The 243,646-nt window shown below is 49.0% G+C and overlaps 2 protein-coding genes and 1 long non-coding RNA gene across 4 annotated transcripts; 1 reads left to right on the top strand and 2 right to left on the bottom strand.

Annotated features, from left to right (window-relative positions):
- The first annotated feature begins 25,706 nt into the window (after positions 1-25,706).
- On the top strand, positions 25,707-61,346 carry LOC114223831 (uncharacterized). Its single transcript, XR_003612252.2, has 7 exons — positions 25,707-25,762; positions 43,349-43,450; positions 44,287-44,490; positions 45,128-45,220; positions 46,346-47,844; positions 51,195-51,313; positions 57,172-61,346. It is a non-coding gene; the product is annotated as an uncharacterized LOC114223831 (long non-coding RNA).
- Positions 61,347-77,396: 16,050 nt separating this feature from the next.
- On the bottom strand, positions 77,397-196,916 carry LRRK1 (leucine rich repeat kinase 1). 2 transcript variants are annotated; one of them, XM_088024966.1, is made up of 34 exons: positions 196,802-196,916; positions 191,987-192,203; positions 156,848-157,011; positions 149,368-149,539; positions 145,679-145,858; positions 145,116-145,264; positions 125,913-126,139; positions 124,681-124,808; positions 124,427-124,590; positions 123,423-123,560; positions 121,446-121,558; positions 120,156-120,232; positions 115,453-115,582; positions 114,768-114,880; positions 114,172-114,386; positions 112,013-112,180; positions 111,324-111,496; positions 110,212-110,332; positions 109,787-109,946; positions 109,108-109,384; positions 105,135-105,306; positions 102,563-102,726; positions 101,404-101,543; positions 99,148-99,397; positions 96,801-96,967; positions 94,607-94,804; positions 93,308-93,585; positions 91,252-91,446; positions 90,334-90,485; positions 84,851-84,968; positions 83,705-83,821; positions 81,135-81,985; positions 80,696-80,797; positions 77,397-78,817 (listed from the first exon to the last, which is right to left on the bottom strand). In XM_088024966.1, the coding sequence occupies exons 2-34, from the start codon at positions 192,081-192,083 to the stop codon at positions 78,640-78,642; spliced, it is 6,048 nt and encodes a 2,015-aa protein (XP_087881092.1). In that variant the 5' UTR covers positions 192,084-192,203; positions 196,802-196,916; the 3' UTR covers positions 77,397-78,639. The 2 variants fall into 2 exon arrangements, with proteins under 2 accessions (XP_087881092.1, XP_087881093.1); XM_088024967.1 differs by having other exon boundaries at positions 112,013-112,177.
- Positions 196,917-201,817: 4,901 nt separating this feature from the next.
- Positions 201,818-236,894, bottom strand: ALDH1A3 (aldehyde dehydrogenase 1 family member A3). The gene is made up of 13 exons (XM_028122808.2): positions 236,796-236,894; positions 231,244-231,348; positions 228,842-228,982; positions 224,505-224,634; positions 224,113-224,174; positions 221,367-221,495; positions 219,656-219,769; positions 217,305-217,407; positions 214,728-214,912; positions 209,837-210,001; positions 208,497-208,654; positions 207,583-207,657; positions 201,818-201,890 (listed from the first exon to the last, which is right to left on the bottom strand). Exons 1-13 carry the CDS (start codon positions 236,892-236,894, stop codon positions 201,818-201,820), a joined length of 1,539 nt encoding a protein of 512 aa, XP_027978609.1.
- Between the last annotated feature and the right edge of the window lie 6,752 nt (positions 236,895-243,646).

Raw genomic sequence — 243,646 nt, 5'->3', positions numbered from 1 at the left:
TGGAGAGCAGGCGATGAAGGGAGATGTGGGGCGTCTCCTGGTTAGCAAAGGACAGCTAGAGACCCCTGTTGGGCCCCAGTGAGCCGGAGATCTCTGAGAGCCGGTCTTGGGCTCAGGGAAGGCCGAGGCTAGCGCTTGTCCACGGCCTGGAGTGGGCAGAGGGCTGGTTGGGGTGGGGGGGCAAGCCATGCGGTCGTTGGTAACGAGCAGTTGAGGTTATGATTCACGGGCCTTCTTTAAAGTTAGGTCTGGGGATGGGCCTTTCCTTCTCCCAAAAGGATGTGCCTTCCAGCAAAAACTCGCCAGGCCCAGTTTCTCTGATGCGGATTGTCAGGGCAGTCCCTGGCTGGGCCACATCCTCAAGACGATGTGACTTTTATGGCCCGCCAGCCTGGTGGGACGGGAAAGCCCTGTCCAGCCCCAGACGGTATCCCGCGGGCCTGCGGGATACCTGTCACCCACTGAAGCGCACGGTTGGGGTTGGGGTGAGGTTCTGCTTGCCCTGTTTCTGGCTCCGTGTGTTTGCCTTTTTCTGCCTCCACACAGTCAGTCCCAAATTAGGAGGAAAATGTCCACAAACTGCAAGATTGGGGAGAGCATGTGACATGTATGGACTGGCATAGGCTTGGCACTCCGATGCTGCAGATTGTCTTAAAATGAATTGTCGGAGAGGATGTAGAGTTGCCAGCTTTGGAGACAGATGCTGTGCAAACCGAACCCCTCTGCAGACTGGGACAGTAGCTACACAGTTCCTACTTGGGGTGAGAAGTCGCGGTGGTGGGGTCCTGAAGGGCGAGCAGCTCTCCGTCTTGCGGATGTACGGGTGCCGTCAAGCAGGGCTCCTCAGGCAACACGGAAGCCAGATTCGAGGGGGGCCCCGCAGGATGTCCTGGGCTCTCAGCAAAATGTCTCTCTGTGGGAGATAGATTCGCCGCTGGAATACGGCTCTGGGGGAGTTCACGGACCTGGGCCTCCCGAACTAGCCTGGGCTGGGGGTGGGGACAGATGGGGGACAGTGATTCCGTCATGCTGTTCCTTATAACCCAGCTGATGCCCCAGCCTGTGGTTATACAAACCCGGGAGAGTCTGGGATGAAGGGCAGGGCATAAAAATACAAAGAATTGGGTTTGTAAGGTATTTGGTTTGGCACTGAGGGGAGAGAAGCGGCCCAGAACCAGGCAGACCTGGGTTTGGGTCAGTGGTGGGCTGGAGTGGGCAGCTCTCCCCAGCCCTGCATTTGGTGACCCCATGCCGGTCCGGTAGCCCGCAATCGGCCGAGGTGGGAGTATTTATACCGCCGGAGAGGGTAAATGCTTCGAGTCAGGACTACTTTTCTTTCCTTGTCCATCTGGAGTTGGCCTTCCCAGCACAGCAACTGGTTTGCACTGGTTGGGATCAGGCCCACAGACGATGGGCCAGGTCCTGTGCGAGTCTGCCAGCCACCGAGTGATCTCGGGCAGGTTCCCGGTGCCAGGGCTTGGCTTTCTGCTATAAAATGGGCAGTTATGATGACCTCGTGAGACTGAGGAGAGAATCCACAGAACCTGGTTCATTCAGCGCCTGTCCCTGTGTTTCAGTTAACGTGTCCCCCACCCCCCCCACCCCGTGTCCCCACCTCGAAATTGCAGTTGCTCCAAACTCCTTGCAGACCCGTATCCGGTGACTCATCAAATCCCACAATCCCTCCTGGATCTAAAGTCACCAGGGTGGCCCCTCCTCCCACCCCATCATCTCCCCACAAAGCTGCCTGGATCAGGCAGGTCCTGCCCATTTCCTGCTCCTCCGGTCCAGCTGCTTCTGGGCCATCGGACTCTTCTTTAAAAAGACAAACCGTATCTGTCCTCTTCTGCTTAGACACGACCCTGGTTCCAGTCCAGACATCCAGCGAGGCCTGACTGCCCCGCAGCGGCTCTGCTTGGCCTGCCTCTCCCCCTCCTCTATCTTCCCAGCTGCATCTGAGCTCGGCAACCCCTGCCCCCATCACCACGCCTCCCTACCCAAGAGGAGACAGGAAATCCCTCTTAAAACTGCAAGCGGGGCCCATTCAGGGCTTGGGAGGCTGGCCTCTCCTAGGCAAATGTGCAGGTTCCGTGGCAGTGTGACCCTCTCACTCTGGCCTGTCTGGGCCCTGTAGGTGGAGCTCCATCCTGCCGCCTCCCCGATCCGAGGCCCCCTTTACTCACCTTTGTAGGCCCTGGCTCCTGGGGGCTTCTGGGCTCCATCTGCCGGTTGTCTGGCTGCCACACCAGGCTGGCCCAGACTGAGCCTCGCTCACCTTTGTGACTCACCAGGGGCCTGGCCGGCCATGCTGTGTAGCCAGCGTCAGTTTCCCTTGACTTCTATTCTAGGCTCTTGGCTGGCTTACTTGCCAAGGGGAATTAACAAGCGAGATGAAATATTTCTATACAGACAGCCTTGGGACATTCAGTTTTTAGGTGAAAACAATCGAACAGCTTTCAGTAAGAACTGCAAGAACAAGAACCTTACTTCAGAGACGTGGAATGCTTTCCCTCTTGAATCATGAAACTAACATTTATGGAACAGTTACTAAGTGCCAGGCACTTTGTATGTTACTTCGTTTACTGTTCCCTCAATCCCTGTGAGATCAGTATTCTGACCTCAGTTTATAGGGGAGGAATGGAAGCTCAGAGAGTTTAGGTGACATGCCCAAGGTCACAGAGCTAATAAATGGCAGATCCAAAATTCACACCAGATCAGCCTTTTTTCAAAAGCCATGTCACGGCGGGGGTTCGGGGGGGGGGGGCGGCGGGAGGGAAGGCAGTGTATCTACTTGTCAGGGAATTTACTGTCCTCAATTTAGAGCACTCACAGAGTACCAGGATGTGGGAACCCACTGAATGAGGGTATTTTCAGAACCATAGAAAAGGGCAGAATGCATAAATACTTTATCTTTTACTCTTCCTCTACCTTTTTAAATGCTGAATTTTTTTTGACTCCCCAAACGCACAATTCAACATAGATACAGTAAAAAATATATTTTTTTTCAAAATACACAGTATTCAGAAGAATTAAAGTTCCAGTAATGGTGGAGTACCTTGTATCAGACTCACTCTCCCATTGATAGTGATGATAAACGATGGACAAAGTAGCAAACATGCGCACGCACACACACACCCCGCCAGAAAAAAAAATGTAAAGATTTGAAGGCACTAGAGTGACAAAAATCAGACAGATACCGGAGGAGATTTGACCCTTGAACGATGGGAACTACATATTGTTATAATTACACATGTTATTTATCCAGCTCTTCCCTGGAGGGCACCCTCCTGGCCACAGAGCACGGGGTGGGGGGGCGCCGGATAGGGAAGCAGAAAGTTTCACTGTTATTGACTTGGGGTGTCAGAGGATGAAGTTTAGAATTAACGGAGTAACTGGCACTGGAGGAAGGAAATCCCAGGGAGACGTGGAGGGGGCACGCTCCAAATCTGCATATTGACTCTGTTCCCAGAGTCAGTTCCTCCTGAACTGTGCTTGCAATGGGGAGATTCCAAGGAGCACAGTGTAAAGCAATAGCTGTAAGACAGGAAAAGCTAATCGAAAATTTCAGCTGCTTTCCATTGCACTGGAGTCAGAGTGTGGAGTTAGGATCCCACTTAGTTGGAGGAGTTTCACAAACACCTGGGGATTTCTACTGAAACCCCAAAGGCGCTGCGTATTCAGAGCAAAGACTATGTCTCAGATTTATCCTAACACCAGTGGTGAAATCAAAACAGACTTCTCCCAATAAGTGTGAAAAACAAGCCTCCACAAAATCAAGATGATCAGCAGGGAATTTAATAGGTATTCACAAAAATCTACATGGCTCCCCTTTCCCATTCTGGGCGCCCCCCCCCCCGCCCTTTGCACCACACCTTGGTATGTTCTAATACCTACCTGGGAGCTTATGTCAATATCTGCTGGTTGTCTGGCTGCCACACCAGACTCGTAAATTTTGATTAGTAGACATGTGTGAAAAAAACAGAGAAATGTGACCTATGGTCAAGAGAAAATTCAGACCATAGAAACAGACCTGAGATGAGCCAGGTATTCCTATTATCAGATAAGTCTTTAATACAGCAAGTATGAAATATTCAAGGAGTGACTATAGGGAATCTTAATTGAGAAACAGAAAAAGAAAAAGGAATTTCATGGGTATTCTGAAAAATACAATAGCTGAATGAAGAATTCATTGGATAGACTTAACAGCATATTAAAAATTACAAAAAGTTTTTTTTTTTGAGATTAAAGAAATTGGCAGACCACTGCAAAACTGATCAAGAAAACGGGAGAACAAAACACAATTTACCAGTATCAGAAATGAAGCACAGGATATCACTACAGATCCTACAGCTATGAAAAGAGTAATAAGAGACTATTAACTTTATGCTAATAAATCCAATAACAAAGATGAGATGGACACATTTAAAAACACAACTTAGCAATATTGATATGAGATGAAATAGATCATCTGAATAGCCTTTCATACAATAAGAAATTTAATTTGTAATCAAAAACCTGGCCAGAGGAAAAACTCCAGGCCAGATGGCTTCACTGGTGAATTATATCCGTATTTTATAAAGAAATGATAACCAACCTCACAGAAAATGTTAGGCGGTAGAAGAGGAGAGAACACATCCCAATTTCATTTTTAAGGCCAGCATAACCCCAATACCAAAACCTGACAAAGATACTGGAGGCTTTGTAGAGGACTCCGGCTTTACACAGTGGGCCCCACTATCATGTCCCCCACAGCAAAGCATCTCTTCATGGGACACCCTTTCTCAGTTCCGATAGTGCCACTTGTCATATTCAGGAAACATTTGTTACCAGCTGGGCCCCTTCTTCTTCCTCTTCTTCTTCTTCTTTTAAGATTTATTTATTTATTTTAGAGAGAGAGAGAGAGTGCAGGGGTGGGGCAGAGGGAGAGGGAGGAAGAGTCTTAAACAGACTCCGCACTCAGTGCGGAGCCCCGTGTGGGGCTCGATCTCACAACCTCCAGATCATGACCTGAGCCGAAATCAAGAGTTGGACACTGCTGCTCAACCAACTGCACCACCCAGGTGCTCCTGGGCCTCTCCTGCTTCACTCTTCCAACACTGCCAGGCACGAGGATAAATCCGGGGTCTTGCTAATATCCCCAGTCTGACTCAGGATGGGGGCATCAGTTCCCTCTACTCTTAGATTCCCAAGAAACTAAGGGCTCAAGAAAGATTGTCCAGAGACAGGAAGCCCACCCCAAGCTCTGCTCTGCCCCTTGCTTCTCCTCCTCCTCCTCATCGAAGGGATCTTTATGTCGTCTCCTGGGCATGAGATACTAGCTCTGACTTATCTGCATCCTTTCGAAAATCAAAAGTCAAGAACCTTGGCTACTTATCATCTATGTTCTGCTGCAGCAATCATCCCTTGAGGAAATGGATGTCTCACAGGTCTGCTGTTTGAATGAGGGAACAACGTGGAGTAACAGGAGATAGTGGTGTGGAGGAAATACTTGTCTTCAGAACATGATTCCGCCATACTTTTCTGTAATAGGGACTGCTTAAATAAAGCCTGGGCAGACAGAGAGATAGATCAATGGGACAGACTAGAGAGCTCAGAAGCAGGTCTGTGCACATGAATACGTGAGATGTTACAGGGTGGCCTGAGGATCTGCGGGAGAGGACTGACTTCTCAACAAATGGTGCTGGACAGTTGAGTAAAATGAGATCCCAACCTTATGCCATAAGCAGAATGAATTAAAAACCTGAATATGAAAAGCAAGACCATACAACTTTTAGAAAGTATCATGGGAGAATATCTTCTTGATCCTGGGGTTAGGAAGGGTGTCTTAAAGAAGACCCAGAAATGTACTAATCATAAAGGCAAAGACTAATAAATTCATTCATATCAAAAGGCATCATAAAAGGCACAAAAAGATAAGCCATAGACCAGGAGAAGATATTTGCAACACATATAAATGACAAAATACTTATATTTGGAATACATAAGGCACTCCTATAAGCCAGTAAGAACAAGACAGACAACCCATAGTGAATGGGCAAAAGATCTCAACAAGAATTCCACAATGAAGGGAATTCAAAGGGCTAATAAACATGAAAAGATACTCAATATTGTTAGTAATCAGGAACATGAAAATTAAAACCACAGTGAGATACTCTCACATATCATTAGAGGAGTAAATCATTTTCAAGTCTAATGAATGATCCCTAGTGTTGGTGAACACAGAAAGGAATGAGGGCTTATCCACTGTTGACAGGAATGTATATTGGGATAGACACGTTGGAAACGAGTTTGGCATTATCTCATCAAGTTGATGACACACATATTGTCTTAGGAGCAATTCTTCTAATAGCTATGTACTCAGAAGAAATGCATGTGCACTAGGATTCATATACCAGAATGCTCACTATAATATTCATTGCTCATGATAGCCAAATATCGGAAACAACTCAAAGGTTTCCAAACAATAAAAGTAGATGAACAGAGTAAGTATATATGGATATAGGGAATACTATCTAGCAATGAAAGCTAATAAACTATTGTTAACATGCAACCCTGGGTGAATCCACAAAAGAATGAAAAAAAGTCAGCAGAAGGATGTTACTGTATGTTTCCATTCCCATAGAATTCAAAAAACAGCCAAATTAACCAGTGTTGTCTAGAGATGAATCCAAAGATGGTAAAACGGCTAGGAATAAAAGGGAAATAATTATCATAAAGACAGGCTGGTTGTTGAATCTGTCAAGAAAAGGGTTTCTGGGGTGCAGTAAAGATTCTGTTTCTTTACCCAAGTATTCATATTATAATTACTGTTTAAACTGTACATATGCTAATGGCCTCTTTTATATTTATTAGCCATCTCACAAAAGAAAGGAATGAAAAGAAAAACTGAAAAAAAGAAAAAACCACGGCACTATATGCTGTATCCACTAAAACTCATCTTCCTGAAGACACTTCTACAACATGGGACATTGTTCATGTATTAATAAGAATAGGAAGCAAGTTACAAAACCATATATGCACAACATGAGCTCAGCTTAGAGGGGAACCCGTGTATTCGCAGAGAAAAGATCTGATGGGAAAACCTCAAAAATGTCAACAGCAATTCTTCTCCTTTGTATACTCTTAAGCGATACCCAAATTTTCACAATGAACAGGTGTTAATTTTCTAGTTTTAATAGGAAACCAATATATGTTATGTAAATTCTCTGCAGAAAGGTCTGACGTAAGACCTACCATGTTACTTCTATCAATCAGGATCTAGTGTGGGAAACGGAAGCCCCGCAAGGCACTTCCAGGAAAGGTATATCGCATAGAGGGGATTAGGAGCCTGCTGTGCTCTGGGAAGGCTAGAGGAGCCAGAGGCTCTCCCCGGACCAATTTGTAGGAGGGCGTGCCGCTGTGGCTCTGATTCAAAAGTCAAAAGTCAAGGCCACCACAGCCACATGCACTTGTCACACCCATGAGGCATCTTGAGAGAGTGCTGTAGGTTGCAGGGGGTCCCAGACAGCTACAGCCTCCACCTCAGTCCTACCTCATAGATCACACGAGTGCCTCTTCTCCATGCACCCAGGTGTAGGAGTCTGGTGAGTGGAGGTTAGAGCATTGTGGCCCCTGCACACCTTCCCTGGGGGTTCTGCTCCAGGGGGTTGGAAAGGAGGTGACCGAGAGAGCCAGCTTTCCCTTTGTACTTTATACCCTGCGGATGTAAAGCCAGAGCCACCATAAGTGGGCGGCTTAAGCAACAGAAATGTATCGTCTCAGCGCTGGAGGCTGGAAGTCCAAGATCAAGGCGTCTCGGCAGCATGGGTCCTTTCTGAGGCCATGGGGAGAATCTGTTCCGGGCCTCTCTCGGTGGATTATAGATGGCTGTGCCTTCACAGGGTCTTCCCTCCGTGCATGTCTCTGCATCCACACTTTCTGTTTTATAAGGACATCAGCCCTATTGGATCAGGGGCCACCCACTCCAGTACGACTTCATCTTACTCAGTGACACCTACAATGACCCTGTTTCCAAATCAGCTCACATTCTGACATACGGGGGATGGGACACAGGAATCTGCGAGGGGGACACAATTCAGCCCATAATGGTGCGTCCAAGCTTCTTACCAAAAGCATGTATAATGGAGGGCAAGAAGAACCCCAGGATTCTCTGCGGATAAATCATGGAGACTTTGACAATGTGCTGTTCTGGGACGGCCGTTCTGGAGGCTGGGACGCTGGGGAAATGGGCAAGACCCAAGGCCACAGAGGTCAACCTTCTGAGAATATTCTTCCAGGTTATCGCTCTGGTGGCAGCAGAACGCAAGAACTGACATAAAACGCCATCTGCCTTCTGCACCACCGAGGGGTTTCATTTTGTGTGGGAGGACCCCCCGCACTGTCTGTCCCGTCTCTTTTTACCTTCTCTGGTAGAATCCAGCTGCCATCTGGCTGGACTCACCTTGGAGGGGGAGGAGGGGGGCCAGTCCCTGGGGCCTGGGGCTCCCACACCCCTTTATTATGCTGGCCCTGGCTTTGAGCCTAGGAAAGCTTTGGGAGAACAGGCAGAGGCCCTGCAAGAATGCCCCGTCTTGCTCTGATCTGGCAGAGACCCGGCTTCGGAGTGGGGGGGACACATGCCTGCCTTCCTCATGGAGCTGCCGCAGGGTCGCTGCTCCAGGAGCAATGGGACGTGGCTCCTGAGAGGCCCGCTTCGGGAGGGCCCAGGCTCCCTCCACCCTGCTGGGATCGTCCCCTTGAATGATAAGCGGTCATCCGCGGCCAGAGGGTCGGAGCAGAGCCTTGTGGCTCCCAGCGAGAGTTTCGGATTTCCCTTCCAGCGGGTGTTGGCCGGGACTGCACGGATGCCTTTGTCCCTGCTGGTTGCTCCGAAGCTTGGATTCCATCCCTGGCCAGGCCCCAGACATGCCGGCTGGTTTTCTCCAGCGGAAGAAGCTGTTCTTTCTGTGTCTGCAGATGGTCCTGTTGCAAGCACCTCGGTCAGGCTGGTTCTGGAAGAGCAAGCTAAAATGAGCAGACATTCGCCTTCTTTTGAGGGGGTGCTGCTGGCTGGGGTGGAAATGGCCTTGGGGTTAGTGGGGGTCTGTTCAGCACTTCTGTGGGGACCGTACATCCCGTCTCCTCCATGCCTTGCTTCTCTCTCTTCCTCCCCCTTCCTCCTCTTAGCCCTATGGACACCGCCACACAGCCTTCCACTTGCCTCCTGCACAACCCTGATCCAAAACCTTTGGTGGCTCCCTCTCGCCTCAAGTGGCGTTTCTCAAACTGTGTGCCTCAGACTTGTTTGTAGCTCATAAAAGATCAGCCCCTCCCTGCTCTCATCCCAGACCCAGCAATCAGGTCCCCAGTCGGGGAGCCCAAGGACTTTAACTCGCTTCCTAGGTGACTTTTGTTTTAAACTTGTATATTTAAAAAATACTGTGGTAAAACACACATAATGTACAATTTACCACTTTAGCCATTTTTAAGTGTACAGTTCAGTGGACTTAAGTGCTAGTATGGACTGAATGTTTTGTGTCCTCCCCTAATCCAGATGTTGGAGACCCAATCTCCGTTGGGATGGTATTTGGAGGTGGGGCCCTTGGGAGGTGCTTAGGTTTAGATGAGGTCAGGAGGGTGGGGATCTCATGATGAGATTAGTGCCCTTCTGAGAAGAGAAGAGAGGATCTCTCTTTCTCTGTGAGCACCCACCAAAGAAAGGCCTTGGGAACGCACAGTGTTAGAAGACAACTTTCACCAGACCCTGTCTGCTCTGACACCTGCTCTTGGATTTCCACCCTTCAGAGCTGAGAAAGTAAGGGGCTGAGGTTTGCGTCACCCAGTCTGGTATTCTGGAATGGCAGCCTGAGGGCCTGAGACAAGTCCGTTCACACTGTTGTGTCTCCATCGCAGCCAGTCGTCCCCGGAACTTTTCATCTCCGCCATCTGAAACTCTGCTTAGTCAACACTCACTCCCCCATTCCTCCCTCTGCCCCTGCTTCTTCCCGTCTCTATGAATTTGACGACTCGCGGGACCTCACATAAGTAGAACCATACCATCTTTGTCCTCTGTGACTGGCTGATTTCACGTATCCTTGTGTTTTCCTGCTTCATCCACGTTGTAGCCTGTGTCCGAATGATCTTTCTTTTTAAAGCTGAATAACCTTCCATTGTTTGTAGAGACTCCATTTTGTTTATCCGGTCCTCAGATGATGACACTTGGGTTGCTTACACATTTTGGCTATTGGGAATGATGATGCTGTAAACACGGGTATACAAACGGTTCTTCCAGACCCTGCCTTCAGTTCTTTCGGGCAGATATCAGGAAGTGGAATTGCTGGATCATATGGTAATTCTATTTTTAATATTTCCGACAAACTGTCATACCACAGTGGCTGCGCCACTTTGCATTCCTACCCACGGTGTGTGAGTGTTCCAATGTCCCCACATCCTCACTGATACTTGTTATTTTCTGTTTCGTTTGTTTGGCTGGTTAGTTGGTTAGTTTTTTGGGTTTTTTTTTTTTTTTTTGGTAGTGGCCATCCTAATGGGTATGAAGTGATATCTCACTGTAGTTTCGATTTACATTTCTCTGATGATGAGTGATGTTGAGAACTTTTTCATGGGTTTACTGTTCATTTGTGTATTTTCTTTTTTTTTAAGATTATATTTATTTATTTAAGAAAGAGAGAGAGAGAGAGCATGAGAAGGGGGAGCAGCAGAGGGAGAGGGAGAAGCAGCCTCCTGCTGAGCAGGGAGCCCGATGCGAGGCTCCATCCCAGGACCCTGGGATCGTGGCTTGAGCCGAAGGCAGACGCTTAACCAACTGAGCCAGCCAGGTGCCCCTATTTGTGTATTTTCTTTGGAGAAATGTCTACTCAAATTCCTTGCCCATTTTAAAAATTGTATTTTGTTGTTGTGTGGTATCTAGAGCTGATTTAATATATATATATATTTAGAGAGTGAGCAGGGGCAGAAGCAGAGGGACAAGGAGGGAGAGAATCCCAAGCAGACTTCCCACTGAGCATGGAGCCGGATAGTGGGCTCAGTCTCATGACCTCAAGATCATGACCTGAGCCAAAATCAAGAGCGGGACACTCAACCAACCGAGCCACCCAGGTGCCCCAAGTTGTATCTATTGGTGATTTTGATGGAGGGTAAAGTGAGAGACCATTGGTGAGCAAATGAGCCCTTTGTAGGGCATCCAGGGCCCTCTGTAGTGGGGCCTGCCCTGCCTTCCATCTCATTTCCTGCTGTTCCCAGCAAGAATGCTTTGCTCTAGCTGGACATTTCCATCTTCTGGCCTTTATTTATACCATTCCAACAACATGGACCTCTGCAGCAGGCAAACTTTTTCTTATCTGCATAAGAACCACCCTCTTCCATCTCCTACTGAGATAGTTCTCGTGGGACTGTGGGTCACAGGATCCCTCCCCCTCCTGGCTGCATCAATGGTACCTGACCCAGGCTCACCTGATCCTAGTGCTTCCAACACCTTGGCTTAAGGGGGCTGGCCCAAGGGCTGGACATTCAATCCAAGCCAGTCAGGTTCCTATGTGGCTTGTAGGGAGTGTCTTTTTCTGCTTGGCTTGCCAAACCAGGATAATACAAGCCCTGGGCCCTTTGTGACTTCTCTGCAGGAAGAAAGAAAAGGTCAACACACAATGTAAGATGAATCAAGACAGGAAAGCAAAAGAGAATGTGAGTAAGAGAGAGAAAGATATTGTCCGAGGCCCTGGGTCCAGCCATACCTGAAACTAGCGCCCCTTTGATTTTTCAAGTCCATAAGCCAGTGGATTCCCTTTTAGCCTAAGCTGGTCTGAATGCAGTTTCTGTCACTGGCAACAAAAAGTCCTGATGAATGCAGAGCCCCCGCCCCAGGCCTTCCCTCTGTTCCACAATGTGGCCACCCACCCGTGCCCCCACCCGGCTTAGATCCCTGCTAGTCTCCTTTATGTCTGGGTGAGGGGCGGCTCCCTCTAGGGATCTCCGGCAGTCAAGGGGGAAGGAGATGGCTTTGTGGGTGTTCCGATTTTCAACTCTCTGCCTGCCCTGTCCCTTAGAGACCTTCTGTATTATATACTTGTTGTCTGTGCCTTGTGTAATAGGGTGAGTCTTTACGAGAAACATGATCCTTGCGGTGGCTGGTGGGAACTTGGGAGTGGACATCTAGCATCTCCACATTCCCCACCCACACCTCGGGGCAGCCTTGGGCAGAGGTCCAGCCCCAGCCAAGGAACGTGTCCTCTGCAGGGACTTAACGGAGGGAGGGTGTGAAAAGGTGAGTAATGGCGGAAAACATGAGCTGGTGTCTCCTTGTTGTGGGTTTCAAGTGTGTGGCTTTTTCTTTTCACAGCTGTGCTCTCCCTAGAGGGTTTCCCACCCCCAGCCCAGGAAGGGGAAGCCACCTCCGGGTGTCAGAAAGGGCTGGGTCGCTCCCATGGGGAACCACTGGTCTTTATGTTTCAGTCCCTTGGGACAGGGTGGAGGGTGGGGCCTTGAGTCAGAGGTTTTGGGGAATGTCCTGGCCACCCTGAGAGAGGGGAAGGAGATGGAAGTTGGAGTCCTGTTTAGTGGTGAGTCCAGCACCCTGAACAAGCCGCCCCCAGACAACATTTCCCCTGGGTGGTGGGGGTTCAGGGAGACCAAGTCCCCACACCTATGCAGTCTGGGGCTCGTACCGTGTGAACGCGTTCTGGTATGACTTGCTCTAAGAGAATTTTTTTTTCTAAGTGTAGAACTTTTTATTTGAAAAACAAGGATATGTCTCTTGCACCCAGGTATTACAGAGCAAGTTCTGAGGTGCTACACGTTAATATGTCAGGAGATCACGTGGTATCTTTCACTGCTGCTGTGACCACTTGCTATGTAACGTGGGCCATTAATCTGGGGATGTTCCTGTCCCATCTCCCCGGTCGTGCTTTTCGAGTCCTGCTTCTGCTGCTCAGAATTGCCCATGGCATCGAGAGTCCAGCCCGGGAGAAGTGCTCACAAGGGTGAAATTAGCAATAATAGTAATAGCTAATAACATTTATGGTGGGCTTTGTGTGAGTCAGGGGCTAGTTTATTTTTTTTTTAAAGATCTTATTTATTTATTTGAGACAGAGAGAGCACGTGAGAGAGAGAGAGAGACAGAGAGAGAGAGCACAAGCAAGGAGGGGGGTAGAGGGAGAAGCAGATTCCCTGCTGAGCAGGGAGCCCGATGTGGGGCTTGATCCCAGGACCCTGAGCTGAAGGCAGACGCTTAACTGACTGAGCCACCCAGGCGTGCCAGGGACTAGTTTAATAAACAAGTATTTGCAAGTATTGTTTCATCAATAGTGGATACTCAGAGGGATCCTGATTTTGTAATCTACGCAGATGTGCACGGGCTGTGACCGCTCCCCCTCAATGAGCCAGGGCGCACCCTCCCCTCTGGAAAGCATGCTGAGCCACCTTGAGAGCCTGTGGGTTTATTCCCAATGTTGTTCATGCCACCTGCACGTGTTATAATAAGGAAACAATCTAATTAAATATGGTGCAAACTAAAGAGATATGAGGGTAATAAGAATGGACTGTTGTTTTTATGATATGTAGGTTGAAACACTTGATAAAGTTGAAAATGTTCGTCCAATGAGACGTGGGCAAGACAGCTGTGAAAGATCAGGAAGACCCAGTCACAGGGCCCCTGCCCGCAAGTAGCTTGCTTCACGCCGGTTTGCAAGGTCTGGCTCCACTTTGGAAGAAACAAGTTGAAAATCATAGAAACATTATGGTTATGACTTATGCAAAAAGCAAACGTGGAATTCTACCCAGTGGCTCATTGTCAAATAGGACTTGAACGTATAGCAAAATGCAGTTATAAAGTATGTTTTCAGTTAGAAGCTTTAAATTGTAAAGAGTGGTTTTATGATTCCCCACTTTTAACTTTTTAAATTAGCCCACCTATGGCGGGTCGGAGGGTTTGGCTACAGGTGTGTACGAGTGTGGGAGAGAGGTCACGTGCCCACCACCGTCTTTCTTTGGAAGATCCCTGAGACACTCCCTGGTTTGGTTCCTGTCCGCTTGTTGGAGCAGGGTCTTTGCTTCACCCGCCCAACTCCTCCAGGTATCCGGGACTGCTGGACAGCGGGCCACCTGCAGGCCCAGGTCACAGGAGTCTCTGTCCACCTCCACCTGTCCCTTTGACGAGCCCAGCTGACCTTCACCTCTCCCTTCTCCCCAGTGTCCAGGAGATGACGTCTCACCTGACCCTGCGAGCATGTCCCCAGATCTTTCTGTTTCTTGCTCTCGCACCTCCTTTGAGACTTTGTCCTGAGTTGGGAGAGGGGAATGGCCCTCAGGACACCAGTAAGTGTCAGAAGGGAGAAAAGTCTGCAGAAAACACTCAGCGTTTGGATGAATGGATAAGCAAAATACGGTCTATTCATACAGTGGAATAGGATTCCGCCTTAAACAAGGAAGGGAATCCTGACACCTGCTACAACATGGATGAACCTTGAGGACGTGATGCTGAATGAAAAGCCAGTCATGAAAGCACAAATCCTGCACGATCCCACTTAGACGAGGTCCCTGCAGTGAGCAAATTCATAGAGATGGGAAGTGGAGCGGTGGTTACCAGAGCCTGCACTGTGGGGAGGGAGGAACAGGCAGGGAGTGTCGAATGGTACAGAGTCTCGGTTCGGGAAGATGACAAATGTTTTGGAGATGGACGGTGGTGATAGCTGCACAAGGATGTGCAGGTATTAATTCCACTCAACTGCGCACCTACGAATGGTCAATTCTGTGTTGTGTATAGTTACACACACACACACACACACACACACACACACACACACACACACGAGCCAGGCCCTGCCCCTCAGTGCTTCACCTCAGTGGGAAACCTTGAGGTTGTTTCTGGTGGATGGGATTCTGGACATCTTCATGTTTTTCCTTGAGCCTTAATATATTTTCCCAATTCCCTGCAAAGAGCACTTCTTACTTTAATAATTAGAGGGGAGAGAGAAGGGCACTTCAAGCATCTACAGGGAAATACAAAGGGAGGGAGCAGGGAATTACTTGTCTGGATCTCATCCTCCCGCTGCCCAGGGCCTGGGTCTTGTCCCGGTGGGCAAGGTCACAGCTGATGAGCCCCGAGGATGGACTAGAGTGGCAGGGGGCTTATCAGAAGACCGGGAAGGCCCACACTGCTCCTCCAGCCCCTGCCCCCAAGAGAGGTTGGCAGGGCCTCCCACAGAGCCTGCTGGAGGTGCTTCCGGGAGATGGGGCCCCTTCATCCAGAAAGGACGGAGGGACCTGTTCTGGTGATGGGACAGTCCAGCTATCAGCCCTGACAATGGCCTTTGATTTAACAATTAGATAAAGAGATGCTACAAATTTTATTTTAAATATTTTATTTATTTATTTGAGAGAGTATGAGAGAATGTGAAAGCAGGGGGGAGGAGCAGGCTCCGCGCTGAGTGCAGAGCCCAATGTGGGGCTCTATTGCACAGCCCTGAGATCATGACCTGAGCCAAAATCAAGAGTCAGACGCCACTCAACAGACTGAGGCACCCAGGCGCCCCAGATGCTACACATTTTAGAACACTGATTCTGGTCCAGTCACAGAGGAGAGCTTTATATGCATTACTTTTTAAAGATTTTATTTACTTATTTGAGAGAGAGAGAGCGCACGCGCACAAAAAGTGAGAGTTCAAGTGGAGGGGGTAGGGGTAGAGGGAGAGGGAGAAGCAGGCTCCCCACTGAGCAGGGAGCCTGACACAACATGGGTTTTGATCCCAGGATCCTGGGATCATGACCTGAGCCGAAGGCAGACACTTAACCGACTGAGCCACCCAGGCAACCATATATTGCATTATTTTTTAAATTCTTACAAGAATCCTGTGGTTAAGGATCTTTATTTTAAATAATTTCCCCTGTAAGATATATGCTACAGATAAAGAAGCAAGTGCAATATATTTGTACATTTATTTTGTTTTTTTCAAATAAGAAATTAGTTACATTCATTAGAGTGGCTGCTAAAACACATACTCCCCGGCATGCCTAGTGGCTAAAGCACAAATACTCTGAGTTCTACTCATCAAAGCAGTCTGGGGGCAGCAGAGGCAGGGGGAGGAGGGTGGGCTGTCAGGGATCCAGGCTGTGGGGGGCTCTGCTATTTTTAGTTCAGGGTCTCTGAGGCTGCCCTTGGCATTGACACCCAGCCAGTTGGCAAGTTTTACACATGGCAGAGTTTTACAAGGCTGGGCCTGAGAGTCATAACATAACTTCTCTTCCACTTTACGGGCTAGAACTCATTCTCATGGCCCAACCTGACTGCACGAGAGGCTGAGAGATACAGTCCAGCCATGTGCTCAGGACAAAGAAGAAACGGCTATGGATTTGGATTAGGGTGACCCATGGAATGTACTGTTCAAACTGAGACCTTACTGTCAGGGAAAGGTGTCACCAAGGTCTGCCAGGGCAGCAGGACAAACTAGACTGGGCGCAGAAGGTCGTTTGATTTTTGGGAGCAAGATCAGGCAAAGACAAGCCCGCGAAAATATGTTTTCTTATTTTCCTTAGTTTCTACAGAAAAAGGAAGGCATGGTGCACTGCCTTCTCTATGCTTTGGTTTTATTTCTCCTACTTTGCAATATATCCTGGAGATCGTTCATGCAGAGATCCCGCTTTGGGTGGTTGCTTTCTAGCTTTGGCACCGTAACACATGGTGAACCTTGATCTATTGAACCACTCCCTATGGATGGATGTGAGTTGTTTCAATTTTTGGCTATTACAAATAATAGTGCAATGAGTCATGCCATGCAAACACCATTTCAGTGACATCTTAAATAGTCGTAAAATGAACACTGAGGTGGTTAGCACCCTCGTATATTGCATCTCAAATCAATGCATTGGATGATTTTCTTTCATTTTGTGCTTTCTAGAAATAAGATTAGATTAAATATCTTCTTTTTAAATTCTGTGACTCTTTCCCCATTTATGTCCAAAATGTTTTTGAGATTTAGCCATGTAATGAATGTTGGGTGCCATTGAGTGAATGTGCCACATTTGAAAAATAATTTAGTCTACGTTTGGGCAGGTGATGTGCATCATTGCCAGTGTTCTGAGCTTTGGACTGCTTACACCATCATAGGGCAGGTATGTATCCCCTCACTAGATGCTTCCAGACTGTCCCTCAGAACCATCGTGCTGAATTGCGCTCTGATTTAACACATTCCCATCACTCTGCATTCTTATCTTGGTTTTCTTTTCCATTTGAGGTTAAACAACGTTTCCCTTCTTCGTGATTTGAGTTCCTGCATTTACAAATGCTCCTTTGGCTTTTGCTCACTTTGCCATTGGACTCATGTCTTTTCCGTGTTGGATTGGAGGCGTTCTTTCTAAACTTTGCACACCAACTCCCTGTTGGTTAGAATTGCTGCGGATCCTGTCAGTTTGTGACTTGTGTTTACCCTCTTCATGATGTCTTTTGATAACAGACGTCCTATTGCAGGGTGGTCAAATAAATCTTTCCCTTAAGACTGGTGCTTTTTTGTTTCCTGCTTGAGAAAGCTTCCAAGGCTGAAGTCTCAATCCTCACATTAATTGGGCACAGACAGTGGTTCAAATGTATTGCAGGCCAAGGAACTGGTGCCCAGGTTCCAACCTAGTCTGTTCCTCTTGAGGTATTGCCAGCTCAAGCCTGGCCACCCAAGGCCAGAGTGAGCCTGGGAGGTGTTTGCCCCTTCCCAAACCTGCCAGGGACATATTGGGCTCCAATGCTGCTTGCTCTGCTGATCACCCCAGGTGGGGGCTCCTCATCTTCACACACCATCATCAGCTCCTCCTTTGGGCTTAGAATTTGATTTTTCTGTCTAACAGGCTTTCCCATAGTGGGACTGGCCTGTATTCCTTGGGATACAATCCAGGATCCATCTATGTGACTGCTACATGTTGCCTTCCAAGAGGTGGTTTCTCTGGGGCTGGAGTCTCTGAAACTATGGATTTATTGGGGGCAAGTGTGGTTTGGCGTGGTTCTGGCTTTGGGGACAAGAGTAGTGGTGATGATGATGCTATTGTTGTTTGGATTGTACGTGGGCTGAGGGGTAGAGCAAGGATTTCCCCCTCTCTTTACCAGCCAGGAGGAACCCAGGCTGTGGGCTCTGGTCTCTGCCTCTTGAGGGCAGGCAGAAAACCCAATGGCCTCCTTTAAAGGCAGGAAGAGGAAGTGGAAGAAAAAATGGAAGGAAGGAAGGAGGGAGGCAGGGTCCCCTGCAATCCCAACACACAAACTCCTTCCAGGTCATGGGTGGTGGGCACATTTCATGTCAGTTACTCCACGTGCCATTTCCTGTTCCTCGTTCGTCCTTGTGAAACAGGCGCCATTTTTAACAGTCGCACGGGACGCCATAGAGTTGACAGCCATGCACGAACACAGCCATCCTTCTGGTGTTGGACAGATACGAGGCCGTTTCCAGAGTCGCCTTAGATGTTTTAGTCAAACCCTGCCATGGATAGCTTCGACTATGACTTTTTTTCCCCCTTCCTTCCTTCCTTTTAATTATTCCCTTGAGCTACATTCTCAGAAAATGAGATTTCTGGGTTAAAGGGGATGGACTTTTTATGGCCTTTTAAAGATTGTGGCAAATTTCTTTTCGGAGATGCTGTGCTAAAATAAGTTTCTTACGATTTCTGGAAAGATAGAGCGAGCATGTCTCTTGGGCACCCCGGACGGTGCTGGCCTTAGTGCTTTGGAAAGGTCCTAATCAGTGGCGCTATTTTTGTGTTGGCCGGGCTGTAGCAGACAGGAAGGCTTTGTGGCGCTCTGGACTGATAAAATTCTTTGAGGACTGTTCCTGGCCAGGGTGAATGCCTGCTGTGCGGGGCTCTGGTCGGGGGACCTGGTAGGGGGTGACAGGGCCCTGTCTTCCCAGGGCTTGCATTTTTAGATGAGAGGTGATGCAACCAGGAGCACTGCCACCCCAGAGGGAGGCCAAAGCCCCAGCAGGGGCCACAGTTCACTTCCCCTTGGGGAGCAGGGTTGGAGGCTCAGCGGGGACAGGAACCCGAGAGGTCTGCACACTGAGAACAAATGTCATACAAAACCAAACCGCTTCCTGGGTGGGTGGGGGAGTGTGTGCAGTGCCTGGGGTGTCGGGGCCTGGCCCCTGCTACAGTGGGTTTCTGGGGCTTCTAGGGTCAGCTGAGTCCGGGACGCCTTCCCCTGTTACTGCCCCAGCCCCACGTTTTCCCAAGCCCCTTCACCCCTCTGGCATTCTATGCAACAATAAAAATCAGAAAATAGCAAAAGCAGATACTCAAGCCCACCCACCAGCCACAGCTCTGAGTACCTTACAGGGTTCTAGCTGTGCGCTAGATGCTACTCTCGTGACCCCCATCCTCCAGATCAGGGAACTGAAGCACAGAGTGGGCAAGTTTCTTAACCTGGGCAAGACTCCACTGCACAAGTTTCTCAACCCTGGGCAAGACTCCACTGCACAAGGCTGGTGCCTTCTGGAATTCTCTAAGGAGCTGGGGGCAAGATAATGCTTTCCCCGAACTTCCCTGCCTGCCAGAGGGACCTGTGGCTTAGCTGCCTGATGTCCTGCTCTCAGTGTCATCATTTCATCAGACGGTCGCTGGGGACTAGCCACCCTGCAAGCCCAGGGCACATGCCTCCACGCGGTAATCAGTTTCTCCTTCCAGATTCACCTCTGAATTCCAAAAAGGGCCGTTGGGGAATTTACACATCTTGTTGACCTCCTTATTCTACAGGAAAAGTCAGCCTGCCTGGCCATAAATACATTTATGAATGCCATAAAAATTTAATGCTGATTTAGATTTTGGTTTGACTTTTCGATTCCACTTAAATAGACTGGGAGAATTACAAGTGTGTAGCTCACTGCCCCGTGAATATCACCGATGGCGTTGTTCCTGTTTCAGATAATGGATGGTATTAAGAAAATGCTTCGCAGGGTCGCTTACTTCCCTGGGCTGCACTCTGCCTTCCCCTCCTTGTCCTTCTCCCTTCTGTGTTCCCAGAGCGCTGCATTCTCCCCTCCTAGCACCTCCTGTCTTGGTTCCTTGAGAGTGGGGTTGTATCTGATGTTCTTGGCAAGCTTGCTCTCCCACCCACCACCATTTCATGTCTCTCCTCTCTCTCCTAACCTCCCATGTATCTCTGGCTCCCTCACACTGTTTGATGACCTCCCTTCACACCACATCGTCACAACATGGCTGCTGCCTCGCCCGCATCACCTCTCCCTTCTATGCGTGAAGAGAAGGAGGGAGAGTCAAAGGAACAAAGGTAGTCTTTCTTCCAAAAAAGCTTTGACTTTTTATCTAAAAGGGGTTCTTCTCCCTCAGAAACCTACATTTCAATGGCCAGACCTGCATCCGTGGCCACCTCTAACTGAGAAGGCAAGTATTTTACAAGGGCACATTTATACTTACTTCCAAACCAGGACTCTGTTAGCAGGAAAGAAAGGAGGGATGGACACTGGATAGGCAGCTAGCAGGAACCGCCACACAGCCTGCCCCTTTGCTAGCCAACACCTGTCATACCCTTCTGCCCACACAGAAAACATGCCTGTGTCTGGGGCACACAGCCAAGCTGTCATCCCGCTCCAGCCGGGCAGGCTTCTGCATAAGGGTGCCCGTGGTCCTGCGCCCTTTAACTACAAGACAACTTATCTGCTCCAACGTTCTCAGTACCAGTGATGGGTTAGACATGGGAAGACTACAGAAAGAGCATCCATTCAGAAAAAGGGAGAACGGGGAGAACACGAAGTCCTGCTCTGAGCAGCCACCCTGCTCCTTGCATGGCCATGTGGCACCCTGCTCTGCTCCTGGGAGGCTCTGACATAGCCATGGCCCCCTGTGGACTCGGTTCTGCCCCCCACAGAGGGGTCCTCCTTGTCCATTATCTTCCATGGCCACCTGAGAGGCAGGTCTTAGGGGGTATTCCATCTCGGGGGGGCCACACAGCTTCCTGTTGGTGTGAGGTTGGGGTCCTGGGGGTTGCCTCAGGGATTGGCTGTTACCATCAGCCTTGGGTTGATTATTTTGGGTAATACATTTCACTCAAAAACTTGGTTGGCTTCTGGTCTTTAGGGAGGGGGTCAGTTCCATTGACCACAGCCAAAGAGCTGCTCTAACCTAAGCCTTACACATGACCACTCCAACTATTGACCCACTGGCCTCTGCTGTGCCCTCACCCTCATGGAAGTGTCACTGTATTGAGGTGATTAAAACAGTGACCTCAGCGGGAGACATCCCCTTCCTATGCTCTTTTCCAGGGGTCCCTCTCTTAGATGGAATTCTTAAGAGAAGGTTCTGGAAAAAGACCTTGTGTCTCAATTTTATCTCCTGCTATGGCTGTCATTTGCAGGCAAGAACTTGCTTTAGTCTGAGGTAAAAGAAACTGTGTGTGTGTGTGTGTGTGTGTGTGTGTGTGTGTGTGTGTGTGTGTGATCCTGCAAGACTCTAAACTCTGGAACTTTCCATCCAATCTGATGGCAGGCCACTGGGAGTGGGTCCCTCTCTAAGCGCTGTCACCTTCCCTTCTGTCACTGCTACTTGTCCCCATCTGTCACTAGTCTCAATCCTTCCTTTCTTGTAGAACGTTGTCCAAAGTAGCCAATAATGGCCCCATTCTGGATTTTTCCTCACATTTTCCCAATTCTATAGCCTCAGTTGGCATATGGTCTGTGTCCCACCTTGTAGCAGGTGACGGCCAAATGTCTTGCCACTGCACAACTCCATGGAGCATGAGGTGCAATAGTGAGTCCACTGCCTGGAGCTTGACCTTACCACAGTGGCCCTGCTGCCATCACCAGCATCCCTTTGGTGCTTGGAGCTCAATCGTCACCATCCTCTGAGGCTTCCCTCTCGACTGACGCCATATGTGCTTGAATCTGATTGGTGGAGCTCAGGTCACATGCCTGTGCCCTGGCTGCAGAGGAGGCTGGGAAGGGATTTTCATGTCTCACGAGGTTGAATATGATTGGTGGAGCCAGGCCCCGTAATTGAGCCCTGTGTGCAAAGGAGCCCGGGAAGAGGATTTTCTCCACTCTACCGCAGGGTTGCAAGACTTAAGGTGGGCAAGTCTCCCAAACAGAGCCCGAGTGTTCTCAAGGTATGGGGCAGCCAGAAAACGTGACAGGTGTCACCCCATGGGCCATGTCCCCTTCCTCACCTCCTCCTCCTTCTCCTCACTTCTATATATCTGAGGGGTCCTGTTTCAACTGTGAGTCGATGGCCCGCATTTCTATCTCTAGGCCAGACCCCTCCCCTGAGTTCCTAATGCCCCTAGATCCCTTGTGTTTGCTTGTTCCACAGGCCTCTCTAAACTTTCTGTATCCACCGGAGAGCTCCCAGTTTCCCTTTTTAATCTATGTATTCACCCTCAGTTGGTGTACCCCATCTCAGCCACTGGAAGCACCGTGTTAAAGCCTGCAGTGTATGAGATATCCTTGATTCTCCTTCTTTCCTTCCAACCGCAGATCTGCCCCAGCAGCGAGTTGCCTTGGGCTCTGTATTCAAAAATATCCCAATTCTCTCCACTTCCCTCTGTCCTGCTACCATCACTGTCAACCAGGTAGGCCTCAGTTTTCAACTGGAGGGCTCCAAAGGCTTCCTAATAGGTCTCTCGTCTCCACTTGTGTTTCTTCCAGTCCATTCTCCACACAGCAACAGAAGAGTGGCATTCCTTAAGCCTACGTGGGAGCCCATGGCTCCTCTGTCTCAAGCCTTCCAACAGCTTCCTATGTATCTAAGAATAAAATCTACACTCCTTATGGCTTTTGTGGCCTCAGCTATCTGTTCCTGCTTCTCTTTTCCTGCTCCAGCTGCCTTAGTCTTTCAGGGGGTTGAGCATGGCAACTTCTTTCCTGCCTCAGGGCATTTGCACATGCTCGTCGCTGTCTGTCATGTTTTCCCTTGCATTCTTCCCACGACTGGCTCACTCTCTATCCTTCCTATCTCATGCCTTGAAATGGCATGCTGTCAAAGAGGACTCTGATCACTTAGTGTTACCATCATCTCAGTCTGTTTATTTTCTTTGCATTACTGGAACACTTACTGGTCCATAATCGTCTTATTTATTTGACTGTCTCCTTGTCTGCTCCTCAAATTGAATACCAGGCCCATGAGGGGGAGACCAGCCTTGTCTTATTCACTGACTGGCAAAGTCCCTGGGACAGTAGGCACTCCATAAATTCATATTGTTTGAATATTATCTGTCTGTCCCTCAAACATAGCCCAGCACCAGGTGCTCCAGAAATATTTCTTGACTCATCTGGCCTGAATGCTTGGGCAGATGTTGCCTGTAGGAGATGTTCCTGTGGGAAAATGGTTTGGCCAACCCTGTGGCTGACTCGGCTCTCAAGCGGGATTCACAACAAATGGATCTGATCTTGAACCTTTTTAAAAACCATCAGTGAAATGCCGCCAATCATCTGGCCCTCAGGTGTGCACAGGCCCCATCTCCTGCCCACCATGAATCGAGGCTCCGTGGGTATTCCCACACTTGTAAAAGGCGGGCTCCCTGGAGGCCTCAGAGCTCCAGGTTGTTTGGCACATTGACATGAGTGATGAAAATTCTCCAAAGACTCAGGTGAAGTGTGTGGGGGAGCAGATCTCCCAGGCAGGTCAAAGGTGTTTTGATTCATGACGTGTTGCCCTTTTCCTGTTGAGTACAGGAGGGAAAGCATGTACAGGATCGTTTAGTTCAGGCTTGTGAAGTAATCCTGTGGGCCTCAAATCTCTAGTTTATAGCATTAGAGTATGTGAGAGTGGAAAGGGAACCCTTCTCAAATGGTAACCATGTGTAGCCCTTGCTAGGCGCCAGCTGTATGCCAGTCCCCAGATAGGCCTTTGCCCACACCGTGTGCAATCTTCACACGGTTCTGCAAGGCAAGTGGGTCTGCATTTTGTAGTCGGAGCCTCTGAAGCTCTGAGCGGCCCCCAAGCTCAGGAGTGGGAGAGCTGGGACTGTGGCCAGGCCCACCTTTTCCAAACCCTCTGAAGGGAAGCTGAAGCCAAAAAGGCAGCCTTGGCCAGGCTCCTCTGCAGGTGAGGTCACCCCTTGGGGGTTCCTGGGTTTGTTCCCCTTGTGCGGGTGGAGACTTGGCAGCCTGGGAGTGGGAGCCACAGAGCCGGCAGGTGGGGGGCTGGCCGGGGCTCCACCTTGGCTGAGTGGCCTGTCTAGAACAGGTCCTGGGAGGTCACTCAGTCTCTCACAAGCTTCCCTTAGGGTGTTGGGGCCGGTCCCAGCGTGTGGATCGGCAGCCTCGGCCCACTTTGGGGAGCACCTTCTCCTAGGGAAGGAGGGCCCTGGGCGGACTCCTCAGTGCTCATCAGTTTTTACCATTTACTGTGTCTCCTCCATGTGGCATTCATTCCACATTTATCAGAACACTTGTCCCATTACTGACAGCCGCCGCGCCATTGTTGTTATTATCTTGCTGGTTGTTTTCATACTGAGGTGGGAGTCTGGCTCATTTGTTTTGTATCCACAATGCTTGGAAGCAGGAGTATGGAACAGTTGGATAGATGGATACATGGATGGATGAATAGATGGGTGGATGGGTAGGTGGATGGATGGGCCAATGAGTGGGTGGGCGGATGGGTGGGTGGATAGATGTATGGGTGGATGGGGGGAAGGGTAGATGGATAAGTGGATGGGTGGGTGGATGAATGGATGGGTGGGTAAAATAGGTTGGATGGGTGGGTCGATGGGTGGATGAGTGGATGGACAGATGAGTGGGTAGGTGAATGAGTGGGTGGGTGGATGGGTTAGTAGATGGTTACATGGGTGGATGGAAGAGTGGATAGATGGAAGGGCGGATGGGTGGGTGTTTCGGTGGATGGATGAGTGGGCGGGTAGATGAGGAAGTTGAGAGCAGAGAGGGGATTTGCTTCCACTTGCCCGGTCAGCCATCACAGAGGCCAACAGCACCCCGATCCTCCTTGGCTGTCTTCCTTTTGCCCCTGTTGGTCTCTCCTCCCTTTGGGCCCCCACACCATCCCATTGGTCGGTGTGATGGGGCCGGGGTATGGCTCTGGTCATCAGAAGCGGGGACTGTGGTGAGGGAAGAAGCGGGGAGGGGTGTGTGAACGGGGCCCACTGCTATGGTTCCCCAAGTGGAAACTTGAAGACTCTGAACCCTCATCCCTCTGGGGTAGTGCCGCCAATAGAACTTTCTTCAAGGATGGATTGTTCTGTGTCTGTGCTGTCCAGTATGGTAACCACTAGCCCCTGTGGCATTGAACACTTAAAATGTTGAAATATTAGTGTGATAGAAGAGCTGACTTTTTAAATTTATTTAATTTTCTTGTTTATTTTTTACTGAGATATAAGTACACATAACATTATATTAGTTTCGGGTGTACAACATAATGATTCGATACTTGTATATACTGTGAAATGATCACCACAGTGCATCTAATTAATATCCATCACTACACGTACTTACGAATACTGTTTGCTCATGATGAAAAGTCTTAAGATTGACTGTCATAACAACTTTCAAATATGCAATGTAGTATTAATTATAGCTACCATGCTATGAATTACATCCCCAGGGCTTCTTTTATAACTGGAAGTTTGTCTCTTTTGACCACTTCCCTTTTCACCCACCCCCATCCCCACCCTGGCAACCGCCAGTCTGTTCTCTGTATCTATGGGTTTGGTTTTTTTGTTTGTTTTGTTTTTGATTCCACACATAAGTGAGATCATACAGTATTTGTCTTTCTCTGTCTGACTCCTTTCACTTAGCAGAATGCGTGCCCTCGAGGTCTATCCATGTTGTCAAAAATGGTAAGATTTCCTTCCTTTTTATGGCTGAGTGATATTCTGGTGTGTGTGTGTGTGCGTGCGTGCCCATGCGTTTGTCTGCCACATTTTCTGTATTCATTCATCTCTTGATGGACACTTAGGTTGCTTCCATGTGTTGGTTCTTGTAAATAATGCTGCAGTAAACGTGGGGGTACAGATATCTTTTGGAGTTAATGTTTTCCCTGCCTTCAGGTAAATACCCAGAAGTGGGATTGCTGGATCATATGGTGATTCTATGTTTAATTGTTCAAGGAGCCTCCACACTGCTTTCCATGCCAATTTGCATTCCCACCAAGAGTGTACACAGATCTCTTTTTCTCTACCTCCCGTCAACACTGGTCATCTCCTGTCATTCTGATAATAGCCATTCTCGTATATGAGAGATGACATCTCATTGTGGTTTGGGTTTGCATTTGCCTGATGATTTGTGATGTTGAGCACCAAAATTTATTTGATTTTAATTAATTTAAATTTCTATGCCAACAGCCAAAGACGAGTAGTGGCTAACCATTTGAGGAAGCATAGCTCTGGTGGGCTGGGTCAGCCTTATTGGTAAAATGGCCTCGTCCAAGAAAGAGTCCCAGGCCAGAGAGGCCCCTGCCTCCTAAGCCTGAGAACCCAGGATGGAGCAGGGGGAGAGATGTCACTAGGGCAGAGATATTGGCAGGCACAGCCTTGGGGGCTCAGGTGTACCTCACTGTGCAGCATAGGCTGGAGCCTTGCAGGCTGGGCTCAGAGCATCTCCTGATGGCTCGTGGCCTCCTGAAATAAGACCCCATGTGGGCTCAGCCTCCGTGACACTCGGGTGGGTGTCTTTGTTCTCGTGGAAAGGGTAAAAGCAGAAGTCCTGTTGGCAGCGATTGCAGAATATCCTGAAGACATGTTTATGGGGTGGCCTTTTGCTCTCCTTCCCCTTTTCTCCATCTGCTTGCTTGGAGCACCCTTTGCAACCCCCACCAGGAATGATGGAGGAGAAAGCCAGAGGTGGCCTGGGCTCCATGTTTAAGCATGCTAGCTCACCTGCTATGGTGGGAAATCCTGGCGGGGCAAGGCTTACCAGGCCTGACTCTCTTCTGTCCTCTCTGGACTCCACGAAGCTCCAGCCATGTGTCTCCAACACACGCACCGTCTTGACCTGCGCTGAGGGGCTCAGAGTGGCCGCCACTCCTGCTTCCCACCACCGCCCCTCCTGCCCTCCTGGACCAGCTTCTTCTAGGTGTCAGGACTGGCTTTGAATGCATTCTTTCTTTTTTATGGTCCAACCCTTGTCCTCTGGGCTTTTTTGGACCAAAGACAAACAGAAAACCAAAACTTTCTCTCTCAAAAGAGCTGGGCTCTTCCAACATTAAGCTTTGGCTTCTACTGTTCCTCTTCCTGAGTCTCAGCAACCTGCAGTGGGTGCCAAAACCTACCCACGCATGCTCTGTTCTCTGCTGTGTGGCCCCCACCCAGAGGACCCCCAGTCTAAAATAACCCCCTGTCTGAATGGGCTAAATGATGGAGTAGCATAATGTACAAAAAGCCCCCAAACAGAAAACAAAGCCCTTTGATTAATATGTCAAAGTATTATCTTATCACAAACAGAAATAGCTCTGTGTGAATTGAAAACAATTTTCCAATTTTCCTTTTCCTCATTCTGTTAATGAGAAAGAATCTTCTTGGCTGAAATGTATTTGGACCCCACAGGGAACAGGTGGGAAGAGCAGAGTGGAGGGGAGCGGTGAGCCCATCTCAAAGGTTATGGACCCTTTGAGGTCTTTTGGGGCCTACTCCTCAAAGTAGATGCAGCTTGAGTCAGGCCTCCCAACACACCCCCCTACACACACACACACACACTCATGCACTTGCACTCCGCCTACCACCACTCTTGGCTGGCTTGATGTTTTCACTCCCTGCCTCTCTGTCAAAGATTTACATTTCCCCCCCCTTTTTTTTTTTTCTTCTTTTGGTACTTTGGTAGGCCCTGAAGACTAAAGGGTTACCAGGGAAAAGAAAACACATGGATTTCTTCATTGGCCATCATGAGTTCAATGTATTGGAGCCATAAAGCTGGGGGTTCGGCATCTATGCCCAGGAGCCCTGTGGGGATCTTGGAGGTTGCAGGGGGTGATGTACTTTTTTCCTAGAGCAGTGGGTGGGCAGGGGGCTGGGGCTGCCAGATTTTGACACATGTCTGAGAAGAGGGGCCCAGACCTAGACAGTCCCCAAGGTCTGTGTAAGTCCTCAGGCTCCTCCCCAGTGCAGCGTGGCCCCTCTTTCCAACCTCCAGGCCCAGGCACCCCTCAGGGTTGTCTGTCCCATTGGTGATGTCAGGAACACCTGAACACTGAAAGTGAGCTCCTCAGGGAGGTTGTACATAAACAGGGATCTACTCTACATTTAGGAACGAATGGTGGAATTTCAGGCATCAGCTAATGGGTGGGCAGCTTGATTTTGGGGTCTGGCATTTTCCAGTGCCCTTGAAATTACTTGTCACCTGGGTTTAAGGCCCTGACTGCAGGGCTGAGACCAAGTACACGAAGAGGACCCTCACGAGGCCTCCCAGGGGGGGACCATGAGCTCCAGGTTGTACGCTTAGACCTGACCAACCTAGCAACCTCTTCCCCCCCCAGAGAGTCTGTGGAGAGCTGGGAGGCTGGAAACTTAGTCCCCGCTCTGCCCTAGCTGCCTGTGGGAAATGGCAGGCCCCAGCCCCTCTCTGCTGTCAGATCTTTCTTCTGTAGAGGGAAGTGGGTCACCTTCACAGCAGTGAGCACATGGAGGGGAGGATCCTGGGTTCTAAATTCCGCTCCCATGCTGGGGACCTGAGGCTCTTTGGGAGACCAGCTGGTTCTAGGTCTGGGGCAGGAGCAGCCTGAAGCAGGCCTGGGACATCTTGTGCCAGAAAGCAAGCAAGTGCTCAAAGATTTCTGGGATAATTGGGACATCGAAAAGCATAATGACTGTAATTGAGCACAAAGAACAATACATACAAATCATAGGCCCATTGTGATCATCAAAAAAAAAAAAAAAAGAAAAGAAAAAGACAAGGAAGGAAAAAAGGGAGGGAAGGAAGGAAGGAAGGAAGGCAGGCCCATTTCCCACCATTGGAGGAGGGCACTGCACTTTGTTTGGAGAAGCACTTGTCCATCCCAGGGAGTAAGGGAAGTTCTTCTTCACGGGAGAATGTCAGATATGTAGAAAGAGGGAGAGAATCAGAAAGTCACTGACCTGCAACCCTCAGTGTGTAATTGATTCAGGCCAGGACCATCGGTGGAAGCTGAAACCATTTAGCGAGAGGTTACTGGGGCCTGGGGTATTCATAGGGCACCAAAGTATCACACTACCATTATCTTGGCAATCACAAAAGCACACCAGCTCTTTGGGAAAGAGATCAAGCCCTCTTTGAGCTGATGAAGAGCTGCCCTGGGTGAGGCTCCCTGCCCCAGCTTCCCAGACCCCTCTGTGGGTCTTTGGGAATGGAGGGCAGTAAGTCTGGTTATGCATGGGGCTCAGGGGTCCAGGGGCAATTCACAGTGTCGGGGACTGGGTTCCTGAGAGATGCCTTCCTCTGAGCAGAGATGCTTCCTTTGATAGTGGCAGGCAGGACCCTGGGGGCTGACTCTACCCTCTGGCGGGTGGCCATGGTGTGGCCTCCAGACCTCCCAGTGTCCGAACCTGGAAAAACATCCCTGCCAACTCTGGACAGTTTATGAAATAAAGATACTATAGAAATCTGTCATTATTGTTTCTCAGTCTTTCTTTGTCTTGAGTGAGGTCTGAGATAACCCAAACACCACTCAGTGGCGGCGTGGCTCTGTGAAATTTGGCACCTGCTTACAGAGGATGTTCTGATGTCCAGTCGGAACAAGGTCGTTCCTAAGTCTTGGTGTTAGGTGACAAAAGCAAGTTAGAGCAACACATGGGCTGAGAACTGATCTCACGGGCACACGTGCACACACACACACACTCACACCCACACACACACTCCTCACTTGGGGTGCTGAGCATATGGGTACTAAGTGTAGAAGAACAGGACCCAGTGCGCTCTGCTACTGATGGAAGGGAGGAAGCAAGGGTTTGGGGTGTGTGTGTGTGTGTGTGTGTGTGTGTGTGTGTGTGTGTGCACGTGTGCTCATGCCTGGCTTGGTCTGTCCTTGTATGTTACCTGTGGAATCAGAAACATAAAACAGGAGGTCCGGCAATCTGGAATGTGTGTGGGGCAGGGAATCATATGAAGGAGGTGCTGCGTGTGCCAGGGTGTTAGATGTTTCTGTCCAGATGGGTCCCCATCACATCCCTGCACATTCCCTTCCACCTTCACTGGCACAAACGGGGGGACTTTCCACATTGTGTCCCCTCCTGGCTCACATAGCATGTCACAGCTGTGGGCTACTTGACTCCCAGCAGGCTGGCTTGTGAGTCCCACTTCACAGAGGAGGAAAACCAGGCTCAAAGAGCCTGGGGACTTGTTCAAGTTCCCACAGCTGGGAGTGGCTTCTCCTGAACCCATACATTCTTTCCACACCTCACCCCAGGCCCCATGCTGCCCCTCCACCCCGCCCCTGCACTGCCACCCAGCTGCCTGCTCACATCCTCTCCTGTTCTGGCCCAGAAGGAGACCCAAGTCCTCTGCTTAGCGGTTCGGCCCTGCCCTCTCTGTGTCTTCTCTCCCGAGCGCTATCCACCCTTCCTGGTGTCAGCTAAGACGGCTGCTCCCTACTCCCAAGTGCCCAGGCCTTGGTCTCTGCCCCACATTCACTGGCCACGGACACTACTCAGATGCTTGACCTAGGAGTTCAGAGGAATGACAGTGACTTCTTCCTGGAAGATGCATCTGGTGCATCTGGGACGAGGTGGTCTTCCTGGAGGGACAGACACATGAGGCCCGTTTGTGTGTGTGCAGGATGGAGGACTGCTTGAGGCTGCTAGAAGAGGGCAGGTGACACCAAGTGACACCAACAGAAACCCTCAGAGTCCTGCTGTGGGAGTGGGGAGTGTATCCTGTGGGCAGTGTGTGGGAGCTGAGCCCCACTCTGCAGAGATGGACAGGTCTGGGGGGCTTGTGACACCTGAAAGACTGCCTCCCAGCCTTGGTCTCTAACTTGGGGGCCTGGACTTCAGGTTCAATGAAATCCTGAATTAGTAGATTATAATAACGATAAACGTCACTTAATGAGCACTTGCAGTTTGCTTGGCACTGACTCAATACTTTATATGTATGTCCTAATTCATCTTTTTTAAAAAAAAATATTTATTTTAAAAAGAGAAAAAACAAGTGGAGGGGCAAAGGGGTCATGACCTGAGCTGAAACCAAGAGTCAGATGCCTAACCGACTGAGCCACCCAGGCGTCTCCTGTCCTAATTCATCTTTGTAGGTACTATTATTTGACTTTTTCAGTACATAGGTATTATTATTTTTACTTTTTCAGGAAACCCTGCACTTCTCCCCCTCTGGGCCCCTGTGGGCATTGCCCACCAGAAGGGCAGGGCATAGCCTGTGGCAGGCTTTCACTTTAGTACAGCCTGTGAGGTGAGTTTGGGGGTCAGGAGAGAGCGTGACATGTGGACACTCACAACCCTGAGCTGAGAGCCCCCTGTTGAACAAACGGGACCTTCCCTGGCCAGTGTTCAGAGCTGTGTTCATGACATGAGTGTGCTCATTTCCCCAAATGCTAGAGAGCCCTTTCGACAGTTTTACAAACCTTTTAAAGAGTGGGGTACAGGGGTGGGGGGAAAATTTGAACAGATAGTTCATCAAAGAAGATACACAGATAACCAATCAGCACATGGAAAGATAGAACATCATTAATTGTTAAGGAAACACAAAATAAATCTGTGATAAGATGCCACCATACACCTGTTAGAACAGCTAAAATGAAAAACACTCACAGCACTCAGTGCTGGTGAGGATGTGGAGGAACTGGAACTCCCATGCATTGCTGGTGGGAACATAAAGCGGTAAAACCACTCTAGAGAACAGTTTGGCTGCTTCCTACAAAGGTAAACATATACCTATGGATGAAGCTCAAAAACATTAAGTGAAAAGAACTAGACCCGTGTGTTTTATGATTCCAATTCTATGACAGTCTGGAAAAGGCAAAACTCTGGGGATGGAAAAGAGATCAGCAGTTGCCAGGTTTGGGGATGGGGGAAGGATATTGACCACAATGGACACGGGAAACCTTTTGAGGCAATGGAGATATTCCTTATCTAGATTGTGGTGGTGGTTACACAGCTATGCACTTGTCCAAAAGCATCAGGTTGTACACCTAAAAGGCCAAATTTTATTGTATATAAAGTACACCTCAATAAATTTGATTTAAAAATAGTTCAACCTGGGGGCACGTCAGTTGGTTGAGTATCTGACTCTTGGTTTTGGCTCAGGTCATGCTCTCAGGGTCATGAGATTGAGCCCTGGGTGGGCTCCACGCTCAGCACAGAGTCTGCTTGGGATTCTCTCTCTCTCTCCCTCTGCCCCTCCCCCTGTTCACATTCTCTCTCTCTCTCTCTCTCAAATAAATAAATAAATAAACTCTTAAAAAAAAAAAAAAGTGCAACCTGAAGGGCCACTCCTCACCATACGATCAGCTGTCAGACCATGCCAGTCCGTAACCACCTCCCCTACAAATGTCCACGACTGAGGAGGTCACAGCGGAGAGCCGGGAAAGGGAATCATGTTCACTGAAAAGCCCCAGCCCTACCTCCTAGGCTGTGGGGAAAAGGTCTGGTCGTCTTGCTTCTCTTAAAGGAACACTGGGCGGGCCCATCTCTGCGGAGGGATTGTGTCGGGACCTTTCAAGGCCAGATTCTAGAAACATCTGGCCTGGGAAAGGCCCCTTCCAGCCCTGGCCCTGCTGGCCACTGCTTGCTCCTCTGGCGGCTCTGGGCACCCTGGCAGGAGCTCCCTGGGGGCAAGCCAGGCCTGAGTGGGCAGCCCCTCCCCATTCCTCCCTCCCCCCAAGTGGCCTGGGAGCCTGCGGTTGCTGGGCACCAGCTGCCCCCTCCCACCTCATGGCCCAAGTGTCAGGGAATTAGAAACATGTGGCTGAGAGGCCCTGGCAGAGGGCGAGGTGTCGGAGGTGCCTGGCAGCTGTGGCTCAGCCAGACCCAGACCCTGGGACCCTGGGGGCCTGTCAAGCAGAAGCATGAGGTTGGGGTGGAGGAGGGCAGAAGGGAAAGGTCGGGGAACACAGGGACGTTGAAAAGAGCAAATGGAGAATATTTCATAAATAAAGGAAAAGTTGCTGCTGGTGGAGCAGGTCCTCTGCGGTGCTGGGTGGGGCCTAGGCCGGGCTGGCCAGGCTGGCTGCTTTCTTGTGGGGCTGGCCAGAGCCTTTCTCTAGGACACAGTGACCAGGTTTGGGCTGCTGGGATATGGAAAGGGTCGGAGCCAATGAGCCTGCTGGAACGGGCCAGGCGAGGACACTGCATCTGTCCCCTCCCTGCCTGCCCCCAGCACTCACTTCCCTTCATGCTCCAGGCAGCTCCCGGAGCTTAGAAGCAAGGGGAGCTTCTGCCTGGGCATGGAGTGGGGACCACAAAGGAAGGAGAACAGGTTCCGTGTGGGGAAAGACAGGAGGAAGGGAAGAGGGGCCGTGCTAGGGCCTGCAGCCAAGTCGGGCCTCCCTAACCGGGCCCAGCCAGGCCAGCCAAGGGCATCTCCATACATGTTCAGAGAGACCTGCCCACTCCTGAAGGTAAGCCGTCTGTTCCTTTGAATGAGCCTTTACGTTGGCATGATGTTTTAGTCACAGGGGTGCCACCAAGCAGCTCTGCTGGCCTCTCTGGGCCAGAGCTGAAGCCGAGGAATAGCAGTGGTCAGCATTTACGAGCCTCTCTGTGCAGCCCCATGCCATCCCTTCCAGGGGCCATGTCCCGTCCGGTCCCCACAGCACCATGGACCAGGCTTGTCCCTCAGGACAAGGTTAGACACAGGCAAAGGATGGGCCAAGCCAAACAGGGGCTCCAGAGCCCACATTTGCTACCACTCTTACTGACCAGTAGTACCACAGGCCTGGTTCTCCTTCACATGGAGATCAGAAGTGGCTTTCCTGTGGATGCCTTGTGGGGGGTTATAGAAGTGTCTGGTTTGGGGTCCAATCTGGGCCACACTGCAATGAGCACCTGTGTCGCTGCCTCGCTTGGGAAGAGAGCCCAACTCACACCTGGGTTTGTGCATTCATGCGTTGGTTTTGTGTGTCCCCCAGGCTGGGTGGTCACGTAGGAGGACACTGACCCATGGGGATGAGTGACTCTCTCAAGGTCAGAACAGGCCCCAGGCCCCTGAGTGCCACGAAGTCCAGAGTTAATTCCCGTAGAAAAACAGGCACGTAGGGTGGTGCTCTGATTCTTCCAGCCCAAACCCTGCTCTTCCCTGGCCAAATACCACATTCCCATAGCCAGTGTATTACGTTTCTGCAACCATTTAAAAAAAAAAATTTCGGAATTGGCAATAGTTGTACATTGGTACAAAATTCAAAATATATCAAAAGGCATATAGTAAAAATCTCCTTTCCCATCCTTGCTTCCAGCTACTCTCCCCTGGAGGCCAACCCTTTTCTTGGACTCATTTTCTTGGGTATCTTTCTAGAGATAATTTCACTTAGTTAAGTAAGTACATTTATAGATTCCTTTGACCACTTTTAACCTGAATGGCTGCCTACCATATACATCACGATTTGTCCCTTCTGTTTTCCATTTATGTTAAATGATGCTTCTAGAATTGCCTCTTTTGTTTTAATGGTTGCATAGTATTTCAATGTAGGAGAGAGTGTTGCTTTTTGCACAACTCCTGGGAGGTACCAGTGGGGTATTCAGTGTGGCCCTGGAGAGATACACTATAATTTACTTGACCCGTTCCCTACTAATGGGCATTTAGCTCGTGAATTCATCTGCTCCAGCTGCTGTAACAAAATACCACAGACTGGGAGGCTTAAACAACACTCATCAATTTCCTCTCGGTTCCGGAGCCTGGAAGTCCAAGATCCAGGTGCCGTCAGGGTCGGTGCCTGGGGAGGGCTCTCTTCCTGGCTTGTAGGCGGTCACCTTCTCAATGTCCTCACAAGGCAGAGCATGAGTGAGCTCTGAGTCCCTTTCTCTTCTTATAAGGACACCAAGACTACTGGCTGAGGCCCTCACCCTAATGATCTCAGTTAACTTTAGTTGCCTCCTTAAAGGTCCCACCTCCAAATACAGTCACACTGGGGATTAAGGCTTTAATATATGAATTTTGGGGGGAATGCAATTCAGTTCATATAGCTTATTTCCGTATTCGGTTATGATCAAATAAAAGACAAAACCAAGGATTAGGCAACTGCACGTTCTGCATCTTGGAACCAGAAAGTCGTGTTGGCCAAGGTGACAAAGCAGGACCTGATTGCTTGGCGCTCCGGTCTGACCTCTGCTCAACATGCTTGCTACCCCCTCTGGGTTGACTGGCCCTCATCCAGCTCTGCGGGGCCACAGAACTATGTAACTGTGTGTGTCTAATTAACAGCCACAGATGGAGGGTGTTTTGGATGTGTCTCTTGTTATTTCTGATGAACAGCTGGTGTCTCCAGAAATGGCCTCTAAGATTATTGGGCCTGGAATTTTACTGGTTGCGGCCGATACAGAAGTATCAATGATTGTGGTAAATGAAACCGTAATCTTGCCCTTATTAGCTGCCTCTTTTCCTAATGAGCTGCTTATGCAAGCCTTCTTTCCCCGCTGCAGATACACATCAACAATTTCCAAACCCTCTCTGAACTGACACACTGTTTTGTCACCTTGCCAATTCCCTTGCTGGGAGGGTAATAAACTTCGACATATGCTCAAGAGCCATTTGTGCTAAGATATTTTGCTTCAACACAATTACCAACAACCCCGCAACATCATCAGTCATATGACATTTCGCACATGTGCGAGTTTACTGGAGGGCACCTTCCCGGAAGTGTGGGTGATGGGTGGTGGCTTGGCAGCGAGCATCCTTTCACCTGCCCTTTAGTGTTCTTTCAAAGGCTGGAAAGTGAACAGATGCATTTCCTGCTTCCCTTGCAGCTAGAGTGGTGTGCTGGTAAATACTTAACAACCAGCTCTCTAAATAAATAAATAAAATAAAAAGTACACTCTGGCTTGTTGTGGTGCTTGCTGATTTTTGTGGTGTAAATACTCCCAGCGTGGCCAATTTCAATTAAGCTATTCATATGATGCCACTGAATGTGAAGCTGGGATTGCTGGGTACCACTGACTCTTGCTGGTGTGAGCTCGCTGCAGCATATGCCCAGTTCTGCCACTTAGTTGCACGCTACTACGGTTCAAAGCCAAGAGCATCCCCCTGTTGCTTTTGGCTGTTCCTGCTGGCAAGCAGAGTTGTGGTGGTTGTTTTGGGTGCAGCGGCATCCCAGGGTCCACTTAGTCCTTTTGTGGGGTCAAGAGGCAGGTGCGGGGCAGCAGTGATGACCTCCTAACCCCCACCTGGCTGGCAGGGCTGAGGCAGCAGCACCAGGCCGGCTGGTCCCCAGGCATTGTTCTGGGCAGCTCTCCAACAGACTTGGCCCACGCCTGCTCCTCTAGCCCTTTCAATAAAATTGTAAGCCCATAATTTCCTGTCTAAACCCCCTTTTGCTTAAAATTGTTTGAGTGGTTTCTATTTCCTGTAAGTAAACCCTGGATGATATAAAGTGGAATCTGAAACTATTTTTTTTTTAAACAGATGTACATATTTCTCAAGCCTATTCCTTCATCTGTTTGTGCAGAAGGATTGTAATGAGTCGTGAGGTCTCGGAGGACAATAATAAAAAATTGGCACGTGTTAAGCTTGGTAAATCTGGCAACTCCAGAGGGGAGCATCTGAGTGCACTGAGAAGGACAAGACCCACTCCCGGAGTGTGTGAGGCTCTGTCCTCCCACAGCCTCTTCTCCGGGCCCTGCTGAGGCTGTTTGTGCTCATGAGGCAGAGACTGAGCTGTTGGATGCTAGTACCAGTTGGGGGAGAGGCTAGACTTTCTTGGCTCCATATAACCAGACACATGAGAATGTGTCATGTAACTGTTCCTCTAACTGCACTTTGAGGCTGAGTTGATTTGGGGGTCTCTCTCTTGATGTATGCTCAAGCAGAATTCACGTTTGGGGAGCCAACTACTCCTGAGATAATGTGGAGGAAGAGGTAATGTGTAGATGGATGATTCTAGCAGCCTAGTAGAGGCATTCTTTTGGCTAATTAGGAAGTACTACTCCCTTTGTTAAAGGCAAACGCCTCCTGAGAAAGGAGACTGTTATCAGCTCTGGGCACCTTAGTGAGAAGGAATTCCCAGGTTCTATCCAGGCCAATAGCAGACACTGAGCTGAGGACAGTTTCCTGGGGAGCATGGCTCAGCTGGGAGGAGTCTGACAGTGGAGGTGTGGTGAGTAGACTGATCAGTGGCAGCAATGAGAGAGGCCAGTCTGGGTGGGGTGCCACAGATGGGGAGCTAGGCCCCGGACAAAAGTGGCTGAGAACTGGGGTCTAAGCAGAACTGGCTTCAGGCTCTGATCCCTCCTAGCCCCTGCACAAACCCCTCACCTCTCCGGGCCTGTCTTTCCTCATTTGTAACACGGGGATGATAGTATCTAGCTCATGAGTTTCTCCTGAGGGTTGACTAAAGTAAGAACTATTGGAGAGCAGAGAGTATAGAGGTGGTGAACCGAGGGCAGAGGGATGGGCACTGTCTGTGTCTGCCTGGGTTTAGTCAATAAAGTCGGGAAGGGGATATCTACAGAAAACAGGACAATAATGAAATACGCCAAGTCGGACTGCTGTTTTTATAGCCTGGTATGATAAAATAATCCTTCCAGGGAAGATATTTTATTGGTTGAATTCTCAAAAATGGCTTGTTAGTGGGGATATATGCTACATATTAGCGTGATTTTATTTATCTTTTCATAAATTTTATCTTCTACACGAAAGTTCATTTGGAGGACTCCTACATATACAGTTGGCCCAGAAATGGGCTTTATAAAGTGAGTCGTGAGAGGGAAGAGGCCATTGTGGGCATGGCTCATGTCTCTAACCCTGGGGTACTATGAATTCCCTCATTAACAGCAGATTTGACAAAACAATGATAGGACAGTGATTGGAAAGATGAAGATATGGAATTTGAGTTACTTTAATTCTGCCATTCTGGGTGACTGCTATTTTATTTGTATTTAAAATTCAAAACAGTGTAACATAAGTGCAAACTGCGAGATGAGCGCAAATTTTATTATGTCATACATGAACTATTCTGCTAAATTGGAATAATATCTTTAAAATTCAAACATCTTTTTAAATTATTAATTTAAAACTAATGAACAGGGTTCCACAGGTAAGGAGTTTGGAAATCACCACTCTGTCCTGTTGAACAAAGGGAAAAATCAACAACTCTTCTTGGATTCATAAGAGAGCAGAGGGCATAAGGCAAATCGCTGCCTCCAAGATTGGAGAGACAGAGGTGAATACACGGAGTCACGGCTTCCCGGAGCAGAGACTTGTCACTAGAAACCATAGTGGGAACATGTGCTGGGGTAGGAAAATGTGAACTGTAATTGATGAACAGCTGGAGGCCCAGTGTGGACAAGTCTGAGAATTAAAACCTCCAAGGGCCACAATCACAGAGCGTCCCCCAGACTGTTGACCTGAGATTGACCTCCCGGAGCTTGAGCAGGTTCCCACCGAAAGTATCAGAGTAAAAATCCCTTCATAACTCTGGCAGGGGAGGGGAAAAGGAGACATTTTGAAATATGCCAGAGCACTCTGTTCTCCTTAACAAGGCCTGCCTTCAGGGTAAACTAGTTAACCAGAGCCTATGCTGTTGGGGTATTATCAGAGCCTAACTGCTCTGGGGGAAGGGAAGTAGTCAACTCTTAAGAAACTAAGGGGGAGAAAAATCCTGAGACACTCTTGTGAGGTTCACCATCCAGAGAGACAGGCTCACTAAAAGATTAAGACCTAATTCTAGGACAATAGAACACTTCCCCTCCCCACACATCTCACCACATTACTAAGGTTTATTTATGGCAGTTCCTTTTACCTGGTACATCATATCCAACTACCAAGAAAAGTGACAAGGCATACCATCAAAGACATTACAAGAGAAGAAGACTACAGACCAACATGTCTCATGAACAGAGATGCACAATTCCTCGATAAACTATTAGGAAATTAAACCCAACAATATATAAAAAGGATTATACAACATGACCAAGTGGGATTTATCCCAAGTAAGCAAGTCTGGTTCAAGACTTGCAAATTAATGTACTCCATCACACCAACAGGCTAAAAAAGGAAAATCACTTGATCATATGAAGAAAAAGCATTCGACAAAACCCAACAACTATTCATGATAAAAACTTAGTAAATTATGAATAGAAGGGAACTTCCTCAACCTGATAAAAAAATATTTACAAAACCTACAGCTAACATCATACTTAATGGTGAGAAACTAGAAGCTTTCCCACTAAGATCAGGAACAAGACAAAGATGTCCCTTCTCTCTACTCCTTTTCACCATCATATTGGAAGTACTAGCTAATGCAATAAGATAAGAAAAGGAAATAAAATTATATAGTTTGGGAAGGAAGAAATAAAACTAAAGAACAAATCAAGAAAATTAAATATTACAGAAAATGTAGTATTTGCCTCAGTTTTATCTTGTTCAGACGTTTTGGGGTTTTCTGCTGAGATATAATTTACACACCATAAAACTCACCATTTTAAAGTGTACAATTCAGTGGTTTTCAGTATTATTCACAATGTTGTATAGTCATCACTTTACTTAGTTCTAGAACATTCTTAAAAAGATTTTATTTATTTTGAGAGAGAGAAAGAGTGCGTAAGCAGGGGGAAGAGCAGAGGCAGAGGGAGAGAGAGAATCTCAGACTCCATGCTGACTGTGGAGCCCAATGTGGGGCTCAGTCTCACGACCCTGAGATCATGACCTGAGCCGAAATCAAGAGTTGGATGCTCAACCAACTGAGCCACTAGTTCAGACACCCCTAGAACATTTTCATTACCTGGAAAATAAACCCCATTTATTAGCAGTCACTCCTCCTTCCTCCCCTCCCAAGTCCCTGACAACTACTAATCTGTGTCTCTATGGATTTGCCTATTCTGGGCATTTAATATAGATGGAATAATGTAATATATGACTTTTTGTGTCTGGCTTTTTAACTTAGCATATTTTCAAGATCCATCTATGTTGTAGCATGCAACATTTCCTTCCTTTTTATGGCTGAATAATTTTCCATTTATGGATATGCCATATTTGTTTATCCATTCATTAGTTGATGGACGTTTGAGTTATTCCTACTTTTTGGCTATTATGAGTAATGCTGCTATGAAGATCCATGTACAGGGTTTTGTGGGGACATGTTTTCATTTCTTTGGGGCATATACCTAGGAGTGGAATTGCTGGCTTGTATAATAACTCTATGTTTAACTTTTTGAGGAATCACCAAACTGTTGTCCAAGGTGGCTACATCATTTCCCATTCCCATTAGCAGTGTAAGTGTTCCACTTTCTCTATACCTTGCAAACACTTATTATTTACCTTTTACATTTTATTTATTTATTTACTAAAGGTTTTATTTTTAGGTAATCTCTATACCCAACATGGGGCTTGAACGTATGACCCCAAGATCAAGAGTCTCACGCTCCACCAACTGAGCCAGCCAGGCACCCCTGCCTTTTTTAAATTAAAATAATTCTAAAAAAAAATTATAGTAATTCTAATGTGGAATCTCATTATGGTTTTGATTGCATTTCCCTAATAATTAATCATGTCAAGAATCATTTTGTACATGTTTTTGTACAAATACTCATTATCCAGTTGTATGTCTCCTTTGGAGAAATGTCTATCCAAATTCTTTGCCATTTTAAAATCAGATTATTGGTCTGATTACTGACTTTTTAGAATTCTTTATGTATTCCAGAAACAAGCCCCTTATCAGGCATATAATTTGCAAATATTTTTCCCTTTCTTTGGGTTGTCTTTTCACTTTCTTGACGGTGTGCTTTAAAACACAAAAATATTTAATTTTAATGATGTCCAATTGATTTATTTTTTTTTATTTTGTTGCTTGTGGTATCATATCTAAGAAACTCTTGCCTATTACAAGATCAAGATTTATGTCTATGTTTGCTTCCAAGAGTATTTTAGCTTTAGTTCTCACGTTTGGGTTTTAGATCCATTTTGAGCTAATTTTTTTATTTGGTGTGAGTTAGGGGTCCAATTTCATTTCTTTGCTGGTGCATATACAGTTGTCCCAAAATTATTTTTTGAAGACTTTTCCTTCCCCCATCGATCTGTGTTGGCTCCCTTGGTGAAAAATACACTGACCCTAGATGTAGCTCTTTGATGCTTTATTTCTGTTGGTCCCCCTCTTCTTATTTTGAAAAATGCAAGTTGCAGACGTTAACTCTTCACTCTTGTTTCAGTTAAAAATTCTTCCTAAACGGGTCAACAGGTGGCCCCATTCACAACCCGGTAGTTGGTTGGGCTGTTGGCTTGGTGCCTTAGTTCTCCTCCACATGCCCTCTGCAACAGGTGGGCTCAGCCTTCCTCATAAGGAGTTCCAAAGGAATGAGAGTGGAAGCAGCAAGGTCCTTTAAGTTCTTGCTTGGAGTCACATTGCTTCACTTGTGCCACGGTCTACTACTCAAAGCAAGTTTACAAGTTGGCATCTATTAGAAGGGTGTGGAAATAGACTGTGCCTTTTGATAGAAGCTGCAAAGAACCTTCAAAGAATCTGTAACCATTTTTAATTCACAACAATCTCTAACCACACCAGTGTGTATCTTCTAAGAACGAGGAAATTGTGGATTACATATGGATTACACATGGGTGTAGAGTAAGGCTTTTCAGAGAAGGGACATTTGATCGAGGCCCGAATGAAGGGAATACAGCATAGGGAAGAGTATTTAAAGCAGGAGGAAGAGCATGTGCAAATGTTCTGTGGCAGGAAAGCATTTGGTGTGAAAAGTGGGTCTGTTGTGAACATCAAATGGGATAAAATATGTAAGCATGTTTTATTATGGGATGAGAGAGGTGTTCGATTGCCTATCACTGCAATTCTCTCAAGATGTTTCCGGAGGGTGAACGAAGACAGAAAAAAAAAATGCCTTCAGTAATAACATCCAGCTAGATCAGGGCCAGGGACAAGCAACAGGAATGCCACATTCGGGGGGCGGGGGGGGGGCGGTGTGCCTGGGTGGCTCAGTCAGTTAAGCGTCTGCCTTTGGCTCAGGTCATGATCCTGGGGTCCTGGGATTGAGTCCCAGGGAGCCTGCTTCTCCCTCTGCCCCTCCCCCTCCTTGTGCTTGCTCTCTATTTCTCTCTCTCTGGCAAATAAATAAATAAAATCTTAAAGAAAAAAAAAAGGAATGCCACATTTCCCTTAGTGTCCAACTCCTGCTCCCCAAAGCAGGCTCTGCTTTGGGAACCTGGGCCAGTCCATTCAGGTGGGCTGAGCACCGGCTTTGGATTCCCTTTCTTCCTGGCGGCTCAGCCCCAGCTAGGTGGACCTCTCACGTGCCATAGCCAGCTGGCTCCCCAGGCTCCCCTGCCTTTCAGGGTCCCTGATTCCAGTGACTTCAAAGGGACAAGAGGGCTCAAAGGTCTTAGCATTTAGGGGTATAGGGCTTTCCCTGGGGCCGCCCTAGGTCCTGGGGCCTGTCATATTCTCAGCGGGGGGTGGGGCACTTATAGACCCACACTAGCCTCCAGGTGACCTCGGGTGGAGGCAAGTCCTGCTCACTCTTGCTTTTGGAACCTTTCAGTATATTAAAAAAAGTTGGGGCGCCTGTGTGGCTCAGTTGTTGGGCATCTGCCTTCGGCTCAGGTCATGGTCCCGGGGTCCTGGGATCGAGCCCCGCATCCAGCTCCCTGCTCTGCGGGAGGTCTGCTTCTCCCTCTCCTGCTCCCCCTGCTTGTGTTCCCTCTCTCGCTGTGTCTCTCTCCATCAAATAGATAAATAAAATCTTAAAAAAAAAAAAAAAGAAGGAAGGAAGGAGGGAGAGAGGGAGGGAGGAAGGGAGGGAGGAAAAAGAAAGAGGGTTCAGACAAAATAAGATGTGCAAGCATTGCTCATAGTCTCAGTGTATGAACAAACTGATAGGGTTTTAACCCACACAAATGCAGTGGAAATCATTCGTAGTAGTCACAACATAGTCACGGACTTACCGAAAACCTTATTTCATAGCGTGGCCCAAGGTTATAGGAACCTGGGGAGCAGTAGCTTCTTTGCATCCCCTGTGTGACTCTAGGTCCGCCTTCATTTGGAGAGAAGGTAGCCCTGGATGCCTCCAGAGCATGGTCAGCCGAGGGGAGGGGAGCCGGGCCTCGGAAGCGGGGAGCTCTGCTCACACGCAAGTTGGGGAGCCCGTCCAGCAGGAGGGCAGCTCAGGAGCCCGGGAGTTCAGGAGGGAGCTACACCACCTCACTGTGCTCTCTTTCTAGCTGCCCTTATCCTGTCTGAGAGTTAGAGGTCTCTCTCTGTGTCTCTCTGTCTTTCTCTTCTTTGTGTGTCTTTCTTTTCTCTGTCTCTGTTTCTCTCTCTCTCTCTCTCTCTCTCATTCCATCTCTCATTCCAGCTGCTGACGCGGGGCCTTCCCGCCCCCACCGCCAGACCTCCTAACAGTAGAGCTGCCTTTGGACGTCCCACCGTTGGAAATCAGCAGAAGGTTGCTGGCAGGGTAAGGACTTTCTTCTCTCCGGGGCTGGCCTTCTCCCAGCTGGAGGGCCCCGCCGGCCCTGCCCCCAGGACCCCCTGCCGTGTGTGGTTTGTGGCCTGGGCTGTGGCCAGGGCCCCGGTGTCTGGTGTCTCAGCGGGGCCCTGCGCGGCTGGAGCGGACCAAGGATGTGGTGGACCGTGGGGGTGTTTCTCGCAGGGCCGCCCACACTCCAGTGTGGGGAAGAATGCTCTGGAGAGGCGTCTCCTCTCTTGGTCTCCTTCTGACCTTCTTTCCTCTCCAGTCAGTTTTCCCCAGATGCCGGGAAATATGGATGTGTGTGGACATCACAGGGTTGGTCCTCCTTCTAGGCCGGGCCTGGCCCCTCCGGTGCTGGGGGGCACGAGAGTGTCGTTGTCCCAGCCGGCCGAGGGCGACGGCGTGCCTCTGAGGCCCGGTGCGGCCTGGATCAGCCACACAAATGTGGTGTTTCAATATTTATTTTTAGTGGCCACTGGTTAAAACGAGCCTTCCCTTTGATGGGGGCAACCCTGAAATGTAAAAATAAATGAGGTCATTGCCTTGTCAGGAAGCCCCACCAGCCGCCGCTGGGTGGACCCTGAGCCCAGTCCCCAAATGTCCAGGACAACCAGCAAGTCTCATGATTTGAGGGCTCTTCAGGGAGGCAGGCTGGTGATGACCATGGCCCCTCACTGGGAAGACCGCGGTCCTCTCCCCAGCCTCCTGGCCCGTGCCCAGCTCCCCTGCCTCACCCTGGGCCCTTCAGTGGCTGGCAGGCTGTCGACCAGGGCTGGGGGCTTGGGTCTCGTGTGGGCACTCACGAACCTCTCTGGCCTCAGCTCAGGTCAGGAGGTCCTACCTGCTCTGGGAGACACCCGGGAGTCTGTTGGCTTAAACGTTCTGGAAATTCAACTGTGTGACCCAATAGCCCCGGCTCTCGGGGTTACAGCTGCTGGAGTCCTTCCGCTTGTTCCAACCAAAGCTGGTGTTGAAGGTCAAGGACAATGATAGCTCTTCTTGTGCTAAAGCATTGGAGGGTGCAGGTGAGGCTGAGTTCACCCTTGGGTTTGGATTTGAGAGTGTTGCGTGGTCCTGTCCTTGTCCCACAGTAGAAGGGGCAGCTGGCCCTTGGGGGGCACTGCCCCAAAGCCCCCAGCCAAGCCCTCTCCTAACTTGCTTGTCAGGGGCCTGGCATCCCTACTGGAGAAGGGCTTTTCTTGGTTCAAGGTGTTTCTCCCAGGGAGTCTGGGTGCAGCCGGTCCGCCTTGGGTAGGGTGACGCCCAGAGCTCAGGGACCACCTAATCTTTACTGGTGTTCTGGTTTTCAGCTGTGAAAACTGGCTCAGAGGCACCAAGTCCCTTTTCCCAGGTCAGAGTTCATACAGAAATGTGGGTTCAAACCCAAAGCTGTCTCTGCATTTTTGACCCTTTTCCAGACTACCTCCTCATCGACTTATCGTTCCTTTGTCCCTTATTGGCTCTTGACACCTCAGGTGGGATTGATTTTTTTATCACAGTGTTTCTTAAACCCAAATAATGTAGGACCCTTCCCCCCACCCCCACTTTTTGGAGGAAAAAAATTATCTTGGTTCCCTAGTACTGATCTAAATTATTTTCATTTTAACGTTACTTAAATACATAAAAAACATGAAAACAGGCATAACCCTCTTATGTTTGTAGCTGTTATGGACCCAGTTCCCCAAGACCATTCAAAAATTACAGACAAAACGAAGAGAAGAAAGAGATTCCGATGAATGCCATCAACCTCATGAGGTAGTGTGACACCATTCTGCAGAAGTGAGTCCCCGCTTGCTGACAGGGTGACTGCTTTGGAGCCCACCGGGCCTGCAGCGTCTCCCCCCGGTGCCTGTACTTGAGCTGGGAAGCCCATTGGAGCACGTCACGTGGTGGTGTCACTTGGTCCTCTGCATGTTAATGACAGGAGCTTACTCACCCACCCGGACCTGGTCCACAGGACAACACCATGGGGATGAAGTTAGGGTCTGCGCCCTGGTCGCTGAGCAAAGCCCCAGAGACACGTGGTGCTTGCCAGGGAGGTGCCGGGGCAGGACCAGAGCAAGGGACCTCAGTGCCCAGTGTGGACGGGGGGGCGTCCCGGGCTTGGAGCAGAGTGGAGGCAGGGACATCTTTTGGCCAGAGTGAAGGTGGCAGGAAAATCTCAAGACTTCCAACCAGTAGGTGCATGTGGGGGAAATCAGAATGATCTTTTTGTCCTTTAGCCCAGGGAAGAGCTCTTCTAGAACCCTCCTAGGCAGGTCCTTCTGTGGCTGCTGCCTGGCCTGGGCCCCTGGAATGGGCCACGTGGGCCACTGGCCCTGCTACTGTCCTGTTGGACCCTCACTGCCCCTGACCAGTCCCTGTGTGTCTCTGAGAATGAAGGGTCAGCACAGCATAGAGCCAGGCCCCAAAAAAGGACTGCCAGACAGGGTAAGGAATCCAGGTCCCTGACCTGAGAATGACTGGCCGGTCAGGAGTGGCCGGCTCACGGGTCTGAACCCCACACCGAGGGACAGAGTTTGTTCTATCTCTGCTTTTGCTTACCCTCTTCAGGCCCCTCTCAGACTGAATGGGGCTGCCAACAAGTGTGAGACCCTTGTCTCTTGGGCCTTCTGTTTAGAGCCTCTCCATGTACTAGCTGATGGCCCTTGGGCTTATCAATCGATCTTTCTGGGCAGCAGTTCCCTAATCTGTGAAATGGGTCCATGTGTGAATTCCATGAGGTGATAGGGATCTTCTGCGTTAGATTCTAGCTCACTTACATATACCTGTGAGATGCGTGTGTGTGTGTGCAATTGTACATATGTGTATAGACAGAGATATTACTTTATAAGCAAACTAAAAACAACAGCAACAAAAATAACCACGAGCTCTCTCCAGGGGCCTGGGGCACCAGGATTTGCCTCACTAGAAGACCCGGAGCTGCATTACCGCGGGAGAAAGGAGCTGGAGCAAAATGGTAGACATGGACAATAGCAACACAGCAACACAACACTTTCATTATGTCTGTTCCTGGTTTCATTGGGGAGCAGGAGCAGAAAAGCAACTCAACTTCAGCTGACCTTGGTCGGGTCACAGTGCACCTTTGAGCAGGGAGTCCTGCTCACTGGTGGCCCTCACTTTTCTTGGCTTCCATTGCTCACTGTGGGCACCCAATGGAAGCCCTTTGCAAGGATTGCAAACAAGCCAAAGCTACACGGTGGCCCTGGATCACTTTTGGAGGTAGATGACGTGTAAATTATTACTTAAGGAGATGCAAAATATTATATTAAGGATTTTCATGCCCAGAACCATCCTGGGGAGCGCAGTGAGAGGCAGAGTAGAGTGTTCCACGTCTCTGGAAACTGCCGTTTTAGATCTCTGCTTTATCAGAGCTGCCAGAGCTTTTACTTTCCCAGGAAAGAGCCTACTTTCAGACCCCCTGAACTGGATGGGGACAGAGCATTGACTTTGCCCAACCATGAGGACCGAGGGGCTGTCCTTCCATGGGGTTGCTAAGCGGGCAGGATATACATTTCTAGCTCCCCTCATAATGGGAGGCCTGCCTGGGATAAGGCCGAGATGGAGAGATGAAGAGGGAGACCCTGGATCAAGCCATGCCTGAAGCCATCTACTCAGATATGTGTTATATGAACTTCCCTTCCCACCAGTAACCCCGTCCCTGCCCCCTCATCTTTTCCTTTAGAAGGTGATTTTTAGCCAAAAGCATCTTGGCCACCACTGTTATGGAGTAAGTAGTATGTGGACCTGCTCATCCAACCACTCATAGGCTACCATTGTGCCAGGCCCTGAAATAGGTGTCAGCGACACAAGGACAAATCATATCCTCAGCACCTTGGTCGGCCGAGGGGGCAGATGTGAGATGAATCCACACTGCCTCGTGTTGAGTATTAGTGGAGGGGAGGAGGGGAGAGAGGACCCGAATCCGAGAGGGCTTCCCTGAGGAGGCGACATGTACCTCAAACTTGAGGGAGAGATGGGGTTTTGGTAGAGAGAGAAGACTGGTGGGCACAGAGCAAGCAGCTGACCAAGTACAGAGTGTGTGAAGAAACCACAGGCCAGGGGCTGGCAGCCGGCGTTCCCTGAGCCGGGAAGGGAGGGGAGACAGCTGTAGCCTCTGCCCGGCTCCTGCGGGGGCCCCGGGGCCAGCCCTCCGACTCCGTCCCTGCCTGCAGCGTTGGCAGGAAGAGACTGAGGGAAGCCTGGGGAGACACACACGGCTGGGAGAGGGAGGGATGTGGCCACTTTCTTTCCAGCTCCTCACAGTAAAGAAATGACTTCCCTCCTGCACAAGTTGGACTTCCTCTGCAGCTGGAAAGAAGATATTAATGCTGTGTCTGACGATGTGTCGCCTGGCGGGACAGGACCCCAGCAGCCAGGTGAGCTCACGGCTGACCTGCTGCCCTCCTTCGCGCCGCGACTGTCCCACTGGCCCGGGTGCCCCCACGTCCAGGCCGAGAGAAACTTGGCTCCACTGTGACTCTCAAAATAAGTGGTTTTTATTTCATGTTCACCAGGGAGGTTACAAAATATAATTGGGGTTGCTGCTCCACATATTATTTCTGCAATGTTCCCCCATCTCCCTTCCCAAAAGCCACTCACAAAGGGGTCTTTGTTCTCTGTAAGTTCAAAGTCAGCTTCTCCAACGGGAAACGGATTGGCGATTACAAGGAGGAGACTGAGTTTTACTGGCTGTCCAACCAGAAATATGGGACGCATCAGGGTTCCGACAGGAGCCAGGGCGAGTGCGGTTTGCAGGCCACAGAAGCCAGTGTGAATGGATTTCCAGTGTGAGCCGAAGGCGGGCCTTGGGGGGGCAGCCCACATCGGCTCTCTCCCGGGGGCCACGGTCCACACTTGGCCTCCACTGCCTGGCTTGCCCCACCCATAGTGTGGGGTCCTCATACCCTGGACTAGAAGTAATCAGGGAGTTTCGTTCAGTTCCTGGGCCCTCCGGGGCTTTTCAGAGGGTCTCATCACAGGGTGGGCAGGGCTCGGGGCACCCACGCCCGCTACTACCCTTCCGGAGCTTTGACTGATTGAATGAACGTCCAGGTCAGACTTTAAGGAAGAAGACTTTTTCCAAGAAAGTTTGCCAAGGGTTGACCTGGGTGACCTTGTAGGCCTAGGAGATGCTGGGCCCCAGGAGACGGTGGGGGGAGGAGGCTCAGAGCCCGGGGATCCTGTGTAGCCTCGAGCAGCATGGCTAGCCTTTCTGGGCCTCTTCTGTCCCTCTGGAAAGTGGAGTCACAGCGGCCTGATGGAGGTGCAGCACAGTGCTGGGGGCTGCTGGCTCAGAGGTGCAGAGATGGGCACCTACGGCTGGGCACCCACTGCTTGGTCGAGCCAGCCTTTCGAAGGTTGGAGAGCCTTCCCGTGGCACCTGCACTTTGTCTAGCATAGGTCCAACCAAGGTGTGCCCCTCACTGAGAGCGGGAGGGGCAGGGGCCCAGCACTCTGGGCTCTGGGCTGAGACTCTGGCTTTCACCCTAAGGGGACACTCCTACCCACAGCATCCTGCAGTGGGGGGCTCCTTCCCAGCATCCTGGAGGAAACTGAGTAGCAGCATCTCCGGAACCTCAGCTCAGCTGGGCCTCCCCTCACCATGGTGGTCCCAAGGAAGAAGCCAAGCCACAGGGCCCTCGGTGGCCAGCAGCGTCGGGGGCTTAGGACACAGCAGGCCCACAGAGGCCCCCGGGGAGGAGGCTGGCCACACCCTCAGACCCACTCCCTGGGGCCTGCCCTCCATGGACCCTCCCCTCCCTGCCATCCCCTGCCAGCCTGGCCAGCAGAACTGGGGCTCACAACATGCCCGCTTTTGTTCCAGCAACAACAGCCTAGGAATTTGGGGGTGGGGTACGGGAGGTGGCGTGTCCCAGGCCATGGGGCTCTTCTCCATCCCGGGGTGGGGCTGCTGGGGTGATGGTGAGGGCCACCTGCCCGCCCCTCTGCCAGGAGCCAGAGCTTCCTCTGGGAGGTCACCCATGTGTTTCCATGTGTTTCTGCAGCTCCAGGGTCCTGCTGGGACAGAGCCGGGACTGTGGGCGGGAGTGCTAGGGGCTTTAGGAAAACAAAACCTCCCTCCAGGCCCCCTTGGAAGAGACGCTGAGCTCCCTGGGGGAGCGGGGAGAGGAGACCCTTGTGTGAGCTTTACAAAGCTAGGAGGAGATGGAGGGTCTCTCATGCGCCCCCCCCCCCCCCCCACCATCCTGGCTCCAAGATTCCAGATCTTTCCAGAGCACAGCTCTCAGGGCATTTCAGAGCAGAAGCCAGGCCCAGCTGGAGGCCGATACAGAGGCCCCTTCCAAGGCCGGCTGGCTCCCAAACTGCCTCCCTAGGTGGCCCCACTGTCACTGCCACCAGCCGTTGCGTTCACTGATAAAACACTGGCTCTGGCCGTTGAGCCCTCGGGGCCCTGGTGAACTTCTGGGCAGGCTAGAGGCACTCCGCGAAAACCACATCTCAGGGGTGGCCCCTCCACTTACACCGGCAGGCAGGAAAGCGGGTTTTTGCAGTAACAGCTTCCACATCGAGGGAGAGGCCACCAGCGGGGGTGCAGGGAATTCTCTGCAGTCGTGGGACACTGGCCAGCCCAGACACAACTCACCGCGGGAGGCAGGATGCCTGGGCCAGCTCGCCCTGGGAGCTGCTCTCATCTACCAGAGGATGGATCGGGATTCTCCCCATTTTATAGCCAGGGAAAAACCAAGGTTCACAAAGTCAGGAGGGCTTAGGATTGGGGTCTGCTTGCTCCAATCCCGGGGTGCTCACAGTAGTTCACACTGCCTCGTGGGGAGCAGGCGCTACGCTCTGTTTCCTCATTAATACTCTCATCACACCTGGACTGCAGGTATTGACCCATTTTACAGATCACAAACTGAGGGTCTGAGCGGTTAAGTAACTTGGGCTAAGTGAGCTGGGACCGGAACTCAGGCCTACTTGACCCCAGAGGTCTCACCCACTCCAACCCTGCGGGGCTTTGCTGCCTTCATGTGCTGCCTCCCCTAAAACTCTCCCTAACCATCCTCTGGGGAGCTCCCCAAAAGGGCCCTGTCTGGACTCCAGCCCCAGAGATTCTAAGCTACTGGCTGGGGTGTGGCCTGGGTGTCAGGGGTTCTTAGAGGTCCCAGGCCCTTCTGAGATACGAAGACCCCTGGTGGCTAAGCCAGTCCTGGGCCACTCTTGGCCCAGGAGGCTAACAGGACAAGCCCCTTGCAGGAGAGTGGTGCCTGCTGTCTCCACCCCAGGGCCCTCTCCCCGTCTCTGATGACCCCTGGAACCAGCCCAGCCAAAGGGCCAGACCCTCTGAGAGCCTGGGGTCCTGTCCAGGACAAAGAGGGGCTGGCGGAGCCCAGACTAGCACCAGGTCAGCTGGTGCGGGGCCCCAGGGATCCAGGATGCCTCGCTCACCCCAATACCCTCAAACTGTCCCTAGGTGGGTTCCCCGAGAGGCCCAGAAAGGGGTCTGATGTGCATATCCCTCGGTGAAATGAAAACAGCTCAACCTGAACATCGAAGACTTGGCTCCTTAAATTGTGTCTCCGCAGCCGTGCGGGAGGGTGTCCCAGATATCCTGTTCTGGTTCCCAGCACAGCTGTGTTCGGCATGGGCAGCCCAGGTCCCCAGACGGGGAAGCCATCGGTAACCAGGGATCTCTTGACTGTGGCCTGGGGAGGGGGCTCACCTGGGCCTAAGCTAATGCCCCTTCCCTCCTCACTCGCCCCGGCAGGTGCAGGGCTGGCTGGAGACGAGGCTCAGCCCCTGGACCCCAGCTCCTAATGCTCCCTGAATCTCGGCATTGGAGCCACTGTGAGCTCTTCAAAAGCCCAGTACCCACGTCTCCCCCAGGTGAGTCATTCCCAGGTGGGACCTGGCTTCCGGGCTTCATGGGAAACGGGCTTTTCTCCCAGTAACTGAGGGGCTCTTGTTTCTGCTGTTGGCCCGTTTTCATTCTACTCTTATGGGTGTGATTCACTCTGTTAGCAGTTAGGTTAGCAAAGCCCTGCAATTTCTAGGACATTTGGATGACACGTGGGACACCAGGATGGAGTCTGTGATATCCGGATTATCTCAGGAAAGTTAGGGTGTCTGGTGATCCCCTGATAGATGTAAATGACGTGAGTGAGGGGAAGGGAGGGGTGACCCCAAGGATGAGTGGGAGGAGTTTGGGGCTGCCGTGATGGGGGAATGGGGATTGAGCTGAGAGGGAAGGTATGTAGGTTCTGGAAGGGAGCAGGCTGCATTCTAGGCAGGTGCAAAGGGCTAGTAAAAGTGGAGAAGTGTAGATGGCGTGTCCCAGGAGAACCCCCAGAGGAGGCAGGACAGGGTAGGGACCTGGAATTTTAGTTTGCAGGTAAAAGAGAACAGGAGCATCTCCCCTGTGCGCCGCCCCCCCCGCACCCCTACCCATGGTTAGGACCCAGAGAATGATCTGGGTGCCACACAAATGTTAGAAAAAGTCGGTTTTTGTAAAAGAGTCCTCTCCTTTGGCATCCTGTGGGGTGAGGTGGAGCCAGGTCCCTTCTTACCAAAAATACTATTTTCTTGGGCTACAGCAACTAGTACCTTGACTCCTGACTTCCCTGGGCTGGAAGCAATGCAGCAATATTTAAAAATCACATAAATGAGGGGCGCCTGGGTGGCTCAGTCGGTTAAGCGTCTGCCTTCAGTTCAGGTCACGGTCCCAGGGTCCTGGGATCGAGCCCCGCATCGGGCTCCCTGCTCAGCGGGGAGCCAGCTTCTCCTCCTCCCTCTGCCCTTCGCCTCCCCAGTTTGTGCTCTCTCTCTCTCACATAAATAAAATCTTTTTAAAAAATTACATAAACGATGTCACAGCACATCATGAAGACAATAAGTGCATCAAATATTTCTGTCGTTGTTGTCATAATGTCCTTTGTTCAGTAAAGACCCCCCCCAACACACACAAATTGCAGCCACAACACCGCGTCCATCGTGTACTTTTCCTCCTTGTGATCTCAAGCAGATACATCATAAACATATACATGAAGAAGGGTCATATTTTCAGGACAAATGCCAAATATTTTTTTCAGATTTGTAAATTTGTTATAAATATTACAAAATCATTTTTACAAATTTATTCTTTGCAAAAAACATATACATAAAATCGAAGTATGGTTTGTTACTCAACCAAACCACACAAAGAGTGACATTACGTGAGCAAAAATTGGGACTATTGCCAAGAATGAGTCTGTGAATGGGATATTTGAAAGTTTGAAGTGGAAACATCCCCCCGCGCCACCCCGCCCCCCAAGCTCTCACAGCCCGGATAGGCTGAAATTCTCTTTTCTTCAGATTAATCTGTGGGTTGCAGGGCCATGCATGGATGCCGTAATGGCAGCCAGAGAATGGGCTTGGGGAGGAGCAGGCTCCCGGGCTAGGGGTGCAGTGCAGACCCCTTTCCTTTGTATCTCCATCCATGCTTCTGAGACTCTGCACCAGGCCACGTGCCCACCGCTGCCCTGGCGGGATTCCTTGCTTAGCAGGGAAAATGCCCCAGGGAGTTCACCCAAGGTGGGAGCACATTACATTCCTCCGCTGGTGGCCTGAGTCCCTTGGGCCTGTCCTGAATATCTTCAGGCTCCGAGGCAAGGGCACAAAGGGACACCCACATACGATATGCAAAACTATTGACAAGTTATACCTTACGTTAATTTTTTTGAGAAAATATTTTCTCCCCTCCTACCTGAGTAGATATATTTTTGTAATGACATGAAAGGCCTGGTTCACATTAGGGATTTTAGTGCTTTCTAAATTTTTCTGCATGAGAATGGGATAGAGAGGAGAGCCCTGGAGCCCAGCCGTGGCCTGCCCCCTTCTCCCATCCGAGGCTCTGTCTGTGAGGGGCCAGGAGCCCAGGGGTCCGAGCTTTATCCAACCCCCTGAGTGCACCATAAGCGTGCACCATCAGTGGCGTGGCCTCCCTAGAGTGGACAGGTCTGGCAAGAGGCCCAGGCAGGCCTGTGATAGTAGGGTGGGGGGTTCTGGGCTCTGGGGTGTGGGCTTTGGGTGGGCCCAGAAGCCCACCTTGCACCCCCTCACTCCTGGCTCCACTGGGAGAGGGCCTGAGCAGGCCGTGTGAGTAGTGAGGGGTGGACTGCTCCTCCAGGGCAGGTCCTGATGTCCCTATACTGCCTTTTCTGCTTGCTGCTGTTGTTCACGGAACGCCAGGTGGATAAATAAACAGTCCAGAGGCCTCTGTGAGTTGGTTCGGTTTCCTGGAACCCGCGGAGACGGGACATCCACGTCCCTCCAGGTGTAGCTGGTGCTGCCTCACAGGTCTCCTGCTCTGGGGGAAATAAAGAAGTTTCTTTCAGCTCCTTGTTGGAGAAGTCGGTGCTCGGGTGCAGGGCATGCAGATCCTCCACCTACGGGGGGGGCAGGAGGAAGGACAGGAGAAGCGGCTGGGTCACGGCGGCAGGGGGGCCTGGCAGGAGGGGTGAGGAAGCTGACAATCAAGGGAGGACCAGAGCCTAAAACAGGTCTCGAGGTTGGGGCCCGGCTAGGGGGCCTCCATCCTGGCAGCACCCAGTGACAAAGGGTCCCCAGCTTTGTCACTGCTCCTTTCTCCCATATGGTTAGATCTGAGGGGGCTTCCTCTGTGCTCTGAGCGTCCCAGAATGACTAAAGTGGGCAGGGCCTCCCGGGTGGGGGCAAGCCTGTCTGTGCAGGAGGACGGAGGGGGAGGGGCTCATCCACGGTGTAGCAGGTGCCACAACCTCCCCCCTTTTTAAGACTGAGTAACGTTCCGTTGGATGGATGGGCCACATTTTGTTTATGCTTTCATCCATCGGTGGACACTTGAGTTTTTGCCACTTCTTGGTTATTGTGAATAATGCTGTTGTGAACATGGGTGCACTGCTTTTGGGAAAAAATAATCGTCTCATGGGTATTTTCCTTACTGGTGTCTGGCTGCAGTGGGCATCGGGAAGCAGAGGATGTGCCCTGAGAAGGCCAGGGAGGGGTTGCATGCTTGCTAAGCCACATTTCCAAAGGGGCACCGAGTCGGGAAAGACGGTGTGATGAGCTCGTGGCTCCAGAGTCTGGTCCCAGCACAAGTGTGTCGAGGGGAGGGGGATTCTGCTGTTGAAGTGTTAGATCCACTGTCTGCAAATGGATAATGACTCTATCACTTGGCTGATATGACCCTGAGAACATGGGAGGTGGGGGGCATAAGATCGGCCATCTTTGAGCAAACACTGAGTGCTGGGAAATGTGGGGATGGCTTCTCAGATCTACAGTAATGAAGGGGACAAAGTTGGTCCCTGCATTGGGTTGAATGGTGACTCCCCATAACACGTGTCCCTGTCCAGGTCCCTAGAAACCCATGCATGTTGCCTCATTTGGAAAAAGGGTCTTTACAGATGTAATTCAGTTAAGGATCTTTTTTTTTTTTTGATGCTAACAATATTTTTTTTATTATTATGTTATGTTAATCACCATACATTACATCATTAGTTTTTGATGTAGTGTTCCATGATTCATGGTTTGTGTGTAACACCCAGTGCTCCATGCAGAACGTGCCCTCTTTAATACCCATCACCAGGCTAACCCATCCCCCCACCCCCCTCCCCTCTAGAACCCTCAGTTTGTTTTTCAGAGTCCATAGTCTCTCAGATGAGATTATTCTGGATTACCTGTGGCGGGGGAGGGGAACTCATCCAGCGACAGGTGCCTTATAAGAGACAGAGGAGGAGACAGGTACACAGAGGAGAAGCTCATGTGATCGTGGGGGCCAAGCCTAGGGCGACCGAGTCACCAGGTCATCCCTAGAGCCTCCAGAGGTGAGCATGGCCCTGTGACCCTTTAACTTGGGACTTCTGGCTCCAAAACTGTTAGAGAAGAAATTTCTATTGTGTTAAGCCACCAAGTTTGTGGTAATTATGGTGGCAGCCCCGGGAAACCAATACGGGCCTTGAAAATGGAATCATTAAAATCTGCTGACAAGGGGTGAGTGGTCAAGTTGAAGTGAATTCTGGGATTGTTCGTTGGTTTGACATCAGCCAGCACTTGAGCTGGGTGAGGCGGAACAGGAGAAGGGTGGGGGATTAGTAGGAGATTTGCGGAACGGAGTGGCGGCAACCTGCACAAGGTAGGTTATAGAATCCTGAGCTTCTGTGGGAGATGGCCCAGATGTTGGATTCGAATTTCATTTATCAGATATTTCTAACTACAGATGACCCTTGAACACTGTGGGTTTGATTGAACTGTGTGGGTCCGCTTATATGCGGATTTTTTACAGTACAGTCCTGTAAATGTATTTTCTCTCCCTTATGATTTTCTTTTTTAAAAATTATTATTATTTTTATTTTTTAAAAGAATTTATTTATTTGAGAGAGAGAGAGAGTGAGCGAGAGAGCGCAAGCAGGAGGGGCAGAGGGAGAGGGAGAAGCAGACTCCCCACTGATCAGGGAGCCCGATGCAGGGCTCGATCCCAGGACCCCGGGATCATGACCTGAGCCAAAGGCAGTTGCTTAACAAACTGAGCCACCCGGTTGCCCCTCTCCCTTGTGATTTTCTTAATAGCGTTTTCTTTTCTCCAGCTGACTTTATTGTAAGAATACGGTTTATAATACATATAACACACAAAAGGTGTGTTAATCTATTGTTTATGTTATTGGTAAGGCTTCTGATCAACAGTAGGCTATTGGTAATTAAGTTTTAGGGGAGTCAAAAGTTATGTGTGGATTTTTGACTGTGGGGCAAGACAGTTGGTACCTCTAACCTGTGTTATTCAAGGGTCAGCCCTTGTATTTGTAGACTGTTTTGAAAATCTCTCCCTCTCTCCCTCCCTGCCTCCCTCCCTCCTTCTGTCCCTCCCCCTTCAGTTTCTCACGCACACACTCACACACACTCATTCAGTGTGACCAACTATTTACATACCAGGGCCCACCACCACATTGACTTGTTCTTCTGGGTTCACTTGATTTGGTGTAAACCTTAAAATTAAGCTTTTGCCATCTCTCTGACAAACTTGTTAACAACGGTTACCATTTGCAACTGATTGTCTTTGTGAATCAGAATTTCCTCAAAATTCTATAGCCAGGAAAAAAAAATTGGAAAATAAGGCTGATATGGAGCCATCAACCATAACCTTCGATTTTTTAATTGCATCCAGATCTGAAGGGGTGTTTTGCTCATACTTAAAGAAACACAACCCAGATGGTAAGTTCCAAGTTTATTTACATCTTCCAAAACATTTAAGAATTTGGTCCATAGCGATTTTTACTAAAACCTCCATGTGCATTCCTTTTTTTTTTTTTTAAAGATTTTATTTGTTTATTTGAGAGACTGAGAGAGAGAGCAGAGAGGCAGATGGGGAGGGAGAGGGACAAGCAGACTCCCTGCTATGTGCAGAGCCCGATGTGGGGATCCTTCTCACAAACTGAGATCATGACCTGAGCTGAAACCAAGAGTCAGACGCTCAATCGACTGAGCCACTTGGGCGCCCCATTATGTATTTAAAGAGGCGGTGGTCACTACTAAACACACCTTGGAAAGAGAAATCCAGGGAGTGAGTGCTTGTTTGGATTTATCTTTCAAGTCTGAGGGGTTGATGCTTGATTGGGCTCCAACCTTCACGAGGCTTCCCCCTTAGTCTGGAGGCAGGATCCCCCACAACTCTTCACCCATGTGCACACTGAGTGCTTGCTCAACGGCACTGCCATTCCTATGACTTGGCTTTCTAGAAATTCCAGGCAGAAATCCTTCTGGGCCATCATTTAATGTCAACACCTTGAAAAGAGCATCCCATCAGTGTGAATGATCATTTGGCAGTTCTGTTTACTCAAGAGATGGCTTCCCCACGTCGACCAGTTGTGACACATGGACAAGACACTGGACCAGCCAAGAACCATGGGCTATTTGCATGTGGAAGGCCACGCTGGGGTTTCCTGGTAAAAACCCGTCATTACCACCCCTTGTCAACTTTTGTCAAAGTGGAATCAGATGATAAACAACATAAGCATCAGCATTAGTTCGTCAAGAGTGGGACACTTTGGTGCAAGACACTCAACATCAGGCAAACCACCACCAGGCATGGATTTGTGTGGCATGGGACGCTCTCGGGAGACTCTGCCCGTGGGGAGCCATCCCCCATGAGCCCAGCCTGAATGTCCCAGCTCTTCTTCATGGATGCTTGGCCACCACTCAGGTTCTCTGATCTGTGGCATGGGTCTTGAGGGAGGCTTTCTAGTGTGTCTGGAGCCTTGGAAGAGTTTCTGTGTCTAGGTGTCTGAGAACAGGTGGTTGAGTCCCCTTAGAGGAGGGCTTTTGGTTGAAGCTTGGACGTCTGCTAGTCTCATCCCAAACTGTCTCTATTAGGTAGCTGAATTCCACTCCATCTGGGGGGGCATGGTCCTGGGCTTGTCCATGAGGCTCCTGTGTAGGCACAGACTCTGTAAATGAAGTCAGACTGTGGACAGGTGATGCCCCCCGCCCCTGCTGCCCAGCTTCTGGATTATGACAAAAAACAAACAAACACACAAAAATCATGCATTTTAAAAAGGTTGGGCTACCCGCACGCCCTCTTCTACCTTTTTGGCAATGACATTTGTTGCCTAACACCTGGAAAGGGGGCCACCCCGGTGAGTGCACTCAGACCTCCGAAGGTTGGCGGCGGGGTTGCGGGGGGAGCGGTGTCCTGCAACAGCTTGTGCATTTGGCTTTGAGATTGGTTGGCAACTCCAAAGTTGGTCTGAAAGTGAAGTTGCCTTTAATTTGGAATTGACAGAGCATGACTCCTCAGTTCCTATTAGCACGTGGGGCTTTGAAAGGAGCTTAATAAATCCCCTAATGCTGGCGAGAAATCAATGTTCTAATTAGCATTCACAGCAGACAGCCATTTCCAAGAAAAACCTCCTGTCCCAGCAAAATCAGCGTGGATTTCCCATTTCAAACCTCTTTGGGAGAGCAATAACAACACATGCTTTAAATTTATCGGGGCATCTTTCAAACAGGTGAATGCAGTTTGTGGGGATGGGGAATCCCAGTGGGGAGAATGTTCTGGGTTTTATGGTTTGAAGATGGTGGCTCCAGGAGGACTCTAGATGCAGACACCTGTACCACCTCCTCCCAGCTCCACGCCTGTGGCAGACATCACCGATTGATCACAGCACCTCTGTCTGGCTCACATACCCTTGCCGACAAGGTAGTTCAGCCAACACTTGCAGTGAAGCAGAAGAGATCAAGTTCTAGCTCTAGTGGAGTTTACAGTCGAAGAGGGGACTGGTGTGGTGAGGGGCCCCCAAGAAAACATGCACAGTTATACCAGTGGTAGAGGGAGAGAGGAGTGGTTCTAGAACCTCTTATCCTGGGGACGCTGAGGAGGGACAATTGAGTTCTGGAGGATAGGTAGGTAGTGGCTGGAGGAGGAAAGCATGTCCAGGGCACAGAAAGGCCAGAGTAGCTGTCGCAGATGGGCCATGACTCCAGAGAGCTGGGAGGACCAGACCACATGGCCTTGCAGGCCATGTTGAGAACCGTTGTCTTCATGGAGAAAGAGAAAAGCAGCCCCTGGATTCCAGGCACTGGCCTGGCCCCTAGAGCGGGGGCCATGGCTGTGGTGGGGGCTGGCCTGGCTCTCCCAGCCCTGCCCTCATGTCCCGTGGGCACAAAGAGCCTCATGGAGCACCAACGCCCGGCAAGACGCCCCCGAGGCCATGGTGGAGTGCAACAGAACAAGGCCACTTCCTAAGCGTGTCGAAGCACAGACGCGAACAGGGTTGCTGTGCACGCCACAACACAGCAAATGTCCTCTCTCAATTAAAACGAGGGACCACTGCTCCTTCGCCTTGCTCCGGGCTGCCCTCCCGGCGGACAACATTTATTATTGGGACACCTCATCGCCGCACTGCACCTGCTTCCCGACCACACCCAATCTAGAGCCAAGTCTGGCTCCCTTGGACCAGCCCCAAAGCCACCACACAAGCCAAGCCCTCTGCTCTTTCTGACACCCTCTGCCCAGATGGCCCTTGGTCGCCCTGGCTGTCCGGCCTGTCTCCCTGTTTCCGCGAGGTGCTCGTTTCAGGCGGAGTTGGGGAAGGAGTGATGTCTGTGTCTTCTCTTCCTCCCGCTGCTCATCTTGCTCAGCTTCTGATGCCCTCCTGCTCAGAGGGCAGAGGGGAGAGGCGGGGAGGGCAGTCAGGAAGCTATTACTTGGCTTGTACTGTCATTGTGATCTCATATGGGCTCCCCCTGGGCCAGCTGGGCTTTTTTTTTTTTTTTTTAAAGAACTCTCTTTCCTGAGAACTGTCTGAAGTCTCCAGGGAATCCTACCCTCACGCTCTCTGGGGTAGGCTTTGCAGAGTGCCCTTGGCCTCAGTGAGCACATTTCCTCAGGATTGGCATGCCCAGCCTCTCTCTAGCTGGGCCTCTCAGCAGCTTTCCATCTTACCCTTTGGACTGGCTTTGGGGGTGTGGGCTGCCCTCACCCTCACTCTGCCATCAGAGTGGTGGGCGGGTCCACTGCGTGTCTCTAATTGTCCAGGGGGGTGTCAACCCATCGTGTGCCCTACGCTACAGGGGACAATATGAAGATTCGGAGGGTTCCTCTTGGGGCCCTGCTTACGAGATTTAAGGGGAAGGGGGAAACACCCTTGACTCTTCTTGCCGTTTGGGAGGGTGGCAGAGAGGACTCGTAGGACATCAGTGGCTCTTTCCAAAACTCTGTTCCTCATTCCCTGCTATCCCTGGTGATTCTGACCCTCAGTGTGGGTGAGTGTAGGTGCTTTCATGCATTCCTCTGGAATGTGAAATCGATTGTCCTGGTGTGTCAGAGGAAACTTCTACAATATTCAGATGGTCCCCCCCGTCCTTGCTTTCTGCCTTTGCCCCTCAGAGGTAGCCTGGCCTGGAATGAATGCGTTCTCATCTCGTACATCCTCAGCCTAGGGCGGCTGCTGATTCTGACTGCACTCCTGAGGACCAGAGGGTTTGCATCTGTCCCATATCCCGTGGTACCAAGGCCCGTGGCCATCAGGGTGCAGTGGAGCTCCAGAGCCGGTGCTGGTGATGGGACCCGGCCGACAGAGGAGCCAAGGTGCCTGTGCCAGATGGCCTCCCCTCACGAGGAGAGACTGTGACAGCCACCGATACCCCTTGAAGTCTGTGCAGACCTAGTGTGAGTTGAGTGGACTCTGGCTGTCCTCCTGAAAAGCATGACCATTTAGTTTGAGGGGACAGTGGCGACCCCCAACAGTGGCTAAGAAGGTTTCCAACTTCTCATCGGTCCTCTCTGCTCTGCAGGGGAAGCTGTGCCAAGCGCCAGTCTGCAGTTCCCATTGCCATCCACTTAGAAAGGCTCTTGGCACAACCAGGGACCAGCATGACAGGGAGAAAGAGCCCAGTTTTCTTTTCGGAAGTTCCAGCCAAATCGGGCTTGTTGAAGCACTTCACTGAATCCCAAGAGAAAGACTCTTTGCGTCCAGCTCTGAATGTAGGATTCCCGTTCTCATGTGGATTCTCTTCCAGTGGAATTTGGAGAGAGGCCTGGACTTGGAGGCTGCCACTCATTGCGTGATCACAGGCAAGCCACCCAAGCTCTGTGAGCTTTGGTGTTCTTGCTTGCACAATAGGCAATAGGAAGCACATGTATGGTGAGCTGTTTCTCGACACTGGGCATCGGATCACAGAGGTGTCTGGCGCTTGTCACAAGCATCATGGCAGCCTCATAGGTGGAGACTGTGCTGGGGGCCACTGGCTGGCACCATGGGTGACTTACTCTTCTTCTTCTGGTGCAATATCCCCAGCCCCTCAACTGCAGAGACTGTGCCTTCCATTCCTGGCACTCAGCTCTGTGACTACCACACGGAAGGTGCTTGACTAGATGTGGCAAGGATGCATGTTAATTGGGAGGGAGTTGACTTCTGGCTTTCATACATAAAATGAAGTTTTCATAAACTCATGAATCAACAGAATAAGTAGCATTTTTTTACATCATTAGTTTTTAATGTAGTGTTCCATGATTCATTGTTTGTGCATAACACCCAGTGCTCCACGCAGAACGTGCCCTCTTTAATACCCATCACCAGGCTAACCCATCCCCCCTCCCCTCTCCCCTCTAGAACCCTCAGTTTGTTTTTCAGAGTCCATCGTCTCTCATGGTTCATCTCCCCCTCCGATTTCCCCCCTTCCTTCTTCCACTCCTGAAAATAAGTAGCATTTTACTGAACACCTACTATGCCCAGTGATTTACATATGTTTTATCATGTGACCTTCACAATAGTCCTGTGAGGTACTGTTTCCTGTTTTACCTGTGAAGAAACTGAGGCAGCTCCGGCTTGGTCAAGATTAGTCAATACATAAGAAGGAGGGGCAGGATTTGTATGGAGTCTGACCCCTCAGACTGTGTTCTTTGAATTCCTTTAGGCTGCCAACAGGTAGACATCTGGTAGACCATGCTTGTTACAAAGTATAATCATGGTCTAGCAGGGAAATAATGAACTCCAGATCCGAGGCTGAAGGAGGTGCCAGCAGAAGGCCCAAGTCTCCCATAGCCTATGGGGATGAAGGACCAGATCGGGGCCTTCCCAGGGAGTGCACAGAGACTCCTCCACCCTGACTGACGTGGCCCCAACCTCAGGCCCGCCCAGCGAAGCAGCGAGGGAAGGCTGGGCCTTGGTCTGCCACTTGTTAGCCCCTTGACCCTATAGATGATGCATTTTGCAAAAACCACACTATTTTGTTTTGACTTCCTCTGGGGTTCCCAGAAAGTTTATTTACAGAGGTGAGATTGCCTCATAAGTTAAATTTTTTTTTATTATGGTAAAATATACCTAACACAAAACTTACTTTTTTAACCATTTAACTTAAAAAGTGTACAATCCCATGGCAATAATTCGCAATTATGCACGTATTCCCAATGTTGCAAACCATCCCCACCATCTGTCCCCAGGACTTGCAAACTGAAACTTGATACCTATTAAACACTAACCTCCCATTTACCCCTCTCCCCAGGCCCTGGTGATCTGTAGTCCATGTTCTTTTTCCTTTCTTTCTTCCTTTTTTAAGATTTTATTTATTTTTTATTTTTTAAAGATTTTATTTATTTATTTGAGAGAAAGAGAATGAGAGAGAGCATGAGAGGGAGGAGGGTCAGAGAGAGAAGCAGACTCCCCGCTGAGCAGGGAGCCTGATGCGGGACCCGATCCCGGGACTCCAGGATCATGACCTGAGCCGAAGGCAGTCGCTTAACCAACTGAGCCACCCAGGCGCCCCAAGATTTTATTTACGTATTTGACAGAGAGAGAAAACGAGCTAGGACAAGCAGGGGGAGTGGCAGGCAGAGGGAGAGGGAGAAGCAGACTCCCCACTGAGCAGGGACCCCAACGTGGGACTGGATCCCAGGACGCTGGGATCATTACCCAAGCTGAAGGCAGATGCTTAACCAACTGAGCCACCCAGGCGCCCCCCTATGTTCTTTCTTTATGAATCTACCTACTCAAGGTGCCTCATAGAGGTGGAATCAAACAGTATTTGTCCTTTCGTGACTGGCTTATCTCACTGAGCATAAGATCCCACAGGCTTATCCATGTGGCAGCCTATGTCAGAATTTTTCCTTTTCAAGGTTGAACAGTATCCCGCTGTATTTTTTTTTTTAATCACACTTTGTGTGTCTATTCATCTGTTTTGATGGACACTGGGTTGTTCCCACCTTTTAACTATTGTGAATAATGCTGCTATGAACAGGGTTGTACAAATACCTGTTTGAGTCCCTGCTTTCAGATCTTTGGGCGTATGCCTAAGAGTGGAATTGCTGGATCACGTGGTAATTCTACATTTAATTTTTTGGGGAACCGCTATATTGTTTTCCACAGCGGCTGCATCATTTTGCATTCCCACCCACAGCGCGTAAGGGTTCCCTTCTCTCCACGTCCTTGCCAAAACTTGTTATTTTCAGGGGGTTTTTTGTTTTTATAATAGCTATCCTAAAGGTGTGGTTTTTGTGCCTCTTAATTTTCTGGAACCCTCATATCCAATTAAAAAAGTTTTGTTTGTCCTATTTTATCTTATTCATCATTATTTTTTTATTACATATGCAGTGCCTTGACATATTCTTTAGAAAAAACACATGAAGGGGCGCCGGGGTGGCTCAGTCAGTTAGGCATCCAACTCTTGATTTCAGCTCAGGTCATGGTCTTGGGGTGGTCGGATTGAGCTCCATGCCGGGCTCTGGGCTGGGTGTGGAGCCCGCTTGGGATTCTCTTTCTCCCTCTGCCCTTCCCTGCTCACATGATCTCTGTCTCTCTCAAAATAAAATAAAATAACAAATCTTTAAAAAAAAAAAACCGAAAGAAAAAAAAAAAACCTATGAAGAAATGGAACAGTTGGGTCCAAGGGTACGTGGACTTGAATGTTTAAAGGCTACTCGTTCCTACTTACCTTTCTGCTGGTGGTATACAAAGGGTAAAATTTCCTCACGTCCTCACTAATATTTGATATTATTAATATTTTAAAAACTTGACAATCAACTGGGGAAAAAGTGGTGGGTAATGACTAGATTGCCAAGGTCTCGTCATTAGCTGCCTCTGGGATCCCTATGGTCGGCCCTTGGCGAGGACAGGAAGCAACGTGGTCATGTTGCGCCAGCTCCCCTCCCCTCGGCTTGGCTGCCCTGTCTCCCAGTCTCACTCAGCCCTGCAGGTGGGTGCCCAGGAGCTGCCCTGTGATCCTCCTTCAAACTCGAGGTGCCTCAGTGGAGGGCACAGTGGTATTTGGAGAATGGGGGTATGAGGAGGCAGGGCAGCCCTGTGAGGGGGGATGGAGGCCTGGGGCAATGGCCAGGAGTTAAGAGAAGGGGGTAGGCCCTGGGCAGTCTGGCTGGCTTCCAGGTTTGTCCCAGCAAAATACTCGGGTTGTAATGAGTGGAAGGAACCTCCAGCCGGTCGATGCTGACTTGATTTCTTTTTGAAATGAGGGAAGCTGGAATTCTGCCATAATTATCTCCATGACTCACAGAGAAATCTGGAGTTCTGTCCCACACAGCTGGATTAGTGCTGCTTTTTGGTCTGATGTGACAATGAATTGAATGTGTGTGACAACATGAAATCATGACAAATGACCCCTGCACTTTGAGATTTCTAACTGTTCAGAGAAGAGAAAATATGGCAACTGCATCAGATCATGAGCAAAGAACTCAATCTTTTAACTTCCTTCGTGCATAAAAGTTGCTGATGGAATGAAAGGGACAAATACCCGGAGGAAGCTTTGGTCTTGGGCAAGAGTCGCGCACGGGTGTCCGGGAATCTGCGAGGGTTTCTGTTGGAATGTGTCCGCGCTCTGCCTGGATCAGCCCCTTCAGGCCGTCTGCAAGTGGGGCTGGGTCCTGGAGCAGAATTTTAAAGAGCTGATTTGGTTCAGGCCTTTAACAAATCAAAACAAAACAAATACCCACCCCCACTGGGCCGGACAACAACTTTTTCCCAGGCTGGGGAGCAAGTAAGCCCCTCGGCCGGTTGCCCCTGGTGACAACACATTTTGGGTTGGCTGCTCCTCTGGGCCTTTGATTCTCGTGTGCACAATGGGGGTAGGAGAAGGTCAAGGTTGTATCCGGCTGCACAGTCTGGGAAGTCAAACCCATACCTCGGGGCCTTTCTCCTACCCCTTGGCCCCCTGGTGGACATCGGAGCAGGCAGAATAAAGGCATCTGTGTTGCTGGTTTCCCCGAGGCCTGGGGAGAGAAGATCATCTGTGGATAACGAAAGTGGCCATCTTGGGGCCCTGACTGCTGTGGGCCACTCGGGTTCCCGGGACTGGAAGCACTTGTCCAGGAGACCCACCTCCCTGCCCAGCCCCACCCCTGCAGCCCCTGGGAACCTGACATTCTTTTTCCCTTTCTTGGAAACCTTCCACTCATCTGTCCACTCCCAAGCAGTGAGAGTAGCTGAGGGAGAGGAGGGCGGAGCCCAGGCCTACAGCAAGGGGCATAGGGAGGGCCTGTTACCTCTCTAAGGTCACCAGTCAGTGGTGGCAGGGGTTTGCTCACTGCTCGTGAGGACGTGGGTGCTGCATTCATCCATCAGGCTCAGAAACACTGAGCACAGCCCAGCAAATCCAGCCCCGGAGCTCAGCCAGCGTGAACGGCCAGTTCTCGGCTACCAGTGCCTTCCTCAGGCCTGGAGGACGCAGGCCAGCTCCGCCTGACGGGACCTGCCGACTCTGGTTCCCTGGGCCTGGGGTCTCAGGGGCTTATGGTTAAGCTGTGACATAGGAGGCAGCTCCCATGGCTCAGAGCCCAGGTCATGAGCTGCTAGAGAGGGGGAGGGGCAGCTCTCCAAGGGACCCATGGCCTCTTGGGACCCGGTGGCATTCACAGAGGGGAAAAAGGACAGGGTGGATTGGCCCAGCTTTCGGAACTCCTTTCTTGACCCCTGTTCCAGGTTCTGTCAGAAGGTAACCAGCTAGCCCCAAACTTCGTAGTGTACAATGATCTTCTGATGCTCATGGTTCTGTGGGTCTGGAATTTGGACAGGGCACAGGAGGGCAGCTTGCCTCTGCCCTGTGATGTCTGAGGCCTCAGGTGACAGCTAAGGGCGACCAACGGCTGGCAATCGTCTGCAGGCACCTTCCTTCATGTTTCCCCCACACGGTGCTGGCTGCCGGCTGAGACTACAGCTGGGGCTGGAGGGCAGGGCACCACCAGGAGACATCTCCATGTGGCTTGAGCTTCCTCCCAGCATGGCGGCCTCGTCACAGCTGCACTTCTCACCTGGTGGCTCAGGGCTCCAGAGGTGAGCATCCGGCCTCATTGCCTTTTCTGACTGAGCTTTGGAAGTCACGTGACATCATTTCCACTGTAGTCCTTTGGTTGTAAACACATCACAAGCCCCCCGGATTCAAGGGAGGGGGCACAGGCCTCCCCTCCTTGATGGGAGGGATGTCAAGGCCAGTTGTGGTAAAGCACACAGGGTGGGAGGCTCTTGGGGCCATCTTTGGGAAACACTCACTGGTTTTCCTCGCACTCTGCCCCAGCCATGGTCTAGCTGCACAGATAAACTTGACCAGGCCTCTCCCAGGGCTTCTTCTCTTCTTGACCCCAGCGGTGGGGCAGGTCCTCCACAGGCCCATTCGTGAGCCGGGCCTCACTGTACAGGGGAGGTCGCTGCACCTCTGCCTTTCTCACCGTGCTGTTAATTGGGGCTCAGAGGGTCATTTGGTTTCACGGAGGGTCCTGGGCTGCCTGGGCTTGCCGGCCTCCCTCAGTATCTGTGGCCGTTCGTGTGGCTTTGGGTCTTGTGTTTTCTTGGCTCTTAACCTGAGGCTCTGGAATGAGGGGAGCCAGGCAAAACCTCACCCTGGAGCCAAGCGGCCTGGGGGCTCAGGAGCCCCCCAGTGGTCCAGAGGTTCCTCTGTGGATGTCCGCCCCTCTGTGGCTGTCGTTCTGGGGTCTTGAGACCGAGCCCTTGACATGCCCTTTCTTATTTGTGTAAAGGTTGTTTTTTTTTGTGGAATTCAGTGTCTGTGGGGCTGAGACGGAGTGAGCTGCAGGGGTGCTTCCTGCTGCCTTTGGGGTCTCAGAAGCTGCGGACAGTGAAAAGGACAGTAGGTCCCCGGTGAGAGAATTGTGGCATCTTTGTAGTTCCAGAAGCTATTTTTTCTGGGGACTCTCACAGGAATAGTTTTCTCTGGATTTTCCAGACTCCCTCTCTACCCTTCTGACTGTTCTGCACGTGCTGCTGACCCTCAGACCCGAGCAAAGCCCAGAGTGGACACAGGGCCCAACTCAGGCCTGCCCCTGGCCACCAGCCACACACCAGCGAGGGAAGCGTGTGTGTCTGTATCTGCATGCACACACTCGCACACGGACCCACACGCTACACATGCATGCACACACGCATGTATCCACCACCTATTACACCACACACACCTCATGCCACACACCACACACACCCGCACCACACGTATACCACACACACCACTACACACGCACATGAACACACAACACACACACCCGCACCACACGTATACCACACACACCCGCACCACACCACACACGCACATGTACACACTCTACATACACCCACACCACAGGTATACCACGTACCCCACTGCACACGCACATGTACACACTCTACACACACCTGCACCACACGTATACCACGCACACCACCGCACACGCACATGTGCACACTCTACACACACCTGCACCACATGTATATCACCCGCACCACACACGCACATGTAAACACACCACACTCTACACACACCCACACCACACATTACTCACACACCATATACCACACACACACACCCTCCAAATACCACACATATCCATACCACACACCACATGCCGCATACACACCCATACCTCCACACTCACATCACACACGCCCCTGTATCGTATATATCCCCATACCACACACAGCCCCAGATATACACACCATACCATACCCATACCTGCACACACAGACACACCACACACACAAGTATATACATATGCCCCCCCACACATGCACACACCCCACATACATGTACACTATACACTCCTACAAACATATAAGGACACACACTATACACCACATGCACACCCACTCCCTTCACACTCACACATGCGCACACCCCCCCCACTATACACAGTACACATGGACACACACCATACCACATACACAGGCACACACATTCACACATGCACACACCCCCCCACTACACAATACACATCTACACACGCCATACCACACACACATGCACACACACCCCCCACTATATAATACACATCCACACATGCCATACCACACACACATGCACACACACACACACATGCATACACCATACTCATGCAGCCAGACACACACCACACAGGCACACACACACACCACACCATACACACCACGCATGTATGCACACACAAACACCTCACACACGTACACCAGACACTCCCTTACATGGGGACTCACACTACACACCCATACGCACCCACACCCTCCACACACATGCACACACACCACACATACACAGAGAAAGACTCTCCACAAGCCTGTGGCATATGCAGCAAAGCCAAGTCACATTCTTAAAAACTTCTATTACACAGAGAACGCAAGATGTCGACTAGAAAGTTCCAAGAAGTCCAGAGGAGAAAATCGGCGCCACCTCTCCTGCAGCTGGCCCCCCAGGCACGCCAGGGCTCGCCCCAGCAGCTTGAGTGTCGGTATTTACACACGTCCACACACAGCCACAGGGTTCCTTCTTCCCCAGATGGGATCATACTTGGGAATACTTGGTAAAGTAAACTCATCAAGCCCACAAACTCTCCTCAGAGGGCCAGGAGCCCAGAGGCATCCATTTCTGAGCAGGCCCCAGCGAGGCGGAGAGGGCAGGGGCTGGGCCTCCGGGAGCAGGGCGCCCCCTGGCCGCGGGTGGGGGAACCACTGCGGGGAGTCTCGAACTTGCAGGGGGTGCTGGTGGCTGTAAGGAATGGGGGTGGGGAGGCCGCATCCACTCCCTTCCTCCCCTGGGCTCCAGGGAGGAGAAGAGCTCTTATGTTTTGGGAAATAGCATATCCTTTGGCTGAGCACCCAGCAGCTGGCCACCAGGGTCTGCCGAGTGCCTTCTGTGCTGTGCAAGAGGCGGGGCCCAGCCCCCTGGCCTTCCCCGAGGTGTTACTGGCACCATCAAGAGGCTTCTCATAACTGGGGCGGACTGGCTTTTTGAGAGGGCCCACGTCCGGAGGTGCCACCCTTGCTGGGGTTCGGAGGAAGCCTCTGCACCCCAACCTCTACACTGCCCTGGCTCAGGGTCCACCTGCCTGTCGCCCTTTAACTCGTAGGGCCTCCTCAGGGCCTGGCCCCTGACCTCCGTGCAATCCCTCCTGGGCCTGAAGGGAATGTTCAGGCATGATTTTGTGCACAGCGGGCCCCGCCTTGAGCGACCGGAACTCCTCTATAGGGCCTTGTTGCCTGAGGAGCTGGGCCCCTCAGCTCTGGTGCCTGTGACAGGGCCGTCGTGTGCAGGAGCTGAAGAGGATCATGGCCAGGACCAGGCCTCTAGGTCGGCTCTCCTCCCTGGCTTGAGCAGATTGGAGGACAGAAGGGCTCTCCCACCAGGGGCTGACACAGCCCTCAGCCCTGATTATGCCACTGTGAGAAAAGGTGTGTGTGTGTGTGTGTGTGTGTGTGTGCACACGCACACACGTGCATATACGTATGGGTGACATGGGCCTTCAGCTTGGGTCCGTGGGTGTCACACGAGCAGTGTCAACAGGAAAGGTCCAGAGGCCTTTGGCAGGTACCTGACACAGGAGTTGGGCCCTGGGTGGCAGCTCCCTCAGCCCCCGGCCCCCAGAGGGGTGCTGTGCCCCAGGGGGTTTGACGCACCTCCCTCCTCTCCACAGTGGGAGGTCGGCCGAGGAACCTATCCTCACAGCCTGTTGTTCCAGGCCTGTGTGCGGCCCCCAAACCAACCAATGCCCCGGACACGCACGCACGCACGCACGCACGCACGCACGCACAGGCGCGTTGCCGGGTCAGAGACTTTCACTGTAACTGACCCTATTTTTAATTTTTTGAGGAACATCCATACTGTTTTCCACAGTGGCTATACCAATTGAAATTTCCGCCAGAAGTGTATAAGACTTCCTTCCTCTCCACATTCTCACCAATATTTGTTATCTTTCGACATTTTTACAATGGCCATTTGTGTGAGGTGATATCCCATTGTTTTTGATTTGTACTTTCTAATGATTAATGACATTGAGCAACTTTTCATGTATCTTGGCCATTTGTATATCTTCTTTACAAAAGCGTCTATTCAGGATTTTTGCCCATTTTTAAATCAGGTTGTTTGGAGGGTTTCTTTTTTTTTTTTTTTGCTATTGAGTTGTACAATTTCCATATATATATATATATATATATATATATAGTATATTAACCCCTTATTGGATCTATGGTCTGCAAATATTTTCTCCCATTCCATAGATTGCTTTTCACTTTCTTTCTTTTTCTCTTTCTTTCTTTCTTTTTTTTTAAGATTTTATTTATTTACTTGACAGACAGAGACACAGCAAGAGAGGGAACACAAGCAGGGGGAGTGGGAGAGGGAGAAGCAGGCTTTCCACGGAGCAGGGAGCCCGATGTGGGGCTCGATCCCAGGACCCTGGGATCATGACCTGAGCCGAAGGCAGATGCTCAACGACTGAGCCACCCAGGTGCCCCAGCTTGCTTTTTCACTTTCTTATTGCTTCCTTTCCTGTGAAGAAACTTTTTACTTTGATGTAGTCCCACTTGTTTGTGTTTGCTTTTGTTGCCTTTGAAGTCAAATCCAAGAAACCATTGCCAACACCAATGTCAAAGAGCTTTTCCCTTTTGTTTTCTTCTAGGACTTTCATTGTTTCAGGTCTAATATTTAAGTCTAAATCCACATTGAATTGATTTTTGGGTATTGTGTAAGACAAAGGTCCAATTTCATTCTTTGTGTGTGGATATTCAATTTTCCCAACACTACTGATTGAAGGGATGATATTTTCCCCTTTGTGTATTCTTGGTGCCTTTTTTGAAGACTAGTAGACCATATATGGGTGGGTTTATTTCTAGGATTTTGATTGTATCCCATTGGTTCATCTGTCTGTTGTTGTGCCGGTACCATACTGTTTCAATTATTATAGCTTGGTAATATCATGAAGTTTGATATCAGGAAGATGATTCCAGCTTTGTTCTTCTTGCTCAAGAGTGCTTTGGCTATTTGGGATCTTTTCTGGTTCCACAAAAATTTAGGATTTTTTTTTTCTATTTCTATGAAAAATGCCATTTGAATTTTGATGAAGGTTGCATTGATTATATAGATCACTTTATATAATAGTTACAATATTATTCTTCCAATCTATGAACATGGGCTATCTTTCCGTTTATTCATGTCTTCTTCAATTTCTTTCACCTATGTTTATAGTTTTCAGTGTACAGATATTTCACCTCTTTGCTTAAATTTATTCCTAAAGTATTTTTTTAATGTTATTGTAAATAAGATTGTTTTCTTAATTCCTTCTTGGGGGAGTTCATTTTCAGTGTATAGAAACACAACTGATATTTGCATGTTGATTCTGTATCCTAAAATCTTACTGAATTTGTTAGTTTTAACAGTTTTTGTTTATATGTGGAGTCTTTAGGGTTTTCTATATATAACATCATGTTGTCTGTAAAGACAATTTTACTTCTTCCTTTTCTATTTGGATCTCTTTATTTTTCTTGCCTAATTGTTTTGGGTAGGATTTCCAGTACTTTGTTGAATAGAAGCGGTGAGAGTGGGATCTTTGTTTGTGGTCTTTGAGAAAAAGTTTTTAGCTTTTCACTACTGAGTATGATGTTAGCTTATCATATGTGATCTTTATTATGTTGAGGTACATTCCTTATATATCAGATTTGCTGAGAATATCATTTTATCATGAAAGAATGCTCAATTTTGTCAAATGCTTCTATTGAGATGACCATATGATGGTTGTCCTTTATTCTGTTAAATGTGATCTATTGATATTGCATATGTTGAAACATCCTTGTATCCCAGGGATAAAGCCCACTTAATTGTGGTGTATGATCCCTTTAATGTGTTTTTAAATTAGGGTTGTTGTGTTTGGTTGGGGATTTTTGCAGCTGTGTTTGCCAGAGATATTGATCTGTCATGTTATTTTCTTGTAGTGTACTTGTCTGGCTTCATAAGGGTCATGCTGGCTTCATAAAATGAGTTAGGAAGTGCTCTCCTCTCCTGAATGTTTTGGAAGAATTTGATAAGGATTGGTATTAATTCTTCTTTAAATGTTTGGTAGAACTCACTAGTGAATGACTTTTCTTTGTTGGGAGATTTTTGATTAGATTCAATCTCTACCCATTATTGATCTCTTCAGATTTTCTATTTCTTTATGATTCAATCTTGGTAGATTGTATGTTTCTAGGGATTTATCCATTTCATCAAGGTTATCCTATTTGTTGTGGTATAAGTGTTCACTGTAGGCTTTCATGATCCTTTGTATGTCTGTGGTATCAGTTGTAATCTGCACCCCTTTTGTTTCTAATTTTATGTATTTGAGTATTTTTTTCTTAGTCTAGCTAAACACTTGCCAATTTTGTTTCTTTTTTCAAAAAGCAAGTTCATTTTCATTTATGTATTCTACTGTTTTTCTAGTCTCGGGTTTCTTTTATTTCTGTTCTGATCTTCGTTATTTCCTTCTTTATGCTAACTTTATTTTTTAGTTTATTCTTTTTCTAGTTCTTTGAGGTGTAAAGTTACATTGCTTATTTAAAATATTTTTCCCCCTTCTTATTGTAGGCATACTCTCTGTAAACTTCCCCCTTAGAATTGCTTTTGCTGCATCCCATAAGTTTTGGTATATGGTGTTTCCATTTTTGTTTGTTTTAAGATATTTTTTGATTTCCCTTTCAATTTCTTTTTTGATCCAATGGTTGTTCAGGTGTGTGTTGCTTAATTTCCACATATTTGTGATTTTTCCAGTTTTCTTTCTGATATTAATGTTAGTTTCTTACCATTGTGGTCAGAAAATATACTAATATGATTTCAATCTTCTTAAATTTGCTATGACTTATTTTGTGACCTAACATACGATCTATCATGGAGAATGTTCTGTATGCACTTGAGGAGAATGTGTATTCTGCTGCTGTTGGATGAAATATTCTGTATATGTCTGTTAGGTTCATTTACTATAAAGTGTAGTTCAAGTCCAGTGTTTCCTTAATGACTTTCTGTCTGGGTGATCTGTCCATTGTTGAAAATGGGGTATTGAAATCCCCTACTATTAGTGTATAGTTATCTATTTCTCCTTTTAGAAATGTTAATATTTATTTATTTTGGTGCTCTGATATTGGGTGCATATATTTTTATAATTGTTATACTCTTAATGATTTGACCTCTTTATCATTATATAATGACTTTGTTTCTTGTTACAGTTTTTGAATTAAAGCCTATTTTATCTAAGTTTAGCTACCTCTACTCTCTTTGGGTTTCCATTTGCATGGACTATCACTTTCCATCCCTTCACTTTCAGCCTATGTGTGTCCTTAGAGTTGAAGTAAAGTCTCTTGTGGGCAGCACCTAGTTGGGTCTTATTTTTTAGCCATTCAGTCATTCATTGTCTTTTGATTAGAGAATTTAATCTATTTATATTTAAGGTAATTCTGGATAAGGACTTACTATTGCCATTTCATTAATTGTCTTCTGCCTATTTTGTAGTTTCTTTTTTCCTTTCTTCTTCTCTTGCTGACTGCTGTAATCAAAGTCTAAAATATTAGATTACCTTCAGTGCTTTAAACACCCTAAGCATCAGATAAAACATACACAAAATGCTACATCTGTTACAAAACTGAGTACTCACTATAAAACTGACCCAACACCTACACCTTCCTTGTTTCACATGAGCCCCCTTCTTACTCATGGCCATAGTTCTTCCAAGTGTTTCTGAGCCTTCCTAGATTGTAATGACAGGGGAGAGGGTGGTCATGACTGGGGGGCAGGGAGGGCATCCTGGCCCTGGTAGGGGGCTAGGCTGGGGCTGTCACATACACTGTCTCTCCTGATCCTGACAGGGTGAGAGTTGTCATGCCATTTCACAAAGAAGACATTTGCCCCATACCCCATTTCACAGAGGTGGGGTAGCTTGCTCAGAGTTGAAGGTTTAAACTTGCAGGACATCAAAGCTGGCCTTTGGGTGACTAGGATGCAATCCTGACCTCTTTGTAGGTTGTTCCAGGGAAAAGATCTATAGACCATGTCCACTTTTGGGGCAGGTCTGGCCACAGAATGTTCCAGTTCATCATTGCGCAGGTCCGTCTGCCTGAGCTTGTTAAGGACAGCCTGAGAGCATCACTTGTTTGCCTTGGGGCTCGGGTTGTGCTAGTGGAGGATATACCTGAATATTTAGGAATTGCACTGGGCTGCTAGTAGTGGAGAGTTGGAAAATACTGGTTTAAACAAGGAAGTGATTTCCTGGTCCATGAGGCAATGAGGAGACTGGAGGTCAGCATCCAGGGCTGGCATGGAGGGCTGCCTCTCCATCACTGTTCCAAGGTTTTCCTGGCATCCCTAGAAGGCCCTGCCCTCATGCTCTGTTGAGGACCGGGGAGGCAGGGGCAGGGCTGAAGGGGCTCCCACTGAGTCAGCCCTTTGATGGTGCTTCCCTGAAGCTGTCCTCAGCCATCTCCACACCATCCCTGGCTGAGCTCCATCCCAGGGCCCACCGCTCCCTGTAAGGGAGGCTGAGAAATGATGCACCAGCAAAAGCAGGGTCTGTTACTGAGCAGTTTCTGCCAGAGGTTCTGTAAGGGCTATTTTAATTAACTGCCCCCACCTCCCCGCCCCTATTTCCTTTAAGGCTGCTCCATTCTGCCCAGGATGGGAAATATCACTAGGTACTCAGGGAGGCAGAGGGTTTGAGGCCCCAGGTCCTGACAAGCCAGAAGCTGTGGCTTCTTCCGGGGCATCAGTCTGCTGGCATCTAGAAGGGTTCACGATGCTGTTTTTCTGTAGCCTTAGTGGGGGGGTTCTGTGTCCCCATGCCTCCTTGGAGGTTCAGCAGATACTTTCTGCAAGAGGAACAGCAGAGAAAGCAGGACCCATTCCCATTGTTGGAGGGGCTGTGCAGGGAGGTGGGGCCTAGTGCACCTCCAGGTAGGGGCATTGCAGAGACTCCGAGTAATCAGTGGCCCTGGAAGACGGTGACCAGCCAGTGACCGGTCGTAAGAAAGGCTGCTGCTTTCCCTGGTGCAGGGAGGTGGGAGGAGGCTGGGTGTTCATCTCCTTGGGGGGCGAGGTTGTTGACCGGCAGCTGGGCTGCACATGTGCACAATACCAGGGCAAGGGCAGACCAGGGTCAGAGTCCATTGGCCTTTGTCAACTGTCCCCAGTCCCTCCCACCTGTCTTCCTCAGCCTGGGATTCTCTGCCTACATCCCAAAGACAGCCGGGGGGGATGGGGGTGGGGTTTCTGCTTGAGCCATGCCCTGAGGTCAGATGGATGTGACAGATTATTGGCCCCGCCCCTGGGTCTGATACCCTCCATGGGGACTTCCCATGACCTCTGCACACCAAGGCCAAGGTGTGTCCTTCCTGGGGTCCAGGGGAGAAGTCCCTTCCCAGCCTGGCTTACCATCATGGAAAGGCTTATATATAATTCAAACCGTGCAGCGAGGAAAGTATAAAGCAAAAGCGAAGGACCTTCCACTCTACGCCAGCCCTCAATTCTCCTTCCCAGAGGCAACCAATGTCTACCAGACTCTTGGGCATCCTTTGGGATATTTCCCCTGTGCGTGCCTGTGGAACTGTACATTTTTCACTCAAATAGTAACTCTAGACACACCACACTGTGAGTTGCTTTTTAGGAAAACAGTGCATTTATTATACCCCGGAGATCATGTCAGAGCAGGACTGTTAGCACCGCCCCCTTCTCTGACCGGCTGCGGAGTACGGCAGGGTTGGAGGTTCAGGCAATTTCGACTTTCCTCCTGCTAGAAGTTTAGGTTGTTTCCTGTTTGGGGCCACTTATAGGTGATGCCGCAATGATACTCTTGTTCTGCTGCACTGGGCCCTTTCACGGGAAGTTCAGGATCAAATGCTTAAGTGGGCCTGCTAGCTCTAAGGCGTGGCCCAACTGTCGATTAGCTCCCCTTTAGCCCACTTTGCACTCAGTGAAGTGGTTTTTAAAGACAATTGGGTCATCAAACATCCCTGCTTAAAACTACCAGTAGCTTTGATGGAGATCCATCCCTACAAAGCCATGCCTAGCGGGCCTCTGAGCTCCCCCTTCTTTTTTTTTTTTTTTTAAGGGTTTATTTATTTGACAGAGAGAGACACAGCGAGAGAGGGAACACAAGCAGGGGGAGTGGGAGAGGGAGAAGCAGGCTTCCCGAAGAGCAGGGAGCCCGATGTGGGGCTCGATCCCAGGACCCGGGGATCATGACCTGAGCCGAATGCAGACGCTTAACGACTGAGCCACCCAGGCGCCACCCTCCCCCTTCTTTCAAACGCTCCAGCCCCACCAGCTCTTCATCTGTCCTTCCAGCACAGCAGCTCATTCCCACCACAGGGCCTTTGCACATGTGGATCTTCCAACGTGGTGCCTTCAGATCTCCGCAGGAGTGCCAACATGAGGATAGTAAATGACATTTTGTTGCTGTCCTCATGACTACTTCCTGACTGTTGCGGGGGGGGGGGGTTGAGTGCTATTTATGTCCTCTATCTGTTTTCCTTTTTCCTCTTTCTTATCAATAGGTACGAACTCTTTGTATATAAGATAAATTAGCTATTTTTTCTCTCATTTGTCACCAATATTTTTTTCCCAGTTGACTGTCTTTTGACTTTGTGGTAGTTTTTCCATTTAAGTTTCTAATTTTTATGTAGTGAAACCATTTCCTGTATGGTTTCTAACTTTTGTGAAGAGCTACCCTAAGCCGGCACCGTGAGGCCGTGGGCTAAAGGCCTGGCCTCTCCTCACAGCAGCTTGGGCCTCGCGCTGGGAGGAGGCCAGGTCAGAAAGGCGGGTTAGGATGGGATCGTGGGGGCCCTGAGCATCAGCCTAGCAGTCTGGCTTCAGGTTGTAGAGGGTGGGATGGGGGCAGGGGAAAGACAGGACCCAGTTTACATTTGGGGGGCAACTGGGCAGCTACGGGGCGCTGGGATGGGAAGGGAAGGAGAGCGGTGAGCACCAAGGCCCAGCTAAGGGACCGGGGCAGGATGTGGTGGGGATGTGGGCAGGAGGCATGGCCTCGCAGGCCCTGTTGGACTCGATGCCCAGGCCAGCGAAAGAAAGTGGGGAGGCTGAGGCTGACAGGGTGGCTGTCTCTGCTTACGGAAGCTGCTAGGGGGCTGCTTGCATGGGGGCAGCTGTGGGCAAGGGGGGGGTGCCCATTCTACCCCGGCAGCGAGTGGGCCTGGGTCGGATAGAGCCTGTGCCCTTCCTACACGCTCTGCAGACACAGGCCGTGACATCATTCTCAAGAGAATCGGTTTATTTTCAGATAAAAGGAACCACATTTGCCCGCATATCCCAGCCAATCTTAAGTTTGATTTTTATAACTTAATTTTAGGAAAAGGTCAACAACTTGAACTGGAGTACAATCTCATGTTCACACCGCCGTTCTGGGGTCAGCAGCCTTAAGTGATTCCTCTTGGGAACCATGTGGTACGTGTGCGAGTGTGTACATAATCTATAAAAACGGTCGCTGTCAGACCCATAAACCCCCCATTAACAATTTTGCTCTTTAGATTTTGCTGTACATGTGTGTAGTCAATGCTGAGCAAATGCATAATTTGGTAGAAGCCCCATATGATGTGATTTCACAACCGGGGCCTAACCACCGAGCTATTACTTAATTTGTTAAAGTGATAAACAAGATTATTATGTGCAAACAAACAGGGCTTGTGCTTCAGCTGTGTCCAAGTTTACTTTACAAAGCTATAAACACACGGCCCTTTCTTAAGTCCTGATGATTGAGTTTCCCCTGCCTTTTGTCGGCAGGAGAAGAATGTAGAGGCTGAGTGGGTGCTCTGAGCCCTGCGTTAGCTCTTGGCTTTCCGGCTGGGTCACTTAAAGGAACTCATTCATTCCCCCAGGCTGGGCAGCACTCCCCCCCGAGGGTCTTTCTGAGGGCTTCTCACACAGAGACTTTCCTGAGCAGGAGACATCTGATCTCACCTTGCCCAAGCGGGGCCCTGGGGCCCCGGAGCCCCCAGGGGCTTGTGAAGTGCGCTGAGAGCCTGGAGGCCACTAGGGGAAGGGGCAGAGGTCACGGCCCCCTCCTCCCCTGCCCCGAAATGCTCCCCAACTGAGAGCCTCTAGTGTAATGCCATCCCAGACCTGGGGAGGGAACGGTGCCGTGAAGACCCAGCCCCCCTTTGTGTGACCCAGTGCGGAGCGGGATCCCCCTCTCCTGCTCCTGGAAGTGGAGGGAGGAGGCAGGGGGAGTTGCTCCCAACTGGGCCCCACCAGCTTCTCTTGGGTTGTAAAACCAGCAATGGGAGAATGGAGGTAGGCAGCTAACTCTGCCCTGGAGAACCGGGGAGCCCCCCAGACCACGGCCAGGGTGGTAACTTCTCAGCACTTCTAGCAGCAAGTGGTTCATGGGCGAACCCAGTCCATCTTCTGGGTCCTCAGGGGGGCGGCAGGCTGCAGGCAGGGGGGTCAAGCCACTGGCCCGGGGCAGCCAGGTCTCCACGACCGTCATTCCACAGGAATCACCTTCTCTTCCGCATGCAAGCCTCCAGTCGGCCCAGCTCCTCATAGGACTGGTAGAAAACGTCAAACTCCCTAGTGCCCCAGCCCCTCCAGACAGCTAGGCACCACTCAGTGTTTTCGTTCTCAAAGCCGCACACGACTGTGTCCTTTGCCACAACGGCTGCGTCCACAAGCACCCTACAGAGAGAGGGAAGGGGGGGTCTGAGAAAACCTCCAGGGGTCCCCACTTGATCAGGGCCAGGCCCCTCAGTCTGTACCTTCTTGGGAGCCTGGCGGGGGTGGGGGGTGCATCTGGACATCCCGGCCTGGCAACAGGGATGTGCTCTGATGCACCTGCTTCCCCCGGGGGTCCCGCCTGTGGGCAGAGGCTTCCTAACTGAAGGAGAGCCTAGTGCATCCCTTCATGTGCGTGGGAACCGTCTGTGAGGCACTCATTCCACGGAAGGCCACAGATGCTATGAGAACAGGTAGCCTCTGTCACTGGACCCCGACCCCTAAGTGTCCAGAAAGCACCATCAACTCTGATTGCTGCTTGTCATTGGCCTCCAGTGGATCTGAAGCACCTACTCAGTTCCCTTGCCGTCAGCTCAGGCCCGGCTCTTCCTCCTACGCCATGTTCCCAGTGCTTCGGAAATGCAGGGTGGTAGATCTGACGGAAACCCGTGCCAACATGCCCTAACCGGAGGCATTTGTTTTTTTGAGGCTGTGGATTGTTTTGCTGATCTGTGCACACCCCACACGTTTCCTGCTGGGCCTTGGCCGGACCGGGCAGCCCACGTCCCCAGCGCTCCCCGCCTTGCCCTGTGGCCAGCACGCAAACCGGTATGACGTGCAGGGCCTCTGGCGTCCTCGGGGTCTTGCATGCTGCGGACACTCACTAACTATCTGCCGCGGGAATAATGTCTCAGATGTGCGGCCAAAAGCTGGTGGGATCGGGCTACGGCCCTCCCGTCAGCTGCCGTCTGGGCTGCTTTCTCCCTACAGAGAGTGTGCCTGGCTTCCGGTAAACCTGCCTTTGGGGGCTGAATAGGAAAAACACCACCAGTGAAAAATTCAGGGACACTAATGACGGGCGATCTGAGGTCCACAGGCCTGGGCTCTACAGACCCGCCTGGTTCTCCAGAAGCCACCCCCTCCCCCCGACCTCTGATCTTGTAACTACTTCAGCCCACAAACCCAGCCGGGGCTCAGCAAAAAACAAAAACAAAAACAAAAAACCCAAATCCTGTTTCTGGAATCACTGGCAGAGCAAGGGTCCATGGATCTGGTGACTCTTGGAGAACACTTGGTGCTTTCGGGCAAGGGAGGGTAACAGCCATAGATTGTTTCCCCTTTCACCGTCGTCCTGCTCTGGGGCAAACAGGCCGAATCGGATTTCTCCATAATGCAGATTTGCAGAATGGGGCTCAGTAGACCAAGTGAGGCGTGGATCCTGCTGGCTGCCAGGGGACCCTGGGAACACCAGCCTCTCACACCCACAGCCATGCACCCTGTATCCAGATAGGCTGTCTTGCCCCAGAATGACCCGCGCAGTGGAGTCTGGCCTGCCTCCTGGTAGGACCCCCCAACAGATGGGTATGGAGCCATGGTGGAGCCCGGGCTTGGGTATGGGGAGGGGTGGTGGGTGCCAGGTCTGTGGCTCCCCTAGGGGCTATCTGGGCAGGTGGAGCACCCCAGGAAGGGCCCTCCTGCTCGGTGGGAAGGACAGTGAATCGCCCGGCTCCCCGTTTCAATTGTAGCTAGACTCCGGCCCTGGAGACATATACCCCAGGCAGGACACTTGGTCCGTAGGTGCACTGGGAACCCCAGAAACAGCCTGCCATGACCCATGGCTGATGCCCGGTTCTGCTGGTATTTGCTGAGCCCCGAGGAGCTGCCCGGAGGACCCCACCTTGTTCCTTCTCTGCCTTACGGCCACTGTGGCATTTATCTGTGGAGGACAGAAGCGCGAGAAGCCACTGTGCTGGGGGGGGGGGGGGCGGGTGGTGCCTGGCGGAGGGGCCTCCATTCCCCACACCACAGCTGGGGGCCTAAAGAAGGCGCCCCCAGGCTTACCCATGTGTAGTCAGCTCCCGGGCTTTTAAGACGGCGATGACACGGCCCCGCTGGCTGCCGGCCTCCTTCTCCAGGCCGATGACAATAACGTCGCCGCCGCGCCTGCGAAACCAAAACCAAGAAGGGGAAGCGTTTGTCCAGGGCCGTGCTCCGCGGGGCACATGGAGCTGCTGGGCACAGAGGCAAGGCAACCAGCCCGCCGACTCGGCAAGAGAGGATTGAGTTACTGGGAGGCCTCCAAAGCCGGCCTCCCCCACTCCCAAGGCCTTTCCCAGCGGGGAAACTGAATCGCAGCTGCCCAGGGATGGGGGAGGACTCCACCTTGTGGTTCCCGGGGGGTGGGGTGGGGAGCAGATGAGCGCTTGGCCCTTCTCGGGTTTGCCTAAGCGATCCCTCCGGGCTCCTGCACGGGAGCAAGCCCCACTCGCGGGAACCGTACCTGGGGACCCAGATGACATCCTTCACGGCTAGGATCCTCACGGCCTGCAGGTGCTGGCTGAAGGCCTCCCCGTCCACTGGGGTCAGGTCGTGCTCGGACCTGTCGGAGCCAGCGGTGGGCTCGTGCAGCCGGTCGGAGTCCTCGCAGTTGGCGGAGAAGGGCACGCTGGAAGAGCTTGCCGGGGAGGAGGGCAGGCTGGGGGAGGCTGTGGGAGCCCGGCAGGGAGAGGAGGGGGGGTAGGACGACACGGAACAGTAGTCGGTCAGCGAGTCCTGGTGGGTCAGGATCTGCGTGCCCAGCTCCTCACTGTACATGATGCTCACGTCCGCGATGGAGTCCCCCTCGGGCTCTTCAGACCCGGCTGGGTGGCTGCCCAGGGGCTCCGGGCCCAGTGGGCGCACAGGAAACATGTCTCTGAGCGGGCTGGGGTCCCCACAGAAGTACCGGGCGCACAGCTGGTAGGCGGCTGCGTGGTACATCACCAAGGAGTTGGCCCTGTCGTCCAGGCACCAGACGACCTCCTCCCCGCGGCACTCAGAGCTGCCCACGACCGAGGTGACCACCGAAGGGGCCGAGTACGGTTCCAGCCTCCTGCTGATCTCCAGGGCTGCACAGTCGATGACCAGCAGGCCCGGCCCATTGCTGTACCAGACCTCGGACCCGCTGTTGACCACCTCCATGGCCTTCACGGGGTATGGGTTCTGCCGTGTGTCTTCATCTGGGATGTTGAACTTGGACCTGTTGGCCGTGTGCGAACACAGGTAGGAGCAGCTGTTGTCCGGGGCACCCCGCACCACGGGAAACACTGCCACAAGCCCATCATCCAGGCCTGCCAGCACCAGGTAGGAATTCTGTGAGGAGAAAGACAGGACGGCCTGTGACGCTCACGCAGGCCAGGGGAGAGAAGCAGAGTGGGCACAAGACTCGTCTCCGCACCGACCCCAGCTCACCCAGAGGAGCAATGTTCCCAGAGAGGCAGGGGCCGCCAGCAGGACCCAAAGCAGGTGCAACTCAGGCCCAGAAGAGCCACCCACCCACCCTTCCTGCTGTGAGCAGGAGAGCAGCGTGCCGGGGAAGCACGTGGCCCTCAGCACCTAGGGGAGGGGCCCTGCTCAGGCTGGCTTCTTGCAGTGTGAGCGGGAGGGGGCTGCCTTCTCCCTCGGGTCACACCGGCCTCCTTCAGAGACAGGACGTGGTTCCCTCCTTCCCGGGAGCTCTGCTGGTTAACAACGTGACAGCAGTCGTGGGCGTGTGGGTGTGCTTGCCACCTGCTGTCTGCCGCCCCCACCAGACGGGGGCTCTGTGACAGCAGAGTGTGGGCCTGCCGCAAGGAAGGGCTGAGTCTTGTCCATCTCTGCGACTCCACCCGGCATTCTGCACCAGCAGATGATGCGTGCCTGCTGAGCCTATGCTTGAAAAAAATCACTTCCAGCTTAACCCTCTCATAGAGGCACTTCTTAGACCCTGTGCCTACACTCCTTGCTTACCACACTTATTCTGAAATGCCTAGCTGGCAATGCAAGGGTCCTGGGGTCGCCCTCCGCCCCTGCAGTGAAGTATGCCCTCTTCTATAGCCAAAGTTGCAGGGACAGTGCTGGATGCTGGGCCCACCCCAGGCCCGGGAGAACATGACACCAAGCGTTATTTAAGGCCACTGCTGGCCAGACACCACCACCCACATGATGCTCCCTGGAGCATCTCTGCAGAGCCAGGAAAAGAGGGCAGCTTCGAAGCTCGGATGCCTGGCGAGGGCTGAGGTGGGGCGGGAGGAGTTCAGGAGAACAAAGCCGAAGCCCCGCCAGAGCGAGGACCCAGGCTTCGTGCCAGCGAGGGTGAGCGGCAGAAAGCCCCCTTTCTGGGACCTGGAGCTGCTTGGGAACTGGGGAGGCCAGGCTGTCCAAGGTCACGAGTGAACCAGCTTCTAGCTCAACAGCAAGGTCAAGAAGTCCTAAGAACATTGATCAAAATCCATCCTCAGAATTTTAGGAAAGAAAGCAACCAAAGCAAACAGAGGCAGCATCTCTATCCGAACCCTGGCTCTGGGCCCCAGTCAGGGCGGTGAGCCCCACAGCCCAGCTGGGTGTGAACGTGCGCGTGCAAGAATGCAGGGGCCTGCTGTCGCGGCCACGGGGCAGCACCCTGACAGGGAGGCTCCGCACAGAGCCGGCTTTATTCCCTCTGGTCGTGCGGGTGGTGGTGGCCTGGCTCAGGGGCTCTGGCCAGCAGTAGCCTTAAATAACGCTTTGTGTCATGTTCTCCCGGGCTCTGGGGTGGACTGGGTCCCGAGCCGCCCAGCCTCGCCCATGGGGCATGGTCTTAAACGACCCTAGGGTTGATTTCAGACTTTTTTTTTTTTTTTTTTCCTAAAAAAAGGTTCCTGAAAAGGCTCTAATGATGACCTGTCCCTCTAAGGCTGACTGTGACCTGACCCGGGCTTGGCGGTCCAAGAAGGCCTGGCTTTGCTCCCATTCCTCGTACCGCTTCCCTCCCCCAAGCCAAGGGTCGGGGGCCACCCCAATGGAAGAGGAAGGGAGTCAGACATCCAGGCACCCACCTCCCCCCAACCTCACCTTTTTAATAACAGGCACTGCCAACAAGCAGGTGACGACCGCTGGGGTGTCCAAAGCCCGTTGGGGTGTGTTTAAGGGGCACATGCCCTTGAGGTTATAGATGTAGATCTTCTGGTCCTGCAGAGGCAGATGAGCCAACATGAGACCCAGGTTGGAACATGCCTGCCATTTTCTCCCAGGGTCCCTTCTGCCTTGGGAATCACTTTGTGCCTTAGGAACCAACATGCGTTTGGGCTTTCTGGTTCGTCGTTTGCATATTCCTATGCTTTGTAGAGATGTTGAAAATGACAGAAGAATTTAAAGAAGAAACATAAAATTGCCCCTACCCCATTACTTAGAGGGTAATTTTCACCTGGGGATTTGGGGCCCAGACTTCGTTTCCCCAGGGTGTTTGTGTGTGTGTCTCTGCGTTCCTGGCAAAAGTGGGACCACCTGACTGTGCTGTTTCCTCACTTTTCTCGTAACGATGCACGACGGGTGGAGGGAACCGTGTGTGAGCCCATGAGGGAACCGTGTTTGAGCGCCTCCGTGCTGCCCATCACCCAGGGGTGCCCACAACCTAATCTGCTGTCTGAGCTCAGTCTGTTTCCAAGTTTTCACTACTGGGGGTTACATGGGGATGAGTATTCTTACAGACACGTCTGTCTGCCTTCTGCTGTGTGTCTGGGCTGGTGGCACCATCTCCTGCCCTCTGCCCCGCCCCCCGCAGCTCTGTAGCTTCAGAGCATCCATTGGGGCAGCCTCTCTGGATTTCTCAGAAGACAGATCCTTGGGCCTTCTGCTGACTTCCTTGACGTGAAGGCTTCAGAGCCGAGTGGATTCGCTGGGTAGACCCGGCAGCGTTATGAGAAACCCAGTGGCTTCACCAACCTAATGGGGTGCTCCTTCTGCTGGGATCCTGCACCTGAGACTTCTCTTGACTGAGTCCCGGTCACCCGCCAGGGACGAGGCAGGTTGTTGCCCCTGGGGACATGCTTCTGCTGCTTCACAGGGCTACTGGCACTGCTCTGGGGGGGTCTCACACGTGCGGGCTGGGGTTATCTGGTAATCACATGTATCTGGGCATCGTGTATTCCTATTTGCTAAATCTGGCGCCCCCATGGACCGTTGCCCACCTCAATGAGAGCCCCGAATGGAGGCAGTTACCTCGGTGGCTGTCCACAGACAGTTCTGGACCTTGAGCTGGCAGCTTAGCTTCATTCCTGCACAGCTCATCCGCTGCACTTCCATAAGGCCCTTCTCCGTGTTCACCACGGTGTAGTTCCTAGAGTCGGCGACAATCGTGTGGTCAGCGCACGGTGGCCAAGGGCCGCCTCCCTTCTCTTGGCTTGGCCTGAGCAGCCTTGGAGGAGGACATCAGCTGCCTCGGCCACCCCCTTGAGCCCAGGGTTGAATTTGGCCACGTTCTGAGAGAATTGAGGACCGTTTACGGCACTGGGCACAGGTGGATTCTGCCTCCCTTGCTTGAATGTTCGGGCAACGAGAGGGCATTCCCAATGGGAAGAAAGGCTCTCTTCTGTCTGTGACGCTGGAAGGTCCAAGAAGTTGCCCCCCGGTGTGAAGAAGGGGCACAGGTGGCCGCACCTCCACCAAAGCCACTCACCCCTCCCACTGGCCATACGTGCCTCACCCCAGGGACAGGGGAGCCCCCCAATATCAGAGTAGACAAGGTCAAGGCTAAAGATAGATGGGTGCATTTTAGAGTAGGCTGGGGGTCCTCGAAACACATTCCCCCAACACAAGTGCTCTGAGAACTAATAAGCTGTCATTTATGAGGGTTGCTGTTTGCTCCCTGGAACTGGCCTTCCCCTAGCATTTCTGTCCCCCCCCTTGTCCCCCATGGGCATCCAGTGTCCTCACTGTCTGAGGTGGAGACTGAAGTTATTTACCCAGGTCACACACATCTTTTGCCCACACTTCCACGGGTCTTTCTGTCTCTCAGTCTCTTGACTGGCTTCCCCCTCCCCTTTCTCTTTTTTCTCTGGTAGGTTATGTGCTGAGGATTCTGGGGGTGTCCTGTGTGGTCCCCACATACCTGGGGTACCATTTGCCTCATCCCCCTGCCCCCAATCTCGAGTCTTGATCAGATTCTGTTTGTTGTTTTTTTTTTTTTTTTAAGGCAAGAACATCTCCTCATTGGGGGATTGGGGGTGTGGATTTCTATCGGGAATGCCCCATTCTCACTCCTTTTGTGATCATGAATGATCACTGTCTTATATCCACGATTTCAATAGAGATTGCAAAAGGCTGACATTCCATTTCTGGCATTCCTTCTTCATTTATTAGCTTCATTTATTCTAAAAAGAGAAACTTCTTCCTTTTCTCTCTTTTGCTACCTTGGGGTAGAGTTCACATAGGAATGGCAGAATAAAACCTTGATTCTTTCTGTATATACTAGTTTTTCAAAAATAATGGGTTGGTTCTCTAGGAGCCTTCAATGGTGATCAGTGAGGGGTTTTTGTTTTTAAGATTTTTATTTATTTATTTATTTAGAGAGCATGAGCAGGGGAAGGCGCAGAGGGAGATGGAGAGAGAGAGAGTCTCAGGCAGACTCCCCGCTGAACGTGGAACCCGACGCAGGGCTTGATCTCAAGACCCCGAGATCATGACCGGAGCCAAAATCAAGGGTTGGGCACTTAACCGAGCCACCCAGGGGCCCCAGTTTGTTTTTTTTTAAGTAGCATTAGAAATGCATGAATTTAAAAAATTTGATGTGTCTCAACCCACTGCAATTCTTCTTACTAATGGCCGACTGCCCTATCCTTGGCCAGTAGGAACCTCTCTGGGTTGACTCCTAAAACCCTTTAATCTACCCTCACGAGTATCTGATGGCATCCTTGATTCTGGTGTGCCAGATATGCTGGCCATCTTCCTGTCCCAGACCTGGAGTCAGCCACTTCTCAAATAAGCCCTGGTTCCCTCTGGCACTTAGAGACCACCACCTGGGTCCCGGGGGGTCATCACTTGTAGGTGGTCATTATTGTTAGGCCTTTTCAACAGGCAGGACTAGGAAACATGAGTTTATTTTTCTTAAAGATAAAATCTATCATGAGTCCAAAAATTTAAATTCAGAAGTATAGGTTTTTTTTTTTAATTTAACCTATCTTTCATACTTTGCATGCCAAATATCACAATGTGCAATACCCGGCAATGTAATTACTGAAAACATATATATTTACATATATAAATATTAGTAACAATAAATAAATATACACACACACAAATACACATATTTCTTTAGGGCATGGTTCCTTAGACCATGTCTTATGTCAGAACACTCAGTCCCTGTGGCATAGAACATGGTGCAAACATCACCTGGACTGACCTTGGGAAAACGGCAAAGTTCCTTCCACTTACCTCATCGTGTCTCAAGCTTCACTTTATCTAAGCCTTATTCGATTGTAGCGCCTGCAAACGTTTGCCACGAAGCTTAGAAGACTATTCAGGCCATGAAATGCTCTCGTGACTCTAGGGGAGAGACCTCATACTCTGACCAGGACTGAAGGCTCTCACACCAGACGGTGGGTTTTTGGAGACTGCGAAGTCTATCTTTCCCATACCCTGGCATCTTGGTCCTGTGACTTCCTGTTCGTTTCCCAGTGATCTTATTCCCACTCTACTCCAGCCACCCTCCCCCTAAGTTGCACATCGGATCCTGGTCTGCACCCCTCCCACCTACTCAGAGTCAAGGATCTATTTTCTGACCTCTACCTCTGAGTTTTCCAGAACATTCCACCTACTACCATAACTCATCACAGCGTTTTTGGTTTTGTTTACACTCTGCTAAGATCTAGGATTCTCTGGTACTTTCCATTGTTCCTTATCCATTTTATGGTCCCACTTAGGTTCCATGATCCATCGCTACCATGACCCTCTTGAAAATACCTCCACCGCCCATACCCTTCTCTCCCTCCTGCCAAAAACCCAACTCTGCTTAAAACCAACTGTTGCCTATCTTGCAATCTGCGGGCAGCAAACCGTGCTGGGGGCACATAACCCTGTGGATGAGCCTCATTTCCAACACCTGACCTCCAACCTCCAGCGGGCCTCAGTGCTGTCTTGCAACCACCCTGGTCTCATGCGCTAGTGCTCATATCACATGTCACCTTCTCGAATATTCAAAACCTGTCCCCATGCTTTCGTCCTTCCTACCACTTCCCTGAGAAAAAGATATGACTAGAAGGGAAGGCCCACAGATTCTCATGTAAGGGCCCCAATCCTGCTTGGCCCTGGGTCTCCTGCCCCGCTCACTACTCAGCAACTCCACCCCAGTCACTGTCCTTTCTCCCCGACCCCTGGCATCATTTACTTCTTCCGCCATCAAGCTGCAAATAGCACCCATCTTAAAACAGAGTCCTCCCAGGATGGGAGAATTATTACAACTAAGAAATGACTTCGGTAAAGTTGCAAGGTACAAAATTCATATATAGAAACCTGTCGTGTTTCTACACACTAGCAGAAAGAAAAATTAAGAAAACAATTGCATTTACAGTTGCACCAAAAAGAATAAAATACCTAGGAATACAATTAATCCAGGAGGTGAAAGGCCTCTACTCTGAAAACTTAAGACATTGATAAAGCAAATTGAAAAGGACACAAATAAATGGACACGTGTATATGGACAGGTTGAACCAATATTGTTCAAATGTCCACACTACCCAAAGCAATCTACAGATTCAATACAATCCCTATCAAAAGAGCATCAGCATTTTTCATAGAACTAGAACAAATAATCTTAAAATTCGTATGGAGCCACAAAAGACTGCAAAAAGCCAAAGAAATCTTGAGAGACAGAAGACTAAAGCTAGAAGTATCACAGTCCGACTTTGAACTATACACAAGGCCACAGTAATCAAAACAGGAGGGGATGGGCACAAAAACAGACACAGAGATCAACAGAACCAGAATAGAGAGCCCAGAAATAACCCCATACTTATGTGGTCAATTCATCTGTGACAAAGGAAGCAAGAATACACAATGAGCGGAAAGACAGTTTCTTCAATCAATCGTACTGGGAAAACTTGACAGCCACAGGCAAAAGAATGAAACTGGACCACTTTCTTACACCATATACAAAATAAACTCAAAGACCTAAAGGCGAGACCCGAAACCATAAAACTTCTAAAAGAAAACAGAGGCAGTAAACTCTTGGGCATCAAGCTTAGCAATATTTTTTGGATCTGTCTCCTGAGGCAAGGGCAACAAAAGCAGAATTAAACAACTGGGACTACATCAAACTAAAAAGCTTTTGCACAGCGAAGGAAACCATCAGCAAAACGAAAAGGCGACCTACTGAATGGGAGATATTTGCAAATGATAAATCTGATAAAGGGTTAATACCCAAAATATATAAAGAGCTTATACAACTCAGCACCAAGAAAACAAACAATCGGATTAAAAAGTGAGCAGAGGACTTCAAAAGACTTTTTTTCAAAGAAGACATCCAGATGGCCAACAGACACTTGAAAAGATGCTCAACATCACTGATCATCAGGGGAATGCAAATCAGACCCACGATGAGATCTCACCTCACCCCTATCAGAAGGTCTAGTATCAACAAGACAAGAACCAACAAGTGTTGGAGAGGCTGTGGAGAAAAGGGGACCCTCGTGCACTGCTGGTGGGAGTACAAACTGGCGTGGCCACTCTGGAAATCAGTACGGAGGTTCTTCAAAATATTAAAAATAGAAATAGCATATGATCCAGTAATTCCACTTTTGGGTATTTACCTGAAGAAAATGAAAACACTAATTTGAAAAGATATATGCATCTCAGGGCATGGGTGGCTCAGTCAGTTAAGCATGTGCCTTTGGCTCAGGTCATGATCCTGGGGTCCTGGGATCGAACCCAGCATCGGGCTCCTTGCTCAGCCGGGAGTCTGCTTCTCCCTCTGCCTCTTCCTCTGCCCCCCACCCCCCGTTCGTGGGTGCTCTCTCTCTCAAATAAAAAAAAAGGATATATGCATCCCTATGCTTATTGCAACTTTATTTACAGTAGCCAAATATGGAAGCAACCTAAGTGTCCATCCATATGGATAAAGATGTGGTACGCGCACACACACACACACACACACACACACACACACACACACACACACGTAGAATATTACTCAGCCATAAAAAAGAATGACATCTTGGTCTTTGCAACAACATGGATGGACGTGGAGGTGTTATGCTAAGTGAAATAAGTCAGAGAAAGACAAATACCATATGATTTCAATTACATGTGGAATCTAAAAAACAAAAGAAAAAATAAAACAAAAACAGACTCATAAACACAGAGAACAAACTGGTGGTTGCCAGAGGGGAGAGGGGCCGGGGGGGGGGGATGGGTAAAATAGAGGATGGGAATGAAGAAGGAAAAAAACAAGTACAAAAAGCAAAGCCCTCTGTTGACCCCACGCCCCCTGGCAGACCCCACCTACTCTTTACTTCTCTTAACCACAAATGCCTACATGCCTGTCTATTTGCGTGGACTCAAGTTTTCTCTCTGGAGCGAACTCCATCAGGCTTTTAACCCACTGTCCACTAGACATTTCTCACCATGGTCATCCTTGCCTGCTCCCCAATTCCACAGTCCCCCCCGCCCCCGCCAATACTAGCAGGGCACAGCCAACCTCGGGACATTACCTGGACTCCTCTTTCCCGTCCCAGAACACCACCATGTACTCCTGGCCTTGGGAGGAGAAGAAGGTGGTCTGCTTCCCGCAGGGTAGCTGGTACATGAACGTTGCAAAGGTCGGGTCCTTCATCTGGCTCACCACCGACACGGCCAGCGGTCGCTGAGGGAGAGAGGCCACCGGAGCCGTGAGCAAGAGTCACTTATGACCAGATGGATGCCTATCCTGCCCGTGAAACCAATGGTCTTGAACAAGGGAGGAAGGACTAGAAACTGCTCAAAACAAGAGGCCAAGACAATTTCAGGGGCCAGAGTGTCTGGCAGCCTGGGTCATCACTCTCCTTAGCAACCTGAACTTAGGCGGTCAGGCTAGCTTAAACTCTGATGTTCCAACCCCCGTGGCCCACGGACATACAACCTTGCGGGGAATTTTTCTCAGACCTGATTTTACTCCCAATTCATTAAATCCGCACCAATTTGATAAATGCCTTTTAACCTTGAAACCACTGGCCTCTTCCCCCCAAAAGCTAAGCTTTAAAATGATATCATGATTCCTGCTCTCATGAGCAAACCTGCTCCCCATTACTCTAGAAAGAGATGCATACATTCTCTCTGTTCTTGCGTGGGGTCTCTACTGCTATAAAGGGGTTGGGATGCTATGCTTGTCTGATGGTGTGACACAGAGGCTGGGGAGGAAAGAAGAGCTCATCTTTCCCGAGAGTGACATGCATGCAAAGAAAATAAGCTGGATGTACGAGGAGCAGTACTTATCTCTTTCTAGAAGAGGTGAGCAGAGAAGGGTTGCCCCCTTTGTTCTAGACCCTTAGCGAAGGATGGGCAAGTAGACATACATGTGTACTCTGGAGATCCAGAGCCTCCACCACAGGGGCGGGCGGTGCCAGGCCCCCAGGCCCCGGGCCCTCAGGTACCTTCTCAGGCTTCGTGTCCCAGCACTCCATCATGAGGGCCTGGAGCCGATGGAACTGCACCTCCTCTGGCTGCCCCAGGACAGGGCGGATGCCCTTGGACAACTTCTTGGCAATCTGAAGCTGGTGGTGGCCCAGTGCTGGCCGTTGTCCCGACAGCAACTCATAGAGCACCATTCCATAGGAGAACATGTCTACCTGGGCAAAGAGGCGAGCCAAGTCAGGTCCCCTGCCTGGCCCAGCAGCTTTCATAAGTTGGCCTTGTGACGGAGGGAGCAGAAGACACAATCGGACCAGGGATCCTGCCCAAAGGGAGACGGTCATCAATCCATCCATCAATGCATCCATCACTCCCCACCTGTCCAAACATCCAGCCAACCATCTGACCATCCATTATTCTGCCCCTTTAGCCTTCCACCTTCCAGTCCTTCCCTCCTCCCTCCCTTCCCCCTCCCCCCCTACTTTTCTTCATCTATCATCCATCTATCCATCCATGCACCCAATTGCCTATCCTTTTGCATATTTATCCATCTATACTCCCGTCTACCCATTCATCCATCCATCCGATGATCTGTTCTTCTGTCCATATACCTATCCATCCTCCCATACTTCCTTCCTTCCTTCCTTCCATCCAGCCACCCATCCACGCAATAAACACACACTGAGACCTTGCTAGCCATCAGGTACTGGTTAAGGTCTCCAAGGATGCCATGCTCCTTATCCTTGAGACTCAAGAAAACGCAGGAGAACACAGACCCTCAGCTAAATGTGCTTGGCACTGGAAGGGCAGTGGATGCAAATCATAAAGAGGGAATGTCTCCTAAATCACAACATGCTGACTCCTCTAATTTTAATGTCATCAAAAGGCCCAAAAAGGAGAAGTCAGTTTCGGCCTCCATGAGGGCCGAGAGGTAACGTTTTAGCAGGAGAATGGCTGACATAGACCTGAGAGTCTTCGATGTGAAGGTTCCTGTTATAATCTTAGTTTCGAGGTGCCTGGTCTGTGTCACCTGCTACTTAAGAAGCTCTTATTTTTATCACTCTGATTTGCCTTTTCTCTTTTGGTTAATAGCCACAGGTGACGAGTTAATCCCCACATGCTAAGGTCATTCTTTTTCTTAGAGGGATGGAGTAGGGGCAGCGGGAGAGGGAGAAAGAGAATCCCAAGCTCAGTGGAGCTCAATCTCGTGACCCTGAGATCATGACCTGAGCCGAAACCAAGAGTCGGACGGTTAACCGACTGAGCCACCCAGGTGCCCCCACTAAGGTCATGGCTTTCCCTTTTTTATTTGAAGGTGGTCAAAAGGTACAAACTTCCAGCTATAAAATATTATGGGGATGTAACATACAGCATGGGGACTATAGGCTGTTTAGGTCATTCTTAAAGCAATTAGGCAATGACTCATCGGCAAACCACCAAATAATGAAAAATTATAGACCAAGGGAGTTTCAGGGCTGGGTGACTGATGAACCAGGGCTAGCACTAGCTGGAAGCTGGGTCCAACTTGTCTGCGTGCCTGTATCTACTAAGCAGCTTTCAGGGAAGAAGGTAAACATTCAGCTAACATCTTGGCCGAGGCTGGCCATGCAGCTGCTCGGGGAGTCCACGCTTGTCCTGTCAGAATTCACTCTCCTGACTTTGGCCATGCTATCTTGGCCATCTCTGCCACTGTGGACAGTACCTACGGGCCAGGAGGCTTTGCCATCCTTATTCTGACTGCTCCACATGAGCCCCCACGAGGCTGGTCCACTGTCCCCATTTTATATGTCTAAATGGCAGAGCTGGGAGCCAAATGTAGACCCATTTCTGTCCTGGACTTACTGTCCACTGTGTAGCACCTTGACTATGTCTCTGAATCAAGGCTAGAGACTTCACTGTTCCTGAAGCTAAGGAGAAGTTAACCTTGACGTTCCTAGGTGGGCACAGACCCCTGTGCATTTCTGGTTCAAGCCAGAGCCCCCTGGTCGAGCACAGAAGAGGGAGAAGAGAGTGCCTGGGGAAACAGAGCTCAGAAGCTGCAGGTGCCCCTGGGCTGGCAGTGGGCCGGGCTGTGGGTACCTTCTCGTCATATACGATGCGAGGCCTGATCTCCGGGGCCTGGTAGCCAGGGGTGCCCTCCACGCCGAGGGCACCCTCATGAAATGACTGCCGTGAAATCCCGTAGTCCGACAGCTTGATGTTGACGTGCTCCTTGACGTCAAGAGACCAGACCAGAATGTTGTCCGACTTCAGGTCACAGAAGATGATGTTTTTCTTGTGCAGGTAGGCCAGGCCGGAGGCGATCTGGTAGGCTATTTTTTGGGTGAGCATGTGTCCCAGGGGCATAAAGGAAGAATCTTTGCAAAGAAAAAAAAAATACCAAACTACCATTACACCAGCAGTCTTTTCTCACCGTCTCTCTCCCCAGATACTTTATGGTCTACGGACACTTCTCATCATTCCCCATGCTGGACGCCAGTGGAGACAGAGAATGACCTTCTGAAATAAAACCGTATTTAGGAGAGAGATGCTTAGTGTTATAGCTTCATTCATGGTATTTCATGCCTGGAATTGTTGGTGTTTTTACGAAAAGGGCGAGGATTCAAAATTCATCTCAGGCCAAGACTGCTCTACTGTCAAGGGGTGGGTTGCGGGGATAAGAGCTTCATTAAAAAAAAAAAAGGTTTTCTTCCATTGAAGGAGAAACGATTTGAGCTTAATGCGTTTCTTCTGCCCGAGTCCAGACACTGCTACCTCTCTCCTTCTGTCAGCTCTCTGGAAGTTAGTTCCCTAATGATTTCCTGAGGAAAATTATTTTAAAATTTCATTAAAAAGTAAGATAAAACTGACCCCAGGGTCTCAGAGTTTGAATGATGGCGCACACCCGTTGTGCGTTCCGGGGAAAGGAGGGCTTTACGCGGCTGGTGGGCTTGTGGGCACCAGGCTGTTGCTCAGGCCCCCTGGGCTGCCTCATTTGAGACCCTCAACTGCCCCCCTCAGGGGGACTATTATCATCCTCCTTTTACAGGCCAGTAAACGAGGCACTAATTTACGGGATTATGGCAGAGAACCAGGGCTTGGAACGTGGTTCCATCTGACTCTAAGCCGTCAGCTCCTCCAGCCTTGCCAACACCACCATTCAGGGTGTAGACCTGGTGAAGTGCCTTTCTTTGCCCACAGGGAGTTGGCCATGGGAGCCGTGGGGCAGGTGTGCTCTGGCGCAGACAGGCAGGCCAGGCAGGAGGAGGGAACCCCCGGGGATCCAGCTTCCCTGGGGCCTCTGCTGCCGGCCATGGGCTCTCTGGCTTCCCAGGGGCTGTATCTGGCCGGGCCGGGCCCCAGGCAATCCCTTTGGAATGTTCTCGGCACGACTGGTACCTTTGGCATTCTCAGACAGCACGGTGTTGAGGCTGCCCAGTGGGGCGAGCTCCAGGGCGAAGCAGAGAGGGTGGATGCTGATGCCTATGAGTGACACGATGCAGGGGTGCTGCAGGGCGTGCAGCATGCTGGCCTCCTGCCGAAACTCCGAGAAGTTCTTCATGGCGTCCGTGGCCCGCAGGTGCCTCAGCATGGTGTCTGCAGGGGAGAGCGTGGCCATCAGTGCTGCCCAGGGACCCCCTCTAGGACCACTCGGATGGGGATCCTGCCACACGCAGAGCTGCCCCATGGGGACTCGAGGGGCTGGGGGGGCAGCATTTAAGCCTATTCCAGTTCTGCATCCCTGAGTGTCACCCAGAGCCTGGCTCAAGCGGCAGGACTGGAAGGTGACCAGGCCCCGGCTGCCACAGGGATGCTGAGGGCGTGCTCACCCGACTTCCCGCCAGTAGCCTGGACCACCGAAGACAAGAAAGAACCAGCACTCTCTCCTCAGCCAGAGAGAAACCTGGGGCCACCATGGGCCTGTGACACATCATCTCAGGCCAGAGGAGCAAGGTCTATTGGCAGGAGGGGCAACTTCCAGGCTGTGCTGTAACCCCTGGAAGGTGGAGGCCCAAGGCTCCCTCCCGCCCCGCCCCGCCCCGCAAAGGGCCTCTCTTGCCAAGTGGGGGGGGGGGGCAGGACACCACCCACCGGTCTGTGGCTGGCCCTGAGGTCACCAAGCGGGGTCCACCAGGCCCTGCTTGCCCTCTTGCATCCGAATCTATTCCTCCCCTACGTTCAGATCTTAAAATCAGGGATTTGTGGACACGGAGGTTTAAACAGCATGAAAAAAAAACGCTTGGCAGTTAAAATGCATCAGTTGTGCCAGATCTGTGTGTAGGCCAGCCAAATTTGTTTTCTTAGTATAAAACTTGTTGTTCACATTGGCTCTTCAACCCATTATGCATTTATTTTTTGACTATGGCGTAAAGTCTGACGCAAGGGTCTGCCTCAATTAGCGACCGGTCCATCTCTCCGCTCTAAGTCACGATGTCACCCCCACTATGTACCAGCTTCCCATACACACGCACGGCTGTGTCCACACCCTCGGCGGGCCTGGCCGAGCCCCGGAGCACACTGCCTTCATGTCTGCAGGGTTGTAAGTCATGACATCTGCTGGGCAGGCGTCTTTCCTTTGCCTCCCTCTGTAGGACTGTCCCAGCTGTTCCTGGGATGTTGTCATTTTATATGCATTTAGAATCAGTGAGTGAGATCTCTCTCTCTCTCTCACACACACACACACACACAAGCATGCACATCCTCGGATTTAAATGAGAACTCAACTGAACGGTATATATTCACTATCCCTCCATGCTTTACGGTTTAATTGCTGCATTCTAGTGATGGGTCATTGCTGTACGTGAGAACGCTGCTGAATTCTGAGGTTGAGCTCACGTCTGGCGACTCTGTGAAACTTTTACTGGCTCTCATATTTGTCAGTAGGTTCTCTCGGATTTTTCTAGGCAGGAAGTCATTCTCTTCGTATAGCAACAATTTGTCTCTTCCTTTCTGATGTTTTCTTTACCTTGCTCTATGATTCTGATTTCTCTACCAAGAGTGTAAATGACCTTAATGATCATAGGGATGAACATGCTAAGCCAGGGGGTAGTGAGAAGTGTGATATTCACCCGGCACTGGCTGGGTGTGGAGCGGTGATGGGTTGCCCTAGGTAGATAGCATCTCTGAGCTGTTCACGGTGTGCTCTGGATGTGCCAAGGCAAGAGGGTGTTTCCTTCTTCCTTCGTGTGGGTGGCAGAGAAGGAGGGCGCATGCTGGCTTCCCCATGCGTTCACCTGGACTGCCACCTTCCTTCCTTCAGTGGCGATGGCTGAGAGAGGTCCTGCAGCGTAAGGGGCCCACCTGACGTCTGAGTGTGTACCCACCATGTGCCAGGCCTGTGCCGGCCACGGAGCAGGTGGAAATTGTAGGGATAGCCTGTGCTCTTGGGGGCTCACATCTAGACAAGAAAATAATCTCCCAAAACAATTTCCAAGCTTTGCTCAGCCTGACCTTTAGGCCTATCCCACATCCTGCCAGGAACAAGGCAGGTCGGCCTCCGCTAGCCTCGTCCCCCCTCCTCTCCTCTTCCAGTCTCCCCAAGTCTTCCGTGGAAGCACGTGTCTGAAAAGAAACAACACTGGGCCCTGTTTACCCGCTGGGGCGTTGGCCAAGTTCTTGAATTTCTTGATCTGGAACCGTTTCACCGCCACGGGCTGGCCTTGGTACCGGGCCCGGTAGATGATGGTGCCACTTCCGCCCTGGCCCAGGACGCTGCTCTCGTCCTCACTGTGCTCCAGCTTGCTGTTTTCCAGGAAGAGCCTGCCAGAAACACAGCACGTGGGTCAGACCTCCCTAACCGGTCCCTTACCGCTCTCCGGAGAGGCTGGCGGTGGGTGGATGTGAGGACACCCTTGGTCATTTCTTCCACTGCAGGGAGTCATAGTTCAAAGCCACCCGTGGGGTCAGACAGATCCAGGATAACCCATGGCTGTAGGCAGGTTATGTAGCCTCAACAAGCCTGGGTCTCCTCCGTAAAGTGGGCTCATAATGGAAACTGCCCCATAGGCGTGCATGGTGGCTAGCACCGGGGGAAGCCAGGCAAAGTGGCCCACATAGTCAGAAAATTCTTTTGGATGTTTTCTTCCCAAAGACTCTGTGCTTTGAGAGCTAGTATCCATCAGACAAGCTACATTTATTTACTGCTAGGTTGGTTGTTTCCTCATTTTTTATTACGTAAGGAATGATGTAAGCGGCCGCGGAGGCCTTCTGATTGGCATGAGCCATGTGTGCACAGTCGATGGCTAGGACTTCACCCAAGGGCAGGGAGTTTAGACCTCCCTGGTCTGTGTGTTCTAATACTAGGTTCTAATTTCTTTTGGGCTTTTGGAAAGACCGTAAGTCACTCCTGGGAGGGAGGGAGAGAGAAGGGGATGATGGGAGGCAGGGAGGAAGGAGGGGGCAGTGCAGAGGCCCTCCCACTTCAGGGCCTCCCCCTGCTCTGCTGAAGTCTCTCTGGGTCCCTCACCAGCTGCCTATGCCAGGGGCCTCCACTGGAGCCATCCTGGCCCCATAGGCCGACCCCACCAGGCAGTTATTTTCCATGCCTTCCAGGAACAGATTCTGCAGCTGCTCAGCCTTTGCACAGCTCAATGTCATGCTTTGCACTCCAGGCAGGTGCAACTACCTCCCCTGGAGCTCTTGGTGGTGCCGCAGAGGAGCCGGGCTCTTCTCCAAGTGCCCTTCCCTCAAACCACCTGCTTGGGCAGTGTGGGCCCTTGGGAGCCTCCCTGGATGGGCACGGGGAGCAGCAGGAATGCTGCGGATCCCTCGGGCCATTCTGTTAGGACTCCTGTAAACTCAGGGCCACAGGACAGGGCTCCCTGGATACCTGGTAACTCCCCCAACCCTGACCCGCCCAAACTCCTAGTGCGGGGAGCGTGACGCTTCAGGGCCCCAGTTGGGCCCCAGGCTCAAGTTTCCAGGGACCTTCTGCTGGGCTGGGAATCCTGTCCACATTGTCGGGCTTTTCAACTACCGGCCAAGTACCTTCAGTGAAGAACCATGCTATAGCCTGCCATTCCATCCAAACCAATCTGGCTTTCCCGATTTCATATAGGAGACGCCACAGCCCAGCTTTAGTCGGGGCATAAAACTCAACAAGGTTCGGCAAATAAATGAAAATCCTAACATTTGGGGCTGCCTCACTGGGCCCCCCTCCCCCAGAAATCTGATTCATGCATCTACACAACTCGGCACGTGGTCTCCGAGAAACGATAGCCCTCACGTTAGAGTTCTAGGAATAAAGGGAGCTCATTTTGCAGAACAGCGGTGTTTAATTATCATTTTGACCAGCGAGGTAACTGGGGCGATTAGAAAGGGCTCTGGGGGGACACCATTCAATGTAGGAAGAAATTTCTTAATTTGATAGACTGACCCCAATCCTGCAATATCTCAGAGGACTCCACATGGATTCTTTGGGATGGGGGGCAATTTGGAAAAATGAGAATATAAATATTCTTACCACCCCCCCGCAAAAAGTTTACTTTTCTTTAAAGAAGCCAGAGATCGCAATCCTTTGACTAAGACAACAACAGGACTTCATAACTCCAAAACAGTTGGTAACTGCCAATGTCGAATTATCGCCGGGGACACTGAGTCATAGCTTCCGGTTTCCATGACTATAGAACCGTCCATCTTTTCCCCAGCCCTCGGATTTTGTGACCATTTCTTGTTGGGTGGGACCACAAAGCATTCCCTATTTCTCCAGCATTCTCTCCCCAGTCATTATCTGAGGTTAGAGGTCGACTCACTGCAAGAACAGATGTAGGGGATCCAAATGCCCAGCCCGAGGGCAGCAGGTAGGAATCAGCATTTGCCATGAGAGGAAAATGAGGCTGTAGGCCTGGGAGTGCCCCCTTCTTGAACGCCAAGGAGAATCCATCTTCTCGGCCTTGAGCCGGCAGGAAAATAGGAATCAGGGGAGGGGCACGGTGGCCTACCTGGCAGGGAAATCGGTCATGAACAGCTCGGGAACCAGCTCCTGGAGAGGCACGGGGAGGTCGGCGTGTCTGGGGCAGAAGATGAAGTCCTTCTCAATGGCTGTGAGCACGCAGTCTTCCATGTCGAAGTACTGCACGCCCTCTGCTTTCTCATTCGGGTCCGTGTGCTGGGCCCAAGAGGTCTCGCACACCGGGCAGGGCACGTACTGCTCCATGAGCGGGGTCCCGTCGCTCTCTGTGGCTGTCAGGGCTAAATGGGGACAGAGCAGGAGACAGTTTACACGAAGGCGGCCATAGGTGGGTCCCTGAGCAGCACTCAGGCGGGGTGGGCTTTTCATAGGAGGAGGCACTTTTCACAGTGCCTGGATCCTAGGAAGTGGCTGAACCATGACTGCATTCTTGGGTTCTTTTTTTGGAGAGCAAGATCCTGAAAGCCCAGCACCGGGAAAGGTCAGGGATGCACTGGACAGCCAGTGGGTGGTCTAGACCCTCAGCGGGCTGGCTGAGGAGGGCTGAGAGGTTGGGGATCCCTCCTGCACAGCTGGGCCCTGGCAGGATGCTGCAGACTGCGTCTGAGCTATGCCACGCTCCAGAAACTGAACCACAACCAATAAGGAGCTATTCTTGAAATTAGAAACATAAGGCTTGCAATTACTATGATCCCTCCAAGAAGAGCAAGGCAGGGGGGAGAAATGAGTACAAATTATAAGATAGACAGAACCTAGTCATTTTACCTGTGTTCCCCGGGGCAAGAGGTACACAGCTTTTCCACACACTCTGAAAGGAGATGCAAAGAAGTAGCCTCCAAGGCACCTCAGGGTGAGCTGATGGCCTGCCTTGTGCAGGGTAGGGAGGGTCTCCTGGAACCTTCTGGGCGCATCTGCTATCTGCAGGCCCGTGTGTCACACATCTTGCCAGTTGCCATCCTGAGCAGCCCTGTCTCAGGTGATGATCGAATGCCCTCCCCCCACTGCAAGCTGTCAAATCTCCCCAGCACCCACTGTGGGGCTCACCGGTTGGCGGGGCGTCACAAAAGCCCAGGGAGGCTCATATGGGTCTAGAGGTTTCCTTGGATGACCAAGCATACCCAAACTGCCACAAGTCACACACCAAACTGCCTTCTCTTGGGCCCCTTTCTTTCATTTTTTAAAAAAAGATTTATTTATATATCTGAGAGAGAGAGAGAGAGAGAGAGAGAGAGAGAGAGAGAGAGAGAGAGAGAGAATTCCAAGCAGACTTTCTGCTGAGCACAGAGCCCGACACACAGGGCTCAGTCCCAGGACCCCGAGATCATGACCTAAGCAGAAACCAAGAGTCGGATGCTTAACTGACTGAGCCATTCAAGTGTCCCTGTTGGCCCCTTTCTAAGCATTTTTCCTTATAGGTCAGCTTTCCCATCAGTCCTAGAAGACCCCCGGGCCCCGGTGTCCAGACCATGCGTCCGGAGCACGGCCTGCCATGCTCCTTGAGCATCTCCTCTGATGCTGTCCTGGGACACAGTGATGTAGCAGGAGAGACGCCAGCTCCGGGAGGCGAGGGCGCTGGCCAAGCAGGTCTTGGAGTCCAAACCCATTCTCCGCTCTCTCAGCCGCCAGCCTTCAGAGGCTGAGGGCTCAGGGGGAAGAGGCTGCCTGGGTCTGCCCCACACAGCCTCCACCCTGCAGGACACCCCACGGGTTTGTCTCCACTCTGGTAGCAAAACAAACAGAGGGCCTCAAAAGCCTCACTTCAAAAAGTGTTTTCTTTGGGTGGACTCTCAATGAAGAAGCTGATCAAAGGGCCATGTGGGTGGCTGGTCACCTCTGGGATTTGGGGGTGGGGGCAGGAAAGGAAAATGGGGGTCCTTGACAGGGGTGGCTCCCTTGCCCTCCCACCCCGTCCATGGGGTCCTCTCAGATTTCAGCCCTGTCCACACTATGTAAACAAGACCCGTGAGAAGCTCACACTGAGGGTCTTCCTGGACCACGTGGGGCACCCAGGGCTTGTCTGTCTTCCCACACACTGTGGACAGCCCCGAGGCTAAGGCCTGCACACGTCCTGTGGGGTCTGGGCCCACGTCGTCCCCGTAGTGCCCAAACCCAGGTCACAGCCGGACACCCCCAGGGATCGGGATTCTGCCAAAGGGCCAGTAGGACCTCTCTGGTTTCCGTGGGCTGAATCCCTGTGAAATTTCTGCTCCCAAAATAACGAGCCCCACCCTGATTCGTGAAGAAGTGTTAACATGGCCAAAGACTTGGTTCAAGAACGTTCTCTTACCGGGAAACCACTGATCGATCAGGGAGTTGACATGGTCTGTGATAAAAGCCATGGCAGAGAAGTCCCTCATTTCTGACTGGCAAATGATTTTTATTCCTCCGCTTTTTTTCTTCTTCCAGTTCACATCTGAGGATTCCACACTGCAACCCAGAAACGAAGAGCCCACCGTGATCCGGCCTTGGAGGGTCCTGGGATGATCTCCTCTGCCTCCAGGCTGAGACCCAAGCCCCAGGGACCACCCCACCCCCACCCTTACCCCAGGCGCCTGTGCCCAGGCAGGACGGTGCGGGGGACCCCTGTGTTTGGGTACTTGTGTGTGTGACCCTGCCTTGTCGCCCCACCACTTCCCAGGCCTATGATGCCTGTGATCACGGGGACTTTGCAGTAAAGGGATGCTCAGGCAGGGATCGACCCTTAGGTGTGACCTCGGGGAAGGTTCTTGCCTTCTCTGAACTACAAGATTCTCGTTTGCCAGGTGGCAGCTGTGAGCTTTAAGTGGGTACATCTATATGAAAGTACCAGGCACTGAGACGGCTCAAGTCAGGCCCTCAAGAGAAGATCCTTTCTCCTTCTCCTTCTCTTCTCATGGAGCTGAAGAATATTTTGAAAAATTCAATGTAAATATGAAATAATCTTTTGTGTTTATTAAAGCTGATTAGAAGTCACTTATTAAACCTTTTGAGCTGTCTTTCTCTTTCTCAAAAAAGGAAAGAAACCAGGAAAAGGAAGCTAAGTTATGGATCTTGTTATGTCACGTGGAGGATCCATGGTGTCACCTGGGCCATCGTCACTTAGGATGAGGGGACAGGGCCAGATGGCAGCAAGGCCCCTGCAGGTGTCACCTAAGTGACCACGGAGGTGCCAGAGGCTTTCACCCAGAGCTCAGCGGCCGCCCACTTCCCTCAAGTCCTGGGCTGTGGTCACCATACCCTCCCTCATCTTTCCTGTCCTGCCAGGGGAGAGGAGGGGGGGGTGAGGAAATGAGGGAGCTCTGGACATTTGCAGGGGAGGGTCTCCTATTTCTAGCAGGCTGCTGTGATAAGCCACTCTCGGGAGAACTCCGGACACCAAGTGGACGGTCTCCCGGAGAAGGCTGCCATGCGGGCTGTTCCCACGGCACCATGGTGACCCTGTCAGGTGCGTTCCCGAGTGTTCCTACCTGAGGTAGCCCCCATCAAAAGTGACCAGGAGCCCTTCCTGCCAGTAGATGGTCTGATTTCTTTTCACTCTGAATGTGCTGCAGCGATTTCTCTGACTTCCTGTAAAGCTATAAATGGTAACTTTCCTGTGTCTGCTTTTAGTATTCTTCCTGTTTTCAAAAAGCTGAAAGACAGAGAAAAGACCCTGCTTAAGTATTCTAGCCTCCTCGCTGGCCCCAGGCAGAGCTATGAAGAGGCCGGCCTGGCCCCGTCGTGATAAATGACCCCCGTCTTTCCCACCCTCTCCTCCTGCGCCACGCATCCCGCTGCCAAATTAAACACTGCATTATCTGGAAGGGTCCCCACGACACCCTGGGAGCACATTTTTCCCAAAGGATTGATACTAGGCTCTTCTTTTTCAAACCTTTTCCCTCCCTGATTTGACAAGCAAAAATTCAGGTTAGAAAATGTAGAAAATACAGAAAAATGCACATAAAACCCTGAAACAACTTAACACTAAGTGGAGACACTTTGGTATCTTTTATCCTAGGATTTTTTGTTTCTATCTATGTATACACATCATAGTATACATCTATGTATACTATGAAAACAGCTGAAGCCATATTTTCTATTTCTAATTATCTAAATTTCTCATTTTGGATGCTTTTAAAAACTTTACTTTTCTTATGCCATTAAAAACTCATATAAAAGTCATTTTTCTAAAGCTCAGTATTTTGTGAAATACAGTGACTTCCCAAGCAGATCATTCATTTCTTTGAATATTTAGGTTTTCCAATCGTTCGCTCCCTCAAATGGGCCAATGAACCATGAAAAGTCACAAAGCATCCTCTGATTTCGAATGATTTCCTTCGCTCACGTTCTTAGCAGTAGGGTTATTGCGTCAAACGGTCTGAACGTTTTTAGGCTCTGGATATGGACTGAGGAAACGTTTTTGAAACAATTAGACCATATATGCACTGACCACAGTGTGTGAACATGTCAAGCTCCTGGGGCCGGCACTGTGGCTTTAGTCTGATTTGAGAGGTGCGAAGTGGGCAGCATCTCATCTGTTGCTTGAATTTGTATGCCTTTGATTACTCCTGAGACTGAACTCCTTCTCATCTGAATTTCAATGGGACTTTTCCTCTCATTCGGAGGGAGGGATGCTGCCTGGAAGGGCGCCTGCCTCCACGCCCAGCTGGGTCTCCCACCCCCACACGGAGCCCACTTGGGAGCTCAGGCCTCACACGATGACAATCCTGTGTTCTGTGACCTCCCACTTAGAACGCGGCAGGAGGACAGTTCAAAGGGAGGGCAGAATGACCGAATCAGAACTGTAGACCAGCCAGCTCCTGTACCCACTCTTCCCATCATCAGTGGGGCCTCCCAAACCTTGCAAACAAGTCCGCCTGCCCCAACATGGGCCACAGCAGTTAGATTTTCAGGCTCTCTCTCTCTCTCTCTCTCTCTCTCTTTTTTAACATTTCAGTAAAATGGGAAGATCAAAGAATACCTTTATTTAGCCACAGGGTTGTTAATTCCATAAAGGCCTTTTCATTAGAATGTGGCAAAAATAAACCCATGCTGAATTTAACATCAATTACTCAACAGTCCAAGTTTACGCCAGGGGTGCTGATACTGTAGAGTGGGTCAGAATCCCCTGGAAGGTTTGTGAAAAACAGAGTGCTGGGCTCCATCCTGGAGTTTCTGACATAGTGGGTGTGAGCTGGGCCCACGGATTTGCATTTCTAACAAGTTCCCAGGTGAGGCCGCTTCTGCTAGTCCAGGAATCCCGCTTTGAGAAACACCACTCTAGCCAAATACTATTTTCATGTTACTGTTACTACTTTCATGTTACTGTTTTGCATGAAATTAACATTGACAGCCAGGACTCCTTTCAACCCCCCAGATGAACTCACAGAAAGGAACTTCTGGGGTCAGGTCTTCCTTGCTTCCAGACCAAGTTAAAGATCTACACCTGTGGTTCTTGAGCTTGGCTGGACGGTGAAATCACCTGGCAAGCTCTAAAAACTCCCAATGCCTGCGTGCCGCCCCCAGAAATCCTAATTTAGGCAGCCTGGGCTCTGCCCATGTCTGTTAGAAGCTCCCCAGGTGAGTCTAGTGCACCACCCGAGTGGCAAAACCACGGTTCTAAAGCCACGGTTCTCCAAGTGTGGTCTCTAAACCCGTGGCATCACCGGGGACAGTGGTTAGATATGAAAAATGCTGGGTCCCAGTCCAAACCCACTGCATCAGAATCTGGGAGGGGGCCCAGCCATTTCTGTTCTAACAAGCCTTCCAGGGGATTTTTGGTGTGGATTGGTTTACAACCATGGCTCCTAAACGTGTATTCTGAACCAGCTAGGTGCCGGTTTTGTATTCATAGGATGGCGCAAAGGGGTCTGCCAGCCAACAGAAGAGAAGGCAGCTATGCTCATGCTGGCCTCCGGGGTCTAAGGCAGCAGCTTTGCTGCAGGAAAAGGGGTTTCAGTCAAGATCTTCCAGCAAAGGGCCTCTCCTTCTCGTGAGGGCACAGCTCCAGGTGCCCTGCGCGTGTGCACCCCCCCACCCCCAAGCAGAAACTGTGGCTACCTGCAGGTCCATCTCCGCCAGGCTGATCAGCATCCGTGCTATAAACCTTTGCCAGAAGCCGACGGGAACAAAACTCATCTTAAACACTCTCTGAATGGTGTTGGCCTTGGGGTGCCGCATGCCGTGAGTGTCCAGGCCGGGTTTGGATGGAAGGAGGTGTGGCAGAAGGTAGCTGGAACACATCAATGGGGACAGGTGAACGGTGCTGCCTGGCCTGGGCCCGCTGCCCCCGGTGCCTTCCCCCTCCTCTGCAGGGCCTTTGGAATTCTACTTTTATGTATTTATTTTTTTAAAGATTTTATTTATTAGAGAGAGAGGGAGCGGGATCACAAGTAGGCAGAGTGGCAGGCAGAGGGAGAGAGAGAAGCAGACTCCCTACTGAGCAGGGAGCCCGATGCCCGACTTGATCCCAGGACCCTGAGCTGAAGGCAGACATTTAACCGACTGAACCACCCAGGTGCCCCTGGAATTCTACTTTTAGAAAGACAGAGTAGTTTCTGTGTTTGAGAATAAATGCTCCAAGAGGAAACAAAGATGGGAACAGCAAAGATAGCTCTCAAGGACGGCCTCTAGGACAGCGACCAGAATATGCTAAGGGAAGACATGAAAATGTCTGTGGTCATAAACACATCAGACATAATAAATCTCGGTTCCCTCTCTGTGATCAGGGCTGTGACCGGGGAATCGCTTAAAATTAACTTTGGATGGTGAAGGAAACGCAAATACAGCCACAGGGTTCCAAGCATCAGGAGTCATGTTTCTGGCCTTCGAAGCTATTTATTGTTCTTGGACGGTTGAGACAACCCCGTTGCCTTAAAAGTTAGAATGAGGCTGTTTGTGCACAGAGGGATTTATTTTTTTCCAGAGGGATGTTTTATGAGGGCGCTCTTGCTCATCCTAAAAGTGCTGAGTCACCGAGTCAGCTGACAGCAGCCGAAGCTGAGGAGGCCCCTCCAAGAGCACGCCTGAAAATCAGCATCTTCTGTGTGCGTGGAGCTGCTGGGCAGGCACAGGGCAGCTCTCCGGTGGGCCTTTTTCTGAACAAAGGCCGGGCCTTCAGCCCCCCTGAGGCTTTTAAAATACATCAATTTAGCTCCGATAAAATGTCCTTAGAACATTCTGGAAGAGGGCGCCTGGGTGGCTCAGATGGTTGGGCGTCTGCCTTCGGCTCAGGTCATGATCCCAGGGTCCTGGGATCGAGTCCCGCATCGGGCTCCCTGCTCCTTGGGAGCCTGCTTCTCCCTCTGCTTCACTCTCTCTCTCTGTCTCTCATGAATAAATAAATAAAATCTTTAAAAAAAAAAAACATTCTGGAAGAGACCCCTGAAAATATCGTAGAAGCGTCCATCCCGGCTCTGTGTCTTCAGCACACAGTGTAGCCTTGTGCAGATTCTGCCTCCTGACGTGGGAAGAGAAAGGACTCCCACAGGGTTGGTGGAGGGGAGGCGCCGAGGGGGCAGGCCAGTGAAGTTTTAGGTCCTTTTCAGCCACTTCAGATCTGGGGTAAGAGGAACTTCTCAATCACCCCAGCTAGAGGGTCCTCCTTTCACCCCCAGGCCTTTACCCAGGGCTGATTTGTTCCTTCATGTTCTGAAAAGTCCTTGTTTATCTATGTGTTGTGTCCCTCCCCAATCTGGAGGCCGTCGTCAGTGCCTTTGCAGTGATTTATTCAGCTTCTTCTGCCCACACCACACTCAGCTTGGAGCTTACACTGGCCAGGTCCTGCAGCTTCCCGCTCTCCTTGTAGGTGCCGAGTGAGGGGAGGGAGCAGGCTCTGAGCCCAGGTGCCCCAGCAGGCTGCTCAGCGCACACAGAGCAGGTGCTCAATACTGCCAGAGGCAGAGACCACTCCGAAGCCCGCGGGGCGGGGATTCAAACTGACTGGCAACAGAAGCAAGCTCTTCTCAAGACCACTGACACCGGGGCGCCTGGGTGGCTCAGATGGTTAAGCGTCTGCCTTCGGCTCAGGTCATGATCCCAGGGTTCTGGGATTGAGCCCCACATCGGGCTCCTGGCTCAGCGGGGAGCCTGCTTCTCCCTCTGCCTCTCTCCCTGCTCATGATCTCTCTCAATCTATCTCTGTGTCTCAAATGAATAAATAAAATCTTAAAAAAAAAAAGACCACTGACACCTGCTAACCTGCTGGAAAGCAATCACTCGTGGCGAAAGGCTGAACCAGGGGAATGATCAGAGAGAGAGTCAGCAAGATGGGGATTAAAGAGGTGAATTCTTCCCGTGTCTGCTGAACAAAACCTGGGGTGGGGGGCACCTCGTCTATACCGAGGAGCTGGCTCATACTACACCACCTCGACTGTCTCGGTGGGGTAGGAGTGCTCAGAGATGCTGAGCAGCGTTGTTAGCCAAATACAAGTTTATGTGCAAGGATATGGAACTTGCCTAGGGCACAAGGGAACCATTACACCCTTGCTGAAATGGAAAATGCCCCGACATTTGCGACACTGTATGGAACCAGATGTGAATAACTTTGGGTACTTAACACAAAGGAAGAGTAATAATAATAATGCTGATAACGCCTGATATCTTTGGAGCTTTTTTTTTTCTTAAGATTTATTTCAGAGAGAGAGAGTGAGCATGCAGTGTGGGCACACAAGCAGCGGGAGGGACAGAGGGAGAGGGAGACAGAGAATCTCAAGCAGACCCTGTGCTGAGCGAGAAGCTGAAGTGGGGCTTGATCTCAAGACCCTGAGATCATGACCTGAGCTGCAATCAAGGGTCGGACGCTTAACCGACGGAGCCATCCAGGTGCCCTGTCTTTGGAGCTTTTAAGTGCAAGAGACACTTTTCATACTTTGCATGTATTATCTGATTTAATCCTCACAATAATTATAATACTAGTCGGTAATAGTATTCCCATTGTACAGATGAGACAAGAAGGGAGCTGGGATTCATACTCAGGCATTCTGGCTCTGTGGTCTCACCCGCTGTACTATAAACCTCCCAGAAGACTCGGCCATGACCTGACTGATTTTATGGTTCAACTGGTCATAAATATGTATATGATAACTGGCTTGCTTTTACTGAGTGCTGGTAACCCCTCAATCCTCTAACCTGTCAATAAAATAACCAGAAATTGTCCAATTTTGGCAATGCGGTAAACTCAGAGGCTGCCTCACTTTGCAGGGACCAAAGTCAAGGATACCCCTAGGTCATGGTATGAGGGATCACGTGGACTTTCAATCCCTCTTTGGGGTTTCTCCTTTTAGGACTCACTCATGGCTCCCAGGGGGCTGGAGTGACAAGAGGCCCTCTCCCATAGTTATAAGATCTAGCAGAAATCTGGGTGGTGCCTCAGGCGCAGCGGCCCAGGTCTGGCTCCCAGGAGGCAGTCTATGCAGATGGAGTCTGTGGGCTGGCCACACAGGGTCTGGGCCAGCCTCCCAGGAGTCTCCAGTGGGCATGCCCCAGAGCTCTAGGACTGGGGGCGGGTGGTGACACGGTCTATGGTAGGTGCATGGAAAAAGGTCTGCGGATTTGGGGTCCTGGCTACTGCCTCGTGGGCAACATCAGCATCAGACCCAGGAAGCGGCTGAAACTGGAATTAGGGCACGGAGGCCCTACACTAATGCCCAGCTGCATTGGACCCACGTGCACCCCCTCAGCCACCCCCCCCACATTCTGAAGCCAGGCCCTGTAATTAGCATGCGCATCCTTGTCACTTACCCCATTTGCATTTACCAAATAACCAAGCCATCCACCCTCTAAAACATGAACCCCACCGCCCCGCAAGATATTTTTAATGCCGTTCTTGCATGTTTTCCTGCATTTTTTTTCAGTGACTGCGTTTCTTTGAACCCCCCGAAAAGAGATACCCATGGCACAGGAAGGAGCCGCCAGCCCAGGCAGGCTGTCCTCATGGCCCGGGTCTGGAGCTCTTGCAAGCCACCAGTGACCCCGGTCTCCCCTCCTTCCTCCTGCACGCAGCGTGAGCAGCCCAGCCCGGCCGTGGCCTCACCTGTCGTTGGCCACAGGCAGGGCGATCTCAAACTTGGCCAGGAACTGGAAATACTGCTCCTCCGTCTGCTGTGTGAAGCCCGTCCCCACCAGCAGCATCCTGAGGTCCTCTGCCCGGATCACCCCATTCTTGGCCACTGACCGCGAGCCCTTGATGTTGAAGATCCTCTGCAGACATTCGGACAACCAAATGGGGTCAAGGAAGTAGAGGTTCCTCAGGCCGTGGCTGGTGTCCGGGAAGTGCAGCAGGGTGCCGGTTTCTATGAGGAAGCTGATGGCTGCCCAGGGAAGGGGAGGACGAAGCAGCATCAGACAAAGGGTGACAGGGACTCTGGGGTGACCTAGTCCCAAGTTCTTCTTAGGAAGCAAGCAATGCTCCCAGCACCCATGGCTCTTTCGACGGCTCTGCTGCCCGCCCCGGGTTCCCTAGCGGCACCCCGTAACTCTTGCCGATGCGCTGACCTGACAGCTAGCCGGGGGTCTCCGGTCCACCCATCTCCAGCATTCGCGGACCCCATCTTTGCAAATGTGCCTACTCATGGAATCTGTGACCGCCCCCACATCACAACCACCCAGAGTGCTCTGACGGTCATTTGCAGACAGGCGCAGAGCGGTGAGAAATGGGACGCACCCCCACTTCCCGGAGGCCCTCGCCCCGCCCTCCCAGGCTGCCCACTCACCGGACTGCAGGTCCTCATAGTCTTTGATGTCGTTGTCGGCCATCTGGTCCACCAGCTGCCCCAGCTGCCTGTCCGTCAGGTACTGCACGTCGTCCTTCAGGCTGCGGCGCTGCTGCTCAGCCAGCACGGCCTCCTGGAGGCTCAGGTAGCTCCTGGGGATCTGGGGGGACAGGTGGGCTGGCTGGGCCCCCGCAGGTGGCGAGGCGTGCCCTGCCCACCCAGCCCTGCCTGCTGCCCCCAACTCCCTGGGGGCCCAAGTACGAGCGCTTCTCCTCTCACCCCTCCCATCCCTGGCCTCCCCCCGCCCAGTCCCAAAACTGCTCGCACGGGGACCACCGAGCCTGAGCACGCGGCATACGTGTTGGGGCTCCTGGCAGAAAGGGAGCGGGCCCCCCCTCGTTGCAGCCGGAGGCTGAGGTACGTACCAGCCTCCCCGCGAGTCTCTGGCAGCCGATGGTGCTGCCCACATCCTTCATGTTGCACGTGACATGGAAAATCAGCTGCCGCAGCCCCTCCTGGCCTTCCAGACTCTTACAGGAGAGCTCGCTGTGAGTGCAAAACAGAACGTGATCACTCAGCACACCGCTTCTCTCTGACGAGCGCTGCAACATCTCTGTGTCCGCAGGTTTTGTCCCTAATGCTGGCAAGTTAAAAGAACCCGTGAAAGGTGAACGCAGAGACAGGTATTAAGGTCTCACTTGGTGCAAAGCTCTGTGCGGGGAGCGATGCGGTATGTGTCCCGAGTGCACCCATTTTACAGAGGAGGCACGTGAGGCCCGAAGTGCAAGGTGACCCCCCAAGGACACAAGCTGGAAAGGAGCAGACTCGGGTTGGACCCAGGTCTGGCCCAGAGCCGGTGCCCCTGTTGTCACAGGCCTCAGGGGTGTTCTCAAGGGCACATGAAGAATTCCTGAAATTCTGCATCAGGATCAGCCAGATCCTGCATTCTGAGGCAGGCGGGTGTCCCCAGGCTGATCCCTGCACGGAGGTCTGTGGCACTCCACCCAGAGGGAGGGAATCCGAGAGCCTCCAGTACAGTGTAGCAACCCATGCTTGATTCCTGAGAGAGAAGGCTTACTTAACTTGCTGAGCTCCTTCCATCATCTGTGAAGTGGGCACAATGATCCCCATAACCCACGGGGCTGTCGTGAGTCCAAGGACAGGAGGTGAGAGAAGCAACAAGCCCAGGGCCCCGGTCCCGCTGCCACTGGCCCGGACCACTCAGACCCAGTGTGAGGACCAGGACCATGCGGGGGAGTCTGTGATTGGCCAGAGATCAGCAAATGTGACAGGGGGTACACGAGTTTCCATCTCCTGGTCCCACGGGGGCCATGCATGCTCAGCACTGGCCACAGGGGAGGAGGGGACCCACACACCTGGAGAGGGTGTGTCAGGGCTCTGCCCTGGCAGTCCTCTGGCTCAGGAGCCCTCTAGCCCTCTGCAGGCAGACCCCAGAGTCCCCGGGCAGACGGACAAGCAAGGTAGCTGGAGCCTCAGCCCCAGCCGGGCACCAGGTACCAGAGAGCAGGACACTCACTGCAAGTGTTTGAAGGTGATGTCCGGGAAGCCGGTGGCCCGGGACCCGGAGGGCGAGCGGCAGAGCGCCAGCACGTAGGCGCGCAGCGTTGCGATTCTCTCCACTCGGAATTTGGTTTCGATTAAGTCCAGGTGCGTTCCGACCACCAGCACCACCGAGTTTGGGGCCTTGGCCTGCCGGAGAGAGCCCCACAGCTGAGCATCGGCTCCCTTCACTCCAAGAAGGGACTGGGAAACGGCTCCCAGGAAGCCTCTGTGAACCTCGAGGGCATGCTGTGCAGAGGGGTTCTGGGAGACACCCCAGAAGGGCTGGATTTCCCATCCCTTCAGCCAGTGCATCAGCTACCTGTGACCTGGCCTGCATCCAGCCTCTTATCATCTTCACCTGTGAGAGGGGAGCTCTGTCTTCCTTTTGGGTCCAAGAGTTGGGGGGGAGGGGCTGGCTCTTAAATTTAAGGTAGAAGAAAATTAGGAGAGCTCGGACAACCATCTGGCCGAGGAGGGTTTTAAGCGCTCCACAGTGACCTATAATTCGGGGGTCCTCTGGACGCCCGCCAAGATGCCCAGCGTTTCTCCCTGACCGTTTCCCTTGTTTTTCCTCAGTAAAGGGGGATGCTTCAGAGAAGAGGCGCCCCCTCATCCCCCGTGATGCTCCGAGGCCTGGGAGCTGCAGGGCTGGCGTCTCCTCACCTCGATGTTGAGCAGCCAGAACTGGAGGCTGGCCACAGCCTCCTCCCCCAGTGCCAGGTTCCAGACCACCACATACAGGGCCTTGTCTGTGAAGAAGCACTGGTTGACGGTGGCCATGCTTGCGGGGCCACCGATGTCCCAGACGGTGAATTCCACAGACTCCACCTGCTTGAGCAACAGGGGCAACGACAGGAGGCATTTAGGGACCACGGTTGCAGCGGAAGAGCTTGGCCCGTCCTGCTGTTTGTCTCGGAAATCAAGGAACCCAAGCGAGGGAAAGGGGCCCAGCAGTGTGGAGGTGGGACTTCTGGAAGCTTCTATCTACCACTCACAGAGCAGGGGGCTGGGCCCTGGACGGCAGGCTCCCGGGGGGGCTGGGGTGTTTGCATCCACCTGTGTCTGCAGAACACTGGGGACACGGCCCTGCCTCTGTCTCTGCTGCAGACGGTTAGACCTCCCGCTGGAGGGGGCCCCGGGGCTGACGCCAGAGCTCATGCCGAGGCTTAACCTCCATCCGTGGGAGGCCGCGGCCCAGGAGATGGGCCTCTGCACTTGTGTAGGCCGCGGGGTGGCGCCCACCAAGGATGATGGGAAGCCGCCCCGACGTGGGAATCACACAAAAGATTAGCTGTTTGCGGGGAAAGGCTGTGTAAACGGTGGTTTCTCCATGGTACTATGAGCTAAGAGTCTGGCCCGAGCAGCCAAGACTGCAGCGTTCTGCCGCAAAGGATCATTTCCGAGAAGTTGCACGTTGGCCGCCGAGATGAGGCGTGCTGACCTGCTTTTGCAAGGGAGTGAAAATGGACAGCCATTCTAAACTGGCTGAGGGCCCAGACACACAGGCAGGGATGGGGCTCCGCGTTCAAGAGATCAGGTGGTGGTTGTCCTTCGACAAAGGAGGGGAAATTAGAATGGTGGCCAAAAGGAAGTGGGGGCCAAAGGACAAGAAAGTTGGAAACAGCAATTCACCCCACGGAGCTCGGACCATTGTTTGCTAAAGATGGGCTGGAAGAAAGTGATACTGAGTAACTGCTTTAAAAAACAAAACAAAAAACCAGGAGAGAATCCAGAGATTCTGGGTGACTTTAGAGAGCTCCTGGACATGAGTTAGTGAGATTCACTCCTGGGGTGTTCTGGGGTGGTGGTGGTTCTGCCGGGATTAGGTATTTGACTGTCCTGGACTATGAGGCAGGACTCTGCTCTGTACAGGACCAGTTTCTGAGTCTGTTAAAATATACAGCTTAAATGCCTAATGATCCGAACTGGAATGCCCAACTTGGAAAGTGATTTTCTGTAAAAGACTTTGCAAGGAAACCTGCCTCTAGTTGGCCCTGTGCTGGGGGCCGTCGGGGGACATCGTGCAGCCTCTGGCCCCAAGGCCCCTCGGTTTTGCCCCATACAGCCTCCTTGCACCTGGATCCCTGTGTGGCTCCGTGGGACCACAAGTACGGCGGGTGACAGGTAAGGGGAGGCTTATGGGTGTGCGTTCTTTCCCTGAGCTGGGAGAAACAGCTAAGGGCCTGTGCTATGGTCTGTCCCTCCCACTCTTCTGCAGGCTCTTTCCTCTGATTCCAGGGCAAGACAATGTTCATTTTCCTATGTCTCATACTGAACAGAATACAAGATGATTAAGAGTTGCCAAAGGATTCGTTTTAAGTAGGGGCTCAAGAACTCGACTTTTCAGAGCTTGGGGTGAAAGCAGGTGTCAGGGAGGACAGCGCATTCATTCTAGGAGTGCTCTCTCAGCCTCCTCATCAGGGCCAGGTGCTCCTGTGTCTCACTGCCTAGAGTAGCAGTTTGCTCTCAGCTCTGGGGGGCAGCTACCCCGGACCATTTGAAATGCCATCCTTAGGGCCAGGAGTGGAAAGGCCTGGCCACTGCTGTCTTTAGAAGCTCGTCAGAGAAATCTAATGGACAGCCAAGATTAAGAACCACTGGCCCGAAGCCTCAACTTAACTATAACAGAACACCCACGAGGTCATGTTAAGAAATTATTAAGAAATTATTCACCGTCCTTGGCAGGAGCGGCCCTTGTAAATATGCTGGGCCTCAGACACCAGGCTGTGAAAATCGCAGGCTCTCTGGAGAGGAGAAAGAAGGGACCCAGAGGGAAGCTCCCTCCCACCCCTGGGGGACTCTGCACGCCGACCATCCTTGACCTTGGCTCTCGAGCCAGCTGGCCTCTGGAGCTCCCACTTGGTGGTCCTGATGGTGGCCTCGCTGTGCACCACCTGGGGGGCCCTCCCCGTCTGTAAGATCTCCAGGAGGGTGGACTTGCCCTGGCGCGGAGGACCCACGATGATCATCTTCATCAGCTTGCACTTTTCTGCTTTCCGCAGCTGAGCGCGCAGGTAGGACAACATTGCTTTGGGGCCTATGCAAAATCACAGAGTGGGGAAAGTAGATGCTGCTGACATGCGGGCGAGAACATGCTCACAGCTCTTGGGAAACAAAAATCCTGTCTTGAAGGAACACTTTCCATGTGTTCTAATGGGGGGAAGTGGAGAGGGCGATTGAGTCGGATTGGAGGCGGGGAGTTGCGGTCGTAATTACCCCAAAAGTGGAGTCCAAAAGTCAAGGGCCTAAAGACAATATCCTTCCTGCCCAGAGAATCATAGATAGTTTTATCGTATGGTTAACTGCAATACAGTGGTACCCAACCACGGGAGCCCAAGAGGCTTCCAGCCCAGGTCCTTAACGACCGGACTTGAGTCCTCTTTCCCCAGAGGAGGGGGGAGTGCCTCAGAAGCCCTACCTTCTTTTTTGATCTCCGTGGGCACGTTGCTGATGTTCAGGTCTTCAATGTCCAACTGCCAGAGATTGCTCAGCTGCCCCAGCTCAGGAGGGAGCTCGCGGAGGCCAGGATTGCTGAGGGCACACATACACCACGGGAGGACACATGCACACACACCCCCACACCCACGCACGCAGCAACCTAGCAGCCTCTGGGCCCTGCACCCCAACCCCGACATCTCGGGCTCTGCTTTCGAGCGTTCTGTCTAGACAATAACTCCAAAGCCTTTCTCGCTAGAAAGCCAGCTCTGTCTTCTGCAGATCCCTGTGGCTTAGAACTAGATTTCCTCCCCCACCGTCCTCATCTCTCCTATTTATTACGATGCCATAAAGATTATCAGTGTCTCTTCTCAAAATGGCAATGTAACGAAATTATTTGATATTTTCATTGTTTCGCACACTGCACCCCCTCCGTGGTGTCTGGCGGTAGGTTTTCAGTAAATGGAAGGATGACTGACTGAGCAGTTCTCACAGCCCCTGCCTTCCCCTCACCCACGTCTTTGACTAAGCCCGGTTCTGCAAGTCCCAATGCTGCCTCCGGGTACATAGATGGCTTCTTCCCCCCTACCCCCTCCGCCCGCCAGTGTCCGGATCCTCAGATGGGTTACAGAGGACACTCTGCCTCCCTGCGCTGGCTGGGTACTCACTTTCCCAGGTAGAGCTCTGATAAACTCTTCAGGAGGCAAACCGAGGGAGGGATGGCGTCCAGGTGATTGTCGTTCAGACAAAGGACTTCCAAAGACTCACTTAAGAAGGCCGGAAATTCCAGCACCCCCGCTGCAAAGAAATGGCAAAGCAGACTGGATGTCTGCAGATGATTCTGGACCATCCCAGCGTGCAGGCCAGCTGGGTGGACCTGCGGGTTCAACCTCCAGAGGACATTTTGGCAAGTCACCCTGAGTAAGGTGCTCATCTTCCTGACTGAGGGATTTTAATTCTAGGAGATGGTCCTACAGACATCTGTGCACGTGTGTGGCAATGATGTGAGGGCAGGACACTCCATGGCACACTGTAATAGCCAAGACAGAAGACAGCCTACTGGGAGGTGGCTGATGAGTAACGAGAGAATATACAATTATTGCAAAGCATGGGGCAGGTCTACATGTGCGGGTATGATACTCAAGAGCTATTGGTGAACTGAAAACGTGGGTGTGCAGGCATGTGAGCAAACACACATCCCGTGCATTTCTGTGTGTATGTTTCATGTGTGTGCGCGCCGTAATGCATAGAGATGCTCTGCAATGCTGTTTGTGTGCAGGCCACACATGCACACAGGTGGTACACGGTGTTATAGACGTGCACACATACCACACGTGTGTGCAAGTTACATGCTGCTACAGGCATGTGAACACACACAGGCGCACATGCACGTACATGTATGTTAGATACAAACATAATGGTTACTACAGACGCATCAAATTCCACCATTGTCTCTGGGGAAGGGAACTACTAGGAGACTAGATATTCATTCCACACCATTTGCTACTGCTCAAAAATTCTGTGTATTGTGGACATGCCTTCTTCAATTAAAAAAAAAAGCCAATCCATTAACAAATAATACAATGGGCTTGGTTTTTAGGCTGCCTGAGATGCCACTCTCTGAAAAGCCAGCCAACTCTCTGGTATTTAAGCGACTTTGTTAATGAGGCTAATTATGAGATTCCCATTAAGATCATGTTGTATGTGTTCCTTCCTCGGGCACCGCAGTGTGGGAGCTGAGAGAGACTGGGGTTGGGAGCTTGGACTCGCCAACTGATGGGGATCAGAGACTTAGGTTTCAGCAAAATCTCCGAAGTGCCTTATCCTCCCTGGTAAGGCAGGGAGGGGTGGGGTGGTGGGGGTGCTGGGAGGGGGCAGGACTCCACGCCTGCAAGGGTCCCTTTCAGCTCCAGCTCCCAGAACTCAAGATAAAAGATGGCCCCAAAGCCCTCTCCTCTGGCCCTCTGACAGCCCAGCAAGATAGAGAAGCCAGGATTCTTTTGTTGGGCTGAAGCGACTTTCCTGCCCTTGATCACAACTTCCTCCCTTCGTTCTGGCTCTTCTCCACACGTTGTCACCCGTGGTATCGATGGTAATGGGGTAACCTAGGATCAGAGAATGTTCTGGGAGAGACGATAACGGAATCCCGAAATCGGAGCCCGGAAAGCCAGCCCAGTAGGCCCCCATGGGGAGAGGACTCAGTGCAGTACCTCCTTTAGTGTAATGAAGGTGCAACAGACTCTTAAAGACGGCTTTGAACGTAAGGAAAATGCTCAAAAGGACTTTTTTCCCCCCCCAATGAAAAAGAATGATTCACTTTAGCCTGCCCCGACACACACGGAAAGAACGTGCACGGGGAGAAAAAAAGGCTCACTTTCTTCCCGGAGAACACATTCAGAACACCTGGCCTCTGCGCTTTCTGATTTTCAAGTTGTACCTCGGTGTTTATGAAGCCTAAGTAACAGGCGGACGGAATAAGGAACTACCATGGGGAACAGAAGCAGCACCTGTCACAGAGCTCCTGGCCCCGTGCAGAAGCGGGTCTGGGAGAGCACAGCACCAGGTATTTATGAACTGTAATTATGCCGAGTTATTTATGACTCTGCTGGTCTGAATTTTACCGTAAAAACGGCTGTCCAAATTATTTTTGGACGAGGCCGCCGCACAAATAGGACTACTTGAATGTACATAAATCTGCTTGGAATTTTACTATCCATCTGCAAACAAGTTAGCTTTTATAGATAATTCCTTACCCGAAGATCAACAGCCCCCAGAGAATAACCTCCCCCCTCCCCCCACCGCCCCCCCCAGAAGAATTTGTAACTGGGTCTCCTTCTTTTCTTTTTTTTTTAATTTTTTTTTTTTTTGGGTCTCCTTCTTTTCATCCAGGGGTGGGCCTCAACATTTGAGATGAAATTAACAAACTCAAGAGGCCTTTGTCATGTGCCAAAGCCACCATCCACCTCTGCCAGGGAAACTTCCAAGGGGTGTGGCCTCCTCACCTCACTCCACAGCCAGGCTCCTGAGGGCCACCAGCAAAACCGTTTTCCAGAACATTAGTACACGCTCCTGTTGTGTTTTTTGTGGCATGCCTTTGGCCTTGTACTCTGACGGCTCCACAGGGGAGTGTCTGGTCCCACTGAGTGTTGGGCCCTACCTCCTCTCGCCCTACTGCATTTCCAAACTGGAGACACCTTTCTAATCCACTCAGATGGACGAGGCTCAACCCACAGCAATAGAAGCCTGACCGAGGTCTATCCCAGCTACACTCTTCACGGGTATTATACCGTTTTGGCATCAATGAGAAGAAAGTGTTTATCCTTCCTTCCAAGTGAAACCCCTATGTCTGGACTCAATTTCCAAAGTCCTAAGGCCCCGCGTTTTAAAAAGGATGAGTTATGAAATTCCTCACTGTGTGGCCCCATTAGTGTGGTTCGGGGCCTTCTCATTTATTTCTGGGCCATTTGGACTTCCTTTTCTGCAAACTGTTTATATCCATTGCCCTCCCCTATTTTTTTTTCCAATTGAGTTGTCCTTTTCAAAAAATTAATTTGTAAACAGTCTTTGTATATTAGGGACTCAAGCCAATTTATGTTGCAATGATTTGCATTGAAAATACTTCTCAGTCTGTTTGCATTATGACTTGGTTTATGATGCCTTTTACTGAACAAAGCTTTTCAATTTTTACAAAGCCCAAGGTTTTGGTCTTTTTCTAGGGACTTCTGGATTCCCCACCTAGTTTTTAAAGGACTTCTCCATCCACAAATTTTACCTATATTCTCTTAAATGTTTATAGTTTTCTATTCCTTTAATGTTTAAAAATCGGAAGTCCACATGGAAATTTTTGTAAGTAGATGTAAGGTAGGGAATCCAGTGTTGTGATTTTCCCCTTCCAACTGGACAGGCAGGTATAACACAGTATTTATTAAAACAACAGAACATGTTTCCCCCACTAAATTGAAATGCCACCTTATCATATGCTAAGTTCCTATTATTTACTTAGGTCTGTTCCACTGATGACATGTTACTTTTTTAATCACATGTAGACACACACACTCACACATGACTGATGCGTATGTATAATGTGTGTATATATACACACATACCAGTTCATTAAGACGTGTAAGAGGTGGACAGACTATTTAGGTCATCTGCAAATGTGTCCTGGCCTCTGGCATTTCTTGTCCCCATCTTACACCATCTGTGCTAAAAGAGCACTTGCCAACATAAGCTGAGCCAAAGAAGAAAGTTATGTCACATTGAGAATGACCTAAATATTGGTTCCTGTTCTCCAGGACAGCATCCTGAGGGATATTTATGTGAGCGTAGCTGGCTTTAGAAATCTTTGCTTTCAGGTTAAAAAAGGGGGGGGGGGTGCTGAGGAGCTCAAGGGACAGGTATACACCTTCCCCCCATACCTCTCAGAAAATGACGAATGAGAAGAATTTGTTTTCCTGGAATGCTGTCTGCTGGGCTGGCCTGGTTGTAAGACCAGTAAGAACACTCTAGGAACAGTTCTGTTTCTGATGAGTTTGGGGGAAAACAGAATCTCAGGCTCGCCAGGACGGTGGGGCTGTGCTCCCATGTGGTCTTCATCAGACGCTACAGTGTGGTCGTGAAGACCTCACGGTGCTACCCTTCCCAACCTCGGGGCTGGGGTCCCTCAGCGCTGGGCTGAAACCTGGTTCTGTCGCCAAGCAGCCAGTCAGTCAGCCCCTGTGCTGTAGACTGAATTGTGCCCCCCCCCTTATACATCAAACCCTAGCCCCCAGTGTGATGATATTTGGAGTTGGAGCCTTTAGGAGGTAATTAGGTTTAGATGAGGTCATGAAGGTAGGGTCCCCATGAGGGGGAATTAGTGCCCTTATACGAAGAGATACCAGAGAGCTTGCTCTGTCTGTCTGTCTGTCTCTCTCTGAAAAAACAGCAAGAAGACCCTCACAAGGAGCCTGATCTCAGACTTCCAGCCTCCAGAACTGTGAGAGCATACATTTCTATTGTCTCAGCTGCCCAGTCTGTGGTGCTTTGTTATGGGAACCTGAGCTGACTGCAACCCAGTGGGAGCCTCAGCTTCCTCACCTGCAAAATGGGGAACCCCAAGCCATACCCCATGCCATGAGCCTTACAGAAAGGCGCTAACAGGTGTACCATCTCTAGGGCGGTGCTCACTCACACAATAGCTATCAGTCTCATTGGACTGCAAGCAGGAAAGAGGGTTTCAGGATACTTGCAGGCCACACCTGTCTGATGAGCAACGGGCACAGTGCGCGCCCAGGTTTTTCGGGGAAAGCCCCATGCAAGGGCGCCCCCCGGTGGTGGGGCAGGGAACTGCCTGCCCGGCGGTCTCATCTGCCCCCAGGGACTCACACACCTGTCTCAGCCCCAGAACGCTGGCGCCCTCTGGTGGTGAAAAAGGAAATACGCTTTGTTTTCAATCCATCTTCATTTCTGCAGGGGCAAAAAAAATGATTTTGAGAAGAGCATGACAATTTTTGCTGGGACTATATAATGCTGAGCCATGCGGAGATAAGGGAGAACATTCCATCAGCAGGGTGTTTGGGCCCCCTGCAGCTACTAGGTAAGCATCCACAGCCCCTGCCTGCTAATGGCACTGCTTAAGCTCAGCATGACCAACGGTGATTTCGATTCTTGAGATTTTCCATTTCAGGCAGGTGTGAGCATTTCTGTGCCTGGCAAGATGGCCCATTCCAGTGGCTGTTCCATATCACACACTCTCACTGGGGTGGGGGGATTCTCTTTCGGGGGTCAAGTCCCGCTAAGAAGTGGGCTTCAGCAAGTGAAATAGGGAGGCTGGTCTCCAGGACCCCAAGGGCCAGATGTGCTCATCCCCAGATTTTCATCTTTTATTAGAAGGTTTTGGGAGTGATTTTTATTCAATGGATGTGCATTTGGTGAGTGGTTCGCCAAAACTTTGGAAAAGAATGACAGATTAGGCGTGAGAAGATCCTCCGGGAGCCTTTAAACTTTAGAAATGGGAGGATGCTGTTATGGGTGAATTGTGCCCCTCACCTTCCAATTTATGTTTTGAAGTCTTTTTTTTTTAAGATTTATTTATTTATTTATTTGACAGAGAGAGCACACAAGCAGGGGGAGTGGGAGAGGGAGAAGCAGGCCTCCCGCGGAGCAGGGAGCCAGATGTGGGGCTCGATCCCAGGATGCTGGGATTGTGACCTGAGCCCAAGGCAGATGCTTAACTAACTGAGCCACCCAGGCGCCCCTATGTTTTGAAGTCCTAACCCCCAGGACCTCCGAACGTGACTGTAATTGGAGGTGAGGTCTTTAAAGAGGTAAATAAGTTAAAATGAGGTCATATGAGTGGACTCTAATCCAATCTCACTGGTGTCCTTCTAAGAAGAGATTCGGACACAGGCACGCACAGAGGGAAGATCATGTGAGACACAGGGGAGCGGGGGTTCTATGCAAGCCCCGGAGAGAGGCCTCGGGAGAAACCTCAGACCTGCCCCCCTCCAGAAGCGTGGGGGAGGGGGGGAATAGGCGTGTCTTGCATAAGCCCCCTAGCCTGTGGTGCTTTGTTACTGCAGCCCTAATAAACCAACAGAGCCACCAGCCCAAGGGGCTGCTGGACTGTGGTTACGCATGTGTTTTAGAACTTGCCAGGGTAAAGAGCCCCCATGCTTACTTGCCAAATTGGTTTCTGGAAAGATCCAGGGTTTTGAGCTGTCTGCAGGTCCACTTCTCTTGAGGAGGCAGCGCCACAAGCTGGTTTCCCTGTAACCTCAGGAACATGAGGGCCTGGAGAGAAAGAGAGAGAGATGCAGAGACACCATCAAACACCACAGGGAGGACAGACTGAGAAGAGGGGTCAGCTCCCTGACAAAATGCAGCAAAATGATGATAACGGATTCACCCTCACCAAGATCCCAATAGTGTCGGGCTCAACAGCCTCTTAGAACTCATGAAATTATACCCAACGCAGCCAACAGGACCGTCTGAACACAGTCCTTCCCTCCAGATCAATGGGAGGCAGTCATTCCAGAATGAAAGGAGTCCAAGTACGTCTCAGCGTTGGGCCTTCTGAAGAGTGACAATTACTCATGGGCCTGCCCGGGGAGCAGCGGCTGGTGCTGAGAGTCCTGGAGGCCAAGGTATCACATGGCGGCGGCGAGAAGCCCCTGCCTCCCGTGACCTCCTCAGCGGATGCCCCGTGCAGGGGCAGGGTGGCAGGGACACGGAGGGTTGCCTGCCCTAGCCAGGCCCCCTCTGCTGGCCCAGTGCCCCCTGCTGACCCCCTGGCCGTCGGCACCAGAAACTGCGGGGGACAAGCTCCGCCCTTGGACTTGTAACATGTTTTACTTTAGTGGGAGTACAGGAAGAATGTTGTAACCTTTCTCGAAGCCTTCGCTAGGGACAGGGACTCTCCTGTCCTCGGTGGGCAAGGCTCAGGAGTGCAAATGGGCTGCCCCACTTTATACTCCTTACTCCATGCCCTCGCCTCCTCCCTTGTCAAAGGGGATCCAGGCCGCCCCCATCACAACCAGCGTGTCACTGAATGTCTCATAGGGCCATGCATGCACCAAGCCCCAGGACCCCAGGGTTGTGCAGGGCCTCGCAAGAGCCCCATCTGGAGGGGGAGATAGTGAGCAAACATGAATTCCCACAGGGCTGAGCGGTAAGGTCCTGGACAAAATTCTTTCCCTCCTGATCTGCTGCTTCTGGCCTTGGTGGGAACCCGAGAACCCAGTCGGCATGCTGCTGGGGAGAAATGAGGATACCGACTCAGAGCAGGGGGCTAAGCTAACAAGCCAGGGGTGCCCTTGAGGGTAACAGTGACCTACGTCCTCACCGACCAGGGCCCCCATCAAAGCGTGCAGGCCCTGGGGCCTGAGACTTGGTGGCCTTCCTCCCTGAGAACACACAGATAGAAGGTACGTTTCTGGCCCTTTAGGGGTCCCTGAACATGAGGGGAAGCTGCACTTCTCCCGGCACAAGACCCTGTGGGGGCCCAGGTGGCGGGCCTGGCAGGACTGGGTGGCGAGGCCTGTGAGCTCTGCCCGGGGCTGCCCTGGTGCCTTCAGCCAACACTGGTCAGGCCCCGAGGTGGGGCTGGCCCTGGGTGCCAAGAGATGAATGTCAGCTCTGCTCTGCCTTACGGGGCTCCCATTCGAGTGGGGAAAACAGAGACAGGTGGGCAAACCACCTAATATAAGAAAGCAGCCCCGGGTGGGTGGGTCGGGGCAGGGGGACATGGGGCTCTGGCAAAAGGTACTTTCTTGAATTCACATCCAAAGAAGCTTCTGACCCCCAGGAATTCCAGGTCTGCCACCTCTGGGGAGGGAGACGGGCAGGAAGGCCCACCCCGCAGCGCTCCCTTGGCTTTGCACACTGGTACGCCTTGGCCAGGGGTTGGGGGGGCTGGGCAGGGGCCCGGAAGGACAGAGGCCAGAGAAGGCCAGACAGAGGGCTGCTGGGCTGTGCTTTCATGTTGCTCACTTCCTCCCAATCTTTGCTCATAAACACACACATTTTTGACAATTGAACCTTTTTTTTTTTTTTTTTTTGTCTCAGAAGCTCAGGAGAAGCCTACAGATTGTACTGCAACGTGGACTGATTCCCTCACAGAAGCCAAAAATGAGAAAGAGAGGGCTATCAGACTTACATCAAGCTGGAAAAGCCCCAGGGGAACTTCCTTGAGAGAGTTTTCTGAGAAATCCACATCCCTCAGGTGGTTTTTCCAAAAGACAGCCATCTTGTCTGGTAGAGATTCCAGGGCATTTTTGGATGCTTTACAACATTTCTAGGAGTTTGACGAGAAGGAGAAGGAGATATTAATTAGCTTCTTAAGTGCAGTGCTGCTTATGGGAAAGACCATTTCCAAATTTGATGTGGAAAATCAGAATACGACAATAAGGCTCTGTCATAAATGCAACTTGGCTAAGGGGCTATAAACCATCATTGTCCCATGTTGCTGTCCTTGCTCCAAGGAAGGGATGGGAATGGTTTCCTGAGAGACACAAAGGTGGCTCATGCTTCTATCCCTTCATTCCAGAACATCTGGCCCATTGTCCTTGGAAATAATAGCATCATTCCGGACCAAGCTCTAGAGACGAGCCGGTTTCCCACACACATATGTTTAAACCAGAGTGCGAACGCTAGCGATGGAGAATTTCTTGGTTTGAAACCAACAGCAATAAAACATAAACATTCTTTATGCTAGTCCATCTGTTTTAACAAGCAAACTTCCCCAGAAACAAAAACACCATTTAATTGGCAGTGCGGTGGACGTGGATTATTTCTTCTTCTTTTCTTTGTTCTTATTTCACAGCTAGTTGAAAGGAACCGTGTCCCCCTTTTGGGCGGAACTCCCCCTATGCCAGATGTGCAAACTGTAACTGTGGAAGGTTCTATGGGTGTTATGGCACGAATCTCAAGCCCGGAGCCCAGCGGGGCGGTTGGGGAGGCGGCTGGCTTTCAGGTGAGTCACCTGAGACACTCAGCGGCTGGATGCTGAGTGACACCACTCGGTGGTAACAGGAAAACAGAAATGCTGCTACCCAGCCTGGTTACCAAGGGGAGGAAGTGAGACAGAGCCCTGACCTGTGCTCTGGTTCACGTGAGATGCCGGGTTGACAAGCCTTTCACGATTTCTGGTAAAATACTCACCAAAGGGCAGGCCCAGGCATCTGGAAACACCTTCAGGTTATTTCTGGAGACATTCAGAGAATTGAGCGACTTGAAGCAATGAAGGAAAAGTGCAGGGAGTTCTGTCAATTTATTGTCAGAAATATCGAGTTCCTGTAGCTTCCGCAAACCAATCCAGTTAGTGGCTAGGGAAAAAGAAAACAATAAATTGGTAAAAAGACTGCTGTCAAGAACAAAATGACAAATTAGGTCAGGGTGCCGATGATACAACATACCACCTTCCTCTTCAAACAATTTTTCTAAGTAATTTTTGGAAGCTGTCAGTTTTTGAAGTTTCGAGAGGTGCAGGAATCCCGGTGGGAGGTGGGGCAATTTATTGCTGGAAATGTCAATCTCGAGGAGCCTGCGGTTGGGGAGGGAGGCAGTCAAGGCATCAGAAGAAAGAGGAAAAGCATCTCTGTTACATGTTTCTCTGTGGGCGTATTTCTCTTTTCCCCTCACGCAATGCTAAAGAGCGTGCGTTGAAAACGTTGCGGGCAGGACTTCTATTCATCGCATTAACTATTACCATGTCCCGTGTAGATGAGAAAATCACACGTCTCTTTGGTGGGCCCAGGTCTCACTGACCAATAGGGATGTAAACCTTTCTCAATATATGAAAGCAAAGTCAGCTGGTGTCCCAGAAGCTGCTGGAAGGCCCAAGGGCCATGCTTCGAACTATCTGGACCCCCGAGTCTGGCCCTGGCTAAGGACCCCCACTCAGAAGACACTTGTTCTTGAAGTGTTTGTGTGGCGCCTTCTTCCCCATGGCTTACTTCTGACCCTATGCTCTGTGGGACATTCTCTCTTACTTCACTCCAAGTGAAGCCTTAGCTTTTGAAATCGGCTTATAGATCCTTATAGAGTGAGGATCACCGCATGTCAGTGGAGGTAAGGCCCTCCCCCTTCCCAGGCAGCCTCAGGGGGAAGGCTCAGGCCTCTTCCCAGGGCCTCCTGAAAAGGGAGACCAGGAGCTGCCCACGCCATCCACCTGCTGCCAGAGCGCTTTAGGGGCAACTCTTTCTCTGAGGCCCTTCCCACTTTCCCTGGGAGGTCAAATAAAAATGGGTGCCCCGGGTCTCACTATTAACCCCAGCCAGGAAGCGTTCAGCCTTCTCAGATTTCTGTCTGCAGGACCAACATCGGACATCTCGGGCGAGCAGCCTGCATGGCCAGCACGCGAAGTGTAACGTGGGCCAGACAAACCGTCCCCGCCCCCTCCCCCCCCGCCCAGACTCCTCTGCGTTCCCCTCGGAAGGAGGGGAGGACCGTATTCCTCAGAACTGTGTAAGGACAGGCAGAATTTCTCTCCTTTTACGGAGAATGGGTTTTCAAAATCACAAACTCCGATCAAGGAGTACGGAGCAGGAAGACTGCGGCGGTGGCAGGGGCGGGGGGGGGGGGGGCGGCGCTGGGTACAGAGGTCCCTGTGCACACCCCGGGGGGCCTGCGTGGGGCGGCTGCCTACCTGGAGCAGATGATTTCGTCCGATGACTGCACACCAGGCAGCTCCCCCAGGTGGTTCTTGGAGAGGTTCAGCTTCCGGAGGTTGATGAGTCCCCAGGGGATGACGGAGGGGAGGGAAGCCAGGCAGTTGGCAGAAAGGTCCAGCTCTGTGATCTGGCAGGAGATGTCTATGAGCCAGTCCAGATCCACCCAGGGTAACTTGAGGTGGGACCATTTCACACGAAGAGGCTGGGTTTGGAGAAAGGGGAAAAGCACCCTCGGTGAGCCCGGGGTGCCAATGTCAGCTTGGAATAGAGCAATGAGTTATTTGACCGTGAGTCTGTCTGTTCATCTCAGCCAGAGTCCCAGGGCGTCAGGACCTTGGCCAGCTTGTGGCTGGCACTGCATCTGTATCTATCTCACAGGTGATCTCTGCAAGATTCCACCGCACTCTCCAGCCTCTAGGGGGAGCCCGTGGGGGTGCGGGGCTGAGTGTTGCCTCTTCCAGGGCCAGAATCAGCAGGAATGGCCCCTGCTCTGTACAGAGGAGGCCACCCACGCTTGGAGGAGTCTCCCCAGACTGGAGAAAAAGACTGAAAACCAAACCTGGGTCTCTCCCCTGCAACACAGTGGGCCCCACACTGGGTGCTTTGTGGATGGGCTGCTTCCAGAGTGAGAAAGACCAAATATACAGACAATGGCCAGGCGCTATATAAAAAAACAGAACTTTGACACATCACCTGTCCACCTGCCTGGGAAACTAACCCCCTTCTCTACAATAACCAGCGCAGGAAGCCAGCCTGCTCTAAGCCAGACTTGTAGGGAACCACACTGCCATGTCTAGCACCAATCCAGTAACTTCTGTAACAACCAGCCCCAAATGGCCAGGACTTGATTAATCATGGACAGCCTCCCCAGACTTTGTCCCCACATCCCACTTAAATCAACCAGAGAGGGGCGCCTGGTGGCTCAGTCGTTAAGCGTCTGCTTTCGGCTCAGGTCATGGTCCCAGGGTCCTGGGATCTAGCCCCGCATCAGGCTCCCTGCTCAGCAGGAAGCTTGCTTCTCCCTCTCCCACTCCCCCTGCTTGTGTTCCCTCTCTCGCTATCTCTCTCTGTCAAATAAATAAAATCTTAAAAAAAAAGTCAACCAGAGAAAGCCAAAGTGCTCCCCCAACCAATCATGCAGGACAGCTCCCATCTCCTGAGCTGCCTCCAGCTTCCCCATCAATGGCCTCCAGTGGGCGCACACCTGAGGCTTTCCCTTTCTCCCACGAGAAAGCTTTCCCACTTCTCTGCCAAAACACAAGTGAAGGTAGCTGACTCCCTCGCTACAGATATTCAGAATAAATCGTCTTTGCTTTTCTCATTTGGCTGGCCTTTGTTTATTTCCACAAGAGGGAGTCAGAAGGGCCAACCGCTTGCTGGGGTGTGGTGGTTAAATACACATGAGCAGGGTTTTCCTCTTTTTTCTGGATTATCAAAGGATTTGGGGCTTGGTTCAGTTTCCGGGAGGGGGAAATCAGCATTTTGGCTTGTTTCTCCAAAGCAACTGGAAATCCATATGAGGAAATTAGGGAAACAAAAAATCAGTGTTTGGCAAACAGGAAAATGTAACAACCAAGCCAATGGCGGGAAAGACCAGTAACGTGGGGTAAGTTTGCTTTCAAAATTGGCCGAACCAGACACACTTCCTTATGTGGCCACTAGATGGCGATGTGTGTCTGGTCTTTATCTCCTTAGCGATGCTGCCAGGATTGGGAAGGGTAGGTCTGTGACACCCTCTCAAAGCTCTGGTCTTTAACCCAGGGGATGAAAGACTGTCTTGTCTCTCCATTCACCTGGATGAAGAGGGACAGGTGATCGTCTGCTGCATTTGGGATCAAGAGAATGGAGTTTTAACTTCAGCTGATTTTTAAAAAAAAAGCCAAGTAAGTCACTCTATTGCTGTTTCTCTTGTCATTACTGTTTCCCCCACACTTTATTTTGAAAAATTTCAGACCTGCAGAAGAGCTGAACTTGGATAGTGAATACGCGTGAAATGCCCTTCACCTAGATTCCATTGTTAATCCGACGCCACATTTGCTTTCTCTCCTTTCCTTCCACACACACTTTTCATTTTTTAAAAGATTTATTTATTTATTTTAGAGGAAGAGGGAGAGAGAGAGAGAGTCCCAAGCAGACTCCACGCTGAGCGTGGAGCCCAATGTGGGGCTCGATCCCATGACCCAGGAGATCATGACCTGAGCCAAAACCAAGAGTCGGGTGCTTAACCTGCTGCACCACGCAGGTGCCCCACATTTTTCATTTTTGGCTGAATCACGTCCAAGTAAATTATAGCCATCATGGCACTTCACTCCTAAATACTTCAGCATGTATCTCTACAGAACAAGAATATTTCCCTGTGTGACCACTATCTATGGATCATTTTCAAGAAACGAAATCAATACACAGTATTATCAAATCCACGGTCTACACTCACATAATCCCCGTTACCCCAGAAGCGTCTTTCATAACTATTTTGTGTCCTGATCCAGGATCCCATCAGGAACCACACATTGCAGGGCGCCTGGGTGGCTCAGTCGGTTAAGCGACTGCCTTCGGCTCAGGTCATGATCTTGGAGTCCCGGGATCGAGTCCCGCCTCGGGCTCCCTGCTTAGCGGGGAGTCTGCTTCTCCCTCTGACCCTCTTCCCTCTCGTGCTCTCTATCTCTCATTCTCTCAAATAAATAAATAAAATCTTTAAAAAAAAAAAAGAATCACACATTGCATTTCGTTGTCATGTCCCTCTGCTTTTCTTTAATCTAGAAGAGTCCGCGTGGCTTCTTACGTCTTTTCAACATTGGCACAGCAATTTTTCAAGTCAGCTGCCTCCTAGAACACCCCATAATCTGAATTTACTCAGTCATTTTCCCCTCGTGTTCAGATTCAAGGCAAGCATTTTTGGCAACCATCTCAGACAATGAGGCGTCCTTTCAACTGAACGTCACCAGAGGGCACCTGCTGTCAGGTTACTCCACTACTGATAAGGCCAAGTCTACTCCCTTGTTGAAGGTAGTGTCCCCCGCACCCCTCCTTTGTGCATTTTACTCTTTGTGATTCATAAGCAATCTGTGGAGTGATATTCTGAGACCAGCGAATATCTTGCGTTCCCACATCAGTTCACCTAGTGGTTCCAGCGGCTACTGTTGATCCTAGCCTGGCTCAGTTAGTACGCTGATGGTTACAAAGCGGTGATTTTTGTAAAACTACCATTCCTCCTACCTTTGTTTCTTGGCATTCTTCTGTACAGAAGGGGGTCTCCCTGCCCCATTTAAGTATCCCTATGGACTCATGGATTCTCTCTTTATTCAAAGTGTTATAATTATTATTATCATTATGTCTTTTGCCGCTCAGGTCATCCCCAGTTTGGCCAATGGGAGTCCCATCAAGGGGGCTCCTGTGTTCCTTTGACATATCCCTACCTGTTTGGGGTACTTCCTTACCTCCTGGTAAACAGGATGCTCCCGTCTCCTCTGGTGCTTTCCAAACCCCAGCCCTGCAATCAGCCCTGATTCCCTTTAGCAGAAAATGGTATTTAGAAACTAGAATCTGGGTGTTAGGCGTACCCACTGCTACTGGGGTGTCACCGCTTCTCAGCCCCTTGATCCGACACGGCTCTGTATTTCACAGGAGGGCATCCTGATGCCTGCAGTTCAAATCTAGCCACAGGGGCCTCTCCCTAATCTTTCTAGAATTTGTAATTGCATCACCCTTCATCTGGTTATTGTTGGGTTTCATCTGTTAAACAGCGGTTGGGGCCAGATGATGTCTAGGTTACTTCTGGACCCAGGATTCTCCCTGGCTTGTGTGCTGAGAAGGACAGAGTGCTCCTGTGAGGAGCCTTGGGATCAGCGTGAGAGCTGGCCCAGGAGCGGGCTGAGAGCAAGGTCACCGTTCCAGGCTTTGCAATGCCCAGTCAAAGAAGGTCCTCCGAGGGCCTGGCGGCCTCCTCTTCCTGGGTTCTTGGAGACACACACCGGTCCCGGACCCAGGACCAGACAGCTGGACACAAAGCCAAGAGGCCCAGATCGCAGTCTGACTCTCCACTCACCCTGTGTGGCCATTTCTGGTCATCCAACACCAAGTGGATTTGTCTTGGACTGACAACAGCAGCCAAATGGAAGCTGAAAAAGGGGCTGGTTTTGGTTTTGATTGTTAACAACAAACCTTAGGTGTCTGTTGACAGTCCTATAACGCAAACGATAGGACCATCAAAAATAACTAACAAACCAGAAATGAATCCAACTGTGCTTGTGAAACAAACCAACGATGGTACAAAAGGATCAGGGAGATGTTCTGTCCTGACAGTTCAGTCTCCCTCTTGCATCTCTTTCATGTTCTGTGAGCCCAAAGCTGCAGCCTATAATCAATCCCATAAGGAGCAGGGCCTTGACCTCAGGAGCCCTGAGCACCCCCCCACCCCCGGCCCCGTGTCTGCCTGACTAACTCCATGGGGGCCTCAGGCAAGTTTTGGTAGACGTGGATACCTTCTCGGGCTCTGTCTGGCTCAACTCCCCTTAGATGAACCTGCCTGCTGATTTTGTACTGCACTAACCCAGACCCCAGGGTAATCTCTTATGCCCCAGCAGGCAGTGCGGCCATCCAGAACCCGGCCCGTGTGCACCTCAAGCGCAGAGCCTTGACTGATGGTCTCCGCTGGTCAGCAGTGCATCCCGCATGCAGCAGACACTAAAGAAATGCTTGCGCCCTGACAAGAATCAAACCACTGAGAACTGCAATCCGTCCATTCACACCTTCAACTGGATCCATCATCCTAAAATGTCAAGGTCTGCTCAAAACCGTTCAGCCTTCCCCCCAGCCCCAGGCTGCCTGCAGCAGAGCATCCCAACGCCTTCCCTGGGGAGCCCCACAGTGCCGCCAGTCTCCCCAGCCACTTTCCAGCTTTAGGCCTCACTGTCTCCTCCCTGACCTCTGCATTCCCGTTGTTGTAGGTAGAAGCAACTGGGGGATGGGCATGCTCCCAAGAGCAGAGGATGCAAGGTGAAGGAAAAAACATGCCAACCAAACACAGAAACTACCTGTTCACGAATGAACCACAGGGCTCAGAAAGTGGACCCAACGCTGAAATTCTTAGGTAGGCTGTGGGGAGCCAGGGAGTGTGGCCTCGTTGTCAGTAACTGACTGGCCCATCTGCCGAGGGGCTGCTGGGGAGCCCCGGGGCTGCCAATACTCCCCCTGGAATGCGCGTTGCTTGGTAATGCTTGGACACTGCGGGAAGCACAAGGTGGGCAGGCCTGGAGCTAAGAGAGCTTTTGTAAAAGCATATTCCTAAAAACCGGCCTCGTTTTGATGGTGGGTGTCATGAGGTCACCTGAGGATCCGAGATTCTGCAGGTCTGGCTGGCCTCTGCCTTCACACCGTGCTCTGTCACTGCACTGGCTCGCATCCTGCCCCGGGTTCTCTGCCCTGGAATTCACAGCCCTCCTGCCGCCTGTTTAAACCCTACTAAAGCCTGTAAGCTTTGCTGCCAGGACTGTCTCCCTCATCGCTCATGAGGGTCTGTGTTACTACCCGTAGCTACGTTATGGGGACACCATCTGGAGGGCGCTGTTCTAGCAGAAGAAAATCATCAATAAGAAGAGAGAGGCTGTATGTGCCGCTGATTTCTCTAGACACGCCAGATGCTGCCAGTTCCTAAAACTGAGAGTTCTTTCTAGGTCTTACCCCCACCAGAGTTTCTACAGGGTGGAAATCTGCTAGACTCACGACGGCCCAGGAGAACGAGTCAAAAGCAGAAGTCTGAAAACAGGACAACACACTCAGAGTATAGATATCCTTGTGAAAAGACTTCTGGGCTTAGCGGATGGGGAAAAACAAAAAACATGTGAGATTTCTACCTGGGCTTGGGTTGGTTTGAAAACTTTCACTAACAAAAGTGATTTTCCTTTCGGCCCAAACATGACAGGGTGCTCGAGTGTTTATAGAGCGGCAGGAGGGAAGTTAACACGCACACAGTTAAGCAGATGACAGGGCCCTTGACGTGGAAACCAAGCCAGGTGAGCCCCAAAGCCCTTGTTACTTATTTATGTCTAGCCCAGGGAAGGATCACAATAAACAAGTTTCGGAGAGAGAGAAGCCCGTGATCGCCTAATGAAACCCATGCACCCTGAACTGCAAAATCAGAGACAAGCTGGATGCGGAGGACCCCCCCCAAACCAATTCACCAGTGCCGTGGCTAAGGCACCCCCAACTCCGGAGCCAACAGACGGAAACGTGCTCATGTTTGTCCTTGAGCACAAGACCTTTAACTTTCGGGCAAAGAGAAGGAAGTACTACTTTTCCAGAAGGCACAGGGGGATGACCTAGAACCTTCTTTCCCGAGGCAGTGGTAGTGATTAGGACCAAATCAAGAAGGCCTAGATGTATTTAAGGGCATGCCTCAGTGCAGAGTGATGTTTGCGGTGCTTCCGTGTACAAAAGACCTCCCTGTCCTGTGGTGGGGGCTGTGGTCCGGGGGGCAATTACCTGCCTTTACACAAACCTTCTTGAAGCCACTGGACATAAAATATCACACTGAAAGAGCCGGTAGGCCACAATTACATCACTTAGGCTTGCTTTCATGTCAGTGCAACCCTCATCGGTGGAAGAAAGATAATTGGTAAGCGAAGGGCTGTGGTCTACGATGCTTTCAGCCTGGCTTTCAACCTTGAGGGTTGTGGGTTGGTAGGGAGCTGTGTGCCTCTGCCATTGGTCAGGTAGAGGAGAGCCTCGCCAGCGTGGAGGTTCAATATCACCTCCTCCTTGTCTCTACGGAGCCCTCAGAGCAGAATTCACACCTGTTCTCCCTGTGCTGTCAGTTCATTGTTCCTATCAGCTGGTCCGTGTTTGACCCGCGACCTATGGCTAACTGTGTAAGAATCTTCCCTCCTCGAGGCTATAAATCCCCTGAGGGGACTGACTAGAGCTCCATGACATTAGGGCATGACAAGAAAAGGCAGCTTATATAATCAGTCTATTCCACCAAGACACACATGTTCAAAGGGCACCGGGGAGACAGAGAATCTTCTAAAATGTATTCGTGAATTCTTGGCCAACATAAAACCAAAGCCTTTCTTTTGGGGGTGAAGCAAAAAATCCGGGGATGATGGCAGAAGGTGCCTTCTCCTTGTTGGGCCAGCCAGAAAGCCAAGAGCCACCTTCTGATATGTGAAGGAGCGGGCAGAGCCCCCAGATGGTTGGAGACACGGTGGAACCCACGGGTCTAATCTAAACAGAACGAACTCGGCAAAAAGCCCAAAGAACAAGTCAAAAGAAACCCTACAAATGAAGATGCCTGCAGATGTTCTCCGGGAACCCAGACTGTCCAAGGGGGCCAGGGAGGACAGGGATTTGGCTGGACAAAGGATCAGCACGTTGGAGACAGCGGCTCTGTCCCAGCCTCCTTGTGCATGTGGGGACTACAACACACAAGACACGACTGATGGCGTCTGCCACCGTGCCTGCCTCCTTGCCCCCCAGGAGAAACCCTCCAGGTGAGACTTCCAAACACCTGCTGCTCAAGTCCCTGCACTCTGGCAGGGGAAGGCTCTCAAGAAGAGATGGGACATTCAGCATGTAAGGATGAGCAGGAGATGGGACGTCTGTCCGTGCATGGGAGGTGGCCATGACCGATGGACCCAGGCCAAGGGCAATGAGGCCGTGGCCACAGGGATGATGTTATGGGCTGAACTGTGTTCCCCGCAAAAGACATGTGGAAGCCCTATGCCCCAGTACCTCCGAATGTGACCTTCATTGGAAAGAGGGTCTTTAGAGAGATAATTAAGTTAAAATGAGGTCATTAAGGTAGGTCCTCATGTAATATGACTGATGTCCTTATGAAGAGGGGAAATTTGGTCACAAAGGCAGGTACATGCTGAGACAGGATGATGTGAAGACACGCAGGGACAAGATGTCATGTGGCTGGAGCGATGGGTCTGCAAGCCAAGAACGCCAAGGACTGCCAGCCACCACCAGAAGCTAGGGAGAGGTAAGGAAGGACCCTTTCCTAGAGCTCAGAGGGAACAGAACCCTGCTGTTGGCACCTTTGATGTCAGGCTTCTAGCCTCCAATACTTGAGACAGTAAATCTCTGTTATTTTAAGCCAACCAATTTTTGGTACTTTGTTACGGTAGCATTGATACAGATGGTAACAAGTCAAATGAAGATGAGAGAAGTCAGGACCCGAGAATCTGGAACATTCCATGGACAGAGGCCCACACATTAAAAAAGGAAAAGAAAGAAACAAGAGATTCTTAAAGGCCAAAAGGATGCCTGAGACAAGTAGATTAGAAATATAGTGAACAGGTAAGGAAAAGCACAGTAAGATTGGTCACTAAATTAGCCAAAAAGCCGGTGAAGTCTCCATAGTATAAAGGAGAGTTTCAAAAACGACCTGAGAATAATTACAGGGAGTAAAGGAAGGGAGAGGTAAAGAGAAAGGGGAGGTCAGCCTTCCTCTCAGACTCAGAAAGAAGATTAATTCAATGACTTAGTTAATGAAATGACTGAATGAGAAAAAAAAAATGTAATCAGCGCTGAAAAAGCATGTCTGCTCAAAATATTTTAAGTATCAGAATTGGTAGTGGTTAGCTGCCAAGATGATTTAAGGCGAATAAACAAAAGGAAATATCACCATAGAAACCACACCAATGGGAAACATAAGTACAAATATAACTTACAAGCAAACCTAGGATGACATTTTAAACAGTCTCTTGCCTCCAAGGGCACACTCAAGGTAGGGAAACCCTCTGGAAATTGAACTGTGATCACATGATGAACTGTGTCCATGACGCTTTGCAATGCACGCCCAGACTTCCGTGCCCACCTTTTCAGCTGACCCTCACAGTAACCCTGTGAAGTCTGGCACGTAAAGAACCTCAGAGAGACAACTTGCTCAAAGGTTAACAGAACCAAGATGGCGATTCAGGTGCCCGACGCTCTGGTCCCTTCCTATTCGACCACCATGTTCCTTTCCTGAGGCTGTGGAAAAATTGACAGTTTCAAAGGCATTCGGAGAAATAATCAAGGCTCCTTGATAGTAATAAAGATGCTCAATCATAACCCCAAAATATGACCATGCTAAATCTTTATGTTCCGACCCTGGGCAAAATAAGTAAAAGAAAAACTAATGTATATTCAAGAAAAATGCCAGCATACTATGATAGATCAAATATGGAATGAATCAAGGAATTATAGAGCTATGCACTGCCATAAAAATGGGGGATCACCAATAGGAGGGGGCAGGAGAATGAATTCTGTGTTCAAATAGATATGAACTTGCACATCTGATTAAACTCTGAGTATGAAGGAAAAGTAAAGCAGAAAAAGGAACAGGAAAAAAGGGCGCAGGGAGAGGCAAACATCTGCTCTATCTTATCTGAGGACAAAGGCAAAATAGAGGCAGAACCAATGAGAGAAGCAGAATTAGAAGGTGGCCAATCCTTTGAACATGAAAACATGACCTTTTAAGTCATGCTTGTGCAGGAGAGGAAAACCAAGTCACAACAGAATATATTTTTAGAACAACAAAAGTATTACAAGTAATGGAAAAGACAATGCACAACTCTGATCACAGTTGCAAACAGAAAAAGTGAAACATAATAAAGCAACTCTGCCCTACTTAGAGTAGAAAGCTAAAAAAAAAAAAAACAAAACAAAACAGGAAAATTAAAACAATTAGACTTAGCATAGAGAAACCAGACTGAAGTCAGAACAAGGAAGTTGATAAATAAAGCCAATTCGAGGGTCTTTGAAAAAAATAATAAAGTCAATAACCAACTGACTAAATTAAAAAAAGATTTAACTGTAACTTTAATAATCTAAGAATGAAAATGACAATCTGATGACCAATGTATAAACAATGTTTACGTTATGGGAGGTGTTGTCCTTGGCCACAGCTAAAAACAAACCAAATAACGATGTTGAAATGCAAGATTTACTTACAAAATAAAAATTCTGGAAGTGACATAAAAAGAGAAAAACAGAATAATGTATATAAGACAAATAAGTAAAATAACTAGAGACTCACTCCCCAAAGGCTCCTAATTCAATATAATTATTTTTTAGTACTTTATCCCAAAGTTTTTCTTTATTTTTATTTTTTAATTAATTTTTTTTAAATTCCAGTGGAGCTAACATACAGTGTTATAGTAGTTTCAGGTGTACAAGATAGTGATTCAGGACTTCCATACACCACCTGGTGCTCATCACAAGTGCCCTCCTTAATCCCCATCACTATTTCCCTCACCCCCCCACCCACTTTCCCTCTGGTAACCATCCGTTTGGTCTCTATAGTTAAGAATATCTGAATGCCAAAAAGTGTTTAGTAAAATTTGTCACTTTTTCTTCACTAAAAAAAATTTAAAAATAGATAGAGGATTTTTCCTTAAAAAAATCATTATGCTCCCTCCCCCGTAGTATTTCAGTCATTCCTTTTAAAAATAGGAAGCTTACAAGAAATATTCCATCACTAGTTCCAAGTTAATTTTGCCAACATCTATTTGAGAAAGAGGAAAAAAAAAAAAGCAGGAAATAAAATGTCTGCAGTTAACTAAACTACTTAGCTTCCTGTTGGGAGAAACTTCAGTTTCCTCAACTTTTAAATAAAGACAAAAATTTTTACCTTATAGGACTGTATAGGTGATTAAAGTAGTTGACAAAGTTCTCTGTCAGCTATGAAGTCTTACGTAAATGGGAGATTTACTGCATATATAAAGTTTCAACCATCCATCCATCCATTCATCCATCCATCCATCCATCCATGAATGCATCCATCCATGCCACCATCTAATCATCCTGTTACAGCCCTACACTGGGGTGGGGGGCGGTCAAACACAGGGTAAGCAAACTTGGCTAAATCCCCTGCTTTTGAGAAGCTTCCTTTCAAATGGGAGAGTTGACAGTAGATGAGAATATCACCCAGACAACCTCAAACTTTGTTAAGTGTATAAATAAAATGGACAGGAAGCTCTAGGAGATATAAGAGGGATCCGACCAGGTGTGTGGGTCAAAGAAGACTTTCTGAGGATGTGTGGGGTTCAGATTTGAAGGGTGTCCTAGTCAAGGAGCAGTGATGTGCTGAGTGCTGAGGACACAGGCATGCTTCTTTCTGGCTATGTGCCGTCCACCCTGAAGGTGGAGGCACGGATGGTACAGTTTCCTCCTACAGCTGGATATTTCTGTTTCCTTCCCCTAACTTCTTCTTATTCTTCTTTTAAAGATTTTATTTATTTATTTGACAGAGAGAGAGAGAGAGAGCACAAGCAGGGGGAGTGGGAGAGGGAGAAGCAGGGCTCCCTGCTCGGCGGGGAGCCTGCTTCTCCCTCTCCCACTCCCCCTGCTTGTGTTCCCTTTCTCGCTGTCTCTCTCTCTGTCAAATGAATAAATAAAATCTTTGAAAAAAAAACAAAACATTGGCTGAATCAAATTCAAGGATCAAGTGACATGTACATTGTATCCATGATCTATTTGTGTTTTGGCGAGTTTTTTTTTTTTTTTCAAAAATCTTCCATTGCTCTCTCTTTCATATTTCTTTTTTTTAAGACCTTATTTATTTGTCAGAGAGAGAGAGAGCACAAGCAGGGGGAGTGGCAGGCAGAGGGAGAAGCAAGCTTCCCCGCTGAGCAAGGAGCCCGGCCTTCCAGGACCCTGGGATCATGGCCTGAGCTGAAGGCAGACGCTTAACTGAGCCACCCAGGTGCCCCCATATTTCTTTTTAAAATTATATTTTCCTACAAGTATTTTGCTTTAATATATAAAGCATTTGTCTTACTTCTGACGATGTACCTTTATAGCTCTTTGTAAATTTGTAAAAAAGATAATGTAATCTCCCTTTTCCAACTGGGATAAATGCCCTTTTAAAATATATTCTGATGAGTTTCCGATGCTTAACCCTTACTCGTTTGAAACTTATTTGTATGGTTACCAATGTCTATACTGATTGATGGGCAGTTGTCTATACCGATACTCACAGTTGCACCATTTGACACTGTTCTCATTCTTTCCTGGCTGTGTTTTTCAGTTAGTCATTTAAGCTCAAATAATCGTTTGACTCTTTCTGCATCTCTGTTTCATTCATGACTTTCTCCATTTGAACAAAGTACAAGCGGTTTCTATCACTGCTGTTTTGTATTCTGTTTTAAGAATACAGTAGGAAGCCTGTCACGAACACCTTGAAAGGTCACACAGTGTACTCGCTCGTTGGCTCTACCGCATCGTCCGGCTACCCAATTTCAGGCTCTCAGGAGGACTAACAGCATGGAGAGTAGCCACGGGGAAAGCATCCAAACAAGGGAGGCACAAGGGCAGGGAAAGAGTCAGTATTTGGAAACTAGCGAGAACAGACGCGTATGGGATAATCAGCTAAATTCCTCACCAGGGCGCAAGAAAAGCTGAACTGATGGGCAGAGGCCTGAACAGTCCCGAGTTTGCTTTCACAGCTTTTGAGGGGCTGGTGAAAGGCTCTCTATTCCTCTCCCACAAGTGAGTGGTGCCAAGGCCAGGCTCTGGGCAGTGAGTTGGCTCCTAGCGCTGTGTCTTACCCACTGGGGCACTGCTGCCCAGAGACTGAATCCTGGGGACGCTGGTTCGAACCCCTTCTACAATGGCAGCTATGGGCAGGGCGTGCGGGGCCAAGAAGGTGGGGATGTGTGTACGTCCAAATGCTCTGGAAAGCATAAAACTCTGGAATAAAGACTCTTTGCACTAAGCGTTAGTCCGAACCCAAGACAAAGGTGTTCCCCAGAGGACTTGGGGTCCCCCAGGAAAGGCTCCTTGCCTATACAGTGCCTCAGGGGCTCTCTGGAGCATGCAGCCCCTGCTCTCATTTCCTTGCAACACTCACAACAGCCCCAGAAAGCCCTCTAACTGCTGAATGGAGACAGACACCATGACTATTCCAGGACCTGCTGAGGCGGCCTTTCCTGGCGTTTCTGAGTTTTCCTGCTCCTTTCTGGGCATGCCAACATCAAAATGTTGCTATTTCTCATGGCAACAAAGCAAACATTGACAGGGCTCTCGCCACGAACACGGCCGTCTCGTTAAAATGTTCAGGCAAGAGTCTGGCAGCTTTCAAGGGGGGCGCCAACCAACCAGAGCCAAGGAGCAGCTCCGGCCAGGTCCGACTTGGCTTTGGGTTTGCTCTTCTAAAAGTTATGTCCAGACCACGTGGTGTGGGCTCTCAGAGACCTTCCTTACCAAACGCCAACAAAACCGAAGCCACCTGTTCCTGCCAGGGGAACACCGATGTGGGCTTCTCTGCAGTTCCCCCCGTTGGTGGGCAGAGGCAAGCTCTGGGCAGCCTGGGGACGAGGCGATGCCTGACCCAGAGGCACGCAGGAAGGCTCTGAACCTTTCCTGGCGGTGGCTTCCACTGAAGCAGCAATTACATTAAAAAAAACAACAACAACAAAAAAAAAACCCTCCTAGCTGGTGGAGCAGGAAGCCACAGCATAAACAGAGCAAAGACAAGATGATTAATTCAGCAAGGTCACTGCCTCGAAAGCCAGCCAGGCCAAGGGAGCTCTCAGGCTGCATACACGGGGCAGCAAATCTCCCTTCGAATGACCGCCCTTGTCTACTCTTCGGAACCCAAATGCCGGGTCAGACCCACCGCACACCTGGGAAGGTAACAGCACCCACCTCTGGTTCCTGAGTCATCGTTCCTGACGGCTGGGTCCGTCTGGGCTGCCTGAGTCCCTGTCTTCTGCCAGCAGCAAAGAATGTGCTATCACAGGTTCTAGATCGCAGGCAGCCAGACACACCCACTGCCAGGCACTTGCCTTTGAAATTCACATGAATAATAAAAATACCACCTGCTTTGGGGAAGCCCAGAAAAGCCTAGTGGCTCAGCCTGCACTGTAATTTCATTTTCTCTTCTAGGCCAAGGAGAAGAAAAGTAACATTGTCTTTTCTTTGTCTTCTCCTAAAATGCAATGGTCACTTTTATGCTCTCTCTTGGCAAACGTAGGAGGCATTGCCCTGTGGAAAAGGTGGCAAACAGAGATGGCAATCATTTCTGCTTTTAACCTTTAGCCAAGAAAATCAAAGTCGCCGGCCCTCCAGCTTGGGTGTGCACTGGAATCACCAGGGGAATTTTTTAAATGAAACTGAGGCAGGTCCCATCAGAGATTTAGATTCAGTGAGTGTCAGATGTGACATGAACATGGGGGTTTTTAAAAGGTCCCAGGGAGTCCGTCACAGAAAAGTGTGACAACCACTGATGTATTTGGGAGGGATAGTTCAGGAATCATGAAATGGGAAAAGCCCTGAGTTCAGGAGACTCAGGTTCTGGGCTGAGTAGAACTATTTAGTAGTTGCTGTCCTTGGACAAGTAACAGGATGTCTCTAAACCACAATATTTTCATCTGGAAAACAGATTCGATTCCCTGCAGTTCTTACCGAGGGTGTTGTAGCAATCAAGTAGGGAAGAAAATGTTGGGAAAAAACACCAAGCACAATATAAATGTAAGGGCTGCACGATCACTATTTCCTTTTACAAAGTGAGGCGGATATTTAATATTTATTGTACGTTTACTATCAATAAGAATGACAAGTATCATATGATCTCACTGATAAGAGGAATTCTTAATCTCAGGAAACAAACTGAGGGTTGCTGGAGTGGGGGTGGGGTGGGAGGGAGGGGGTGGCTGGGTGACAGACATTGGGGAGGGTATGTGCTATGGTGAGCGCTGTGAATTGTGCAGGACTGTTGAATCACAGATCTGTACCTCTGAAACAAATAATACATTATATATTAAAAAAAAGAAGATAGTAGGAAGGGAAAAATGAAGGGGGGGATATTGGAAGGGGAGATGAACCATGAGAGACTATGGACTCTGAGAAAGAAACTGAGGGTTCTAGAGGGGAGGGGGTTAGCCTGGTGATGGGTATTAAAGAGGGCATGTTCTGCGTGGAGCACTGGGTGTTATACGCAAACAATGAATCATGGAACACTACATCAAAAACTAGTGATGTAATGTATGGTGATTAACATAACATAAAAAAAAAAAGGTTTCCCAGATCAAAAAACAAAACAAACAAAACACCTCAACTTTGCATGTTCAGTGTCACTTGCGGCTTCCAAGGGCTGCTGGGGTAGAGGCTAGAAGGATAACTTCACAAGATATGCTGAACCTGCCCTTGTTCTCTTTGGCCACCTTGCCTCCAAGATGATTCTATGTTCTTCCCTAAATAAACTAGGTATTTAATCTAAAAAAAAAAAAGACTATTGGTATTCTTTAAAAACTAGGAAACCAGTAAGAATAAGAGAACAGTTAAAAGGAAATGGCAAGGGGAGCCTGGGTGGCTCAGTCGGTTAAGCATCTGCCTTCAGCTCGGGTCGTGATGTCAGAGTCCCGGGATCGAGCCCCACATCGGGCTCCCTGCCCGGGAGGGAGCCTGCTTCTCCCTCTCCCTCTGCCTGCTGGTCTGCCTATGTGTGCTCTCTTTCTTTCTCTCTGTCAAATAAATAAATAAAATTAAAAAAAAATAGCAATAAATATAATACAAAAAGATGGAAGTAATAGATCGGTATGGCAGGTCCCACACAAATGTGAATTGAGTGGACTGCTCAAAGACATACTCTCAGATAGGATGAAAAACTAAATGCTGTTTATAAGAAATACACCTAAGATAATGAAAAAACTGAAGGTGAATGTCTGGGAAAACCTGTACAATGCTGATGCAAAGAAAAAGAATGCAGTGTGGCCATATGAAGAGCAGACAATTCCAATTTTAAGGACAGAAGCATGAATGGGATTAAAGCAGGTATTTGACATCATGAAATAAGTCAAAATGGGGCATAAAGCCATTAAATAGGCCTATAAAGCAAAAACTTGTAGAACAATGTGAAGAACTAGAAAAAAAATCAGAAGTAGGAAATACATATGTATATATATACATATATATGTACATTTATAAATATGTATATGTGTACATATTATGTGTGTGTGTATTTCAGATTCTGACAAAGAAAGCTAGCACAAAATGACAGCATACGAAAGACTTGCATATGCAACTGACAAGATAAAATTAGAGGAAAAAAGAAAAATATTTAACTCAATAAACCTAAAAAAAGAACTCCAATAATAATAGCTATTATCTATTAGGTACTTATCATGTGCCAGGCATTGGTTTTAGAATGTTACAACTATTACCACATTTAATTGCCAAGTATCCTTCCAAGACAGATACTTTCTTTCTCTTTATTTTTCTTACCTCTCAGATGAGGAAACCAAACACAGAGAGGTAAAGTTACCAGATGAAGGTCTGGAGCCCAGATGAGACCGTGAAGTCTCATGCCATGGCCTTGCCTTAACCACATCACCCCAAATACTCAGAGACAAATAAAATACTCAAAGAAGAAAACATGAAGGTTTTAGTACAGATAAAAGCCAAAGTTAATGAAATAACAGAACAAATCATAAAAAAGTAAATAAAATCTAACAAGTCCTTTGACAAGACCACTGGAACATGTAAATCCCTGGCTGGTCTGATTAAGTTCAAAAGAGAAAAAGTAAAACTGTCCAACATCATAAATGTAAAGGAAAATATATCATCATCATTCATTATATCAACACATTACAGTAGAAAAGCTAATTGAATATATCAGTAGCTGCCAAAGAGGAATTTGACAAAACCCAGCAATCTTTCCCAATAAAAACTCTTAAGCAAAAAAGGAATACATGGAAACCACCTAAATCTAACAACAGTCTATTTACCAAAAATCTACAGCAAATGCCTATAAATTGCTGAGGTCAAGACCTTTAAAATCAGGAACAAGAGAGACGCATCTGCTATCCTCATGATGATTCAACTTTTGAAGTTTCTAGTGATAGTATGAGACATGAAATAAAATAAATTATATAAATATTAGAAAAGGAGGGACAAACCTATTTGGAATTTGCAGATGACTTGATCACATGCCTAAAAGTCTCAAGGAACTCTTCTAAAAACTATTAAAATTAATAAGAGAAGTTGGTAAAGGGACTGGATAAAATGTAAATAAACAAAAGAGCTTTTCTCCATACCAGTAACATTGGGTTGGAAATAGAAATGGAAAAGAATCATATTCCATTCACATAGCGGCAAAAACAAGAAAGAAGACACAAATAAACATGGCAGGTGTAGGTTCTTTATGAAGAAAATGATAAAATCTCATTAAAAATATGAAAAATAATATAAGATAAATAAAATACAAAGTCTTACAAAAGAACATGGAAGCTGCACAAATAGACTCATCATGGGAAAAGTATAAAAGTAAGAACAAATGTCTAATAACAGTCAAGATATTTTCAAAGAAAGAAACCAAACAAGTAGAAAACATGCATTAATAGGCTGTAAGACTTAAATGAAACGTCTGTTCTCAAAACAGTATGGCATTTACCTAGAAACAGATTAATAGGCCAGTGGGCCAGTACAGAGAATCCCAAAATGCATACAGACAGATACTGGGGAAAATAACATGATGACATTTCAATTCAGAAGGGAAAGGAAGTTCTATTTAAAAAAACTGTGCTAGAATAACTGATCATCCATCTAGAAAAGATGAAAGCTAGATTCTCTCCCTCATACCTCCCATACAAATAAATATCAGAAAAATTAAAGCTTAAAATGTAAAAACTAAAAGAAAAAGATATTGTGAGATACCCCAGGAGGAGAATATTTCTATAAAATTGAGGGGGAAATGACCTTCTTACATAACCCAGATGCCATAACGAAAAAGATGTTTGATTACATATTCTTATATCTTTGTTATCACAAAAGATAGCAGACCAAAGAAAAATAAGGGGTTGGAGAAAATATTGGAACATGTATGATAAAAAAAGGTTTAAAATCTGATATACAAAAAGACCTTCCAAAATGAGAAGGAAGACATGACCAACCCTTTGGGAAAATAATCAACAAACAGGCAACTCACATGAGGGGAAATGCAAATTGTTCATGAAGATAGGACAGGATGCTCTATATTGTTAATAATAATAGTGTGGACATCAAAAGAAGGAGATCTCATTTCCATCCAACAGACTGATAAAAATTAAAAGGCTCCTGGATATCTAATGCTGGCCAAGGTGTGGGAAAGAGAGATTCTCACATAATGTGGCTGAAAGTGTGAATCACCATAGCTTTTTGGGGAAGTGATTCCCAAACAATCCATTTTGGGAACTTTGATCTACAGAAGCAAACAGTCCAGAAAACCAGGCTATATAACAAAGGGCAAAACCCAGAAATAATCCAAATGTCCACCAACAGGAAAAGGACTAAGCTATGTTCCTCTATAGATTTAAGGCATGTATTTAAAGAATGAGTTGTAGCCACAGTGACAGATCTAGAGGGAGTCCATGACAGAGTGCTAAATTTAAAGAGCCTAGCTGAAGATGATGTAAATAACACAACATTCTTTTTGTTATTAAAATGGAAAACTAACTAAAACTATATCCTGCATATTTTTCCAGTTTTATTCAGATATAATTGACATATAGTAGTGGGTAAGTTGGGGGGCGCCTTAGTTGGTTAAGCATCTGCCTTCGGCTCAGGTCACAATCCCAGGGTCCTGGGATCGAGCCTCGCATCGGGCTCCCTGCTCAGCGGCAAGTCTGCTTCTCCCTCTCCCTCTGTGATCTCTCTTGCTTTCGCTCTCTCTCAAATAAATAAATAAAATCTTAAAATATATATTGGGTAAGTTGAAGGTGTACAACTTGTTGATTCAATACACTTATATGTTGCAAAATGATTACCACCACCATAGTGTTAGCTAACATTGTATAATGTCATCTAATTACCATTTCTTTTCTGTGGTGAGAATACTTGAGATTTACTCTTTTGGCAACTTTCAAGTATATAGCACAGTATTATTAACTATAATCACAGAGCTGTATATTAGGTCTCCAGAACTTATTCATACCCTATGACCAACATCTCCCCATTTTCTGCCCCCCTCCAGCCCCTGGCAAATCATCTACTTGCTGTTTCTAGGAGTTTGGCTTTTTCTGATTCCACATAGAAGTGTGACCATATGGTATTTGTCTTTCTGTGTCTGATTTATTTCATTTAGCACAATGCCCTCAAAGTCTACTCATGTTGTTGAAAATGGCAGGATGTCTTTCTTTCTTGTGACTGAAAATATTCCATTGTAGATATGTACCACCTGCTCTTTATCCATTCGTCCACACACAGTGGCTACTCACCATTTTCCCTGGACAACTGCTGGACAAGGCACTAGCTTCAATGAAATACTTCCTGAGGAGATGTTTGCTGGGGTCAGGACTGTCCAATAAGATGTAGGAACAGAAAAAAGCCCCATGCCGAAGCAGGAATATGGCGATGTCTTCATTTCCTGAAGGACAGAAAATGGCATTCAGATGCAGAGTGTGTCACAGCTGTCCAAAATGGCAGATGCTAATAGGTGAAACGGGAATGAAAAGGGTAGTTGTGCCAGTGGACCTTCTCTATGACTTCCCTTGAGGTGGCAAATTCCTGTTTGTGACTTTCTGTGGGACTCTGCCCTGTGGAGCGCTTCCTACTATGGTCCCATTTGCCACAGTTTGCCTGTCACTGAAATCCCCTTGCAGGGGCCAGTGGGGCCAATGAGGGAAGGGGCAGACATTTTGAAAGAGAGACAAGTAACAGAATTTGCAAGCGTCTCCACACAAGCACTTCAAGAGCTAGGGGTGAGGGGGAAGACAAGGTCCCCCATCTCCAACCTGTGAGGGTTCCCATGGGTGGGCCTGACGGGGGGGGAGGTACCCACCTGACTTGATGGCCGCGTACAGGGGTAAGCGCACGATGACAGGAAACTCGTTCTTCCTGACTGCGTAGCTTTCCGGGTCGGCCCCGTGCGTCAGGACGAGGAGCTTCACCAACCCCAGGTGCCCTCGCTGGCAAGCCAAAGCCAGCATCCAGTTCAGCAGCCGCTGGGGGCTGCAGGGACCTGGCAGGAGATGACAGAACAAAGGGAAGGTGCCACTCAAGGGTTTTGGTTGTTCCCATTCTGCTCTTCCCTCAGACTGCCCCATTTCCAGCCGCAAGTCGCTTCTGTCAAGTTGGTAGTGTTTTCTGGAATAGTCCCTCTGGACTGCGTATGCCATTTGCCCACATCATTATAAACCCACTTGCTCATCACATAATGCCAAGTGAGGAAAAGCAGCATTCACAACAGCATATATGGTACGAATGTAACTGGATAAAAAAAAAAATGCACACGTGGAAATAAGACTAAAAGGTACTACCCCATGTTGCAGTATATTATCTCTGGGTAGTGGGGATTGTGACTATTCACCTCATCCCTTTCCCCATCCCCAGCCCTGACCTCATCCCCAGAGTAGCATTACATACAGGGACATGGCCTTTGGAGACCAGCAGCTTAGGGTTTAAATATTTTAACAGTGTAATCTTAAACAAATTTCTTAACTTCTCCCTGACTCAGTTTACCTATTGGTAAAATGGGACTAATGGCACGCATCCTCCCAAGTTTAATCTGAGGATTGCATGACATAATGTATGTCAAGTGCCTGGCTCAATATATTCTAACTCATTATTTGTCATTGTTTTTAGAGTACTAATACTTTTCTGCATTTCTAAATTATCTGTGAGTACATATATTACTTTCAAAAATGAAAGAAAAAAGGCTTTGATGAAAGAAATAGATCTAACTATCCAGCCTAAAACTTTGCAAATTACTCCCTGCAAGAACCACTTACTTAATTCCAGGAGGAAATAACACTTAGCACACTGAAGGAACAGGGACAATGTGGGCTGAAGTATTACAGTATCTTCAAGTTCAAAGTAACGCAACATCTTTTGGATGTAGCAGCCATGGAAAAATGATCTCATCCTCCATGCTGACACTTCCAAATTGCATCATAACATTGTCTCATTTCCAGAGGCTGAGAGTCCTTTGGAACCAAAGTGCTCCCAAGCATGGAGAGAGGGACCCTCCCCTCCATGGTAGGAAATTGACTAGGAAACAGGAGTGAGGTCGGGATGGAAGGAATGAAAATTCAGCACAGAGGGTGCCTGGCACAGTGCCTGGGCTGCAGCAGATGCTAAATAAATGTCCCTTCTTCTCCCTCTGATTACTAGAATTAACAACTCCTGTGAGTTGCTCAAACAGATATTAACAAGTGATCCCCAACTGGCTTACTGCAACAATACCTAGAGAAGAGAAATCCAGTCATCATGCTGTAACTTCTGTTGAGGTTGGATGTATGATAAGGCTGTAGGCTATATTTCATAGCCATGATTTTAATATGAAGAAATCAGAGCTCAGAGAGGTTTGGGAACTTGCCAAAGGTCCCACAGGTGGTAAATAACAAAGTCAAGACTTAAACACTGCAAAGCTAAAGGATTTAGACACTCGAAACCAAAGGGTGCTCTCTTAACCATATGAAACCCCTACATGTATTTTCTGAGGCCCGAATCCAATGATACTCCGAGAGCATTAGGGTCTCCATCCTTCCTCTTCCTCCTTTGCTCCATCTCCGCTCAGCTACAGAGACCAGACTTTACATAATGATGTACCTTAAATGACATCCACAACTACACAGTGATGTGCCTACCCCTGTGAGCTTCTCATCTCTCTTCTCAAACCCTCCCTTGTTCTCTAGTTGTGTCTTATATGTCTTCTGGTCTCAGACTCCTGACAGTGGCTGCCTTCCCTCCGGTTTGGGAATTCACAGGGACACACATTGTTTTGCCCATCTCTGCACTTCCTGCAGAGTCCAGAACAATGCTCTGGACTCCTTCAGTCCTCAGTAACTCTGTCCCGAGTGTAGTTGAAGATAGGATGCCCCAAGAGCATGCTCAGGTCCAGCCAAGCTCCCTGCTCTGCAAAAGCGGGCAACCTAAGCCCTTTCCTCTCTTGTCTGCCAAGTAAACTCCTATCCACCCTGCAAAACCCAGCTCAGATGTCAGCTCCTTATGAAGACCAGACAAGACCATTCTCTATGTGTAAATACTTCACTGTGTAAATACTTCAACCTCAGCATGGTTACACTGCACAGAATTACTCCTTTCTGCTTTGATTTCTCTGCTTAACCAGGAGCTATGCAAGATCTGGGATCACCTTTTTAAAAAGTCTCCATGTCTCTCAGGTTCTGCAGAGTGCCTGGTAAGGCATTAGTGAGAGACTCATCTGGTGAATGCTCCATAAATATAAATTGCACCAATTAGGTCATGAGCCAGCTGGTGTAGACACTTTGGGGCTACAACAGAGCTAATCTTGGGGATCCCTGAAGAGAGGGAGTCTGCCCTCAGGGGCACCCAGGCTCCTCCTTGCCCTCCTATGTCTGGCTGCACCCAATCTACACCTGTGGACCATAACACGGTCCTGATTTCTACTCTCCTCATTCTCATTCTCCTTCCAGACACACGAAGAAAGCACTGCCTAGAACCAAGTCTGAGCACAAATCTACTCAAAGCACACTGTTGGACAACCCCCCTGACAGGATGGCTACATAATCGGCTACTGGCCCAATGCAAAATACAAAGGTGAGCCCCTTGTTCAAAAAAAATATCAAAAATTTCAAGATGGCAACAGTGGAGTGTTGAACCAAGCATGGGCCTTCTGAGTGCAGGGCCCACACTGTTGCAATGAAGCTGGCCTTGCTCAAATAAAATCCTAACTCCCAAAGACCACTGCTAAGGTAATGCCTTATGAAGAAATGAGCTACCGAGCCATAAAAAGGCATGGAGGAACTTTAAATGCATATCGTCAGGGGAAGGAAGTTAACCTAAAAAGACAACAAAATGTATGAGCTCAATTATATGACATTCTGAAAAAAGTCAAAACTACAGAGACAGTAAAAAGATCCATGGTTGCAGGTGGGGGGGGGGCGGCGCTAGGGGAAGGGAGGGATGACTCAGTGGAGCCCAGAGGACTTTGAGGGCAGTGAAACTGTTGGGTATCATACACTAACAGTGGATATATATTATACATTTGTCAAAACCCATAGAATGTACAAACACAAAGAGGGACCCCTAATGGAAACTCTGGACTTTGGTTGGTACGGATGTCTCAGTATTGGTTGCTCATTTGTGACAACTCTACGATATCGATACAGAATGTAAATAATGGGGGAACTTTTTGGCGGGGAGGTATATGGGGGCTCTCTGTACTTCCACATCAACATTTCTGAAAATCTATAACTGCTTTAAGGATAAAATCTATTAATTTTTTTAAAAAAAGGACATAGATCCATATTCTTTATCAAGTAGGGTATGAAAGAATTTACCTACTGAACTCAAGGGAATGAGACGTGGGATGTGGCTCGATTGTCAGTTTGATGGCCCAGATTTCTGGTTCTCCCGCTTGGTGAGAGTGTAAAGAAACAAGCATTTTGAGGGAAAGCCACCCCCTCCTCCTCCCACAAACATCTGTCTGATTCCCAAGAAGAGGTGATTCCTGAGAGGTGGGCAAGGAGCTCACGCCCTGGGATTTACCTGGCAAAGACTCGAGCAACTCCTGCACAACGTCAGTGTGCCCAAAATGTGCTGCCACCACAGCTGGATTGTCGTCGGTGGGCTCGGTGGGCAGCTCCACCCGTCTCTCGGTGAGAAGGTACCGGACGGTCTCCAGATCGCCATAGGCCGCCGAGATGCTCAGAAGCTGGCCCTGGTCAACACAGAGCAGGGACAGGACTTCAGTGAGATGGGTGCTGTTAGGAATGGCCAAGAGAATCAACTGGACATGCTTCACCAAGTCCATGGGCGAGCCTGGAGCTGGCACCACGTGCGGCTGTCCAGGACTTAAAATGAGGCCCATGCAAAGTGAGAGGGGCTGGAAGTGTCAAATGACACGCAATTTCAAAAACTTACTGCAAAGCTGTCAACTATCTTGTCAATCATTTGTATATGGCTCACACGTTGAAATGATCTTTAGTATATTCAGATCAAATATACTAATATTTCATCTGTTTCTGTTTACTTTTTGAATGTGACTGCTAGACCATTCGATATAGATGTGGCTCCCATTCTATTTCTTTGGGACAGCACTGCTCTTTGCCCTGAGCTTCATGAGGATGGAGATCACGTGAGTATCCCCATCTGAAGCAGTATATTAATATGTGGACAAAGAACATGGAGGTTCAGAGAGGTGTCGTGACTTGCCGAAAATCACACAGCTAGAAAAGTCTTGAGGACTGTACAAATGGGCCTGACTTTTCATGGGCTCACTAGGTCTGCAAAAAGAATGCTGGGTTGGCATGTACAGAGTTTGACTGCATTACTGAAACTTTAAGTCCTCCTGAAACTTGGCTATTTCCGATGGACTTGGGCATCCGCAGGGTTCAAGGAGGCGGATGCAGAATCGATCCACGTTAGAATGAGGCGACCTGTGCCAGCGTTGGCATTTACTGAGAACCTACTGTGTGAGGATGCCAGGGGCAGTCTGTGACCTTCATGAGTTTACAGGTGAGTCTGGAATCTGCATCAAACAGCCACAAGCAAGCATATTTTACTCCTAATACAGGTGTATTAGGAGTCACTTTCAGGTGAGACGGGCAGGGATGGGACAACACAATCCCAGGGATGAGAACTGATATATTAAGCTCTTATCATGTGCCAAATGCTGCATGGCACATTTTATTTACATGGTCACACTTCATCCTGATAACAGTCTTAAGAGGACTGTATCTGTTGTTGATTTAAAAAAAAAGAGAAGAGCCAGTTATTTTACCTGCAAAGTGAGTTTATTTGGGAACAGCAGAGGAACTGCAATTCAGGGCAAGGAAACTAGGGTGAACCATAGGCAAGTCTGGAGAACAGAAGGGAGGGGCTTGCTTTTGTAAGGGAAAGGAGGAAGCTGGGAGGGTGTTTTCCTGAGTTCCCATTGGCTGGGCTGTTGCTGGGCAAGGAAAAATTCTTCCTGCCTCCTGCTGGGGTATGGAAAGTAAGCTTCTCCTCCCTGGGGAATGCAAAGTTTGCTTCTTAAGGTGAGTGGAAATGCATGAGAACTTGCCCTGCTGGGCTTCCAGACTCCTATTTATTTATTTATTTATTTATTTATTTATTTATTTATTTATTTTACTTTTAAAAATTTTTATTTTTTTTCAGACTCCCATTTTAAATGAGGTTTCCTTTATTTATTTTCACACTGTGTTTCCATCTTGTGGGTGAGGAGGGATGGGAGGGAGGGAGTTTACAGTCTGCAGAACTATCCAGGATTTGAACTGGGGTCTGTCTAACCGAAGCCTAGGCTCCATTCTGTCCAAGACTTCCCAGGAAATGTGGGACTTGGAGGGAGGCCCGGGTTGTGTAAGTGGAGTGAATGAGCTGGCCATGTGAGGTATGCATTCAATATGACCAGAAAAGAAAAACCCACTGGCCTGCCCATCTGCCCAGGGTGGGGCCCCCTAGGCCTGCCATTCCAGGAAAGCACTTGCATTAGGGAGAAAAGCCACAGGGATTGATTAAATGATTCACCACAAACAACCAACAGTTGTCTAGACTCTAGTGGATAAGAGGCTTAAAAGCCCCATCCTCACAAAGTGGTGATGCCACAAAGAACTAACCCAGAGGCCAAGAGGAACCAGAGGGCAGGAAGGGTCAGGCTGGCACCTGGCTAGAGACAGCCCAGAGGCTCCATAGCATGTATTTATTTTCATTCAAACAGCATAGAAAAGTATAATATAAAAAGGAGGCCTCGCTCCATGCCTCTCCTTCCTAACGCCCTTTTGCAAAGGAAACTGCTCTTACATAGCCTTCTAGAATGTGTTCATCCATATCAACACAGGGGTTGAAAACCACATGTTTTCACTTCATTCATTACTTTTATTGGCATATAACAACCCTACAGAAAAGAACACACATTGTGTGTTCAGTTTCATGAACTCTTACAAAGGGAACACATTCGTGTGATGGACACTCGGACCAGGGACGCAAGATTATCTGTTCCCAGAAGTCCCCTTTCTGCCCCCTTCCGGTCACTGTCCTACCTGGAATAACCACTATCCTGACTTCTAACACCATTGCCAGTTTTTATATATTATTAAAGTGGAATTATACTTCACTTATTTTTAAATTTAATTTACTACTTCTTGCTCTGAAATAGAGATTCATAGGAAGTCACGAGGACATTCCTGAGGGGCATCCATGTTTCTGTAATTCCATTTCCCCCAACGATGACAGCTTACACAATGTAGTTCAAGATCAAAACCAGTAATTTGACATTAGTATAATGTGGGTATGTCATTCTGCCATTTTGTCACATGTATATACATTTGTGTGATCACCACCATGATCAAGATGCAGAATTACTCCACTGTGAGATGAGTCTCTCTTGAGCCCCCCTTTATAGTTACACTCTACTGCCCTCCACCATGACTAACCCCAGAAACCATGAATCTCTCTTCCATCTCTATAATTTCGTCTTTTTGAGAATGTTATACAAGTGGGATCATACAGAATGTGACCTTTTGAGACTATTTTTTTTTAAATTTCCTGCTCAACATAATGCCCTTGAGATCCATCTGAGTGGTGGTATATTTCATATTTTTTTTTAATTTTTAAAATTTAAATTCAATTAACTAACATATAGTGTATTATTAGTTTCAGAGATAGCATCCAGTGATTCATCAGTGCTATATAACACCCAGTGCTCTTTCCATCATGTGCCCTCCTTAATGTCCATCACCCAGTTACCCCATCCCCCTACCCTCCACCCCTCCAGCAACCCTCAGTTTGTTTCCTATGATTAAGAGCCTCTTGGGCGCCTGGGTGGCTCAGCTGGTTAAGCGACTGCCTTCGGCTCAGGTCATGATCCTGGAGTCCCGGGATCGAGTCCCACATCGGGCTCCCTGCTCAGCAGGGAGTCTGCTTCTCCCTCTGACCTTCCTCCCTCTTCATGCTCTCTGTCTCTCATTCTCTCTCTCGCAAATAAATAAAATCTTAAGAAAAAAAGAGCCTCTTACTGTTTGTCTCTCTCTCTGATTTTGTCTTGTTTCATTTTTTCCTCCCGTCCCCTGTGATCCTGTTTTGTTTCTTACATTCCACATATGAGTGAGATCACATGTTAAGTATCTTCCTTTGAATGACTTTTTTGCTTAGCATAATACCCTCTAGTTCCATCCACATCATTGCAAATGGCAAGATTTCAGGTTTTTTTGATGGCTGAATAGTATTCCATTGTATATACATACTACATCTTCTTTATCCATTCATCTGTAGATGGACATCTGGTCCCTTTCCATAGTTTGGCTATTGTGGACATTGCTGCTATAAACATTGGGGTGTGGGATCACTACATTTTATCTTTGGGGTAAATCCCTAGTAGTGCAATTGCTGGGTCATATGGTAGCTCTTACGTATGGTCATACAGTTAACTTTTTGAGGAACCTCCATACTGTTTTCCAGAGTGGCTACACCAGCTTGCATTCCCACCAACAGTGTAGGAGGGTTCCCCTTTCTCAAAGAATTTCTTTATAATGCTTAGTATTATATTTATATTATATTTGTAGTATATATTACATATTTTATATATTTACAGTTTATATTTATATTATATTATATTCAATTGTATGTTCAACCATTCATCTGCTAAGAATTTTATGCTTGCCTTACTGCACTGGCCAGAACTTCCAGTAATATACTGAATATAATTATGTATAATTATTCTCAAATTAAACTGCTAGTATTATATTGACAGTAGATATCATTGCCTTATTCCTGATGTTAGGGGTAAAGCACTCTTTCACCATCAAGTATAAAGTTAGTTGTAGGTTTCTGTAGCTATTCATCAGGTTGACGAAGTTCCCCTCTATTCTTAATTTTCTAAGAGTTTCTATCATGAGGGTATTAAATTTAGTCAAATGCTTTTTCTGCATCAAGTGATATGATAATGTGATTTTTCTTCTTCAGTTTATGGCTTAATCCATTCAAACTGCTATAACAAAATACCACAGACTAAGTGGCATAAAAACAACAATTTATTTCTTACATTTTGGAGGCTGGAAGTCTGAGATTTGGGGTGCTGGCCTGGTCAGGTGAGAGCCTTCTTCCTGATGGTCGATCTCTTGTTGTATCTTCACGTGGCAGAATAAGGCTAGGGAGCTTTATGGGATCTTTTATAAGAGCACTAACCCCTTTCATGAGAGCTCCAGCCTTATGACCTAATCACCTTCCAAAGGCCCCAGCTCCAAACATCATCACATTTTCAACATACACATTTTGGGGGGACACCAACATTCAGTCCATAGCAGTCTATTAATAATGGAGGACTATATTGACTGATTATTGAGTACTGAACCCAGTCTTGTATCTCTGGAATAAATCCCATTTGGTCATGGTGTATAACTCTTTTGATATATTGCTGAAATCTATTTGTAATATGTTAAGATTTTTTGCATCTATATTCATGATGGACAGTGGTCTGAACTTTTCTCTTTTGTACTGTCGTTGGTTTGGGTATCAGGTAGATTGGACTCACAGAAGTGTTGGAAAGTGTCTGTAGAGTTGGTATTAATTCTGCTTTAAACATTGGGTAGAATTCTCCCATGAAACCATCTGGGTCTGTGGATTTCTTTTCAGGAGGTTTTAAATTATAAGTTGAATTTCCTTAATAGGTAAAGGGTTATTAAAATTATGTATTTTATATTGGATGTGTTATAGTTTCTATTTTTCCAGGATTGGTCCATTTCATCTAAGTTGTCAAATTTATGTGTGTAAAGTGGTTCATATTGTTCCCTTAGAATCCTTTCAATATTTGCAGGGTATGTACTGATATTCCCTATTTCCTTCCTGATATTAGTGATTTTTCTCTTTTCTCTTTGTTAGTTTTGCTAGAAGTTTGTCAATTTTGTTGATCTTTTCAAAAACAATACCTTTTGTTTCATTGATTTTCTCTATTGTTTTTCTGTTCAAATTTCATTAATTTTCTACTCTTATTTTTGGCATTTCCTTTCTCCCACTTGCTTTGGATTTATTTTGCACTTCTTGTAGTTCCTTTAGGTGGAAGTTTGGATTATTACTTTGAGACTTTTCTTCTTTTTTAATGTAAGTATTTAGTGCTATAAATTTCCCTCTCAGCACTGGTTTAGTTGCATCCCACAAATTTTGACATACATTTTCGTTTTCATTTAGTTCAATGTATTTTTTAAATTTCCCTTGAGACTTTCTCTTTGACCCATGGATTATTTAAAAGTTTGTGGTTAGTTTCCAGGTGCTTGGAGATTTTCCTATTAGCTTTTTGTTATAAATTTCCAATTTGATTCCTCTGAAGTTAGAGAACATATTCTGTCTGATTTTAATTCTTTTAAATGTGCTAAGGTTTATCTTATGGCCTAGGATATGCAGTCTATCTTGAGATATGTTTTGTGGACACTTGAAAAGAATGCATTCTGCTGTTGTGTGGAATGTTTCATAAATGTCAGTTCAATTTTGCTGGTTCATGGTGTTGTTAAGTTCTGTATCCTCGCTAATTTTTTGCCTGGTTGTTCTATCACTTGTTGAGAGAGGGTGTCAAACTCTCTAACTATTATTGCAGATTTATCTAATTTTCCTTTCTGTTATATCAGTTTTTGTTTCACTATTTTGCAAGCTCTGTTGTTTGGTGCATGTGCATTTAGGATTGCTATGTCTTCTTGGTGGACTGACGCCTTCATCATTATGAAATATCCTCTCTGTCCATGGTAATTTCCCTTATTTAAAAGAACTAAAATCAGACAGGTCTACCTTACCTGATATTTAGCCACTCCTTCTTTCTTTTGATTAATATTTTCATGGTATATCTTTTTCTATCCATTTACTTTCAACCTACATATAGCCTATTTGAAGTGAGTTTCTCATAGGCACCATATACTTGCTCATGTTTTCTTTCTTTCTTTTTTTTTTTTTTTTGTTGCTCATGTTTTTTAAATCTATTCTGGAATCTCTCTAAGTTTATGTATTTGGACTATTTATGTTAATATAGTTATTTGTATATTAAATCTAAGTCTGTCATGAAATTTTTTGGTTCATTTTCTGTTTGCTCTTTGATTTTTTCCCCCCTGCCTTCCTGTGGTTTCTGAGACATTTTTAAAATTCCATTTTGGGGGCGCCTGGGTGGCTCAGTCGTTAAGCGTCTGCCTTTGGCTCAGGTCATGATCCCAGGGTCCTGGGATCGAGCCCCACATCGGGCTCCTTGCTCAGTGGGAAGCCTGCTTCTCCCTCTCCCACTCATGTTCCCTCTCTCGCTATGTCTCTCTCTATCAAATAAATAAATAAAATCTTTTAAAAATACATTTTGATTGGTCAATAGTGTTTTGGAGTGTATCTCTTTGTATTGTTTTTAAGGTGGTTGCTCTAGGTATTACGTACATAGCTTAACAAAGTCTACTGGTTTCAATGTTTTATCAATTAAAGTGAAGTGTAAAAACCTTTCTCCTTTTACAGCACATACAGAATTTATAATCAGATGGAAAATGCTTGATATAATATTATGTAAGAATAAGCAGCATGCAAATCTATATACACAATATGACCGTATCTGTATTAGAAACAACACATGCACAGATCAGCAGATGGAGAGAAAATATAACGAAATTGTTACATGGGACTGTTTGGATGCATTAAGAATATGGTTGCTTTCTTTTTATTTTCCTCCCTACTTTTACATAATTCTAAGTTTTCTTTTTTTGAGCATGTGCTACTTTTATAATGGAAGAGAAGGGTAAAAGAATACAGTAAGCTGAACCTTCAGATAGGCCTTTTGTTGTTCACATTTCAGTTATGCCTCCCCTGTCCTTTGGGAAGGTGAAAGGGTTTGCATAGATGGTGGCAGGTTGAGAAGTTGGCTTGAAAGGACCAGCACCCATGAGTTTATACGTGAAAGGAGGTAAAAAAAAAAATCCCCATTATAATTATGATGATAACAAGGAGATAATCTGAGTGGTAACCTTCATCCAGGCCAGATCCTCAGTCTGGCTGGAGGAGCCAGCATCAACCCTACCTTCTCCAGATGGGACGTACTCTCGTCGCAAGCCTCTCTGAGCAGGTGCCGGGCCCTGCTGGGGTTTCCTTGCTTGTATGCAGCATGAATGCCTTCTGTCCCAGAGCACTGTGCTGTGGGGTCACTGCCTGGTGTGGATGGTTTGCTGCCCATGTCCTCAGCGCCTGGGTAGACAGAAGCACACACACAATGTCACAATCACTTGCCAGGGCTGCTCATGGGGACCACTGGAGAGGAGATCAGGATGTGCTCTCTAGGACATAAATCTGAGGCTTCAGGAAGAGAAAGGGGTGGCCCTGAAATAATGCTGGTGTCACCAAGGACAGCAGACCCCGGGACCGGCAGCCCTGGGGGGGAGACTTCCTGTGTGGGACTGGTGCTCAGCCAGGCTGTCTCTGCAGCCACACCTTGCTGTAGTGGAGGGGGTCCAGGACACCTAGGGCCGCTGTCTGGCTGGGAACAGCCAGGCTAATCTCACTGACAGCAACAGAAAAGCTGGGGCTTTGGTGATATAGCGGATGGTCCAGCCAAACTGTCCCCCTGCTGTTTCCCTCATGGGGACTTAGTATCTAGTGGTAGAAGAAATAAAGGCCTAATACTAGGGATTTGGAAATCTATCCCCTCTCTGCCTAGAAAACCCCACTAAGGGCATGGGATTTAGAATCAGCAACCCTCATCCATATGTGCCCTCGCACAAATATGCCACATTATGATCTTGGCAGTCCCATAAAACTCTGGGCCTTGGGACGCCCTTGGGCCACTGGTGTGACTGGTCCAGGGTGTCCCTAAGAAATCGCCTGACTCTGCTATTCTGGTTATCTGAAATGTTCCATTCTGGTTATCTGAAATGTGGCTCAGCCATCAGTCAGTATCTTGCTGTTCTCTAGTAGTGGACACTGGCTGTCCTGGGTGGAAGATCGTCCAGGCTGCTCCAGGACAACTGAGCACCTGGTGCTACTTAGGAGGAGTGGTCAGCTTTGCAGGAGGCCATGATGCAGCAATGCTGGGGCATCCACCAAGCAGCTGTGATAGGCCGAGTACTGTACTGGGCGCTGAAGATGCAGACGTAAAGGAAGTCAGCTCCTACCCTCACTGAGCTCGCCCCTTAGAATAGGGGTTTTGTGGACCCTGTGGCTGATAAGCAGGTTTCAGAGGTTGCCTGAACATCCTAAATTGGACACAAAGCTGTGTGAGCATGTGCGCACATGTGTGCATGTGTGTGTGTGTGTGTGTGTGTGTGTACATTTTTTTTGAGGAGAAAAGTCAAGGCTTCTACCAGATTTCCAAATGCGTAAGTGAACCAGAGTTAAAAGTTTTACCTCTATAAATGCTACTTAAAAGACTGCAAAGAATGAGGAGTTATGTTCTGATTGTGTTGAGTGAAATAGGGAGAGATTCCAACCATTCTTGGCCAAGTCCACACAGTCAGTAAAAGGCAAACCTGAACAGAATTTTGGTCCCCTAGCTCTCAGGCTGGGGTGAACCCCCTCCATCTCTGTTGCCTCTTTGAAGAAATGAATAAAAAAGAAGCTTCTTCTCATGTGAAAATAATGCTAAGCAAGGTTGGCTTCCAAATATTCTTATCACAGAAGTGAATCACACTATAGCAGCTAACTTTTGGAAAATTAAAAAAAAATTTATTTACAAAAGCATAAAACTACATGCTTAGAAACAAATTTAACAAAAGATGGGTAGACCCATATAAATGTAAAGACATTCCATGTTCATGGATTAGAAGAATCAATATTTGTTAACATGTCAATTCTTCCCAATTTTATCTATAGGTTCAATAAAATCCCAACCATAATTCTCATAGGCTTTTAGGGGATAGAAATTAACAACCTAGGGGTGCCTTGGGGCTCAGTCAGGTAAGCATCTGCCTTTGGCTCAGGTCATGATCCCAGGGTTCTGGGATTGAACCCCACCTTGGGCTCCCTGCTCAGTGGGGAGCCTGCTTCTCCCTCTCTCCCTGGTTTGTGCTTTGCTATCTCTCTCTCAAATAAATAAATAAAATCTTTTAATTAAAAAAAGGAATTAACAATCTGATCTTCAAGTCTGTATGGAAATTCAAAGGATTTTAAATATCCCAAGTAATCTTGAAAAAGAAGACAATTGGAAGATGTACACCACCTGATTTCAAGATTTACTATAAAGCTACAGTTATCAGGGGGCCCCTGGGTGACTCAGTGGGTTAAGTGTCCAACTCTTGATTTCAGCTCAGGTCATGATCTCAGGGTTGTGGGATCGAGCCCCACGTCAGGCTCTGCACTGGGTGTGGAGCCTGATTGGGATTCTTTCTCTCCTCTCCTCTGCCCCTCCCCACTTATGCTCTCTTTCTCTTAAAAAAAAAAAAAAGCTACAGTAATCAAGACATTGTGGTACCAGTATAGACAGAAAAATCCATGGGACAGCATAGAGAGTTGAGAAATACACCCATATTTGTAATACTTGTACATCCAATTGGTTTTTGACAAGAGTGCCAAAGCAATATAATGAGAAAAGCAGTCTTTTCAACAAATGGTGCTGGAACAGCTAGACATCCACAATGAATAAAAAGAAACCCAGACTCCCACTTCTTACCACACACAAGCATTAACCTGAGATGGATCATGGACCTAGCACAAAGTTTAAAATTAAGGAACTTCTAGAGAAAATACATGAGAATATCTTTATGCCTTGAGAGTAAGCAAAGGTTTTTTAGATGGAACACAGAAAACAATAACTATGAAAGGAAAACTTGCTATATTAGACTTCACCAAAATTTAAAATTTCTACTCATGAAAAGATTGGTCTACCATTTAAAAATGAATAAGCAAGTTATATACTGGAAGAAAATATTTACAAAACATAAACCCCCCACCCCAAAAAAGGAGAGAATGGTTCCAAAATACACAAGACTCCTATAACTCAATAATAAAGGACAGCCCAATTAAAAATGGGCAAAGATTGGAACAGCAGAAGATATTAAAAATGCTCAACACAGGGGCACCTGGGTGGTTCAGATGGTTAAGCGTCTGCCTTCGGCTCAGGTCATGATTCCAGGGTCCTGGGATTGAGCCCCACATCGGGCTCCTGGCTCAGCAGGGAGCCTGCTTCTTCTCTCTCCCTCTGCCTCTCCCCCTGCTCATGCTCTCTTTCTCCCTCTGTATCTGTGTCTCAAATGAATAAATAAAATCTTTAAAAAAATGCTCAATATCATTAGTCATCAGGGAGATGTAAATTAAAACCAGAAGGAGACACCAGTTTACTCCCAGCAGAATTACTAAAATTTAAAAAGACTTACAGTACTTGGTGAGGATATGGAGCAACCAGAACACTCATATCTTATTGGTTGGAGTGTAAAATGGTATAACCATTTGGAAATAAGTCTGATGGTTTCTTATAAAACTAAATATACAGCTACCCTATGATCCAGCAAGTCTATTCTTAGATATTTACCCAAGAGAAATAGGTCTAAAAAACTTATCGAAGAATGTTAATAGCAGTTTCATTCATAGTATCTCCAAATTGTAAATAGCACAAGTGTCCATCAACAGAAAAACAGATTAACGACTACTGTGGTTTAGTAACTATTCAGCAATAAAAAGGAATGAACTACTGATCCACGAAATGAGAGACAGGAAATCTCAAAACATAAGGCTGAGTGAAAGAATGATTGCACAAGATGATTCCGTTTATATGCTGTTCTAATCTAATCGATGGGTGGGGAAAAACAATCAGTATAGTTCTTCCCGGAGGCAGGCATGAAGTTTACCAGGGAAGGGGCATGAGGAAACTGATGTTCTTTTTCATTACATTGGTGTTATTTGTCAAAACTTATCAAACGGTCTAATGCAGAGCTGTGCATTTTGCTCTATACGGATTTTATCCCCAATTGCTATAAACAATATTGAACTGTAGCCAATAATATGAATGTCGAAGAATTTGAGGGTGAAGTATATAGATCCTTCTTTGAAATGCACTGAAAATATTGGATTGACAGATGAATAGAGGGATGGACAGATGGATAGAACGTGAGAGAGCAATTTTAGAAAATGTTAATGGTAGACTTTAGGTGGTGGGTAATGGATGATATGGTTCGATTCTTTCAACTTTATGTTTAAAATTTTTAGTAAGAAAATGTAGAGAGAAGTGAATCAAAATATCATACCCTAAATGCAGGGCCCACCATATGGCATCCTGAATGAGCTCCACCATCAGGGCAGAAAAAAAATCCTGCTCTGTAGAGAGGCAAAGACAATCTGCTTACAGTAAAGGCCCTTGAAACCATTCAGGGTCTTTACAGCTCATTCTAAGCCATGACTTTCACTTTTTCAAAGGCAACCGTTCTGAAAATCCATGTAAGTGGATAAAGCATCACACACGCTCTGCATCATTCCTGAAACACCAAAGCAAGATTGCTGTGTCTGAGTGGAGATTACTGGGTTTTTTTTGGCTGTGTATTTTTTGCAAAGAGGAATCAGAAAACGGCTTAGTGTGTAAGTGGTTGCACTTGTGAGTAAGGCAGCTTCGCTCCCCATCACACGCTAACAGTCCCATTAATTATTTACCGTCAGAGACCCTGGGACATCAGAGAGCTGGCTGGAAGGAGGAAGGCATTGGCAGGTTTCGAGAAGAGGGTAGAATCAACAGCAGTAGCATCCATCAGAAGAGGCACTTAATTATGTCATTGCTCCTCTTTCAAAATTAACAAATATTTCCTTTATCTCTGTAAAATACAAGCGCGCGCGTGCGCGCACCCGCGCGCACGCGTGTGTGTGTGTGTGTGTACAAGCAAGTATGAAGTGACCTCTTCTGTTTACTGTAGGAACATAAATAAAAACAGTTCACCGTCAGTCCCAGTTAAGTGACACTGAGAAGGCAGAAACTAGGGATTAGGGTGCATGTCAATTTACAAGGCGGGGGGCACTTGGGTGGCTCAGTTGGTTAAGCGCTGGCCTTCAGCTGAGGTCATGATCCTGGAGTCCTGGGATCAAGCCCCTCATAGGGCTCCCTGCTCAGTGAGGAGCCTGCTTCTCCCTTTCCCTCTGCCTCCTACTCTGCCTACCTGTGCTCTCTGACAAATAAATAAATAAAATCTTTTTAAAAAATTACAAGGGGGATTTTACTTTAACTTGACTTTTAAATAATGCAGTGTATGTGCAGTAAATGATGTAATCAGAACCAAGACTCTGCTTGATTCTATTTACATATTTTTTAATATTGTGGTGTTTTCAGTTTTGGATCTGATTTTCTTAGGTTGCGTGGACAACGCATGTCCACTGTCACTGATGCTGAGAGCTGGGGGTTCTAGTGCAATCAAATTGTTGGGAGGACATTATGGGGAAACATCCGCTAATGCACATACATTTAATTTAATCTGCCAACTCCTTTTAATTTCCTGAAATTATAAAGAGAAGGGTTAACATGTATTTACATTGAAAGAAAAAAGACCACAATGCCAATAGTTAGTATTAAGGATGGGCTGGCGTAGAATTAATAATGGCATTAGAAAAGATTTTTATTCTTTATTTTCCAAGTTCCCCATAATGGAATTAAATGACTGTTTTATTTTAAACTTTAAAGAGATTACACAAGTACTGAAAGAACACATTCTCACTGAAAAAAAATACAGAACTACATCATGTAAAAAGCAGAAACCTCTCCTCCCCACCATCAGACACCTTTTCTTAGAGGTAAATATTTACTTTTATAGTACTTTTCCCCCAAATACTACACTTTTGTAGTTGACAACTGGTGACCTCTGATTTAAACTTAAAGCGGAGGGATGTATTTACTCCAAGCGAGATTTTTCAGTGATTTGTGCTTATTTATCAACCATTGTCCATATTATATTCCTGTAAGCAGTAAAATATGACAGTTCTCAATATTCTCCTCCTATGCTGTAAATTTCATATTAAAAACATAAACACTCAAAATACATTGTATTTCAATAAAATATTAATGTACCAAATAAGCCAACTAGAACCAGTAGGAAAACAATTATAGAACATTAGAATGACTCAGCTTCGAATTTAAAAAATTCATTTTAGTTCTCTATTACAATGTCATTATTTTCTTATACAGCAACGAACATTCCATATACACAGATACATATCTATATGTGCATCTTGCTTGCTTTTAATGCAAAATATGCTTAATGAAGTAAGTTACCAAGTAAAGGAGCAGAAGGGAAAACCAAGAGCACATTTTTTTTTTCTTTTTGGTGGTGTGACTTGTTTGATTTTAGGAGTCAGTTTATTAGAAGTAGGAGCTAGTGAGGGGAGACTGCAAATACAGTGGATGGCCAGGGTTATGGATTTAGCCCATGCAGAATTATTAAGACAAGAAACATCTACAGTAAGCTGGGTGAGGTGATAAGTGGACAACACATTCGTGGCTGGTGACAAATGTTAATATCTACACAGCCTGGTATTTAAATATGCTGGACATGGACACTAATTAAAGTTCATTATGTGAAGAAGTACTAGGTTAAAACAATATTTAAAAGCCTGTGCAATAAGAACATTATTTAGTCCTCGATAATCACTTTTAATTTAATATTCTATTAATAAATACTTTTAGTAACACTGTATGTGCTCTAGATTTGGCCATTTCTAGGAGAAATGGGTTTGGTTGCCAACGACTTGGTATCTAAATATCATTTCTGTAATTCAGTTTTTAGAAATACAGAGTATTTTGACTACAGAAAAACTAATGGAAATTATTCTCTTCTTTAGGGGAAATGGTAAAATAGAATTCCATGAATATTATAGTGATGTCCACGGTAAAAGCCATGTCCCTTACATGAACAGTTCCTTGTGGATGTCCCCCCCTTAAAGAGAGTCCTCCTTTGTTGGTTTGGAGTCTGTTCTGTTCTTACAACCTTTTTTTGTTGTTGCTCTGTCCTTATATTCTAAGGAGAGTCTTACCTTTTCTTCTAGAATGGTATTTGGTAAGTCATCTCTCCCAACCCAAAAATCAGAATAAAATTCTCTCTCTACTGTTTTTTTCCTACAAATCTAGGACAATGGAGAGGTAATATGAGAGTGACTTTAATTCTGTAAGTTTTAAATTTTGGCCTCTCATATATATATAAAATCATGTGATTATATATTATATACAATTATATTAATATTATGTAATTATGTTATAATTATATATATTATATTATAGACATATATAATACACATTATATTTAATTCTCTCTTCCCCACCAAAGAAAACACGTATGATGGAAAGAGAATGCTGTCAATTCAAAATCTGTTGCATCCTCCTATGACACTCACATTTTACTTGCACATCCATGAATTTTTTTTACTATGTTCATTTCTATCATTAGAGTAGCAAAAAGTAAAAACATTTCTACCAACCCCTAGTTCACAACAAAGCAAACAAAAGTAAACTTTAGAATGCTACTGACCTGGTCATAACTGCTTAAGGACCATCCTCCACCGAGTCCCTGTGCAGCCAGAGAATGGGGGCAGGGGCTGTCCCTCCCCGGAGGGGATACCCTCCTGGCCCTGCAGGGGTTCACCTGCTGTAGCCCCAGGTTCACCAGCCTTTAGCTGGAAGGATGCTTCTTTCTTTGCAGCTATCACTCTGGGATTTTAGCCTCAGTAAGCAGGTTTCCTCTCTGGGTCGAATTACGGTGAAATCCAACCCTTTATTTATTCGGGGAAGAGGCAGAGGCTGGGGGGCTGTGGAGGGCGACATGACCCCCAGGGTGACCCCCGGTGATAATTCCTCACCAGCTGCAGATGGCCAGGGCTCAGCCCCATCACGCGGGGCCACTTGGATCGACCAGCATCAGAAAAGAAAGCGCAGGGAGCGAGGGCATCCTGGCTCATGGCTCATGCAGAACAGCGCTCAGCTCTGGCAATGAGGCTGAGTGCTTCTCATACCTCCGAGCCTCGCAGCACAGATACACAACTTCTCTGTGGATCGTCTCACCAAATGGATTTTTGTTAATAGGAGGGGGATGTGCAGTTATATATACAAACAGCTCACCCAAGGGAAAATCGCAAGTAAAAAAGTGCTATTTTCTTTAGAAATTTAAAAAAATACAATTAAGTGGAAGATGCCCTGGTATGCCCACCTGGCACAGTGAATAATTTAAGGAATTCTAACCTTCATTGCTGGCTAGAGTGTGGTGACATTTGTCATTGTGGGAGGCTGGGCAAATTGTATGGCTGTTTCAGAAAGCAACAGGACAATACTATATTAACAAGAACCCCATTCTCCGAGGAATTTATCTGAAGAAATAACAGGGCACACCCAGAAAGATCCACTCCTAAGGTAAGACACCACCTGCCAAGAAGAACCCACGAACCATGTAAATGGCCAATATCAGGGAATTAGGGAATGGCTTATGGTAAAGGCAATGTCTAGGTGCCCAATACTGACTGGTGCTCGATTTTTGTCCTTTAATCTAATGCTCACAGCAACACTCTGAGTAGGTGTTATGGCTGCCATTTTACAGATGAGGGAGGCCAGGATGCAGACCTTGTTCATGGTGATGGAGCTGGCTGGGAGCTGGGCAACAGCGGAAGCAGGTCCTTCTGACCCCAGAGCTCAGAATTACTCTGCTTTCCAATTTAATGCCTGTTATGGATTGCATATTTGGGCACCCTCAAAATTCATGTTTTAACCCTGACCCCCAGGGTGCTGGTATTAGGAGGCGGGGCCTTTGGGAGGTGACTGGGTCATGAAGATGGAGCCCCCCACAATGGGATTAATGACCACATAGAAGAGACACAAGAGAGCTTACTTCGAGGCTCTCTGCCTAGTGAGCATCCAATAAGAAGATGCTGTCTGCACACCAGGAAGTGGGCCCTCACCACCAACGGAATCATCTGGCACCTTGACCTTGGACTTCTAGCCTCCAGAACTATGCAAAATGGATGTCTGTTGTCTAAGCCACCCAGACTGTGACAATTTGTTACAGCAGCTGGAGCTGACTTTTCAAATAGTGCCTCAAGGTAGTTCAAAATGAGCAACTACCATGCAGCCGTTACAATAGATAATAATGAAGACTAAGAATGAAAAATGCTTCCATAACGTTAACCTAAAAGTGTAGGATATGGGGCACAGACTGAAGCAACATGGGAAAATACCTAACAGAACATTGGGTGACACCATTTGAAAATATGCAAAGTAACAGAATTTACTCCAGGTTGGTAGATTATATGGAATTAAAGTGTTTTGAAAGAAAGGTTTCCAATATGTAGAGTCTATTATTTTCATTTATAAAAATTGAGTCTGTCTCTCCCTCTGTTTAGAAAGAAAGCCTGAAGAGCACACATATGTGACCTGCCTTCAGCAGGGGCAATGAATGGAGATGTTTTCTTTTATTTGGGTTTTTCTGTGTTTTCCAATATATTTTTTCCTCACCAAATGTGCATTGACTTTGAAATGAAGAAAAAGAAATTACAAGATGAAAGATATCCAGCCCAAATTTGACTACTTTCACCCTGGCTTCATGAACTAGTTCTTTGATGGCCTTATCTAAACTAAAGGAACCAATGGCTGGAGAAACCAATTGTTTCAGTTCTGGGAAAAGCCAGAGGACAAGAAAATCTCTTGGGACAATAATCTGCAAGCACGCCACAGATTTTAAAAGATAAAATAAAATGGTCTAGTAATAATAATAATATTTAGTATGCCAGTAATTGGTGCCATTTATTGAGTTCTGCCTGATGATGTAAGAAATGATGACAGTGCTCTGAGGCATCAGAGAAGCTCCCCCTACTCAGCTCCCAACGGCAGATCTGGGACTTGGACCCCTCCCTAACACCTGCCACCAAAGTCCGACCTCTAAGCCCCCAGGCTGTGTGCTCCCAGCCAAACATGTCATGCTTATCTGGAACACAACGTGCTTGGCAAACACATAGGAACTAAAAGGTGAGATTATCCTATCTCATTAGATGCAAAAACCAGAGAGGAAATGATGGAAGTCAACTCCTCCATGAATTTTCTGGGACAGCGGAAGAGAAATACAGAGCTACAAAGATGAATTCTTTCCAAAAATAAGATGAATTCTTTCCTGCACTTAGTTCCTCTTCCAAAAATTCATTTATTTATTGCTCATTCATTCTAGAAATATCATACACCCAGTATATGCTGAGCTAGACCCTGGGGACACAGCTTGAAGAAACAGAAGGAAGAGGTAGTGTGTGAGGCTATCTTCTTCCCAGATTTTAAACATCTACCGCAGAAACCATGCTCAAGAGACTTGGGACAAACAGTGCCCTGGTAAAGAAAGAGGAACCATCCTTCTGGGGAAATAAAAATCACAGAAGTAAAAGAGTTCCTTTATTTAATACTCACATAATATAAAATAGCACAGTCTGAAGACAGAAAAAAAAATCAGTCACACCGTGGGGAGGGGATTCTGTTTATAAACACGGAGGGTGAAGACCACCCTTTGTCACAGCAGTCCGGCTTCTGGGGAACTGATTTCCAAGGGAATAATTCTACACATTTAAAAACACGATGCAAAAAAAAAAAAAAAAAAAAAATGCACGAAGACGCTGATTGCAGTACTGTTTCGTAGCACAAAGAAGGGTGGTTATGCCAAGGACCTAATGCATTAGAAATGCTTATGGCGATGAGCACATGGAGGGAAACCGCAGCACCAACAGACTGACGGGAAGGAAAGACTCCAAGATGGTAACACTGGTTTTTCTTATGTGGTGGAATTTGAGGCGACCCCTTCCCTTTGCTCCATTTTCCAGTTTACTTCTGGTACTGCTGTCATGGAAAAGTAGTTTTTAAAAATACACTTTTCAGGTTAGCAAAGTAGTAGAACTTCTGGCTGAATCCACCTTCCTTTTAGCAAAGATGGGCACAAGGGAAGGAAGAAAAGATCTCAACCTAGAGGGAAGTGACGCATGGGGCACCCAGATTTTTCCAGTGGTGCCCCAAGAACCATGAACTATGCTAGAACGTGGTGATGGAAGTGCCATTCAACTCGGATGATAAGACTTGGGTTCAAGTCCTAGCTGGGCTGCTTAATGGCTGCATGGTCTTGGCAAGGATTTATGTCCAAATCTTGTCACCTCTTGTAAAAACAACAACAAAAAGACACATTAAAAAACTACTGCAAAATTCATGACCCCCTCCCCCCAAAAAAGATGAGTGCACAAATAGGGCTTATCTGCAGGGAGTCTACTTTCTTCCTCCCCCTTCCCTTCCCTACACTGAAGTCTCCTTCCCACCGTGGACCCCAGGCTCCCTCAGCCTTCACTCCGCTGTCTCTCCCACCTGGAAGGAGGCCCGCCCCTTCACCATTTATCAAAATTCTCCTCCTGCTTCCAGGCTCAGCACAGATGCTACTCCCGAGGGAAGACTTGGGGGCTGCGCTCTCCGTGGGCTCCTTTCTCCTTCTTTTGCCTGGCCAGGACCATCCTCTGGTGAGGTGTCTGACCCCCTCCTTTCTGCCCAGTACTGCCGCAGCCTGGGCCCTCCTTCCTCAGAGTCACGTGGGCCTCGCACTGGGCCAGGCACACAGTAGGTGCTCAGTCACGTGGGCCTCGCACTGTGCCAGGCACACAATAGGTGCTCATTCAGAGCTTCTTGCATTCAATTTATTGAGCCTCCAGAGTTTGCCTCGTGTCAGTGAGGGGTTCACCTATAATCTTGCTCATCTGCAGTATCGTTCAGAATGGGCACGGGGGCACCGACTTCTCCTGGTAAAAGAGGAGAAGGATGTCTTCAGGCCCTTCTGGATTTACTTTCCATGAACGACTTCATTCTGGCCCACAGCCTTGCCTCCACCCCACCCACCTGCTCCAGCGTGGCGCCTTCAGCAAAGCAGCGGCCGGGTTCATGTCAGGTCAAAATCTAGACTGTTTCAAGATAATACTCTGGGGCTTTCCAACTCCTGAAAGGATCCCAGGACTTAGTCATACACGCTGTAGGAGAAGGAGGCCCCAGAGCACACGGGGCCCCGTACAGGAGCGGAAGCTTGGAAAGGCCATGTCACCCTCCTTTTGTACCCGGCTGGGCACGTATCTCTCTACATCACCCCCTTGTGCCTCTTGGAGGTAATGGCAGCACCTACCCGACAAGGGTGGCTGTACGGTCAAATGAACGGAAGTAGGGAAATATGGAAAGTGCTAGAACACTACCTGACCCTTAGTGGGCTCTGATAAGGGCTAGCTCTTATTATCCTTATTTGAAATTAAGTTAAATGTGGCCTGTGTCTAAACACTTGTGAAGTCTGAGGTTCTGTCTTACTCCTCAGGCATCTGAGATAAATCTTGTGAATTCAAAAGGACAAGCTGGTGGCTTTCTACTGACCTCTGGGTAAGATGTGAGTGGGGGCCAAGCAATGGAAGAAAAGAGCTTGCCTTTAGGACCCTTGCTGAGCTTGCAGGGGAGTAGAGCTATGCATGCACCCCAAATGTCTGGGCACCCCAAACTCCAGACAGGGCAGTATATGCCAGTGGACACAGCCAGGCCCGTACACACTGCGAGCACATAGCTGAAGCTCAATAAATACGCATATAAATGCTACCGGTCAACATAAGGGGCCTCCATTGTTTACTCTGACAGTGACCTTATCTAAAAATGCTGCTGAGTGAGATCAGCCAAGTTCAAGTAAGTGGCTTTTGAGTTCATTTTGATTAATAGCTCTTCTTTCAAAATGTATTAGCCCATTAGAGCTGCTCTAACGAAAGACCACAGACTGGATGATTTATAAACAACAGAAACTTATTTCTCCCCGTTCTGGAGGCTGGAAGTCTGAGATTGGGGTGCTAGCATGGTTGGTGAGAATCTTCTTCTGGGTGGCTGACCTCTCATTACATCCTCGAGTGGCAGAAGGGGCCAGGGAGCTCTGCGGGGTCTCTTCGGTGAGAACACTAATCCTATCATCCTTGTGACTCAGTCAAGGCCCAAAGGCCCCACCTCCTAATGCCATCACCTTGGCCCTGAGGGTTTCAACATATACATTTTGGTGGGACACAAACATTCAGGCCATGGCAATGATTTTACTTAAAAGCATGGGAAATGTGCAATAATATTCCCATGTAGGAGGTAACCTTACAGTTTATATAGTTTTAATCCTGGAAGCAGTGTTGCGAGTTAACTGCTCAGTTAATTACTGTAAAATCCTTGATAGGAAATTACCGTGATTTAAAAAAAAAAAAAAAGAAAAACAAAACTCAAAACCAAAAACTGGTTGTAATCAAAAGCCGGACCAGCAAATTGATACTTTCTCCAGGGAAAGGTGCTGGGATCCAATGCTCACTGTCCCTTCTCAGAGGAGAGAGTGGCCCAGGACAGGAGTCAGGGCACCCCCCCCCCAAAAAGAGCATGCTAATAAATGGTGTATGTACAACTGGGGGGCCACATGGGAGAGATATGGTTAGATCCATTCCTCACTGAGAAACCAGGATGGATCCACATGGATCAGACACATGAATGTAAAAAATGAAACCACATAAGCAATAGAAGCAAACAGGTGGATTCCCTTTTAACCTAGGAGGGTATAACCCTCTTAACTGTGACTCAAAACCCAGTAGCAATAAAAGACTGATAACTCTGACCACATTTTAAAAATAACAGTGTTATCGAGTATAATTCACACATCATAAAACCTAATGATTCCACTTATGTGAAACATTCAGAATAGGCAAAGCTTCAGAGACAGAAAGTCAATGGTCGTGGTTGTTAGCAGCTGGGGGAGGGACAGGTAGAGAGGGGCTGCTCCTTGGTACAGGGTCTCTTTCCGGAGAGAGTATTTTACTAAATAAAAGAGTATTTTACTAAAGTATTTTACCTTTAGAGGACTGATGAGTGTTGCACAATTCTGGGAATATGCTAAAAACCGCTGAACTGTGCACTCTGAAATGGTGAATTTATGATGTGTGAATTTTTTTTGCACATGGATATCCAATTGTCCCAGCACCATTTGTTGAAAAAATTATTACTTTCCCTCTGAATTGTATTAGTGCCTTTATAAAAATTCATCTGACCATAGATGCATGGGTTTATTTCTGGACTCTTAATTCTATTCCACTGATCTATATGTCTACCCTTATGCCAATACCACACTGTCTTGATTACTAGAACTTGGTAGTACATTTTGAAATGAGGTAGTGTGAGTCCTCCAACTTTGTTCTTCTTTTTCAAGATCATTTTGGCTATTGAGTCTCCTGTGTTTCCACATGAATTTTAGGATCAACTTGTCAATTTCTGTGACTATTTCAGCTGGGCTTCTTATAGGGACTGCATATGCAGACCAGTTTGGGAAGTATTGCCACGTTAACATTACTAAGTCTTCCAACCCATGAACACAGGATGTTTTTCCATTTATTTAGGTTTTCTTTAACTTCTTTCAACCATGCATTATAGTTTTCAGTGTATAAATCTTGCACTTCTGTTGTTACATTTATCCTCAGTCATTTTATTCTTTGTGGTGCTACTATAAATGTCTTTTAATTTCATTTTCAGACTGCTTATTGAAAGTATATGTAACTACAATTGATTTTTACATTTTGATCCTGTATCTTGAAAACTTGCTGAACTGACTTATTAGTTCTAAGTTTTTGTAGATTCCCTAGGATGTTCTGTAGAACATATTATGTCGTCTACAAATAGAGATAGTTCCACTTTTTTCTTTACAATCTGGATGCCTTCTATTTCTTTTTCTTGTTTCATTATGCTGGCTAGACACTAGAGTATAATGTTGATTGAAGTTGTGACACTGGAGATCCTAATTTTGTCCTGGTGTGAGAGAGAAAGTATTCAGTCTTTTATAATTAAATATGATGTTAGTTGTGCATTTTTAATAGATGTCCCTTATCAGGTTGAGGAAGTTCCCTTCTATTACTGGTTTATTGAATTTTTTTTTTTTTAAGCATCAAAGGGTGTTGGATATTGCCAAATGCTTTTTCTGTGTCAAGACGATCATGTGTTGTTTTCTCCTTTTTTTTTGTTCCTATATTATATTGATTGATGATAAACCAAGCTTGCAATCCTTGGATAAATCCCAGTTGGTCATGTTATATAATCCTTTTTATATATTCCAGGATTAGGTTTGCTAATATTTTGTTGAGGATTTGCATCTGTATTCACAAGAGATATTGGTCTGTAGTTTTCTTGTGGTATCTTTGGTTTTGGTTTTAGGGTAATCCTGGGCTCATAGATTGAACTGGGTGAGGAGTGTTGCCCCCTCTCCTATTTTTGTAAACTGTTTGTGAGGTTGATGTTAATTCTTTAAATGTTTGGTAAAATTCACCAGTGAAGCCATCTGGGCCTGGCTTTTTCTTTTGGGGAGTTTTGGGATTACTAATTCAATGTGGCTACTTACTATAATTCTGTTTGGATATTCTATTCCTTCTTGAGCCAGTTTAGATAATTTTTCTTTCTAGGAACTTATCCACTTCATTTAGGTTATTGAATTTGTTGTTGTACAATTGTGCATAGTATTCTATCATAATTCTTTTTTTTTTGTACAGTTGGTAGTGATGTCCCCTTTTCATTCCTGATCTTAGTAATTTCAGCTTTGTCTCTCACTTTTCGTGGTCAGTTTAAGCAAAAGTTTGCCAATATTGTTGATTTTTTTTAGAAGCCAACTTTGGGTTCACTGATTTTTCTCTTTTGTTTTTCTAGTCTCTATTTCATTTATTTCTGCTCTAGTCTCTATTTCATTTATTTCATCTTTGTTCTTCCTTCCGCTTGCTTTGGGTTTAGTCTGTTCGTTTCTTACGATGGAAGGCTAGGTTATTGATGTGAGATATTTCCTTTTAAATATAGATGATCATAGCTAGAAATTTCCTTCTAAGCACTATGTTAGCTGCATCCCCTAAGTTTTAGTATGTTGTGTTTTTGTTTTCATTCACCTCAAGGTATGCTTTAATTTCTCTTGTGATTTCTTCTTTAACCTGATTACTTAGGGGCATGTTGTTCCATTTCCACGTATTTGTGAATTTCCCAAATTTCCTTCTGTTACTGATTTCTAATTTCATTCCATTGTGATCAGAGAACATATGTTGTATGATTTCAATCCTTTTAAATTTGTGGAGGCTTGTTTAAAATTTAAACATGTAAGGAAAAACCCCCACAAAACTCTGTGTGCCCCAAAACACACAAACAGGGTAACAAGACAAATGACAAATAAGAAAAAAAAATCGCAACTTAAATCATAGACAAAGGGTTAATATGATGAAACAGGCATGTTCTTACATTGCTGGAGGGAATGCAACATCCAGTGGAACCCCTACGGAGGGGAATTTACCAATATCTAGTAAATTACATCTGCATTTCCCCTCTTAGCCAACACTCTGGCTTTTAGAAATTTGCACCAAAGGTACAATGTCAAAAACGTAAAACGATAACTAACCAAGGCTATTCATTGCACCATTATTGTGGACGAAGCAATCCAGATGTCATCTGCAGAGAAATGGCTAAGTAAACTCTGGAACATGCACAGAACAGAATCCTATGCAGTGGGGGGAAGGAAAAAGGAAGAGTTCTATATACTCTGGAGCCACCTCCTATTGTTCTGTGATTCTTGGGGAAGCTCCCAGTACCTCCTTCCGGGGGTGGGCAAACAACATTCCGGCCCCTAGGGCCCTGGGTGCTGGGTCTGCTCCCCATCCTAGAGATGGAAGAGAGAGACTCAGCAGAGGGTCGATGAAGAGCCTGAACTTGGCCTCTAAGTGGCAGCTCCAGCACAATGCAAGGGAGGAACCCAGCACTCAGGCTTGGTTTGCCCTGACCATCAAATGACACTTGTTCCTGGAAGGAGAGGCTCCCTCCCTGCCACCGTGCCCACCGGTCACTCTGCTAAGGATTCTCTTGAAGCCCCTCCATAATCTCCATGCATCCGTAAGTACTGATGGTAGGGACAGAACCTGTAAGGAGGTGTTCCCCCTCCCCACCCCCAACCTCCAAGGCAGAGTCTGAGTGCACCTTCCTTCCGGACATATACACACACCAAGACAAGCTGGCTTCGGGCGAAACACCTGGGGATCTCTTGAGAGAATGAGATTAGAGACTGAGGACAGAGATGATATTTTGTGAACGTCTGAGGAAGATTTGAGCGGAGGAGCTCTGAGGTTTTGGCGTGTGCTTTAAGTGGAATTCCCCACGGATGCCTTGTCAAGAAACTTTCGTAAAGATTTAAGCTGCTTTGTGATTTTAAGATTCCAGGCTAGAGTTTCCTTGGAATATATCACTGTGTTGTGATGACAGAGGCCACGAAGTGGCTCAGATTCCCCTTGGATCTCACATAAATACTCATTTATCTTCCACTTCTTTTTTTTCTTTTTAAGATTTTATTTATTTATTTATTTGAGAGAGAGAAGGAGAGAGAGAGCGCACACACACACAGGAGGGGCAGAGGGAGAGAGAGAATCTTAAGCAGGCTCCGTGCCCAGCACGGAGCCCGATGCAGGGCTTGAGCTCACGACCCTGAGCTCATGACCTAAGCTGAAATCCAGAGCCGGACGCTTCACTGACTGAGCCACCCAGGTGCCCCTTCTACTTTTTCTTTTTTTTTTTTAACAAATATATTATACGGTGATTATGTTCTGCAACTTGCTTTTCCCACTTAAAAGTTCTTCTGGATCTGCACATGGAGACCCAGACATCTCATTTCATGGTAGTTCTTTGTCCTCACCGATGGACTTTTAGGGCATTTCTAGTTTTTTTTGTAATACTGTGCTGTATTTCATGCTGTGCTGAACATCCCATGTGTGCATTTCTGCTCACCAGTGAACTGTACCTTCAGGTTAATTCAGAGCAGAGAAGAGGATATATTGAGCCTTAATTTTTACAGAGACGGCCAATTTACAATTATAGCCTTACTTATCAACTCAAGATTAGTTAAAGATATGGGGCGACTGGGTGGCTCAGTCGGTTAAGCATCTGCCTTTGGCTCAGGTCATGATCCCAGGGTCCTGGGATCGAGCCCCGCATCGGGCTCCCTGCTCCGCGGGGAGCCTGCTTCTCCCTCTCCCACTCCCCCTGCTTGGGTTCCCTCTCTTGCTGAGTCTCTCTCTGTCAAATGAATAAAATCTTCTTAAAAAAATTAGTTGCAAATATGAAAAATGGAAGAAAAATTATATCCTTGCTATACTAAATAATATCAAACTTTCTGATTTTTCCCTATCTGAAAAGCAAAATAACATATCTCATCGTTGGCTTTGGTTTGCATTTCTTATTCAGCATATTTTCATAGGCAGACCCACCATTTCTATCTTTCTCAACGACAGAACTCTCTACTTCCATTTCTTGGTTCATTTGGAAGGTGGACTGTTCTTTTTCCCATTGATCGGCAAGTTCTCTTTGTGGTATATGTTGAAAATAGTTTTTACCTGCTTGTTGTTTGTCATTTGAGGAGGATTTTCTGCAGAAGAGTTCCAACTGTTACAAAAGCACGTTTATTAATCTCCTCTATACTGACTAGGTTTGTGTTGTGATGTTAGCTTTCATGTACAAATGTATGAAAGAAACAGGCAAGGTACAGACCAGTGGCTGTGGTCAGCTACACTTTGTGTAAAGGAGGGAGAAATAAGAATCTGTTTTGCTTGTATACATACATATAAAGCAATTCTGGAATGACATAAGAATCTAAGAATTGTACATTGATACTTAGGGTTTTGGAACCGTGTGACCCTGTAGTGAAACAACTGAAGTTTTTGAATCTTGGCAAGGGAAAAAAAAATGAGGTCATTTGCTCTTCCTTTTCCTCTGCATGTCTTCAAGCAGAGATACACACCCTCAAGTTCAAACAACAAAAATTGACTCCAGCTGATTTGCCTCAATACAGGGACTGCCATCTGCCTTCCAAATCCAAGAGCAGGCAGACGCAAAAGCAGCAAAAAGCCAGGATCGGGAATCCTCTGTGGCTCTCAGAGTTCTAAGTCAATGTACTTAATATGTGGATTTGAGGGGAGCCCCATGTGTGATTAGGGGGGTTACAACGTGGCCCCTGAACAGTTAAAAGCCAAAGCCACGAACATGTACAAGATAATGCTTAACAGAAGCGAATGGGAGCAGCCTCTCCCCTTTGCCCTAAGACAGAAACGTGGAGGAGATCTTCTGTCTCTGCACAAGAGCTGACATTCCTGGGAGCCATGCTCCTCTGGGGCCGGGTTTCTAGTGTGGGGCTGAGGGACACCCCGCTGCTCTGTGGCTGTCACCTTCTCTTTTCCTGGATGGAAATGCCAACGCGCGCAGTACAAGCTTTCCTCAGCGCAGTATTAACCCTGGCTGCACAACAATAGGGCTCTTTGTTTTTATGAGTGATATCCTGATCACTAAAGCGAGGAGCTCGGTGATTCTCTGTAACCGCAAACATCCCAAGAATGCCTGGGCTCCGCCTACCATGGCCCCCGGCCCACCGAAACCTGACTCCCACCTCCCTGCCCCATTCCTCCTTGGTGACCCGTGTTCGAGGCATTCCCTGTGGACAGCTGGAGGCTGAACACTGAGTATATTCAGTGTTCAGCCTCACTAAGAGTGTTCTTCCATGAGACATACGCATTTTGCTAATTTGGCCAAAAAAAAAAAGACTCTGAACATGATGGAAGGAAAGATTTTGACTTTAATGAAAATGTTTTGGATTTAAAACCTTAATCAAATAACTTTTAATTAAATTAAGTTTTAATTAAAACGATTCTATTTTGAGGATTAGATTTGGGCTCGTCGCTTTTTAGTTCTACCCACATTTGAACATGAGGACCGGCCACATTTTCAATCCCGTGCCTTCAGATCTGTTTTTAAGAACTCCCATTTTAATCATCAATAGTATTTATCATTTTCACTGGCAGAAATCCAGTCCAGGGGAGGCTAGATAACTTGCCCAAGAGCGAACGAGAAAGAAATGAACACAACTGAGGGGCTATGGATCACACAAGCAGGGGATTACACCTGTACGGTGCTAAAGCATTCTGTGAACACATTCTAACAATGCCTGTGTTACAGATAAGGACTAGGCTGTGTAGGGCCCAGGATATACATTTTTTAAAGATTTTATTTATTTGAGAGAGAGCAAGAGAGAGAGAGTGAGCACGAGCAGGGAGAGGGGCAGAGGAAAAGGGAGAAACAGGTTCCCCGCTGAACAGGAAGCCCAATGCGGGGCTCGATCCCCGGACCCTGAGATCATGACCTGAGCTGAAGGCAGATGCTTACCTGACTGAGCCACCCAGGTGCCCCAGGGGCCAGAATTTGAACCCAGCTCCTTCTGACTGCAAAGCCCACATTCTTGACATTGTCACCCACTTTTTCCTACAAACTACATACCTCAGAGATATCAAGAAGATGCTAGAAGATGGAATTAAGACAGCAGACTGAACCCTGATATAGCCATCACCTCCTGCCCCAAATCCTTGGAAATTTTATTTAAAAAAATATTAACTGGGGCCTCTGGGTGGCTCAGGCAGTTGAGCGTCTGACTCTTGGTTTCAGCTCAGGTCATGATCTCAGGGTCATGAGATCCAGCCCTGTGGCGGGCTCTGTGCTCAGTGGGGAGTCTGCTTGGGATTCTCTCCTTCCCTCTTCCTTTGCCCCTTCCCCCCAACCCCTCAGCTTGTGCTCTCTCTCTAAGTAAATCAATCTTAAAAAAAAAAAAAAAAACAACCATATTAGCACAGGAAAAGAGAAAGGAGACCTAAGAGGATAGGAAATCATGGTGCACAGGTTGAGAAGGTTTGAAGAGTGCTCCGAGGCACAGAGGAAGGGGGAGGGCCACCAAGGTCACCAGCAGGGGCATTGCTGGGAGGGGAAACCACAGTGAGCCCCAGTTCTGCCTGTGCCAAGCAGTGGGGGTGGGGGTGGGGGGCAGCGTTCTGCCTCTTCTATGCCAGATTGGAAGTATGGCATGTCAGGTGGGAGGTGGCACCCGGGAGGCGCATGGAGGGTGCGCCTCCCCCTCCCCCGCCAGAAGACACGCTCCAGGCACACCCCCGGGGCAGCCACTGCAGTCTCTCTGTCCTCTCTCTGTAGGCTGCAGTGACTGATGCCACATTCACAGACAGCTACCGGGAATCCCAGCCTCAGAGATCCGCATCCAACTCCGCACACACAAACATTTGAGGAAGATGAACACCATAAGGAGAAGCACTCGGTTTCACCTACTGAGCCCACAAGCTGACGACAGATTAGCAGGAAGAGACCTCCCTACCTCCCACTCCCACGCACAGGACGTAAAGCGAAAATAAGCTCCCTGCTTATAGCCGAGGACCCAGTACCACTGGAAGCACACGGGCCATTGGGGCCGGAGAAGGTGGGGGCATATCTCCTCTCAGCCCTCCTTGGGCCTGAGTGTCCCCAAGGGGAAGTGAGCAATACCTGCACAGGCAGGCTCTTGCCAGGTCTGAGAGCCTGCATTGCTTCCTGTACCCTTACATCACTGCCCGGGGCTGGGGGGCTGGACAAATAACCCAGTCACTGAGATAAGGGAGTGTGGGCAAACTCTGGACTCTCCCAGTCCCCGATACAATAACCACCACCCGCATTCAGGAGGAAAGGATGAGTCAGTGCCTGAGCTTCTCCAAGCAGCATCTTGGGCTCTGGCTTTCTAGCATCTCAGGGACCCATCTCCACCCAGAACCAGTGTTCACAAAGCAAGAACTGAATATGAATGATGTCTTGGAGAGACACAGGAGGACCTGGCATCCATAGACAAGGCTTGGCTAAAAAGCTCAGAAATGAAAACTAAAAGAGCTGCACAGTAAAGCACATTACGTGGATGGCAGAGCAGAATGGACACGACTGGAGGACACCTCGGTCATCTGCAAGGGCAAGCAGAAGGTGCAGCATCCAGACACAAAGAGAGCCGACAAAAAGTTAAGAGACATGGAAGACGATGCTCAAAGCTTTCCAAAATGCATCTAGTAAGAATTCCAGAACTATATGCTCAAATAAATAAGAAAAATTCTTGAGGTGAAAAAGGATGAGTTCCCCGAAGTGAGAGGATACGACTCAAAAAATTGGAAAGGGAAAGTGAGTTTAGAAAACAAGAGAAAAGAAATAGAAAATCGGAAATTGTATAAAGAGAAAGTAGAGAAATAAAAAAGAACAAGACCCAGAACTGATTTTTTCAACAGACTCATGAAACAATCTCCCTGGAAGATTGACCAACAAAAGATAAGAGGGAGGGTGGGTGGGGAGGAAGAGGGGGAGGGAAGGAGAGAGAACAATGGTGTCTTGAACGAGAAAGGAGACGAAACTATACAGTAAAGAATTAAATCGTGAGACCACCACAGGAAACAGGACCCCTTAAAGAAATGGTGGATGGCCGGAATTAGACAACAAATTCCAAGGCTGGAATATCTTGTCACATCAGAAAGCAAGGAGGGCATCAAAGACTCCTGGGGTCATGTCCAAAGACAGAGGAACCAACCCAAAGGAGCTTCTACTGGCCAAAGATGAATAATTTTAGCATCAAAAATCAAGTAAGTTAAAATCCATGAGGTAATAATGACACTAAGAAGAAAGACCCCCTCCCCCCCACTGGTGACCTTTGAAAGATACTAGGGAATCGACTCATTTTCAGAAAAAGGAATAAATAAATTAAGGGAAAGAATCATCCATTCATTCTGACTTTCCCCCCAAAACTGTAACTCAAGTTACCACAGAGGTGATGGGAGAAAGTCCTTCAGAGATAGACTGCAGCCACTAGATGAAGAAGGAATGACAGACTCAAAATAGCACCACTTTGCAAGCCCCAGTGAAATAACTGGTCTAAGCAATGATCAATGACTAATAAAACCATTAGGACCTTTGTAGTGGATTATCAGGTAACAATACCCGAAATCACTGAAAAATCTCACCACCAAGGAGAGACCATTAGACATCATCTGACTCCCACCACTGATGAAACAGAAAGTACAAAACACCAACTGTCTAGCCTTCTTGCCAAAACATCTTACTGAATCTCAGCAAGCCTCTGGATCTAGGGAAACACAGAAAGGAATGTGTTAAGCAACACACACCAGATGCAATCACCAAAATCCAGACTGTGCGAGACGGCAAGTGTGGTTTTATCAACGACTGAATCACAAGTCAAAAGTAAAGGAGGGAGAAAGGAAGAAATTAAGAACCATATCACCCAACAGAATGCAGAGACCTTGATTCAAAAAACTGGATTCAGACAAAGTAGTGATAAAAACACATTATGGGCACAGGGACGCCTCGGTGGCTCAATCAGTTAGGCATGTGACTCAGGTCGGGTCATGATCTCCATATCCTGGGATCAGGCGCTGTGTTGGGCTCCTCCAGCTAGGCACGGATTCTTCTTGTCCCTCCCCCCCCCCCCGCCCTTCCCCACACTTGTGTTCTCACTCTCTCTCTCTCAAATAAATAAATACAATAAAATAGAACACATCATGGACACAATCAAGGGCATTTGAACACTGACTAGATACCTGATGTTATTAATGAAATATGTTTTTATTTTTTAAAAAATATATGTGAAATATGCTTTTTTTTTTTTTTTTTAGTCTTTTTAACATGGAATTGGGTTCTAAAATAATCTCGGGGCGGGGGGGGCAGGGATATGAACAGATCAAGATTTGGCTGTGATAGTTATGGAAGTTGGAGCAATGGACACAAAGAGATCCATGACAGCATTCTCTCTACTTTTATAATATATTCAAAAATTTTCAAAATAGGGTTGCCTGGGTGTCTCAGTCAGTTGGGCATCTGCCTTTGGGTCACATCATGATCCCAGGGTCCTGGGATCGAGCCCCATGTAGGGCTCCCTGCTCAGCGGGGAGGCTGCTTCTCCCGCTCTCTGTGCCCCTTTCCTCAGCTTGTGCTCTCTCTCAAATAAATAAATATTTTTTAAAAAGTTTTCATAATATAGAAAATGAAAAATAACTAAGATAAAAACATAACATTTCAAAATTCTGCCTAAAGATTTGTAAAAATAAAAACAGCTTTTTTAAATCTAGGCCAAAAAACTGTGGTTTCTGAGGAAAAAAAACCAAGAGGGGGTACTTTTTTTCCTCTGACTTTTTGGGAAAGGAACTGAAAGACTGGGGCCCAGGGTGGGAGGGAGTACTTTTCATTATATTCCCTTTTGTACTTCTGAATTTCATATCAAGAATATGATTTATCTGTGATAAATGAATAAAATAAAAAATATATTTTAAATCCCAAAGCCGCTATGAACTTTATGCCAATACACTTGAAAACCTAAATTAAATGGACGCCTATCCAGAAAAATGTATTGCCAAAATTAACTCAAGATGAAATGGAACATTTGAATAAACCTACAATCTTTAAAGAAGTGGAATTGATGGTGAAACATCGACCCAGGAAAAAAGTACCAGATCTCCATAGTTTTATGGGCAAAAGGTTTTATCCAGCTTCTTGGAAAATTCAGCCCTTATCCTGTGCAAACTTAAGGTGGGTTGAAAAAGCAAGTTACAAAAAGAGTGGCACAGTAGGAAAATACTTCTTTTAAATTTTTACATATTTAAACTGTTCGGAAAGGAGCAGGACTGCCAAAACGTGAGTCTGGTTGCGAACCCCCCCGCCCCCCACCCTGCACACGGGGACAGTGAGCCAGCAGAAGAACCCTTCTCTCAGCTGAAGGTTGGCACCGAGCTCAGTTTCCCCTGAGTCCAGTGGCTGGGGGACTGTGGCATCCCTTGGCTCCAAGATGTCCTCTATTCACAGCCGGCATGCACACTGCTGACAGGCTAGTCTTCTGAGAGGGGAGGCCCATGCTAGACCCTTCGAGGGACCGGAACCCACCTCTCTGAAGCCCTGGCATGCCTCCCTAAGAGAGGATGAGAAACTGGGGACCACACGCGATCCATCTTGCAGACCCAGGCTTTGGGACGGCCTTTTCCTCAGTGAAGCCTCTTCCTTAACTCAGGCAGGCGATGTGGAATTTATGGCAGCCCTGCGGGGACCCACCTGGCAGGACGGAAACAAGACTACATATTTATGGACTCCCATATATCTAGCAATGGTATAAATTAGGGCAAAGCGTTTGAATTATCTTCAAAATAACAGTTACTTTTGGGGGCTGATGGAGGGCAGTGGTCAGGGAGAGGTCCCCAGAGGGGGTTCTAACTACACCTGTCATGTTTCACATCTGAGTCCCCTTTCTTTTACTTCTCACCTGTAACCCGTTACCAAGTTCTGTGGTATATTAAAGATGGCCACACCTTTTTGCTTTCCCTCCCTTTACGAGGTGTAATCTCTCCCGTCCTACCGTGAATCTGGACTGTTTTGGGCTCTGGCTGTTTTGACCAACAGGGGGCAGCAGAAGTGATGAAGAGATAGTGCCCGGCCTGAGCTTCAAGAAGAGCTTCTGCTTCTGAATTACACTCCCCCCCTCCCCATCCACCTGCTCTGCTGGAAGGAAGTGGGGGCAGGTGCTTAATGACAAGAAAGCATGTCAAGAGGGAGAAGGCACGTGGAGGAGCGTGAGGGGTCAGATGTGGGAGAGATGCAAGAAGGGCCGCCCGGCGGAGCCCTGCAGCATGCTGATGCACAGAATCCTGGGGAGTCGTAAATTGTTGCTTTGAGCCAGTGGGTTATGGGCTGGTCTGCTACATAACACGAAACACCTAAACAAGTCGTGATAGCTTTTGCTTCTGAACAGATCCCAGGCCCCTCCTCTCCTTCCTTCTCCGGGCCCTACCTACCTGGGCCACGTCCCCGTCCCCTGGGCCTCCTCTGACTGCTTTAATTACTCTCAGCATCAACCCTGAGCCCCTGCTTTGGCCGGCCATGGAGGCCCACCTGTGCAGCCTCACCTGACTCTTCTAACACTCTGCTCCCGCCACACAGGCCATCTCGGGGACCCTTGGCCAGGAGATCCTTCCCCCAGCCCTTTATGGGACTGACTCCCTCCCTCCATTCACCTAATTCTGCTTCAATAATGCCACCTTGCCCTAGATGCCTTCCCCGACCTCCGAGCTAGAAGAGTGCCCTCTGCCCACCTGCACACTGGTTGACTTCCTTTGTGGCCCCTTTCCCACTCCTGGTGGTGGTACACCCAGCTTATTTCTCGTGTTCACCCCCTGGAATGTATCATGAGGACATTTTCTTGTTTTCCCATTGCTCGGTCTGTAGAAGGCTCGGACACAACATGGAGTGAATGAAGGGGCAAAGGAAGGAGAGCCAGGCACATCATCCTATCTTGTTTTCAGGATATTTACAAAAACTCTCTTCTTCCCAGTCTTCCTGTGGATCCCTCCTTCTGGTCAACCGAGCAGACCTGAAATTCAAAGTCACCTCCTCAGAGAGCTCTTACCCAATAACAGTGAAAAATAGCCCCCTGGTGCCCCCTGAGCACCTCCTCTTGCTGTAATACTCTCTTCGTCAAGCATCACTCTCTGATTTTTCCTGTTCTTTGTTGTCTTTTTCTTCCTGCCAGAAAACCAAGCCCTACAAGAGCAGAGGCCATGCTCCTGCTATGTCCTAAGTCTCTAGAACAGTGTCCATCACAAAAGGATGCTTGGTAACTGTTGACAAAATCATGCTGAATGAATAAGACAAACAGAAAGGGAGGCCTTAGAAGAAACACAGATAACAAAAAAACTCCCATAATAAGTGACAACGGAAAAATACTCTTCTAGCAGCATTTTTACTGTCTTCTCTTGGCATCATGGGAAGTTGCTTCCCGTGTCATTTATACACATGCTCTGCCTATCAAGTCAACTGACTGCAAACTTCCTTAATAATGCTCTGAACTGTATAATTATTGGTTTATCTGGAATTCACTGCAAAAATATTGATCTTAATAAATCTGACATAAGAAATCAATTTTAAAAATTAACTGAGAAGGTAATAAGACTGACATTAAAATAAAGTAAGATAAATGCCCACTGGGATCCTCAGGAGAATTCAAGAAGACACCTTAGACATAACACAGGCGCAGAATGCTCTGAAAGAAACGACCAAGAAAAGGAAAGACCTTTCTGGAAATCACAAATGAATGCCGAAATGAAACATTCAGTAGAGGGGACGGAAGATGAGTCAAGAACATCCCTCAAATTTTCAGAAGAAGAAGAAGAATCGGAAAATGTGGGAGAAAAGATGGGCAACATGTATCATGACTACAAGGAGTTCCAGAAAAACAAACAAAATCAAACCCACAGGAGAAAAAGCAGAGGAGGAAGATATTATCAAAGAGAATACAAGGAATTTTCTGGGCCTAAACAGTTGGCCTACCCAGTGCAAAGCAGCAGGAATGAAAAAGGACCCTCACCACCCAGGTCTTGTGTTATGAAGACCAAGATTTCAGAAGACCAAGCATACAGGGAAGATTCTACAAGCTTCCAGAGAGGAGGGAAAAAAAAAAAAAACAAACAAACCCAGAGGTCACCCACAAAGCAGAGGAATCAAACCACATTAGAGGACAACAGAGTGGACTCTTCCATGTTCTGAAGGCAGACGATTTCCAAGTGGGACCCCGGGGAGGGCAAAATGAACATGCTTCCGGGAATGTCCAGTCTCTTCCGTGTGCCTGCATAAGCCCTGAGCTAGGAGTTTTCTTGATGATGTGCTTCAAATAAATAAGGGCCCAGGACTTCTGAGTATGAGCCAGAAACGGGGGATGGAGGTAAAAAGAAGGGAAGGGGTGCTCACTCCTTTGACCCCACCGGACAAGGATGACACTGAGTCCCTAGGCCAAATCACCGTGATGGGAACATATGACAAGACCACGAATGCGACCCAAAGATGAGTCTACACTGATAGAATTCAGCATGGATGGAGCAGCTGGGAGACATGGCACAGAAGTGAAGGAAATCATTTATTATGGCAGGCAGGCCATGGACACTGGCTCGGCTGATGGAGCAGATGTGCAGGCATATATTCTCCATGTAGAGAAATGGTAATGACTGGAAGAACTAGAATCAGACACAGGAAATGGAGACCCTTTTGGGAGCTGACCCTGGTGCTTTGCCTTAGAGTCTGTTCTGTATCACTTGCTTCTTTAACCAGGGGTGTGTATTACTTGGATAATGTTTCATATGCTTATTCTTGGGTCCTGCAATTGTGCTGGGTCATAGGCAGTGCTAATCAACTCTTACGATAATAAGCAAAATGTAGAAATCATCTAGAGGCACTTTAATGGAAGGCTGATTGGTTAAACATTATTCTATTCACGCTATCAAATTTGGTGCACGTGAAAAAGCCCACAAGACAACTCAAGGGGAAAAAGCTGCACAACATATGTACAATTGACTATCATGCACGTAAAAGCAGAAACACGACAAAAGGACTGTGTGTGTGTGCATGTGCTTGGGCACATATATAGGGAGAGGTTGGGAGGGAAACACTCAGCTACCAGTGGTCACTTGGAAAGGATAGGAAGGAGCCAAAGATCGCAGTGGCTTTATCTGAATCATGTGACGGTTCTGTGAGAATGTGTATAATTCTCTCTAAGTGTCTGATAAATTCAAGATGCCAAAAATAAGTTATTTTGGGTCTTGGTTCTCTTGAAATGACCAGGTAGGCAATTTTATTTTTATTTTTTTAAGATTTTATTTATTTATTTGACAGAGAGAGACACAGCGAGAGAGGGAACCCAAGCAGGGGGAGTGGGAGAGGGAGAAGCAGGCTCCCTGCTTAGCAGAGAGCCTGATGTGGGGCTCGATCCCAGGACACTGGGATCATGATCTGAGCCGAAGGCAGACGTTTAACAACTGAGCCACCCAGGCACTCCAGGTAGGCAATTTTATTTTATTTTATTTTTTATTTTATTTTATTTTAAAGATTTTATTTATTTGACACAGAGAGAGAGACACAGCGAGAGAGGGAACACAAGCAGGGGGAGTGGGAGAGGGAGAAGCAGGCTCCCTGCTTAGCAGAGAGCCTGATGTGGGGCTCGATCCCAGGACACTGGGATCATGATCTGAGCCGAAGGCAGACGTTTAACAACTGAGCCACCCAGGCACTCCAGGTAGGCAATTTTATTTTATTTTATTTTTTATTTTATTTTATTTTAAAGATTTTATTTATTTGACACAGAGAGAGAGACACAGCGAGAGAGGGAACACAAGCAGGGGGAGTGAGAGAGGGAAAGCAGGCTTCCCGCGGAGCAGGGAGCCTGATGTGGGGCTCGATCCCAGGACCCTGGGATCATGACCTGAGCTGAAGGCAGACGCTTAACGACTGAGCCACTCAGGCGCCCAGGTAGGCAATTTTAAACCAACGCCTGGAGATGCCCGGCCACTGGATGCTGGGTTGTGGGGGGGGGAGGGTAGATGGGATCAAAGCTGCTAAGGATGACCCTAGAAAGAATGAGCAAAATGAAGTATAATCCTAAAAAGTTGTTTACAGTTGAAAATATCATTTCTAACTAATGTGTGATTTCTTCTCTAACATCAGGGTTATGGGCTCAGGATGCTTGAAATGCATGTTTCCGGGTTCTTTTTTTTTGTCTTTTTCTCTTTTCTTCAAGACAAATGTCAATAAGTAACAAGATGTCTAAGTGGAACCTGGACAAACTGAACCCAGGGGAGGCCAGGCTGGTGAAGGACTTCGAAGGAATATTGGAAGCCCCCTATTTTCATTCATCAGGGTTCCTGAAAATGTGTGTGAAATTCATTTACTAAAGTTTGGATTTATAGGTTATGCCTGAGGAGGGGTCCATACCCAGAGAACTAAAGAATTTCATAAAAATCCCTAAATATGGCTGCTTCAAGGTCTAACTCATGTGGACCAGGAAATTAGACAGGTAGAAGAAAATCCTCATCCTTCTGCCTCAGGACCTGGGGATGTCTATACAGACACCTTCCTGCTCACAGGTGTCTCTGTGGGGGCCTGGGTGCAGGGCTGGAAAGAAAAGCCCCTCTCTTGGCCACTGCATGCATGCCAGGTGGACACAGAGGCTATCAGGTGGGACTGCCCTGCCCGCCCCTCAGAAGGGGAGACAAGTAAGAGCCAATGTTGGGTAGGCGGAGGTGGGCTGTGGGTCAGGGCTGAGCTTCAGGCTCTTGCCCCCTAGAATGGATGCTCCCAAGAGGCCGCCCGAGGCAAGGTGGGGGGGGGTGGGGAGGCAGGATGTCAGCTCTTTCCCTGGGCCCAGGTGGCCATGGCCTAATGGCTCCACAGACCAAGGAGCAAAGAAAAGCTCAGTGATAACCAGGGAGAAGGCTGCTTGCTCTTGAAGGCAGTGGGTGGTTTATTCAGCCTGAGAAGGAATCCACAGGGAGGGAGGGCAAAGCATCTGCTTCTAGTTATTTCAAGAAAGGCGGGGTGGGGGTGGGGGTGGGGGTGGGTGGGTAAGGGATTCTTATCAGCCCAGGTGGGCGGAGCTAGATGCCAGGAAAGCAGGACTGGTCTTGCAGCATAAACTTCCTAACAGAGTCACCCAACCACAGGCTGGCTTTATTCGAGAGGCAGTCAGTTCCCCATTGCTAGAAGTAAGCAAGCACATTCTGGAGAAATAATCAGAAGATCTAAGGCTCCGATTAAGGGTGACGTTAAAAGCCCCATCGAAGCCAGAGCTTCTGCAGTTGGGCAGAGCTCTGTGGGCATGAAGTGCAGCTGTGCTAACTGCTCCCCTCATGGATGGATGCCCGCAGCCGTTTTCCCCACCCCCGAGGCCACCGCTTGGCCTCTCTTTGCTTCACCTCCCTAAATAAGGGATTCCTTATTGGATACTGGATATGGTCCCTGGAAGGCCCAGGGCTGCTTCTGAGGCCAGGCAAGGAGGGGGGTGGGGGGGGCGCCCTATGGACCACAGTCTCTTTCCAAGCAAAGCCCTGTCCACCCTCCTCGCTCCCATGGTGTGAACCCGGCCCAGCAGGCTCGAGCAGAACACGGGCTCCTGGAACAGGTTAGAAACATGGGCTGGCAGTTCCGCTCGGAGAGGCCCACATCAACGCGGCCCTGCCCCCTGTAGGATTTCCTACAGCGGTCCTCCAAGAAAGCGCACTCCCACCGGAGGGGCACTTCCTATTTCAGCCTATTTCCTAGTTCTATTTCTGGAAGGCAAGAAGAGCCCCTACTTGAGCAAAGCACTTGGCTCTTGGGAAGTTATTTTTAATACAGATTTGAAAAAGCCAAAAGAAAAAGAGAAGGACACCGAAAGTAGCTGTGTAAAAACCTGGGATTTGAAGACCTTCTGGAATGTTCCTTGTCCTCCTTTGGTCCATGCTGGTTCAGGGGAGGACAGTGCTCTGAGAGGCAGGCAGCTGAAGTCAGGGCTGCTCACAGAGCAGTGGGGGACCTGAGCCACCCCCCCCCCGGTGACCTACGTCTCCCTAAGCACCCCTCATCCTCCAGAAGAGTCTCGCCAAGAGTTCTCAGCCTGAGTTATTTAGAAGTTTGTTCACCTTTTCATTTTCCAGGGAGCCTCACCTCAGCTGGTAGGACAGGTTTTTCTACTCTGAGGAGTGTCAGACGCCAAAGAATGTGTCTCATGGTGTGTTTGTTCACACAGATTGCCCAGCAGTCCCGGCCCCCTATCTCACTGACCCTCATTCTATCAACTCATGCTCTCTGCTCATCCAAGCTTTCTAAATGTTCCTCTTGCACAGCAGGCCAGCTGACTGCTGACGGTGCCAATAAGGTTGCAACGTGCCTTCCTGGGACACAACTGTGCCGCACAAACACAGGACAGGCCCACCCAGACCCCCTGGCCCCACTCGGCAACTGGTGAAGTGGTTGCACCTTCGCGGGCTTTGGAAGGGCTAGCCATTCTAAGCACGCACAAGGTGAGTTATCCGAGCAAAACAGGTATGGGCGTGAGAAACACACCTGGTACGCATGGGTACGCAAACAAAATGCCATCACCCAAAAAGCCCAAGGTAAAACATGAGTTCTTCCCTGATTTTCATTAACGTTTGGATCTTTTTCTAAACTATGTTTGGAAGCCTAATAATAACTTTATCGTTTCCAAAGCATGTCGTCTTCCAAGCATTGTTAAAAAGAGAGAGCTTCTAAAAGTGAGAGAGAGAGCTGTTCCTACATTGGCTATAATTTGAGTCTTATCGGTTTGCTTCCTGGCAGTCAATTTTCCTTTGGTGGTGCTGGGCATTGGGTGTGTGCTAAGCTTCCCAGGGGTGAGGTGGGTGGATGCGGGTGGTGGAAGGGGAAGCAGGGCTCCCTGGGATCCCAGGAGGTCTGGGGAGAGGGTGAGCAGAACAAATCTGGCTCATCTGCTGGGGTCACAGCCCAGACGGTGGGTGCAAATATTCCTCCATTGGCTCCAGAAAGAAATGAGGAGATAAGAGGCCAGTTGGAGCAACGTTGGCCCTAAAAGTGAGCACTGAGGTGTGCCAGTTAGATCGTAATCACCAAACATCAGTATTTAAAGAGGCAACACTTTTAAAAATAAATTGCAGTGTTATTCTTCCGATTGCAAATGTAATGCAAAACAAAACAAAACAAAACAAAAAAGGAACACATGCTCAGTGTAGAAAACATAAACCCTACAGATGAGCAAAGAGCAGTGTAATCTCCATGTGACTGTGTTACCCTCTGAATGTGCCCTGCCCCCAGGCTGTGTTCTTGGTGTGTAGATTTGTATTTTGTGAAAATAAAATCCAAACACGGGATGTTTTTAAAATTGGGCCTGCAGAGCTTTGGGGTCAAGGTGAAGGCCAGCGGGTGGGACTCACCAACCCTACCTCTCACGACTGCCCATCAAAGCAACTCCACTGTTAACTGCTACATATGCTCCAGGTAGGAATTCATGCAGGCCGCTTAAACAAATAAATAACAATATATAAATATGACACATTATGTTTTTCAAAGGGTTGAAGCCCACTAACTCCCATCATGGCAGATGGAAGGACAGGCACCGGTCCTTCACCTCTGTCTGCATCCACAGCCCGGCCATGGCCACCCCGTGGATGGAGCGCTTCATTTGGGGGGCCCCCATGTGACTTGCTTTGGCCAAGGGCAACAGCACGCCATTCTGGGCCTCGGCCTTAAGAGACCTGGTGTGTTTCTGCTTTCTCCACTTGCACCTCTGCTGCTGGCGGGGGGAGAATGTCATTGACAGTCACGCTCATCACTCTAGCTAACACGCAGTCAGCAGTGGTTCCTTAACCTGGAGCCAGAGGTGACAGGTCTGTTCATTGTCCATTGGCCCAGGTCCCAAGGATCTGTAAGACTCAATGCGGATCCCTGGGCCCCTCAGAAAGCCATCATCTCGGCCTTGCAACTCTGTGGGTAGACCAGAACGTCAGCATGACCTGGGAGCCTATCAGAAACACAGAATCTCGGTGTCCCTGGACCTACACAGTGAGAATCTGCATTTCACCAAGATCCCCAGCGGACTTGAGTATATATTGCAATCTGAGAAGTTTTGTTCTAAGGGACCCAAACATTTTAGACCAGTTGATTCTCAGCCCCAGCTGCACGTTAGAATCATGGGAAGGGGGTGGAAAAGTTTTTAAAAATGCCCATGCCTGCCCTTCCCCCAAAACGCTGCTCCAATGAGCCTAGGGGGTGCCTGGCATTGGTAGTATAGACACCCCCAATGTTTCTGGGGGCCAGGGTAGAGACCTACTCATTTAGATCACCAACTCTTGACGAGGAGGGGGACAGGGCAGATCCTCTGGGGCTTTTTCAGCTGACACAGGCACCCACCCAGTAAGCCCCAACATCACCATCCTACCCTCATTCCTCAGGATTGCTAAGAGGAGAGACAGGGGGAATAACGGAGCTGGAAAGGACTGGAAAGTAGAGGCACTACTCAAAAGCCGGATAACGTGTTCTACCACAGGTCACCTTCATCTCAGGCTAATAAGGCAAGGCCTTTCTAATGAGTAACAGAAAAAAGACATATGTCTGTTAAGAGAGAAATAACTTTTCAAAAGATGCAAGTCGAACGTTCTGAGAACATTTAGTGCTGGGCAACGTCGAGAAACAAACTCTTTTCCCATTTCATAATTTGATTTATGTGCAAAGCAATCTTCCAGAAACATCACCCTAATTAGCTTTGGGGCATTTTCAACGGAGGGAGACACGCAAGTTACTGAACAAAGTGTCTGCTGAGCCAGGTGCAATGCTGCATCGCTAACTTCATGGAGGGTACAAACACCCTGGCCCTCTCAAACACAACATACGGGCCCTCTCAAACCCCACACGATGGCCTAGACGCTATGGGCGAGAATTCTAGAGTGAAGACACGGTTCAAATGGCACTTCTGCCATTTACAAATTGCTGACCTTCACCGAGTTTCTACGCATCTTTTACTCTCAAGTTCCTCAGCGATAAAGTGGGGATAAATGACCATTTTCTAGGTCGTTGTGAGGATTAAATGAGATGATTTCCTAAAGCACTGAATCCAGTGCCTGGTATGCACTCAGGGCTTAACAAATATTTATCGTTAACAACTGTCAATGCCATCTTAACTTGTGTTAAAAGTGGTACAACTCTAGCGGAAATCTGGCAATACATAGAAAGAGGCTTAAAAGTGTTCAAACCTAATAATCCCACTTCTATAAATATATTTTATGGAAACAGTCTCAAAACCATGCATAAAAAGATGGGAATGGGATGTTTTTGGTAAGAGTCAGCAACTAGAAGCAACCTGAACATTCCCACACATCCAACAGGGGAGTGAGGACGAGGTCGATCACTTTACAAGTGTTCCCACCTAAGATGATCATACAAGCTACGTGACTGGCAAAGTTTAGGCCAATGGGACTCCTGGCGATTTCTTTTCCCCTACTTCTCTCTCTTTTTCTTTTTCCTTTTTTCACTTTTTCTTTAACAGACATGGTATTGTTTTTATCATGTGAAAACAAAACCGGGCACCTGGGTGGCTCAGCTGGTTAAGCGACTGCCTTCAGCTCAGGTCACGGTCCTGGAGTCCTGGGATCGGGTCCCGCATCGGGCTCCCTGCTCAGCGGGGGGGGTCTGCTTCTCCCTCTGCCCCTCCCCCCCATGCTCTCTCTATCTCATTCTCTCTCTCAAATAAATAAATAAAATCTTAAAAAAAACAAGAACAAAACCAAATCCCCATTAAAAAACCTTTTTAACCAACATGAAGTAATGCCCTGATTCTTAAGATCTTTGCCTTCATAATAAATTTTGTCCCCCAGCCCCTTGATGTTTAGAATTTAAGTGAGAATCCCAAGTTATACTTTATAATGAGACTTTCACCAAGTAATTGGCATTTTTAACCTTCCGTCAAAAACCCTTTGTTCTGGACCCCCCACAGGACGCAAACAGCAGGTGATGCCCCGCGTGCCAGGCTGGCCCCGCTCTTACCGTTACGGGTCTCCATGGCACGTTCTGGACACACAGCTGAGCCCTCTGGCCCCACACACCAGTACATGCTGGGCAGTCGCCGAGACATGCCAGCCATCAACTCTTGGGTGACTGCTCTCCAAGTCAGTCCTGGCCAGGGTCACCGCCACCACTGCTGTTCGGAGGATGGACTAAGGGGCAGACACACAGTCATGGCCGAGCAGGAAGCTGTCTCATTCTGCTGGTGAAAAACATCATAAAATCAGAAAGTGTTTTCTTAATTGCCAAGTCCCTTCCTGTACCCTTGCATACATTTACTATTTATATATTGCACCTTGGTATTCTTCTCCTTGGCAACATTCCTCCTCACATTGCATCTGTCTAGCCACGCCCAGTCTGATGGGGGCCGTGAAAGGACAGAGCTCCCCCCACCTCACCTTGCACCCCATGGCTCATGTCTACTTAAAAAACAGTCTCGAGGGGCGCCTGGGTAGCTCAGTCAGTTAAGCCTCCGACTCTTAACTCTGGTTCAGGTCATGACCCCAGGGTTGTGAGATCGAGCCCCACACTGGGCTCCGCAGTGGGTATGGAGCCTGCTTAAAATTCTCTTTTCCTCTCCCTCTGCCCCTCATCCTTGTGCATGCTCCCCCCACCAACAAAAACAAAAAACCAGTCTCGAAGCAACCCCAACAATTGCAGACACCCACTGGTAAAGGGTTCATTATTCAATCGATACATAAAATTTGTCAGTTGCCCAGCGACACCAATACAACTAAATGGGGTTTCTGCTTTCAGAGGCTCACACTCAAAGCTAGGGTGGGGCTCACACCTAATAGCTGATCACAATACAAGGCCTTCCCTTTGTCCAGGACAAAGTCTTCCAGAAACCCAGAGGCAAGACTGTAATCGCAAAGAAGCAAGCAGGCAACCATCCCGAAGAGAAGGGGTCTGGAAGGCGTTGGTACTGGTTATGAAGACAAGTCCGTCTGAGCCCTGGGGGATGACAGGAAGGAGCCTCACACATTCTGCCTGCCTGGGTACATCTGGCCATGGCTCAAGGCATTTCTGATTGTCACAACTTGGGGTTTGGGGTGCTACAGGTATCTAGTGGGCAGAGGTCAGGTTCATTACTGAACATCCTGTAATACACAGAGCAGCCACCCACAACAGAGAATTATCTGGCCCGAACAGTTCCAATTATCTGGAGAAACTCTGAGTTTGATTAAGATTTATCTCCCCAAACAAACAAGGCTGTGATAACTGCTGAACCAGGGTGTTGCTCTCTTATGCCAGGCTCCCAATGAGCCTGCGGCAGGGGGTCCCCAACACAGGTGCCCCCCAACACAGGTGCCCATCCTGCTATGATGATTAAATTTCCAGAACTGCCTTGAGGACAAGACCCAGGTCCAGCTCAGGCCTGGCACGGGATCACAATGGGAGGGGGTTACAATGTGAAATGCGTCTGTTTCTATTAGTGTTTACGGAGGGTCTGTACTATACTAAGTACAGGGTCATTAGCAACTATCCTCTGAGACAGATAACTGAAATGGAGAGTGATACACTGTAGTAAAAAAAAAAAAAAATCAAGGTCATGTAAATCATGCCCAAGACAATAAGGAAAGGAAAAAAGCACAATCTGGCCATCAAAGGCTTGGCCTGTCTCTGTCACATGTCAGCAGAGTGTGACTTCAAGCCGAAACTTACGTGTGTCTCAGTTTTCCCATCTGTTAAAAATAGACATGCACCCTCTCACCCAGGCGACCTCGCAGGGCTGCTGTGTGATTTGAAATAAGGTAAAATTTCCAGTCACTTTCTATAATAGGGCCAGAGGTGGTTCTCACCTACAGTACCAGCGGGAGGCCTGGGAGACTGTCTGATTAACAAGCTCAGAGTATCAATGCTGGAGGGCAGACACACTGTCTCCCCACTGAGCAGGTTCTAGAAGGTGCCCTGAACAGTGTGGGCGCTGAGCAAGTTACAGAATAAGGCTGGGAGAGCACTGGAACTTTCTCATCTTAGATCCTGGAAATCAGGCCCAGGTAGGCTGTACTCCCACAGGCAGGGGAAGGTCAAGGAGCTAGGAAACCCCTCCCCCAGAGGCCATGTCCATTACGATCCCCCACCTTTCTGAACTAAAGAGTGAGAGGTTTCAGCAAACCATACATAGGAAAACCTGTGTTTGGAGTATGGGAGCCTGAACAATCCAAGGAGGAATGATCAATCTGGACAAAATTTAGGAGACCATCAAAGCTCTCTAAATTGTAAAATCTGATTAGGAAAACCAACTTGAAACAAGAACATGGAAAAGCAGCAAAACCATCTCTGTTTTAAACTAAAGGCTCCAAATCCTACAGTAACATTCAGAAACCAAGGAGCACAGTGGCCATCTGCTTTCAAACACCTCCTAAAATCAGCTACCACATCTACCTAACAACACCTTAAAAAAATCCAAATGCTAGTAGATGTTTCTTCTGAAAACAGAAGTGTCTTACCATAGAATGCTTTTAAGTTAAAAAAAAAAATCTTTAAAATATTTTAGGCCAACGCTTGCCCAGCACTTTTGTTCCCCTTTTCATTTTCAGTTTCCTTTTGAAAATCTCTTTACCGATGGAGGCTTTTACGACTGGTGCAGTTTTTCAATTGTAATTTGTATGTTGGCTGAGACTCTAAGGTTTTAAAATGAGGTGACTCAACTTTTGCTTAATCTTTGCCCTCCAACGGATCTTTGCTTCCTCACTCTTCTTTTGGGTCCAGACCGATGCAACAAATCCTGGTTGCAAGTTACACGTCTTGTTTTCATTACGGTGTATACATCCTTAAGAAGGCTTCAAGAGGTTTTCTGTTGTGATTATTTTAATACCTTTTAAAACCTCACCCATTTTTCGTTTGCCAACTCTGTATATTTGCATTAATGAATAAACCTGAATACTTAATGAAAAATAAAAAAAAGGGGAACCTGACATTCACTCGGCACCGCTTCTATGAGGACTGAACTCCACAAGTTCATGAAACTTACAGCTGGTGGGGAAGGCACAGTTAAGTAAGTGCTTGCTACAAAGTTTCTGACAGAGGAGAAATATAGGAGACCCAGGACCTACTCACCTCTCTTTTCAAGAGGCTGGGAAAGGATTGCCAGTACCAAAGGGCTAGAAGACCCTTGCAAATGAAGCATGTTAGCAATGCTCATCTTATCCAGTAATTTTTTGAATGAAAAGCATGGTAGAGATGGTTGGTCCACAGTTCTCCATATCCCTTTGGCACTACTAGCCTCCCCTGATCAGTTACTGGCTTGTCTACAAAATGTGTTTAATGTATTCATAGACATCAAAATATCGAGGAGCTGCAGACAAGAGAAATGTGTAGGTCTCAGTCCCAGATGAACACCCAAAGGTTTGGGAACAGAAGCCCTTCGCGAGTTTGAAACCAGAAACAAGTTACGACTGTCCATTAGCCATTCTATCCCTGTGCCAGTGTGTACTAGGCACCTCTTAGTTCTGGGAGTGAAGATGCAGCGGTGAGCAATGCTGGTGCCTAGGAACGGTCTCTGGACCCTGGAGCTCCAGTAGAGACTGCCAGGCAATTAAAGGAGAGAGCAAACCAATGAAGAAGGACCATAATACCATTGGAGACTCCAGAAGGACCGTGAGCGAGGGATGTGAGAAAGAGGCTGGGCTTAGTGGGGGGGTGTCAGGCCATGTGAAGAATCAGGGGTCAACACTGCAGAGACCACATGCTGGAGAGCAAGATGGGCCAGGGTGGCCGGTGGGGGGGTGGTGGCAGGAGCACTGGCCAGCTGGTTGATGATGCCAGACCCCATATCAACCGAGGGAAAGGAGGTGTCCTGGATTTCATGCCAATCACAAGGAGAAATTATTGCAGAGTTCTAAGCAGAGGACTGACACATTCTGATTCACCTATTAAAAAAAAAATCACTCTGGCTGTCAAATAAAGAACTGGAGAGTGGAGAGGGAAGGACTGTAATCATACCGGAAATGGATGCTGGTACCCTGGACTACGATGGAGACTGCGAGAAAGAAGGGCTGGACCCACACAGGTAAGCCCAACAGAACTTGCCAACAGATTGAGTTCAAGGAATGGGGGTATGGGATAGAGGAAAATTCCCAGCAACTGAGCTGACTATGGGCCTATTCCCTGAGATGTGGAAGCTTGGGGGAAGGAATGTTCGGCTGACCCCAAAACCTCCTTTAGGGACAAGTCAGGTGTGAGGTTTGTATGTTTTTAACTTAATTTTTTTATTCTTCAGGGACAGAAGCAAAAATAAGTCAAATGACAAGAGGCATTTAATGTTAATGTATTCCAAACCCATGCCCATTCTAGTTGTCCCTTTAATGTCTGGGTACTTTGTCACAATGCCGAGTGGCTTGCAAACTATAAAAAGAGGGTATTCAGTGAGAGCCTCCCTAAAAACTTAACCGCACGCTCCTGTTTTCTCTACCTCTCTGACCCCTGCTGATGTGTTTGGGGAAAAAACTTCCTGGCCTCCAAGTGTGCGGGGACAGGCTGGGCTGGCCAGAGGTCCCCAAATTCTCCCCCACCATCTCCCTCTGGCCTCCAGCCTTCCCAGGCTCCCCTCCTTGCCCCGTCCCGTACCTCACTCATCTCTGCACCCCTGCCAGGCAAGGTGGCAGAGATGGCGGGTTTTACCGGGACCTGGCCAGAGCCGCGTCCGGTGGGCAGAAGCCCGGCCCGGGCTTTGCGGGGGGGTGGGGGGGGGTCAGGCGTGCTTGGCACCCCGCCGGAGCAGCCCCCCCCACCCCCGCGTTGGCCAGAGATCCCGGGCAGTGCCTCCCCCGGCACACACGCACTCACACTCACCCGCACACTGGCGCGCTCACACTCGGCCCGCGCCGGGCTGAAGGAAACCTGTAGACGCCCTGGCATATCTTCCCGACTTTTGTTTTTTGCCCCTGCTCCCCCGGTCCCGGTCCCGGCCCGCGCGGGGTTTCGGGGTGGCCCTCTGGGGCCCCGCACCCTCCCCCACTCGGCGGGCCCCGGAGGCCGCGGGGCCGCGAGACGGGGACCGCCCGCGCCCTCGGTGCTCCCAGCCCCCGCCACCCCACCAGGCAAGGGCCACCTCGGGGGAACACGCGGCCGCCCCGAGAGCGGGCCTGGGCTGCGGGGGGCCCGGGGCTCCCCGAGACCCGGCGCAGGAGGCAGCCAGGCCCCCGGGCGGGGCGCGGGCCGGACGGGCGCTTACCGGCGGGGCGGCGGCGGCGGCGGCGGCGGCGGGGCAGGGCCCGGGGCGCCTGGGACGCGGGGCTGGGCGCGCGGGGCCGGGCGCGGCGGACACCAGCGGGCCGGGGCCTGGCCGTCCCCCTGCCCTCCGCCCCCTGCGCCTCCGGCCGCGCGCGCCGGGGCCGGGCCGGGCCCAGACGCACTTCCTCAATCCTGCGGCCCGCGGGCGGGCGGCGCGGAGAGCGCGCAGGGAGAGGATCGGCCGCAGCTGCTCCGGCCCGCGACGGGCACGGGGAGGGGGGCGGGGATCCCTGTGGTGGCCCACCTCAGTTTCCCTAGCCGAAAGCCGGAGGTGCCCAGATGCACCGCTCCCGCCTCGGGGAAGCCGAGGCCCGTGAGCCCTTGTAGCGCGAGTTCTCCTCCAGGTTTGGGTACCCTGCTCTGTCCTCGCGGGGCAGGCGCGGCGACAAGATTGGTCGGTTCGCAGCTCAGCCCAGCTTTCACTGCCCCTCGGCTCTGCTCGGCGGGCAAAATCCAACGATTAACTTCTGACTCGTATTAGGCGTAGACTCACAGTAAATATTTAAAAATCAGGGAATATTCGTTTATGTACGATTCCGTATAGGGCAGTATAGAAACATATTTTTAAAGCTTTCGTATTTTGCGAACTGTGCCCCTCCCGTCACATGAAGTTATTTAATTATGGATGTATATATAGAGATGTCACTATTTGGTGAATCATTTTAAATTGTGTAGGGTGTTTTGGGCGGGGGAGTAGATAACCCAGGGCGGAATGTTGGCAATTGGTTATGTTTCGACTTAATATAAGTATGTTCATCACACCACTGAGGCCATTATCCGAAGGCAGATCATAGAGACGCACGTCCACGCTGCGGGCAGCCATCAGATTTGGCTCCACGTGCCAACCCCAGAAAGGGAAGCCTGCTCAGAAAAAAGCAGATGGTTCTGCAGCCTGGCAGGACCCGCGCACTAGACTCTTTTCACGTAATGTTGGGACTGGAACCTTCCCAGGATTTAGCGCAAGACGGAGACAAATGCCCACCACCCTCACTGCCATTTCACAAAGGCCGGGCAGACGCAGGGCCCCCGCACGACCCCCGCACGACCTCGCGGGCGCTCTGAGCAGTGGCCCCTTGGCAAGGGCACGACCGGGCGGCTTTGCTTTGCTCCCAAGAGGCCTCCAGCTCTCCTGCCACGGAACGCCCTTGCAAAAGGGTGGGTGCGGTTTTGCAATCCTGTCCTCAATACTTCGGCCCGAATTCCAGTACTCAAAAAGCAGCAGTGTGATTGCTACCGAAAAGTCCCTAATAATTTGCAGGGCGTGGCGTCGCAGTGCTGAGTGAGCCCGGCAATCGCGGCGGGGCGCCTCCAGGGCGCGCGGCCGCGCCATCTAGCGGCACCGTGAGGAACAGCATGCCCACTGCTCGGGCGGACACCGGAGCTCCTGTGGCTGATAAGGCTGGGGCAACTCAGCTTCCCTTTTACATGAGTTTGGGAATAGGCTAGGGAATGTCTCCAATGTAAAAAAACAGCCGAGTGGACTGTTTTGAGCTGGTTGCATCCCAGCATTTAACTCTATTCATTAGGCATTAGTTAATCACAGGTTTGCATGGGAAAGTTATTACAGGTCAGTTAAGATCTCTTCTTGCTGCTTCTTGCCCCCCCCCCGGCCCCCCTCCCCACCTCCCGCACCCGTGGTCCTCTAGCTTTTGCTCTGCATACCCAGGTTCTCATCATCTCACGTTGGAATGACCCCTTCTAAGGTGGAATCAACTGGAAGCTACCTCCTCAACCTAACATTTCTGCCTTCTGAAGGCCTAGGGGCTGATTGCTACCCTCCCACCCTACCCCCACTGCCTTCTAGTCATTTCTTCAGCTGTAAACTTAGTTTCCTCAGACATTCTTCCCTGACACTTTATAAAAAAAATCCCTTATCATCCACGTTTAAGCTCAAGTCAGATGCATGTAGGAGCAAGGACAGTAAAAATTCTTTGTCCATTATCGGGAGAAGCTAAGGCATTCACAAGAGAATGTGCCCACCTCCTGTGCCCCCCCACCACAAGCACACAGGTGCACGCGTGCACATGCCCATACATGACAGCCAGTCTGTGTCCCCAGAATGGTTCCCTTCAGAGAGTAAACCAACTGAAGGAAAAGGCCATTTTCCTAGAATGTTCTGCAAACATTTAGATTGAGAAATTAAAGTTTTCTAAATAAATTAATACATACGTAAGTGCATACATTAAGAGAGATCTGATCCAAGCCTCCTTTACGTGTTCTCTTAAAAGGTGGCACCTTGCTGCCCCATAGAGTGATCAAGGATGAGTAACATCAAATACACAGGTGTAACTTGATGGACCTAACCAAGTACAAGGGATGTTCTTGATCCAACCTCAGCATCAGCTCATGGCTTGGTGATTGAGGCTTCTTAGAAACTTAAGGTAGGCTAAACCCAAACACCCAGATCCCTGTGACAAAAATGGAAACGTGTGCACACGATAGCAGGATGCAATATTCTCCCTAAACCCCTGGGCAGTCCTTCCCACCATCTTCTGGACTCACCCACTCACTAGTAAAAGGACACTCGGGCAGCTTAGGTGACAGCTTACCCTTCACCAACTAAGATGCCGAGCCTCTGAGGCCGAGCTCCCTGCCTGCTCAATCCACAAACCCATGCCAGTGTGTTTCACGCTCAGACTAAAGCTGAATTTGAATCCTAAGCTATCAATACTGCTTTTTTACAAGCCATTTTGTACATAAGCTCTGAGAAAGAGAAAGGTCAGCCACAGAATTAAAATGAGTTTTGTTGTTAAATGAAAAAACGGAATGTTTGTCAAATATCCGATTTTATTTTATCGTTGTATTGTCAGACACAATCTGTAGTTGGGGTCAGAATTCCGAGGCCAATAGATTGTTTTTTGAAACCATACCACAGGAATAAACCTTAAAAGAAGTGAAATCTAATACTATATAGATTTCCATTTTTAAATACAGTATATTACAGAAGGTTAGATATACCACCTCTGTTTTTACTTACAACTATAAAAAGATACATTAACTATACCAATTATAAATAATGTAGCATTTCATATTAAAGGCATTATTGTACAATGAGAGAATAAGTACCCTCTAATGTATTACTATCAAGGTTAGTGTCTATAGTTGCTTGAGATAAAATCCTGAAAATTCAGTGTATGAAGTCAACTCCTGACTTAGCAAGTTGCTGACAGTTTAAGTGATAAGTGTTAACTGATGTAGAGAAGGTGAATTGCATATTGCCTATTTCTGATAAGAATGACAACCCCATTCCATATGGGACTTTCTTTCATCCATACACTGGTTTTGATGTTTATTTTATTATTGCCCTCCCCCAATTTAATTCTATAAACATAATTTAATTCCCAAATATAAGCACCATCAGAAAAGTAACTAGTTAATAACAGTGAAAGTATCCAAATAATGCAATTATGTTTGGTTTTGTTTTTAAAAGCGATCAGGGGAACACTTTAAAACTTGGGATTGCACAGCATTTGCACATATAAAGAGGAAAAGAAAAATTCACAACATGTTAGTGCAGTACTCAGGCCACTTTAGTAGGAGACCCAGTTCTTCCATGGAGTCTGGGTGTTATTTGTTAATTAATCATTAACATCAAAATAGGACTTTAAAAAACCAGGCTGTATTAAAACAATAGGCTTTCCAGTTGTGTATGTTTTGCTAATCTAAAATAGATAACCAAACTGGAGACAAAGAGAGCTACACAGGCTGATCATAAACCATTAATGCAAGTGGTAGAAATTCATAATTTGTAAAAGCGAATTATGGCTCTGATTTGTAAAATGCGGTTGCCATGCTGTCGTCATGTCAGAGTACTGAGTCCTCAGCAGTGATGGTAACACTAGGGATGTTCTCTGCCTAAGAAAGTGCCTTGGTTAAGGTAGACCGTGACATAGTTTTAGAGAAGCATGCTGGGCATTGATTCGGTCATATTCCAAAAGGAGTTTGGGTTTTAAGCTGAGTCCCATGGTCAATGTCAAGAGGCAGTCCTTGAAGACCCACGCCCTTTCACACCCAAGTCCTTCAGTACCTTTCCACGGTACTTGCTTCCCCAAAGCTCCCCACACTGGGTCCTCACAATCCTGTTTTTGTTTGGTTTTGAATTTAGTCCTGTTTCTTTCCCACTAACTGGTGGGAGGGGCTTGTTCTGTGGGCAGGTAACCCCGAGGAGGCCACAGGTGCAGGGCCCTGTTTGCAGAACAAGCCGGGCGTTTTTCCAAGTTCTTATTGGAGTCAGAGTCGGCAAAACATTTTTAAGTGACCGCTGGAGACTTCAAATACCACTTCCTGTTGGCCTCGCCCTGAGCCTCTTCACTGTCCCTGGGGGACCTGGTTGAAAGGGAAAAACGGAAATGGCCACTAGCTCCATCCCCAGGCAGGACTGCAATGCCACATACACAACATATTGGTCAATGAAACAGGAGTGTGAGAGGAAAATTGAAATCGTTCAAATCCAGTAGATTTAAAGTCTCCAGAGCAGAGTAACCCGGGAAGGCGGGAAATGCAGGTTTTCTTCGGCAAAAGTTCCATCTGCCACATTCAGCTGTCAAAGGTTTGAGGAAGGAGCCCGCCTTTCCTTCAGGAGCTCTTGTCATTGAGTTTGATGGTGACAGTTTTCACTTCTGTGTATTCAGCCAGCGCATATTCACCACTGTGATCACAGGAAAGAGGAGAACGTAAAACGGGCATGTCACCTCGCCTTTCATTGCCAACTGTGGTCTAACGCTTGATGGGTCAGTTACTCTGTTGAGCAGTGTGGAGTCTGTGCCCACAGTCAGACTGTGATGACTTAATAGGGAAATAGCCAGGAGCGTCACACCTTTAGTGCGTTTAAGTAACTGGATGTATGACTTCAGTTTAAATATCAGGTTTTTTGATGTGTGATGCTTTGGAAATATTCAGAAGGACTAAGTGTTTGCCTTTAACGAATGAAAAGGATGGGGGGCGAGAAAAAGAGGTGGATTCCCTGGGTGGGGAGTACAGAGCGAGAAGAGGGCCCACGTGGGTGAATGAGGAGGGGTGCGGGGGATGTGGCCAGAGGATCCACAAGGAACAGGGACACGGAGGGCCTGGAGTCGACCTCAGAGCCCACAGCTGGCAACCAGTTGTAAAAGGAGTAAGGCCAGCCCAGAGCAGCGAAGGGGGCAGACATTAGCACATACTGGACACAAGTGGGGGACCACAACCTTTAAGTTTGCCTCTTTGGTATCTGTCCCTTCTTTATGTCTTGCAGAGCCCGGTGACCTTTCTCAGGTGTCATGGGCCATCCTTCAGGGCAGCTCCACTTCCCAGAACTGAGATACGGCTTTGGGTATGTTTAAATGCCTCCACATCGTGAAATAAATAAATAAATAAATAAATAAATAAATAAATAAATGCCTCTACAACACGTGCTCTGCTGTTAAGTAAATAAAAATGTGTTCTTGTTGGGGAAAAGAGGTAGAAATTGAGGTGGCCGCTGGAGGGTCTGTAGAGTCCCATGTCATCCCTTCGATCTGTGGTTCTCAAGTGTGGTCTCAAAGCCTCAGTGACATCTCAGACCTTGCACAAAATGCAGATTCTCAGGCCCCCTACCCTGCCCCTGAGGTACTGGGGTTGACAGAATAATGCCCCCGTGTCAATCCTCCGAACCGGTGTTAGGTTACAGGGCAAAGGGGGATTAAGGTTGCAGATGGGATTAAAGTTGCCAATTAACTGGCTTTAAAATACGGAGGTTATTCTGGATTATCTGGGTGGGCCTGAAGTATCACAAGGATCCTTAAGAGGGTAAAAGGGAGGCAGAAGAAGGGAGTCAGAAGGAAATTAGACCCCAGAAGCAGGTTCGGAGAGCTGCAACAGTGTTGCCTTTGAGCATAGAGGAAGGGACCACCAGCCAAGGAATGTGGGAAGCCTCTAGAAGCTGGAAAAGGCAAGGAAACATATTTCCTCCCTGGAGTCCCCAGAAAGGAATGTAGCCCTGCACACACCTTGATTTCAACTTAGTGAGACCGTCAGATTTTTAGCCTACAGAACTGTATTAGGTAATACATTTATGTTGTTTTATAAAAAACTAATACACCTATTGCAGTGGGGCCCAGAAATCTGTGTTTTAACAAGCCAGAGGATTCTGATACAGCTCAAATTGGAGAACCACTCGCTTAGACCTATGTAGGCAGGTCCTTAGCCTTCCCTAAGTCTCCAACTCATGATCTTTAAAATGGGCATACCATCGCCTCCTTGTCGTTATAATGGTTGGAGATGATTTATTATAGAGCTGTATGTACAGGTAAAAAATAAAGGGTAGAAAGTAATATTATTATTTCTTAATTAATACGTCATTGAGATTTTTTTTGGTAGTTTCCTAAAACAAATAGTTCAAGAACCCATGAGAATGAGCGAAGTATTTTGTAATCTTTTCTAAACGTAACACAAAATATAAAAGCCATATGCAGAATGGTGAATTCAACTTCTGTAAAGCAGAAAATCCATTTCAAACCCCCCAAAACAAATGACAAACTAGAAAAAAATTACATTCACCACACTGTGTGAGAAACAGTGCCATATTCCTTCATATACAAAGAGCTCTTAAAAACCAATTAAAAAACCCCACAATCAAATGGAAAAAATCAACAAAGGGAATGAATAGTCAGTTCACAGAAAAACGAATACAGATTACTAGTAAGTGTGAAAAATATGCTCAACACCCTCACAATAAAAGACTTGCAAACCAAAAAAGTGGGAGCTCATTTTTCATGCAGCAGATTACCCAATTTTAGGACTTTATTCTGAAAACAATCTCCCACTAGTGCATAAAGATTTATGCCCAAGGAAGAACCATGGTTTGTAATAGCAAAAGCCCTTGGAAATAACACAAAAGTCCGTCACGGGAGACCCTTAATAAAAAGAATGGAGGCATATCCAAAGCCCATTCTCAAGACCAAAAAGTAGTTTGCTCCCATTTCATTTGAAACAGAAAAGAATGCACATACGTACATCCATTGTATGCAAAGAAAATGCACAGTAATTCTAAAAGTGAGCATCTAGTGTTGCGTTGTTAAAAATTCAAAGTAGTTAATGATTTAACAACTTCCTAAAGAAAAGTAAACCAAATGATGAAAGTATGTTCAGCGAATTAGCCCATTAACAAATACAGTCCAGTCTTAAACCATTTCTGTAAGATGAAGTACACCAATCACTTTATTCTTCCTATTCTTGCAATCACTGCCAAAGTTCAAGTTCTTGCTGCTCTTACTCGATCCACTGTGGTATCTCCTAATGGGTTTCTTGCCCAGTCATGACGGTCTTGGTGCTCAAGGCCATCCATGAGCCCAGCCCTTCTCCTATTCGACCTCACCAGAATGTTGGAAGGGGGAGGGGCGATCACCGTTCTGGGCTCAGAACCCAGCACGAGCCCTAAAGGTGCTCATTAAGTATTGGCTAAGTGAACAAATGAAACAAAATGGGTGATGGAACAGTGGTTATTTCTAACAAACGGGATTGAGGATCCGTGGAGGGAGGCCTCACTTTCCATACATCTTGTGTGGATTGTGTGGATTTTTGTTGTTGTTTGTTGTTGTTGTTACTGCAAAACCAGCAAGGAAAGTGTCCAGGAGGAAGAGAACTTAGAGGCTTCTCCCCAAGACGTGCACAGGAACAGATCGCCGGAGGGGCCTGTGGGTGGGCGGCACAGAGCCCGCCCGGTCCAGGCGGCCCGGGCTGGGGAAAACCACGGAATCCCCCGCACCGTGCTCCAGCATACAAAAGGAGAACTGGATGCGACATGAAGACATTAATCAGAGACCAGTGAAAATAGAAATTGGTTTTCAAGTCAGTTTCCAGGCTCCTTGTGAATTATGTTAAAGTGCTTTATCAAAAGCCTTGGGAAAATATATGCCAAAGGTAAAAAAAAACAAAAAACAAAAAACAAACCACCACATTGAAAAAAGTCCCGGCTGTGGGGATGAGACCCAGGCTGTGCTCTGCGCCAGGTGGGGTTGCTGAGGCCCTGGAAGGGCGATCAGGGCAGGGGGGAAGGGAGACAGAAATGGCACAGGTGAGGAAAGCAATAAGCCATAGGCCGGGTGAGTCAGCGCACACTGGAAGTCAGGCGGGCCCCAAGCACCCTTCCTGCAGCTTGGACATCCAAGGCCGTCTGTGCGGGGCCCAAAATTCTTGCTGCAGCGGGAGGCCACGCCTGGCCTCTGAGAGGAGGATCCTGTGGGGTTTTGGGTCCCCCCCAGCGGTCATGACCTGCCTGGTTGAAGGCAGCTGATCAGAAGAGACAAATGACTATGTATGCCCTGGCTGGCTTCAGTCCACGTGGCTTACAGAGGTGACACCCCCGTTGGGCAAGGCGTCGTGGTGTGATGGGTCCAAGGGTTCAACCGCACCTCTGTCCCTTACTGGCAGTATGACCCGGGAAAGGCATGGAACCTCCCCAGCATCCCTGGGTTTCCTCACCCAGAAACAAGGGTGGTTAGTGGTAGTAACCACCTACAATGGACCAAATGTTTGTGTCCACCAAAAATTCATGCACTGAAGCCCTAGAACTCTCAATGGGAAGGTATTAAGAGGCGAGGCCTTTGGGAAGTGGTTAGGTTAGGAGAGTTGGAAGCCCTGATGAAAACGATAAGTGTCCTTATAAAGGAGATCCCCCGAGAGCTCCCTCACCCCTCCACCATGCGAGGACATGGTGAGAACGGCCTTCTATGAACTAGGAGGGGAGCCCTTGCCAGACCCCACATCTGTTGGCACCTCGATCTCGGCCTTCCAGCCTCCAGAATTGTGAGGAACCAGGGTCTCTTGTTTAAGCCACCCTGTCTGTGGTATTCTGGTATAGCAAGCGGAACAAAGTAAGACACCATCTCGTGGACTGTCGTGAGTGTGGCATGAATGGACACATGCAAAGTGCTCATACAGAGCCTGGGAAGGTCTATGCCCAGCACGTGCCAGTGGTCATGAGTACTACAGCTGTGGGGGGGCTCTGACAGGGACCCAGGTGACCCCAGCCCAGGCCTCATGTCTCTCTCAAGCAGGAGGATGTAAAAAGAAAATGAAGCAGAGGCTCCTAGAACAGAACACAAACAAGCCATCTGGGGATGAAACATGATTTCTGCAAAGGGTTTTCATGGCTGAGAATTTACTGAGGTTCCCTGAAGGGGAAACGAGTCATAGGAATTAGAGGGACACCAATGGACATATTTTACTCAGATGTTCAGATGTTTCTGGCATATTTGCCATGACTCAGGAATGGATTAGAAGGAAAGACCAAGATGGGGGAAGGGACCCCAGTTCCGTGGAGATGGGTCAAAAGCATTTGTTCAGGGAGGGAAGCCAGCCCCATTCTCTCATAACATCTTTATGAAGAATCTGGAAGGGGAGCTGCCCAAGCCGAGGGGAAGCATCTGAGTGCTCCCACTGGATGACATACAAACAAGTACGAGGTAATGCATTTGTATATAAATAACACAAACTGTTTAACTAAGAGTAAGAGCTCGGGGCCCTCTGAGATGTTCCAGGAGCAGCCTGCATGTTGTCACAGATGGTCCTCCTGGGAAGATGGATCCCACAAGCTGTTTGTCCACAAAGGCTAGTAAAATGCCAAGCACCACCAAGAAGGACGTGGGAGAGAAGGCCTCGTCCAGCTGGAAACTACAGTGTGTCCACTCCCGGAACGCTCTGTCCAGCTCTGTGCCTGGACCTTTTATCTTGGGCCAGACACAAGAAGGCCTGTCTGAGTCTATGCCTATGGAGTTCATCTTCCCAGTGGGCAAGATAGAAAGCAACCCTCCAGGAGTATGCGGTGGATGTGATGGGGACACGGAGGACATGGCAGCATGTCTCCCAAAGAGGCACTGAGAAGGAGTCATAGTAGCCCCGAGTCTGTCCATGGAGCCTCTGCTAGTGGGGCGGACAGGGCCAGAGTCCGACCTGGGAGAGAGCCCATTTTCCTTGCTGAGGGCTGGGGTTTGTGTGAGTCTGGCAAAAAGTGCACTTTTCCAGTTCCGCCCCTGTCCTCATGTGGGGAGCCTATGCCAAGTGTCTACTGAACATCCCCATGTGTGGTAACTGCCGGGGAGGGCATGGAAGCTGAGGCTAGAAGTCGGTCCTGGGGCCGGAAGGAGCGCGCGCGGCGTGAGGATGAAGGTGGAGGGCGGCAGAGGTGGGAAGGCGGGAGGGAGACGGGGTGAGAGGGAAAGGGCCACCCGCCTTCCCGACGTGGCTGATCTGGCCTGACACACAGGGGCACGGGGCAAGGTCAGTGGACTGGTGTGAATGCCCCCACCCCCCCGCCCTGCCCACCCTGTGAATGTAGTGTGTGTTTTATTCACCTGCCGGCAGGCATGCGGTGAACAAATACTTACAGTTCTCTGCCATTTCCTGACATTTTAAAGCCACCAAATGGTGCTTGTGCGTAGATGGCATTATAACAGTTGATCCTAGAGGAAGAAGGAAAGATGCTCACGATTACCTGGGGAAGACCCACCCGGGTCATGGGTGTCCCGGCTCTCAGGGGCTTGAAGCAGACGGTTGCCTAGAGCACGACTTTTCGTCAAAGTTTTAATAATGGAAACAGCGCATTTTCAACTTCTGCTTTCTCATTCTTCCCCACCAGAAGCTAAAATTTGAATATTCCTAGCCATAAAGCTTTTCACTGGGATAGGAGGGAATGTCAGGGTGAGAAGAAAGAAGAGGGAAACTGTGGCACTGGGGAGTAAGATTTAGCTTTGAAATGCGCCAGACCTGACCTCAAAGCTCTCCTGCTTCTTGGCCCTAGGGATTCTGGGCTTGCTACTCAGCCTCTCTGAGCCCCGATTTATATTTATCAGCATTATCATCTTTCCTGGGAGGATAATGTCATCTGCAGGATGACTGGTGAAGCGGGGACTTGGGTCCTCCCTTTGAACAAGACCATGCACTGCTTTTAGAGTCAGAATAAAAAATAAAGGTGGAGGGAGTGGAGTCCAAGGGGCAGCACAACTCGGTGGTCAGGAGCAGGGGTACCGGAGCTGGCCGGCTGGCTCCGGACTCTGCTCTGCCACGTACTACCCGTGTGACCCTAAGCCAATCACCCAGTCTCTCTGTGTCCCCATGTCCTCCCCTGTAAAATAGAGACAATGATGGTGCTTATCTCAGAGGTGGTCATGAGGACGGAGCACAGCTCTAAGACAGCCCTTGGCACAGATGATGTGACTGGAAGCTGTCTGTCCGTAGAAGGGCCGTGAAGCTAGCAAGTCAGCAACTCAGGAGAGCTGAGACACACACATCTGCTACTCACCAGACAGTTCCAGACTCCAAGGCAGAAGCCAGCTTCAGGGCTTTGTCGAGGTTTTTTGTGAACACGGCTGCCGTGAGTCCATATTCAAGGCTATTTGCCCTTTTTATCACTTCTTCGATATTTTTGAACTTTAGTATTGGCTGCACCGGTCCAAAAATCTACGAAGAATTGCAAGAAGGTCAGTGAGAGGTGCGTCCGAAGGAAGGGCATCCGCTCTGAGCCAGCACTGACTTTGTTTTACCCAGCGTGCTCACACGCATGAGGAATGAGGGCTGGGCACAAAAGAACCTCCAGAGATCTTTTGAGCTACTTGACGGTTGACATCCGAAGGGAAGGATTACCATTAAACCAAACTTAAAATACCAACTGAAAGCATGTTTCAGGCTTCTCTCTCTTAGTGTCATCAGGGCTTCTGAGAAGCCCCAGCCCTCTGATGTGCACACAAGACAAAACTTCGCGAGTTTTCCTTGGAAAGTTATTGCTGAGGGTGTTTGAGGGGCACAGCTGTAGGACCGTGTGCCCCGACCTCTTGGTGGGATGTTTTCCATCAACGAGGACGCCATAAAATGTCTCCCTAAGAACTCCCAGAGGAGGGAGGGAGGGAGGGAGGGAGACACTGTTCCTTGCTGTGTAAAATAAAAATAAAAACCCCATAAAGGTCTCTAGGAGAAAGTCTATAAAATACCCACACAGGAAGTACTCAGCAGTGATTCACTTTCTCTCGAGTCCCAGAAGACCACAGCCCAGGGTCCAGCCACGCGGGACCCTAGGTGGGAACAAGTGTCCATCCGGATTAATGGTGAGATTGAAAGAGAAAGTTAGAATCCCACTCTTATGGGGGTCTCCTCAATTTCCACCATTTTCAAGGATGTTCCTGATGGAAAACTTCAAAGAGAATTCCAGCCATGATATGTTCTTTGAATGAACACACCGGTCATTTTAGTTCAGTCTATAGGGGCCATGGAGGCAGCTTTGGGCCGTGAATCCACTGGTATAGCCCACTGGTGGCAAGAAGCCTCCATGATGGGCCACCCCAAGGATGTGTTAGAAGACAGAAGAGGGCGTGTCGCTCCTCAGAGATGCATGGAAAATGGGGGGTTTAGGACAAACTCTACTATACAGTGCTTGGGGTTCCCAAAGGCAGGTAGGCAAGATGGCTTTTCTCAGGACCCCAAAGGAGAGGAAGAAGGCCATAGGAGAAAGGAAAACACTCCCCTCACAAAGACTTCTGGGGTCCCTGAGCCCTAGAGAAGACTTCTGTGTGTAAGACCCACTCCTTTCACCCCCCGTGCCCCACAAGAGTCCCCTTGGGATGAAGCTTTTCCTGCAGCCCCCAGTACCTCCTCTTTGGCAATGCGCATGGTGTCAGTAACTTCTGAGAAGACAGTGGGTTTGATGAAGAGCCCCCTGTCTTCCATGGCTGAACCCCCACATTCCAGCTTGGCTCCCTCCTTCTTCCCACTCTCGATCAGATCAAGGATTTTGTCGAACTGCTTTTGGTCAATCTGCAAAACACAAGGAGAAGTATAGCTTGGATTCCATCAGGGCGGTAGCTGCCATCTGATGGGTCCAGTGGGCTTTCCCATGATCAGCTGTCCCGCCCCCAAGTGGTCTTGCCAAGTCATAATTCATGGGACAGATGTGCCTTGCATGCAAATATTCCTCCGATGCACAAGTCTAGGCTCTTTGGAGCAGGGGAGAGATGGGGAGATAGGCTCTCTTCATCCTCTCCAGGTGTACGGTCTGTTCATACCACTGCCCTCTTCCATGCTGTTAAGCAAATCCATGAATGAAACAAGATCTGAAGTGGTCACTTTGCTCTCCCAACTCTTTGCATCCTTCCAGGGTTGCCAGATTTAGCAAATAAAACCCCAGGGCACCCAGTTAAATTGGCATTTTTGAAAGACAATGAAAGACTTTTTTAGCATAAGCATAATGTTTGGGATATGCTTATGCTAAAAAGTCTTTCCTTAATTTGGGATATGCTTATGCTAAAAAAGTCTTCTTTGCTTATTTGAATTCCAATCTACTGAGTGTCACGAAGGTTATCTGGAAACCCTGCTCCCTTCTCACAGGGCACGATGGATGAGGGTGCTAGTTACTGGAATTGTCCATCCATGGTGCAGAGAAGAAGGGAGAAGGAAAGCTGACCATCTTACCCAGCCGCCCTGGAAATCGAGTGGCGTGAGCTTGAAGGTGAGATGGATGAACTTTCCTTGTTGGTGAGGAGCCAGATCATCAGGAAGCCTCTGCCTTCTGCCACCTTGTCTAGGGATCTCCTGAGCCAGAGTGCACCCTGTACCCCCTGCCTAATTCTCTGCTTATAGACAAGGCACTCAACCAAATGTCAAAGGGCACCCTTTGGGGGATACTGTGCTCAAGGGAAGAAGTGCTCTCCCCATCCCCAGTGGTCCTTCTTTCGGAATCCATGAGTGCCCTGTTCTTGACCATGACCCTGTTGCTAGTCCCCTCCCTTTGGCTGAGAGAGACAGAGTTTTGATAGGTTTGCTGTAGTTGAGCTTTTTAGATGGAAAAACTGGTTTCACTAAAACAACTTTAAATAAAGTTAAAAAAAACAAAAACAAAAAAACAAGCAAACCCAATGGTGTATATTTGGATGCCTGTCTGTTCCTGAGGGGCAGGCTAGCTTTCTCAGAACCAGTGGGCACAAACCGTACAAGTCACTGGACCAGTCATCTCCTGATGTGTGGATCCAGTGTTGAAATTCCAAGCTGGATCCATACCTCACACCTTGTACCAGCATAAATTCCAAACAGATCAAAACTTTAACCGTGAAAAATGGAAGTTTTCAAATTCTCTCATGTGGGAAAAAGCCTCTCTAAACATGGGGTGCTGATGGTCTTTTTATGACGTGAAATCCGGAAACCAAAAAGAAAAGATGGATAAATTTGAGTATGTTGTAAAGAAAAAGGCAAAGCCATCGTGTAAACAAAGTCAAAGGCAAAAGCACAAACTGGGGAACACCTGACGAGTCATATCATAGAAAGGGAGCTAATCTCCCTCACGTTTCAAGAGTTCTTGGAAGTGTAAGAAAAAGGACCAGTGATACAAGAGAAAAATAGGCAGAGCACATGAGCAGTTGATAGACAAGATACTACCCGTGGCTTTTAAACGTGATAAGATGTTCTGCCTTAGTCATCATAAGACACACATGCATATTAAAACCAAGTGATCAGATGGGCATCAGATGGGCAAAATCCATGCTCTGTCAGTACGGCTGGAGAAACAGACAAGCCCATACGAAGCTGGTAGGAACATAGGTTGGTTGATCCTCTTGGAAGGTAATTTGGCAACACTTAGAGACATTACAAATGGGCTCCCACTCTGCAATCCCACTTGAGGACCGTGTCCCCCGGATTTCCTTGTGCGTGTGCAAAATGATGTACTCTGTGACATTGTGCATAACCGCACACACCCACGTCTTTATCAGAACATGTTATCTGAATTCTGGTGAATTCGTACAGCTGAACTCTATTTACATATGAAAAAGAATGAGGCAGGTTCTCATGACCCGTAGTGTGGAAAGCTCTTCCAAGTTTCTTACGAGCGCACAAAAACCAAGGTGTAAAACTGGAGAGCTATCACAGTTAGTTATCTTTTGGGTAAAAATAGGGGAAATGAGAATACATATTCATATTTGATTATATATCCATAAAGAAGTTCTGGAGGGATACGTGAGAAACTATGACCATGGATACCCATGGAGGGGAGATTAAGAACCAGGCTTATGAATGGAGCGGGGAGGATGGCAGAAAGCCTTTTCTCGACTGACCTTTCTATGTGTTCTGGGTTTTAACCCCTGTGAATGTACCCCCACCTAAAAAAGTGATTCAAACAACTCCACTGATTCTAGTAATATCTCAAGGTTCTCTCAACTTCTCTCTGGGTGAACCAAGTCTTGGGTTAAAAGTTCCAGGACTGCCCTTTCCTCCTCCCCGGAGGCCAAGAGGGCTTGTAGGGCTTCACCAAATACAGGTCCTGAGTGGCTGTGACCATTTTCTACCTGTCTGTCCTGGGGGCAGTGCTGGGTCCCCGTGGAGAGCCTGCATATCCAGACTCCACTCTTCCTGATGAGTCCATGTGAACACATTGTCTCAATCTAATAATACCCTAAGAAATGTCCGCTGGTGCCTTCCAGTGCTGGAAGGAGAGCCTTCCAGAAGTGAAGGATGAGGCTGGGCGCACCACCAGGGACAGAGTCAGACAGACCCCAAAGGACAGGTCGGAAGCTGCACTTGGCTCTGCTGAAGAGGGCATCGGATCCTGCCCCCACCAGGTGGCTTGCGCAACGTTTATGCGCCTCGTTGCTCAGTTGCCAAATAAACCTGAAAGATTCTGGAGCATTCGGCTGGCGACTGCCTGCAGTGGACACTGATCTAGGTCAGTGAGCTGTTTTATAGGCAGGAGACAGACAGGGCTATTTAGACAGCTGTAAATCCTCTCTGAGTAAAAATCTTATTACCGTAGATGAAAAAGCACTTTGGGAGAAAAAAATCCAACAGCGTCCTAAAATAATATGCTGAGGTTAGGCGGCTTAAGTGAGCTTTCAAAAGGACTTTTAGCTGCAGCATCAAAAGCACCGATGAAATCAACACCCATTCTGCTTGGATCTGCTCTCTTGGAAGAGATTTCTGTATCTGGCTTCAAAAGTCAAGCCTGGAGCCTTGGAAAGAAACTTATGAATAATGATGGGGTGAAAGGTTTCCTTAGTATGGGATCAGCTCGCATATTTCCCACGGAGTCTGGATTAGCTTTACAATCACGGTGGATTTGATAATGGCTTGTGGCCATGTTTGCATTCAGACCGGAAATCCAACCAAGGCCACTAGACAACTTCGTGTCACTGGCCACTGGGTTTGGAGTTGAGGTCTGGCAGGGTGGGGAGTTTTGGCCACAAGATGGGATTCTTCTCTCCACCAGGGTCACGTGGCATTGGAGCCACAGTGCACGTGGGCCGGGGCAAGGCAAGGATGGGCACGGTGGCCAGAAATGCACCTTTTCCACGTGGTCCTCCCCCTTCCCCAGCCAGGACATCCCCATGGGATGGTCAAGCAAGACCCGATCGACATGGCCTGAAGTCATGCACATTTTTGGCCACCTGGATCAGGGAGCCTGTCATTGAATGCTCCCCCCTCCCCCGCCTTTAAAAAATAAAGACTTATTAGGTGCCTTGAAATATTCATAATATTCATCCATTAAAATACTCCCATTTTCTAGACAAGGAAAGTGAGGTTTGGCAGGAGCTTGGGCCTTTCACAAAGTCACAGAGCCAAACTTGCGTGGCTTCCCAGGGAAACATGTGGTGCCAGTGCCACGGGAAAGCAGCGAGCTCCCGGGATGGACACAAGTAGGTGAGTCTGGACGCGTGATTTGCAACTTCGTGGCTGGGGCAGGACTTCGGCTCCAAGCAAAGTGGGTTGCTGTCGAGCTCCATTTCAATAATGCATGGGATGGTCAGGCTGCCCTCTTTTAAATATTTATCCATCTGCTGCACTGCATAATTAGTAAGAAAGTGATACAGGATGTGCCCTTTTAAAGAGGTTATTAAACCTCTCGGTTATGATCATTTTCATCATCCCGTGGTTAGTTTCGAAAACCAGGCCTCTGGAGATGTGTTCCTCCTGTCCAGAGATGCAGCCCTGTTCCCTGAGCCCTCTGCACTCCCTCTCCACTGGGATTCTTTGGTTTCTGACGGTCACCTTGTCCTATAGCGCACGTGAGCTCCAGGGAGGGCCTGGAGGCTGAGACTGTGGGCTCGAGGTACTTAGCCTCTGCCTGTATTTCGCTGCCTTTTGGCCAAGGTTACAAGCCCTCTTCTGCAAGGAGACTGGTCAGGTAAGACAGCCTCTGCCTGAGTCTCTCTTCTGGGGATCCTGGTGGCTCAGAGACTGGACGGTCCTCTTGGCTGGAGGGTGCAGGCATAGGGCCTTAGGAACTGGGAATGTCTCCCTCCTGCCGAGGCCCTGAGCTTGGCATTATCAGCCGCAAAGAGCAAAGCCTCTGTGTCCACTCCCGCTTTATAACCCCACCGAGACCCGATGGGACCTGTCCTGTTGCTGGTGTCTAAACCAAAGCAAGGGGCAAGGCGAGGCAGCCTCCCTTCTGCTTTGAGAGGGACCCTGAAATCGATCGAAAAGCACTGGGGCTGTAAGGGGCCAGGGCCAGTGCCTGGTTCAGCCCCCTGCGGGTTCTGACACATCAGTAGGTTACCTGCGGCCCCTGTTCCGTTCTGACGTCGAAGGGGTCTCCAATGGGACGCTTCTTGGCGTACTCCACGCTCCGCCTGACAAACTCTGCGTAGATCTGCTCCTCCACGAACACCCTGGAGGCGGCCGTGCAGCACTGACCTTGGTTGAAGAACACTCCCTGATGGGCGCACTCCACGGCCAAGTCCACTGGAGGGAGGGGGGCGGCGGAGGCAAGAGGAAGCCATGAAGTCATTAGGGCAGGCCTGCTGACGGCCGCAACTCTAAATGCCCGCACCAGCAAACAGGCCCCGGAATGGCCACGTTTCAGAAGTTAATTTTATTCCCGGCATTTCCCAACAGAGAGGATGGGCAAAAGGAGCGTGGGATGAAACCAGTCCCCCCCACCCCCACCCCCCAGTGCAGGACTTCTTTACTCTGCTGAGGAGCACAGAGAGTTGCATTCCCTGGTTCACCTGTTCCTGGAGCCCTCCCCTCTCCCTTTTCTGGAGGACCCACGTTCTATAGAACAAACCTTCCGTAAGCCCTGATGAGGCCAACTGGTGAGAGCTATTCCACCTTGAGTTTCCTTCACTATCAAGTCCTGTTAAGTCAGCTTCTTTTGCTTATTAAGTCTTATTAAGTAATATTAACTCCACGTAGGACGTATATATACGGGTTAAAAAGAAAGCACTGATTCTGCCCCAGGAGGTCTGGATCTGAACTAGACAGCGGGCATCGAGTTAAAACTAGAAGGGTGCTTAGTAAGGAAAACCTTCGGGGCCGTGCTTCGCGGTGAAGAATGCTCAGTGGGTGTGGTTCCTAGCACTCCACGGTGAGCTGGTTTGCCTGCACCCCTGCCGCCCTCCTACTCGCACACGGCAGCTTAAGAAATGCAGCTTTCCTTTGCACGGGGCAAAAAGCATCCCTGCGGGGCACGGGCAGGCGATCCAGACACCCAGCCCCGCTCTTGAGCACCTCGGAGGAACGCTGCCCTCCGCTTTGAGGACTGAGACATTGCTTTCGAGCCGGGTCTTCCATAGAAAGTCCCTGTAGTAGCCGATAGCATCAAAGGGTCTTGCCCGCCCTGCACCTGTCCCCTTCTCTGTGCCAACTTAAAACGGCCCCTTCTCCAAAAGAACTAATTTGTCTCCTGTGCCCTGATGGGAGCCAGGGGTGGTGGCTGCCGTCGGTGGGTCGGGGGATGGGGGCACGTTATCACTGACATTATGCGTGGATGCCAGTTTTGTCAGAATTGGATTCTGTGGATTGGCACTGCCCGGAGGAGAGGCAGGACATGGCTCCGCAGGGCGTTTGGGAGCCTTTTAAAAAACCAACCCCCAAACAGGAGGGAGTTTTGGGTTTTAGCTGCAGTTTTCTTCACTGGTGGGGAGAGAGGATGAGCTGAGGTGGAGACCGGTCGCCCAGATATGGTGGCACAAGAACGGGAAAGAGGGGTGCAGGCTCTTTAGGACTGGAGTTGAAGACCCCAAATGTGGCAATGCCCAGAACTGCTCTATGTGGTTCCAGAAACCAGTAGTGACACCAATGATGCTTCTACAAGGGAGCACCAGCCCAGGCGACAAAGGAGCAGTCCGTCTTCCTGCCCACCTTCCTTCTCCTTCCCTGAAGCTTACTTCCTCACCCAGGCCACTCACTCTCCTGTGGAAAGCCAGCTTCAGAGACAGGAAGTGATATCAGTCCTTTACACCTCAGAAAGAAATTGTGCTAGGGTTGTTTTTCTCAGGGATATTTGCAGCGCCCACCTTATCTGAGTGTGGAATAGAAAGCTTTGTTCTCCATGAAAGGGATTTCTGGCCCCAGGGGACAGGTGGGGAGGCTGTTCTAGAAGGTGCTTCAAGGTACCTGGGAAGTACCTTGGCGGCTGACCCTGTCCGCAGGTGAATGAATGCCCGATGTGGCCCCTTCTTCCTTCTTCTGGACATAGCATACATACAAGAATAGCATACAGTTTCATGAAGCTCTAACAAGACACAAGCGCCCCCAAGCCACTGGGCGGGGGTTGCTTGCCCAGGGAAGAGGTGGTGGAGAGAGAGATAGGACCCAGATTAGGGGGGTATGTCGAAGAGTCCGCTGCCACTGTGCTCTCATTTGTCAGGAAGGAAGGGACATCTCGAGTTTCAGAGACGCAAAAAGCACCATAGGAAATACTGACTGGGAGGGGGGAATGATTAATGCTTGTGAGTGGGGAGCACTTGCCCTGTTCCTCCCTCTCCTGGCCGTCTCCCTGCACAGGGGACTCTGGGGAAGGTCTGGATCTGCTCCTCATGGCCCCAGGGACGGGGACCGCAAACTTAATCCTGAAAGGCAGAGACAGGCAGCCTCTCGGCCCCCAAACAGGACACCTTTTTCTCCAAGGCAGCTTTCTATGAGCAATAAGGCTGGTGTCTTGATCTCCATCTGCCTACTTACGGCCGGACAATCCAAGGTGGGAGAATCATCGCCATTGTGTGTGTGTGTGTGTGTGTGTGTGTGTGTGTGTATGTGTGTGTCTCAGTTGGTTCTGAGCTTGTGCAAGGCAGCAGGGAGAGACTTATGGACTGTCTAAGCCCCAGCAATGCCCAGAAGGGGAGAGACTCACGGTCAGCATCAGCACACACGATACAGGGGTTCTTCCCCCCAAGCTCCAGTGTCACCCTCTTCAGATTGCTCCGAGAGGCAGCTTCTTTAACCAACTTTCCAACCTTCAGGATAAAAAAAAGACCAGATGAAACCTCAGGTGGGGCCAGACCTGGCCGGGACGTTTTGGACAAGCTGAGGGCCCCCCTGCCTCTCTGCCTAGGTGCCTTAGGCCTCTAAGGCTGCCTCCCCACCCCCCTGGCCTCTCCTGCGTCTCCTCATGGATCAGACCTTGACATCACTGGAATCCTTGGTCCGAGCTGCTCCACTTACAGGGGCGGAGTGCGAGCCCTGGAAGGCCCAGCAATGTGCCCATAGCCACACAGCTGGCTGGTGGCAGAGCCTGCTCCTCACTGGTCCTGGTGCCTGTCTCTCCTGGAGGCAGGCTGGCCCAGCTAGTCTGGTAAAGGGCTCGAGGGGACCCAGGGGCGGCTTGGGGGACGTGGTTTCGCGTGGCTCTTTGGTATAGTCTGAGAGAACCTCCAAAAGTTATGGTAATAGGGGAGCTGACCCTCAGGAGGAGAAGGAGCCAATTCTCCCATAACAGACTCAAGACCAAGGCTTCCCCAGGGCGAAGGGAGAGGACCGGTACACAGTGCGGGAACAGGACCCCTCACCAACCTCCTTTGCGTACCTGGAGGGTCTCTCCTATCATTCCACGCACTGCCAGAAGCGAGGCCTGGCCCATCACACAGCGGGCCCCACAGACTCAGAGCTGGGGAGAGACTCTCAAGAGACCAATGTGCACACGGATGCTTAGAGCAGACATCTAGCCAGAGGCAGGGCTGGGCTCTTCTCGGGCTGAGGCTGTTTCCCCAAAACTAAGGTGCGAGCGCATTTTAACAATTGGCCAGCTCCCAGGTGATGGACTGAATGACATTTGGAATAGTTCCACCGTGACAGGGACTGTCTCCAGAGAGCAACAGAAGCAACACCAGTCTGCCATGGGCTGGCGATTCCTTGTGGGGCTGAGGTGTGCTCTCAGGGCTAGACGCAGCAGGGGGACCTAGGGTGGGAAAGCACCCCATCCCCTTCTGGAGATGCCTGTCGGCTGAGCAATCCCTGGGACCACAGAGGCCACCTTCTTGTCCCTGAGGTTGGCTGCCCAGTGAGAGCACCACCCCACTGGACCCATGGGCAGCCCTACGGACACCTAGAGAAGGGGATTCAGGAGTCTCTGCAGAAACGGGATGAGTCAGCTGTTGGGGGAGAAGGCAGCTCGGGCTCCTGGAGGGACTAAATTTGTGGGGAGATGGGGACACTTGCTGCTTGGGAAGCATTTATTCAATTCTTTCTCAAGCACAGAATAAGATTAGAAATAATTCCACACAGAGCTGTGTGTCAGGGCAGAGGGGGAAAGTGTTCCTCTCCCTTCCCCCTGTGCCCCAGGACCTGCACAGAGGTGGTCACGGGAAGAATTTCTTGGGCATCCTTACAGACCATTTCTATTTCTCTCCACGCACACTTTTCCCCGTGGGATCATTCTGTAGCTACTTTCCCGCAGCTTCCTTTTTTGTGTGTGTGTGCTTCAACCACAGACAGCGGGCAGTTTTCCTTACTGTGATGGCTGTAACACCCCGTATAAAATGCATACAGTATACTGGAAGACGGGTCCTGGTGGGCTCATGAGAACCTCTCTCTGACTAGTTGCTTTGAGATGGAATTTCTGAATCAGAAGTTTGACACTTTCAAATTTGGGATCAATAATACAATATGGCCCTGCACCTTGGGACTGCTGTGGGTGAGTGGCCCGTTGGTTTCCCACAGCTTCCATTATACCAGATATCAAGTTTTACCAATCTGGCGGACAAAAGAACTCATTGGTCAATGAGTTAGGTCAGGCTTACTGGACATTGGGTGTTTCTCTTCTCTTAATTACCCACTGTCCCACCATTCCGTGTGCTTGCTTTTGTTTTTGCTTTTTTTCTTTTTTCCCTTTTCCTTGAATTCTGGGATATTATGGATTTTAAGCCTTGGGGAGCTGCATAAATTCTGTTTTTCTCCCAGCTTGCTATGTATCCTTTAACTTCGATTATGATGTTGTTTGTTCTATGGATGTTTTACATTTTTATTTTATCTTATCTACCAATCTTTTCTTCTAAGGCTTCTGAGTTCTGTTAGATATTTATTTAGCTTGGAAACTGGACCAGTGACTTTATTTATTTCCTTTTTTTTTTTTACTGATTGTTATGCACTGAAGCGTGGCCATACTTAGGATAAATAAATCATAGTTTAGCTGCTCAAAGGAAAAGTTCCCAGGTCTTGGATCATACAGTGGCTGCCACGTTGGCTGACAGCCGTGAGGAGGGTTACCTCTGTGGACCCCGTAAAGGCGATCTTGCTGATCTGAGGGTGGGAAGAAATTGCTGCTCCCACCGTGGGCCCAAATCCTGGCACGATGTTGACCACTCCTGGAGGGAATCCGACCTGGATGGAAATCGAGGTGGCATTCAGAGGAGGAGAATGGATCACACAGATGTCTACCATAGACCATGCTCTGGCTGACAGAGCCAGGGCTGTAGGTTGTCCCCCTCATTGGGAAGCCAGGGCTAGGGTCATTGGGAAACCAGGGCCCAGTGTACAGGCTGGGCCAGGGTGAGGCATACATACACCCTTCCTTCTAGGCAGCACCTCATAACCCAAAGCCTCTGAGCAAAATGGCGGTGAACCTTCACAGCCCAGCTCCATTCTGTGCATGCGTGTGCGTGTGCATATGTGTGCCTGTGCATGAGTATGTGTGGATCTATCTACACATATGTATTCTCAGGGAGAAGAGAGATACCTTGGTTACATCCTCCAAGGCTCAGAGGCCCCTGCAAAATATCCTCTCCCTGAGGTTTAGCTCCCATTTTTTAAACCTGTCCCATCAATGTTCCAAATGGCAATGCGGTATCGCTCCCTCAAAGCTCCACCTTGTTGAACCTGGGCCATGCCCAGAGCTGGCATATCCTGAAGGTTGGGGACAGTCACTTCTCTCACATTCACACCTCCTGCTTTGCACCTATGAGGCTTCTTTATTCACCAAGAACACCACAAAGGAAGGCGGTGGGGGGATGCTATTTAGTGAACAATTAATAAATTTACCATCTCATGCGATTAAAACAGATTATTTTAGAAAGGCAAGATTTTAGGACACGGCGTTCGAGTCTTTAGGTTTCCTCGGTGCTGTGCGTTCATGGTTGTGATTTTAGAATCTGTCAGTCTCATTAATATGATGTAATCATGTCCTACCTCCCCAGTCAAAAGGAAACTGGGAAACGGGCCAATTCCTGGCAGCTTCAGCCTAACTTCTAAGCAGTAAGGGTCCTGCTTCCCGATTGTATTAGCCCCCCTGAGAAGTGACACGAATGGATCTTTCCTCCCATCCCTTTTTCCTTCCTGTTTCTTTTTTAACCTCTTTGCAACACACAACCTGGGCTCGGCAGGGCTGAAGCATGTTGCCAGGTGTGTCTGGAAGGCGGTGTTTCTTTGGGCCACTGGTTTCCCAGCACGGTGGCTGCTGGCGGTGGGGGCGGGGGGATAGGGCAATGGCCCGAGTGCGGGACACTGGTGAGGAGGCTCGGGTAAGTGAGCCCGGCTTGCTGCAGCCCCCTCAGTGGGAGCTTGCAAGATGTCCCCTCCAAGAGAACAACGGGCCACTTCCTACACCACAAATGCAAGGCCCGGAGAACCTCCAAATACGTGGCTCCCTCTCAAGTGACCTTCCTGCAAATTCTCCAGACAAAACATTTGCTCCTAAACCATGGGTTTGAACCGATAATAAGAGTTAAAGTCTTCTCATTAGGATCAGTGGGAGGAATGGAGGTTCTTCTAGCTCAGTGACCACAAGCCGGAGAAAGAGAGCGCACTTGCCAAGGGAAACACAGGAAGCCATTCCCTTCCCACTCAGCTGTGAGCAGGCTGGCCCTGTCACGCACGGCTCAGCTCGACAGGGCAGCTTTATTTGGTGATGGTGGCCTGGTTCCTAGGAGTGGGGATGTTATCAACGACGCATAATATTTTCTTTCTTTTTCGGATGCCTTACCTCTTTGATCAGAGAGCCCAGATAAAGGGCAGTGAGGGGGGTCTGCTCGGCCGGCTTCATGACAACGGTGTTCCCACAGCAGAGAGCGGGCGCCAGTTTCCACACCAGCATCAGCAGAGGGAAGTTCCACTAGGGACAGAACATGGAGGAGCTTGGGGGGCCCCGATCCACCCCGCCACCCTGTCCCAGAGGCCCAGCAATGTCTCCAAAGAGGATATTTGCTTTGCATGGTCTGGATTTGGGGCGTCAGAGGTAATATAGGAGTGTGCAAAGTTCAGACCTGCATTCCTGCCCTGTGCTTAATGAACTGCATTCTGGGAGATGTTAATAAGTAGTCTTTGCAAAGAGGATTCTGCTGTAGGCGCCCTACCTTCTCTTGGAGGTTTATAATGCCATCAACATGTAAAAGGATCTGAAAAATACTGCAGGAATGAGGCCCGCCTCTCCTAAATTCAGATGTCACAGGATCTTCAGAATACATCCTAAGCCCCCACTGAATTGCCGTTTGGCGAAACTCATGTTGGGAAATGGCGTTTCTTGTCATCTTTCAACTACAGTGGCAAGGACACCTGTGACAAGAAGCCTAACAAGAGGGAAGAGCCACTGAGCGTTCACTCCGTTCCAGGGGCTGTTCCAGCCACTTCACAAAAACTTAACTCATTCGATCCCTACCAACCCATATGAGATAGTCCTATTATCACCTCCATTTACAGATGAGGCACAGAAGGGAGAGGTCACTTGCCCAAGGTCACAAACTAGCAGGTAAAGGCCGGGGTTCATAGCCAGCCTTGTGTCTTCTACTACCCTGCCCCTCCGAGTATCATCTCTGATGAGGCAAAATGAAACCAAGCGTCTCCAAGAGAGCAGGTAGCTTGATTCTAGCTGTCCTTCAACCACCCCCATCCCAAAGGAGTCCCTTTGGCTCCTTATGTTCCAAGGACGCCAAACAGAAGAGCTCTCTGCAAAGCTACACCCATGGGGCTGGCCAAAGATGGCCACCTTGTGGTCTGGCCACTGTGATTTCTCTCTCAGCTCTGCCTGGAATTCCTACCACTAGACAACAAACCTAAGATCCCAGTTCCCAAAGGCCAATATGCTTGGCTAAATGATGGCAGGCATTGTTTTGGGGTGCCCCCTAATGATTGGGGTCCCCTCTTCTTCCTGGACCCCCACTCCTTAGCACACAAATACCATCATCTCTCCCTCTGACAAGCAAATCGGCACCTTGCCTTGGCTTCTGCCACTTTCCTTGAAGCTTCTTGGAAGTGTGGTGCCCATATGCCTAGATCCCCTTCTGTAAGCCCCAGCAAAGGGGTTTCCACTGCACCCCAAGCCCCCCACCCCACTGTTGGTGAGCAGATCTAACAGCTGTGTTTCTGTCTTTTTTAGTTCCTATGAAAGAGAGGACCCTATTGACCACAGTCTTTTTCTGGAAATGTATTCCATTCCTGGGATGCCCCTGATCCTAGCTGCTCCGACTTCTCAGTGGGATCCCCTGATAGTGTATGGGATTTGGCCCCAGGGCCTCTTCTTCTCTCATTCCACCCCTCTCTGGATGACCCCCCTCTCAACTTGATGGGCAGAAACACCTCTGTCCTGACCACTGCCCGTGGGTAGCTCCAGCCCTCGCCTCTCTCGAGCTCCCCACCCAAATATGCAAATGCCTGATGGGACCCTTTGCTTGGCTTGTCCACTGGCCCCTCTATGACATCTGCCCAGAATGACCTCCATGTTTCACAGCACTCCACCCTAACCCACTTCTCTCCCAGTCTTCCTCAAATCCCCCAGCAACACTGTCCACCCAGTTCCAGCCAGGACTCACCCCCAACCTCTGATTAGACACTAAACTCCACCAACTCGACCTCTTTAGGAGCTTTCAAATCCATGCTTCTGCTTGGTCTTCAAACAGTTCCTGTCTTAGCATTTTTCTTTGCGGGGCTTCCTTCCTCAGCCTTTTAACTGACCTGCAAGTTCCTCAGGGGCAAAGGCTGGGCATGTCTTCGGTACCTGGGACCCTGGCGCCGTGCCTGCCACACAGCGGGCTCTCAACGGTTGGTGGAAGGGACACATCTTCCTTGTCTCCACGGAGCGCACTTCCAATCCTCTCCCCACGCTGCCGCGTGTCTGCCCAGCCTCCCACCCCGGTGTTGCAGTGGCCCAGGGCTTTCTTCAACAGATGGGCCGCATCAACGCATTCCCTGGCACCTGCCGGGCTCCCCACTGCCCAGTGAATAAAGTCCAGGCTGCCACGGCCCACTGGGTACCCAGTCTGGACCACCGGACATGCACTCCTCCTTTTCCTCACTTTGTCCCCATCTAAGTGTGGCCTCACCAGGTGTCCTGCTATTGCGCCCCCCCCACCCCCCACCGGTTAGCCCAGGCACCTCGACACCCTCACTGGGGCCATTCCTACTGCTTAGAAGACCCATTTTCCTATTGAAGGATCTTTCCTCATCCTTTAAGGCCCTCTTAAAAGACCCCTGCCCTAGAGAAACTGGGCATTCCTGAGCCCTCTGGCTGGAATCCATGGTGCCTGCTGTTGTGCTCCGGGAGTCAGCCCCCTGAGAGCAGGCACGGGAGCTAAGCCATCCCGGTAACTCTCAAGCACCCAGCCCCAGGCCACAGAGCAAATGCTCTGTTAATGCCGGTGTGATTGAATCAAAACACACCGGAAACTGGTTCTAGAGGCCACAGGGGAGCGGGGCAGGATCTACACGGATTTATCTAGAAAAGTCACCATACTTACAGGAGTGATGGCCCCACACACACCTATGGGCTCATGCCTGGTGAAGCACACCACGTTGTCATCTGGAAGAGAGGTTACGCGGAGAAGACAATAGGATTAATCTCGGTTGAGGGTTTTATGTCACAAAAAGACAAGAAAGAAACCCAGAAGCCCACAAAAGTGTCAGCTCCAAGTCTTATCTAGTCCACAAAGAAGAGATCTTTAACTCAATGTTAAAAGCAAAGTTCCTTAGGAGAAATCAGCACAGGGCCACTTCCTTTTGCGACAGGGAAGGGGGCCCTGGGGAGGGGGGGCAAGGGTGCTCTGGAGAGGCCACCTGGAGCAACGAGAAGACAGAGCCCCCGAAAGCTGCCCCCCACCCCGATGAGGTTGCAAGTCCTGCGTTGGCTCACCTGTGGGGATGGTCCTGCCCTGTATTTTGTCAGCCCACCCTGCGAAGTATCTGAGGGTCTTAATACAGCCCTCCAGGTCGATGAAAAACGCGTGAAGGAATGGCTTCCCTGTGTCCATTGTTTCTAGGGTCTGCAGGAAAAAGACAACATCTGTGTCAGACTCAATTTCCTTCGACATCAGGGGGTTAAAGCCAGGGGCCGGGGGTAGAGAGCCCAGTCCTAGAACACTGCGTGTGCCTTTTTCCATGTGTCCCTTCAGAAAGCAAGCCACTGCATTTCCCATCAGACCTGGCTCAGACTGTCAAGGATTACTCTGCTTTCTAAACAGCTCAGTCGGGGGTGGGGGTGGGGGGTTGGTTGGCCAGGGCATGGGCAGGCGTCCCCGTGAAGGACGGCAGATGGAAGTCTGATGTGGAGCCTCCCTGGGAAGGAAGACACGGTGGCATTCGGTCTTCTGTCCAGAGCACAGCTGGGTGACCTGGCCATGAGGGTGTGCGCCCTCTGGGGACTTTCTCGGGAGGTTAGCTGCCTTCAGAGAGGCCGGAGAGACGGCTCGCGTCCTCTAACCAAAGGGGGATGCTGCGGGCTCCTCCTTCCTGCACAGGCTGACCAGCATGCCTGCGGAAAGAGCGACGGAGCCCCGAAGGGGAGAGCCACTAGCACAAAAGGCACTGTCCTCCCCAACCGGGCTGCCCAAGCCAGATGCACAGTGGGAAGGGAGCAGGCTCACCCTTGGTGGTGAGGGAGGTGATTACCCAGGGCGAGTGGGCAGCCACTCAATGGCAGGGATTCTTTTCTATTTCCAGCCCGGGGTTTAAGAGGACCCCTTTGTCCCTCAGACAAGCGGCCCCAGTGGAGCCCGGCGCTGAAACCGCCTGTCATCCATCTCTGCAGGAAGTGGCCACCCGGACACGTAGCCTGGGGCTGGATTCTCCTTTTAGAGTCCATGGAGTGAGATGGTGACTCACTGGGGAAGAGAGGCCCCTCCGCATGCACCTGCATCGGCCTCATCTCTGACCTTGACACCTCTGTTGTCACGTCAAGGTGCCCACACCAAGGCTAACAGAGCCGGGTGACACCTGAGGTCACCCAGCGGGGCACTGAATTCGGGGCATCTGACTTCCAGCCAGCACAGTGACCACTCCTGAGGCTGCTGCCCCAGGACATTTGCATCTGGGAAGACTATAGAATGGCTACACAGGGTGCTCGGTGCGACTCTCTCAGAACTTTGCTTCAGGGAGGAGCCGAGCATTCCTAAACAGGAGTGACCACTTCCTTCACTGAGCGGCAAGCCCCCAGATCCCTCTCTGACTCAGTTTCCTCATCTGTAAAATGAGAATAATAATAAGAGTGGTACCTGCCTCCTGGGGCTGGAGTGAGGGCTAGGACGGGGCCTGCTCACAGGAAGTGCCATGCTAACTGCTTCATGATGATATTAATAGCAGGATGACTAGGATCATCTTTCTTTTTTGGCAGCTTCCTTTTTGGCAATCCTTATTTGGGGACACCGAGGCGACAGGAGTGTGAGTTGCTGAAGATGACAGGGCTGGTCTGGGTCTGGGATGGATCCCACCCCTAGAGGATGCTGCTCAGGGACCAAGTCAGGCCAAGGTAACATCCAGTACACTGTACTCTGGCTCCTGTTGAGTTACATTCCAAGCTGAAACTTTTGTTTTTCCATCGGAAACCCAACCGTTGCAAATCATGCCGCAAGGTCCCGGACCGGGCTACCCCGGACAGCATCTGCAGATCTCTCAGTGGGACCAGGAGTTTATTCTTGGCCCTTTTCTGGGATGGGACCAGGAAGAGAAAGGCAGAGGACCCTGGCATAGCACTGTGGGGCAGTCCTGCCTCCAGTCCTGGCTGGATAGCCTTAGGTTACTTAACCTCTCTGGGCCTCAGTGTCCTCATCTCTGAAATGGGATAATGAATGTGCCTACGATAAGCCTGGTCCATGGTGAGTATTCAGCAGGTGTTGGCTATCTTTCATTATTAACTTGGGCAAGTCTGCCTCCCAGAATGACAACATGAATTTGCCAGGTTGGTTCTATGGGAAGCTATCCAAGCAAAACTGGGGTCATACTAGATTCAGACAGGAAATTCTTTTTAAACACACAGAAAAAGATTCACAGATGAGCGGGCAGGGCTGGACGTGAGAAATCAAGTGTTAGCTACCGATGGGGACTTTAAAACAGTTATTGGGGCTGGCCCGAGAGTAAACCACAGCTGCTCCCCAGTTTACTTCCCTTGACATTTTACGAGAAAAAATAGGCCTTCTGAAAAATTAACATACTGTAACCTTCAGATAGGAAAGAGTGAAGAAAGGCCTGAGGGAACCTGCCCCGAGACTCAGTGAGTGCGCCAAAAGCTTAAAACGCGGAGGCCCAGAAATAGGGCTTGGGTTGGAAAGAGAGTAAACAGGGAGGGCCCCAATTTGGGGGCTTCCAGAAAGAGCACCCACAAAACCAGAGTCTGGGCCCCAGGTGCCTCAGGAAGGGGGAGAAAGCTGCGGCTGCCGGATCCCCCACATCTGTTTCTAAACATCGAATACAGAAGTAAAGACCTAGCTCTGTCAAAACCACTGAGCCGGCAAGAGAACATGATGGAAAGAAGCACTTCGCTGCAGGAAAATGCAGGAAAACCATATCAAGGTGGAGGATGAGGGTGCTTTCCTATCATGTGGTCCTGGTTTGAAAAACCATATTTGCCAGTAATTCTCTTGTTCCTTTCATGATGTGGCAAAGAGCCGGATCTTATTTCTTGTGGGCAGTAAGGTCCTGATGGCGAGAGGCAACTCGCTCCATCTGCGATCGCAACACAGCCCTGCCAGGACCACGGGGCGGGCTCCCACAGATGCAGATGATACTGACACTTGAGGACAGGGTGGGGAGGGGTGCCCAGGGCACATCCTCTCCCGCCTGCTATTAGTCCCCACGGACATTGCAGACTGATGAGCTCATGCTGGGTGAAAACAGAAATGTTTTTGAAAAAGCCAGTCTGGCAGCTTGAGAGTTGAGGCTGGCTTTCGTTGCAGGAAGAAACCAGAGGCTCCGAGGACAGAAACGCTGACCCCGAGAGGGAGCCACCCTCGCCCAGGCTCGGGGGCAAACATGCTGGACCTGGCTGGCGGGGTGGGGAGGGAGGAGAGCTGAGCTCTCTGTGCAGACGCACCCTCGGGGCGATGCAGCGAAGACTGGCACCCCAGATACAGGGTTCCCCCACTCTCCAGCCCCAAAACACACATTCAGGCACAAAAACAATTTCGGCACCCTGGATGATGTGGTCTCCACGAAGGTAGCTACTCTACTGCTCGATCCAGATATCAGATCAAGAGAGGAAAGAACCGTTTGTTCAAATCGGAGGCTGAGAAGGAGATTTAGTCCCCTACCAACCGGGCCTCAAGGTTTGGAGCAACTTCTAAACAGGAGTCGGAGAGCCGTGGGAGGGCGGCGTGTGTAGGTTGGGAAGGACCTCAAGGCAGGAGGTGGCCCTGAGATTTCCTCTGCTCACTCACTGCAAGACCAGAGGAAGGTCTTAGCATCCCTGTAAATCATGCATTTACAACCTATAAATGTCTTCACAGCCCCGGTCTGATGGGAGCGACCCAATGTCATGGAGCGGGCTGAATTCACACGCCTATTTTGCCGCAGAGGAACTAAGATGCCTAGAAATTACTGGCCAGGACGGCATGCGGCTGGGCGTGCAGCATTATTACGAGGATTGCTGTTCCTAATAGCTATCATCTATTTAGTGGTTACTGCATGCCAGGGACTCTGCTAAGGATTTTAAGTGGATCATCCTCACACCATTTATAAGAATCATTATTATTGGTATCTCCCATAAAGAAATATATGCTCAGAGAAGTAAAGCAACTTGTCCAAAGTCACACAGCTAGTAAGGGGCAGAGCTGGGATTTGAACTGAGGTCTTTCATAGCCTGAGGTGCCCCATAACCAGGTTACCCTGCCCTCACCATCACTCCGCGCATGCTCACCACTGCCCAGTTCAAGGGTGAAACGGGTGATTTTTAAGTTCTATGGGAACAATGTTTTCTATGTTAAGGGGTGGCATCTATTAATAAGAATTCGAAAAAAATATACCAGCACATTAAACCTGTAATTTCACAGATCTTGTCAGTTAGGATGAAGTTCAACTTAACAGTAAGAGATTTCATGTAAGGAAAAAAAAAAAGGTTAATTTCATAGTACAGGTAGGACCAGGATATGGCCTAGCCTCAAAGGACCTGACACATACATCTCCACACAAAACCAGCGCCCTGGGCCTCCCCCACGCCCCGCGGGGGCCAGGTGGTCTGCCCGCCCATGGGTGTGTACTCACAGCCAGGATGGCTCGGTCCCTCTCCACAAGGTCAGCCAACTGATGCAGGAGCCAGCCACGGCCCAGGGCGTCCAGGCGGCGCCAGGGCGAGCCCCTCTGGAAGGCGGTCTGTGCGGCCTCCACCGCCTTGTCCACGTCAGGCTGAGCGGCCAGAAACCAGAGAGAGTGTGTCACCTTCTGTCGTGACTGCGTTTTGGGAGAGCTCATCCGTCAGTTACAGAGGACAGCACAGAGCTGCGTCCAGCACGCAGCAGGGGAAGGGGGGGTTGGGGGCGGTCAGTCGGAAGGTGGCAGCTAGGTTCGAGATGGCTGGACCACCCCCCCGCCCCGTCCGGGGCTTTCAAGTGACGTTTTCCTTCTTTACATCTCGGGTCTTTTTCAAGATTTCTACAATGGCCAAGTATGAGCTTTCCTTCTGATTATAAAAGCGTTTTAAAATAGTTTATAAGACTACCGACCTTAATTATTTTTCTTGGTGACCCGAGTAGGAAAAGATTTTCCACTTGCTCGCTCAGTTTGGACACACACACACACACACTTCCACAGTTCATCAGTTAGGTGGGAAATGTCTGTCTTGGCACTTTATTCAAGCTGAGGACTGTGGTCCCATAGTGAGAATGGGGCAGGAGCGCTTCTCGGGATCTCGGAACTGACCGCATTGGAAAAGTCCACAGACAGGGAGGATCTGGAACTTTTTCTCTGTCTTCAGACTCACCTCCAACCCCACCCCCCACCTCCACCCACCTCCACCCACCCCCACCCCCCACCCCTGCCAGGGGGGCAGAAGTGTTGCACCATTCCATGGGCAAGAAACTGGATTTTCTGTGCACCCAAAGAAGAATTACAATGGAATCTTCTTCTTAAAAGGCAAGAAGTTCGAGCTTTTTAGAGCTGTTGAACATCACCCATTCCTACTGTAGAAACTTGAGTTCGAGGCTCTGGTTGCTGATGAGCAACGGCTCATCCCCCAGACCCCTCTGAGCCTCACTTCCCTAGGAGAGTACAACAGGCGAGGGCTGCCCGATGCAGTCAGGAGGAACACTCCACCAAGATCCTGTGTCTCCAAAGCTTGGAGGCAAGTGAAAGCTTTGGCAAGGGAGCTATTAGGACTTTGAATTCCCCGTCTCAGGCTCTGGGGCGGAGGCCAGGGCCTCTGCAGCTGCAGGGGACAGGACAGCGTCTGTTTCCGGGTGCTCAGAGCAGTTCCCCAGACCAAGGGAAAAGCCTGGGGCAGGGATCTCATTCTCCTCTTTGACACCTGGGTCCTGCACCTGGGAATCACCCACTGGGAATCCTGCTCCACATCATGTCCCCCACGCCCCAGACGCCCCACGTCCTCACGTCATAGAAAGATGAGCTCCTCGATGCTATTACCTTTGTAAACAGAGCTTAGCTTGAGGCACATGAGCATGGGAGGTTCTGGATGGGTAGAACCACGGTGTGTTTCCTGCCTGTCAGAGAACTCTCACTGGTGGGATCCAATTCAAGCCTATTTTAGACATGTCTTCCACCCTGTCCACATTCAACATTACCCCTACATGTACAAGAACATCAGATGATTACTCTAGTGGTGGAGGAGAGGTTTAGATTTTCCTTCTCTCCTTAGAAAAGCTTTACCTTCAAACTTTCCTCTAATGGCACGTATATTTAAAAAGCGTCTGCCTTCGGCTCAGGTCATGATCCCAGGGTCCTGGGATCGAGCCCCGCATCGGTCTCCCTGCTCAGCAGGAAGCCTGCTTCTCCCTCTCCCACTCCCCCTGCTTGTTTTCCCTCTCTTGCTGTGTCTCTCTCTGTCAAATAAATAAATAAAATCTTAAAAAAATAATAAAAGGTACTTTCCAGCTTTGAAATGTATCAAGGACACAACCAGAAGTCCCTTATATATATATATATAACTACATATATAGTTATGAAGACTAGAGCTTTCCGTGATCATTTCAGGTTCTGGTAGAAAGGAAATCTGGTGATTGCATGATGTTATTACCCCTGCATGACTTGGTTAGCAAGTCTTTTTCCCTGCGAGCCTTTCTCTTTTAAGTGTCTCCTGCCAGAATGCTGCATTTGGTGAAACATACCAGCCGGAAATGCTTTCTCGAAAGAGGGTTTCATGCCTCCAGGTTCGAATCATTGATAAAAACCTTTCCTTTAGCCATGTGACGAGGATAGCTGAGGTCATCCTTATAGATGGGGAAACATCTATCAAAGGAGAGTGACTCTCTGCCGTGGATCGTCCCTAATTGATCCCATTCTGGGCCTTGTGTGTGAGAAGCAGCTAACTCAGGTCCTACCCTGAGTACGGGCCAGGTCTGTCTTACAGCTAAGCCAGACGGTCTCCTTATCCTCTAGTTATCTGTAATTTAATTACTTGGGGGGTGGTGGTGGGAGTTGGGGGCAGCACTCACCTTATCTCCTTCTTCTACTTCACATATTTTTTCTAGAGTTGAAGGATTATATGTGGCAAACTTTTTTCCACTCTTGGATTCGTGCCATTCATTGTTGATGAATATCTAACCAGGAAAGGAAGTTGTAATGCATTAGGGCTTAAATCAAAATCATATCATTCCAACATGCTGAGGACCTTAGGTAACGTCTTGTCCTCCCCCCCTCCCCCACACTCTTTTACAGATGGGACCTGGAGGGGAGACGGAATCACATGCCCAACCAGGAACACAATCAGAATTAGAATCCAAGGCTCCTGACTTCTCATACATTTTCAGAGAACTACTTTTTGTCCTAATGAAACTAAAGTCATTTGGAATTTTTCTAAACATCATGTCCTCTTTTTATTTATTTATTTTAAAGATTTGATTTATTCATTTGACACAGAGAGTGCGCACAAGCAGGGGGGAGGGGCAGAGGGAGAGGCAGAGGCAGGTTCCCCGCACCAGGCTCGATCCCGGGACACTGGGATCATGACTTGAGCCAAAGGCAGCTGCCTAACCGACTGAGCCATTTAAATCATTAACATGGATTCAAGAAGGAAGAGACTAGTTAAATAGTTAAAGGGTGTAAGTTAAATCCTACACCCTCACTGGGAGGAAGACCAAATAGGTTTATACATATAAAGTGCCAAGGGATCTTTCTGCCCTTGAAGGGTAGGTCAGCAGAGAGCACTCCCTTCTGTCTCCTCCCTGTTGGAACCCCCGCCAGAATGCCAAGGAACTGGCTTTCTACCAGAATCGTACTATATTTCTTAATCTTTGTTGGTGTATATCGGTACTCCTCCCACATTCTCTTTAAAATGCCTATTTTCATGCTGGCCTTAATGAAAGCCCGTGTTGGAATACAAAGGTATTTGGGCTGGGAAATGCTCTGGTTGTATGAACAGATGTAGCAAATAACCATTTCTATCTAGAACCAAAGAACCTACAAAAATCACTTCGGAGCCTCAATTATCTAGAACACAGCTGAGAACAAGGACGTTAAAAATAAAAAGACATCATGAGCAAACTAAAAGGAATTCACAGAGTTCCCACGCTGAAAGGTGTGTACTATTTACTCTTAGTTTACTCTAACTGCTAACTGCCTTAAAAAAGCACCACATTCAAAGAGAGGGCCTTCAGAAAAGAACCAGGAACAGAGGTGACAGATAACACACAAAATACGTTCTGACAACGTGGAGGTCCCGGCTACCCAGATGGTCTGCTGCTGTACCGGCCTGGGACAGGCTGATCATCACAGCCCTTCATGGGGTCACAGAGACCCCAGTCACAGACATGAGGAAGACACTTTAGAAGCATTTCCATCAAACAAAATGCTACCAATAATTTCTACTTAGAAATTAATTTCTAAGTAGAAATTAATTTTCTAAGAAAATTAATTTCACACCTAGCTCATCGAATTCCATTTCTGTATCTATAGGCATATCTTTTGTCTCTCTCTGAGTCATGTAAAAGAATCGTGTCCCTCTGAGGGCTAATTTCAATTACTGTGAATTTTGTTCATTTAGAACACTTGACTCCCCAGTGATGATAAGAGGGGAGACCATCTCATCCAGAGTGCGGCTTGGTTACGGTCTCTGCCCTGGGCTCTCCTGTAGAAACTCCAAAGCTCACTGGGAGAGAAACTCGCTCTGGGAAGCTGCTGGGGGAGACTGTTTTGATCACTCTCCCCGGAAAGCAGGGAAGGCTCAGTCAGGCGGTGACAAAGCACAGAAGGCCAGATCTTGCGGGGCAGGTGGGCAGAGGCACCCTGTCCCGCGTGTGGAATCCAGAGCTGAGAGCATCCCTTGCCTGTAGGATGTGCCCATTCAACTTCTGGAAGCTCAGTGCCTTCAACAGGAGGCCAGGCCCCCAGGGAAGCACGTGGAATCGGCCAGGCTACAATTACAGGTTTATTCTTCCAGCTGAAACCAAATCCAAGAGTTCACTCTTGCCATCCAGCAAGCAATCACTCGGTAACAGCGAGAAATTAATAAGTGGAGAGGAGAGGTTCAGTTAGCGTGGGGAGGGAAGTGCAGCCAGAGAGAGAGGCCCATTTGTTGGAAGATGAAATTTCGTGGGTTAGAAAATACAGACCATCAGTGAAAACTGCTGATTCTAGATCCTTCCTGGTATCAATTCCAAGGGGGAGGGAAAGTGAGAAGATGGTAGAAGAGAATATAAATAAGGAGGATGGAAACAGATTGCAACGATCAGATGTCTGTTACACTTCATCTCCAAGCATGTTCTTCCAAAAAAAAAAAAAATTACTTGGTCGGTCATGACATTGATCTGTAGTCCCTCCTAATGAGCGACTTAAAAAAAACAGTCAGACTCCTCAACTCTGACCATTTATTTTCCCATCGCTAGGTTGCCAATTTAGCAAAAATTTTTTTCTGTATACTACGCTAGTAAGTAATCTTGTGAGTGGTTTCTACTGTTGATTTTCTCTCCACTAAAAACAAAACAAAACCACAATTAAAGCAGGGGTAAGTGTGGACTACCAATGATGCTCTCTATACTGTTTTCAGCCCCAAATCAGGTTAACGTGTCCAGAAAACAAAACAAAACTGTTCTCCTCGACTTGTGAATTGGTATCAGATAAACCTTACGGAGGTATAAAAGTTAGGTTCTGGGATTCACATTTTACTGAAGGGGTGGAATGGCTTGTCACCCGGGCTGAGCTGGAAACCACAGCAGCTCTCAGGAGCCAGGCGCCCCAGGGTGAAGGTGAAGATGGTGGCCACGCAAGTGAGGTCTGTTGATGCCATTTACAGTAACTTCCACTGGACTGCAGCTAAACCCAAAGGAGTTATGTTTCCAGAACAGGAGATCAGAGCGAATTGTAGCTTTTAAAAAAAGATCAGAAAATCGGGTGTTTGAGTGAACCAGAAACTCTTTAAAGAGAATCTCTGTTACTGGAAGACATTTTCTAAAGAAAGGAAAGGACCCCCCCCCCCCTAAAGTGAAAGAGGCTGCTATCCTCTGAGATCTGGTTGGGGGGGGGATGCCGAAGGGGATTCCCCCCCTCCACCCTCTTCCGGAGTCCCATAGCAGAGCCCAGTATGAAAATGTGAGAATAGGGGCACCGGCGTGGCTCAGTCAGTTAAGTGTCTGCCTTCAGCTCAGGTCACCATCTCGGCGTCCTGGGATCCAGCCCCGCTTTGAGCTCCCTGCTCAGTGGGGAGCCTGCTTCTCCCTCTCCCTCTGCCCCCCCACCCATGCTCGCTTGCTCTCTCTTTCTCTCTCTCATAAATAAATAAAATCTTTTAAAAATGTGAGAACAAATGAAGAAGTTATGACAAGGTCGCCTTCTGGAAACTGGACTTTTGCTGGGAAATGGTATCCCCAAGGCTGGGGCTCAGACCCACCATTTCCGGCGTGTCCTCCACTAGCAAGAAGCTCCATGAGTCAGGTTTGAAAACTAACAGGCCTTTAAGGGGCTCTCGCACTCCACCCCGCCCCACTGCCTGCCCCACTGCGGGCCCTGGGCCTCGGTTCTTCAGTTCTGGCTCTCCTGCTTCTTTCCTAGGCTCTGTCTGTTGCCTCTCCAGCCAGAGGCTCCCGAAGCATTGCTGGCCGGGGTTGCTGTCCCTCGGCCACCACCCTGCAGTCTGCCTGGGCCCCACAGCTGCTGGGGTAGGCCTCTGCGGTGGTCAGCCTGCGGGCCGGGAGCAAGGACAGAGCCGCTAGAGGCTTCACCCTCCACAGGGAAGGGGGGTACAGTGGCCTGGTGTCAGGCCCTAGTAGCCTTCATGGCCTGGGAGCCCCTGAGCATCTCATCGCCTCTCCCCAGCCTTAATCACACAGCCAGTTCTGCTCCACCAGGAAGAGGGGGCACCCAGCAAGACAACAGACACTGGTCACTCTGTGAATCCGCTAAGATCCTCCTCTCGATCCGCTTGTGAAGGGCCATAAAGAATCGCAGAGAAAGAAGGAAACTATCCATAGGTAGCTGCACTGCTCTGATAGGACTCAGAAAGGTAGAACGGCAAAGGACAATAACATAGTAATTTCCGGCTTCTATAGCATTAAACAACAAAAACCTTACAAAACAAAAATAAAACCAAACGGCACCACCACCACCACCACCAGACCAGCACCAATAGCCTACCGATCTGAAAAGAGGTAGGTACTATTCTGACTGTTCCCAGAGTGGGTGATGGAATTTTCGCTCTGAAGCAGATACCACTAGGGAAACTACATTAAAAATAATCTCCAGCATTTATGGTGAAGTGTCTCTGTTGATTACGGAGCCCTCTGAAAACAGTTAATTTAAATGTCATGTGATCAGAGGCAGAGCCGACATGAAGTGCCAAGAGACCAAAATCTGAAGGCCACACATAGTGGCCTGCAACTTTCTCCGCTTGATTAAAACTATTTGAGAGACATAATTGCTACTTTTGAAAGTAAAATTGATGGGGAAATTTTCTCAGTGCTGTGTCAGCTGGAGCTGGGGGGGAGGGTATGGATAAGATGCAAATTAAAAAAAAAATTAAAAGGAGGGAAAGTGGGGGAAAGAGAAGCCAGCCGAGGCTCTCGGCCTGCGACCCTGCCGTGCTCTCGGCCCCAGTCCACAGGCTCCGAGTGTCCTCCCACGGGATGCGCTGCCGGCAGCCCTCCTGAGCCTGGGCTCCAGACCTCGCCATCTTCTTTTCTGCCCTAGGCAGGTGATCTCACCGCTTTGCCGACGGTCCAGCCTCCCAGCCCAGCCCAAAACAGCAGAGACACCACGGGGGCGCGGCGCGGTGGGGCCTGGCCACCCGCGGCTCCCCAGGCCGGGTTCGGACACCATCCGGAAGCATTCTCTGTCGGTCAACACCAGGGCCGCGGGGCTCCGGGGCAGTTTCAGCAGTGCTCACCTCCCCCGGGCTCTACTGGTAAGCTAGGCAGGCCAAGCACCGAAGGTACGACGTCTCGCCCGGTGCTCCCGATGACACGGTTCTGGAGTCTCCAAGTCGCAGCTCCCCAGTGCAGACCGAGCTCTCAGACCAACTGTCGGTGTTCTCAGGCACCCTCTGACCCTCCCGAAGCCCGACCCGCTGAGCCCCCGAAACCGTGCCGCGGGGCCTGCGGGCAGACCAGGGGTACCGCGGCCCGCACCTCCGCTCGCCTTCCACGCGGGCCTTGCAAGGGCACGTCGGGGCCGCGCCGGCCGCAGCCCGGAGCGGCGCGGGCGCTGCGCAGCCTCCCTCGCCAAACTTGGACGCTTAAAGCGCTGAGCCCCGCGGCCGGAGAGCCCGTCCCGGAGTGCGGATGGCGGAGTCCCCTTCGGGGTGCGCGGTGGACGCGCTCCCGCCGGGCAGCTCCTGCGCCGCGGGACGGGCTTCGAGAGGGCCGGACCCAGGCGGAGAGGCTCCGGTCACGGGAGCGCCGGGCGAACTCCGCTGAGGGCTCGCAGCCCGCAGCGCCTAGCACCCTCGGAGCGGAGCGGCTGGGCTCCCCGCCTGCTGGCTCCTCGTCCCTGCCACCCCGGCCGGACCAGCCCAGCGCGGAGCCAGGCGACCGTCGGGTGGGATGGGCGCCCGCCTCACCTTGGTGAACTTGACCTCCAAGTTGCGGACAGGGCGCGGCAGAGCAGGCGGCTTCCTGTCCGGCTGCCCGTTCTCCACGGCCCCATTGGTGGTGGCCATGGCTCTTCTGCGCTCCCCGGCCCGAGGCGCCCGAGTCTGTGGCGCTGGCTCCGGCCCGGATGGTGCGCAGCTTGCTCGCGGGGTGACAGCTCCGCGCCGCTTTATGGAGCGACCCACGCCTCCCGCCCAAGGGGGCCGTCTAATTGGCTGCAGGACGGGAGGAAGGGAGGGCGGGCGGGAGGGGAGGGGGCCGGCCTGCCTCACCCCACCCCGCCCGCCGCCCCTGCGGGAGCCGGGCCACCGCGCCGCGCGCTCCCCCGCCCCCCGGAGGCTGCCCTTGGAGGAGCTCCCCCGAAGCGCCGCCGGGCCCCGGAAGTGCCAGGGCTCGGGCAACGGGCCAGGGAGGGAGCGGGGGCGCCGGGGCCCACAGCGCCCGGCTCTCTCCCCGAAGTCGGGCGAGCTCGCCCCGCCGCACCTGCCGCCCCCTGCCCGCCGCCGCTCCGCGCACTCCTCTGACTTCGGTCGCGCCGCGCTCCGGGAATGAGCACCTCCCCCCTACCCCGCCAGCCCCCCCCCCCGGCCCCGTCGAGGCGCGTCAGGGGTCGGGGCGCCCTGCTGGGCGGCCCCCCGCTTCGCAGCCCATGTGCCTGGGGCCTGGAGTCCCGCCGCCCGGTCCCAGCTCTCAGGACAGACGCCCGCCGAGCGCCCCACTCGGTCCCTGCTGGGACCGCAGCCTGGGCGCGCCTGGCCCAGATGGCCCGACTTTCCCCGTGGCCCTGGGGCTTCACACGCCGAGGGCCCAAAGGCCAGGAAAAGCGTTTGGCCCTTCCTGTGCTGCGCTGGGCCTCTGACCTCAGCAGCCGCAGCCCGCCCTTCTGCCAGGGCCCTGGGTGCAATTATTTTGACTTTTTAAAACGCATAAATTACACCTCAATTTAACCGAATGAAAAAACAAAGAAAGCACATGGGATCTTTGCAGCTTTGTGTTTTAAGAGTTGACGCTTTTGTCCCGCAGGTTGCTCATCATTTCCCAGGGGAGAAGAGGCCTGTCCAGCGCCTCTCCTTTTGCCCTTTGGGAAACGCTAAGCCAACGCCAGGGACTTGCCCCGGGTCCCATCTGAGACATGGAAGTGGCTTCTCATGCTTGTCATACCTCAGGTTTCTGGAACAAGGATGTGGGGCATGAACTCCGCAACAAAAGCAGGGGTTTAATTCCCAGTTAGGCTCAGCCCCTCAGCCTATTTCCTTCAGTGAGTAATCTCAATAGCGAGACGGGAAACGGAGGCACTCCTTACTGTCCCGCTGATCTTTCCGTTGGTTTTGCCGCCCGGTGCCGTCCCGGGGCCCATCTCTGTCTCCTCTCTCCCTCCTCACTGCTGTGCTACTGGGTGTCCTAGAGAGTGGGGTAAGTACGCTGTTAAGCTTGTGCAAACCCTTCATCAGATCACCTGCCCGCTGGGGGTGAAAGGGTCCTATGCTTGTGTGGGTTAGAATGCACAGGTGAGGCAGGGAAAGGGGATAATGGGTGTCCTCCTTCAGTTAGGGACTGACCTGCCTCAATGAGTCTGCCTTCGATGCCAGGCTCACTAACACAGAGCAAAGCTGCCTCTTTCTTCAGCTGCTCCTACCGGTGCCTGGGTCCCCTGCCCCGCCTGACTGGGCCTGTGGCCCCCATTCAGCTCTCTTGGAAACACGTGGGTGGATGTCTCATGTCAGGGCCCCTGGCTGGATGCTGAGCCCCAGCGTCTGGGTGTCTGGGCCCAGGAAGGCCTGCGGGGTCCCGCAGCAGATTCTCCCTGCCCTGAGCACAGGGCCTCAAGGCTGGCGGGGGCACCAAGCACGAACAGGCTGTAACTGGACAAGCTTTCTAAGCTGAACTCCTATTCCAAGAGTTTCTGGGGGATCCTGGATGGTTGAACTTACGTCACTTGTGCCAGGCTTAAAAACAAGTCTGAAATTTGCGGAGGAAATTCTGTTACCAACTGCTGGATGGATGCGGAGAGGCAAACCGGGTGGGGACTTAGAACTCTGCTCTCCTAGAGAGCGGAGCCTGTTTGCTCGAAGGTAGACAGCTGCCACCTCGCTCATCATGAAGTAAGGAACAGAGCCCGCCTCAACTCACACCCAAAGACACGCTTGTGACCTGCAGCATTTGGGCTTGGGGGCCAGCTGCAATGACACCGACCACCTCACCTGCAAATCCTCCTGCTGACAGCCACCCACATGGTCCTGGGAGCCTGGGATGGGAGCGGGGCCCTCAGCCATAGCAGGGAGCTCCCAGAGAACAGGTCAGGAGGATGAGCCGGGTGCCAGACTTGTCTAGACCAGCAGGCTACCACTGCTCCCATGTCTGGCCACCCAGTGGGAGGGATGAAGGCAAGATGCTCTTCTCCCCATTTTACAGGTGAGTAAACAGAGGCATGCAGATACTTGCCCCAGACGGCAGCAGCTGTGGAGGAAGCAAGGCCAGACTGTGTGGGGGTGGGTGGGGCAGACTGTGGAGGAGGGATTTCTCTCACCTTCTGCTGTCTGCTCTTCTTCTGTCAGCAAGGTGAGCACCTGTGTCCCGTGGCCGCATGCCTCTGGAGCAGCACAGAGCGGAGTGAAGGTACGGGTGCAAAATGATGGCAGCGTCCCTGGAGGCTGTATCTTTCTTAGGGACCAGACCCTGAGGTCCTGGCCTCCGAGGTGGTCACCGAGGTTGCTAAGGGAGGAGGAAGAACCCTTTCCTCCCACAGGCTGCCGCTGGGTATCTGGGGACCAGAGGGAGTGCCAGAACACCAAGGCACCAGAGGCCCCACCTCTTCTGCCCACATCCCCGGTCTAGAGTCCAGCTGTGTGTTCTTGGGCCGGACACTTCATCACTCTGAGCTTCGCTTTCTTTTTTTATAAAATAATCTCCTTCCCACTTCAGTGTTTGGGAAAGCTCAAGCGAGAGAATGGTGCAACGGAATGCCTTATAAACTGTAAAGTGCTGTCTAGATGCCCGGTTCTTCATTTTGCCATTCTTCTTGGAGACTGATTTCCTCTCAGCAGACTTTTCTTCTGGGAAGTCAGTGAGCTCCCCTGGCTTCTCTGACTTGTGGAAACTTCTCTGATCAGCAGTCACTCTGCTAATGTCATTATGAAAATATTCTTTTTATTTTGTATTCAGCTCTGTGGTGCTGCTATTGTCTGGCTTCTTGGCATGTCTAATTAGGGGTCCGAGACATTGCATGGTGAGGGCTTGTTGGTTTGATGAACACTCAGTAAAAGTAATCATGAAGAAAAAACTAAGATAAAATCAAAGTCAGATTACCTCCCCCCCCCCCCCGGCATTGAAAGCCCCTCCTAATTCCATTGTAAACTCATAAAACATTGTGGGAGATACGGAGAGTCTGTAGCCAATGTAATTAATAACAATGGTGATAGTCAGGATCCCACATTTTGTTATAGTTTATTTCAAGTCTGGTACCTAAGCCTCAACGGGGGCACCCAGAGATCTCCTGAAGGTCCTCAGCATCCCCACAGCGGGTGGCCAGCTGCAGAACTGCCTCTCGAAGGCCACTCACCTCACCCAGCATCTAGAAGTCAGGGCCAGGCTCTGGGGCCCCTGGGTGTTCAGAACACTTTCATGGAAAGCCAGGCTCCTCATGGGGAGGGTGGTTCTCTGAAGTTGGGAAGCAGGGTGCCTCAGGGCAGGCGACTTAACCTTAGCTATAAAATGGGCTGAGAGGTGCCCTCGAAATGAGGGAAGATGAACTTTTCTGCAAGGATCTCCCCCCTGGTGTCCATGAGGTAGATTCCACCTTTCATGTGACTTGTTCAATGTGGCCTAAACTTGACTTGAGTAAGGGAGCTACTTGGCTTTCACACTCACTGTAAGTCAAGGTCCATGAAGACCACTCTATGCTTCTCCATCATTCTGTCCTCATTGAACATGGGGACCGAGCTGTTTTCCTGTGAGTTTTCATCATGATTACACCAGAGACAGGAGTATCCAGGCCTGAAGAAGATGAGCTAGTGGACACCCAACCACGTCAAAGCGGAAAGGGCCGCAGCACCACTGTCTCAGCCACTTCCTTCTCAGGTCCTTTCTAGACCTGAGGGAAAATCTTCATACACAATATTGGTCTGAGGTAAATCAGGTTCAGACCACGAAGAAGCAGAGAAGCAACTACATAAAAGCAGAGGATACATCACAATATTTGTGGGTCAGGCCTTTGGTTAGGCCTTACACACACTCAGCCTGAGAGTTTACAGGTGCCAGAACTTTCCCCCTGAAGGTCCATCTTCCACCAGTAACCCCAGTGATTAAGAGTTGTGATAGGGCCAGGAGAGGGCATGGCAGGTAAAGCAGAGACAGCTGGTTGATCACCCAATTCTTTCCTTCCTTCCTGCCAGTAGAACTTCATATTATTGCGGACAGCGCTGTGCTTTGATAAAACATACTTTCCAGTCTTTCTTGCAGACAGGAGTGGTTCATGAGATATAAGCCAAAGTCTTTGGTTTTGGCTCCTGAAGGAGCTCTTTTCGTGGGGCTGAGTCAACTGAGAGACTCCTCTTCTTTCCTGCTGCCTGGAACATAGATGTGAGGGCTGGGGCTCTTGCAGCTATCTTATGACCATAAAGCAAGTCTGGGAATGGAAGTTATATGATAAGGAACTTGGAGCAGACACACAAGAAGAGTCTATGACCCCAGAACCAGGCTTTGTGCCTGGGATTTCCTCCCTTGGATCTCTTTCACGTGAGCACAGGGTAGATCCCTGTCCTATTTCAGCCTGCTTTTTGGGCTTTCTGTTATATGTGGTTGAATCTAATCCTAAGTGATGCAACTGGCTACTTAAATCATGCTATATCACCAAGACTAAAAGAAACAAACTTCTAAGCCCTGGTGGAATAATTATGTTTTCTTTATATGTAATAAGCAGCACTTTTGAAATCTTATCGCCATCTCTACCTTTTCTGGCTTTAATTAAATGTTCTGAATACCTGTGCTCAGGTTTGTAGTAACTTAAAAAACAAAGGTGAAACTAACCCTGGGATGGAATAAATGAAGCTAACTCACTCACTCATCCACAGTTTTGATTACCTAAATTGGATGCTGATATCCTTCCCAGGGAAGAGAATCTTTATAGGGCTGGGCAGGTAGCCCACCATCCTATGGTGCCCATGGGGATTAGCTTTGGACCTGCACCCTCCAGCCTACTGAGTGAGTAAGGTACCAATGCTTAGAGAATGGATGTGACTGAACAGGTCCCTGGGCCACCCAGATCTGGAAGCTGCTTGGCCAGGCCAGCACTCAATCCAGGGAGCAAGAAGTCAGACTTCTGGTTTTAAAGTACACAAAATGTCACTACATGCAATCATTGCGTCTCCCTCATAACATTCCACACTTCTCAATATTGCCACCGGACTTTCTCAGTGACATGGAGAGTTGTTTGCCCAATTTGCAACCCTCTTCGAAATTCAGGGATTCTGAGTTTTGAACGAAATTTGAATTATTCGGGGGGCGAGATCAATTTATTCTGGAAAAACACACTTCCTGGTTAGAAGGAAAGGTAGTTAAGGGGCTTATAAAAGGGATCTGGAAGATTCTTGGACAAAAAGTGGCTTTTGCTAAACAATTGTGCTGAGTTAAGCCTAAGTGAATCAGAAACATACATATTAAATTTCCCCTGAAATCCACATGGGTATAAAAATGTTGGGAAAGGGGGCTTAGCAAGATGCAGTTTGCCAAACCCAAAATGTTTGAAAACTAATTTGAGTGTGTTAGTTTGGCGAATCACTCTTGGACTCTTCTCTCCTAGCCCCACAGTGACAAGATTTTCCTCTTGCCTTTCGGCCGTACTCCCTATAAAGGAGCATCAATTATGGAAGAATCTTCCTTTGGATGTTTGCCATTATTTGAATCCTGGGGTAGAGATGGGGGTGGAGAGTGGAAGAGCTGTTAAAAATCTGTGTTCTCAAGAAATAGCCTGGGGATCCTGTTGTTGTGCCTTTGTGGTGTGGAAGTTACTCAGGCAGTACTCTGGAGGTTCCCCTATAATCAGAAAGTCTCTGTAAAGCACATCAGGTCTTATAATATGTTTAGGCATAGTAGATGGGAAGCCTATTTATGTATATTTCCATGTAGTTTTTTTGATAGGGCATTATGGTGATCCTAAAACACTCCACCGCCAGGGGAATAGACTAATTAGCCACCTATAGCATTTTCAACTTTATAATGCTTTTCATTATTGAGCATAATGCAAGAATTGAGTTATAGTATATTATATTTTAGTATACCATACTATATAATTATAACCATTAAACATAGTTTATGAATTAAAAGACAATGGGTTGGATAAGTTGTATTTTCCACCAGTGACGGTAAGCAAGCATAAATATTAGGAACAAAAATAAGAATTACAAATTCCACATGGCTTAAGTGTGGATTTTATTAATTCCATGGATATTTCAATTATTGTGAATTTCAGCCCCTCTTTTATCCCAGGAAGTACCAGCATTTGCACCTGCTAGCCCATGACCAGTGTGGTTCCACTGCACTCCTCCGGGTGGCCACTAGATGTCATGGGACCAAGTTCAGTAGGAAGTTGCCATATAACGTTTCTTCCACTGTGAGAAACAGGAATTCCCCAACTTACAAATAAATGGTGTTACAAAAGCTTATTGATAATATCCAAAACTTCACCTGCATCATAGACACGATGCTAGAAATGGGGATTCATGCCCAGGGGAGCCCACAAAATCCCACTCACTTCTTCATGAGCCTGAAAAGGGGTCCCAGCTTTGAGATCAGACACGTGTAGGTAGGTGGGTGTGACTCTCTG

Source organism: Eumetopias jubatus, unplaced genomic scaffold, assembly GCF_037043125.1.
Source record: "Eumetopias jubatus isolate StellerSeaLion01/CBP00866 unplaced genomic scaffold, mEumJub1_p1.0 scaffold_7, whole genome shotgun sequence".
Lineage (NCBI taxonomy): Eukaryota > Metazoa > Chordata > Mammalia > Carnivora > Otariidae > Eumetopias > Eumetopias jubatus.
This window is presented reverse-complemented; position numbering and strand designations above follow the sequence as displayed.

Bases quoted from the DNA above. Each gene is read 5' to 3' on its own strand.
- LRRK1 (XM_088024966.1), bottom strand. From the start codon at position 192,083: ATGGCTGGCATGTCTCGGCGACTGCCCAGCATGTACTGGTGTGTGGGG. The intron at 102,727-105,134 runs GTAGCCACAGTT...TCTGTCTTTCAG, and splicing joins TGGCGGAGATGGACCTGCAG to CTTTTTGAAAACAGGAAGAA. The intron at 96,968-99,147 runs GTAGGCCACCGT...TGTTTCTGGCAG, and splicing joins ATGACCGATTTCCCTGCCAG to GCTCTTCCTGGAAAACAGCA.
- ALDH1A3 (XM_028122808.2), bottom strand. From the start codon at position 236,894: ATGGCCACCACCAATGGGGCCGTGGAGAACGGGCAGCCGGACAGGAAG. The intron at 231,349-236,795 runs GTGAGGCGGGCG...TTTCCTGGTTAG, and splicing joins TGGAGGTCAAGTTCACCAAG to ATATTCATCAACAATGAATG. The intron at 201,891-207,582 runs GTAAGTATTTGT...CTGTGATCACAG, and splicing joins TCAGGAAATGGCAGAGAACT to TGGTGAATATGCGCTGGCTG.